Source organism: Ovis aries, chromosome 22 (assembly GCF_016772045.2).
Source record: "Ovis aries strain OAR_USU_Benz2616 breed Rambouillet chromosome 22, ARS-UI_Ramb_v3.0, whole genome shotgun sequence".
NCBI lineage: Eukaryota > Metazoa > Chordata > Mammalia > Artiodactyla > Bovidae > Ovis > Ovis aries.
In genome coordinates, this window is record NC_056075.1 from 24594386 (window position 1) to 24846735 (window position 252350).

Sequence of the window (252350 nt, forward strand, 5' to 3'; positions counted from 1 at the left end):
CACACTATGCTTGACAATCAGGAATGTTGGAAACAAAAAAGCCAAACAAACACGGGGACAGGTTTCCTGTTCACCCCCAGCTGTGGCTATCGCAGTGTATGGAATAAAATACTTGACAGTGGAAGAGACAGGAAGCCAATGCTAGTCATGCAGGGTCTGATGGATGGAAAGAAGAGCTTTCCCTTGATTTGGTCAGTCTCTCACCATCCTGAATTCACCTGTGCATGCAGTTTTGAGAGATAATAACAAATTGGCTTATAGGGTTTTTTCTTTGAAACAGGCTGCTTTGCTGAGACCTCAAAGGTGTCGTTGTACAGGACAGATGATTTACATTTGCTTTCCTCAAGGTTTGTGTTGGAAAACCACTTACCATCCCTTCTTGGAATGTTGCTGCCAGCAAGGCCTTTGGAGATCTTTTTACCAACAAAAATGAAACCAAGAGAATTTAGGTCACGTACTCAAGGTCACATTATTGGTTAGTGACAGCATACATGTATACATGATAAGTCGCTTCAGTTGTGTCCGACTCTTTGCGACGCTATGCACTGTAGCCCTCCAGGCGCTTCAGTCCATGGGATTCTCCAGGTAAGAATACTGGAGGAGGTTGCCATTTTCCTCCTCCAGGGGATCTTCCCAACCCAGTGATCGAACCCGCGTCTCTTATGTCTCCTGCATTGGCAGGCAGGTTCTTGACCACTAGAGCCACCTGGGAAGGCCGCATAATAATAGCTAAAATTTATACTCTGTGTTAGATGTTGCTCTAAATACTTCACATACGATAACTTGTTTAATTCTCATAATAACCATAATAGGTATTGTTGGAAAGCCTTTGTGGTTCAGCGGTAAAGAATCTACCTGCAACACAGCGGACTCAGGTTTGATCCCTGGGTTGAGAAGATCCCATGGAGAAGGAAATGGCAACCCACTCCAGTATCCTTGCCTGGGAAATCCCAAGGACAGAGAAGCCTGGTTGGGCTATAGTCCATAGTGTCACAAAAGAGTCAGATATGACTTAGCAACTAAACAACAACAATAGGTATCATTTGCATTCCCATTTCACAGGTAAAGAAACTGAGGCCCAGAGAAGCTAATTATCTTATCCAAGATCACACAGCTAACAAGTGAGAGTCAGGATTTGAACCAGGAAATTTGCTCCAGAATCTTGCCTTCAACTACTTTGCTATGAAGAAATAAGTCCCCTTCAAATGAACAAATACACTGAATTTCCCCAAGAATGGGATTATAATAGAATGAGATTATAATAGAACATTTTCCCAATCTTTTTTGAAAATACATTCTACCCCAGAATGTGAATACTCTCAGATACAAGTACTTTACAAGTGAAAGACAGTTACCTTAGAAACAATCCTTATGCTTACTACATGTAATAGACTCTGGTGTATTCCCTTTTCTTTTTCTCCCTACATCCCTTATCCTTTTTTGAAAAAAAAAAAAATGCAGGCTACAAATTACTCAAGAGTCATGATCCATGGTTTGGAAAAAATACCTCTTTAAACTGATCTTCTGGTTCACATCTCTAAAGCTGTTAGTGGTTTTCCTTGTTAAGTTTCCATCCACACACACCACTTGGAGTGGGAAAGACTGTCAGATAATTTCTATCAAGCATATTTCTGGTCAGGAGGTATTCATTGCTCTCCTTAGAAAAATCTTCATTTCCTCATTCATTCGTTCATTCAATATGTGGGCACCTACTATATGCCAGGCGTTGTGCTAAATCAGGAGTGGCAAACTCTGGCTGTCAGACCAACTCCAGAGTGCCACCTGTTTCTGTAAATAAGGTTTTCTTGGATCACAACCAAGCCCATTCATTGATATATTGTCTGTGGCTGCTTCTGTGCTATGGCAGAGTGAAAATAGCTGCTACAGAAAATGTGTGGCCTGGTGAAGGCCAAAATATTTCTTAATCTGGTTCTTTACAGAACTAGTTTGCAGATTATGGTGCTAGATTCTAGAACACAATGGTATCTAGGCTGGTCTCTACCATCCTGGATATCTACATTGTCCTATTTAGCTTATGCTGTGTTTCAAGTTCCTTTGGTAGCATTGGAGGGGGAGGTGTGGAGGTTTTTTGCCTCCCTTGCACTGCCTCAGAGAACACCTGCTCACAGTAGATGCTCAGCAGGCATTTTTCGTTAGTGAAACTGTTAGGTAGATTTGGCAGCAGATATTGGAAATAAAGCAACCTATCTACAGGGTGGAAAGAACTTATTCCTTTAAGATAGCAAAGAGTTTCACTTTACAGATGCTTATCTTCGCTAAGAAAAGCAAATTGTAGCTTTTGTTGAGTGTCTACTGTGCATCGAACCCTGTGGATAAAAAGAAAAGCCTTGGTTCTTTGACACTTGCATCAAAGATGGAAGAGAAATGAGATACTTAATATTTCTATTTGAGGGCCTAGTGTATACTTGGAGATGATTTTATTTAATTACCTTAGAATCTTAAATGTTTATGTTCCAATAGCTTTTAGCTAGTCACTAATCACGGAGAAGGCAATGGCACCCCGCTCCAGTACTCTTGCCTGGAAAATCCCATGGATGGAGGAGTCTGGTAGGCTGCAGTCCATGGGGTCGCCAAGAGTCGGACACTACTGAGCGACTTCTCTTTCACTTTTCACTTCCATGCATTGGAGAAGGAAACAGCAACCCACTCCAGTGTTCTTGCCTGGAGAATCCCAGGGACGGGGGAGCCCGGTGGGCTGCCGTCTATGGGGTCGCACAGAGTCGGACACAACTGAAGCAACTTAGCAGTAGCAGCAATCACTCCCAAGAGAGATTGCTGTGTGCCTGAGCGCATAAGCTGAATCTATTTTTCCTTTCTTCCTTCCTCTCTCCCTCTCTCCCTTCCATCCTTCCCATTTTTCCTTCCTTTAACAAACCTTCTGTTTTGAATGTCTCTTATGGGTCAGCACCATAGATATATTAAAGAAAAGACTGGTCTTTCCAGACATAGACATAAACACATGATTACAATACAGTACATTGATAGAGGGATGCTCAGATTTTCTAGTAATACAGAGAAGGTGTGCCAAACAGCGGAAGACTTCCTCGGGGAGGTGGCACAGAACTGACTCTTGAAAAAACTCACTAGACAAAGGAGACATAGGATATTCTAGACGAGGCATCAGCACACGTTAAGACTTGGTGTATTTGAAAATACGATGTTTTCAGGGGATAGTAGAGAACAAGAGCGCTGGCCTATCATCAAAGGGATTTGTGCCTTGATTTTTTTTTTTTTTTTTTGCTTACAGTTTTCTCTCTTAAGGTGATTTTAAAAATTCTGTTTACTTATTTACTTCTTCATTCATTTAGTGTATTTGTTTATTTGAAGTGGGAACAGGTTGTGTGGATCGATTCAGTCTTTTTCAGTAAGTCGGTTAGGTTAGCTGGTTGGTCTGTGTAAATCTTCACTAGTTTTAGGTAGGACATCAAACTGCAAACTTGGCCTGGCCTCGTGGGCAAGGAGCACCCTCTGAGTGAGCTAGCTTACCTATCCAGTCACATCCAGAAGGAATTTGACCTAGTGGGAGAGGAGCAGTTAAGATGACTGGGTTGTGACAGTCTCCTTGTAAAAATGATCCCAGGCAGTGGAGATTGCACACTGCTTCCACCTTGTGCCCGACCTTTCAAGCTTCCTAATAAATCTGCCTGAGCTTTGCTGCCTCCTAGGGTATCAAGAGAGGCATTTGTATGAAGACCCTTTGGGAATCGATGTCAAATGCTCAGCAAATGTTCTGTTAAGTTAGGTCTGTAGCAGTGTGGAAAAGAAGCAGATTAAAGGAGTAAAAAATGGCCTAAACAGTTTCGGAGAGTACTAGCCAGCTGAGACTCTGTTTTGTCATTTAAGGTGAGCATGGGGTCATCTGATAAATGATGACAATTTTCTGTAACACTTGGGCTTTTAATCTTCCCAAAAGCCTGGAGGAAAAGTGTTAGCTCTGATGACTGGAGCAGTTTTTCCCATGTTGTTTGCAGCCCCAAATGCAGTTTTAGATTTCACGGACATTAAATCCAGCGACATCACAATGCCTGTGCAAATAGGACCTGTGTTGGTCCTATTTTGTCTTTTTCTTTTGGTGGGGTTGGTGTGGGGAGATAAATAGTGGAAACTTGCTGCTTAAACAAATAAGGTGAATTTGTTAGGAGGATGCAAAATATCTGGCAGAAACCAAGAGAGCAGGTGTGCTGGGCCCCCTCAGGGACTGCACCCAGCATCTGAAACGGCATCAACAACCAAGGGAGCCCCTCCCCCGATTCTTCCTTCCTCTCTTGAGCCTGTGGAATCCCCTTCTTGTTCATTTATTCTTCCCTCTTTGCAGCCTGCCTTCTCTGCCTCTTTTGGGTGGCATGTACTCAGTTCCAGGCTCCATAATGAGGGACTTGCAACTTTTGGTCCTAATTATGAATTCCCAGGAAAGATAATGGGTCACGTGGGTTAAGTCTCCACGCCTGACCCTTTCAGCTATGGCCAGAGGTGGAGCGGGGAGGTGGGAGGAACATTTCTGGATGGGAATTCTAGGCTTCACAGACTCCCCCCAAATTGCTTCTCGGAGCTCTCTGATCCATTGGAGGAGTAGGTTTCTTTTAGGACATAGTCATTTTGTATTCCAGGCTGGAATTTCCATGTGGAGGCGCATAACCATGTTTCTCTCTGCTTTTCTGGAGTTTCACTTCATAGCCTCATGGAATGCTGTTGAAGAGGTGAGCACTGTGTACAGAAAATGCTGCTTTTATTACTGAGTCACAGCACATAGCAAGTCCTAAGGAAGTTAACCAAGAGGCGCTATATCCAGGTTTCAAAGCTATGTTTTCCGGTAGTTATGTACATATGTGAGAGTTGGACCGTAAAGAAGGCTGAGTGCCAAAGAATTGATGCTTTCAAATTTTAGTGCTAGAGAAGACTCTTGAGAATCCCTTGGGCTATAAGGAGATCAAACCTGTCAATCCTAAAGGAAATCAACCCTAAATATACATTGGAAGGTCTGATGCTGAAGCTGAAGCTCCAATACTTTGGCCACTTGATGAGAAGAGCTGACTCACTGGAAAAGACCCTGATGCTGGCAAAGACTGAAGGCAAAAGGAGAAGGGGGTGGCAGAAGATGAGATGGTTAGATAGTATTACCAACTCAATGGACAGGAATTTGAGCAAACTCCAGGAGACGATGGAGGACAGAAGAGCCTGGAGGGCTGCAGTCCATGGGGTCACAAAGAGTTGGACACAACTGAGTGACTCAACAACGATATCCAGGTTTAAACAAGGAGCTTTGCTTATGTATTACGGATCATGATCATACATTTAAATTACTTAGCAGAGCAAATGGGTGCATTCTTTGCTGTCCCTGGTCCTTGTGTTTATAACTATGACTCTGCTAGTCTTCCAAAGGCTCCACATTCACCCAGACCTTCATATCAACATTAATGTCCATGAGCCCCTGATATGGACCCCACCCTTCCTGGAGCAGGATTTTTGCATTTTTACCTTGGTGCCTGCCGGGTGCTATTTTCCACACTTGGGATTCTTTCTCTTTTCCATGTCTCCATTTATCACTTACAGTCAAGTTTAAGAACCACATCTACCAAGTACCTTTCCTTACTAATACCATCCATCCTTCACAGGTCTTCCTAATTTCAGAACTCATTCAATAGTCATTCGCTCAGTAGTTAGGTATTGAGAGGTGTGATGGCCATTTGTATTAGTTTACTGGGGCTGCCATAATAAAGAATCACAGACTGGGTGGCTTAAACAATAGACATTTGCTCACAGTTCTAGAGGCGGGACATCCCAGATCAAGGTGTCTGAGGGTTTGGTTTCTCCTATGACCTTCTGCTTGGCTTGCAGATGGTCGCTTTCTTGCTGTATCTTTCGACTGTGTGTCTCTTTGTGTGCCCAGACTTTCTTTTCTTATAAGAGCAGAAGTCAGATTTGGCCATTAGGGCCCACCCTAATGGCCTCATTTTTAACTTATTCACCTCTTCAAAGACCGTATTTCTCAAATACAGTCACATTCCGAGGTACTGGGGCTTAGGGATTCAACATATGAATTTTAAGGAGATCCAGTTTAGCCCATGACACCAATAGAGACAGGCTGAACAAGAAAGAGATACTTGTTCTCTTGTTGTTTGACAGCCTGGTAGAAAAGATGAAACTGAGCAGGACCCTCCTGGGTACAAAAGTCTATCACTCCTTTCTTAATTGTAGGAAAAAGGCTTACTACTCCTAGACCCTCCCTGAGTACCAAAGGGCAGATTCAAACAGTTACTAATTTGGGGAGTGGAGGGAATGCAGAAACAAAAGAGAAACAATATCACAGCCATAAAGCAGGGTCCTAGTTCCTCCTCAAATGGTATACAAAATAATATAATGTATCTCCTCTTGAGAGTCCCTTGGACTGCAAGGAGGTCCACCCAGTCCATCCTAAAGCAGATCAGTTCTGGGTGTTCTTTGGAAGGACTGATGCTGAAGCTGAAACTCCAATACTTTGGCCACCTCATGCGAAGAGTTGACTCATTGGAAAAGACCCTGATGCTCGGAGGGATTGGGGGCAGGAGGAGAAGGGGACGACAGAGGATGAGATGGCTGGATGGCATCACTGACTCGATGGACGTGAGTTTGAGTGAACTCCGGGAGTTGGTGATGGACAGGGAGGCCTGGCGTGCTGCAATTCATGGGGTCGCAAAGAGTCGGACACGACTGAGCGACTGAACTGAACTGAACTGATCTCTTCCAGGGCATCCACCTGGGTGGGGGATGGCAACTTCTGTCTAAACACAGACAGGAGGAATCCAGGACTGTTTGGAACCTGAAGGTTGATGACAGAGATTCCTGGAATACCACCTTTGTTACCTCATCACCAACCAATCAAAAAAAGGTCACACACTTTGTAGCCTGCCCCTGCCCCCCAGATCATCAGGGAGTTCCGGCTTTCTGAGTGCGGTCTGCCCATTAAATAAGGAGACTCTGATATTCAGTTTGTTTGGCCTCACTGTGCACTGGGGACATGAACTTGGGTTCAACAACAAGGACAGATATGAAACAACTATGTCCATGAATCCATAGTTAATTACCATTATGGGATGGTCCAAGAAGCAGAAAAGGAGGTACTTGAAAAGGTAGTATGGCAGGTCAGGAACGTCCTCTAAGTTAGTTAGATCTGAAGGAAGGATGGGCGGCAGTCAGCCAGGTTAAAGAGGGAAGGGCGATTATTCCATACTGGTAGCAGGGAGGAACATGACATATACGGGAATCAAAGGAAGCCATTGCAGCAAGTGAGCGGTGGGAGAGGGCAGCAGACGGCTCACGGGACCAGATTACACAGGATGTTCTGTCCTGACATCCTCATTTCAGTGCTTACTGCATCGTGTCTTGGACTGATTTCTTTGGAGGAGGGGGGGCACTACGTGTTTTGCTTCCGCTTCTGCTCCTTTAGGGAGGGGAGACTTGATTCCTTCATAGTCTCCATGGTGTGAAGGGATGTAGTAGGTGCTCAGTAAACAAATTAAGTGGGTATAATGAGAACTGAGATTGACGAAGCACTGTTGTGTCAATGAGGGGCTTGACCCAGTTTGGCAAGAGTTTCTCCCAAAGGCTCTAGAAGGTGAGGACTTTTGGTAGTACGATGCCACCTAGTGCTCCTTTTAATTACAGCAACAAAGGGGAGCCTGGTAGTGAGTAGTCTTCGACTGTAATCTGGAAAATTGGGACACAAAGCATTTTTTTTTAATCAGCATAAATTGATCTGTCAAGCCACCCATCCTCTCATTCACTCATCCATCCTTTTTGATGTCCTCCTACATCTCTTTCCTGCGAATTAAAGATGTCATGTTCCTGTCCACCTCCAGGGGTTCCTGGAGTGTCTGTGTTCTGTCTTTCTGTCCCCACATGATAAATAATACTCTCAGGTATCAGTGTCTAGATTCCCTGAGCACTCACAGTGCTTGCTGTTGACAGAGTCTGTTGCAAATGACACCATCACATCATGTTAGAATCAATTGTAGATTTTTCTTTCTTTCTTCCCCCCAAAGCCAGAGGGCAGTGACTTTGTCTGACTCACTGACGTGGCTCCTATGGCCAGCCTTGGGAACTGTTTTGTTCTGTAGTAGTTGCTTAAACAAAGTGTTTTCTGCACTGAACTGCTGCAACCTTGGCAGGCCATCTGCTTGTGAGACTGTCCCATAGGCAGTTCCCAGGCAGTGGGAAGACACATCACTCTGCAAGTGATACCAGTACAAGATACAGGAGGCCAGGGCCCTCTAGGTCTTTCTTTATGGCTGTGGACCTTTAACAGTGTTATTATGGAGTTTCTCTGGATTATGGTGGTCCCATGAGCTGGGCCCAGTGTTGTAATCAAGTTTTCTGTAAACACAGAGCAGCCTGAGTCATATTTACTCTCCATTTCCACCTCGTTTCTATTAACTTGGCTTAAAGTTTGGTTCAACCTGCTTCTCTAGCTTCATGTGCCACCTCTTTCACTATTTCCCTGCACATTATGGCTCAGCCATAGTTTGTTCTATGCGTCCGCCAGATACACAGTCTCTGTTCATGAATGAGATATCATTGTACAAATGTTAATTTCCCTCAAATTAATTCATAAATTCAGTGAAGTTCCAATTAACACTTGTCATGAGGAACTTGAAAAATATCCTGAAAACTTATATGGGGCAATAAAGATTCATGAATAGGCAATGCAATTTTGACAGAGCAGGGAGGCGTGTTCTGTCCTTTAACTATGATGACTGGCTACAAAATCATAGTAATAAAACCTTGTGGTGTTGACACAGGAATAAACCAGAGAGTTTAGAACAGACTCATCTAAATTTGGGGAAGATGTTGAAAAAAGGACTCACTCCATTGAGAAAAATCAAGTTGGATCCTTATCTCACACCATATACGGATGGATTAAAGAACTAAATGTGTAAAAGGAAAATTATTAAGCTAATTGGGCTTCCCTGATAGCTCAGCTGGTAAAAGAATTCACCTGCAATGCAGGAGACCCTGGTTTGATCCTGGGCTGGGAAGGTCCACTGGAGAAGGGATAGGCTACCTGCTCCAGTATTCTTGGGTTTTCCTCAGCTGGGAAAGAATCCTCCTGCAATGTAGGAGACCTGGGTTCGATCCCTGGGTTGGAAAAATCCCCTGGAGAAGGGAAAGGCTCCAGATGGATTGAACTAGACATGTAAAAGTAAAATTAGTAAGCTAATAGAAGAGGATGATAGAGAATATGTTTATAACCTTGGGATTGAGAAGGATTTATTAAATTATACTAAAAAGCATACAGAGGATGAAGAGCTATAAAATTAAAGATTATTCTTCTACAAAGGATATCACAAGCAACATGGCCAGTCTTTGAAAGTAGATTAATGTCTAGATGTTACAAAGACCTCTTGCAAATCAAAAAGAGCAATAGAAAAATAGCAAGGGCTATAAATAGACAATTCACAGAAGGGGACCCCAAGTGGCTTATAAATGTACCAAGAACTGCTCAATTTCACTCATAGAGAAATGCAAATTAAAACAATGTGCTGACATGAATTCCATGATACTGACACAAATTAGGAAACTGGCTAATTAGATGAATCAGTATTTGTAAGACCCTGAGAATAGTATCTGACACTTTGTAAACACTATATGACTATTTATGAATAAATAAACCACTGCATGCTGGTAAGGATGGGAGTAGGGGGCACCCTGGAGTGTGGTGTAGGGCAGCAGTTCTGGTGTGCCATCTAGCAGTACTCATGAAGTCAAGTACCCAGGGCTTCCACCAGGCTACTAGGCACTTTTGTGCCATTGGAAAATACTGTCCACCACAGTATGAAGAGGGCATACCCTCTGGATAATCACAGCCTGTAGGTTCGTGGCTTGACTAAGGAACAAAACTTTGATGGGAAGGAAAGGACATATCTTCCCCCAAGCAAAGCACATGACATGGGCAAGAGGATGGGGGTCTGTTTTTCAGCCCCCACTGGCTGGCTGGCTGGATGTGTCTGTGCAGGACAAGTTGAATATGATGGCCTCATGCATCCCCTTTGGTTTTAACAATTTCACTCCTAGGCATATATTTCAGAGGAGTTTGTTCATAGGTCCATTAAAGACCACTGACAAGGATGACCATCGCTGCACTGTTTATGATATTGGAGAGGTGGAGCCAGCCTTGGTATCCAGCACTGGGGGGCTGAACATAAAAGGTAAGGATGTCCAACAAAGAAAGCAGTGCCACAATAAGAAGTAATGAACTGGGATTGCAACACCTGCAAAACAGAGTTGCTCAGTCGTGTCCGACTTTTAGGTACCCCATGGACTGCAGCCCACCAGGCTCCTCCGTCCACGGGATTTTCCAGGCAAGAGTACTGGAGTGGGCTGCCATTGCCTTCTCTGACAAAGCAGAGACAGAACCTTTAAAAGATTGCTGAGCGAAAACTACAAAATAGGATGATCCTTAAAGTCCAGTACCATTGTTACAATTAAAAACATGCACTAATGAAAATACTCTACTTTTTTTTCAAAAATAGATACCCAGGCATGTGCGTGCAGGCTCAGTCGCTTCAGTCTTGTCCTGACTCTTTGTGACCCTATGGACCGTAGCTCGCTGGGCTCCTCTGTCCATGGGATTCTCCAGGCAAAAATACTGGAGTGGGTTGCCATGGTCGTACCCAGGGGATCTTTCCCACCCAGGGATCCAACCAGCATCTCCTAGGTCTCCTGGATTGCAGGTGGGAGCCACAGGGGAAGCCCATATACCCACACAGTAGCATGAATTCCTATGGAGGCTGAAATTGAGGTGTGGGGAAAATGAGAAAAAAAGGAAACAAGATAGAGGTCTTTAATTAAAGAGTTTAATTACTCCAACCCTGCACCTGAAGTCTAAAGGAGTGGAGGACGAGGGACAGGGAGGAAGAGAGAAATCAGATACCAGGCAGATTTTCAGGACGTGGCTCCACGTATTTTTTCAGGGTGCCTCGACCTTTGCACCCTATTTTCTTCACCACTAGTGACTACAGACTTTGGGGCCAGGGTCTGTGTTTCCTCTACCTTAGTTCTCTTCCCCCCACCCCCTCCACCCTATGTCTTGCGCACAGTAGCTGCTTCACAAGGGCTGGAATTGCCGCGAACCGAGAATATTTCCTGCTCCCGCGACCGAGTCACTTTGTGACAGAAGGCAGAGGGAGACTGCCGGGCTTTCCTTCATTCAAACCCTCTGATCCACATCTTCTAAGCGTCAGTCGTTGGTTCGCCATTGCCGGCTCCCGGGTCTAATCCCGGGTCTCAACCCGAGTCTCCTTGGTCTTGGGTGTTGCTCACTTCCGCACACCCCGGGACTCCTCCCAGCCGCTCAGAGACACCGCGGCTCATTGCCCGCGTCCCGCCCCATTCAGGATGCGCACGCGACTCTGAGGAGCACAGCCCGGGTGCCCGCCTCGGAGGCTCCACCCCTTTCGAACCTTCGCTAGCGCCCCCGGAGGGCCAGGCGGTTGCCGGGAGACCGGGGACGCGCGGAGCGCCGGGTTTCGGCCCCCCTTCTCAGCCTGCGGCCCAGTTTCCGCGATCTCCACAGCTGCCTCTGAGGCCACCCGCAGAGCGCGCCAGGATGGCCGAGGTCAGAAGTCAGCGCCCCCTTCTCTGTCGCCTCTCCTTCGACCCCTCCCCGTGGTCTCTCTTCTGCTAGCCCGTGTCACATCCACAGATTCCGAATAGTCCCTCAGTCAGCATCCTATCCTCTCCCCACAACCTCACTCCCTACCGCCCCCCTCCTCCGGTTCCCGTTGGCACTGGGTCCATTCTTTGTTGCCCCTCCTTCCATTGGGGGGACACCCCCCGCCGGCCCCACCCCACCCTGTTAAACTCTGTACGGTGCAAAGTGCGGTAGGACTTTCATAAGTCCCCCCGCTCACACACACACATGACAGACCCCCACTCCTAGATTCTGAGTCGGAAGGTGAAACCACAAGAGAGACACACACAGAGAAATATTGATGTCTTGCTGAATGGGGAAACCTGGAAGAAGGCTTCATGAATATCCAGTGTCACCCTTATTTACTGACCACATCACACCACAATTCCCTATCAGCTCATTACTCATTTCAGCCCATCACTAACTGCCCTGGGCTGTCCCTGACCACTGTGTAAATGTCTTAGGCCCTCCTTTCACTCTCCCACTTTGTAACACACTCCAACTTCAGCCTCACTGATGTGAGGTTATTTCTGCAACTCTTTAGTGACCCCTTGCCTGTCCATTGTTGTTGTTCAGCAGCTAAGTCGTGTGGGCCTCTTTATGGCCCTGTGGACTGCAGCACACTGGGCTCCCCTGTCCATCGGCCTGCCCCTTAGCACCCTCATTTATAACCTGGACAGGCTCAGATCCCTGTCCTCACTTACCAGTCCCAGTCCTCATCCATTATGGCCCTAATTCAAATCCTTCATCACTCCATCAGAGACCTCCCCAGTCTCTCTCATCACATGGTCAGTTCCAGCAGGATCAGTTGCATAGTTTATGGGGTTCAAGGAAAAATGAAAATGCAGAGTTTCATGTTAAAAAAAATTAATAGGTATGAGCAGAACAGTAAACCAAGGGTGGAGCACATCTTAGCAAGGAGGCTCCTGCAACTGAATAGTTCACACACCCACGAAGCCAGGCCTGGTCCCAGCTTCTCTCACCATCATACCCCTGTTCTAATTCCTTCTTTGGTCTCCTTTACACCTTTCACATCCCCTCATCATTCCATCTCCTCCACACCTAGTCTACCCTTGCAAATTCCATCTTCATGCGGTCAACAACTCTCTCTCCTTATCATACAATCCCTCTCATACTCTCCATCTGCTTCCCTCTCTAGTCTCCATCACTCTCATCCATCCTGCCAAATGTCTTTCTTTTTTAAAAAATTTTACTTTTAATTGGAGGATAATTGCTTTACAGTATTGTGTTACTTTCTGTTGTACAACAATGTGAATCAATCATAAGTATACATATAGCCCCTCCGTCTAGAGCCTCCCTCCCTCCCACCGCCTGTCACACCCCTATAGGTTGTCGCACAGCACTGGGCTGAGCTTCCTGTGTTAACAACAACTTCCCACCAGCTGTCTATTTTACAAATGGTAGTGTATACGTGGCACTGATACTCTCTCAATTTGTCCCACCCTCTTCTTTTCCCCTGCTGTGTCTATAAGTCCATTCTCTACATACCATTTTTCTAGATTCCATGTTTATGCGTTAATATACAATACTTGCTTTTCTCTTTCTGACTTACTTTACTCTGTATAACAGGCTCTGTGTTCATCTACCTCAGTTCAACTGACTCAAATTTGCTCCTTTTTGTTTGAATAATATCCCATTGTATATGAATACCACAGCTTCTTTATTCATCTGTCAATGGACATCTAGGTTGCTTCCATGTCCTAGCTATTGTAAATACTGCTGCAATGAACATAGGGGAACATGGATCTTTTTGAGTTATGGTTTTCCAGGGTATATGCCCCGTCATGGGATTGCTGGGTCATATGGTAGTTTTATTCCTAGTTTTTTTAAGGAATTTCTATACTGTTCTCCACAGTAGCTCTATCAATTTACATTCCTGCTAACAGTGCGAGAGGGTTCCTTTTTCTCCACATCTTCTCCAGCATTTGTTGTTTGTAGATTTTTTGATGATGGCCATTCTGACTGGTGTGAGGTGAGACCTCACTGTAGTGTAGATTTGCATTTCTCTGAAAATGAGTGATGTCGAGCATTTTTCCATGTGTTTGTTGTCCATCCAAGGCCAAATTTCTTACCTTCAGTACCCACGCTCATTCATACCTCTTTTCTTCCCACTTCCTCCTCCTGTTCCTTCTAGTTCTTTAATTTTTCCTTTATTTCCTTTTCTCCCCCACTAGTGCTCTTGGTGTATTTCATTCTTCTTCATTTTCCCTATGTAAGCCCCAGATATCAATACTATAAACTAATTATTTTCCTCTCTTCCCTTTCATAATCTACTGTCATATTTTCATCTATTTTTCTTTTCATTTGACTTCAGTCAAATTGTCCTCACCTTTGCTTTCATACCCTGGAAAAGGAAATGGCAACCCACTCCAGTACCCTTGCCTGGAAAATCCCGTGGACAGAGGAGCCTGGTAGGCTACAGTCCACAGGGTCGCAAAGAGTCGGACACAACTGAACAACTTCACTTTTTGCTTTCATAAGTCTTCATTTCCATGCAGCCTCATTTTTCACTGCAGCTCTCTTTTTCTTTTCCCTTTTCCCCACTACTTTCAGCACCTAGAACAGTGCCTGGCTAATAGTACGCACCCAAATCAGTGTTGTAAGAAGAAGCATCACAGCTCCTTTCTGATCAGTTCATGTTGAAATCCTGCTTCTGAAGTAGATACTATTACATGCTATAACAGTGTAGATACCAACTGGTTATTGGTCATAGCTAAAAGATTATTTTTGCTTTGCTTTGAATTGCAATATAGTTTAAGATGACAGTACAAACAAATTTCTTTTGTTCATAAATGTTTCTTTACAACTTTTTTTCTTTGATATTTTTCCATGCCTGTGCTAAGTGCCAGGTGCACAGAGAAAACCTTTCTTGTGAACAAACCTTTAGGCTAGTGATCAAGTGTTGATGTTAATACCGTTTCAGTTTAGTTGCTCAGTCGTGTCCGACTCTTTGTGACCCCATGGACTGCAGCTTGCCAGGCTTCCCCTATCTATCACCAACTCCCGGAGCTTGCTCAAACTCATGTCTATCGAGTCGGTGATAACATCCAACCATCTCATCCTCTGTCGTCCTCTTCTCCTCCTGCCTTCAATCTTTCCCAGCATCAGGGTCTTTTCAAATGAGTCAGTTCTTCGCATCAGGTGGCCAAAGTATTGAAATTTCAGCTTCAACATCAGTCCTTCCAATGATTATTCAAGATTGATTTCCTTTAGGACTGACTGGGTTGATCTCCTTGCAGTCCAAGGGACTCTTAGGATACCATAAAAGTTCTAGAATAAAACATAGGCAAAAAAAAAAAAAAAGAGTCTTCTTCAACACCACAGTTCAAAAGCATCAATTCTTTGGTGCTCAGCTGGAAAAACTACTGGAAAAACCATAGCTTTGACTAGATGGACCTTTGCTGGCAAAATGATGTCTCTGTTTTTAATATGCTGTCTAGGTTGGTCATAGCTTTTCTTCCAAGGAGCAAGCATCTTTAAATTTCATGGCTGTAGTCACCATCTATAGTGACTTTTGGAGCTCAAAACAATAAAGTCTGTCACTGTTTCCATTGTTTCTCCATCTATTTGCCATGAAGTGATGGGACCAGATGCCATGATCTTTGTTTTTTGAATGTTGAGATTAAAGCCAGCTTTTTCACTCTCCTCTTTAACCTTCATCAAGAGGCTCTTTAGTTCATCTTCACTTTCTGCCATAAGGGTGGTTTGTCATCTGCATATCTGAGGTTATTGATATTTCTCCCGGCAATCTTGATTCTAGCTTGTGCTTCATCCAGTCCAGCATTTCGCATGATGTACTCTGCATATAAGTTAAATAAGCAGGGTGACGATATATAGCCTTGACGTATTCCTTTCCCAATTTGGAACTAGTCTGTTGTTCCATGTCCGGTAAATACCTTTTACAGGGAGGGGACCAAGAACATTGCTGGGATAAATGTTTGTTGTGTGTTCATGTTTAGCATCAACAAGGGGAAAGCACTGAGCAGCTGCAGCACCATTCCTTGGAGAAGGAAATGGCAACCCACTCCAGTATTCTTGTCTGGAGAATCCCAGGGATGGAGGAGCCTGGTGGCCTGCCGGCTATGGAGTTGCACAGAGTCGGACACGACTGAAGTGACTTAGCAACAGCAGCAGCAGCACCATTCCAAAATATGAGTTTTCCTTCTTTGTGGAATTGCTGTATTGTGACCTTTGCAATAATCTGCTTTTTAGTCGGGAAGAAAACCTCTGTTGAGTTTAATGTTAGTATTAATACTAATGTTATACAAAATGTTCTATAAACATGCTTGTGACTCCATATCTGATTTAAGATATAGACTCTGTTTTGCTTGCATGTCATATTTAGAAGCGTGATCAACAGTACAGGTGTTTTTGAAGACCAGTAGCATGTTGACTTTCTCTATGTTGGAAAAGACGGGTTTGTCAGGGCAGAAGGTAAACTAGACAACTTACCCAAAGTCTGCAGGGAGAATTTGACTTTTACTTTATTACTGGGGTTAGAGATTGTGTCAGTTAATTTATTTGACTAGCAATAGAGGTTTTTCTTTAAAAAATTATTGGAATATAGTTGATTTACAATGTTGTGTTATTTTTGGGTGTACAGCAGAGTGAATCAGGTCTACATATACATATAACCACTATTTTTAAGATTCTTTTCCCATGTATGTCATTACATTGTGTCTTGAGTACAGTCCCCTGTGCTGTACAACAGAGGGCTATTATCTATTTTATATACGGTAGTATGTATATGTCAATCCTAATCTCCCAGTTTATCCTTCTCCTGCATCTTTTCCCCCTGATAACTATAAGTTTGTTTTCAACATCAGTGATTCTATTTCTGTTTTATAAATAGGTTCATTTGTACCTTTTTTTTAAAAAGATTCCACGTACAAGAGATAACATATGATATTTGTCTTTCTCTGTCTGACTTACTTCACTCCGTACAACAGTCTCTAGGTACATCCATGTTGCTGCAAACGGCATTATTTCATTCCTTTTTATGCCTAGTAATATGAGTCATATTCCATTGTATATATGTACCACATCTTTTTAGAATTTTTAGTATTGGTGTTTAATTGCCTTGCAGCGTTAGTTTCTGCTGTACAACAAAGTGAAATAGCTGTATGTATGTATACATATATCCCCTCCCTCTTGAGTCTCCCTCCCGCCCGAGTCTCCCTTCCCCCATCCCACCTTGTACCACATCTTCTTTATCCATTTCTCTGTTGATGGACATTTAGGTTGCTTCCATGTCCTGGCTATTGTTAACAGTGCTGCAATGAACATTGGGATGCATGTGTCTATTTGAATGAATTATGGTTTTCTCCAGATGTATGCCCAGGAGTAGGATTGCTGGGTCATATGGTAGCTCTATTTGTAGTTTTTTTAAGAAGCCCCCATACTGTTCTCCATAGTGACTGTAGCAATTTACATTCCCATCAACAGTGTTAGCAATAGTTTTGATTCTAAAGCCTGTTTTAGTGGAGATATCAAAGCATAATGTTACAAACATAAATAAGACCTTTCAAAACTTATCAGTTCTTTGCTCAAAAGGTTAAGTGGTTACCTGTGGCTTCCAGAATAATTTGCTCTATATTCCTTAGAATGCTATTCAAGGTGTCCAGTCTGTCCCTACCTCCCTGTCTAGTCTCCGTCCCTCTCCACATCATACTTCTTTAGCTAATTTGAGCTTCTTAACCAATTTCAAATCACGGATACCTGCTTGGCCCTGAGTCTTTGATCAAGTTTTGCCATCGGCCAGGAATGCCCTTTCTCTCCACGTCTGCCTGCGAAAACTCCAATCTCTCTTTTATACCTGCTCAAATGCCACTTCCTTTATGAAACTGGCTTTAATTCTTGCTGCTGGAAGTAATTCCATCTTCCCATAGGTCCTCTTAGAATTTTGAATCTATTTTATGGCAGGTATCAAACTCCATGCTTCTATTTTCTGCATACATACTGCATCAGCTCTTAATGTACACATTTCCTATGGGAAGGCTGTTTATTCCTTACTTTGGTATCTCCTCCAGCCTCTTCATTCCAACTTATATACCGAAGATATTCAATCGACATTTTCTGAATAAATATATTAACAATACTCATGCTTTTTTATTATTATTATGCCGTTGTAGGGCTCCCCTGGTGGCTCAGAGGGTAAAGCATCTGCCTCCAATGCGGGAGACCCGGGTTCGATCCCTGGGTTGGGAAGGTCCCCTGGAGAAGGAAATGGTAACCCACTCCAGTATTCTTGCCTGGAGAATCCCATGGATGGAGAAGCCTGGTAGGCTACAGTCCACGGGGTTGCAAAGAGTCGGACACGACTGAGCAACTTCACTTTTCACTTTCACTTCACTTTCATGCCGTTTGTAGTAAGAAATAGGTGTATTCATTGGCTAGGGCGTCTGTAACATAGTACCACATACTGGGTAGCTTACAGCGGAAATTTATTATTTCACAGTTCTGGAGACTAAGAAGTCTGAAATCAAGATGTCTGCAGAGTCATGCTCCTCTGAGACTGTGAATAAAATACCTCCTTGCCTCTTCCTGGCTTGTGGTGGTGGCCAGCCATCCTGAGTTTTCCTTGGCGTGCAGGTGTATCAGTCTAATCTCTGCCTCCATCTGTCACATGGGTTCTTGTGTGTGTGTGTGTGTGTGTGAGTGTGTGTCGGTGTTCAAATGCCTCCCCTACTTTTTTCACTGAGATGTGATTGACATGAAGCGTCGTATCAGTTTCAGGTGTATAACATAATGATCTGATACGTGTGTGTGTGTGCTAAGTCACTTCAGTCGTGTCCGACTCTTTTTGGCCCCGCGGACTGTAGCCCACCAGGCTCTTCTTTCCATGGAATTCTCCAGGAAACAATACTAGAGTGAGTTGCCATGCCCTCCTCCAAGGGAACTTCCCAATCCAGAGATCGAACCCGTGTCTCCTGCAGCTCCTGCATTGCTGGTGTATTCTTTACCACTGAGCTACCAGGGAAGTCCAAGAATACCAGAGTGGGTTGTTATTCCCTTCTCCAGGGAATTTTCCTGACCCAGGTATTGAATCTGGGTCTCCCACATTGTAGACAGATTCTTTACCCTCTGTGCCACCAGAGAGGCCCCCTTGATTTACGTATACAGTTTGAAGTCATTATCACAATAAATTTAGTTAACATCGATTACCCCACATAATTATAAAAACTCCTCCCTTATTATAAGGACACTAGTCATATGGTGATGGCACCCCACTCCAGTACTCTTGCCTGGAAAATCCCATGGACAGAGGAGCCTGGTGGGCTGCAGTCCATGGGGTCGCCAAGAGTTGGACACAACTGAGCGACTTCCCTTTCACTTCTCACTTTCATGCATTGGAGAAGGAAATGGCAGCCCACTCCAGTGTTCTTGCCTGGAGAATCCCAGGGACGGGGGAGCCTGGTGGGCTGCCGGCTATGGGGTCGCACAGAGTTGGACACGACTGAAGTGACTTAGCAGCAGCAGCAGACATATGGTATTAGGACCCACCCTACTCCATATGACTTCAACTTAATTGTATATGCAATGACTCTGTTTCCAAATAAAGTCACAGTCACAGTTACTGGGGATTAGAACTTCATCATACCTTTCTCTGCTGCTGGTGCTAAGTTGCCTCAGTCGTGTCCTTTCTCTAGGGTACACAATTCTGCCCACAACGCTAGGGACATATGAATTCTTATATAACTAAATCTTGGTTCTCATCTAAGTCAGACTTGCTTGAATTACATCTATATGCTTTTATTTTAAATAATTTGCTGCCCAGCTAATCGTGGAAAACAAATGTGGAGAAAGCCCATGACCATTGCACATGGGGCATTTCAAAATTCTTGTGGAGATGAACTAGGAAAATTTTTAAAGGGGTAAAAATGATGGAATATTTTAAAATAGAATACTTTACATTCTGGACAGGTTTCATTGTAAATGTGATTTCATGGTATCTATGTTATATCTGACCTCAGCATGCTGTGGCTTCCCTCTGCAGTCCTGGGGATGGTAAGAAGCAGGCTTGGAATAATCATAACAGCTCTCAAAATTTATTGAGTACCTACTGTTTACCAGGCACTTGGCTAAGTGTTTAATGTGAATTATCCCATCTAATCTAATCCTTAGCACTATGTGGGAGGAAATATTATTATCCTTATGCCTATGTATACATATATGCAGAATGCTTATGCTCATTCAGTCGTGTCCAACTCTGCCCCTCTATGGACTATAACCTGCCAGGCTCCTCTATCCATGGGATTCTCCAGGCAAGAATACTAGAGTGGGTTTCCATGTCCTCTGCCAGGGTATCTCCGACCCAGGGAAAAAACCAGTGTCTCCTGAGTCTCCTGCATTGGCAGGTGGATTCTTTACCTCTGATCCCCCAGAGAAGCCCATGTATATGCAGACCTTCATATACATCGCCTGTTTATCAGTAGCTTTTATTTCGCTTGTACGAAGGTCTTATTCATGGATAGTAATAGTCATTCCTGAATAGTGATGAGGTAAATATTGCAATCTTCATTCTCATCTTTGACTTTTTGAACAGGAAAAGAGTGAAAAGCTAGTGCTGGAGGAAACTGCATATGAAGAAATCGAAAGGGATTTTCAGGAGGTTCTCAGTGAACTTTCAGGGGACAAAAGTTTGGAGAAATTTAGGATTGAATATGAGAAGCTTCATGCTGTCATGAGAAAGTCTTATGACAATGAAAAGCGTCTGATGGCCAAGTGCAGAGAGCTGAACGCAGAGATTGTGGTTAATTCCGCGAAGGTCGCCACTGCCCTGAAGCTCTCTCAGGATGATCAGACCACCATCGCATCCCTGAAGAAGGTCAGTCATCTTCTAGAAAAGGAACCATGGCGAGCTGCCATAAATGCATCCCATCTTTAAAGCATCATCCTTTCATTATATTGGCAGCTCTGGACTGTATTAAAAGTTATTAAGTAAAAATTTACATGATTTATGTATTCATTAAGCCTAGGGAATAATGGAAATTTTGAAGATTTTGTGAAAAATAATGAAAAATTTCATTTTCAAAGAAAATAATTTGCTTGAGTGAATTTCACTATGTAGAGAATAATGTAGAACCTTACTGACTTGGTTCTAGGAAATACTGGATTAGCAAAAACATTTGGCCATAAGTAAGTGCAATATTAGGAATCTCAGTATCTCTTGTTTGAAGAAAGATAAGTATTTAAATACCTTATGATGATAGCTTGTTAAAGATATTTTCATATTCCTATTTTTTCCAATATTTTGGGAGAGATTACTTTGAGAATTTTCAGATGGTAGTTTTTATGATCTTTTCTCTTATCACCCTTTTGCTTCTGCAATGATTGTCCCAGTTTCTCATAATGGAAGAATAGGGGTTCAGTCTGGAGGAGTGGTTATTGAGGAAGTATGGCTTTATTTTACACTTTATTTTTTCATCCTTAAGTATGTTACATTGTTCTGAAGGTGAAACACAAATGTTCCTTGTAGATTGTCGGGTGATAAGAGGTTAAGATATTTTATTTTATAATTGAAACCCTAGTGCTGAAAAATAATCACAAAATGTTTAGATAATTCCCTTGATATCATACAGTTAAACATACCCCAATTTTTTCAGTGTCTCTCTCTCTATTGTTATTTTCTTTTAATCTTTGCAGGGATACCAATATAAGAAGGCTTTAAATCGTTTTATGATGAGAACTCCCTCCCACTTTTTATTGTAAATTAACAAACTGAAATTTAAAGTCATGAATTGACTAAAATATAATTGGTGAAATTGCTTCAGACAGAACTTCATATAATCATATTTTCATTTAAATATCTTTCTTTTGTTTTGCTGAAAATAGTACATATGGTTGCTACAGAAAAAAATATCCCATGAACTGACATTTTGTTTTGAATCACTAAATTATGTGCTGCAGTTACCCAAGAATTATCTCTTTCTAATGTAAGGGATGGCTTTATTTAATTAAATACTTCCACTCATTTTATTCCTTGTCACATAAAAGTAAAATATTTTCACCTTAAACATGTAGATTCTTATTTATGTAAAAGGGCTCACATTCCACTTGATGAAATTTTGCAAGACAATTAAGTGGCAGGGAAAAACTCAAGTCTGTTGCAACGTTTACTATCCTTCATCCATGTACTATAAAGCCTGTGATTCTCTTTTAAGTATTTCTGTTAGTATTCCACATTCAGAATAGTATTGCTTTTCCCCTATAAACATTCAATGAGAAGGCCTAGGCTTGGGTTTCTGTAAATGGGAATTATCAAGGCTGTTGTGTACAATTAGGTGACAGTCAAGGTCTCATTTCTATGGATGGCTCTAAAGTTCACATTGCCATCCAAGAGCTCACTTAGGGCCTGAGGGCAAAACATATTTTTAATATGGAATCTATGAAGAGCTTCACATTTAAGACTTGGATCCAAGACCATTCCTTTTTTCTTTTTTTTTCTATAAAATATCTGGACTTGGAAAGCACATAAATTTTCATTTTTATGTTTGTAAACATAACTTAACATCTTTATTAGAAATAATCCTACTAATTCTAGCAACTTTTGCAGTATGTGAACCCTGTAACTACATTCACCTACACAAGAGGAAATATCCTTTGCCAGTTTCCATCTTTAAAACAGCTCTTCAGTATTGACTAACTCATGCCAAACATTGCAGTAAGTCAATATACATTTAATACATAGTGTATAAGGTATAATCTTCTGTCCCTATAAATAACTTCTATATTGTACTTGTTTTATTATTCTGTTTATTCAATTTATGTTGCATCTGGAACCTAGTTTGGTTTTTCTCACTCATATCTGATGGCTCATCTAGGAAATTGAAAAGGCCTGGAAGATGGTGGATTCAGCCTATGATAAAGAGCAGAAGGCAAAGGAGACGATTCTTGCCCTGAAAGAGGAAATAGTGAACCTAACCAAACTAGTCGAGCAAGGGTCTGGACTGTCCATGGACCAAGATAGCAAGTAGGTCGTTTTACTTTTGCAGAGGCCTCCTTCTTCAACAGACAGCCTGGGGCTTGCTGGTTCTTGGTGAATATGAGACACTCCCTTGTTGGGTTCCCAGAGATAATTTCTTGTCTATTGCTGTTTTTCTTTTTAATACTCCCTTTTTCCACACCCAAGAACTTCAGTTTTTTCTTTTTAAAATAAAGATATTCTTTTTTTTTTTTAAACATTTATTTATTTATTTGTCTGCTCTGGGTCTTGGTTGCAACATGTGAACTCTTTAGCTGTGGCATGTGGGAACTGGTTTGCTGACCAGGGATCAAACCTGGACTCCCTGCATTGGGAGTGCAGAGTCAGCCACTGGACCACCAGGGAAGTCCCCTCAGGACTAATTTGTGGTTATATCAAACTTCTGGCTCTATAAAGTCAGCGATACAGTTTGAAAATGAGTAAAGATTTTAAGTTTATTTCTATGAAACGTGTATGGAATGGAAATGGCTGACTTTCTACTCAGGTTCCCAGCGCCCCCCAAATGTCCTTTGACCCATGACTAGCCATACCACTATCCTTCCTACTTCCTCAGGTTCTAGGCCAGAAAATAGTTTGCTCTTGACACCTGTTAACCCTCTATCCCTTAAAGTTTTGTCTTGTTGACTCAGTTGACTCTTGTTGACTTCTAAGCATCACTTCATTCTTCCCCTCCTCTCCATCACCACTGGGTCCCCCATTCTCTGCAGGATTTGGCAGCAGACTCCTAACTGTTCTCTCTGCCTTCAAGGAGACATCTCCCCTCTTTACCATCTTTCATACTAGCCTTATGCTTCTCAAACATGTACTACTGTATGCTTCCATCGCCAACACGTTGCACCCTCGACAACTACCCATTTCCAGAGGATAAAGACCAAAGTCTTCAACATACAAAGCCCTTCGTAGATCTGCCCCAGTCAGCCTTGCTAGACTCACAACCAGCAGCACCATGCTTGCCCACGTCTCTGTGCATTTGACCATACTGTTTTCCATGCCATGGATCTCTTTTCTTCCCTTTTCCACACAGTAAACAACTGTTCATTCTTCAAGACCCATCTTAAACACCATCTTAACTTTATCAGCATCAGCTTCTCTATTCCAGCCTCGTCCCTAGCCCCAGACCTAATGATCAGGCAGAGGAGTCATTGTGTTCCCTGTTTTCCATAGGACCCAATAGTTCAGGCTTGTGTGCCCAGTCATGTCTGACTCTCTGTGACTCCATGGACTGTAGCCTGTCAGGTTCCTTTGTCCATGGGTTTATCCTGGCAAGAATACTAGAGTGGGCTGCCATTTCTTCCTCCAGGGGATTTTCCCGATCCGGGAATTGAACCCATGTCTCCTGTGGCTCCTTTATTGGCAGGCAGATTCTTTACCACCCAAGCCAGGTGGGAACCCTGTCATAGGACCCAATGTTTCCCTCAAAGATGGCACTTATCATGCTGTACTTAAATGATTTGCACTTCTCTGCCCATTAAGCTGTAAACTCCTTGAAGGAAGAAAGCTATCTTGACCTTTCCTCTATGAACCTAGCACTCTGCAGGGCATGCAAAACCTTGCATTAATTAATGAACCAGGAATGAGCATGCACTTCCTTAGGCATCCTTGACAATGTTTACCTGCTGTTTAGGTTTCCTATGCTTTCTAGATACATTTATCCAGTGTTGATAGATAGTTCTAAATGCAGGAGGGAATAGAAAAAATAAACGGAAGATGTGGTGTTCATAATGACTCTGTTTTCTTGTTAAAGAAGTCACATACAACCAGAGTAGCTATTGAAGAGCAGCATGAGGGAGCTGATTTCGTTAGGAGGAGTTTTTATGAGAATTAGAACATGGTGAGTAGCAGAGCTGATGAAAGAATCCAGCTTGCATTTTATCTTCCACAGTGTACTTAGATGTAGCGGTCTATCTTTGCAGTAACCTTAGAATTCCAGGTCGTCTTTTTGGAGAAGCGTTTGCGATTTTGAGGGTTCCTTATTAAACAATCATATCAAAGGATGGTCAATACATATTATCCAATCACTGTGCTTCCAATAGTCATTTGATGACTGTCAGCTACAAGCATCTTAAATGCAAGTTCTCTGGTTCCTTAGCTCTAAAGTGGCTGCCTTGTTCTAGATGAATTCCGCTGTAGTGGTCTTATCAGACACAGTTTTTCTACTTTCAAAATGCTAATTCTGAGGAAAGTCATGCCAAACCATATGTAATTGTTTTTGAAATGCTGAGGTAACTGGTTTACAATTTATATCAACAAATATTACCGCATACCCTCCCTAAAGGCTTCCCAGGTGGTAAAGAACCTGCCTGCCAGTGCAGGAGACGTAAGAGATGCTGGTTCAGTCTCTGAGTCGGGAAGATCCCCTGGAGGAGGGCATGGCAGCCCACTCCAGTATTCTTACCTGGAGAATCCCGTGGACAGAGGAACCTGGCAGGCTGCAGTCCATAGCGTTGCACAGGGTTGGACACAACTCAATGACCTAGCAGGCATGCACGCACCCTCCCAGAACTGGCATCACTAATCATTGTCCAAATTTTGTTCTTGGGAACGTTTTATATGGTATGTCCCTTTGGGAGAAATGAATCTCATGAGTGAATGAATACAAAACTGACAATGTGTATTGTTTGCTTAAGCTTTTGCTTCATTTTAGACTTTATAGCTGTGGTTATAGCTCTCCAGTGAATATATTAAGCAAATAATTTCCTAAATTGACATCTCCTTAGGGTTAATTACAAGAGCTAACAATAGCTCTTGTTAAGTATAGTTTTATTGTAACAAATTCAAATACAACAGGAATATGGGAAGTCAGAAGTAAAAATCAGCCTGTCAACTCTTCCACTTTAAACTTCATTCCTCAGAGATAACTGGTTATCAGTTTGGTGCCTTATCTTGATTTCTATAAAAATGCCTATAGCACACACACATGGACTGTAATTACTTAAAAACAAGAAAAGGGATCATATTCATGTTATTACTGGAACGTCTTCTTTTTCCAGTTAACAACTCACAAATAGTTCCCATGCCAGAGATAAAGAGTTCTCTTTCACACTTGAATAGTGTTGATCCTTGACCGGAAGTCTTTCCCATGAAAATGAGTTCAGAGGATGATAAACAGGATCTCTGAACAGACGGCTGTGGCTATTAAGTATGACTCCCATGTTCTTTCATAGTATCCGGGATTTGCTGAAGTTCAAAGAAGAAGTGACAAAGGAGCGAGACCAGCTGTTGTCAGAAGTGGTGAAATTACGAGAGTGCTTAGCTCAGACCATTGAGCAGCAGCAAGAAATGGAGCGGTCCAGGGAAGAGGCAGAGCAGTCCATCATCCAGGTCTGTTCTGGACACGGAGAGAAAGACGAAGAAACATCACCTTCCAGAAGGAGCTTTCGTCCTTCTCCAGTCTCCCTTCCCGTCTTGTTCCTCTCTCTGATTTACCGCCCTGTTCCCCAGATGAAGCATCCATGGTTCTGCTTGTTTCTCTGCTTTGTTTTTGCAAGAGCAGTTTTACTTGAGTCATTCTTCTCAATAGTCTTTGCCTGAGAAGTCACCAAGACAGGGCACTGCTTACATTTCTGGCTCAAGAAGGTGTCCTCTGTGACAGCCAAGATGCCCTGCCTCTGGGGATGGTAGAAGCAGTTCCCTTGGCCTTTCTCCTTTGTGAGGAAGCCACCTAGCTGAATCCTTCCGTACACTTTGCTATAAAGCCAGAGGTCAAATAGATAGTACCCAAGTGCAGACTTCAGGAGAATAACAGGAGACTCCTTGGAGCGTGAGATAAGATAATGACTTTTCATAGAACTTGACCATCATGATAAAACTATACAGTACTCTGTTTAGCAATATCCAGGACTCATGGAAAACACATGTTCATATTTAGGGTAGCTGGCTGCATTTTATTTTGTTTCTGTCGATGGAGAGTTGGATGAATTCTTTCCATGTTTGACCTCCCTAGAACTCTGGGCTTCCATATTTAACTGGACTTTATACCTTTCTTTGTGGATTTGTTCTCACCATCAGGGTATACATTTGTGCCAAGGCTCTGAAAAACAATATGGAATATTCATGAAAAGTTTGAACATTGGGGTTCAAAGATGACTCTCCTACAGGAGAAATACTACTAAAATATCACTGCCCTGAAAATATCCGAGAGAGGGAGAAGCTCAGCTTGTTGCCATTCGTCCTAGAGAGGGGCTCATCTCTTTCCCGCCTGTCCTTTCTATGCCTGTAGTTCCAACAAGAAATCCAGCAACGTCAGAATGAAGCTTCACGGGAGACCCGGAAGAAAGAAAAACTAGAGAAGGAGCTCAGGCAGATTCAGACGGACATGGACAGCAGGCAGACGGAAATCAAGGCGCTGCAGCAGTATGTGCAGAAGAGCAAGGAGGAACTTCAGAGGCTGGAGCAGCAGCTGAAAGAGCAGAAGGTGGGCTGGGCAGGGCTGCGCTGTGGGGCCTGGCCAAAGGTGATTCTTGAACTTCCTCTGGAAAGCAGCAAATCCCTTCACTATGGGTGTTGATGGGTGTTGGTAACACACACGTAGCACTGTGTTTGGTCTTTGAGTGACTTTGATGGTAGAGATGTCCTCCCCTGTCCCATGCCCTCTCCTCCTCCCCCATACTCCAACAGGTTAATCTCTTTTCACCATTTTATGGATGTATAACATAACACATAGAAAACTGTGTAAGTCACAGGTGTACAGCTTGATGAATTTGCTGCCCTTGAACACATCTTGGTCACCTGTATCCAGCCTGGGAGAAACAGCACTGCAGGAGCCTGCTTGTTTTGTGCCCCCTCCCAGTCACTCTCTCCCACAAAGGTCAGTTCTCTTCCGAGTTCCGAGCAGACGTTAGTTTCGCCTGCTTCTGCATGTTACAGAATGGAAATCATACAGGAAGGACTCTTTGGTGCCTAGTGTCTTTCTCCTCATATCGTGTTTGTGAGATTCATTTATGTTATTGCCACAGTTATAGAACCACACTGTCTAATGTGGTAGCTAACCACGTATGGCTATTTACATGTAAATTATTTAAAATCAAATCAAATAAAAAATTCGGTTCCTCAGTCGCACCATTTCAAGTGCTCATAGCAACATGGGACTAGCAGATATGCAGAACAGAGAACATTTAGTTCATTGCAGAAAGTTCTATTGGACAGAGCATTCCAGCCTGTAAATATAACATGATTTATTTTTAACATGCTTATTTTTAAGTTTCAAGTTTGGAAAACCACACACAGTCTTTATACGTTCTAAATATACTTTTCTAACATTTCCTCTCTAGTAGCAGGTTAAGGTAACACAAATACTAATCTATCTTTTCTCATTTCTTAAAGAACAAATTCATGTAATTGAAAAAAGTCATTTCTTGAAAGTATGTTCTTTTCAGAAGTTTCCAAACTATTTTTCAAGCCATCCAGCATTTTTCTACTTAAAAAATTAGATATTAGAGCACATTCATTTGTCAGTTGCTTTATTAATTTTACATAAAGCCAGAAATAAAGTAAATAATATATGATGTGCATATACATGAGAAAAATATGAGGCTTTCTTTGAGCGTGAAAACCTTTCTTTGAGAGGTTTTTGGTCTTCATAAAACAATAGTCAGGACCCATGGAAAAGCTTATTTAGTCCTTATTGATGGGAAGTTGGATAGATTATTTCTGTGTTAAACTTTTGCTTGAATGGAAGTTATTGGAAGAAGTGTTTTCTAAACTATCTTCCCCGCTTTTCCCCTCTTTAACCTTTTTGATATCCCTTCATCTCTCCAGTATTTTCCCAATAGAAATGACCTCCCCAAACATGTGTGTTTATAAATATGTATTTATGAAACCATATCTTCTTAGGATAGTCAGAGTAAGGAAGAGGAAAATCAAACTGATTCTGAAGTCAGGCAGTTATAAATCATTCCACTACTGTTCTACAGTTTTGACTTAAGTTGGATTAAGGAGAATTGTCTCTTGTGTTGGTGTTTAGTGAAAGGTTCTGTTCACAAAAGTATCATAGGCATGTTAATGCAGGATTTGCTTCTGAAGATGTAGCTTCTGAGCCCCATAGCCGATAAAGCCTGCTTGAATCTCTAGCTCATTTGCAATGATTATAGCAATTGTTGCGTTTGCGAAGCCTGCCAAATGGCAAACAGGCATTAAAATATTTATCCACCACCTGTGAACAAGGCTTCCCAAGGCTCCCAGAAAAAAAAAAATTATGCTGTCTGTGTTATTCATTAGAAGGCATCATTTCCCTCAGCCATTTAACAGTCATCATATTTGAGTGCATTTGTGCTTTCACTGGGGAGCGAGAACCATTTCTGCAAAGAAGAAAAAATGGGTGGTTGCCTTGCCTGTCCCAGGAAGTCGGCCTGGCCTCCTGTGTGGGTATGCATCCCCTGTAAAAGCATTAACCAGCTTGTTCTGCATCTTTCAGATACTCAATGAGAGAGCCGCAAAGGAGCTGGAGCAGTTTCAGATGAGAAATGCTAAACTTCAGCAAGAGAACGAACAGCACAGCTTGGTTTGTGAGCAGCTATCCCAAGAAAACCAGCAGAAGGCGTTGGAGCTCAAAGTAAACATGGAGCGACATATCTGCTCCTTTGGCACGCCCTTTTTCGTTCCCTGGTAGTATAAATACAGGTTGATCGATGCTGTTGGGAGCCCTTGGTTGCAGAACCTGCATTAGCGTTGGTCCATCAGAGGCAGGTGTAAGCCTACAGTGATTGCTTTATGCCCAGAAGCAGTTTAATATAATAGCGTCCATTCTTATAACATTGCAAAGCTGATTCTTGGTCATATGATTATGCAGATATTTTCCAAAGCGAGCTCAGATGTTCATCTCTGTAGTTCAGCCTTGCAAGTAACCAGCTGATCAGAGCTAGAAACCATTTACACACGTGAGTGACAAAGAAGTCAGATTATATTTCACTGCTTGTATCGAATGGGAGGGGTGGGGGATGGACTGGTACTGTTTGGTGTCTACTCTTAGGGCTGCAGAATCATGATTTTCACTTCTGCCCAGTGTGAATTTCAAGAATGGTCTCCCTTCATTGAAGAGTGCTTGCAAATCAAGTTTGGATAACCATTTTATACTTGGATACATGTTGTCTGCCTATATGCCTAGCAGAGTGGCTTTATGTTTATTAGCAGTTCTGAAAAATCCATAAACCTTATTCTAGTATTGTTAGAACACTGGGCAATGACTAATCACAAAAATACATTGATTCGAGTAGTAAATCGTAACAGTTTTTGTGTCACAGCCCCTTTTGGGAATCTGATAAAAGCATGTGTGTGCATGCATACACACATACATACATACACACACTTACTAATATTTGTACATCTTATATATTATTTTGCATGAAGTCTTAGAAGTTTACAAACAATTTTCTGAAGTATCACTATGAGGTCTAGATTAATAACTACTGAATTAGAACATTTTATTTTTTAATTGAAAGGGATCTTAGATGAACTAATTTGGATCCCACAGGATCTGAGGCTGAGGAACATTTAAGCAGTCCAGAAAGGCTTGACTCACTGTTCTTTATGAGAATGCTCCAAGTTAAATCAGAAATGAAATGACTACTGAAGGCAAAATATTGTATTAGCCCCTAAGGTGAAATTAAAGTAAAAATACTTAAGTCAATAATTCTCTCCTTTGGTAACGTGCATGGGGCACCTTGAAAGATGAAGTATTTTGTTATCAGATCCTAAACTTCTGGGATTCTGTTTCTAGCAGTGCTCTGAGCATAACATGTCCAGCTAAGTGCAGTCTCTTCATTGTCAAAACTGGGGATAATTGCTACTCTTTATTTGCAGAAAATCAACTAGTTTCTAAGAATGGCAAATTAAAAAAATATTCATAAAGCTTGAAGTCCAGAGACAAGAATGTGGTGCTTTACTTTGCTAGAATTGCCAGTTTGATAACCTTTTGATATCGTGTAGACTTGCTCATTAATGCCACCCTGTCCTCCTGTCCATAGGGACAGTCATAGACTAACGTACTCTGCAGAAGTAGATGTTTTTCTGGAATTCTCTTGGTTTTTTATGATCCAACGGATGTTGACAATTTGATCTCTGGTTCCTCTGCCTTTTCTAAATCCAGCTTGTACATTTGGAAGTTCTCAATTCACATACTATTGAAGCCTAGCTTGAAGGATTTTGGGCATTACTTTACTAGCATGTGAAATGAGTGCAATTGTGCAGTAGTTTGAACATTCTTTGGCATTGCCCCTCTTTGGGATTGAAATGGAAACTGATGTTTTCCAGTCCAGTGGCCACTGCTGAGTTTTCCAAATTTGCTGGCATATTGACTGCAGTACTTTCACAGCATCATCTTTTAGGATTTTAAATAGCTCAACTGGAATTCCATTGTCTCCACTAGCTTTGTTCGTAGTGACCCTTCCTAAGGACCGCTTGACTTCATACTCTAGGCTGTCTGGTTCTAGGTGAGTGATCATACCATCGTGATTATCTTGGTTGTGAAGATCTTTTTTGCGTAGTTCTTCTGTGTATTCTTGCCACCTCTTCTTAATATCTTCTGCTTCTGATAGGTCCACACCATTCCTGTCCTTTATTGTGTCCCTCTTAGCATGAAATATTCCCTTGGTATCTCTAATTTTCTTGAAGTGATCTCTAGTCTTTCCCATTGTATCATTTTTCTCTATTTCTTTGAAATTGTTCACTTAAAAAGACTTTCTTATCCTCCTTACTGTTCTTTGGAATTCTGTATTCAGGGTGTATCTTTCCTTTTCTCCTTTGCCTTTCGTTTCTCTTCTTTTCACAGCTATTTGTAAGGCCTCCTCAGACAACCATTTTGCCTTTTTGCGTTTCTTTTTCTGGGGGATGGTTTTGATCTCCGCCTCCTGTGCTGCGTTACAAACCTCTGTCCATAGTTCTGCAGGCACTCTGTCTATCAGGTCTAATTCTTTGAATCTATTTGTCACTTCCACTGTACAATCATAAGGGATTTGATTTAGATCATACCTGAATGGCCTAGTGGTTTTCCCTACTTTCTTCCATTTAAGTCTGAATTTGCAATAAGGAGTTCATGAGCTGAGCCACAGTCAGCTCCTGGTCTTGTTTTTGCTGACTGCATAGAGCTTCTCTATCTTTGGCTGCAAAGAAGATAATCAATCTGATTTTAGTATTTACCATCTGGTGATGTCCATGTGTAGAGTTGTCTTGTGTTGTTGGAAGAGAGTATTTGCTATGACCAGTGCATTCTCTTGGCAAAACTGTTAGCCTTTGCCCTGCTTCATTCTGTACTCCAAGGCCAAACTTGCCTGTTACTCCAGGTATCTCTTGACTTCCTACTTTTGCATTCCAGTCCCCTATGATGAAAAGGACATCTTTTTATTGGTGTTAGTTCTAGAAGGTCTTGTAGGTCTTCATATAATTGTTCAACTTCAGCTTCTTCGGCATTAGTGGTTGGGGCATAGGCTTGGATTCCTGTGATGTTGAATGGTTTGCTTTGGAAAGGAACTGAGATCATCCTGTCATTTTTGAGACTGCACTCAAGTACTGCATTTTAGACTCTTTTGTTGACTATGAGGGCTACTCCATTTCTTCTAAGGGATTTTTGCCTGCAGTAGTAGATACGATGATCATCTGAATCAAATTGCCAAAATCCATTGAATCATAGAAAAAGCACAAGAACTCCAGAAAAACATCTACTTCTGTTTCATTGATTATGCTAAAGCCTTTGACTATATAGATCACAACAAACTGTGGAAAATCCTTTAAGGCATCTTACCTGCTTCCTGAGAAATCTGTATGCAGATCAAGAAACAACAGTTAGAACCAGACATGGAACAATGGACTGGTTCCAATTGGAAAAGGATTATGTCAAGGCTGTATATTGTCACCCTGCTTATTTAACCTATATGCAGAGTACATCATACAAAATGCCAGGCTGAATGAAGCACAAGCTGGAATCAAGATTGCCAGGAGAAATATCAATAACCTCAGATATGCAGATGACACCACCCTTATGGCAGAAAGTGAAGATGAACTAAAGAGCCTCTTGATGAAGGTTAAAGAGGAGAGTGAAAAAGTTGGCTTAAAACTCAACATTTGAAAAAATGGAGATCATGGCATCCAGTCCCATCACTTCATGGCAATAGATGGGGAAACAATGGAAACAGTGACAGACTATTTTCTTGGGCTCCAAAATCACTGCAGATGGTGACTGCAGCCTTGAAATTAAAAGACGCTTGCTCCTTGGAAGAAAAGCTATGACAGACCTAGACAGTGTATTAAAAAGCAGAGACATTACTTTGCTAACAAAGGTCCATCTAGTCAAAGCTATGGTTTTTCCAGCAGTCATGTAAGGATGTAAGAGCTGGACAATAAAAAAGGCTGAGTGCTGAAGAATTGATGCTTTCAGAGTGTGATGATTTCAGAGTCCTTTGGAGAGCAAGGAGATCAAACCAGTCAATCTTAAAGAAAATCAACCCTGAATACTCATTGGAAGGACTGATACTGATGCTGAAGCTCCAATACTTCACCAAGTATTCACCTGATGTGAAGAGCTGACTCATTGGAAGATACCCTGATGCTGGGAAAGATTGAAGGCAGGAGAAGGGGACGACAGAGGATGAGATGATTGGATGGCATCACTGACTCAAAAGACATGAGTTTGAGCAAACTCTGGGAAACAGTGAAGGACAGGGAAGCCTGGGATGCTGCAGTCCATGAGGTTGCAAAGTGTCAGACATGTCTGAGCTATTGAACAAAGACAAGACTAATGTACTCTGAGGAAGGGGATAGTGACTTTTCTATTGTATGTAGTTGTTCCACAGTGGCAATGTGGATCCAAAAGACCAATATTTTACAGCATGTTAATAACCTACAAGAGAGATCACTTTGTGAGTCTGAAAGTTGGTAATCAATACAACATTTGTACACAAATTTCACACATTTATGATGCATACAGCTCGGCATTCTTATATTATTTGATTCAACGATTCAATGGTATCTTGAGACATCAGGTGTCTTTTTCATTGTTTTTAGCTCATTTAACCATATATTTTATTCAGAGGCTAGAGTTTTTCAATTTCTCTCAAAAACTACACAGTGTGTGTTTTGATTTAATTCCACAAAATAATTCTGCACTGACCTAGAAAGAATGTTCTTCTATTGATTCTGAGTTTACCATCATCCAGTCACCGATCCTTTACTGACCAAGTATCCCTGGTAATCCTCTCTCACTAATTACAGGCCAAAGAGGAAGAAGTCCATCAGATGCGCCTTGACATTGGGAAGCTCAACAAAATCAGAGAACAAATCCATAAGAAATTGCACCAGATTGAAGATCAAAAGGCAGAAGTGGAACAGCACAAGGAAACTCTGAAAAATCAGATCTTGGGACTAGAGAGAGGTAAACCAAGAATCATTTTGTGTTTTGTTTTTATTAGATTATGAGCAATTTCATTGGTGACTTATGTCTTTTGACAACTCCATGCATGTAAGCACCAACCATGCGAAATGAATTCAGTGAGGCAACATTGAAACTAGTAAGTAGATAATATGGAGGAGACATCATTTTGTATACTTTGAACTTTCTTACCTTAAAAAACTCCTCAACGGATTATACTGAGCCCAAAGTATTGCTCAGGATTTGTCAATGAAGTAAGTAACAGCAGGAGACATAAGAGGCACTGGTTTGATCCCTGGGTTGGGAAGATCCCCTGCACGAGCAAACGGCAACACACTTCAGTATTCTTCCCTGGAGAATCCCGTGGACAGAGGACCCTGGCTGGCTATGGTCCATAGGGTCACAAAGAGTCAGACACTACTGAAGTGACTTAGTACACACGTATACTCTTAAGTCTGGGTTCTACATGATCTTTCCTTCAGTTTTCTTTTTCACAGAATATGCAGGAAAAATGAAACTTGAATATTCCCCATGAGCAGTATATGAGACAATAGTGTACCCAGAATCAGCAAGACAAAAATAAATGGCTTCCAGCTCCTTTCCTCTTACCATATGGCAAATCCCTATTCTACCCAACTATCACTTTGACCTGTGGAAGGAAAATTTAAGTGCCACAGGATGCCAGGTAGTATGGAAACATCGTTAAGGATACAGACTCTGAAGTCAGGTGTGCCTCAGTTCAGATCCCACCTCCTCCTCATTTAGCTTTTGGGGATGAAATGGCTAATATCGAAAGGACAGTGCCTAGCACGTAGTAAGTGCTTACTAAATGTCATCTATTATTATCCAGATATGTTACTGCTTATAAAAGTAATAAGAGAATTCTATCCCCTCCTGAAAAAGAATATAATTTAAAATATGGTATATACTAGTTAAATATGGTGTGATAGAAACAGCTCAGAGACTCGGAGACAGAGGGATTGGGATTGGACTTCTGACTGCACCAGAAAATGTGAGGCAGGAACACCTCACTGAACTCAGCCATAACTCACTGACTGAGATGACATACCCAGAAGCATAAACATGTACATCGCCTCCCTAAAAGTTAAGTAAAATCTAGATCTCTAGATAAGATTGTTAGAAATATTCGTCACTAAAGTCTTTGAGAAGTGCCAATATATTTCCATCTAAGACATCGGAAACGCTCTTTTACTGAGGCACAGTTGCAGTTGATATTGATCATTTCTCCATTTATGCACTCATTCAATAAATTGAGTCCAGACTGTGTGCAGGCATTATGTCAGGCATTGGGTGCCTGGAGCTTCCTGCCCTCAGGATGCTTACAGTGCACCATGAGTTTAGAATCTAGTATCTTCAATGACAGATACACACACGCAAAGGTAGAACTGGCAGAGCACATTTTGTGATTGGCTTAGTGAATTTCAAAAGCATTCCCATATTAACATTTCTGTATTTTTGCAGGCAATAGTTTTAAGCTGCCTGCAGAAAAAATTCCTCCATTAAGTATTGACCCCAATTCTTCATTCTTGAATCATGTTTAAAGAAGTCATCGTGCTCTCTCTTCTGGTTATTTTGTAGCTCTCGTTAGCATCGTTATTTCTTCTTAGGGAGCACTCCCTTTTGATGTGCCCTATCAGACGGTGGCATTGCACATAATGGTTAGGAGCACGAGGCCCCCATAGGTTATGATTTCCTGCCACAAAATCCAAGAAGCGAACTGAAAAATTGCTAGAACTAATAGGAGTTCAACAAGGTGGCAGGTTATAAAAGAAATATATAGATATCAATGGCTTTCTTTCCTACAAAGAATCAGTTACAATGTATGATGGAAGACCCGCCTTTCACAATAGCAACTAAAGTAATAAAATATCTATGAATAAAGTTACCAAAATATCTGTAAGACCTATATATATAAAACACTACAGAATTCTTTTGAGGGGTATAAAGGAAGACTTGAAAAATGGACCAATACACCAAGTTCCTGGATGAGAAAACTCAATATGGTATAGATATAAATCTGTCCAAATTAATCTGCACACTTAATATTTCCAATAAAAATTTCAGAGAGTTATGTTGCTTGGGACTTCAAAACTGATTCTAGGGTTCCTCCAGAAGAATAAACAGGTGACAATAGCCATAAAATTCTGGAAAAGAAGAGTGAGAAGGGAGCGTTAGCCTTTACCGGGTGTTTGAATGTATTATAAAGCTTTAGTAATCAAATAGTTTAGTGAAAATGTGTGAATAAACAGATCAATGGAAAGGATTGGAAAGGCTACAAAAAGACCCGTGATTATCACCTGAGATAAAGGTGGTGTTTCATACTGGTGTGCAGTATGGATTATTAAGAAAATGATAGTATGACAATAAACTACTGTTTGGGAAAAAAGTTAAGGTCAAATGTAGGAACAGTAAAGCCAAGATGGAGAGATTTAATGAAATTAAAACTATTTGTTGTTGTTTTTTAGCGACAAAAGACTCTATTGCTGTTTAGTTGCTAAGTTGTGCCCAACTCTTTTGTGACTCCATGGATTGTAGCCTGCGAGGCTCCTCTGTCCATGGGACTTCTCAGGCAAGAATACTGGAGTGGGTTGCCATTTCCTTCTCCAAGGGATCCTCTCGACCCAGGGATTGAACCCGTGTCTCCTGCACTGGCGGTAGATTCTTTACCGCTGAGCCACCAGAGAAGCCCCCACAGGCTCTGTATAAGAAGACAAATTGACTAAAATATTGTCAAAGAGTTAGTATCGTCATTATTAATGTATATAAGGTGCTCTTTCAAATTCACAGAAAGGTAAATAATTCATGAGAAAAATGGGCAGAGGGCTAGTGTGGGCAATTTGAAAAACAGAAAACAAATAATTGATCATGAAACATGAGAAAGTAGTCGACCTCACTACCAATCAAAGATATGTGAATTAAATATAGACATACTGGTTTAGGAAAAGCTATCAGGTTGTCAAAGATCAAGGAGAATGGTAATAGCAGTTCTAGTTTGGGTGTGGATTTAAACTGCTATTAATTTTTGGAGAGAAATTCGGCAGCTGGAGAAAGTTCAGTTCAGTTCAGTTCAGTCGCTCAGTCGTGTCCGACTCTTTGCGATCCCATGAATAGCAGCACACCAGGCCTCCCTGTCCATCACCATCTCCCGGAGTTCACTCAGACTCACGTCCATCAAGTCCGTGATGCCATCCAGCCATCACATCCTTTGTCGTCCCCTTCTCCTCCTGCCCCCAATCCCTCCTAGCATCAGAGTCTTTTCCAATGAGTCAACTCTTGAGGTGGAGCTTCAGCTTTAGTATCATTCCTTCCAAAGAAATCCCAGGGTTGATCTCCTTCAGAATGGACTGGTTAGATCTCCTTTCAGTCCAAGGGACTCTCAAGAGTCTTCTCCAACACCACAGTTCAAAAGCATCAATTCTTTGGCGCTCAGCCTTCTTCACAGTCCAACTCTCACATCCATACATGACCACAGGAAAAACCATAGCCTTGTCTAGACGGACCTTAGTCGGCAAAGTAATGTCTCTCTGCTTTTGAATATACTATCTAGGTTGGTCATAATTTTTCTTCCAAGGAGTAAGCGTCTTTTAATTTGATGGCTGCAATCACCATCTGCAGTGATTTTGGAGCCCCCCAAAATAAAGTCTGACACTGTTTCCACTATTTCCCCATCTATTTCCCATGAAGTGATGGGACTGAATGCCATGATCTTCGTTTTCTTAATGTTGAGCTTTAAGCCAACTTTTTTGCTCTCCTCTTTCACTTTCATCAAGAAGCTGGAGAAAAAGGTCTTTAAAAAGAAAATCACTTTTGATTCAAGGACTTCCTCTCCTAGATGACCAAATGAGCAGGAACTTTCATAAGATTATTGCTTATAATTGCAAAACAAAAAATAAAAAGAAGCAATTTAAATGTTAAGATAAGAATTGGCTTAATAAACATTTTTATACAGTGAAATATGAAGTCTTTAAACGTGCTGATGTAGATACACATTTATATTATAGAGAGGTATTTATTTATACTGGTTAGTTATAAAAGCAAGTTATAAGACTGTATGTGTGTTATGGCTCCATCTTGGTGCATGTGGTGTATAAATATATTTATATACACACATGTATTTGCATAGGAAAATGTCAGGAAAGAGACACATCAAAATCTTAAGTAGATTCTGATTTTTTAAAATAAATTTGTTTATTTTATTTGAAGGATAATTCCTTTACAGTATTGTGTCGTGTTGGTTTCTGCCAAATATTAACATGAATATTAACAGGTATACATATGCCCCCTCCTAGATTCTGATTTTTTTAAAAAATTTTCCCTTTAGTTTATTTTTTGGAATTGTTTATTTTCCAATTTCTTCCTGTGTTTCTAATTACTTGTATAATAAAAAATATTTCAGGAGAGCAAGGGCTTTTGGGGCTTCCCTAGCATCAAAGTGATAAAGAATCTGCCTGCCAGTGAAGGAGACATGGGCTTGATCCCTGGGTCAGGAAGATCCCCTGGAGAAGGAAGTGGCAAACTATTCCAGTATTCTTGCCTGGGAAATCCTATGTCTGGAGGAGCCTGGAGGGCTACAGTCCATGGGGTCACAAAAGAGTCAGACACAACTTAAAAGGACTAAATAACTAGGACTTTTTGGAGTCAGAAAGACCAAACTCCCAACCTTAGCCCTGTCACCTCTTGGGTGCAGACCCTTGGTGTATGGGTCTCTAAGCCTCAGTTTCCATCTCTTTAGTGGGATGGGAAGACTTACCTCACTGAGTTATAATGAAGATCACGTACCACTCAACAGAAAGCAGTTTTATAGCTACAGATAAATATATAAAGCAGTTTTCATGTCACTTTGGCAGATTCTTTCTTGGCAGGCTCTCTTTATATTTATTATTGTTTTTCTCTCTGGTGATTTAGAGGTGGAGGCCTCAAAGAAACAAGCAGAACTTGATAAGAAAGCAATGGATGAGCTTCTGAGAGAAAGGGACATATTGAATAAGGTGCGTTTGTTACAGTAACACTGGTGAATAAATGTCTTTCTTTAGTGCTATAATATCTGCCTATAACCGGTTGCAGGGGAAAGAAAACTCTGAGCCAAACAAAAGTAGATTAGAACTAATAATAGTGCTCCATTGTCCTCTACGCAGCTGTCCATATCCACGTTCACTGGCTGTGAACTGAAACCACAGTATCACCTGTGAGCACAAAGGCACTTTGAAAAATTATCGTATAAACTAGCAGGGGATTGTGGAGAGTCTTGTGGTTTCTGTTCCTATTGCTGGTGTCTTATTTGGCATCTAAGCAGTTGACCAAGATTTCTGATTTTAATATCTATAATTTGCAACTTTGTGCCAATCTAGAAAATATAAGTGAGTTCTAATTAACTTTTAGGTGTTTAAAGGATGGCCAGTTGGCCATACCAAGAGTCTCTAACCTTTCCCTATCTTTTCCAGAGTGTTGGAGGGCTTGGTTTCTGCTTCTGGTGCTTATACCTCCTAATCTTTGAGCCCAATATGGTCCAAAGCTGAGGGAGAGGCTGGAGGGAGCGTGAAGCTTACAGACCCCGCCCCCAGCCCCCTTTCCTCTCTTAGCCCCTTCCAGAGGATTACCTCCATTGACAGTCACTCTGAGGAGATTAACTACATTCACAGGTCTAGGCTACGTGTTCCTGCTCAAGAATTCCATCCAGGGAGAATGAAGCATGAGCAATGTGCCAGGTGTAGAGTGGGGAGGCTGCTTCCACAGCAGACAGCTTGCTGGCTTTTGGTCAGGAGAGCTTCATCTTATCAAAGTAGATACAGCCTATATTCATTCATTTCAATTTTTATTACTTTAATATTTATTATTTTAATATTTCTTTAGGTTTCCCAGAAATGAATAAATGTTAACAAAGTAGATTATCCTGTAGCTTAGAGCAGACCATTTAGGGAATCTTAGAAAAGAGTAGAAGATTAAGTATCTTTACATGCTGAGCACTCCTTCAGAAAGTCATTAATTTTTTTTTTTGCATAATCCTAGAACTGTGCCTTTATTCCATAAGTTTATAAATAACATAAATATATAAATAATATAATAAAAAATAATATAAATACTATCGTTGGAGTTAGATTTTTAAAAAACTTTTTTTGTAACATATACAACATTTAATCCATTTATATTTTGTATGTTCTGGTAAACCGCCTTTGGATTTTCTGCCACAATAGGACACCTAACATTTTAATTTTACACCTATTTGTTTAATTTGACTACATCAGCTTCGTCTTGAGGGCAGGTACTTTTTAAACTTTTTTTGTCTCTCCCAGCCATTGCAGGGGAGAGCGCCTGACAGAGCGCCTGCTCCTCTGCAGGTGTGCAGTCAACCTTTGTTGATAATACGTCCTTTCCTCACTGACTTGGAATGCCACCTCCATTGAATGAATGAGTGACATAGTTCTGACAGGCAGCAATGTTCATATATTTGGTTCTCTCAGTGTCATGTTGAAGGGACTTTATCTTTCATAGAGCAAATGTTTAATTCAGTACTTGAAAGTAAAGTTGACCTTTTCCATTTTTCTATGTCGTCATCCAACCAAAGTTTCATGTCCTTTTTTTTTTTTTTAAACCAATTTATATTCCAGTGGTTTTCAGTCCTGACTGCAGGTCTGTATTGGTTAGAGATTTCGGAAGGGATTACGAAGTGCCTTGTGGAACCCAGGGGGCTTTCCAGGTGGCTCAGTGGTAAGGAACCTGCCTGCCAGTGTAGAATATATGGGTTTGATCACTGGGTTGGGAAGATCCCCTGGAGAAGAAAATGGCAACCTTCTCCAGAATTCTTGCCTGGAATATCCCATGGATAGAGGAACCAGGCAGGCTACAGTCTATGAGTTCACAAAGAGTCATACACGACTTAGCAACTAAACAGCAATGTAGAACCTAAGGATACATCTGGGCCTCAGGAACGATGAAAACCTGGCCTTTCACTTTTGGGATGCACAGAAAGCCCTCTCCCCCCACCACTAGACTTCCAGCTGAGTCATAGCTTCATTTCTGTCTTTCAGTAAAATCATCTCTCTCTCTGTTTCCCTGTCCAAACGGCAGAAAAAAGCTATCGCCAATAAACAGCTCCTGAGTTTACATCTTCTGCTGAGTTACAAAAATCTAGAGGCTCTGTTTCGGAAGGCGCGGGGTCCATTCAGCTGTGGCTCTAGAAGCAGACATGCTGTGGTCCATCATGAGCATGGCTGCAGAGTTGCTCTGTATTCCTTCTGTGTTCCCGAGGAACAACCTGCCTTCTTGTGCAGCCAAACCAAGGCACTTCCATTGTAGTAGCATCAGAAACCACCAGGGCAGCTTCCCCCCTCCCCTCCCAAAATGTAGGTGCCAGAGTCCCATCCCAGATCCACGGAATCTCTGGAGTTGGGATGTGAGCATCTGTGTGGTTTTTTTCTTAAAAACCAGGTTAATTCTTTTTTAATGTAGTAAAATACACAGAAAACAAAACTTGCCATTAGTGACATTTCGTACATTCACAGTGTTGTGTAGAACATCATGAATCTAGTTCCAGAACATTTTCATCACCCAAAAGGAAACCCTGTACCTGTCAGGCAGTCACACCCCACTTTCCCCTCCTCCCATCCTTGGAAGTTACTCATCTGCTTTCTGTTTCTGTGGATTTGACCATTCTGGATATTTATATAACTGGAGTCATACCGTATGTGACTTCTTATGTCTGACATCTTTCACTCAGGATAATATTTTCAAGCTTCAACCATGTCGTCGTGTCTACTGCATTCCTTTTTATGGATGAGTAGTACTCCACTGCATGGATATGGCACATTTTGTTTATTTATTCATCCAGTTGATGAACAGTTGGGTTGTTTTGCCCTTTTGGCTTTTATAAATAGTGCTGCTGTGAATGTTCAGGTACACGTTTTTGTTTGAACACCTGTTTCAGTTCTTTTGAGTAGATAGCCAGAAGTGATGTTGTTGGATCATATGTTAATTCTGGCTATCTGTATTTTTAATAGGAAGGTTTTTATTTTATTTTGTAGTCAAAGCCTGTGATACATGATTTAGGTTCAGCTGTTCTAACTTCACAAGTGAAAGGCTAGAGTTGGAATAGAGATTGGCTTTGGGGTCAGCCAGCTCGGGATTCAAATCCTAGCTCTGTCCCTCCCCTATTGTGTGAACTTGTGTGTATCTGTGTATGTGCTCAGTCATGTCTGTCTCTTTGTGAGCCTATGGACGGTAGCCTACCAGGCTCCTCTGTTCATGGGATTCTCCAGGAAAGAATACTAGAATGGGTTAACATGCCCTCCTCCTGGGGATGTGCCCAACCCAGGGATCGAACCTGTGTCTCCTGCTCCTCCTGTATTGCAGGCAGATTCTTTACCACTGAGCCACTGGGGAAGGCCATGAACTTGTAGGCAAGTAGCTTATCTTCTCATTCTCAGTTTCCTACCCCTAATATGGGAGCAATATAGGCCCGCTTCCTAGGGATGTTGTCTCTTAGTGCCTTTTTAAGTGTGTCTATAATGCTCTATGCAAAATTAACATAACAAGCTCTTAGTAATCTGTAGAAAATATGATTATTTTTATTCATCTCCCAAACAATGCACCTGATTATTTTAGGATTTAGGCAACAAGTAAATTTAACCAAAAACCCACAAACATTTTTCGGTGCTGTCCTTATTTTCAGAATATGCTTAAGGCGGTCAGTGCAACCCAGAAACAGATAGACCTGGTAAAGCTCCACGAACAAGCCAAGAGGAATCTGGAGGAAGAAATCCAAAACTACAAAGATGAAGCTCAGAAGCAGAGAAAGATCATTTTTCAACTGGAAAAGGAGCGAGATCGGTACATCAATGAAGCCAGTGACCTTACCCAAAAGGTAAGCAACTCCTCCATGGAAAGGGTAGAGCATCAGTGTGTTATTTCTGATTGCCACACATTGTTGCAAAGACAGATTATTCAGATTGCAGCTTGTGATTCACATGTAGATTTAAAATAGCGGGCAATAAGCTCTGCTAGCAAATCAGCTACTGCCCATTTAGAGTAAACAAATGCTGATTAGATATTTGCAGAACGTAAGTTTGGAGGAACACAAATGCATGTGATCAGTCCGTCCCTGGCAGGACATGTCCTCCTTGTAAAAGATGCCCCGTGATCCTCATACACCTGGTTGGAAGCCATTGTAAAACAGCATATTCCTCTTGCAACTTGATCATGTAAGAAGCTCCACTGATTGATTTACTGACTCTGAGAGGACTAGTTGTCAGTTCAGGCACTCATGTTCTAGTGTGACTAAGCTTGTTAGCCTCTGTATCCGTCGGATTAAGTTGTAGCAAATAACCGTCAGGTCTCAGTCGTTTATAGCAACAGAGATCTATGTTTTGTTCACATTAATGACCTTTGAGGGTCAGCCACAGCTTTGCTTCATGTCCTCTTCATTGCAGATGGACTCTGTTGGAATGTGTTGGCCTCTTATAGAGGGAAAACTGTATAATGGTGAACCTTTGATATGCTCTCAGAGCTTCTGCTGGCAAAGGAAGGGTAAAGGGTCAGTCCACTCATATTTCATTGATCAAAGGGAGTTACGTGATCAAGCCTGATATCCTCGGGCAGCAGTGTGATCCTACTAAGGGAGGGGCCTTACCTGGTGAGACAGAGACTATCTCTGAACGTATAATCTGTTGTAGCCTCCTACGGCTTCCTTCCTGGCAGTCAGTCTCCCGCCACTCCTGGTTGCCATCACACTGTCAGAGTTGTTAAGGATTCCAGTGAAATCTTATTATTACTCCCAGCCTTACAAACCTCAGTCATCTCTCAGCAACCTGGAGCAGTGCTTCCTAACATTCTTTGCATCACAGCATTGTAGAAAATAGCATGTCTACAGTATGTGGGAATGAGGGGGATGGGCCTGTGCAGGGCTGGAGGGGCTCACCCAGGGATGCTAGCTGCCCACGTCCCACCTGGCCTACCTATGGGTAGAGCGAATCAGTGTTTTTTGTTACATACCTATAACCCATGCCCTGGCATTTCTTTGGAAGGAATGATGCTAAAGCTGAAACTCCAGTACTTTGGCCACCTCGTGAGAAGAGTTGACTCACTGGAAAAGACTCTGATGCTGGGAGGGATTGGGGGCAGGAGGAGAAAGGGACGACAGAGGATGAGATGGCTGGATGGCATCACTGACTCGATGGACGTGAATCTGAGTGAACTCTGGGAGTTGGAGATGGAGAGGGAGGCCTGGTGTGCTGCGATTCATGGGGTCGCAAAGAGTTGGACACAACCGAGCGACTGAACTGAACTGAACTGAACCCATGCAAGACACAGCAATTTATATATTCTGACTTATGCAACAGAGGCTAAGCTCTTTGTTTTATCTGGAAAGCCCTTTCCTCCCCCTTCTCTGAATGAAAAATTCTTACTCATGCTTCAGTACCCAAATCAAATGCTCATGTCTGGGGTCAAACCTATTTTAACTCCTTAGGCAGAGCAGAGCTAGTCACTTCCTACTTAATGAGTTTGTTGATATCTCTGGAAGAACTCTTACCATCTTCTAGTGTACTTTTTTTATTTATACCTTTGTTTGTAGTGAGCTCTTGGGAGCAAGGACTTTATCTTCTCTTCATTTCCAGCACATAGTAAATGCTTGTAAATAGTAGGTACCAAAACTGGGTTGAACAAATAGATAGATGATGAGTGATTAAAAAAAAGATTGCTGTCACTGATTTTAATATAGGATCGTGTGTTTCTCTCTTTCCTTATGAAGGAGAGATACTGGTACCAAGTTTTGCTGGTAACTGTTTTTTCACAATTTCTGATGTTTAACTGCACAAGGTTGCATAATGTCTCACCTAAATAATTTAAGCACAAGTTCTTAAAATATTGTTTATCAACTATAATTTTTCTCTCTTACTTAACTCCTGACAGTGTGTATCTAGCAACTTGTGTCACCTCTGGACTTCTTATTAAAAACTATATATCTTTTTGACACCTTCTCGTATTTCTTTCTTTACTGTCACACACACACACACACACACACACACACACACACGCACACACACACACACCCCACACACACAAGTACCTCATTCCCACAAACAGAAAGCTCCCTTTCATGTATCCTATTTATAGGAAATTGAGGAATAATACCAGGGACTGGGGGAAGATGTCATGAAACTGATATTTTCATTTCCTTCTAAAGTGGGTTGTTCCAAGTTTATCCTTTTGACCCCACAATTTCTTTTGTAAAAACTGAGTATATGAAGAATAAGAATGCAAAGATTTTTATAAAAGAATGTCTTCAAAATAAATTGTGCAAATTTGCCATGTGCCAGTAAAATCACGTTTGAAAAATATTTTTAAAATGGGGAATATGGTCACAATATGAACCTGATAAGAACAAAATGCAAAATTATTTATATGATTTGACCTAAATTTTATCTGTGTGCAGACAAAGAGGATTCGGGTCATTATATTATGGGGTGGGTAGTGAAAATTAAATGAGGTAATGTCGGTAAAGTATTTAGGATGATCTCTGGCACATAGTAAATGCTATGAAATATTTCATAAATAAGCAAGTAAATAATTAATTTGTAGATAAACAGCCCAGAATTTTTGTTCAAAGTGGCATTTGAATGTAGCTATTTTCAACTTCTTGTTAAATGTCAGTAACAGAGATAAAAAGTTTTAATGGCATCAAACACTAAGGTTGACATAAGGCCATGCTAAAATAGAAGAAAAGAGATTGGATGAGAATTTTAAAGCCAGTAGAGGTGAACTGAGAAAAGTCCACCTGGCCCTCAATTCACAGCCCCTTGAACTTGCTTGCAGTTGGGAAGGAGAGGGGCAGTGGTGAGCAGGAAATGGGGGGAGATAGGAGAAGATGAGAGAGTAGGCTGGGCTCTTCTGGGAGACAGGACCAGTTCCCAGGGCAGGAATGACCGAGGAGGTGCTAAGCATGGGACCTCCGATGGTCAAGTTTAAGTTCTTTACTGTGCTCTGTACCTGCAACCTTCAGTGACAGTCTGCATCAACCCTGTGGCTGGATTGTGCTTTGTGGGGGCAGGGACGGGGTGATGAGGGATGTGGGATGTGAGATAACACACCTAGAAAAGGAACCATATGTGCCAGAGAAAAGTGCCAGTCGAGAATCTGGAATTCTATTGAAATAGGAAATCAAAACCACAGTGAATAGGAGAAATATAATTCCTCTAAGAATTCTTGGAGCTTCTAGGTTGGTCATGCTGGGCTTCCTAGCACACAAAATGAAGATTATAGATGTTCTGCTGTTGTGGTTAAGAACAGTGTGACCCCGGTAGGACAGAGGACTATCATCTGGGTTATAAGTCCAAGATGACATTACTTCTAAGACAAAACAAAGATAAAGAAAGGAAGTGATGGATAAAATAAGAACAGTTGTAAAGAGACTAAAACACATACAGACCTCAAACCAACTCAAAGCAAGCAATGGTAGATTTAAAATCCACACTGAAGTTAGTAAGTTAGTAAAGAACAGAACTGATGTGGAAAATGGAATCAGTGACGTGGAGTGCAAACTTGAGTAGTTCCCTTAGAATGTTCAGTTCAGTTCAGTCACTCAGTTGTTTCCGACTCTTTGTGACCCCATGGACTGCAGCACGCCAGGCTTTACTGTCCATCACTGACTCCTGGAGCTTGCTCAAACTCATGTCCATCGAGTTGATAATACCATCCAACCATCTCATCCTCTGTTGTCCCCTTCTCCTCCTGCCCTCAGTCTTTCCCAGCATCAGGGTCTTTTCCAATGAGTCAGCTCTTCGCATGAGGTGGCACAAGTGTTGGAGCTTCAGCTTTAGCATCAGTCCTTCCAATGAACATTCAGGACTGATCTCCTTTAGGATGGACTGATTGGGTCTCCTTGCAGTCCAAGGGACTCTCAAGAGTCTTCTCCAACATCACAGTTCAAAAGCATCAGTTCTTCAGTGCTCAGCTTTCACATCAGTCTAACTTTCACATCCATACATGACTATTGGGAAAACCATAGCTTTGACTAGACAGACCTGTGTCAGCCAAATAATGTCTCTGCTTTTTAATATGTTGTCTAGGTTGGTCAAAGCTTTTCTTCCAAGATTTTCTTCATACTCTTAGAATATAGGTGGAAACAAAAGACAAAAATGATCAAAGAGAGGATAAGAGATAAGGATAGGGAATAAAAAGCATCCTATAGGTTGCTGGTCTATGATGGAGGAACTGAGCCCCAAATCAAAGAAGTAACAGAAAATATTTTCTGGAGATGAAGAAGGAACTGTACATGCAGATTGAGCATGTTTCTGGCAAAATCAGTGACAAGAGAAATTTCATAGACTTGCTCTGGGAGGAAGTCCTATGTCTGTATGTTGTTTAACCCACAAAGGTAAAGAAAAGTACTGTCTGAGAGTTAGGCAAGAGGAAAAAGCTGAAGTCTAGTTCCTTTTTTTTTAACAGGAAAAAGGGTAGAAGGTAATGGATTGACATGTGAAAACTAGGTATTTCTGAATAGTAGGGATACAGATCGTTTTTAATTTACCTCTTTTGTGCTTTTTGTGTTCTTCAAATTTTCTGAAATGAATATATATTACTTTAGTATCTTGCTCCAAAGAAAAAATACTAAAAAACCTTGCCTTTCAGTCAAGGACCAATAAAACCTTAGAGGAGCTTTATTTAAAATGTTTTCTAATCCATCTGTACTTGGTTCCCCTCTCTGGCAGGTGAAGAAATCTGATGTTATTACCCTATCTGTGTTTCTGAGTGTGCCTCATGCCATTTACAAGTTCCTTGAGGGCAAGTCTTCTTGAGCTCTTTATGTTACTTATTTATTAAATAGGTATTCAAATATATTTTGAAAGGGTGAATGGAAAGCATAATTAGACCACTGAATCAACTAGTCAAGACTTATTTTTAGGTATCTATATTAAATTCTTCTTCAGTAATCTGTTATCCCATGAGGTCACAAAGTGGACATGACTGAGTGCCTAAACTTTCTTAAACTTATGGGTCTGCTCGCCTTTAAATTCTTTTGAAATAGGTTGACATGACGGACAATGTTATCTGAATTACTGGCAATTTTAGCTGTGAGTGACTTCTGGCCGGATCTCCTCTTTCTTCTGGGCTGCAAAAACAGTGTCAACATTTGCTTTCTGATTCTTTTCATTTAGAAGGAAAAAAAGGTGAAATCTAAGCTGCTGAAAGCCCTACATTACATTTTATTAATTTAACTTGGCATTTGCAAATGAGAAAGAAGATTCCTTTTTGTGCCAGAATTGGATGGCTCAGAATCCCAAGCCTTTCCTATGAGTTTATCTCAGTCAACATGGGCCATGATATTACTGCATAATAAACAACAACCAGGTCTCACCAGCATGCAAAAACAAGCACTTATTTCTCACTCACACACCTATAGTTGACAAGGGTCAGCTGATCTGGGCTGAGCTTGCTGGGCTTGGCCTGGGGCTGCGGGTTGGGTCCAGATTTGCTCTGTGTGCTTCTCATCCTCCAGGACATGCACACTGTTCTCATGGAGAATGGAAGGAATGCAAAGGACAGACCCAACCACGCAAGCACAGTTCATGAGTCTGTACTTGCCTAATGTTCTCTGACATCCCATCAGCTATGGCAAGTCACATGTCCAGGCCCAGCCTCAACAGCAAGGGCAAGTAGACTCCTCCCATAGAGGTGGTGGGAGCAAATATTCATGGAGCCATGACAAGCTACTATAGTGTTTCAGCACGTATTCTTTATAGTTGGACTTTTTTTCTTTTATTATTGGAGTATAATTGCTTTGCTGTTTTGTATTAGTTTCGCTGCGCAGCAAAGTGAGTCAGCTATATGTGTATATATATCCCCTCCTTCTTCAGCCTCCCCCTACCCCATCCCATCCGTCTAGGTCATCACTGAGCTGAGCTCCTTGGGCTATACAGCAGCTCCCCACTAGATATTTTACACAGTATATATTCAGCACTTTTTATCTTCATGGTTTTTCCTCTGGTGCAGTATAAATTTTATTATTCAGCTAAATTGAGAGGCACCAAGAGTGGCATTATAAGTTGTGGTGGTTTAGTTGTTAAGTCATGTCCAATTCTTGTGACCCTATGGACTGTAGCCCACCAGGCTCCTCTGTCCATGGGATTTTCTAGGCAAGAATACTGGAGTGGGTTGCCATTTTCTTCTCCAGGGGATCTTCCTGACCCAGGGATCGAACCCAGGTCTCTTGCACTGCAGGCAGATTCTTTACTGACCGAGCTACTAGAGAAGCCCAATTATACGTTATGGTCCACCATATTTATTCTTTTCTAGACTTTTATAAATTTTAGGTAAGATCTTTCCTAGTTAATGATTAAAACTGGGGAACATTCTGCACATTATGCATTTGGCTCATTTTAGGACCCCCTTCTTTTTCATTCTAAATATTAAACTTCTAGCTATCTCCTCCCAGGCTTCTTATATACTGAAAAGCATTTTTCACAATGAATTCCTACCAACAAGTTTCTTAGCTCCCTGCTTATTTGCCTTATAACAATGTCAAGCAAAGCTCTTGTAGACAGAGGTTCCAAGAAATGAATAATGATGTGCTTTCAAGGATTTAGAAGTAAGTGAGGATAGCAGAAGCTGATCAAAGAAATATCATTCACTGAATAGGTGCTTCATAATAAAATGAAGTTTCTGTTTTTTCAATATTAATTTGAAGTTTTAAATACAGAGCATCTTTAATAGGGTAGAACTCTGGAGAGTGCCTTCAAGGGGACATACACAAATCATAAGGTTTTCATGTTATAATGAAATAAGTGTACTATGGATCACTCTTTTCCTGGAGGAGAACAGAGTGATCCATAGAAAAAAACCGAATTGATTTTTTAAGTGCTGATATCATATAATATCACATAATGTTATACCATGATAGTCTATTAACATTTATTAAATGATTAAATTATGATATGCCTGGTACTTATATTATGACATAAATATAATTTTTCTCACTTTTATCCTCATTATAGCCCTCCTAGGCAGATATTATAGCCTTCATTTTTGGATAACATGTTATTAAAAACAGATAGAAACATAGATATGCCTCCCTGAATTTGAGATAGAGGATAAAATAAGAAAGCAAGACAAATAGAGAAGACTTAAAAGTTCACATGACTGGGCACAACAGTTTTCTTTTTTTTTTGAGAGTGAGTTTTCCAGTTTTATTATGGAAGTAAAGGCATTGTCAGCATTCAAACCATTGACACCACGTCAGAAAAACTTACTTTAAAAGTTTATTGTACTGATATTTCATCAATTGCAAGTTAAAAGATTCCAAATTCAATGACCTACTTTCTCTTCCTGCCTTAGTACATATGATGTTTTGACTATGGCTGCAGATTTCCTGCACACGTTATTGATTTTTATCTCACTATTATTTCTATTGGCAGGTTGTTTTAACAGGAAAAGAAAAGGCAGTAGGTTATAAACTGAGACTATGCCCTCACAGTGCTCTGTAAGCATTTTCTGGTCTCCTCTGAAGTAGGCCTCCGCATGCTAGGCTCTCCAACCCTCTGGCTGTAATAAAACTCTCTATCTTTGGATGTGATTTATCTCAGAGTTGGTTTGAGGTATCTAAAGTATAATCAATTAATTAAGCTCCAGACCCATAGCTGGCATTTTGTATTCTCTTATATATCCTTTTAAACTGGGAACATTTTGCTGATGAAGGGTTTTGTGTCTACCCAATACTCTGCACATTTTATGAATTTTCAGGATTTGAACCTCTATGTGACATTGGTTTGAATGATTTCCTTCAAAAAAATTGAGTCCTAACACTTGGAACTAAATTGCTTTGTGAATTGTCTTTTCCCTTTGTTTCTATACTTTAAAACTTTTTGCTGTCATTTAAATGAAATAACCTTTGATCTTTTTGGTATCATGATGGGTTCCTATTACTCCCAGCTTCAAGAATCTGGAAACAAGTTAGACTCTGTGTACTGTTGTTTGCAAAAAGATGAACCTGGCTATCTGGGTGCCCCAGAAAGAAATGCCCTTGGTTACATCTTTTCTTTGGAGCATTATTCTGTCTGTGCAAAGGATTATTCTTTCTGTAATACTTCTCTAAGTGATTGAACGAGCAATTTTTTTCTTTTCTCTGATGTGCTGCTTGATATTCTGAATGCTGATGATGCTGTTCAAAGTATTTTCAATCTATTCATTTCACTGACCTCAAGGAAGGTGGTCATGTCCATAGAAAGGCTACATTTGGGGCTAAGATAGTGTCTTTCTTTTAAAAAAAATCAAACAAGTAACAGATCCAGGAATGGATACCTTATTTAGGTTTCCCATTTGTTCCTAACTTAAACATTTTAGTTGCTAGTGGTGGTACCTTAAAAGGCCACCTGCTACTCATTTTCAAGGGACAGATCAAAGAGATGATGGAAGAAGGAGTGAAATGTCTTTTCATTTCAGATCTACCCACATGCCTCTTCCGCAGACCTCCTCTTCTCAAGTTTTCTAATTTTGTTCCTTCAAGCCCCCTAACCAACAATGCAAGCCATTCATCCCTGAGTCTTTATATATTCTTACCTTGGGCCATTTTCTTTCCACACAAAGTGGGTGATGGAAATTAATAAAAATAAAACAGCAAAATAATATAAAATACTTTGTACAAGGACTTCCCTGGTGTCCAGTGGCTAAGACTCCACGCTCCCAATGCAGGGGGCCTAGGTTTGATCCCTAGTCAAGGAACTAGGGATTCCCTGGTGGCTCAGAGGATAAAGTGTCGCCTGCAATGCCGGAGACCTAAGTTTGATCCCTGGGTTGGGAAGATCCCCTGGAGAAGAAAATGGCAACCCACTCCAGTATTCTCTCCTAGAAAATTCCGTGGATGGAGGAGCCTGGTGGGCTACAGTCCATGGGGTCACCAAGAGTTGGACACGACTGAGCGACTTCACTTCACTTCAAGGAACTGGATCCCACATGCTGCAAATAAAAGATCTTGCATGCTACAACTGAAGAACCCACATGCTGCCTTGAGCACGGAGGATCCACATGCTGCATCTAAGACCCGGTGCGGCCAAATAAATGAATGCATGAATATAAAAAAGGACTTTGTGCAACTCTGGTTGCATAAATGTAAAAGATTGGTTGAAACAGATATTTTTCTTGAAAATATGTACACACATCAAGGCTTCACTCAAGGAGAAGTAGAAACCATAGAAAGATTAATAACCATGGAAGCCACCAAAACATCTGAGAGAGAATTAGCTCTAGTGTTGTCACTGGGGGCCTAATTATTTTAGAATTAAGTTCCTTCAAACTTTTAAGAATCAGATAATTCCCAGGCTATGTAAATTTTTCTTTTCTGTGTATGAGTTTAGAAAAATGTATTATGTATTCTTGGGGGTAATTTTTTTTTTCTGTTGGAATTTCTGTATTTCATTTATTTTTCTTTTTTATTAATTTACTTTTTATTGGAGGATAATTGCTTTACAGTGTTGTGTTGGCCTTGGGGGTAATATTGATTGGCATTACTTTACTGGCCTAACCCATGCCTTCTGCTGTGATAATGAACAAAAACTCCAGGCCTTGGAGAGAGCCTGGGGATGAAGGAGTCCTTGGGTGGGATGACCTAGGAACAAGAAGGAAGAGGTAGTTCTCACAAATTATGTGAATACCAAATATTAACTTCTTAGATAAGATGTGTATGGCCACCCTATTACTCTCCCAGTGTTTAATTCTCTCATAACACCCTGTGCATATCTCAGATTATTGGTTGTCTCCATTCCTTGATTATCATTTTACAGTGGAGTCACTCACTAGAAGTGAATTTGAGGGTAGGGAATGCCTCTTATTTTTCTTTACATCACTGGTGCTTTTATAGAGCTGCCGTAGATGGGTCCTCAATGCATGTTCAATGAGTGAATGAATAAGTAGGCGAGTGGTTGAATGAATTAACAAAAGTGTACTCAGCTCACTTTATGAAACTAGCAGAAATCTTGATATTAAAATAGAACCCAAAAGGAAAAAACTATAGACTTAGGTCACTTATGAATATGTATGTAGCATCCTAAATGAAATTCTAGCTAACCAAATTCAACAGTACATTAAAAGAATCATCCAGTATGACCAAAGAGGGACTATCCTGAAACCTCAAGGATAGTTTTCTATTAAGAAAGCTATTGCTGGTGATATGAAAATGTAAAATGTTACAGCCATTTTTGAAAGCAATCTAGCAGTATCTATTAAAGTTAAAAATATTTATGTCTTTTGAGCCACATACTCCTCTTCTGGGAATCCATCCCAACAGAAGTAAAAGAACAAGTGCATAAGAACACATGTATAAAATGTTCATTGTAGCATGATTCAGACTGGCAAAAAAATGGAAGCCAAGTGAATGCCCGTCAGAGGGGAGGGGTTCACCTGCACGGTAGGGCATTACGTCCCTTTTAAAGAGAATTCCCACAAAGGATAAAAAGCAAGGTGCATAAAAATATATAAGAGGATCCCACTTTGCTGAAAAATAACGACCAAATTCAGAAAGCAAAAGGAAAACAAACCCCTGAACCTGTATATTCACTAGTTGGCTAGCTGTGAACTACATTACTTCTTCTGATTTCAGTTTCCTTATTTGTAAAATTGGGATATGATAATGCACATCTATGAGGATTTTTGTGAAGATTAAATGAGTTAATACCTGTAAAATCCTTGGTATATAGAAATTACCTGAGAAATATTAGCTATTATTATGATAATGACATTAGTAGACCTAAATAGAATATACAGAATTCAAAGAAAAATATGGAAGAACACATGCTGGATCGTTAACTTGGTTTCTTTCTGTGTCAATGAGGGACTGATGTGGGTGGAAGGGAGAAGAAGGTTCAAGTGAATAAGAAAGAGAAGTGAAGTCGCTTAGTCATATCTGACTCTGTGACCCCATGGACTATAGCCTACCAGGCTCCTTCGTCCATGGGATTTTCCAGGCAAGAGTACTGGAGTGGGTTGCCATTTCCTTCTCCAGGGGACCTTCCCAACGCAGGGATCGAACCCAGTTCTCCTGCATTGCAGGCAGATGCTTTACCATCTGAGCCACCAGGGAAGCTAAGAAGGAGAAAATAAATGTTTATTTTCCATTTATGCACTTATTTAGAATTACAGCATATGGGACTATGAATAAAGAAATAAAATCAGAATACTTGTTAAAGAAGACATTTGTTACTAAGTGTATCAGATCAATAGAACTGATAGTGTAGTACAAAATAATATATGCTAAAAAGACATTTATTAAAATTTGATTCCATCCTTCCTTAAATATAAATCTAAGAAAACTTTGAAAGATATTGGATTTCACTGGTGGCTCAAATGGTAAAGAATCTGCCTGCAATGCAGGAGACTTGGGTTCAATCTCTGCATTGGGAAGATTCCCCTGGAGAAGAGAATGGCAACCCATTCCAGTAACATTGCCTGGATAATTCCATGGATAGAGGAGCCTGGTGGGCTCTAGTCTATGGGGTCGCAGAGTTGGACATGACTGAGTGACTAACACTTCTTTCACTATTTAAAGATATAAGGGGAAATATATTAAACACCAGCCCTCATTAACTCTGTTGGGGAAACATTAGAAGAGGGTTTCTTAGAATATATTTTCTGGAATACTGATTCTACAAGTAGAGTAAAAGTATTCGCTGCTGCAGTGACTGGAGATTGGGAACATGATGCTCACAGGTATCCAAAACCTGAATCATATATTACCATGACAAAGATGTCCTTTTTGACCTTTAGGTTCTAGGTAAATCTCTTCTTTCGAGGAAGCTTCCCTGGCCCTGTTACTTCGAGTGCATCCCCCTCCTTCCTTCTCTGTCATGTTTCTCTGTTTATTTCCTTCAACTGCAGTCATTAATTAAGAGAATTCCACTGAAACGCAGTGAAATATTCTTAAGAATTTTCTCCTGGTGTGTTCTAGCTGTTGTTAAAGTATAAGCTCTATTCATTCAACCAGTTTTCCTTACAAAATTTTTTTTCTGAAGGAATTTTAGAAGAAGTTTGTCCTTAGAAAATCAATTTCCGTGGTCATTGAAGCTAAGAGTCATGATGATGTCATTTCTACTGTGTGGATTCCTTGTCGAGAAGCATTGGCTCACGGTGGAATTTTGGGCCTCGGTTTTCCATACTTGCAAAAAAGAGGCAGCTACTTCTGCATCTCCTCTTGCCTAAAAGTGTTTTGCACACAGTAGAACACGTATTTTTATGAAGTCTTTTGGGTTTCCCTGATGGGAGTGAGTTAGACATTGGTAAAGATAGCGTTATGATTGCTATCAATGTCAGAGGTCACTTTTCTTTCCTGTGGTTAACCTTATAAAGCCATGACTGTGGCCAAACAGCTAATCTATCTCTTACCCTTCCTAGTGCTTTGTGTTGCTGCTGCTGCTGCTAAGTCGCTTCAGTCGTGTCCGACTCTGTGCGAACCCACAGACGGCAGCCCATTGGGCTCTGCCATCCCTGGGATTCTCCAGGCAAGAACACTGGAGTGGGTTGCCATTTCCTTCTCCAATGCATGAAAGTGAAAAATGAAAGTGAAGTCGCTCAGTCGCGTCTGACTCAGCGACCCCATGGACTGCAGCCTACCAGGCTCCTCCGTCCATGGGAGTTTCCAGGCAAGAGTACTGGAGTGGGATGCCATTGCCTTCTGCCAGTGCTTTGTGTTAAGATCTGTTTAAGCTTGTGCTTATTTTTTTATTCCTTTTTTGGGGGTTGGGGTGGGCAAGAGAGGTTTTCAGAATTGAAAGAATTTCTTTATTTTCTTTTCTGTTTTGTGATCACAGAATAACTGTGCTAAGCCTTAATGCTTGAGCAGAATGGTGCTGTAGATAAAGTATGTTTGCCTCTAATCAGCTGGGCTGAACTTCTGTGTTGTACCGCAATGATTATAGCCACAGTCAGATTTTCTGATTGCTGGCATTTCTGCTCGCTACCCTCAGATGCAAAATCTGTTTGTCCTGAACCAATAACCGCAGATGGGCTATTTAACCATCTTTATTACTTCTTTCTCCTCCAGGTCCTCATGAACATGGAAGACATAAAAGTCCGTGAAATGCAGATTTTTGACTATAGGAAAAAAATCGCTGAATCAGAGACTAAATTAAAACAGCAACAGAACCTGTATGAAGCTGTGAGATCAGATAGGAATCTGTATAGTAAAAATCTGGTTGAGGCTCAGGTAAAGAATATATTTATGTCTTTACATTTTGCTCCCTTCCCATGCTGGGTTTAAAGCAGTTTCTGTTATTCTAATAGCAGAATTTACAATAGATTGAGAAAGAAGAAATCAGGGAATTCACCTGAAAGAAAAGATCAGTTTATGCAGAACTGTCACATTGTTTGAAATGGAAATGACACAACTTGATCAGATGTGAAGATCGAGGCTCTGGTTTTAATTATTATGTAGAATTGCCATTCTCCTGTTTCTTGTTGTTAAAACTGCTAATAGCTATCATGACTCAGAGGGGAGCAGCATACTCCTGTCATTTAAGTGCAGAGTTTTGCTTTGTAATTTTTTAGTTAAAAATGTTTGTTGTGATTCCAATTTGTCTCTTATACAGTGAGGAGTAAAGTGTGTGCATGTGTGTATATGTATGGCAAATTCATTATGTATTTTTACATTTATCTCATGAAAATATTTGGAGAGTTAATGCTATGAAATACTTTGAGGTCTATGGGCACAAGATACAAAGATACCCAGTTGTAATCGATCAGGAAATCATTGTTTTAAATGAATCTCCCTTAAAGCTCCTGACTATGCATTGAGCTTCCATAGTGGATGATGTCTATTTAATTCACTTTCAAACATATCTCCTTTCATTTTGTTAGGATGAAATAACGGAAATGAAGAGAAAATTAAAGATTATGACCCACCAGGTAGATCAATTGAAAGAAGAAATCTCAGCTAAGGAGTCAGCACTTGTGAAACTACATCTGGAACAGCAGCGCATAGAAAAGGAGAAGGAGACGCTGAAGGTACAGACCTCATAATAAAGGCGGTGGGCCAGTTGTCAATCCGTTAGACCCACTGGGGCCAGGCTCTGTGCTCAGTGAGGATGGCCGGGGGCGGGGAGAACAACCAAAGCACCAGGAGGATGAACTCCACCACCTCGAGGTCAGTCTTCCTTCCCTACAGGGAGTGCTGCCAGCTAGAACGGGGAAGGGGCCAGTGGAGATCCTGAGCTCCTAGATTACCTGTGCTGGTTATCATGGCATCAGTGGAAGAGAACCTAGCAGGTCAGCAGTGCCCAGGAAGTCCTGGAACTTTCAGGCTCACTACGACCTCTTTGCCTTTACAACTCAAGTCCAGCCCTTCGTTTGCACTCAACCCTCCCAAACTCCTCCCTGGGGCTTCTATGAGACAAAGCTGGCAGATCTTTCGTGCTGCTGCCCTGATACTTATTTGCTTCATGTGCACGTGCTGTTTCTGCCTTCGACATCATTGTCTACCAGGTGTCAGACTTTGTCCTTACTTGTTTGGCCCTCAGCTGGGTTCATGGATCACCTTACTTCTGTGAGTCTAAGAACTCTGCAGCCACTCCTCTAGGGAACCACCTTTGTCTACACATATTGCTGAGATATATCCTTTTAAATCTACAAATTTAGAACATTCTAGGTCTACTAATATAACATAAAGACTCGGCCCCCAAATATATGCCAAATAATTATACCATATCAAAACTTTGAGTTAAATACATTTTACTATACATATTCATTAAACCTAATGAATTTCCTAGCCAATCCAGTAAATTTCCCTTCTAATCCATTTGCCCAAAGAATTAAAAAAGAAACTTCTAAGAGAATAGTGCCACTTTTATTTTTTTAAATGTGTATGTTTATGAGCCATTTGCAGAAACTTCTATAGCCAGTGAAAGACTGAATTTCTGCACATGACTATCTTCAAAGATAGTTCTATCTTGAAAATGAATATGTAGCATTGGACAGATTTAATGTCAAATTTCCTTGATTCTATGATGCTGTAGACTGAAATTCGAACTCTCAGTTTAACAATAGGTTTTGTCAACTTAATGATAGGTCTTCATGGAAATAGAACTACTACATTAAGTTAAGTTAAGGCACATGAGGATGGAAAGAAATTAAAATGTAGTGAAAGTGCCTTTACATTAAAGATATGGTAATTGATATATTTACCTAAGACTTTCATCTTCTCACTCCAGCTCATGATAGAAAAAAACAGAAAATTCTGTACTAAAATTTATTTACATATAAAGAAACATAACTGTATATTCTAAAATTTGAAAATACCTTGCATCTTTGCCCTTATTCTCCTTGTTTGAAAGCATATTAATAGTTTTATAGGAGGTTGTTTGTTCCACCCTGGAAGTCTATGGTAGGATGGTATTTATTTATCATTGGCTGAATCAGAAGAGTCTTATTGCAAACACTGCTTCACTCATAGGCCTCATGGACCCATGTTAGCAAGGCTTCAGTGTAACTGGATTTGGTACATCATCTCTACCTTTGCAGAGGATGACATTGATCCTCATCTCTTACTTTCCAAGGAATGCTCTTTTCAAAAGATTAATTATTGCTGCATAATGGGATCCAAGGAAGACAAAGTCCTGCTTTAGAATAAGCAATGTCCTATGCAAAAAGGGATTATTCCTGATTCCTTAGTTGGACTTTGGTTAATATGTCTAAATTACACCCTCCATCATTAGACATCTATACATATAGCTCCAAAGAAGCACCATAATAAAATAAAGGAATAAAGTTTATAATAAAGTTTAAATCATAAACTTTATATTATTTTAATCATAATAAAATAAAGTTTCTGTCTCTTTGGTCCTGTGCCAGCAGAGTTGGCAGCTGGTGACTAAGGGAGATGATTAAAGGGCTTCTGTTCTAGAAAGTCTGCTCCAAATGGTGAATCCTAGGTCTGGATAGCTTTGTGTCATCGATTATAGGAAGATGATTGCTTTGGACTTACTGTGAAACTAGGATGCCTTTTCCTCAGCTTTTCCCATTAAGGCAAGAATTAGGAACAGAAAAAAAAGGCTGCCTCCTTGATTTATTATTTGAGGTTCTCCACCGGTGACTTGCAGTGGTGCTTTGACTGGATAATTTTGGCCTATCATTAAGCCCATTGGACATCCTTTAGAAAAATATGACAGCTCAAATGCTGAGTTTCAGCCTCTTAACTCTTTTAGCCTCAAAGATGAATCACATTTACAGAGGTCTCTGAATTTCATGCATCTGAGCTTTGCAAACCAAAACCCTGGAGGAAAGGGCAGATTTTTTTTTTTTTTTTTTTTAGTAACTTTGCTCCATGAGAGACATGTAGCTTATTATAGTGAGTTATACAAAGCTATGTTGGTACATAATCTCTCCCGGAAGGGCAAGCCCTAGCCTGTTTGGTAGACCATGAGATGCTTTTTGACAGGACAACCCAATTTATTGCTTCTCCAAGCCCTCGACAAACAATTGTCCATAAGAGATCATCCCCATCCTCATTCATCACCGCCCACCCTCCCCCCCACCCCCATCCCCGCCCAGATAGAAGAGTCTTGCTTCTTCCATGTTTCTTTTTCAGTTGCTGCCAGGCTCTACAGACTCCTCAGGATTCTAGACATTATCAGCACATGATGGTTATGACAGGATGTCAATAGTTCCTTGTAGATGTAGCTGCATCTGTGTTCATCTGCCCATTCTGTCCCCGTCTTGTTTCATCAGCACTAAAGGGGCCATCTCATGTGGAGTGTCTGCCTTCCAGTCCTAACAAGCTCTCGATTCTGTTCATCACCACCCCATCATCCCACATCAATCTGACAGCACTTTGATTCTTGGTGAATAATTCAGCAGCAAATTCTCTGTGTCCAGAGCTCAGCGTCACATTAGCAACTGGCTTCAGGGCACCATATCCTTGTACTCAGTGGACTCTCTAGAGCAATATGGATGGGAACTGTTGGAGGGAGAGGGAGGGAGAGAGAGAGAAAGCCTGATTATTCTCATGGTTAAAAGACTTCAGATGGTCCTATTTATTTTGCAGGATATAAACAGATGGTTTCTGTGAAACCCAGTGAATGTTGGGATGCTGTATGAAGGGGTCAAACTCCCTCAAGTATGCTTCTTTAAAAAAAAAATTTTATTTATTTATTTTTGGCTGCACTGGGTCTTCTTGCCGCACAGGGCTTTGTCTAGCTGTGGCGAGCAGGGGCTACCCTCTAGTTGCTGTGCGCAGGGCTACTCTTCATTGTGGTGCAAAGGCTTCTTACTGCAGTGCCTTCTCTTATTGAACATAGGCTCTGGGGTGCGCGGGCTTCCATAGCTATGGCTCCCGGGCTCTAGAACACGTCCTCAACAGTTGCTGCCCGCAGGCTTAGTTGCCCTGCAGCATGTAGAATCTTCCCAGACCAGGGATCAAACCTGTGTCCCCTGTGTTGGCCGGCTGATCCTTAACCACTGGACAACCAGAGAAGTTCCCAAGTATGGTTCTTGAGATATGATTTATGCCCACAGCCAGACTGGGTGATACATACGCCATGAACACCTATCACAAAACTGTATAATTGTAGAGGTAGTGACCAAAGAGCATGTCCTGCCATCATATTACAACTTTATGCCTCGGGTCCCATCTAGAATGTTGCTTGATGAGCTTTTGGGTGCACAGAAGTTGTTACCATCTTTCCTGGATGAGGCAGCTCAGATTTACAACTGCTAGATGCATTAGACCTAAGGTATTTTGTTGACGTTAACATTTGCTGCCAACGTCTAGTGCCACATCTTGTTTACAGCCCATAAATTTATGACATAAGGAGACCACTCAGAATTTTGATATATTAGGAAAAAAAAGCACCAAGCAATGCCAAACACACGAATGGTTTTACATTTCAGACAGATACTTTTACACACCATTGATTGCATTTTAATATAACAGTGGTTTCATTTTGTTCTGCTGATAGATTCTGATCAGCTCTTGGCACTTAGGAACAGGGAAGTGAATGTTGCACATCTGGGAAAATAAAAGTTTTATTAAAGAAAGCATGAGCCAAACAGGTATTTTATTGCTGTCTTCGCCGTCACCTTAAATGATTATAGAAATAGAAAGGCTGGTTCTTGACTCTCTTTCCTAACAGGCAAACCCCCAAAGTGGTAAATACAAAGCCAGACCAGATCTTTTCTCACTAAGTGTTTCCCTTTGCTTATCCCTGGACCAACATATATTTCATGAATGAGCAAACAAAATATCATAAAGGAAAGCCTGTGTTTTATGGTCGCTAGCTGCATTTTGTTTGTGACATTACAGATCTATTGCTAGGTGTGTGGCGTCTTGTACTGTTCAGATAAATTTGAGCTATGGGATTAAAGACTGTTGGTCTTCATGGATTAGAGGCAGGTGGCAACTAGAGTTGGGTTGGTTCATAGGCACTCACTTGCAAATATTTGGTTTTCTGTCATCCCTTTTGTGACATTTCTGGGTGGGTGGAGGTGGGGGAACCCAATTCTTCCTTGAAGGAAAAAGTTACTAGTTTTCCATTTTCACATGTTGACCTGCAGGCCATTGAAAAGTTGGAGGCTTAATATTGTCTTGTCCTCTCCCTTGGGATTTCAGGTGTGGGTGAAAGCAGAGCTCTTCCTTCGTCTTTCCTTCTTGTGCTGACCTAGCTGTGATACAGCTGTCTTTATATGGGCATGGAACCTCGAAGCTGTATTCTTTTTTCCTATAATATGATTAACTCTCTGGATCCCAAGTGCATACTCTCCACAGCCCATGGCGTACAAGGCCCTTCTCAGGTTGTCTCAGCTGTTTTACCAGGCTTACTTCCTGCAGTTCCCTACCTAGTACTCCAACTCAGCCACATTGGATGTTTTGCCATCTGGTAAACACACCAGGTGCTTTATAGTTTGCATGCCTCTGTTCACGTGAGTCTGACCACTGACTACTCTCCCCCAGCATATACATCTCCCTTTTAGAAATAACTGTCAACTTCCAATGCCCAGACTTGTTTTTCTCTCTAATCCCCAGGAAGAAATAGGAACTCTGTCCTGTACTCCCATGTTCTTCTTCATAGTAGAGAGCATTTCCACACTGCAGAGTGGTTGGTTATATTTGTCATCTCCAGTGGGTGGTAAATCCCTCACGTCTTACTCATCTTCTGTATTTGACTTGGAGCTATTGTATGGTGATAGCAAAGGGAACAGAAACTCTGGAATGAAAAGCTCTAGGTTGGAATCTCAACTTTGTTTCTTATTAGCTGCGTGACCTTGAGCAGGTTGATTTGCTCTTCTTTGTCTCTAATTGCATTTGTGAAACTGGGACGAGAGTAGCTAGGCACAATACTTAATATCATGCCAGAGGTGTTGTAAGCCACAAATATACTTATGGATTTGGAGCAAATGTGTCCTGTGATGAGAGGAATTTTCCTTCTGAAACTTACCAGTCAAAGCATCCTTTCCTTGCTTCTCTTAGGATTTCCATGTAGCCTCAAGAACCTCAAGATCTGAGTTCTTCCAGGAAGCCTTCCTAAGTGCTGCAGTCCTCTGACCTCCCGTGGCATCAATTCACTGTCTGTGACAAAAAAATCCTGAAACATTGTTGTCTGGACTTGTTAATATTTGCATAATACTTGTATATCTCATCTTCTCATCTAGATTGGAATTGTCTTAGGAGTAGGATCTATATATCTTTTTATACTATAGCATCTCTTCTATTCCATCAGGATGTTTTATAAGATAGTCATTTGGTTGTTATCTTTATTAATTTACATTTTGCTTATAATAGACTCTATTTCTGCAGTTGATATGCTGATGATATTAGGATTGTTATAGGAGCTGATACATACAGATATACCTCCGCCCAGTCCCTCCCCCACCATGCTCACCCCCCACATCCTTCTCTGTACTATCTGTGGATTCTCCTCATGTTTAGCTGGTAAGAGAGCTGCTGTTGAATACCAATGAGGGTCCTGCTATACTGATATAGAAAAATGGTGGAAATCCCTCAAGGGCACAACTCATAGAATAAACATGATCACCGTAATATGTGTTGTTGTTTCTTTACAGGCCTTGTGTGTGTGTGTGTGTGTGTGTGTGTTAAGCTTCCTTTGCTTGCGAGGATTATCAAACCATGCTAAACGAGACATCACAGGGAAGTGTAAGAAGCACACTATCCATCTAAATCTGTTGAGCTGGTTGGTGCTGTTGCAGAGTGAAATCGGTCTGTGTCTTTCACTCATTGTCAGGCTGAGCTGCAGAAGCTGAGACAACAAGCCCTGGAGACCAAACACTTCATTGAAAAGCAGGAAGCCGAGGAGAGAAAACTCCTGCGAATTATAGCAGAGGCTGATGGGGAGAGGCTGAGACAGAAGAAGGAATTGGACCAGGTAGGAAGAGACCACACCTCCCCAGGCCTGCAGACTCTATCAGCAGACACAATTTGATTCAGCTCCTCACAAAACCTCATTCTTTTCTGAGCTCTTCCATTGCGTCTCTCAGAACAGCCCCAAAGGCCCACTTCCTGTTGATTAATTATGAAATATCCATTCATTTATTCTGAGTTGGTGATGGACAGGGAGGCCTGGTGTGCTGCGATTCACGGGGTTGCAAAGAGTCAGACGTGACTGAGCTACTGAACTGAATTGAACTAATTACAAGCACTTCCTGTGCGTCACCCAGTCCTTTAGGCTCTGGGGATATACTGACCAACAAGAAAATAAGTTACCCTGCCCTCAGGGGGTTTACATTCTAGCATAATATCATTGTTGCATATAATTACAATGAATAATTACATAATTTGGGGGGTTAGAAACTTAAATGCTTTCAGAGATCTAGCAGGTTAAAAAAAAGAGACATTGGCTTGTGCAAGACAGTGAAAGTGAAAGTATTAGTCACTCAGTCATGTCCAACTCTTTGTGACTCCATGGACTGTAGCCTGCCAGAGCTCTCCCCATGGAATTCTCCAGGCAAGAGTACTAGAGTGGGTAGTCAGTCACTTCTCTAGGGGATCTTCCTGACCCAGGAGTCGAACCCAGGTCTCCTGCATCACAGGCAGATTCTTGACCATCTGTGCCACCAGGGAAGCATGTGATATAAGACAGTAAGGAGTGGTAGAACTTGGCAAGAGCTTGTCCACCCTAAAGACGTTCACATTTAAACACATACAATAACTTGTTGGCAAAAACCCATGGGCCATGGACTATTATTATTAATAATATAATTTGTTGTACTCTTGTGGGAGGAGTCCAGTATTGGCTGTCTAGCAGGCTATTTTCAGTGCCTCACCTGCTGAGTGCCTAGCACATGTGGGCGTTGGATGGGCGTTCACTGATTCTCTGAATGCTGCTGCTGTAATGAAACGTGGGACGTTTTTGTCCGCCAGTGGCCATGCCCTGCCCTACCTTTCTAGGTCATCAGCGAGAGAGATATCCTTGGGTCGCAGCTAGTTCGGCGCAATGATGAGCTGGCTTTGCTCTATGAGAAGATCAAGATTCAGCAGTCTGTGCTGAATAAAGGAGAGAGCCAGTATAACCAGAGGTTGGAGGACATGAGAATCCTCAAGCTTGAGATCAAGAAGCTTCGCCGGGAGAAAGGGATTCTTGCCAGGAGTGTGGCCAATGTCGATGAACTCAGGTAATGGAAGACCCCCTCGGAGGTGAGCGCATAGCAGCCTGTGGGGACCTCCTAAGGACCTTATGTTCCTCCTATTGGTCACTGAAGGTCTTTTTTTTAAAAAAGATATTTATTTGGCTTTGCCAGGTCTTAGTTACAGCACGTGGGATCTAGTTCCTTGACCAGCGATCAAACCTGGGTCCCCTGCATTGGTCCCTGAGTTTTAACCACTGGACCATCAGGGTAGTCCCGGCCACTGAAAGCCTTTTTCTGGTTGCATAAAATAATTTTTTGTTGAAATGATTAGCAAATAATGAGAACAACTTTTCCATAACCCATAATCTACATTGTGTCCATTCTATGTCACAAAAAAATGAATTCATTTCCTTTCAGGGGAACATGAGCAAGTGTAAAAGCATTTTTTAAAAACTTTATTCTGGATTTGGTGAAAGAAATTTCAGTTAAATCATAACCACAAAGTAGTTACAATTCGGAAAAAAATTCCCCCAATGAGCTCTTTAGAATTTCTTTAATCAGGCAGTATGCAAGAGATGGAACATCAATATTTAAATTGAATCCTGGTAACATTTGCACATCTTTTTCTTGGAATTACACACAGAATGAAAAGAGGGGGAAATTTTAATTTTATCACTATTTGAAAACTCTGTTTCCTTAGAAGGCAGCCAAATTTTACATCTCACTCTTGATTTATCTTCCGCGGCTTTCACTTGAGCTTAGTGCGCCTTCTTTCTGCTTTAAATCTTACATCATTCAAGCTCTACTTTCCCTTTGGGAAAACATCACCATGTTTTATATGGGCAATTGCAGGAAACCAAATAATAGGTCTGGTGTTTTCTCAGTAACTATCTTATCCTCCACAGACTTGTAGATGAACAGTATCCTTGGCCACCTTGGGACAAGGACACAGTCTGGATCTGCTTCTTAAATTAATTGAATTAGATAGTTTTGATATTTAGACGCAGTGAATATGTTCGGGAATAGCAAGGGAAGTTGCCACCATCAAGGATAGATCAATACTCTCTTTTTTAAAGAGTTGTTCATATTTCAGACGATGAAAGTAATACAAATTCATTGTAGAAAATATGGGGCGTGCAGAAACAATGTAAAGAAGGGATTAGAAAATCACTCATAAGTCTCCTATCCAGAGATACCACCACTGACATTTTGGAGGCAATTGGATTTACTCTTAAGACACTATCGAATGATCTCTAGGACCATAACTAAACTTGCCTGGCAGCTTAGTTGGTAAAGAATCTGCCTGCAATGCAAGAAACCTGGGTTCAATCCCTGGGTCTGGAAGATCTCCTGGAGAAACAAATGGCAACCCACTCCAGTATTCTTGCCTGGAGAATTCCACGGACAGGAGAGCCTGGTGAGCTACTACTGTCCGTGGGGTCCCAAAGAGTTGGACATGACTGAGTGATTAACACAAACTTGCCAGCCATGTGTTATTTTTATTACATATGCAAAGCACCAAATTCTACCCACTGTCAGTTTGTTGATTTTATCTTTATAGTGGGAGGTGCATGTTCAGTCGCTCAGTTGTGTTCGACTCTTTGCAACCCCATGGACTGTAAACCGCCAGGCTTTTCTGTCCATGGGATTTTCCAGGCAAGAATACTAAAGTGGGTTGTCATTTCCTCCTCCAGGGGATCTTCCCAACCCAGAGATAGAACCCTAATTTTCTGCTTCTCCTGCATTGGCAGGCGGATTCTTTTACCCCTGAGCCACCTAGGAATTCCTTATAAAGGAACTTAATAAACTTAATACAGATATTGGAGGCAAGCGGGCATGAATTCCAATCTCAGACTTGCCACCGACAAGCTGTGTGATCTTGGGCAAATCACAACTTATTTGAGCTTTAAATTTGTTAAAATTAAACATGAAAATGTAACGTGCCTAGCACAGAGTCCGGTGCAAAAGAAATCATCAATCATAGTTCCCAATACCCTTGCCCCTCTCTGCGGATGACACTCTAGAAAATAGTAGTGTTAAAAATATGCTTTTAATTCTGAGCAGCTTGTTCTGAGCTCCCTGTTGAGTGAGCATCATGCAGTTAATTCTAATGGTTTGTCTTGCTAATGAGGGGAAGTTGTATTATTGGTTTAAATGAAGCAATTAAGTAAAAGAGATGGCTTGGTATTAGTAATCTGCACACTCGCAGCAGACGAGGACTGATAATAATATCCTTCTTGCCCGTGTCAACCTGAGTGCCTGCCTCTGCTCCGCCTCCCAACAAAACTTCTCTTTCAATAGACTGGCAGCCAGTGGATGGTTGTAGACTCTGGTTACCTATTAACTAGAGATTTGAGAAGTGTATTTGAGCCAGAGCTAGCTCTTTGGGACTTTTTCAGTCACCTGTGTGGTTGTGGAACATGAGATAAATGATCACTCCTAATTCAGTATTTTTCAGTACTGGCTGCACATTAGAATTACCAGCTGCTGCTGCTAAGTCGCTTCAGTCATGTCTGACTCTGTGAGACCCCATAGATGGCAGCCCACCAGGCTCCCCTGTCCCTGGGATTCTCCAGGCAAGAACATTGGAGTGGGTTGCCATTTCCTTCTCCAATAGAATTACCAGCAGAACTTTAAGAATCTATGAAACCCAAGCCTCATGCTAGACCAATTAAAGCAGAACTCCTTTGGGGGTTGGTCCAGGTAAAGGCATGGTGTCATAGTTCCCCGGGTGATTCCAGTATGTTGCCAGGGTGGTGATACACGGTCTTAATGGATGTCAGGTTTCACCTGAGCCTCAGTCGCTTGCATTGCAGGGCCGTAGCTCATGGCAGAACATAGCTTGTTCTCTCGCTGCTACTGTAGAAGACATTTAGAAACGTGGAACAATATATTGAAATCCTCATGATTTACCCTTTCCCTGTTCTTTCCATACACTTCTAAAATTCCCTGCGTATCAAGAATCAGTTCCTGATACTTTTTTTCCCCCCTAAAGCTAAAGCTGAAGTTTGCCTTCTGCAAGAATTGGTATTACCTGTGTCTTGCCTCAGGCAGCTGGTCTCAATGTTCCCGAAGTCTCCCTAATCCATCTTTTTCTATAAGATGTAGCATGCGCGAAACCATGTAAAGAAAGGATACTCAAATACTGGGCAGAGAATTTGTTTGCTAAAGAAAGTTTGACCTATTTAGGCAGGAGCTTTTTCACACGCAAAGAGAGTTCCTGAAGGAGAGGACTAGATGCCGAGCCTTGGAGGAGGAACTGGAGAACCCCATGAATGTGCACAGATGGAGGAAGCTTGAGGTAACATCCGGGAGAGCCTTCCTCCCACCCCCCAAATCTCTCTCTACCCTACTTGTCTTCTTACCTAAAGCACAGTAACAAGCACAGTTTTATTTAATCTGTGTTATTGTCACCCAAAACGTAAAAGACTGGATCAAATGTAAATTAGATTGTTCCAGATGGGTTTTGTTTTTAAAAGCCTTTGCATCCTTTTATTTCCCAAAAGGAAGAGTGGCTTTTAAACTTGCCCTCTTTTCAAAGAACTAGTATTGTGTTCGTCAGACTCCTTCTTTTAGGATCTGGGGACACAGCCAAGTCCCTTTGGAAGATGATGGATAATAAACCTCTTATTTTATTTTATGACCTCCTGAGATTCATTTCCATCAGCAGATAACAGTAATAGAGAAGCTTTGCTTATTCAATAAAAAGATGCCCATCTCCTCTAGTAGTACCCAGTAATGTGGGTGCAAGAAGGGGCTTTGACTAAGTTAACAGCTGGAGTGTTGGGAGAATAGGCGTATGTGATATAAGAAACAGCAAGGAAAAGGAGAAAATCAGCCAAGTAGGTTTTTGTTTTTCACTATTATTTTTTCCTTTAAATGAAGAAAGCATTAAAGATAATGCATTATAAATTGTTATGTAAACATGAGGCCTGAATTTTAACTGTGTCCCGTCTTGCCAAGTGAATGTGTATGCCAAATCTACTTCCAAAATATGGATATCAGTTGGCACTGCTTAGTATTTCTTAAGCAAAGTCATAGTGGAATATCTCCTGCCTTTTGGACCCTCATTTATTCCTCTTCAAATGCCTAGAGTGGGCTAGTTTACTAAACTAACAACAACATGAATGTGTCTGGGGAAGAGAGATGAAAACTGTAAATTCATTTACCGTCACATTAGTTTATTCCACGTGTTTTCGAGCAGATCTTTTAAAGTTTCCAATTCCATGTCAATTTCTATTATAAAAATTGGAAAACAGAGACTCTGGGAGGCAGTTGAAAATATTTAGCTGCTAAATTAATTCCAAATGTCAGTATAGTTGAAAGTGAACCTTTGGCTCAATGTCTAGAGGACAAATTATCAATGTATAACAGTAGATCTTGTTTGAATTGTACACAGTTATTGAAGGTGTATCAGAGCTTTACGGATTGATAATGCCATTTGAAAGCTAAATGCCATGGTTGTGTCCTGCTGCTAATAATTAGCAGACTTCCACATCCTGGGAACTTGCCCCATCATAGGTTGTAAAGAATCTTCTTGTTGATAATTATGAAAGGAGAGCCCTGAGACCGAGTGAGTTAGGGAACCCTGTCTCATTCCAGTGTAAACAAATGATGGTAGGGAAAACCTCAGAGCATAGTAATTAAGAAGCCCGGGCTTTAGAACCAGGCATATCTGGGCTTGAATCCACCTCTGACCTTTATCAACATGGGTAGATATCCTCCTCTGAGCCTCAGTTGCTTTATCTGTAAAAGGGGAAGGTAATACTGTCTAACAGGACTGTCGAGAGACTAAAATTTGATAATGTGTGAAAAGCACTTAACATAGTGTTCAGATGGTGCAAAGAATCAGGTATTAGGCCCAGGAGCTGCCATCAGTGCTGCTGTTATTATTTCCCCTGGTGGAATAAACATACTCACTTTCCACTTATGGGCTCACTAGGGACAACAGAGACGATACTAGCCAAACATCAGTCTGTTTTGATGACTGTCTCATCTGTTGTGCAATGCATTTTGTTTTGTTTTGTCTTGTTTCTGATTCTTGTCTATATTGGATCTATAACTTTGCAATAGATTTTAATAGAACAGTAATTCTGTAGGGACCTCAGTGCTCTGAACCTGGTAATCTCAGCTGCTTTATTTTTTTCCCCCTGAATAGGCCAGTGACCCCAGTACCTTTGAGCTGATACAGAAAATACATACACTGCAGAAGCGTCTCATCAGCAAGACGGAAGAGGTGGTTGAAAAAGAGCTGCTTCTCCAGGTACCATTTCCATTTTCCGTGCTCATCAAACAAGCCTATTTCTTTAAAACCATCATGTCCAGTACTATGTTTTTAGAGCTAGATATTTGGCAGCGTTGCATGCCCCATTTTTAACTGTAGATGGCAACAGGGACTCACACACAGAGAACAAACAACCTGATTAATTGGTCTTTTATGCTGCCATCACTAATATTTCAAGAATTCTAGAAAATTAAGTTCAAAGCTACATCTACTGCATTGAGTAATGTGAGCTCCCCTCCCCGCAACTTCTCTGTAGTTTTGTTAGATTCTTCTAAACGCTTTTCTTCATATCTTCATATGATGTGAAATGCCATGACTTTGATTTTGAAAACTAGCCTTCACATAGAGCACAATGTCCTCTTAAAGGTCTGTGAGAGTGAAATGGAAGAAAAGGTATCTTTTTGAAGATTTTATGTAGTAAGTTATTCTGAAGCAATCAACAGCGGTAACATCTCTGTGTATCTCTGTCTTTGGAAGTACCAGTTGTCACTACTATCATCGTTATCATCACTGTGCCAGATACTGTGCTGGTGGCTTTATCCCCTCATCCTCCATTCCTCTGCACAGTTCTGGGGAGATGGTGGGGTTTGCCATTCCCAATCAGTGAATGAGAAAGTTGGACCCCAGCAGTTTGATTATGGATAAAGAATACAAGCTCTAGTGTTAAGTGGCCTGGCTTGTAATCCTGCTTCTGCAAATCTGTAGCTGTGTGGAATTAACTTCTGTGCACCTGAAGTTCTTGATCTGTATTATGGGACAATACTAGAACCTGAAAAAAGGATGCTATTGGGACATTATGGGTGTGTAAGACTGATGGCTCAGAGACGCATTTGTGGTCGTTGCAGCTCCTTCCAGGAATTGAGCACTCGTGTTGGTGGTTTGCTCAGTTGCTTTGGGCCTCAGCTTCAGTGTTTTATGGTCTAAAGCCACCTGAGGTGTTGGTCTGGTGCTCTCAGCAGGATTTCATTTTCTTTCCTAAGATGAACGGCACCAAGTAGTATTATTCCTTAAGCGCAGCCAGCTCTGCAGCTCCAGTGTGCATAGATCTTACCCAATGCCCTCAGCCTTACACCCCTGGGACTCTGTCTCTTCTCCCAAGATATAAGGGTGTGTTTCTTGCTGGCATTACATTCCTTCATTCAGTTTAATGACATGCCCAGGTGCTCTTCTATCTAAGGATATTGTACTGGACAAGGAGACAAAATGCACAGCACCATGGAGCTTGTATCCTAGTGAAGAATAAGAAGGGAGTGGTTAGACTTTTTGCTTCTTGCAGTTAGACAGAATCCTGAAATATTAATAGTTTTGAGCAGCGGGTTGTGAGCAGGTATCTCACTTTCTAGCTGAAGCATTTATTTGTTGATACAGGACTCTAGTGCTATCTTTTCCTGCCTCCTAAGTACACACAGAGAGAAGAGCCACAAGCTCAGAACAATCTGGAATGTCAAGCCCCTTATATTTGGGAGGGAAACCTGTTCTGGAGAGACCCCAACTCTGTAATGGACTTTGTAGGAACGAGAAATAAACTTTTACTGAGTTAAATCACACATAGAAAGACTGATGGCTCACGAACCCCCTCCCTGACATTGTGCCTTGCCCTGTCTTGTACACTCACAACGATGCTCCTGTTCCTGACTCCCCAGAAGTGAGAAGAAAGCTCCTGAGCTTTGCTCCCAGACCCTAACTCTGATTCCTGGGGCAGCCCAGTATGGGGGAAGTCTGTGGTTCTCCCCTGTAATAAAATTAAGCAGCACTTGGTAGATAATTCTAGGATATAAGGCTACTTGTTCCCAGGAGTTTAACCACTGAACTTCAACAGCTCCCTGTAACACTGAGTAATCCAATGCGGGAAAGAGCATGGCTTCACTCTGTGGGCAGCACAGAACCTAGCACGGAACTGTGTCAACAGAATTAATTTATCTCCCTTCACTTTACCTGCCCTCAGTCATCCTCTCAGGTTTCATCTCTCTCATCCAACCCCATGTGGGGAAAGGGTGGCACTTCAATGTCCTGGGTCACCACTCACCACATAGCAGCCACAGTAGCTCCCTCTGTCCCCTGGGCCCTCCGTTAGGCTGGCCTCATGCAAGGTGTGTGTCTCTGCTCACTGTTTTCTCTGTAGTCAATGAAATCTGAATGTGGGATATGTGTTAGATGGTATTAAGAAATTAGTGTTGATTATATAAGGTATAAGATGACTATTATGGTTATGTTTTATTTAAAAAAAAGCCTTTTTCATATGAGAGATGTACTGAAGTATTTACAAATGAAATGATACATAGTCCGGAGTGTATTCTAGAATTTTCCAGTAAAGAAATGAAGGAAAGGGAGAAGCGATGGGAGACATGTGGATGTGGAGATGGAGGATCAATGAAATAAAACTGGCCAAATGTAAAAAAATAGAAGGGATGTTGAAAGGAGGATTGAAAGAGTTTAACATTATGCTTGACATAAAAATTGCCAATTATTATTTATCATTCCACAGCCTATAATCTTAACCGCTGGGTTATCGTTACTAAAAGTAGGAGGTTCTCTATATGAGCAATGGGTACTTGGCCCTCTTATTTTACATTTTGCATTAGAAAAGACATTTTCCCTGAAGCTGAGTGCACAGTGAGCAGCCAACAGGGATCTTCCTCCTTTTACAGACGAGCACAGGTAGTTAAGAGGACAGACTTTGGAGTCAGAAAAATCCGGTCTTGGATCAGTTCTAACAGTTTATATTTCACGACTTCAGGAGAATTACTTATATTCCCCCAATTTTGGCTTCTCCATTTGTTTGCTGTAGTTCAGTTGCTAAGTTGTGCCTGATCCCATGGACTGCATCGTGCCAGGCTCCTCTGTCCTCTACTACTGCTCAAATTCATGTCCACTGAGTCAGTGATGCTATTCAGCCATCTCATCCTCTGCCACCCTCTTCTCCTTTTGCCTTTAATATTTCCCAGCATCAGAGTCCTTACAAATGAGTCGGTTCTTCCCATCAGGCAGCCAAAGTATTGGAGCTTCAGCTTCCCCAACAGTCCTTCCAATGAATATTCAGGGTGGATTTCCTTTAGGATTGATTAAACGGAGATACTAATGCCCAGTTTCATTATGGGAGGAAGATACTCCTGCCTGAATACATGACTCAGAGGTGCTATTGTAAGGATAATGAGTTAGTGCATGGGCACCAGAGCCCATGATCCGAGGTTTGTCCTGTGGCTGCACTGGTGCCAGCCACAAGTCACATGACTGAGGCCACGTAGCTGGTAAGTGATAGAATAGGGACTCAATCAAGGCCATCAGCTCCAGTGCCCATGCCTCCTGTCCCTTCATTACCCGGCATCTCCCGTTCTTATCACTTTGTCAGTTTCAAAAGGAACCAAATTTTGTGTTTTGCCAGACCTCTCTATTGGCAGCTTGTTTCATACTTCATTGACTACTCTAACTTTTTAACTTCCATCTACGTACTTTGGATTCATTCTGTTCTTTTTCTACCTTGTAAAGGTTGGTGCTCAGCTCATTAATGTGCAGCCTATGTTTCTAATATAAATAAGCATTGACAGCTGCAAAATGTCCTTTAAAAACTTTAGTTTCTTCCCACAGGTTTTGAAAAGTGGCATTTTCATTTTCATTCAGTCCTAAATAGTTTCTTCTTTGAGAGTAAGTCTTAAAATATCCCCTATTTCTGTGGATGGCAGAAAATATCCACTATTTAAAACATCTACTATTGCTTCTATGGTAATTGGAATTCTGTACAAATTTAAATTTCCAGTGTATGCCTTTGAGCTGCATGCACCCTGTGTCACTTCAGTTGTGCCCGGCTCTTTGTGAGCCTATGGACTATAGCCTGCCAGGCTCCTCTGTCCATGGGGTTTTCTTACCTATTGTTTACTGTGAATGATGACTTTCATTCATGGTGTTCATGGTGGACTTTTTCCTTTTGTGTTGGATTTTGGATTATGAACTCATTTTCGGAAAGACTTTATTTATAGAACTTGGGAATGGTCCAGGTTAAGGGGGTGTCCTTTCATTTGTTTCTGTCAAGTGCCCTGGGAAACATCACTTACTTGGGATAATTTTTTATATTAGATTCTCACTTTGGGTAAACTAGTTAATATATATGTTAGAACTCTGAACTCTTATGATTGAAGACCCATGGATACAAATTCTTAGGGTAGCCGTTTTCTCCCACCCATAACCTGGGAGAGATAGTTAGATTTCATTGTGGTCTTCCTGTCCTAGTGGATGAATTTCTTCCTGTTGTCTCTTTTCACTGAGGGTGTAACTCTTTTAAGTCCCTAACTGTAAGTGGAGGAGTCTCCGTGGAGTGGAGCTGCCCACTTCATGCAGGCTCAGCACCTCATTGTCTATCCTCTTCAGTTCAGTTCAGTTCAGTTCAGTCGCTCAGTCGTGTCTGACTCTGCGACCCCATGAATCGCAGCACGCCAGGCCTCCCTGTCCATCACCAACTCCCGGAGTTCACCCAAACTCATGTCCATTGAGTCGATGATGCCATCAGCCATCTCATCCTCTGTCGTCCCCTTCTCCTCCTGCCCTCAATCCCTCCCAGCATCAGAGTCTTTTCCAATGAGTCAACTCTTCGCATGAAGTGGCCAAAGTACTGAAGTTTCAGCTTTAGTATCATTCCTTCCAAAGAAATCCCAGGGCTGATCTCCTTCAGAATGGACTGGTTGGATCTCCTTGCAGTCCAAGGGACTCTCAAGAGTCTTCTCCAACACCACAGTTCAAAAGCATCAATTCTGCGGCGCTCTGCCTTTATCCTCTTATGGCCATTCAAATCCAAGCCCCTTGCTCAATAAGTCTGGCCACTTGTCCCAGTCAGTGCCCCACGGGGAGAGCTGCAGTATCTATTTACTGTTCTAATGTGCAGTTCACCCTTTGATTTTGACACTTGAAGATCAAACTGCTTGCAACTGCCATTTTGTGATTGAAAGGATGTGTTGTTTTTTTTGAGCAAGTCTAATGCTTTGTGGACTTTAGTTTTTGCACTATTTAGTATGCCATAATGCCATAAACAGAAATTTCTCATTTATTCTAAGCCCTAGTTTTCTCATCCACAAACTGAGACCCACCCACAGAACTGAGTATAAATACTCATACAGGGTGATCAGGGAGTTTAGTTACCATTATCATTATGGTGGTGATTTTTAATATTATTAACCAAAAAGCATTTTTTCCAGGTCTCCAAAGTTTAATAGCCTGCCTCACTCCCCTCTGTCCAGTTCCTCATTTCACTTTTTTTTTTTTTTTTTGGATGGTTGGGCTGCCCTGGGCCTGCTGTGAATTTTCTTTCAGAGCTTGAGCATCTGTAGAAAACAAGGCTTGTTATCTTGGTGAAACCCCAGGTGCTCCACAGGGTTTGACAGTTTCTCAATTTCTTCTGTTTTATTAAATTATTAGAGAGGTTCTCTGAATACACAACAGAACATTTTGCAATTAGGAAGATTTTTGGTTGAATTCTTCTGAGTATCAGAACATTTTTTAAATGACTTTAATTTGTTCCAGGGTGCTGAAGAGCCCCTATCCTGTCAGCCCCTGTCCTGGCAGCAGACATAAAGGAAGTCTATTTGCCCCCAGTAGACTGTGAGTTCTTTGAGGAAAGGCACTTGTTTAGTCATCTTTCTAACCCCAGTGTCTGATATAGTACCAGGAACATAATAGGTGCTCAATAAAGATGGACAGGCTCTTTGCCTGGGCAACTCCTATTCACCTTTTAGCATGTGTGTGTATGCTAAGTTGCTTCAGTCATGTCTGACTCTTTGCAACCCTGTGGACCATCATCTTCCAGGCTCCTCTATCCATGGGATTCTCAAGGCAAGAATACTGGAGTGGGTTGCCATGGAGTGGGTTGTGATGCCCTCCTCCAGGGGATCATCCCTCCCCAGGGATCAAACCCACATCTCATGTCTCCTGCACTGGCAGGCAAGTTCTTTATCACTAGTGCCACCTGGGAGGCCCAGCTCCAAGCTTGACTGCTCATTCCTCAGGAGTCCCTCTTAGATCTCTCGGTTAGGTTTCTTGGCACTTGACTTTGCTTTCTTACCACTGTCACACTTGCAACGAACGAGATAATTGTAACTGTGTGCTTAATGACTTTCATGCTTGACCATAAACTTTGCATAGCAGTTCCTGTATCTGTTGTAATGATTATTTCATCCCTCACACATATTTGTTTAGTGACTGATTAGATACTGCAAGAATAGTGGTTCTTTAGTAAGTAGCATGTGGCACAGTCATTTGAGTTCTGTCTTTGAGCTCCGAGAGGTTACGGGAATTATTCTTCCTGTTGCCTTTGCATTTTTGTTATTAACTTCTAACTTTGCAGGAGCCTGGGATATACTGTGGTTTATGAATCGATAAACTTGATGAGAACTGCTTTTGCGTGCTGAGGCAGGCTAATTCATGCGGTGCGCTCAGATTTCTCCCTTTGTTCAGGGTGAACGTGGACATGGTTCTTGAACTTGGCTTTACGGCGTCTGTAAGAAGTCTGTATTCTTGCCAGAACTGGAATCTAAAGCATGGATGGGAAGGATTGTTTTTTCTTTTCTCACCAGGCCACCCTCCCATTCAAGGAAGTGAGGGCAATGCAGGCCTCGCTGAGACAGGCCTTCTGCTGCCCTCTCCTTTCTGTTTTCGCTCCATTTGTTTCTCATCTCCAGACCCCTCGGTAGTAATGATTTCTTTCTTTCTTTCTTTTTTAAAGCATCTGCAGGATCAGGTGGGCGTATGTGCCATGAGTAACTGCTGTCTGTTACTGGGGTCTCATTACATCATCATCATCACATCAAGAAGGGATTCCAAATAATGGCATAAGTCCTGCCAGTCTTGGAGTAGGAGGCTCTGAGCCCTTGCCAGAGGCACTTAGAAACACAAGGAACATGTATAGCAGCTGGGACTCGTTTTGTCCAAGTGTTTAGCTCAGAGACCCTCACCTTCAGGACCAGACAGGTAACAAGAAAGAGCAAGGTGAACTTTGTGTATCATGATCATAAGTGGCAACTGACAAGAGGCCTGAGAATGAGAGTCAGAAGGGAGTGGTGGGGACTGCAGCACCCAGGGGGCTTTGGGTCCCCTCTCCAGCAAGCAGCTAACCTCATCCGAGCTGATTGCAGGCCCAAGTCATCAAATCTTTAATTTTTTTCAAGAATACTTAGATATACGGATTTTTATGTTCACTGTACTGAGTTTAAAATATTGGCGACTTTAAGAACATTACCCAGGCCTCCCAGAAATATGTTAACCAACCACCCTTGACCTATAGGAGGCAGTTTGCAGCCTCTAGCTTCAAGACCTGGGGGAGAAAGAGAGTTAAAGGCGCACCAGCAGCACGATCAGCTTTACTTGTTTCAATTTCTTTGATCTAGTCCGTTGTTATGATCTCTTGACAGAAGTACACAGCGTGAGAATCAAGGGAAAGAGGAGCCGGGGAGAGAGGAGATGGGGGAGGCTGCGGGTTGTGCAGTGATGGTCAGAAGTGCGTGAGGCTGGCATCCTTGGAGGAGGTGAGCCCAGAGACGGAGAAGGCAGGGTGTGTTTTGTGGGGGCAGCTGTAGGTGGGCTTAACAGAAGGTGTCTTTTTAAGATGTGGTTTCCCCTGCTGCTAATGACTCTACCTTAATTTCATTTTACAAGCTTTTCTGAAACGGAAAAGTGTTTTTCTGAATCAAAGAAGCCAAGGGCTGCTTCCTGCCCCTCTCGATGCATGGGCAGCAGATGGATGGCAGGTATCTGCTCAGATAACATGCCAGGGCCCTGGGGTACCAGGGTAAATGAGACAGATGTAGTCCTGGCCTTGACAACCCTCCTGGTTCTGTAACCACAGGGCAGTGTGACAAGTCCTGTGATTCTGCACAGGACTCAGTGCCGCTCTGAACAAGGCTCTAGAGTGGCTGAAGGTCACAGTTTGGGCTCCCCTAATCGGAGACCGAGATGAGGGCTGGGGTTCTGGTGGTTTGGGGGGTGGTCGCAGGAAGCTGGAGGGAGGGAGCAGAGCGTGAGGGAGGGGAGGAAGAAGAGCCAGTGCAGGAGGGAGAGAGCTGGTCACCGCTGTGGACATCCGAGTTCTCATGATACTGAGGTTCCTCTGAGGAATCTCACTGGCACTGCTGCAGAACCGTCCCGTCAGAGGAAGAGAGGCCGGCACTGTCCATCCTCTCCCATCCCCCACTGGTTGAAGGTTGCCCCGGCAATATCGGGTGGAATGCCTGTTGGACTATTGTGTGACATGTAAAAATGATACGAAATTAAAGTTTCAGTGTCCACAAATCCAGCTCTCTTGACACAGAGCCACGCTCATCACTCATCTCTTGTCCACGACTCCCTTGATGCTATCACAGCAGAGCAGAGTGGTTGTGACACAGACTATATGGCCCACAAACTCCACAGCAGTCACTCTCCAGCCCTTGATGGAAAGGATTTCCTGCCTCCTCCTAGAAACTTCCATCACTGGAATCCAGAACTGAGCCTCTCATCACTGTTCTATGACACCTCCTCCTAAAACCACTAACCATCCCATTTCTGTGACTGCTCCCTCTCCCAATTCCAAAGGAATCGTTCGATTATTAATGAGCTGCCTTAAGATGTGGAAGGTGAATTCTGACATCATGTCCCAGTCGCCGGTGGTGTGACGGACACTAGCCATGATTCTTGCCCACTCTGTTAGTGGATAGCTAAGTGAGCACCCTTCCCAAACAGAGCTGAAGTTGTTGAAGGTACTCCCGGCCTGGAGAGACAGATGCACTTGAAAGGCACAGTGTGAGCTGAAGCTACGGACTAGAAGCCCATCTGCAGGCCTCTGCTCTGGTCTAACATCAAAGGGAAGATGAATGAAGTGAGGAAGAGATACCTCCTGCAGAGCCTCCCACCCTCAGCAGAGAATATCTAACATGTTGGGGATGGTGGCAGGGGCTTCTTTCCCATGCGCTCCTTGGGGGGCTGCTGCTTCCCCAGCACCTCTTCCTGGAACTTCCTGGGGAATTCCTGCTGTCTGGCTTATGCTGCTGTGCTCCTCTGTCAGGGAGCACAGAAGGAGCAATCGGAGATAGACTGTTCAGAACACAGGAGGCTAATGCTGTGCACACATCCATGTGGGTGGCCTGCCGGGCCCCATATACCTCTGTCCACTTGGTTTGTCTGAGACAACCTCAGTGCGAGCACTTGGAGAGGGTGGTACCACAGAAACCATTCAGAGCACCACAGCAACCATTAGTGTCTGGTGGGCCCGTTATCAGAGTGCCTTCCATATATCTGTCTCAGTCATTCCCAAATGTTCCTCTGAGGACTGGGAAAATCTGTATGTTTACAAACATTCTTTGGTCTGTAATGCAATGAGCACAGTTCAGTTCTGTGGCTCAGTTGTATCTGACTCTTTGTGACCCCATGGACTGCAGCACACCAGGCTTCCCTGTCCATCACTAACTCCCGGAGCCTTCTCAAACTCATGTCCATTGAGTTGGTGATGCCATCCAACCATCTCACCCTCTGTCATCCCCTTCTTCTCCTGCCTTCAACCTTTCCCAGCATCAGGATCTTTTCCAGAGAGTCAGTTCTTCGCACCAGGTAGCCAAAGTATTGGAGCTTCAGCTTCAGCATCAGTCCTTCCAATGAATATTCAGGACTGATTTCCTTTAGGATGGACTGGTTGGATTGCCTCGCTGTCCAAGTGACTCTCAAGAGCCTTCTCCAACACCACAGTTCAAAAGTATTAATTCTTCGGTGTTCAGCTTTCTTTATAGTCCAACTCTCACATCCATACATGACTACTGGAAAAACCATAGCTTTGACTAGACAGAGCTTTGTTAACCAAGTAATGTCTCTGCTTTTTAATATATGTCAATGAGCACAATGTCTAGCATAAAGTCAGTTTTATTTTTCAGTTTTGGGGACCTCTGTTTTTCCCTTGTCCTTCTTTCTTGCCTTTGGAGATGTAAGATGTTATTTTTTGAAATGACAGTCTTTGTATTTACTTATTTTTGTGCATTCCTTTCCTTTATGAAGCGATTGGTAAGAGCTCCTGAGAGTTTCCCTGTTGTCGAGCATGTGGGTCCTGGAGCTGATGACTGGAGTTTGAACCTTGGCTGTGCCACCAGCTCGAGCGAGTGTGCTTAGTTACTCAGTTGTGTCCTACTCTTTGTGACGCCATGGACTGCAGCCCACCAGGTTCCTCTGTCTATGGGATTTTCCAGGCAAGAATACTGGAGTGGGTTGCCATTTCCTCCTCCAGGGCATCTTCCCGACCCAGGGATCAAGCCCGTGTCTCCTGCACTGCAGGCGAATTCTTTACCCACAAGCCTGCCACCAGCTCAGAAACACTAATTCAGTTTCTGCATTTGTTAAGTGAGGGTAGTCATGCCTATCTCACAGCATTGCTGGGGAGATTATGTTCATATATGTAAAACATTTAGAACAATCCCAGACAAAGGGCAGACACTACATTACCTATTAGTCTTTCTCTTTTTCATGTCAAAACTTAGCAAAAGAAGATGCAAAATGATGCTTTCAAGATCTGGGGAGGGGACTTATTCAGATCCAAGAAATCTAAAATAGAAACTACTTCTCTATCTCTTAAACTTTGTAATGACCCCATTTAACAGGTCAAGAAACTAACTGTCAGAGAGCTTTATGGGTCCTCAGAAAATGCCTCTGCCATTATTGGCAGCCCTCAGAGAAAGGGCAATCGTGCTGGTTGTCTAGGACGCATTGGTCTCCTTTATGGGAGCAGGATTTTAATACGCAGATGTTTTGGTCTTTTCTGAAAATTGTGTTCAGCTTCATTTAAGGTAAATAAGTTTCTCACCCCGTGTCTCTTCACACTTGCCTAGGTATACTTAATGTTCCCAATTATCATGGCCCTTTTCATATTCGCTCTCACTAGTTCTCTATAAATGTGCCAGCAATAACTTCCTCTAGCATTAGAGTCCTGCAAGCTTTAGGAGTTTCTTAAAAAGAGATTGGCTCTGGTAGACTCCATTAGGCAGATGGAGGTTAAAAACCAATTTATACCTTCAACCATAAGTACTTTAAACACTTGTGATTTCAGCCAGCCCAAGGAAATACACAGCTGACTGGTGGGCTAGACCTTTGATTGGGTTAGGAAGGGTTTTGATCATGTTATGTAATTTGAAACAAGTAGTTTTCAAAAGGGGCTGTCTTGATCGACTTCTTTCTCCTCACCCCTGTTTCATCTCAGTATTGAGTTAGGGTTGAGGCATTTAAAAAATGTTAGAAATCCAGAGCAAAGCAAGCCTGATTCCAGAGATTTCATTAGCAAAGAACGGACAGATAGTAAGCCTGCGGTGTATATTGAGGCTCTTCTCTCTCCTCATGGGAATGCCTTCTACACTCACGAGAAGAAAGGGACTTCTGCCCAACTTCCCACCTGTTTCTCCAACTCCTGCCAAGACTCCTTTTCTTCTTCACACTCATCCCCTAAGACTGGAAAGGGGGGCATTATTCATCTTATTGGTCATAGCCTGAGACTTGGACCACTTGCGGCTGATGGGCCAGGTTGTCATATGTTAGGTAGCTCCTGCCCCCCTGCTGAAGCTCTCTTGCTCTTCCAGCTTCTGTGTCAGAGGTCAGCAGGCCAGAGCAAGACCCACCATGTCCACCATCCATCTCACTGTATCCTCAATTGGGTGGCTAGGCTTCATTGTGTCTGCTCTGCCTGATGACTTAAGATTCAAGAGAATATCACAGCCCCAGCAATTCTCCAGCCCAATGGACAAGAGAAGCCTTTCATAGCAGATGGTATAGGTGATATCAGACAGAAAAACAGTGATTAAGAGCTCAGACTCTTGAGCAAATCAAATGTGTTAGTCCAAGCTTACTCATAATACCATGTAACCCCAACCAACTTACTTTCTAAGCCCCAGTTCTTGATTTGTAAAGTGTAGGTTATAATAATACCTTTCATATGAAGTTTTTGTATAGATTAATCAAGGCCATTTTTATCATCAAGCACATAGCCTCATGCTTGCAGTGAATGAGTGATATCTGCTAGATATAATAGATTGTACATGGGATGTAGATTTTAGAAGGATTTCCAAACTACTAGCTTATAAATGGCTTAATACAACTCAATATTTCATAGGCAAACTCACTTTGGAAAATAAAGCCATTTATTAGATTTTGATTTCTTCAGTTGGCAATTTAGGCTGGGCTCAGCCAGCCAGTTCTTCTGTTTGGCTTGCCAGGACTCACTTGTGTTTCTACAGTCAGCTGGCAGATTGCTGCTGCTGCTGCTGCTAAGTTGCTTCAGTCGTGTCTGACTCTGTGCGACCCCATAGATGGCAGCCCAACAGGTTCCGCCACCCCTGGGATTCTCCAGGCAAGAACACTGGAGTGGGTTGCCATTTCCTTCTCCAGTGCATAAAGTGAAACGTGAAAGTGAAGTCGCTCAGTTGTGTCCAACTCTTCACGACCCCATGGACGGCAGCCCACCAGGCTCCTCTGTCCATGGCATTTGCCAGGCAAGAGTACTGGAGTGGGGTGCCATTGGCTTCTCTAGCAGGTTGCTAGGAGCTGGTTAACTTAGATGGCATAATTCACATGTATGGTGCTGGCAGCTGGCTGGGGTGGTGGAAGTGACAGACCACATGTGTCCACTAGGCTAGTCTAGGGTTATTCTCTTGAATAAACTGATAGCAATTTCAGGGTTACCAAGAGCAGCAAGAAAAGACAAGCCCCAACATGCAAGTGCTTTTTGAGCCTCCATTTATGTCGTGCTTGCTAGTGTTCCATTGGCCAAAGCTAGTCACAGGACCAAGCCCAGAGTAAATGTGGGAGAGGACTAAGATCATGAGACATGCAGCCATTCTTGAAACAATATACCACAGTCTCCTTTCTTTGGTATATTTAAAGGGGAAATACTTTGTATTTAAGCATTCAAGTGGTATAAGATTTCTTTTTTTAAATCCTTTGTCAGATATGGTATTTTAATATGCTTGGCATCTGGTTGCTATCCTTGGATTTGAGAAATCCATTGCTGACATGTTTTTCTTTTCTTTAATCTTTTATTCCCTTTATTTGGGAAATTATAGTTTGCTGTAGGACATAGTTCTTTTTATAGAAGAAACAGCTGTGATGTCATAATGGAGCACGTTTCCTCAGGGATATGCATTTATCCCTATGCATTTGGAAACATTATCTGTAATCCGTTTGTTCATTTCTATTTTGGTCTCTAACTTCGTATTGAATAAGAGCAAGTATGTGAACCAAAAACATATAAATTGATAAGTTAATCTTTTAAAAATGTTCATAGTTCAAATGTTCAAAATGTTTCTTCTGATTTCTAGTTATTGAGCTCGGATAAGGAAACGTTTTTAAAAAATTCAGAAAGAATTGCAGTAATATGGCTAGTAACTGAAAATGGAAGCAGATTACTTAGAGTTAAAACAAAACATTTTCAATAAAGAATTTCTCAATGGAACATTTAAGTTCTTATTGAATCTGTACATAATTATATCTTACTCCCCAAACAAAACAGATTTCCAGTGATAAATGTTTCTGGACAGCAGCAAGATTCAATTCAGTGCATTTCAAGATGCAGATTTATTTGTGAAATTAGAAGAAAATAGTCACCAGCGAGAACCTGGGGGAGTCCTATCTATCTCACCCAGAAATATCTCGGAGATAGAGGTGCTTCTTGCAAAGATGAGAAAAAAAACTGCAACTGGAGCAGAAATTAATTTGTATTTATAGTCCAAACGCCTACATGAATCCTTAATCTGCTTTTTTATGATTTTAGGGGAATTTATAGAATCATTTAGATTGGAAGAAATCTCCAGTGGGTCATCAAGTTCCCCCTCCTTATTATGGCAGCACTGATTTTATTATCCTTAAAGCAGCTCTGATAGATGGGTGTCAAGTCTGGCTCATGTTTCATGCATTTAAAAATGTGTGTTCCCTACCCTGAGTGTATTTAATGTGGAAGAGAGAGACCAGGAGCTGCCTGTATGCCCAGGAGACTTTTTCTGAGTTCCTGACTCACAGTCTTCTCTGGAATTGATGCCAAATATGTAGTATAATAAGCATTATATTGACGTCATCAAACCCAGTTTGCTTCAGGCTTCTGACAACTGGAAACATTTTCCTCAGTGTGTTTAGGGACCCAGCTGTGCTCTCTCTTCTGAGAAGATAACAGAAGATCATTCATTCCCTCTTTCTCCTTTTGTCCTGCATACCTCCAGGGACCTGCAGTCCCTCCCCCAACCCCCTAGTTAAGAAAGCCTGCTTAGACCAACTACTAGCCAAAAGGTGTTTTGAGGGTATCTCTAATATCTGTAGAAGTTTGTGAGACACAAAGAAATATAAGATGTTGTTCTTGCCTGCAAGAAATTTGTATTCTATTGGAGAAGATTCCTGAGGTATATCTGGGAAGAAATGAGACTGATCTCTACGAACAGTGTGTGTCCTTCACAGTGGCACTTAGTGAAGGATACCCAATTGTGCACAATCACATTATAATAGATCCCAGCCAAAGTGAGTGCCCAATTATCCAGTGCAGACACGGTATAGGACAGTGTACAGTACGGTGTGTGTTCTTTAAAACCACTGTAAGTGCCAAAGAGGCAAGAGCAGGGGAAAGTAATAGGAATTAGCTTCTTCAAGGATAAAGAAGATGTGACTGGGTTGGATTTTGACATATTAAGGTGACTCATCCAGCCATTGCCTAAAAATATGTGTTGAGAAAGGTTGGGGTAGCAGTTGAGAGTTCAGACCTAGTTTTTGAGTTCTGATTTTGCCAGTGGCTGACTTTGTGACCTTGGGCAAGCAACTCACCCTCTCAGAGCCCCAGTGACTCCAGCTGTAAAGTGACGAGAATAATAGTCCTTGGTTTTTAGGGCTGTTGTGAGGAAGAAATGAGAGAACTCATTCAAACTGCTCAGGACAGAGCTGGACACACAGGGGGGTAAGAGCTAACTGTGTGTGATGGTGATGGTGGTGGTGGGGTGAAAGAGGCACTGCGGAATCACAAGGCAGGCAGGTGATGGAAAGAGTTCTTGTAGGCATATTTGGAAACATGTGAAAAGGGCACATTAGGCTGAAAGAAGATGAATAGTCAAAGTTCTGGGATAGGGGTGAGGATGTTTGGGTTCTGGAGATGGGGCTGAGTAGCATGGACCCGGAGCTGAGTGTTTTGTGTTGGGGAGTGCCTTGTATAAGTTGGGTGGGGGCAAATTATATGGTCTTAGACACAAGCATAGGCATTAAACTTGCTCCAGCAGACAACTGTAGACTCTAATTGTGATAATGACTGCAACTCTCATGGCAGAAGTTATGGATTTTGAATGCCTGTTGAATTATTGTGTGTCCAGTCCCTAGATGGAGCCTCTATTTTATGTATTATTTGTAACACTCACAATAATTTTTCTCACACATACATTAGGCCAATTTTACAAATGAGGAAACTGATGGCTCAGAGTGATCAAGTAATATGATCAAGGTCACAGAGCTAACCAGAGGAAGACTTGGGGCTCAAATCCATTCAGTCTGGAGTGAGAGATGAACCTCGTATTCTAGCCCAGATTGGTTGGCCTTCCAGGCATACATTCTGTAGGACATTAACCAGTCAAGAGTGTGACACAGTAAAGTGATGAGAAAGAAAAACAGAAAGGGACATGGGTTAGGGACTGTAGCTGAAGGAGCCCCTAAGAAATGATTATAATCTGGGCCCAAGTTACTGAGGATGTTGGCAAGGGACAGGACTAGGGCTGGGGAGAAAGGAGTAAATCCATGAACTCTTTAAAAGGATCAGTTTATAGGACTTGGCAATTGAGTGTCTGTGCAGTACAGAGGAGAAGAGTTAGAGGTGGCTTTCAGTTTTCCATCCCTGTCAGTGATAACTCCCAGATTGGTGCAGCTGGTTACGGCCTTGGGGCCTGTTGGCCACATCCTATTCATCCTGCTCTTACTCTCCCGTGATCTCCCCCATGTCCCCACCCAAACCCAGAGCTGCCCAGGCTGAAACTTGAACCATGAGTCTCTTTAAATCTTAAACAGAGGATGAAAACAATATAAAGCAAAACAGGAAAGAAGCTCTGTGTCATAAAAAGGCTGCAGATAGTAACCATCACAGAAGAAGGCGAGACTCCAATAATTCTTTCCTCCCACTTTCACTCTTCCTGACTGTGTCTGGTGGGCATTGGCAGCTAGGGTGAAAAAATCTTTCCCCCATTATGTGTTCCAGTTGGTTACTTCTGGCATGTTGGGAAGCTATTGATTTTTGCATGCTTATTTGTATCCAATCTACTGTACTACATAGCTTCTCAGTAAAATTTTTAGGGTTTTTAGGTCTTCTTCTAAGAAGTGATGATTTTCTTCTTCCTTTTCAATAATTATTTAACTTGTTTTAATTTCTTGACTCACCACTTCATTTATGATATCAGTTATTAAAAAAATAGTTGGAATAGGAAAAACAGTGTTGATTTTTTTTAGCATCAGTTGGAAGTTCAGTTCAGTTCAGTCGCTCAGTTGTGTCCGACTCTTTGCGTAGGAAGGATGGATTATAAATCATAGAGGCTAAAGATAGAGTGAATGGCCAGGAGGCTACTGCAATAGAATCACAATGTTATGATGCCGAAGGCAATTGAAATGAAGGAAATAGTCACAAGAGAAAATGGGCTGGCCTTGTTATTGTGGCCTGGCCATAAAAGTTGACTTTTAGGCCTCAAATCCAAAGTCTGGTAATTTAGAGTCACCAGGAACTTGACTCTGTTGTTAATAGAATTTGAAGCTTATTGCAATCATTCATTTGAAAAGAGGTGAGAAGATGGAAATTAGTTAGAATTCTCAGTTTATAAACTGCTCCATGAATGTGGATTTAAAAGAAATTAGCAGGTATTTTAATTTTCTTCAATATTGCCCTGGTCTGACTCTTAATCCACCTAGAGGCAAAACATCACATAATATAAATTATAAATGTTTTTTTCCAGTTGACAAAGCCATTTTCCATATATTGTCTCATTTTTTCTCCAACAACTCTGAGATAGATGATGTGAGAAAATCTAACATTTGCTCAGCAAGTTAGTTTGCAAAATTCTCCCACCTACACGACCTCATTGGATGTTCACCTCACTGGTTGCTGATGTGCACCCAAAGCGCTTATCTAATTGTAGTTTTCTACATGCAGACTTTCCGTCTTGGAAAGTGAAAGTCCCCACGGAGAATGTCCAATCTTGCCTTGTCCATACACAGAACCCCTCTTCATTTCTCAAAATCTTGTTCAAGGAAAACATTATCTTTGCCTCTTCCTCACAGGAGAGAGGTGGAGTGGCGGGAAGCTGAGCAAAGTAGCTCAGGAAAGGAGAGCTCCACCCGGTGGCCCTGGAAGGACGGTGTATGTAGAGGACAACTGACAAGAAGTTCCCTTGGCAGTGCTGAGGGTTATGGACACTTTGATGTGGCCTTGTCACCTTTTGTTTCCCCTGAAGTGGAGCCAGTGGAGAAGATAGTGGGAGAGTGTGTAGTGTGCAGTTTAGAGGATGACGTTTCATAAGCAAACACACAGACATGCATGTAGAGGCTCCCATTCTGCAGCTCCTCTCACTTCCTTTGATTTTAGGAGAAGGAAAGGGAAAACTCGTTTGATCATTTGCAGGATCTTTCAGTGAAGTGTATCTGGTTTTATAATGGAACTCAGAGCTTGTCTTGTAGAGGCCAAGGGAGGAAAGAGTTTCAAAGAGGGAGTAGGTCATCATTGTTGGTGTTTTTAAGAGTAGGACAGAGGGAAAGATGTGGCCACAAGGTAGTTGGCCACTGGTGCCCTTTAAGAGTCCAGTTCTGGAGGTCGCTGGGCATGGAAGCCTGGCCACCAGGGGCTCAGAAGGGAAGAGATGTGAGAATGGAGGAAATAGACTTGGGTTTCTTGTGTAAAACATGAAGTTATGAAGGATTGGGGGAAATTAAAAAAATATACATATAAACTGTTATGAAAAATTTAAAAACATTAATATAAACTGCTATAAAAGATTCAAAGAACTTAGAAACACAGAATAAACCATGCAACACTTCTGACCTTTTTTGTTGCTTCTCCAAGTGTAATGGAGTGACATGCTCTTTCAATCACTGGTAAACATTTCAGAGAGAGGGGGTGAGATTCATTTGCATGTCAGGCCATGAGAGCAGAGAGTGAGCCCAGAAGAAGGAGAGGAGAAGATTCAAGGAAGGCAAGATGTGTGTGTGTGTGTGTGTGTGTGTGTGTGTGTGTGTGTGTGTAATATGTGTGGCTTTTGTGCATGGGTGTATGTAGTGTGACGTTAGTCGTTCAGTCATGTCTGACTCTTTGCGACCCCGTGAACTATAGTCTGCCAGGCTCCTCTGTCCCTGGAATTCTCTAGGCAAGAATACTGGAGTGGGTTGCCATGCCCTCCTCCAGGGGATCTTGCTGACACAGGGATCAAACCTGGGTCTCCTGCATTGCAGGCAGATTCTTTACCATCTGAGCCCCCAGGGAAGCCCTGGGTGGATTCTACACGCATTTATTTATACACACATACCGGGAGAGAGGATGAAGGCATCCAGCTCTTCATTTGTCATGGGCAGGAAGGAAGAGAACATTTATTAGCACTGATGTCTTGTGATGAAGACTGGGGTCTCTTAAGACACCTCTGTCTGTTCAGATCAAGTCATCTGCTGAGAGGGAGTGTGACCAAGGTGAAACTGGAGTCCTGAGGTCCGGAGAGGCTGCTGGGGAGGTGACATCTGGGTGTTCACAAGAATGAAAGTGAGAATTGCTAAGCAGAGGAAGGAAGCAAGTCACCATGCACAGCTTGACTTAGTAATGGTCCTCTGGGTACATTCATTTTGTAGTGGGCTCCGGCAGCACTGGGTAGCGTGGGAGCTGAGAAACCCGACTGTTGGGCAGAGATCAGACTGGGTGTATGCACAGTGGGTGTGCAGATCAGGGAGCAGGGAATTAAGCGTGCAGAGGGCATTTGGCAAGTATTTGACTCTGGGTAGAGGTAGGGGGAGCAGGACAATACAGCCGGGAAGAGGCTCATGGGCAGTGTGGAGCAGGAAGGTTGAGTGACAGTAGGTCCCCAGGAGGGTAGAGAGTGAAGGAGTGAAAGAAATAATAAGTGAGGAGCCTGCATTCAGAGAGGGGAACGTGGAACTGGGGCATTTTAAAACCTGCTTTCGGAGTAATGACATTCATATTAAACTGGCTGTGGAATTTCAGGTATCCTATTCCAACTGGATAAAAGCAAAGCAAAAAAAAACCCCACAAAAAACCAAAAAACAAAACACCAGTGCCTATAGTGGTATATCAGACTCTATTTCCTGAATTTGTTTATGAAATTTTCCTTGTTATTGAAGCATCCCTTAGTGTCATTTCTGAAACTTATTGTGTCTCCCAATGGCACATATTTGGAGAATATGTGCAGTCTCTCTTTAATACAGACTATTACAGATGCTCTCTGGCTTGTGAAATCCTTCCATTTCTACAAGGTCTAAGTAAAAGATGGCTACAAGGTTCATTTTTATACCATGCCTTGCCTCTATTTTATAAAATGTGGTCTTTTAATATGTTTAGCTACTTGTGTTCCCTGGTGGCTGAGATGGTAAAGAATCCTCCTGCAATATGGGAGACCTGGATTTGATCCCCGGGTTGAGAAGATCCCCTGGAGGAGGGCATGGCAACTCACTCCAGTATTCTTGCCTGGAGAATCCCACAGACAGAGGAGTCTAGCGGGTTACAGTCCATAGGATCGCAGAGAGTCAGACATCGTTGAGCGACTAAGTGCACAGCACACACCTGTGTTGACCCTTAGCCTAGCTTTGGCTGGTTTGGACAGGATATCAAGTATAAACTTAATTTTTTTTTTTCACAACCTTTCCTCTTTTCTGCCTGCTTGAGAGGGTTCTGCTTTGCCCTCTCACTGTCAGCCCTTTCTCTGCACTTGGAAGAAAGGATCTGTCCTTGTCTGACTGGTTTCCTCCTGGCTTTTGAGATACATATCATAATCTCAGTGAAGGAGGGAAGGACCAACAGCACATGAATGAAGTTTTTCTAGGAATTGTTGGGTCAAGGGTGTGAGAATAGCTGCAGATTATGAGGGAAGGGGGATTTTAAGAACTGATGTAGATAATATATCCCCTTTGCAGTAGCTGATACCAAGGAAGTCATGAAGTTAGTCTGAAATGACTGTTTATTACTAGTAACTTTCTTGGCCATGGTACTGCTGTGTGACTGGACGTCACGGGTCTTAAGAGGGCCTCATTAGCACCATCACTTTCCAGTCAAAAATAGACCACATTAAAAAGAGAGCAACCCCAGGACCACCGAAATACCATGAATTCATATAGTGATGATCCATGGGACAACTGTATTTACTACATTTGGGCTTTCCTGGTGGCTCAGATGGTAAAGAATCCACCTGCAATAGGGAGACCTGGGAAGATCCCCTGGAGGAGGGCATGGTAACCCACTCCAGTATTCTTACCTGGAGAATCCCCATGGATGGAGGATCCTGGCGGGCGACAGTCCGTGGGGCCGCAAAGAGTTGGACACGACTGAGTGACTCAGGACTCAGGACTCAGCACTCAGCACTCAGCACTCAGCACATGGGGCAACAGAAACGTGGGAAGACTGGCAACAAAATGCCGTTTCATGCCAGCTGCTGTTTTCCATGTTACATTCTCACCTTATGATTTTCTTTTGGAAATGAATCTACTTTGTATTACGGAACTTAATAAAAGATTTTCCACTTCCTTAAAATTTTATTAAGTGCTTCATAGAACAATTTGCGTAAGGCCTAATTTTCCGAGTTGTCGGCTGTGCAGCAAAATGACCTCATATTTTTTCATCTAGTTTCATGTCATTATTTGTGTAAAGAGGTGGATGGTTTGCATTCAGATTAGGCATATGTGAAACGTGAACATGGTTTTTTCTTCTGCAATTTTAGATCTAAAACAACATTGTTTTTCTAGTTCATTGCTGTCCAGTAAAAATGCAATGTAAGCCTTATCTGTAACTGTAAATTGTCTAGTAGTTTCAGTAACAGGATAAAAAGAATCAGGTGAAATTAATTTTAATAGTATACATCTTTCAACCCAATTGATCTAAGATATCATTTTAGCATGAAATTAGTTTTGTATTAATATGGTATTTTACATTTTGGGGCTACTAAGTTCAGAGTATCTTAGTATGTATTTCACATTTTTACAACACATAGCAATTCAGACAACCCACCTTTCAAGCGCTTGATAAGCCGCATATGGCAAGTGGCTACTGTATGGATTGGCATCAACCTGGTTTATGGCCACAGTTACTCGAATGCCAGCATGGCTGCTAAATTCTTTCTGATTCACTGAGTATGTTTACATAATCTGAATGTGGGAGAGAGAATAATGTAGTCATTTAGATGAATTAGCCGCTCAGTCATTCTTTTCGTTCATTTACTCTTTCACTTGCTTTTGTTGGTTCACTTTTTCATTCATTCGTTAGTTTAGAGTCCTATTTTATATCATAAATTTTAAGAAATATTGCAAATGTAGAATAAAATAAAAGTGAATTTCTATATATTCTTGGTAGGGGGGATATACTCTCCTTTTTTTCATTTGGAAAAAAAATGTTAATGCAGAAAAATAGAGTGTAAGAGAAGAAAATATCTCACTACCCATCCAGAATGGTAACTATTAATGTTTTGTCACATTTTTTGAGAGGGTTATTATAAAAGGTTTATTATATTATAATAAACCTAACATAATATAATATACCTAATAAACCTAATACAAACATATTATAAAAAGTTTATTACTCACACGATGAGGCTTTTGGGGGAGATCAGAGTGGCTGTCAAACACATCCAAAAATGGCTTGTGAGAGAGCAGTGGCAGGAAACTTGGTTGGGGTTTTTAGGGTGGTTGCGGTGAGACCGGGGTGCACATTTGTTTTTGATTAGAAGATAGAGTAGATTTTTCACATGGAGTGAATGCCCCTTTGTACCCTTTCAAAGTTCCGTTTTTTCCCCTGCCTTTCCTAGAGGCAACAACTATCATGAATTTGATGTTTATTCCTTCAGTATGTTTTTATGCTTTTACTACAAATTGATGCATCTACAAACCAACATTGAGAATTGCTTTCATATGTACACACGGTAATAGAGGACGTGTATTATTATTCATTTTTGTTTCTTTCCTCCCCATTCAACATGTATTTTGAGAAATATCCATGATGAATCACATAGATGCTCCAGGTAATTCTGTTGTATATTTCACTGTTATTTATCTACTATATTTATATTCTACTGTGTTTATTTTTTTACAAGGCACATTTAGTTTTCCCCCCCCAAATATTCACTGCTGTGAATGTATTTCAGCGAGCTTTCTTATACAAGTCTCCTGGTACACATAGATGAGCATCCCTCTAGGTTATGTACCTAGAGGTTGGGGAAGAACTTTCTAGTGTAATACCAAAGGAAGAAATCACAAAAGAAAAGTGATAGTTTTCTCTGCCTAAAAAGTGTGAAACATCAATATAGCAGAAAACACTTTAAAAATGAAAAGACAAAAAAAGAAAAAAAATTTGCAGCAAATATGGCAGAAAACACATTGATATCTTTAGTATATAATGAACTTTTGTAAATCGATTGGGAAAAGATGATCACCTCAATGAATAATTTAATAGAGATCATAAGCAAGCAATTCACAAAGGAAAAAATATGAAGGGTTAATAAACATATAACAATATGATTAACATTAATAGTAATCAAAAGAGTGAAAATTTAAAAATAGAATAGCTATCCTTTTTTCCTATCACATGAGCAAAGATGAAAAAAAGTTGAATATACTTAGTGCTACTGAGAATGTGAAAAAGTTGGCTTAAAGCTCACCATTCAGAAAACTAAGATCATGGTGTCTGGTCCCACTTCATGGGAAATAGATGGGAAAACAATGGAAACAGTGTCAGACTTTATTTTTTGGGGCTCCAAAATCACTGTAGATGGTGATTTGAGCCATGAAATTAAAAGACGCTAACTCCTTGAAAGAAAAGTTATGACCAACCTAGACAGGCTATTCAAAAGCAGAGACATTACTTTGCCAACAAAGGTCCGTCTAGTCAAGGCTATGGTTTTTCCAGTACATGTATGGATGTGAGAGTTGGACTGTGAAGAAAGCTGAGTGCTGAAGAATTGATGCTTTTGAACTGTGGTGTTGGAAAAGACTCTTGAGAGTCCCCTGGACTGCAAGGAGATCCAACCAGTCCATTCTGAAGGAGATCAGTCCTGGGTGTTCTTTGGAAGGAATGATGCTAAAGCTGAAACTCCAGTACTTTGGCCACCTCATGCGAAGAGTTGACTCATTGGAAAAGACTCTGATGCTGGGAGGGATTGGGGGCCTGAGGAGAAGGGGACGACAGAGGATGTGATGGCTGGGTGGCATCACCAACTTGATGGACGTGAGTTTGAGTGAACTCCGGGAGTTGGTGATGGACAGGGAGGCCCGGCGTGCTGTGATTCATGGGGTGGCAAAGATTCGGACATGACTGAGCGACTGAACTGAACTGAACTGAACTGAGAATGTAGGGGTAATAGGTACTTCTGTATACTGTGGGTGGAGCTTGAATTGATGTAAATGTTCTAGAAGAGAATTTGGTAGTATGTCAGACTTAGAATTTCTACTTTTTTAGCAATTAATTCAGGGAAAATAAGTCAGTTGTATAAAATGTACTGAAGATGTAGTGTATGTAGATATTTCAGTGTTATTTATACCATATATAAAGTTAAAGATGGACCAGTGATGAGTAATGTAGCATGAACTGAAGAATATGGCTAAATCAATCCAAGGCTAAAATACCCAAGAACACTGTGATAACACCAAAGATGCAGTTAATTAGAGGAAATTAGAAAGTCCTCCTAAGGAAGTTACTTTGAGCAGAGTCTTAAAGGATAAGGTGTTTGACCAGGGATTGAGGTGGGACTAGACTTTCTGGAGACAGGAGTGGCCAGAATAAAGGCATGAAGGCTTAAAAGAATCTGGAGGATTAGGGAGTGACAATGACTTAGCATGGTGGGCTCACAGGGAACATGAAGGGGAGCAGACAGAGCCCTCCATGCTCTGAGCCCATCCTGTGATGTCATGGTTCTATTTTTGCTTGGAAGCTGTTTAGGATTTAATCACAAAATCTAAGTTACTTGGAGTTATTTCAAACTCGAGTATGTAATTCCATTAGAGTATTTCTTATTTTGATATTGAGCTGGCTTACTCAGAATTTTCCATGTTAGCAAGATATCCCTGAGCTACTTTTCACTGTACACATAGCATGCTTTAATAACTTGGTTGTGTAGGGTGCTTTATGCAGCTCTATATACAGCTGCTCTTCTCCCCTGATCCCTCACTCCCTCTGGTTTGGCTGATGGCTGAGAGTAGTGGAGGGAGGTTGTTTGGCAGTGGATTGGAAAGCAGCCAGGAGTGTGTTGGTCCAGGCTTGGAGTCACACTGGCCTGGGTTAGAATCCTGACTCTGTAATTCATAGGTGTGCTTGTGCAAGTTACTTAGCCTTGCTGAGCCTCAGTTTCCTCATCTGTGAAATGGAGCTTGTGTATGAGGATTACATACATAGTGTCTGTAAGCTTGTGAAACATGCTCAGTAAGTGTTAGCTAGTATTATAGTGACTATGTTGTGAATAATTGGAAGCATCCTGTCTTTTCCTATTAATCCCCAAGGGATTGTTTATATGATAGGCCTAATTAATTTTTTTATGGTTCTAGGATTTCCTTTTTATTTCCTACCTCAGTGGCACTTTGGTGAGAGGAAGCTTGACCTTCATTGTCTGGCCTGACCCTTCACCCCCAGGCTTTAAGGAGAAGAGACTAGGAGGCCCTAGATATGTGCTTGATTAAAGCATGCCCCTGCAAGAAGATCCAACCAGTCCACTCTAAAGAAGATCAGTCCTGAATATTCATTGGAAGGACTGATGCTGAAGCTGAAACTCCAATACTTTGGCCACCTGATGCGAAGAGTTGACACTTTGGAAAAGATCCTGATGCTGGGAAAGATTGAGGGCAGGAGGAGAAGGGGACGACAGAGGATGAGATGGTTAGATGGCATCACCAACTCAATGGACATGGGTTTTGGTGGACTCTGGGAGTTGGCAATGGACAGGGAGGCCTGGTGTGCTGCGATTCATGGGGTCGCAAAGAATCGGACATGACTGAGCAACTGAACTGAACACTGTCTTTAGAAACCAAAGGTTCAGGCAACCTAATTCAGTCACCTGAACAAATCACTAAGATGCAAGGATCCCAGAGAGAGAGAGAGAGATCCAGGCGAAAGAAACATATGGACCCAGACAGGTCCTTTGCCGATGAAACCCTTGAGTGCTTGGGAAATTATATATATATATATATATATATATACTTTTTCCAGATTATTTTCCCTTATAGGGAATTATAAAATATTGAATATAGTTCTCTGTGCTATACAGTAGGTCCTTGCTGGACATTTATTTTGTGTCCAGTTGTATATGTTAATATCAAACTCCTATTTTACCTTCTTCCTCCTTTCCCCTTTGGTAACCATAAGTTTGTTTTCTATGCCTACAGGTCTGTTTCTATTTGTATATAAATTCATTTGTATTATTTTTTTAGATTATAAGCAATATCATATGATATTTGTTTTTCTCTGATTTACTTCACTTAAGTATTATGATCTCTAGGTCTATCTATGTTGCTGAAAATGGCATAACATTATTTTATTCTTTTTTGTGGCTGAGTAATATTCCAGTGTGTGTGTGTGTGTGTATGTGTGTGTGTAAATACCACATCTTTATCCATTCATCTGTTAGTGAACATTTAGGTGGCTTCCATGTCTTAGCTCTTGGAATTTATGTTTAAATAGATGAGTAAACAATTCCAGTGGTTTCATCACTTGTCCCTGTTGACTTCAACCATATTTAATGCTATCAAACACTTTATACACTTTCTTCTTCTATTATCTCAGGGCTCACAAGTTTGCTGATTCTCCTCCTTTGCTGACTGTTCCCTCTCTCTTCTTTCTTGGCTCCTTTTCCTCTTTTCTGCTTCCCTAGATGGTCACCATTCTCTGAGGCATATCTGTGAATATTGTTTTTACTGCCTTCTCCTCTGAGGATCTTGTTCTTAACCAAGGCTTTGATTTTCACCTTTATATAGATACAGTCCCAGAGGCTAATCTAGACTTTGCTGCATTTTGGATTCGTATTACTTAATACTTGTTGGTCAAGGGGATGTCCTATTGATTCACTTTTTAAAACTGAGCTCATCATCTTCCTGAATCCAGCTCTTCCCATGGCTTGCATGCACATTTTCATGGTGTGGCAGTTTTTCCAGCTATGAAGAGGCTTAAAATACTAAAGTCATGTCTAATTCCTCCATTCTCCTCCTACTATGTCAGTAAATTCCATCTTCAGATGCTCTTGCGTCTGTTCCTAACCTTATATTTTTGTCCCTAGGCATCACCTTGACTTAGGTCCTCATTTCTATTATCTTAGACCTGTGTTCTTCAAAGTGGAGCGCTTGAGAAAATCTACTAAATTTTGGAAGAAAATATTAGAATTTATACATATATACTTATACATAGTTTAATCTCAGTCTTTAAAATGTTTTATTATATATATATTTATCTTGTAAATAATTTGAGCCATACATATATATAATAATATTATAATAAATACTATAGTAATAATATATTAATATTGCCCACCAAGAAACCCTCAATGATTTCTGCCTGTTATGTTGAAAATATAGTCATCTGCCTGTCACTCAAGACCCCTCAATCCTTCTTTTTACTCTAGTAAGTTTGCAGGCTTTCATGTTCCTGCTCTTTACCTTTAAACCTTTGTTTACGTTTTTCTCTTCTTTTACTCTCCACTTGCTGTAAGAAGCAGTGCATGTGTTACTTAAGAGCAAAATGGATATATCTCAGTCTTTGAAATATTCTGTTTCATATAGGTTCAGATCTTGGTTCTGCCACTTTCTAGTTGTTTCATTTTGCAAAGGCACTGATGCTTTTGAGCCTCAACTTTCTCATCTAGCAAACAGGAATAATAACAATCAGTTCTCAGGTTTGTTTTGATGAGGTATTGAAATAACGTACGTATTGAGCTTAGCATCATGCCTGGCACATCCATAATACCTGTTCTATAAATGGGAGCTGCTGCTATGGCTTACGATAGCTTTTCCAATTTTCCTTGTCTGATTCTCCCAAATTGTGTGATTGTGCAGGAAAGTGAATGTTGTCATAATGTAAATATGTTCAGTAATGAGTTTGCAATTTATATGACTGTTATTACTCAGACCTCCTAACCAGCATCACGTGACTAACTCCTACCCATCTTGACATCACTCGTCTCTCTTTTTCAGTAGAATTGTCCAATGTTATTAGTACCCTACAGAAAGTGCAAATACGATGTAAAGCAGTTGTTAAGTAAAACTGTAAGCTTTATAAAAGATGTCAAGTCTCATGAAGTCAATGCAAGAGCTACTAGGAAAAATGATGCTATCACATACAAAAGATGAATCAGCATCTGATAGAAAAAGAAAATTTAACAAGTAAAGTATAGGTACCTCAAAAGAATGTTTTATATCAAAGGATTAATGGGATTTGGGAGGAATTAATGAGGGCTTTGAATATTTCTGCTAAGGGAAATCTTTTAAAAGTAAGTGGTTTGAGCACTTAACTAAGATACAAAAAACATTAACCATGAAATAAATTATGGGTAAATCTTACTAAGTACATTAAAATTAAGAATGCCTGCTCCTTTAAAGAAGTCAAAGAAAGCAAGTCACAAGCTCTGTATATCTTCATATATAAAATATATTAAAAATCATAAGTCAATAAGAGAAAGACAACTCAGTAGAAAAACAGGAAAATTATGTATGTGAACAGGCATTTCTCAGAAGAGGAAACACGAATGATGAATAAACATGAAAAAAATGTTTAACTTTATTTTCTAAGCAGAGAAATGAAATACACAACTACGCTGAGATACAATTTTGCAATTTCTAGAGGGATAAAAGAGGTTTATCTATTGCTCTGTTATAAATCACCACCTATTTCACAGCTTAATGCAGTATAAATTATTTTATAATCTCAGTGGACCAGGAGTGTGGGTATGGCTTCGTTGAGTACTGTGCTGAGGAATGCCTGATGACATCAAGTAATGGCACGGATGTAGATCAGTGGGGATTTTTACACAACGCTTTGGAAAATTATTTTACATGGTCTTACAAAATTGAACATTCGTGTGTCTTGAAGATGCAGCAGTTCCACTTTTAGTTCTATGTTCTGGAAGCACTTGTACTTCTGAGCTAGGGAATATGCACGAGAATGTTCCTAGCTACATTTTTGGTTAAAACGAAAACCTTAGAAACAGCCCGAATGCCCACCAACAGGAGTAAATTGTAGAATTCTCATTCAGTAGAACATCAGGTGAACTACATGAACAGAAACACCTGATGACATCAACAAATCTTAGACCCATCATGATGAGTAAAACAAACAAGTCAAAGGAAACTGGGTAGACTTGGATATGTTTTTATAAAGCTCAAAGCAAAACAAAATTAAAATAATAGGTATATGACAAAACTCTATGAAAAAAATCTAGGGAAGGATAATAATGAGATTCAGAATGGTGCTTACCTTGACTGACGGTAATAGCAGTGTAGTCACAGGGATGGGACAGAAAAAGGAATATACTGATTTAGGTACTAATGATGTTCTATTTCATAAAGTTGGGGATTGATTAGTCCTGAGCATTCAGTTTGTAATTATGCTTTGTAGTTGTATATGGTATTGATATTCTTTTGTATGGTTGTTAAATAATAAAAATTTAAGAAAATGGTATATTGCAGAAGTCAGATATATGAAGTTAAATCAAATTGTGCTATAAAAATGTTAGTTATGTTAAAAAATCCAATCATTTAAATTGATTTTTGTTCTAGCAAGTAGTATATCATTACAATTAAAATATAAAATATTAAATAAGACAAGATAAACTTCTTTTTATGAGTTTTAGATGAGTTTTTCAAGGAGAAACATCTCATTTGAATTTTCTTCCTTACTATTTCCTATGAAAAATGCTCACATTTCAAGTGGATAGACTTCAAGTGGCTTTAGCTATTAAATTTATCCTTTGATAGTGAGGCCCTTCTCTAATTCATGAATGCAAATATTGCTGCTACTAATACTATGACCAAGACCAATCTGAGCTATTGATATTTCCCTCTCTGTGGTCCACCAAATGAACCTCATCTCTGCCTTTGAACCTACTCGCAAACTACACACCACGCCTACCACGTCTCTGTAGGCCTGGCATTACTGTCTTGCTTTATGGCTTATTATTTGTTTTTCCTCAACTGAATAGTAAGCTCCTTGAAGTTTTTGTCCTGAGTTGTCTTTGTATGTGTGACACTGGCATAATCTTATGCATGTGATTAGTACCAATCGCATGTAGTGGTAGTGGTACTAAATAAAAACTTATTTGGCTTGAACTTATCTATACCTGTTTCATTACAAGCTTTAAGAAAAGATAACACTGCCATTATGTAACATGTGCTAATTCTTCACATACATTAAGTTGCTAGGTAAGGTACAAAGGTATAACAAGCCAATAGTCGTGGTAACAAAGTTAAGGCTGATCTAGACAATTATATGCTTTGTACAGGTCTTCTTAAACATATACTTGCATTTGGAAATAAAATCCCTTGTGAAAAGGTCTCTCAAGAAAGTTTGTGTTAAAGAAGAAGAAAAAAGAAAGTCTGCATTGCTTATATCAGAAAGCAATAGAAAGTGTTTTCTATTGTTCCAAAAATGGTGAAGGTGAGTGCATGCAAATTTCTCCCATGCCTCATAAAACACTTAATCATCTACATCTGAAGCCAAGAACCACTGTGTAACCAAGTGGTTCCATGCTCATAAGGAAGTCAGCTGTGTAATTCTATTTCATCCCCAAATCTAGCATCTCCTATCCTCTCCAGGGAGCTTTACTACTTCATGACATCATAAACAAGATAGGTCCAGAGTTCAGTTTAGCTGACATTTTTGTTATAAACCTAATAAACAAGAAAGCCCCAAGGTATCAGCCATTATTTTCTCCTTTTCAAACGCTAGATAGAAATGTAATATGTTTGCAAAGTTTCTAATTTATTTTCCTACTAATGAAAACAGGCATTCCTAGATAAATTAGGCAGTGTTCTGGAGTGCATTTATAGAGAGAGGGAAGCAATTTTGTTTAAAAATTTAAATCTGGCTTTAGTCTTTTGTTAAAAATTGTGGATGGGGGTGGGAAGATAGAAAAGGACTGAAGCCAAGCAAAGAGGCAAAAGTGTATTGCATTTTTAATTATGGAAAAGAGTGATGTGTGCAATTAGAATTTCTGTGTTTAAGGAAGTTGTTAAAAATGTCAGCACATTATTTAGTTGAGGACTGTAGTTAAAATTATGCTTGCATTTCCATTCTTACATGTATCAGTATGCACGTGCACATACAAGCCAAGTTTTCAGAATTAAGTGAATGCATTTGTAAGCCTTAAGAATTAAAAAAAGTATTTGAAACAACTTGCACTATCAGGAAACCGCTATAAACATTTAACTAAAAGATCAAGTGATTTCCTCAATTACATACAATATACACAATGAAAAGTTTAGCTCAAATCTATGAAACTTACAGTATTGGCTCACAGTATTGAATTATATACAAGCTCTGTTAACAGGAAGATGGTACCCAATGGCCTAATTCAAGTAAAAGTTCTCAACATAAATATATCTTACCTCTATTGATGTGTCCTACTAAAATATGATGGGCATAGTTTGCTGACAATATAAATTGCAAGCAACAAAATTACTGAGTAACTCGAATGTGTTTAGATTAGTAGTAGGGTTGAAAGGGAGCTTTAGAACAATCTGTTGTGGTTCTGACCTTAAAGCCTCATAACTCAATTGGAAAGAAAGAATGGACTCATAAAGATTAAATATTGAAGTAACACAAATGGCATCTGTTGACATTTTGGAAATGAAATTTTCTGTATACTCTGTGAAGTAGGCTTTCTCGGAAGTAGTGGTCATGGGATTAAAAAAAAAAAATCAACTTTGTCTGGAAGCCATTGAGGGAGCAAGAGTGAAGGCAAGATAGGTGTCTCTTCCTTGGAATGTGTGACATCTAAACATCTGAGTGGGTGGTTTTCGCCCTGGCAGATGTAGATAAGTGTGTGCATTTGGATCAGGAAAGGAGTTGCTTGTTGTGCACGAGTGAGTTAGTCCAAGGGTGCAGTAATTATTCCCAACGCTTGCCCAAGCAAACTGATGAATCCAGGGTGAACAGAATCAAGGCACCGGCATTTGCTAAGCTCAGATTCAGATTAAAACAGAATACATTAGTTCCTCTTAGTCAGTTGTTGCCCCAAGTAGGTGAGCTGAGGAAGAAGAGCATTAAGTTGCACACCGAATGTGAACTACCTTCTGTTTTCAGCTGAAGAGGCAAAGCAGAAGACATGGGAAAGAAACAGACAGTGCATATAAAACCGTAGCTCGGTGGGGAAAGGAGTTCTGTGAACAACTCAATTTATTCCTCTGAATTATAGCCAGAATGGCATTGACCCTTATTTGCCTAGACTGTTCAGAACATAGACTTTTAATTTATTAGTAGATGAAATACAAACACCTGAAGTCTGAGTGGTTCCATATCTGGAGTCTCCAATACGGGGTTCAGACTGTCACCATGTAATGACATCATTATTTGAAGCTAATACTGTAGTTAATTTCTTACTCAGCCAATATTGACAATGAGCCGTGCTGGTATCCAGAATCACTTGGCAGTGATTCTTGCAGCAAAATAATCCATAAACATATCTTACAGTCTGTCCACCTGAGAGACTGGGATGTCTAGGAAGAGAGCATCATTTCAAGGATGAAAGTAGTATGGTTAATGTTACGCTCAGCCAAAGAGAGGGCTAGTCTCTTGGTATTAATAGCTGAGCTTTTTTTCCCCCCAATATAACTGTTCATAAAATAATTTAAAGTGTGAAGCATGCTACAAAGTAATATTGATGTGCATTAAGCACAGACTCGGAATAAAGAAAGAAGTGCCAACCTGAAGATGTGATATTTTGTTGGTGGGGAAATAATAAACTATTTATGATCTTCTTATGATGTTCCATTGGCATATGGTGCTTCTAACCCAGTGACAAATTAATTGACTTGGTTTAAAAAGAAATGGATGTGGCTTAATGAGGAAGGACAGGATATGTATTACAAGGCAGCTGGTTCTTCCACTGCTGGCTTATGGAGACAATATACATTGGACAGCTAATGAGTCTCTGTTGCATAAGATAGATTCTCTATATAATAGAATTGCATGCTTTGTCTCTAAATGGGGTTATTATACACACCATTGCACAATGTTTGAAGAGCTTGGTTGGCCCTTGTAGAGGGTTAGGAGAGAAATAAATTGGAAAACAATCGTACTTAAGACCTTCAATCCATCAAACACTCCATGTTTATCTAAATTACTAGCACGTTCTCCCCAAATGCAAATCTGTATGATACACACGGCTAGAATGTTAATGCTGACCAGGCTTCACGTTGGTTTTATCAAAAGCTAAGTTTTCTGCTGTAAGCATAGACCCAAGTTCACACATGTTGAAGCCTGGCAGCTCATTTCCACCACTCAGCTCCATTCCCTCTTCCCATTTCTACCACCCAGCTCCATTCCCACTTTTACTGTCTTCATCCTAAAGTATCGTTTGATATTCTTTCCACCTACCATGACTGCACATGCATCCCTTGTGCTGGGTTATTTCACTCTCAGCACTTTTTTGACTTTGAATACTCAGGCAATTTTCATGATAATTCACTCCGTTTCTTCATTTCTTCTCCACACTTGTGGACCCTCACTACTCAGTCACTCAGTTATCCTTTAGAATAAACCTATTTCATTTCATTTTACAGCCACAATAAAACCCCAGGAAGTTACAGAAGACAGGACAAGTGGCAACATCGTCCACTCTGTGTATGAAGATTGCATGTCCTGTTAGAGGACATGGCAAGGCCTGTCCCGATGGGCTGGTCAACAGAAGGGGGAGCCGAGTCATACCCTGACCTCTAATTCCCTCCCGCCTGGCTTTGTACCTGGCTCCATTCTCCTGTTGGTGTTATTGTGTTGTTGTTGTTCGGTTGCTAAGCTGTGTCCAACTCTTCTCAACTTCATGGACTGTAGTACCCCAGTTTTCCCTGTCCTTCCCTACCTCCTGGAGCTTGCTCAAATTCACATCCATGTAATCGTGTGGCCTTTAGGAATTCTGTAACTCAATCTGACCCTGGTTGGTTATGTTCAGGGCTGTAACACGTCTTCAAGCCCCAGAGGAGGTGTTGCACGGGAACAGTGATCCTTCAGTATATTACGACGAGGTTTCTGACTTGTCGAAGGAATCGCGCCTACCACTCATTCTTGGTGACCTCGTGATTCTCACCTGTGAGGTGAGGAAAAGGTATTTGCTTCTTGAAGGCTTTTCTGTGACTCATTCCTCCTTCCCTACCAGGAACAACTGAAAAGAATTATGCCTGTGAAACGTTTGAGGGTTTTTGGAATAAGATGACCTTTTTCTGTTTAAGACATTATTATACCCCAAACCAGATTGCTCCCCCTCACCACTGGGAGATTCTTTACTTTTCAAGTCTTCCTGTACTCTGGGTATAGAGAACAGTGAGATTAAAGAAATGGGCAAAACAGTTTCATGGGTTTCCCCACATATTTATTACCCTCTCCAAATTGAATTTTGAAGTCTTGTCAGACGTGTTATTTTTCCAACAGAGCAGGTGTTAAGTGGCTATAGAAAATAAACTCACCTCCTGATATCTTTCTCATTGCTGACTGCATCCATTTACTGGGAAGGTTATACTGTGAGGTGTGACAGGAGGTGTTGTACAGCAAAGGAAAATTGCCACTTTGTGATTCTATTTGTCCAAGTTTTCTTTTTTGTGCTGGCTTTTGGGTTTCCATGTCACTTCTGGAATTGTTTCTTAAATGGTAAGTATTATTTTGATATTTGTTTCTCTAGAAGCTTATTGCCGTCTGACTAATTTTTAAGTTGAATACAGTCTTGTGAAGGTAGAGTCATGTTATTTGTAATAAATTTTCTATAATTTGGCCAGGAAAAGGAAAAATTAAAACAAATCTTATGTTGTCATCAAATAATCTGTTTTTTTGGCCAGAGAAAATAAATGTCATCTAAATAATAGGTAAAAGAAAATTCACTAATCAGTCATTTGATGACAATGTAAGATTACTTAGCTCTAGGTAAAAATTAGTTTCCATTTGACTGAATGTTTCATTTAATGAGATGGCTATTACTTATATTTTTTTCCTTAAACATAATTAATTACCTTAAGGAAGTGAGTGGTAAGTACAGAGACAAATGAGCAGACACACCAGTCTTTATCAATGTTTGTTCACATGAGTGCAGTTTAGAGAAATGGGAATCCAGAACTGAGATGCCTTAGAAATAAATCTTTGCTCCAATGTAATATCCTTAGTTCAAGGATTTGAAAACAGGTTACAAGCAATTAGACTTCAGAGCACAAGTGGGAATTCTGTATTGTTTATTGGTTTAATTAAGTCATAGAATTCTGATTTGCTTTGGAATCCTAGGAAGTCCTTTCCTTTAGTTCTTTTTTTTTTTTTTAGTTTTTATTTTTTAAAATTTTAATATCTTTAATTCTTACATGCGTTCCCAAACATGAACCCCCTCCCATCTCCCTCCCCATAACATCTCTCTGGGTCATCCCCATGCACCAGCCCCAAGCATGCTGCATCCTGCGTCAGACATAGACTGGCGATTCAATTCTTACATGATAGTATACATGTTAGAATGTCATTCTCCCAAATCATCCCACCCTCTCCCTCTCCCTCTGAGTCCAAAGGTCCGTTATACACATCTGTGTCTCTTTCCCTGTCTTGCATACAGGGTCGTCATTGCCATCTTCCTAAATTCCATATATATGTGTTAGTATACTGTATTGGTGTTTTTCTTTCTGGCTTACTTCACTCTGTATAATCGGCTCCAGTTTCATCCATCTCATCAGAACTGATTCAAATGAATTCTTTTTTACGGCTGAGTAATACTCCATTGTGTATATGTACCACAGCTTTCTTATCCATTCATCTGCTGATGGACATCTAGGTTGTTTCCATGTCCTGGCTATTATAAACAGTGCTGCGATGAACATTGGGGTACATGTGTCTCTTTCAGTTCTGGTTTCCTCGGTGTGTATGCCCAGGAGTGGGATTGCTGGGTCATAAGGTAGTTCTATTTGCAATTTTTTAAGGAATCTCCACACTGTTCTCCATAGTGGCTGTACTAGTTTGCATTCCCACCAACAGTGTAGGATAAATCTGCATACCCTAGTTTTCCTGGATTTCTACTAATCCCTCAAGCCAGTTCCAGATTTCTTTTCTTCCCCTGTCATATTTCTTAAAAGACTCACTTTCTGTGACGTCTGACTTGGTCTTCAGCCTCTGTGACCTTTGCCCCCCATGTGTTACTCCTGCCTTTCTGACCAAGGTTGCCTGGTCCTCACAGCCCACCCCAGCGGCCGTGTTCAGTCTTCTGTTCTGTTTCTTGTCTTTGTATCTTCTCTTTGATATCACTGACCATTCAAAGCATCCCTGCCTTTTCAGACATCTATTTTACTCTCCCTCATTCTCTTTCTCTGGGTCTCTCTCACTTACCCACCCCTTCTATGCTAGTTTTCCCAAAACTCTGGTTGCCCTGGCCCTCCCTGTAAGCCATCCCAGTTGACGGATCCACCTTCTTGACTCTGGACAAGACCCGTCTCTAGATCCAACATGCTCCACGATTCTCTAGTCTGAGAACTGACTTTCAACTCCTCTTCTAGGTATTCCCACAGGGCTTCAACCTTAACATTTCAGGGACCCACTGAAGGTCAGGAGAGAATGTAGTAACAGTTCCCTGCCCTCTCTCCCTATCCTCCCCTGTCCCAGTCTCTTTGCCTCTACTGCAAACACCCTCCAGACACCGAAGTGTCCATGTTAAAGACTCCGAAGTCCTCTTGGCTCCTGTTCCTTCTTTCCTCACTTGTCTGGTCATTCACCAAATCCCCGTGGTCCTACCTCAGAACTCTCTTCACATCTACCCACTTCCCCATTCTAGCGATCTTGGGTCCAGTTTTCTTCATCTTCTGTTTGTACTGGGGCTTATTCTGTTCTCTGATTTCCTGCTGGAGTTATTCCTCTGAAAACAAACCCAGATATGGCTCATCCTTGGCTCCCAGTTGCCTAAGGATGTGGTCCCAAACCACATTGCCAAGCTACACCCCCAGCCTTTGGTCTCTCTTCTCCCCTCACCTTCCCAGTGCACCTGCTGAATTGGACTTCAGGGCAGTTCAGTCCCTCAGTCATGTCCAACTCTTTGTGACCCCATGGGTTGCAGCATGCCAGGCCTCCCTGTCCATCACCAACTCCCAGAGTTTACTCAGACTCATGTCCATAGGGTCAATGATGTCATCCAACCATCTCATCCTCTGTGTCCCCTTCTCCTCTCACCTGCAATCTTTCCCAGAATCAGGGTCTTTTCAAATGAGTCAGTTCTTCACATCAGGTGGCCAAAGTACTGGAGTTTCAACTTCAACATCGGTCCTTCCAATGAATATTCAGGACTGGTTTCCTTTAGAATGGACTGGTTGGATCCCCTTGCAGTCCAAGGGATTCTCAAGAGTTTTCTCCAACACCACAGTTCAAAAGCATCAATTCTTTGGTTCTCAGCTTTCTTTATAGTCCAACTGTGACATCTCTACATGACTACTGCAAAAACCATAGCTTTGACTAGACGGACCTTTGTTGGCAAAGTAATGTCTCTGCTTTTTACTATTCTGTCTAAGTTGGTCATAGCTTTTCTTCCAAGGAGCAAGTGTCTTTTAATTTCATGGCTGCAATCACCATCTGCCGTAATTTTGGAGTCCAAAAAAACAGTCGGTCACTGTTTCCACTGTTTCCCCATCTATTTGCCATGAAGTAGTGGGACCAGATGCCATGATCTTAATTTTCTGAATGTTGAGGTTTAAGCCAACATTTTCACTCTCCTCTTTCACTTTCATCAAGAGGCTTTTCAGTTCTACTTTGCATTCTGCCATAAGGGTGGTGTCATCTGCATATTTGAGGTTATTGATAATTCTTCTGGCAATCTTGGTTCCAGCTTGTGCTTCATCCAATCCAGCGTATCTCATGATGTACTCTGCATATAAGTTAAATCAGCAGGGTGACATGTACAGCCTTGAAATACTCCTTTCCCGATTTGGAACCAGTCTGTTTTTCCATGTCCAGTTCTAACTGTTGCTTCCTGACCTACATATAGGTTTCTCGAGAGGCAGGTCAGGTGGTCTGGTATTACCATCTCTTTCAGAAATTTCCACAGTTTTTTGTGATCCACACAGTCAAAGGCTTTGGCATAGTCAATAAAGCTGAAGTAGATGTTTTTCTGGAACTCTCTTGCTTTTTCAATGATCCAACAAATGTTGGCAATTTGATCTCTGGTTCCTCTGCCTTTTCTAAGCCATCTTGAACATCTTGAATTTCACAGTTCACATGCTGTTGAAGCCTGGCTTGGAGAATTTTGAGCATTACTTTACTAGCGTGTGAGATGAGTGCAATTGTGCAATAGTCTGAGCGTTCTTTGTCATTACTTTCTTTGGGATTGGAATGAAAACTGACCTTTTCCAGTCCTGTGGCCATTTCTGAGTTTTCCAAATTTGTTTACAGCATCATCTTTTAGGATTTGAAATAGCTCCACTGGAATTCCATCACCTCCACTAGCTTTGTTCATAGTGATGCTTCCTAAGGCCCACTTGACTTCACATTCCAGGATGTCTGGCTCTAGGTGAGTGATCATCAGTTCAGTTCAGTTCAGTTCAGTCGCTCAGTCGTGTCCGACTCTTTGTGACCCCATGAATCGCAGCATGCCAGGCCTCCGTGTCCATCACCAACTCCCGGGGTTCACTCAAACTCACGTCCATCGAGTCAGTGATGCCATCCAGCTATATCTTCCTCTGTCATCCCCTTCTCCTCCTGCTCCCAATCCCTCCCAGCATCAGAGTCTTTTCCAACGAGTCATCTCTTTGCATGAGGTGGCCAAAGTACTGGAGTTTCAACGTTAGGTTGATCTCCTTCAGAATGGACTGGTTGGATCTCCTTGCAGTCCAAGGGACTCTCAAGAGTCTTCACCAACACCACAGTTCAAAAGCATCAATTCTTTGGCGCTCAGCCTTCTGCACAGTCCAACTCTCACATCCATATATGACCACTGGAAAAACCATAGCCTTGACTAGACGGATCTCAGTCGGCAAAGTAATGTCTCTGCTTTTGAATATGCTATCTAGGTTGATCATAACTTTTCTTCCAAGGAGTAAGCGTCTTTTAATTTCATGGCTGCAGTCACCATCTGCAGTGATTTTGGAGCCCCCCAAAAAAAGTCTGACACTGTTTCCACTTTTTCCCCATCTATTTCCCATGAAGTGATGGGACTGGATGCCATGATATTCGTTTTCTGAATGTTGAGCTTTAAGCCAACTTTCACTCTCCTCTTTGACTTAATCAAGAGGCTTTTTAGTTCCTCTTTGCTTTCTGCCATAAGGGTGGTGTCATCTGCATATCTGAGGTTATTGATATTTCTCCTGGCAATCTTGATTCCAGCTTGTGTTTCTTCCAGTCCAGCTTTTCTCACGATGTACTCTGCATATAAGTTAAATAAGCAGGGTGACAATATACAGCCTTGATGTACTGTTTTTCCTATTTGAAACCAGTCTGTTGTTCCATGTCCTGTTCTAACTGTTGCTTCCTGACCTGCATACAGATTTCTCAAGAGGCAGGTCAGGTGGTCTGGTATTCCCAGCTCTCTCAGAATTTTCCACAGTTTCTTGTGATCCACACAGTCAAAGGTTTTGGCATAGTCAATAAAGCAGAAATAGATGTTTTTCTGGAACTCTCTTGCTTTTTCCATGATCCAGTGGATGTTGGCAATTTGATCTCTGGTTCCTCTGCCTTTTCGAAAACCAGCTTGAACATCTGGAAGTTCATGGTTCACATATTGCTGAAGCCTGGCTTGGAGAATTTTGAGCATTACTTTACTAGCATGTGAGATGAGTGCAATTGTGCGGTAGTTTGAGCATTCTTTGGCATTGCCTTTCTTTGGGATTGGAATGAAAACTGACCTTTTCCAGTCCTGTGGCTACTACTGAGGTTTCCAAATTTGCTGGCATATTGAGTGCAGCACTTTCACATCATCATCTTTCAGGATTTGAAATAGCTCCACTGGAATGCCATCACCTCCACTAGCTTTGTTCATAGTGATGCTTTCTAAAGTCCACTTGACTTCACATTCCAGGATGTCTGGCTCTAGATGAGTGATCACACCATCGTGATTATCCGGGTCATGAAGATCTTTTTTGTACAGTTCTTCTGTGTATTCTTGCCACCTCTTCTTAATATCTTCTGCTTCTGTTAGGTCCATACCATTTCTGTCCTTTATCGAGCCCATCTTTGCATGAAATGTTCCCTTGGTATCTCTAATTTTCTTGAAGAGATCTCTAGTCTTTCCCATTCTGTTGTTTTCCTCTATTTCTTTGCATTGATTGCTGAAGAAGCCTTTATTATCTCTCCTTGCTATTCTTTGGAACTCTGCATTCAAATGGGTATAACTTTCCTTTTCTCCCTTGCTTTTCACTTCTCTTCTTTTTACAGCTATTTATATGGCCTCCCAGGCAGCCATTTTGCTTTTTTGCATTTCTTTTCCATGGGGATGGTCTTGATCCCTGTCTCCTGCACAATGTCATGAACCTCATTCCATAGTTCATCAGGCACTCTATCTATCAGATCTAGGCCCTTAAATCTATTTCTCACTTCCACTGTATAATCATGAGGGATTTGATTTAGGTTATACCTGAATGGTCTAGCGGTTTTCCCTACTTTCTTCAATTTCAGTCTGAATTTGGCAATAAGGAGTTCATGATCTGAGCCACAGTCAGCTCCTGGTCTTGTTTTTGCTGATTGTATAGAGCTTCTCCATCTTTGGCTGCAAGGAATATAATCAATCTGATTTTGATGTTGACCATCTGGTGATATCCATGTGTAGAGTCTTCTCTTGTGTTGTTGGAAAAGGGTGTTTGCTATGACCAGTGCATTTTCTTGGCAAAACTCTATTAGTCTTTGCCCTGCTTCATTCTGCATTCCAAGGCCAAATTTGTCTGTTACCTCAGGTGTTTCTTGACTTCCTACTTTTGCATTCCAGTCCCCTATAATGAAAAGGACATCTTTTGTGGGTGTTAGTTCTACAAGGTCTTGTAAATCTTCATAGAACCGTTCAACTTCAGCTTCTTCAGCATTACTGGTTGGGGCATAGACTTGGATTACCATGATATTGAATGGTTTGCCTTGGAAACGAACAGAGATCATTCTGTCGGTTTTGAGATTGCATCCAAGTACTGCATTTCGGACTCTTTTGTTGACCATCATGGCTACTCCATTTCTTCTGAGGGATTCCTGCCCGCAGTAGTAGATATAATGGTCATCTGAGTTAAGTTCACCCATTCCAGTCCATTTTAGTTCGCTGATTCCTAGAATGTCGACGTTCACTCTTGCCATCTCTTGTTTGACCACTTCCAATTTGCCTTGATTCATGGACATTCCAGGTTCCTATGCAGTATTGCTCTTTACAGCATTGGACCTTGCTTCTATCACCAGTCACATTCACAAGTGGGTATTGTTTTTGTTTGGCTCCATCCCTTCATTCTTTCTGGAGTTTTTTCTCCACTGATCTCCAGTAGCATATTGGGCACCTACTGTCCTGGGGAGTTCCTCTTTCATTATCCTATCATTTTGCCTTTTCATACTATTCATGGGGTTCTCTAGGCAAGAATACTGAAGTGGTTTGCCATTCCCTTCTCCAGTGGACCACATTCTGTCAGACCTCTCCACCATGACCCACCCATCTTGGGTTGCCCCACGGGCATGGCTTAGTTTCATTGAGTTAGACAAAGCTGTGGTCCTAGTGTGATTAGATTGACTAGTTTTCTGTGAGTATGGTTTCAGTGTGTCTACCCTCTGATGCCCTCGTGCAATACCTACCATCTTACTTGGGTTTCTCTTACCTTGGGCTTGGGGTATCTCTTCATGGCTGCTCCAGCAAAGTGCAGCCACGCTCCTTACCTTGGAGGAGGGATATCTCACCGCCGCCCTTCCTGACCTTCAATGTGGGATGGCTCCTCCACCGCTCCTTGGGCATGGGGTTGCTCCTCCCAGCCGCCATCCCTGGCCTAGAACGCGGGGTAGCTCTTCTCGACCATTTCTGCACCGTCGCAGCCTGACACTCTAGGCCGCTGCCCCTGACCTCGGACGTGGGGTAGCTCCTCTCGGCTGCACTTAATGCACCGGCCGTGGCTGCCTGCGCTTAGTGCGCTGGACCATCGTGATTGTCTGGGTTGTGAAGATCTTTTTTGTATAGCTCTGTGTATTCTTGCCACGTCTTCTAATATCTTTTGCTTCTGTTAGGTCCATACCATTTCTGTCCTTTATGTACTCATCTTTGCATGAAATATTCCCTTGGTATCTCTAATTTTCCTGAAGAGATGTTTAGTCTTTCTCATTCTGTTGTTTTCCTCTATTTTTTTGCATTGATCACTGAGGAAGCCTTTCTTATCTCTCCTTGCTATTCTTTGGAACTCTGCCTTCAAATGGGTATAGTTTTCCTTTTCTCCTTTGCCTTTTGCTTCTCTTCTTTTCATAGCTGTTTGAAAGGCTGCCTCAGACAACCATTTTGTCTTTTTGCATTTCTTTTCCTTGGGGATGGTCTTGATCACTGCCTCCTGTACAATGTCATGAACCTCTGTCTTTGGTTCAGGCACTCTGTCTATCAGATCTAATCCCTTGAATCTATTTCTCACTTCCACTGTATAATCATAAGGAATTCAATTTAAGTCATACCTGAATGGTTTAGTGCTTTTCCTTACTTTCTTCAATTTAAGTCTGAATTTGACAATAAAGAGTTCATGATATGAGCTACAGTCAGCTCCCGGTCTTGTTTTTGCTGACTGTATAGAGCTTCTCCATCTTTGGCTGCAAAGAACATAATCAATCTGATTTCAGTATTGGCCATCTGATGATGTCCATGTGTAGAGTGTTCTTTTGTGTTGTTGGAAGAGGGTGTTTGCTATGATCAGTGTATTCTCTTGGCTAAACTGTATTAGCCTTTGCCCTGCTTCATTCCATACTCCAAGGCCCAATTTGCCTGTTACCTCAGGTGTTTCTTGACTTCCTACTTTTGCATTCCAGTCCACTATAATGAAAAGGGCATCTTTTTTGGGTGTTAGTTCTAGAAAGTCTTGTTGGTCTTCATAGAACCCTTTAACTTCAGCTTCTTCAGCATTACTGGTCAGGGCATAGACTTGGATTCCTGTGATATTGAATGGTTTTCCTTGGGAATGAAGAGAGATCATTCTGTCATTTTTGAAATTGCATCCAAGTACCTTGGACTACCTTTCCCCTGTTCTGTCACTGAACCTCGGCATAAAAAGCTCTTCTTTTCTCTCTCCGCTTGGGGAAAAATCCTACTCATTCCTCAAGGGAGAGTTCAAATGACATTTTTATGAAATTTCCCCCAACTCCTCCAAATAAGAGTTAGTCACTCCCTGCTTTTATTGGCCATAATACTTTGTCAAAGTTTTCTGTCATTGTTGTCTCTCAGCCATGTGATCATAAGTTCAGGTAGAGAGAGATGTTTTCTTGCTCATTTGTCTTATTATTCTTATCCAAATGCTGCGCACATCCTGGGTCCTTGATCAGGGTTGGGATATGCACAATTTTCAAAAATTGAAATATGGTTGATACACCATATTATGTGTATTTCAGGTGCACTACGTAGTGATTTGACATTTGCATATGTTATGAAGTGGTCGTGACACTAAGTCTAGTAACCATCTGTCCTCACACAAAGTTGTTACAGTATTATTAACTACTGTCCTTGTCCTGTATGCTATATCCCCATGGCTTATTTGTTTTATAACTGGTGGCTCCTAACTCTTAATCCTCTTCAGCTAAGGATCCCTCTAGCCCCTTCCCCGCTGGCAACTACCCAGTTGTTCTTTTTATCTATGTTTTGTTTTGCTTGTTTTGTTTTTCAGATTCTACCTTCAAATGAGATCATATGGTATTTGTCTTTCTCTGTCTGACTCATTTCACATAGCATAATGCCCTCTAGGTCTATCCATGTTGTTGTAAATTGCAAGATTTTATTTTTTTTTATGGCTAGTAATATCACTTTGTATACATATAATGCATCTTCTTTATCCATTTATCTATCAGTGGACACTTAGGTTGCTCCCATAGCTTGCCTATTACAAATAATGCAGCAATGAAAGTTGGTATGCATATATCTTTTCAAATTAGTGTTTTTGTTTTCTTAAGGTAAATACTCAGAAATGAAATTGCTGAATCATCTGGTAGTTCTATTTTTAATTTTTTGTGGAACCTCCACACTCTTTTCTAATTTACAAATTGGCTGCACCAATTTATAGTCCCGCTAACAGTGCACAAATACTCCCTTTTTTCCACATCCTCACCAACACTTTTTATTTATTGTCTTTTCTGATGATAGCCATTCTGAGTTGGTATCTCATCGTGGTTTTGGCTCAGAGGTTAAAGCATCTGCCTGCAGTGTGGGAGACCTGGGTTCAATCCCTGGGTCTGGAAGATCCCCTGGAGAAGGAAATGGCAACCCACTCCAGTATTCTTGCCTGGAGAATCCCATGGACGGAGGAGCCTGGTGGGCTACAGTCCATGGGGTCGTAAAGAGTCGGACAGGACTGAGCGACTTCACTTTCTTTCACTTAATGGTTTGTGATGTTGAGTATCTTTTCATGTGTCTGTTGGCCATCTGTATGTCATCTTTGGAAAAATGTCTATTCAGGTCCACTGTTTTTTAGCTGAGTCACTTAGGTTTTTATTTTTTGATGTTGAGTTGTATGAGTTCTTCGTATGTTTTGGATATTAACGCCTTGTTAGCTTTATCATTTGCAAATATCTTTTCCCATTGAGTAGACTGCCTTTTCACATTTGTTGATAGTTTACTTTTCTGTGCAAAAACATTTTAGTTTGATGTAGTTGTGTTTGTTTATTTTTGTATCCCTTGCCTGAGGAGACAGATCCAAAAAAAAAAAAAAATGTTTGTAAAGACTGATGTCAAAGAGTTTACTGCCTGTTTTCTTCCAGGAATTTTCGTGGCTTTAGGTCTTGCATCTAAGTCTTTAACCCATTTCGAGTTTACTTTTGTATGTGGTGTGAAAAACTAGTTGTAGTTTGATTCTTTTGCATGCGCCCTGTGCAGTTTTTCCAGCACCATTTACTGAAGAGGATGTCTTTTCCCCATTGTATATCCTTGCCTCCTTTGTCATAGTTTAATTGACAATACAAACATGGGTTTATCATCCTCTCTCCTTCTAATCTAAATGATAATCTTTCTGGGTAGGTAACTCTTGATTGTAAGTTTTATCCTTTCATCACTTTGAATATATTGTGACACTCCCTTTTGGCATGCAAAGTTTCTTCTGAAAAGTCAGCTGATAATCTTATGGAAGTTCCCATGTATATAACTAGTTGCTTTTTTCTTGTTGCTTTTAATATATTCCTATTATCTTTAATTTTTGCCATTTTACTTATAGTGCATCTCGCTGTGGTCCTGTTATGATCGATTCTGTTTGATACTACTCCCTGTGCTTCCTGGACCTGGCTGTCTGTTTTCTGTTCCAGGTTGGGAAGTTTTCAGCTATTATTTCTTCAAATATTTTCTCTGCCTCTTTCTCACTTCTCCTTCTTGGGACCCCTATAAGGCAAGTGTTATTACTCTTGTTGTTATATCAAAGTTCTCTTAAACTAGTACTCAGTTTTTTAAAAAAATTCATTTTTTTCTTTTTAGCTTTGGTAATTTCTACTACTCTGTCTTCCAGTTTATCATTCCTTTGTATCATCTAATCTGCTGTTGATTCCTTATTGTTTTTTTTTTTTTTTTGTTTGTTTGTTTGTTTTCATCCCAGTTTCACTTTCATGCTTTGGAGAAGGAAATGGCAACCCACTCCAGTATTCTTGCCTGGAGGATCCCAGGGACAGAGGAGCCTGGTGGGCTGCCGTCTATGGGGTCGCACAGAGTTGGACACAGCTGAAGCGACTTAGCAGCGGCAGCGGCAGCAGCAACATTGTATTCTTCATCGGTTCTTTATATTCTCTAATGCTTTGTTGAAATTTGTACTGCATTCATCCATTCTTCTATCAAGTTCAGTGAGCATCTTTATGATTATTACCTTGAGCCCTTTGTTGAATAGATTGCTTATCTCCACTTCCTTTAGTCATGGTTCTGAGGTTATGTCTTGTTCTTCCATTTGGAACATATTCCTCTGTCTTCTCCTTTTTCTCAATTCTGTGTTTGTTTCTATGTGTTAGGTACATTAGTTACCTTTTCCAGTCTTGGGAAAATTGCCTTATGTAGGAGATCTCCTTAGGAACAACACATTCCCCTCTGGTCACCAGAGCTGTATGCTCCAATGGTACACCCGTGTGGACTACGTGTCCTCCTGTCCTCCTGTGTGCCCTCACAGGGCTGACTGATGTGAGCATGCTGGTAGATGAGGGTGGTCCCTGGCCAGGCTGGCTATGAGGGCACTCCTCATGCGGTGATTGCCAGTCCCCTGGAGGGCAGGCTTTCCATGTGGTTGGCTGCATAGCCTGGGGATCGCGAGGCTACTGCCGACCAGCTGATGGGCAGGGCCAGGACCCTCTATGGCTTGATGCTCGACTGGATGAGTCTACGAGTGAGTGTAATCAGTGTGGAGCTGAGAAGGACCTTAGGATGATCCCAAAGCATCCCGAACATGCTGTTAAAGTCATTGTCCTTGTCTTGATGGGACTGTTTATCTCCATCTCTGGTTATGCTCTCCACCAGGAAAAGGAGAAACTGTATGTGGAGCTAAAGCACATCCTGGCTCGGCAGCCTGGGCCCGAGGCTGCGGAGCAGCTGCAGATCTATCGCCACACGCTGCGGGAGAAGACCAAGCAGCTTAAAGTAAGTGGTAGCCTCTGCGCCTTCCTAGCTGAAGAATGGCCACACTCTGGGGAGCACCCCTGGACAAGTCTACCGCTGTGGTCCAAGGAGCCAGTCTCTCAAAGGCTGCAGTCCATTGAAATCAGCTTTTTTAGCGCTCCAGTCCCAGGCAAGCCTCCAAGGTACCCCTCTGCTCCTAGACTAATAGACCCCCACAAAACAGGTAGACGAACAAGTGGAGAAACAGAGAGAGGATGATGGCAATGGAATGGAAATTTGGGGAATAGGGTTTGTGTGGATTATCTCAACAAGATTTGGAGGATCTGGATAGTGGGGAAGAACAGAAGAAATATTTTGACACTATGGCCCACTAAAGCAGACCGCTGTGTCAGAGCAGGTTTTTACCGTTTATCCACCTGAAATAAATGTGCACAAAGCACAGGCCCCTCCCCTGTCCCCAAGGGCCTTGCTTCAGGACTGTCTAAATAAGTAGTCATGAAGGGGAAGTCAAATCATTTTAGGATTCTGTTAGCATAAGTTCTCTTCTAAGTGACACAAGAACCTTAGCTGGGGCGATGGAATGTTCTACAATTACACATTTTAAAGTTTTCTCAAAAACTGTGTGTTCCCACTCTATTTTCAGCTTTACCTCCTAAAAAAGTACTTAGATATTCTTGGCATGCTAGGGAAGCCTTATACATACACAGGCACAGACTGTAGCATATGCTAGCTGAATTCTGGCATTTACCTGTGCAACGATGGTAATAGTCATTGCCTTTCTGCCTGGGGTAAAATAGGTGCTGTGAGACTAATATGGTACAAATCCTTTCACAAAGCGAATGTTGTAAAATCACGTCCTTTTACTTTAAAAAGGCAGATGAAACAGAAGTGTATAAGCATTAATTTTCAACTTACCACTCTAAGCATTCATTTTACATGAGTATCCTGAGACATAATTTGAGTTTTGCAAGAGGCATAATCTTTTGATTATTTTCATCCATTTAAACAATTGAATATAACAAGCAAAATAAAAACTTATTTTCTCAGAAGTTGGGTGTAGATGAGAAAAGCACATGTCTCTCTTTACATTACTGTCAGAAAGGCACTCTTAGCAATGGGCTGCATTCAGTGGTTCATAGGAGGATTTTGTCACTTTAACCCTTTATCTCAGGGTATAGAGATGTTTTTCTCCGAATGACATGTGACCCCTAGTGGAAGATTCAGCAGTGCGTAGTACCAAGCCTGCCCATCAATTTGTCCTCATGATCTGGACTCTGTTAAGAAATTCCACATTCATTATTTGGAAGCAAGATCTTTGTTCCTAAGTTCAGTTCAGTTCAGTCGCTCAGTTGTGTCCAAGTCTTTGCAACCCCATGAGCTGCAGCATGCCAGGCCTCCCTATCCATCACCAACTGCCAGAGTCTACCCAAACCCATGCCCACTGAGTCAGTGATGCCATCCAACCATCTCATCCTCTGTCGTCCCCTTCTCCTCCTGCCCTCAATCTTTCCCAGCATCAGGGTCTTCTCAAATGAGTCAGCTCTTCACATCAGGTGGCCACAGTATTGGAGTTTCAGCTTCAACAGTTTAACTATTAAGGCAAATTTTCTTCCAACATGAAAATCATTTTCTCTAGCTTATGATAACATGGTCAGAATCCTTAGTCGGATAGGATAGATAGATAGAATCACAACAGTTAAGAGGAATGAATTCAGAAGCAGTGTGTATGAGTTTGTGAAGTTGCTTCAGTTGTGTCTGACTCTTTTCGACCCTATGGACCAGAGTCTGCTAGGCTCCTCTGTCCATGGGATTCTCCAGGCAAGAATCCTGGGCCAGGTTGCCATGCCCTTCTTCAGGGGATCTTCCTGACCCGTGTCTCTTACATCTCCTAGCATTGGCAGGTGGGTTCTTTACCACTAGTGCCAGCTAAGACACCTGTTCAGAAGCAGATGAACACTCAAAAGATAAAGATCGCCTTTTATGTAAATTTTAAAAAATAGAGAGCTAGAGGAAAAACAATTCCATCTATTGCCTGTCCCTTACAACGATAGCCTCCCTTTTTCCCCCTTGATTTTTGTTGGGGGCACCCCTCACTTTAGCATCCTTTACACATCTGTTTAGATGAGTAAATGTCTTCTTTTTTTGTCCAGCCTGAAACCAGTAGCATCTACTGAACACAACAGAGCAAGAGGCACGTAATTAGGCTTCCTAACACAGCCCCTCACATGTAGTACCCTCTCCCATGCATATGTCATAGCACTCTGCATCTTAGAGGTAAATATCCCAGTGCTCTGATAAAGAGAGAACCTGTGAATAGTTCCAAAGGGTGCAGTAAAGAGGTGATTGACATTCAGCAGAACAACAACCTTGGAAAACACATAAATTGAATGCCTACTTAATGGTGGTGGCAGGATGATTCTGAATAGTTTTTACAATAATCCTCAGATGAAACACACTGCTTAGTAATGACTTTTCTGAACATTTTTAAAAAGGCTTTAAAAAGCAATTTTATAGTATATGTCTGGGAGTTTTTCTCTTTTGACTCTCAATATTCTTGAGTGCATTACACCATTCATATGTGAGCCTGTTTGGATGTGCCTGATAGCTCTCCTTTTAAGCCGGGGAATGAGGTTTCATTAAATTGGTCATTGGATTATGAGTCTTCAGAACGTTCATCAGATTTTTACCCAGATACAGACCTTGAACTGGTAGAAGTGTGCAGATTAACCATTAAATCTGGGCATGGTTTTGTATTTCTAGCCTCACCAAGGTAAGTGGCAGCAGATTAAAAAGATTTTTCAGAAAAGGATATTGTCTCACCATGTATCTTCTGTTAATGCTGCTTTATTTGTCATACTAGGTTTTGTCTTCAGAATTGAATATGTATGAATCACAGAGCCAAGAATACAAGTACGAGATTGAAAAACTTACCAATGAACTGCTGAATTTAAAGAAGAAATACCTTGCTCAGAAACGTAAAGAATACATTCAGAAGTAAGAATTAGTCAAATGTTCTAGTTTGGTTGTGCCTTGTAACTGCTGATGAGGAAAATAATTATGGACAGCTACAGAGCCACAGACCTCACTGGGATAAACTAAGTCAGGGGTGAGCAAATGACTTTCTGCAGGGTCACTCAGTGGGTTGTGGTCAGAGAAAGATGAGTGTCTTGTCTGACTTGACCACTCCTTAGGACCCTAACAGGGATCCATTAGCATCAGCTCTCTGGTGGACCTCCTGTGGAGCAGAGGAAACCCAGTGTGATATTTCCCCCACATTGTTCTCATGGTTTGGGGCTGATCATGCCAGGACTGTGCCTGCAAAGGAGGTTCACAGTCAACGTGGCATGGGCTGAAGCACACTCACATTTAAAACCACAGGTAATTTTCTTAAGAGGTCTGGGTTTGCTAAAGCTGTGCTTTCTAATAACATAGCTGGACCACTGTAATTATGAGCAGTTCACAAACACATAATTTTCACCTGTGTTTTAGATAAGCCGTTTCTGAACCATTTCTCTGTCTAGTGCCTGACTTCTATATCTGATGTAGGGTATCAGCATGGGACGCCTTTCTTCTAGGAGATGATATTGCACGTGTCAGGTGAACACTTTGGGTTTCAGGATGGCTATATGCCCAAGGCAAACCATTCAATATCACAGTAATCCAAGTCCATGCCCCAACAAGTAACGCTGAAGAAGCTGAAGTTGAACGGTTCTATGAAGACCTACAAGACCTTGTAGAACTAACACCCACAAAAGATGTCCTTTTCATTATAGGGGACTGGAATGCAAAGTAGGAAGTCAAGAAACACCTGAGGTAACAGGCAAATTTGGCCTTGGAGTATGGAATGAAGCAGGGCAAAGACTAATAGAGTTTTGCCAAGAAAATGCACTGGTCATAGCAAACACCCTCTTCCAACAACACAGGAGAAGACTCTACACATGGACATCACCAGATGGTCAACACCGAAATCAGATTGATTATACTCTTTGCAGCCAAAGACGGAGAAGCTCTATACAGTCAACAAAAACAAGACCAGAAGCTGACTGTGGCTCAGATCATGAACTCCTTATTGCCAAATTCAGACTGAAATTGAAGAAAGTAGGGAAAAGCACTAAACCATTCAGGTATGACCTAAATCAAATCCCTTATGAGTATACAGTGGAAGTGAGAAATAGATTTAAGGGACTAGATCTGATAGATAGAGTGCCTGATATGAACTGAGGTTCATGACATTGTGCAGGAGACAGGGATCAAGACCATCCCCATGGAAAAGAAATGCAAAAAAGCAAAATGGCTGTCTGAGGAGGCCTTACAAATATCTGTGAAAAGAAGAGAAGTGAAAAGCAAAGGAGAAAAGGAAAGATACAAGCATCTGAATGCAGAGTTCCAAAAAATAGCAAGAAGAGATAAGAAAGCCTTCCTCAGTGATCAATGCAAAGAAATAGAGGAAAACAACAGAATGGGAAAGACTAGAGATCTCTTCAAGAAAACTAGAGACACCAAAGGAACATTTCATGCAAAGATGGGCTTGATAAAGGACAGAAATGGTATGGACCTAAGAGGCAGAAGATATTAAGAAGAGGTGGCAAGAATACACAGAAAAACTATACAAAAAGATCTTCATGACCCAGATAATCACGATGGTGTGATCACTCACCTAGAGCCAGACATCCTGGAATGTGAAGTCAAGTGGACCTTAGAAAGCGTCACTACGAACGAGGTGATGGCATTCCAGTGGAGCTATTTCAAATCCTGAAAGATGATGATGTGAAAGTGCTGCAATCAATGTGCCAGCAAATTTGGAAAACTCAGCAGTGGCCACAGAACTGGAAAAGGTCAGTTTTCATTCCAATCCCAAAGAAAGGCAATGCCAAAGAATGCTCAACCTGCCACACAGTTGCACTCATCTCACATGCTAGTAAAGTAATGCTCAAAATTCTCCAAGCCAGGCTTCAGCAATACGTGAACCGTGAACTTCCAGATGTTCAAGCTGGGTTTAGAAAAGGCAGAGCAACCAGAGATCAAACTGCTAACATCTGCTGGATCATGGAAAAAGCAAGAGAGTTTCAGAAAAACATCTATTTCTGCTTTATTGACTATGCCAAAGCCTTTGACTGTGTGGATCATAATCAACTGTGGAAAATTCTGAAAGAGATGGGAATACCAGACCACCTGACCTGCCTCTTGAGAAACCTATATGCAGGTCAGAAAGCAACAGTTAGAACTGGACATGGAACAACAGACTGGTTCCAAATAGGAAAAGGACTACTTCAAGGCTGTCTATTGTCACCCTGCTTATTTAACTTATATGCAGAGTATATCATGAGAAATGCTGGCCTGGAAGAATCACAAGCTGGAATCAAGATTGCCGTGAGAAATATCAATAACCTCAGATATGCAGATGATACCGCCCTTATGGCAGAAAGTGAAGAGGAACTAAAAAGCCTCTTGATGAAAGTGAAAGAGAAGAGTGAAAAAGTTGGCTTAAAGCTCAACATTCAGAAAACAAAGATCATGGCATCCGGTCCCATCACTCCATGGGAAATAGATGGGGAAACAGTGGAAACAGTGTGAGACTTTAGTTTTTGGGCTCCAAAATCACTGCAGATGGTGACTGCAGCCATGAAATTAAAAGACGCTTACTCCTTGGAAGAAAAGTTATGACCAACCTAGATAGCATATTGAAAAGCAGAGACATTACTCTGCCAAAGAAAGTCCATCTAATCAAGGCTATGGTTTTTCCAGTGGTCATGTATGGATGTAAGAGTTGGACTGTGAAGAAAGCTGAGTGGCAAAGAATTGATGCTTTTGAATTGTGGTGTTGGAGAAGACTCTTAAGAGTCCCTTGGACTGCAAGGAGATCTAACCAGTACATTCTGAAGGAGATCAGCCCTGGGATTTCTTTGGAAGGAATGATGCTGAAGCTGAAACTCCAGTACTTTGGTCACCTCATGTGAAGAGTTGACTCATTGAAAAAGACTCCGATGTTGGAAGGGATTAAGGGCCTAAGGAGAAGGGGAACGACAGAGGATGAGATGGCTGGATGGTATCACTGACTCGATGGACGTGAGTCTGAGTGAACTCCGGGAGTTGGTGATGGACAGGTGTGCTGCGATTCATGGGGTTGCAGAGTTGGACACGACTGAGCAACTGAACAGAACTGAACTGATATGCCCAAGAACAAATGTTCTCTTCAATTTGGTATTGTTTTCCTAATCCTGGGCTGAATGAGGGGACCCAGTTGAATCTGTAGGTTTGAACCTTGTCTGTATGGCATTGCCCAAGTCATAGAGTTCATTCTGCAGAAGCTCACACTGGGAGTTGAAAGTCAGGCTTGGTGTGTCATCCACATGGAAGTTTCAAGGACATGGTGAAAGAGGGTCTGAATGCATCCCCTATGATTCATTAGTGGCAAATAGCTATTTAAAGTAGCTAGATGCAAATTCCAATGGCACCCCACTCAAGTACTCTTGCCTGGAAAATCTCATGGACGGAGAAGCCTGGTGGGCTGCAGTCCATGGGGTTGCTAAGAGTTGGACACGACTGAGCGACTTCACTTTCATGCATTGGAGAAGGAAATGGCAACCCACTCCAGTGTTCTTGCCTGGAGAATCCCAGGGATGGGGAGCCTGGTGGGCTGCCGTCTATGGGGTCATACAGAGTCGGACACGACTGAAGTGACTTACCAGCAGAAGATGCAAATTCATTCGCCAGTAAAAATCTCCCCTTTTTGTAAATCAGAATATCCCCTCATTCCACATTTAGATGAGAGTTCCTAGTTTCCTTTGGGCTTTCGATCCTCCCACCACACACACACACACACACACACACACACACACACACACACACAGAGTTTTCTGGACAAAGAGAACATACTGACTGACAGAAGGACGCCCCTCTGATAGCTTGGTTCAGTTCAGTCCCACAGTTGTGTCCAACTCTTTGCGACCCCATGGACTGCAGCATGCCAGGCTTCCCTGTCCATCACCACCTCCCAGAGCTTGCTCAAACTCATGTCCATCAAGTTGGTGATGCCATCCAACAATCTAATCCTCTGTCATCCCCTTTTCCTCCTGCCTTCAATCTTTCCCAGCATCAGGGTCTTTTCCAAGGAGTCAGTTCTTTGCATCAGGTGGCCAAAGTATTGGAGTTTCAGCTTCAATATCAGTCCTTCCAATGAATATTCAAGACTGATTTCCTTTAGGATGGACTGGTTGGATCTCCTTGCAGTCCAAGGGACTCTCAGAATCTTTTCCAATACCACTGTTCAAAAGCATCAATTCTTTGGTGCTCAGCTTTCTTTAAGGTTCAACTCTCATATCCATACATGACTACTGACAGGACATAGCTTTGACTAGATGAACCTTTGTTGGCAAAGTAATGTCTCTGCTTTTTAATATGCTGTCTAGGTTGGTCACAGTTTTTCTTCCAAGGAGCAAGCATCTTTTTAATTTCATGGCTGCAGTCACCATCTGCAGTGATTTTGGAGCCTGCAAAAATAAAGTCTGATAGCTCAGCCCCTCCCAGTGGCCCATCCATTAGAACGGCACCGCCCCAGGCACTATGCCACTTGTGGCTATTTAAGTTAAAGTGAGTTACAGTTAAATCAAATTAGAAATTCAGTTCCTTAACTGCACTAGTCACATTTCACCTACTTAGTAGCTGTATGTGGCTAGTGGATGCTCTATCTGGCAGGCCAGGTATAGGGTTTTTCTACCATCATGGAAAGTTCCAGTACCCTGCTCTTGACTCTCTGGTTTTGCCTTGATACTTATTCCTTGTGACTGACCTCTCCAGAGGGCATCAGTGGTGATTCCATTTAGTTGGGATCCATAAACTGGAGGGAGACAGAAAAATATGAGTTCTTAGGAGGAGAACAGCAGGAAAAAGAAAAAGATTAAGGAGCTGAAGGAAAATATGAACAGGCAAGAACAAAAGTGCTGAGACGGTTTAGACTGAAAGGAAGAAGGCTGAAGGGAGTCATTAGGATGGTCTATAAATACATTAAAAAGATCATGTAAAGGAGACATTATTCCCGTTAGTCAACTTAGATCAGGCCAGAAGCATTAAGCTTTAGTTCCTTTGGAGAGGAAAATTTAGGTTATTTGAGGCAAGAGAGGGCAGGAGGAGGGGGGCCTTGCTTGCACCTAACAACAGTCAGGAGGTAGACAAGTTGTCAGAGTACTTGAAGGCATCTCCTTTGCTGGATCCACTCAAGGCTAAAGCTTTTGTACTATTTATGGAGGATGGTTTTTATAATAATGAAATCAATTCTGCTAAGAGACAGCTGAATTGATGAACCAATCCTCTACAGATTCTTTCCAAATGGAATAATTTAGAATAATCTCTGCAGATATTCTCCTCACACATACTCTTTATAAAATAGCAACTCATATCATTTTTACCTTTTTGCTTTTTTTTTTTCATTTTTCTCAAATACCGTTTTTTCATGCTCCAATCCTGACCTATATACCCCACCCACCTATCCTTGACTCCCCTACTCTATACCCCAGGCTGGCGTGGAGTCTGCAGTACAAGTCAGATGGTTTTGCAAAAAGTAGAATTCTCTTCTCTGAAGTAACTCATTTCTAGTAGTCAAATCTAATTGGTTTTAATCTTAGTACTTTGCTCAATTTTTATTTTGAAAGAGGGACTCCAAAGATGTTTTCTATAAGACCCTAATTATACAATAGGTAATCTATATAAATTTAAGATACTTCTGCAGGAAACTTGAATATGTGTGTGTGTGTGTGTGGGGGGGGGGTCATTTAAAGAAGATCTATATAGAAGATATATTGTAGATTTTAGGGACTTTCTTCCTTTATCTATTGCCAAAAGTACTATCTTATTTATATTTCCCAGCTTTTCCTGAGTTTTAAACTATTTCTGATAATAACTGCTGCTCATCTAAAGTTATAAAAAAATTTGTATTTTATTAATGTCCAAGTTTGATGAAAATGCCCTGTGCATGTATGTGTGTGTGTATGATAAAGATTTATAAGTTTCCAGTGAAACTTTGGAATATGAAAGTTGATAAATGATGAATTAGTCATTATAATTGAGCCAAGAGAAAGATTCCTCTGACTGATCTTTGGAACTAAACAAATGCTTTATAAAATAGGAAGATGATTACAAGTCAGGAGCCTCTAGGCCCCAGCCCTTGAGCTATAATGAGGCCTTCTGTCTGTATTTAGATCAACATTAGGAAGGCATGTTTAATTGTGTCTTTCCCTAATTCTATGTGTTATCAGTAACGCCTAATTACATTTAAACTACCACCTTGTCTCAAACTGGAAGGTTTGATCAAAGCAGTTTTTAGTGGTTAACTCACCTTAAGAACTTAACACCAAACTTAGAAGAGGAAAAAGATGGTAAGAAAGTTAACTCTCACCTCCTCCCTTACAGAAACAAGGACAGAATAAGCATGGAGGACACCTTCTCAATGGCCAAACCAAGTGGCCCTCGTTTTACCGGGGGTGGATTTCCCCTCAGCAAGTCATCCAAGGCGAAGTCATAACTTGAAGCTGCTGGCTGGGTCCTTCTGAACAACTCACTGGAATTCACTCTGAAACATTTCGGAGGAATCTCTTTGAAATCCCTTGGATCACAGACATTTAGGGAAATCAGTCCTCAGATTCCAGGATGGAAAGAAAAGCAGAACTGTTACAGTCCTGTACATAGAAGAGTGATGACTTTCTATTTAATCCACATGGATATTAATAGAGTGTAATTAAATCTATTCAATCAGGTTGGATTACATCAATTCAACCATTGCATGACGCAGATCTTTTGTTACTACCACACTGATTTATTTTGTAACGCACCATATCTAGATACTCTGTATGGATGAAACTTTGGACCCTAATTTCTCTGCACAGACACTGGTGCATAGATTTTACATTTAAAGATTTTTTTTTTAATGCAGTGTATTCTTATTAATAAGAATCTATTTTAATTATTCTTCATTAATGAGTCATTGATGAGCGATGAGAAAGGTGGACATACTCTAAACTATTTAAAAAGTGTTTTGAGAGTAATTTCTATGTGGAATTTCTTTTCAGGCCTGGCATATGAAAACCTATTCCAAAAAGACATACTAATAAACACTTCATCATAAAAAATAAAAAGAACCCTTGTAGAGATCTCAATCTATGTTTTGGGAGAATATGTAAAGTTTAAAACTACTGTGAGAAATGTTTAACACAAAGATGTGACTCAGAGGACCAAGACTGTAAAATGAGGGGTTTGGGCTGGTATCCTCTGAAGATCTGTCCTTTCTAGACCTCACATTTAGAGAGCAGAGTTAGAAGGGCCAGAGATCTGTTTGGTTTCCAGGCTGCAGGCCAGCATTCTGAGTAACTAAATCCATTGTTATTTTCTTTACTTTGAAACCACAGTTAGGTGGGTGTCAGTTCAAAGTTCCCCTGTGTAGAGTGTTCAGTGGTGTGGGACATCCTGGCCATCTTTCTCACAATACCTTGACCTCTGTAATTTTTAAAAAAATGTTTGAGGGGTAAGTAGCTCATGGATAAGCAAGGACAGTATAAGTGGATAATTTCATTTCATTCATCATGAGGAGCAGGAGACTTAAGGATCCCAAGATGTTTGTTTAGATTATCCAGAGAGGTGGGAGTTTAGAGGGATCTAAAATCATGTTCTTCTGTCCCTCTTGGTTCACCACCAGAAGCAGATCCAAGGCAATCATGGCTATGAAAGTGATTGATTCAGCAGTGATCCCAGGAAACACCCCAAGAGTGGGGACGTGGAACACCAGGCTAAGGCACAAAGTCAAGTTCTGCAGTTGCAGACTTTTGCTGGACCTTGCAGGGGCCTCTGAAAATAATGTAATCACATCTCAGAGTTGGTCCCATCAGGGTGAGGGAGCTGGGATATTTATACCCTCAGGGTTCCAGTCACTGACCAAGGACTGCTCTGGAGGGGTTCTTGTGGTCTTCCCTGCTGGTAGGCAAAGCAGATCTTAGACAAAGAGGTAACAGTTGCTGACTGTTGGAAGCAGAAGCGGTTAAGTGCTAGGGAACTGAGTCAGGCAGCAGCATCCTCTGCTGCTTCTCCTACATGGTCCCAATTGAGATCTGCAGATGGAAACCAACCTCCAGGGTAGCTGGTGATCCTGTGATGAGCTGTGATCATCAGCAATTTGTATACCACGTGGGAGCGTGAGGATGGTTACATACACGAGAGAATTTGCTTAGAAAACCTTAAACCTATAGAATCACAATGGGGGCATTTCTATTTTTGAAAATCACAGATGCTGTCTTCCCTCAGAGCCAACCAACCGTATGCTAAGTCCCCTGTGTACACATCCTCAAGTTGTGAACTTTCAAAGATGTGAGCATGTGTTCCATCAGCATCAGACATGAGTGAAATTGCAGCTTATCCTCTATCTCCTATTGCTGACAATCCTTCAGCTTTACCATCTCCCAGCTCCAGTTAGTAACTCTTCTTGCCTTTTCACTTGATACCAGCCCCTGTATGCCAGCTGTTGTACTGTACTTCTGTGCTTTTCAAGGTACTGTACTGTAAGATTAAAAATGTGTTCTTTATTTTTGGTGTTTGTTTTTTATGTATTATTTGTGTGAAAAGTACTATAAACCTACTACAGTACAGTATCACATAGCCGATTGTGTTAGTTGGCTACCTAGGCTAACTTTGTTGGACTTATGAACAAATTGGACTTACATATGTGCTCTCAGAACAGAACTTGTTCGTGTGTAGGGGATTTGCTGTATTCTGTTTAGACAGAAGACTTTTGCAGGTAAGGTGAGGCAAGGCGATTATGACATGTACAGCATTGGAGGGTTTTCCAGCTATTCAGGGACGTTTTGAAGTATAGCTGTAACCAACTTCCTTCTGAGCCCTTGGGTGGCTTTATATTAGGTTCACTTCTCTAGGGATGGGGCTTCCCTTGTGGCTCAGCTGATAAAGAATTCACCTGCAATGCAGGAGACCTGGGTTCGATCCTTAGATTGGGAAGATCCCCTGGAGAAGGGAATAGCTACCCACTCCAGTATTCTGGCCTGGTGAATTCCATGACCTGTATATATAATCCATGGGGTCGCAGAGAGTCGGACACAACTGCGACTTTCACTTTCTCTACGGTCATGCGGTCTGTGATCCTTGTTCTATCGCAGTGTGGCAGAGACTCTGGAGACAGAAGCCAGGTTCAAATCCTGGCTCATTTTAACAACAGAGTTGAAGATGAAATGAGTTAATGCTTGGAGCAATGTCAGGCACATAGTAATTGTTCAGTAAGTATCTACCATTATCCTTACATAAGAAATATCTTAAGTTTTGAAATTTGAGAATAAGTTATTACATAATACTTTATTATATCAGTTATAAAGATGATTCTTTGTTTAGAGGGTGAATGGCATTAAAATGTCTGGAGGAAGTTATATTTGCTCATGTAATTTATAGTTTAGTATCTTGCAGAAATGCCGTATTGGGGACTTCATGAAAACATCTGTTTATTTTCCTTGTAGTTTTGATCTGGGGACAGATCCTTCACTTTCAGAAGTCAGAACTTCCAGAGGGAAAGACCCCGGTGGCCTCTTGCTGCCATCTTCTGTTTCTATCCACGTATGGAGTAGGGCGGTCAGCCTCTGTTGATGACCTCTGATCTTGCTCCCGTCAGCCGAGATCGCACAGGCTCTGGGAGCTGGCACAGCAGCTCTGTAAGCTCTCTGTGCTTATGTTCAAGAGGAGGACGAGTAAATTAAGGCGAGCAAAAGGTGGGAGATACTGCTGCTGCCTCTCATTTACTGTCCATCCTGACAGCCCAGGGTATTCTAAGCAGTAACGATTTAGGTACAGGTGTTGCCACTGTAGCCACAGTACGAAAATGAGCTATTAAAAACACTAAGATTTGCAGATCATTAAAGATAACTGTGAACTCGCAGTGGGCTAAGGTGCTTTTAAAATCACAAATTTGAGCTGCACTGTAAAGCAGCCTTAGGAGATTATACAGTAGCGTCATGTTTATCCTGGGGTTTTGAGCATTTCAGAAAGGAGTCCTGTAGCTAAACCAGTCACTGACTCTCCGCTGGGCTGATGAGGAGCTGGTATGGTTTCTCTGTTGATGGAGAGAGACATGATAAAGGGGACTCCCTGGTCATTATTTGCTGATCATAGCTTCTCAGCAACTGCTCTTATAGCCAGGATTTTATTGTGCTAACCTCTGAAGAAATTGCTCAGAGCAAAGGTTTGTTGCTGTGATAAGCCATAGAGATGGAAGTGGCCATGCTAGGAGGAGACAGCAGCAACTTTCCTTGTGATGGGCTATGATTTTGCTATAAAAATTTATTCAGGGTTGATAACTATTGTTTGGTTTCCTGGTTTGCTCAACCTGATTCTGAAGTTTGACCTAGGCCAAGATACCCATCAGAAAATACTATGCCACGACTTTAGAGCAGAATGGCATTGTAGAGCCTAGATAATTTGAGGAAAGATATTCTCTCTCACGGGCTTCCCTGGTAGATCAGCTGGTAAAGAATCCGCCTGCAATGCAGGAGACCCCGGTTTGATTCCTGGGTCGGGAAGATCCCCTGGAGAAGAGATAGGCTACTCACTCCAGTATTCTTGGGCTTCCTTGGTGGCTCGGACAGTAAAGAATCTGCCTGCAATGCGGAAGACCTGGGTTCGAACCCTGGGTTGGGAAGATCCCCTAGAGGAGGGCATGGCAACCCACTCCAGTATTCTTGCCTGGAGAATCCCCTTGGACAGAGGAGCCTGGTGGGCTACAGTCTATGGGGTTGCAAAGAGTCAGACGCAACTGAGCAGCTAAGCACAGCACATTCTCTCGCATAATTGTATGGAGACCTAGTTTAATAGGAGCAAAGGGAGGGCATTTTAGAATATTAAAATGGTAAAATAGTTAAAAATATATCTCACTATTTTCTTTGTAGTAGATAGGAAATATTTTAATGGCATTATCCATTTTTAACTCCTAATTCAATGCTGTTTTAGTATACCATTTCTCATATCTATTATTTAAAAGTTCCATTAGGGTTTTGAGACCCATTAGAATTTTATAACAGTATGAAATGTGATATCAACAGGTATACCATTTTTCTTTTTTTATAATTAAAAATAGATTTCCTCCCCTGACTTTAAAGTACCTGATTAAAATACAGAATAGAAAATTAGAGAATAAGCAAAAGAAGAAACAGGGCATCAATAGTCACACCATCTATTGATGACTATTGTTTTCCTGGGCTAGTACACGTCTCATTCACCTAGACTGATTGTACCCATTGTTCTTCCCGTCATCTGTTCTGACTGGTTGGTGCTTGTAATTCTCAAGTATTAAATGTTTTGAACGTTACATTTGAAATACTATTATTTTAGAATTTTGAATGTGTCTTTCTGGACATTTAAAATAAGTATATACAGATATATTTTGTTTTTAAAAAATCAGAGATGTAATTGAGATACATATAGTGAAAGCACTGTTTTAAGTGTGTAGTTTGGTAAATTTTGACAAATGCATATGCCCAAGTAACAGGTATCACAATTATCGATGCCCTTCCCCCCAAGAATGCCCTTATGTCCCTTGGCAGTCAATATTCCTAGCCCCATACAGCCTAAGCAATGATGGATCTGTTTTTTCATCATATACTAGTTATGTCTTTCTTAGATTTCATATAAATGGAATCATATAGTAGGCACTCTTTTGCACCTGCCTTTTTTCATGTACTTTAATGTTTGTGTGTGTGTGTGTGAGAGAGAGACTCACCCACGTTGTTTCTGTCAGTAATTCATATTTATTGGTGAGTAATATTCCATTATATCAACAACACAATTTGTCTATTGATTTACCAGTTGATGAGGATCCGGGTTATTTCCAATGTTTAGCTATTATGGATAAAGTCTCCATGAATGTTCATGTTCAAGTGCTTATGTGAACAGATATTATCATTTCCCTTAGTAAATAAGAAGGAATGGAAATGCTGGATCAATCCAAGGGTTGTTATTGTTCAGCTGCTCAGTTGTGTCTGACTCTTTGTGACCTCATGATTACAGCCTTCCAGGCTTCCCTGTCCTTCACTATCTCCCACAGTTTTGCTCAAACTCATGTCCATTAAGTCAGTGACGCCATCCAACCATCTCATCCTCTGTCGCCCCCTTCTGCTCCTGCCTTCAGTCTTTCAAGGGTACACATGCATTTAGCCTAATAAGAAACTGCCAAACTGTTTTCCTAACTGATTGGGCCATTTTACACTCCTACCAACAATGTGTGTAAATTCCAATTATTCCAATCTTTGTCAATATTAAGAATTTTCAGTATTTATTTAAGCCATTCTATTGGATATATAGTGATATTTCATTGTGTTTAATATTTGTATTAGTATTTTCCAATGACGAATAATGTTAAGCACTTTATTCCATGTGGTTTTGGTCATTCGTATGTGAAGAGTCTTCAAATCTTTTGACCATTTAAAAAATCTTTTTATTAGGTTGTCAAAGTTCTTTGTATCCTCTGGATACAAAATGTTTATAAGATATATGTATTGCAAATATTTTCACTTGGTCTGTGGCATACCTTTTCATTTCTTAATAGTGTATTTTGAAGAGCAGACCTTTTGTATTTTATTGAGGTCTAATTTATCCTGATTTTTCGTATGTAGTTTGTACTTTTCTTGTCCTAAGTAATTTTTGCCGACTCTAAGGTAGGAATGATTTTTATATGTTTTTGTCTAGAAGTTTTATTACAGTTTTAGTTTTTATGTTATATTTATGGTCCATTTAGAGTTAATTTTATGTGTTGTGTGAGGTTAGAGTAGTGGTTCATTTTTGTTCCATATGGATATCCAGTTGTTCAGCACCATTTGCTGAAAAGTGTCATTTTCCATTGAATTACCTTGGCATATTTGTATTAATAGAAAATCAGTTGACTTTATTTGAATAGTTCTATATGTGAACTTTGTTCTATTGTATAGTGCAATATGTATCTATTTTGGTGACAGTAGGTTTAAGTCTTGAAATTTAACAGTATAAGATCTTCAACTTTCTTTTTCTATAGATATCTTTTAACTGTTTTTGGATTTATCTATATCTATATACAGCTTAGAATCAGCTTAGCAGTTTCTACAGAAAAACCTGCTGGGAATTTGGTTGAGATTGCATTGAATCTAAAGATCAGTTTGGGGAGATCATTCTGACAATATTGAGGCTTTCAATCCACAAACATGGCACGTGTTCCCACTTATTTAAATTTTCAATCCACGAACATGGCTCATATCCCCATTTATTTAGATTAAACTTTTCTTCTCAGCAGCATTTTGTAGTCTTCAGTGTACAGAAATTGCACATGTTTTGTTAAATTTATGCTGAAGTATTTTTCCATTTCTGATGTTATTGTAAGTGATGTTTTAAATCTTATTTTCCATTTGTTATCAGTATGTGGAAATACAGCTGACTTTTGTATATTCCTTTTGTATCTGAGGACAGTGCTAAATTAATTTGTTTTACAACTTTTTGGAAATAGTATTTTCTATAGATGTAAACCTGTTTTCTAAAATAAAGACAGTTCTCTGTTTCCAATCAGTATGCTTTTTATTATTTGTTTCTTTGTTCATAACCACCATACTTGCATGGCTAGGACTTCAAGTAATTGTTAGATTATAGTGGTGTGAGCAGCATCTCTGCTTTGTTCTTGATGTTAGGAGGAAGGTTTGAGTCTCTCATCATGAATTGTGATATTAGCTGTAGGATTTTCATAGATGCCTTTTCTTAGGTTGAGGAATTTCCCCTCTATTGCTTGTTAGCTAAGTTTTTAATCATGCATGGATACTGAATTTTATCAGTGCTTTTTCTGTATGTATTGTGTTAATCATACTTTTTTTTCTCATTTATTTTCTTAACATGGTGAATTACTTTGCCTTTCAAATGTTAAGCCAACTTGCATTCTTTGTGTAAACCCCACTTGGTCATTTTTATACATATCATCATCTTTATATGTTGTTGAATTAGATTTTATAACATTTTGTTAATGATTTTTATAGCTATGTTCATCGGGGTTATTGGTCTGTAATTTTCTTATACTATCTCTGTCTGGTTTTGATTTCAAAGTTTTCTTTGCCTCACAAACTAAATTGGGAAATGATCTTTCTCCACTATTTCCTCAAATACTTTGTGTAGGAATGGTATTATTTCTTCCCTAAATATTATACTTGATATAATTTTCCATTAAAGTTCTCTGAAATCACAATTTTTCTTGTGGGAAGGTTTTAAATATATATAGGGTTATTTGGGGACTTTCCTGGTGGCTCAGCTGGTAAAGAATCCGCCTGCAATGCAGGAGACCACGGTTCAATTCCTGGGTCGGGAAGATCCCCTGGAGACGGGATAGGCTACCCACTCCAGTATTCTTGGGCTTCCCTGGTGGCTAAGATGGTAAAGAATCTGCCTGCAATGTGGGAGACCTGGGTTCGATCCCTGGGTTGGGAAGATCCCTGGAGGAGGGTATGGCAACCCACTCTAGTATTCTTACCTGGAGAATCCCCATGAACGGAAGAGGCTGGTGGGCTAGAGCCCGTAGGGTTGCAGACAGAACTAAGTGACTCAGCACAGCACAGTGTTATTTGGATTTTTTGTTTCATCTTGGTTGCTTTTGATAAATTGTATCTTTCAAGGAGCTTGTGTATTTCACATAGGTTGTTAACTTTATTGACTTAAAGTTGTTTAAAATATTCTTTTACTACCCTTAATGTTGCTAGGATGCGAACAAATATTTCTTCTTTTATTCTAGATATTGGCAATTTAAATCTCTCCTTTTTTTCTTTATGAGAGTCTATCTAGGAATTTATCAACAAACATTGATATTTTCGAAGAACTTGCTTTTTGTTTTAGTTTTCTCTATTGTCCATTTTTTTATTTAATTGATTTCTGTTCTAACACTTAGTATTTTCTTTCTTCTACTTTGGGTTTGATTTTATCTTATTTTCTCATTCTTTTATAGCTTCTTAAGGTAATTGGTTTTAGCTCTTTCCTTATTTAAAATCTAGCATTAGAGCTATATATTTCTGTCTAAGCTCTGCTTACAATGCAGCCCACGTTTTAATATGTTCTGTTTTCATTAGTATTCAGTCTGATTAGTTTCTGCTTTCCTGTGTGACTGTTTCTCTGACTCATGAACTATTTAGAATCATATTTTTTAATTTCACAAACACCTAGGTGCTTCTTCAGGTATCTTTCTGTTACTAATTTTTAATTTAATTCTGTTATCATCAGAGAACGTGTCCTGTATGCTTTGAACCATTCCAAAATGATTGCAATTTGTTTCATTGGCCTGGAGTATTGACTATCTTGATAATAGTTTTATATGCCCTTGAAAATAATGTATATTTTGCTTTTGTAGGGTGGAATGTTGTGTAACTGTCAATTGGGTCAAGTTAGCTTGCTAGTGTTGTTCAAGTCCTGTCTTCTAAATTGTTACTGATATTCTTTCTACTTATTCTATTGATTGCCGAGAATGGAGCGAGAAAGCTTTAAAGGTGACTGTGGCTTTGTCTGTTTAGCCTTTCACTGTTGTCAGTTTTTTGATGCTTATTATTTTGAAGCTTTGAAATTAGACATTTAGGATTTTATCTTCTTGGTAAATTGACCCTGTTATTATTATAAAAGTCTTCTCTTTTTATTCCTGGTAATACTGAGTATCTCAAAGTTTACTTTGTCTAATATTAATATATTCATTCTAGTTTTATTATTATTGGTGTTTTTATATTATAGTTTTTCACATCCTATTATATGCAAGCTATTGGTATCCTTATATTGGGCTTGCCAGGTGGTGCTACTGGTGAAAAACCCATCCAAGAGACTCCTATAAGAGATGCGGGTTCTATCCCTGGGTTGGGAAGTTCCCCTGGAGGAGAGCACGGCAACCCACTCCAGTTTTTTGCCTGGAGAATCCCATGGACAGAGGAGTCTGGCGGGCTACAGTCCATAGGGTTGAGAAAAGTTGGACACAACTGAAGTGACTTAGCATGTACACATCCTTGTATTGAAATATCCCCACCATACTAATAGATAGCATATAGTGGACTATTGCTTACGTTCCCATTTAGGTTCAGCATGGAGGGCAATCTAGCCCTTTTAATTGGAGGGATTAGACCAATTACGTTTAAAGCAGTTATCAATATTGTTTAGTTTAGGTCTACCATATTTCCATTTGTTTCCTATTTGTCTCATCCATTCCTCTTCACCTGTATGCTTTTGTACTGTTTCTTTTTAGCTTTGTTGAGGTATGATTGACAAATGGTAAGATATTTAAAGTGTATGACAGGATGGTTTGGTATACATATTCATTGTAAAAGAGCGCCCCCCCCCTTTGAATTAATTAACTTATTCATCATCTCACGTATTTACCTTTATTTGGGAGGAGTAGTGAGAACATTTAAGTTTTACTGTCAGCCAATTTCAATTATATAATACAGTGCAACTATAGTCACCGTGTTATCCTTGATTTCTTGGACCTTATTCCCCTTATAACTGAAAGCTTATACGCTTTTACCAACTTCTCCCTTTGTTTACTGTTAAATGTTTTCTGGTACATATTTCTAGTTATGAATCTGTAAATATCCTTATCTTTATTCAACTGATATAGTGTATCTTAATTGCACTCATCTCACACGCTAGTAAAGTAATGCGCAAAATTCTCCAAGCGTGAACCGTGAACTTCCAGATGCTCAAGCTGGTTTTAGAAAAGGCAGATGAACCAGAGATCAGATTGCCAACATCCATTGGATCATCGAAAAAGCAAGAGAGTTCCAGAAAAACATCTATTTCTGCTTTATTGACTATGCCAAAGCCTTTGACTGTGTGGATCACAACAAACTGTGGAAAATTCTTAAAAAAGATGGGAATACCAGACCAGCTGACCTGCCTCTTGAGAAATCTGTATGCAGGTCAGGAAGCAACAGTCAGAACTGGACATGGAACAACAAACTGTTTCCAAATAGGGAAAGGAATATGTCAAGGCTGTATATTGTCACCCTGCTTATTTAATTTATATGCAGAGAGTACATCATGAGAAACGCTGGGCTGGAAGAAACACAAGCTGGAATCAAGATTGCTGGGAGAAATATCAGTAACCTCAGATATGCAGATGACACCACCTTTATGGCAGAAAGTGAAGACTAACTAAAGAGTCTCTTGATGAAAGTGAAAGAGGAGAATGAAAAGTTGGTTTAAAGCTCAACATTCAGAAAACTAAGACCACGGCATCTGGTCCCATCACTTCATGGGAAATAGATGGGGAAACAATGGAAACAGATGGTGATTGCAGCCATGAAATTAAAAGATGCTTGCTCCTTGGAAGAAAAGCTATGACCAACCTAGACAGAATAGTAAAAAGCAGAGGCATTGTTTTGCCAATAAAGGTCCATCTAGTCAAAGCTATGGTTTTTCTAGTAGTCGTGTATGGATGTGAGAGTTGGACTATAAAGAAAGCTGGGCTCCGAAGAATGGATGCTTTTGAACTGTGGTGTTGGAGAAGACTCTTGAGAGTCCCTTGGATTGCAAGGAGATCCAACCAGTCCATCCTAAAGGAGATCAGTTGTGGGTGTTCATTGGAAGGACTGATGCTGAAGCTGAAACTCCAATACTCTGGCCACCTGATGCGAAGAGCTGATTTATTTGAAAAGACCCTGATGCTGGGAAAGACTGAAGGTGGAAGGAGAAGGGACGACAGAGGATGAGATGGTTGGATGGCATCACCGACTCAATGGGCATGAGTTTCAGTAAACTCCGGAAGTTGGTGATGGACAGGGAGGCCTGAAGTGCTGCAGTCCATGGGGTCTCAAAGAGTTGGACACAACTGAGTGACTGAACTGAACTGAAACCTCATTCAGTAAATTTCTTATTTCAGATTTTTTTCAGCTTTAGAAGTTTCATTTGGTTACTTTTGTATCTTTCATCTCTCTCCTCTTATGTTCATGCATTCTTTAGATACATTAGCTATTTTTATTTTTACCATAGCTGTTTTTAAATCCCTGTCTTCTAATTACATTGTCTATGGAATTTAGGGCTATTTCTACTGAATTTTCTTCTGGTTTGGGTCACATTTTCCTGCATCTTTGCAAATCTGGTAATTTTATATTGGATGTTAGATATTGTGATTATTACACTGTTGAGTGTCTAGATTGTTTTCTTTAAAGAGTATGCAACTTTGTTTTGGTAGATATTTAAATTGCTTGTGAATTACCTTAGAGTCTTATTCAAAAATTTTTTCAAATAAAATTTGTTTTTAGACTTACAGAAAAGCTGCAAGAATTGTACAAAGTGTTCACTGATGTGTTTCACCCAAATTAACCAACTGCTATCATTTTACTACTTTAGCTTTATTCATTTATTAATTTTTTTTCTGAACCCATTTAAGAGAGATGCCTCTTTACTCCCAAATGCTTCAGAATGTATTTCCTAAAAACAAGGAACTCTGTCACATAATTCCAATAAAATCAATCTTAGAAAAATTAACACTGTGAATAATATTTTCTAATCTACAGACTTTATTCATATTTTGTATATTATAATATACATAATTTAGCTACACAATTTTGGCAGAATATCACAGAAGTTATGCTGAGTTCTTCTCATAGCTCCACATCAGGGGACAGTCATTTCCCTTCTGATTATGTTAAGTTTAATATTTTGCTGAAGGTGGTATCACTGTGTTTCTCCACTGCAAATTTACTCTCCAACCCATTGCAACTAATATATATATACACATATGTATGTATAAAATAGGTAAATAATTTGGGACTATGTCAATATTCTTCCCTCCTTTAAATTTTACCCATTAGTTTTAGCACTATTGATGATTCTTTCCTGAATCTATAGCAGTTATAATATTTTGCTAAATGGTGATTTTCTTATTTTATCATTCCTTCTCCATATATTAACTGGCTTTTCACTGGAAGAAAGACTGTTTCCTCCTTCCCTCCCTTCTTTCTCTCTCTTATTCCTCCTAATATTTATATTTTCAAAGATATTAATGCACACATTATGATTACAATAAATATAACAATTTAAAAATGAACAAAAGGCTTCCAGTGCCTAAGCTCTTTGACAAAGTGATTATTTTCATTAAGATTTCTTGTCTAATGATACAATGATAATTGAAAGAGTATTTAGTCATTAGCATGTATGTTTGAGTTTATACTGTATATGATTTTTTGTACTAAACACTTAGAAAATGTAGCAATGTCCTTATAAATTTTAGAATTTTTGCTTCTTCACTTTCAAGTTCCTTTACATTTTTTCTCCTGGCTACCCTTTTCCTCTTTTATTCTATCAAGTAAGAGAGAATGTCTCTACTTTTTCTCAAAGGCTAATTCCATCTCTGCCCACAATTCAATTCCCTTTTATGGCTTATGGAATCTTGTAGGTAGACAGGATTACATAGTGGTTAAGAGCATACAGGTTTTGGGACCACATGGACTTTTTAATTTGAATCCATAACCTCCCAGTTATAGCTCTTTGAGATCAGGCTAGTTAAGTAGCCTCTCCAGACTTTGGACTCTCATTTATAAATTGGGGATAATAACAATATCTATCTCATAGAGTTGTTATGAGGGTTACAGGAGACCATTTGTGATATTTGCACAGTGCCTGGCACATCGTAAGTACTCAGTCAGTGTCAGCTTTTCATTTTTTAATTTAATCAATGTCAGTTTTAATTACTATTATCTAAAAATCATCTGCTTGCTCCCAGTAATAGTCTGGAAAATTTTAAAATATTGTTCCAAGTGGTGAATTGAATGGGTAATAAACGTTATGAAAACTATTTAACTGTTGTCTGAATGAATATAGTCAAGAATCCTCAGATTGTGAAGCCTTCTGTTTTGCTGTTTAAATGAGTGTTATAAAATCGAACACCTATTAAAGTATATTGTGTCAATTTCATCTCTTTCACATAAGCAATTAGTTTTTCTTACAGTTAATCTGAGACAGAATGCCAGGGATTCTTTCCTCTAGTTCTAGAATGACCTTGTTTTTTTCTATTTAAATTAAGATAATTCCTTTTCCTCTTTCTCATTGTGATGGTGTAAGGGAACTGAATAAGGACAATATAACAATCACACTAATAGCTGTCATCACAAAGGCTTTCAATGACCCTAATGCCTAGGTCACACCTCAGAATCTTTGGGAGGGGAATCCGCATTCTCAAACCTGGTTGCTATGGGAATCATTTGGGGAACTTTCAAAAATGCTGATGTCTGGTCCCTCCTCTAGAGACTCTGATTTTATTGGCCCAGGTGCAATGGGGGCATCAGGATTTTTTTTAAAGCTCCCATGTGGTTCTGCTGCACAACCAGGCTTGAGAATGACTGCTTTACACACAGTATCACCTCCTGAAAGAAGTCTGTCTTCTTGAGACACTTGTCTGGTGAGACACTTGGCCTCACCAGCGAGAGAGGAGGCACCCTCCGGGGTCCTGGAGGTTGATTTTCAGAGGCAGGACTTGAACTGATATGCCTTTTTGCCTAGTCTGATCATACCCTTCCTCATGACGTTGAGATTTTTCTCCATTAAAATTTTTAAGTGTATTTTTGTCTGTGCTGGGTCTTTACTGCTGCACGGGCGTTTCTCTAGTTGAGACGAGCAGTGGCTCCTGTTCGTTGCATGGTGGCGGCCTCTCTTGTTGCCGAGCATGGGCTCTAGGGCTCACAGGCTTCAGTATTTGCAGCACGTGAGCTCAGTAGTTGTGGCTCCTGGCCTCCAGAGCACAGGCTCAATAGTTGTGATGCAAGGCATATGGGATCTGCCCAGACCAGAGCTTGAGCCCCATGTCTCCTGCATTGGCAGGCGGATTCTTTACCACTGAGCCACCAAGGAAGCCCCTTCTCCTCCTGATGGAAGCACCAGCTCATGGCCATCCCATTTTCATACTATCCAAACTGACCCAGCCTTCTCTCCCTCCTCATCCTCATTGTGCCCTCTGAACTCTGACCTTTGGTCAGCAACTTCCAACATTCTCAACCTTTTATTCTGAGTCGATTTCCCCTTCCTCCTCTCCTTGCCCTAAGGGAGCCTTGGCTCATTTCTTTGCATCTCTCTTGAGTAGAGACTTTTTCTTTTTACAGCTCATGTACTCCATACGCCACTTCAGGTTGAGGATGCGGGGAGGCGTCATCTTTGCTCTGCCTTTCTACTCTAATTTCTATTCTTTTCTCCTTCAGACTAGTAGTGTGTTTGAAGTTGGACCATCCTGCGGTATCTTCCATCAGCCCTTTGAAGTTCATTCATCTACACACCCACATCCTAGGCACTCTCCTCCTGAGTCTGCACATACATGCCTTGGATAGTGGCTCATTGTGTTTTTTTCACGCCTGTTTCTCTCATTGCTTCTGGTGATGTCAACAACTGTGTGGATGAGCCACGCAATGTGCTGCGCTCTCAGTTCCTTGAGATCCTCACATCCAATAACTTTTCCTCCCTTCTGCCTCAAGTCACCATCCAATTATTCCACTTACTATGAATAATTCCAATTATTTATAGTCTTGAAGTCTTGATTTTAAATATTCTTTTTCCTGTTTTTCCAAAAATATGCTCCAGAATAACTGATGCACAGTTTTCCTATATCACTGAGCCCTTCAAAACCTAGACTCCGCTGCTTTGTTATTACTTATCTCTTTTCGTCCTTTCCTTCCATATGACCTACAATGGACTGGCAATGCTCCTAGCATAAGTATACTCCTTTTTTTTTAAACCAGCCTTCCTCTTCCCTTACCTTCGATTTTAACTCATGGCTTGTTTCATACCTAATTGAGGATGTAGAAGCCATACTCTCTCCACCAGCCAATCTAGAAATTTACTTAGAGCTTTGTTTATCTTTACTTCCTTCCATTAAGAGGTGAAAAGTGTCCCCACTTCTTCAGAAGGTCAGCGTCTTTTCTTGTATTCTGGGTCTTATCTCCTCACTTTCTCAAGAACATGCTATTTCAGCAAGTTTTATTAGCTCTCTTTTGCAGAGATGCTTACTCCTTGGAAGGAAAGTTATGACCAACCTAGACAGCATATTAAAAAGCAGAGACATTACTTTGCCAATAAAGGTCCATCTAGCCAAGGCTATGGTTTTTCCAGTGGTTGTGTATGGATGTGAGAGTTGGACTATAAAGAAAGCTGAGCGCCAAAGAATTGATGCTTTTGAATTGTGGTGTTGGAGAAGACTCTTGAGAGTCCCTTGGACTGCAAGGAGATCCAACCAGTCTATCCTAAAGGAGATCAGTCCTGGGTGTTCATTGGAAGGACTGATGTTGAAGCTGAAACTCCAATACTTTGGCCACCTAATGCGAAGAGCGGACACACTGGAAAAGACCCTGATGCTGGGAAAGCTTGAGGGCAGGAGGAGAAGGGGATGACAGAGGATGAGATGGTTGGATGGCATCACTGACTCAATGGAGATGGGTTTGGGTGACCTTCGGGAGTTGGTGATGGACAGGGAGGCCTGCGTGCTGCGGTCCATGGGGTTCCAAGGAGTCAGACACGACTGAGCGACTGAACTGAACTGAACTTTTGCATCACTGGTCAGTCCTACTCTATAGGATCATCCTCATTCACTTATAGACATTTGCCAGCATGGCCCATTAGAAACCAACAACCATCTTCCTTGATTTCACATCCTCCTTCCACTCATATCCCAGTATTTTTTCCAGAAAATCTTCTTGAACCCATTATCCATCCTTGGTCCCACTCACTTTTCTACCCTTTCCAATCTAGCTTCAGTTTTCAGCCACCCTGGTGGAAACAGCCAAGTCAGTAGAAACCTCCCGGTCCTAATCTTATACAATCTCTCAACAACATTTAACCCAACCAGTTACTTCCTCTTCCTTTAAACAATAGTTTGTAGATATGCCTCTAATATGAACTTTTCTAATATTTTCCTCACGATTGGATTGAGGTTATAGATTTTTTTAGGGGAGGTAGGTGGGTGGAGAATACCACAGAGGGGAAGTGCCCTTCTAATCCCTTCATGTCAAGAGGAACATGGCAGGCATGTAACATCACCGATGACATTCACCCTAATCATTTGGTTAAGGTAGTGTTCGGAGAGGGCAATGGCACCCCTCTCCAGTACTCTTGCCTGGAAAATCCCATGGACAGAGGAGCCTGGTGGGCTGCAGTCCATGGGGTCGCTAAGAGTCGGACACAACTGATCGACTTCACTTTCACTTCTCACTTTCATGCACTGGAGAAAGAAATGGCAACCCACTCCAGTGTTCTTGCTTGGAGAATCCCAGGGACGGGGGAGCCTGGTGGGCTGCCGTCTATGGGGTCACACAGAGTCGGACACGACTGAAGCGACTTAGCAGCAGCAGCAGCAGCAAGGTAGTGTCTGCCAGGTTTCTCCACTGTCAAGCGACATTTCCCCCTTTCCGTACTCTGTTTTTCGGAAGTGAATCACTAATTCTAGTCCGGTGCAAACTCAATCCGAGAAGGGATGGTAGTAATTAAATTTTACCAAGGAAGATATCACCGACTCAGTGGACATGAGTCTGGGTCCATTCTTGTCACAAAGAATTGGAAGCATCGAGCACACAAGCAGGGTCTTGAATGAGGAATTAGTTCGGGTAAAATTATTTAAAAAAGAAAGCCTCCAGGTAAATGCAAATATATGCTCTCAGCAAGACACTTAACCATTTCTGCAGGCCAGTGTATAGGGCAATACAAATAAAAAGAGACCCCCAAACAGTGTTTGCCATTGTCATCTAAACTACCATGCCTCTGGCTCCGAGAAGAAAAGGTTTTAGAGAAGTGAATTCCAGCTTGTGTTCTTGTGATTTCAATCTGGCTGGCAGATGTGTTTCATTTGGCCTACATGATGTTTAAAATTATTTTCTGATTTGGTTGTCAACTTTCAGAAACTGGGAAATTTGAAATACAAACCCAGATTTCATGCTTCACTTGGAAATTTGGGAACTCTGGCAGCACTGGATCTTCATTCAGTTATGACAAATTGGCATGGTGCCAAGTCATTGCTCTTCCCTTTGGATGAGCTGCTCTCTGGCTTCCCAGAGTCCCACATAGCCTACCTACTGTGACTTTTGTAGTTGTTTGAGCCTAACACTCTTGCTGGGAGGGATGATATTGCTGTCTCTAGCTAGGTGAGGGGTTGCTAAGTTGTAAGGGGAGTTGATGTATTCTGTGGAGTCCCTGAGCGTACGACCACAAACAATGACAAATTAGACAACCTCCAACAAATGGAAGACAGAATGGCCTATACACGTTTGCAGTCTGTCAATGCAACAGGTTGCCTCAAATACGACCCTCTTGACCTCCAATATGGTGACTGTTTACATCTGAAGTGTTGAAGCAGAGCTGGGAAGATCATGTATTAGGCTATCAGAGAATGTGTTCACTGAAGAAAGCTCCGGCAGACACATTGGAAGAAGCCCTCCCAACTCCAATATTGAAAGTAAAAATGTGAGTCACTCAGTCGTGTCCGACTCTGTGTGACCCCATGGACTGTAGCCTACCGGCTCTTCTGTCCATGGGATTCTCCAGGCAAGAATACTGGAGTGGGTCGCCATTTCCTCCTCCAGGGGATCTTCCCAACCCAGGGATGGAACCTGAGTCTCTTACATCTCCTGCGTTGGCAGATGAGCTCTTTAATACTAGGGCCATCTAGAAAGCCCAAGTAATTTGTAAAACCTTGTCTAAAAATCTGCTAGAGTTTCAACGTTTTGTTATGGGGTCAAATATAGACTGAAGGCAGTGGGGTTTTTAGTTTAGATGGTTAAATCCTTGAGTACTAGCTGTGTGGTTTGCTACAGTCTGAGATTGTTTCCGTTTTGCCCTGAGTTTCAGGGTCAATGTGGGCTGCCTTTCTAGCATTACCCCCATTTACGTTATTTCAGGAGAAGGAAATGGCAACCCAGTCCAGTGTTCTTGCCTGGAGAATTCCAGGGACGGGGGAGCCTGGTGGGCTGCCGTCTATGGGGTCGCACAGAGTCGGACACGACTGAAGCGACTTAGCAGCAGCAGCAGCAGCAGGAAGTTAAGTGGTTTGGTCTAAGGACGTTTATGATCACAGATGTGAAGATTTGCCTGAGAATGTCCTTAGCCTCTGTGACTCTCTTCATCTGTGAAAAAGCCTGGGGAAATCATTCAGAAATTAATTTGGGACATTGTGTTACCAAATCAAGACAGGTAGAACACACCTATCCATCAGGTGGGCTGTTAGCCTAACAGTGATAGAGACGTTAATCTCCTTGGCATCACTAATGTTTGCAATGAGAAAGACATGCTTGTAGCAGCTAATTATATCTCCCTGTTTTAATTAACATGTGGAATGACAGTTTTGTTCACACCTTGTTGTTTTTCCTAGGGAAGAAGGAAAAGAACAATTTTGTGCACTTCTTTGAAGATTTAGAACAGGAATCTTGGCTCTTGTATTTACCAGATTTCAGGATCAAATAAGAAAAGGAGAGAACTATTCCACTTGTGCTGGCTGGCTTAATAGAAAAAAAAAATTAATGACTTTTATCTTATTTTGGTTTAGACATGTACCTGAGATATGATTTGAAATGAGTTTCCTAGTCTCAGCTCTCCTTGCTGAAGACCTGGAGCTTTATGAATATCTCACAACAGTAGGGAACACCACTCAGTACAGTTTGACATCGGCACTGCTTTCTTCTCCAAAGAACCATCACGTGTCTTTTTAACTTCTATAGATCTAAACAGGATTTATACTTCATAAACCAAGTGTGTGTCCAAATCCTCTTGTTATTGTAAAGAACAACAACACAAACGCCACACTCTCAATAAGCCAGTTCTGCTTTCTATAAACCTCTAAAGAGAGATTTGTACTTTTCCCAGTCTGAGAATTAGAAGAAATAAACCGGGTCTGGCCAGCACCCCTCCCAGAAAAGCTCCGTCTGAGAACAGGCCCCGGGGCCCTGTAACTTTCTGAGCACTAATAGGAAGGACTCGGGGAATAGTGAGAGTCAATTTGTTACCACTTCTTTTTTTAAAGAAGGCAGCGACTTATGTTTGTGTTTGTCTTTCTGGAACATTGGTGTGTCGTGCTGTTATCTAGTCAGAGGCATTTTTACTGTTTCCTTATGGGATTTATAACCTCAGAGTTTATTTCCCTACTGATGTTTAGTGCTGCATTTTAGAATTATGCCTACCTGACACCTCAGGAAATTTCCTCTGAAGAGGTTGTATTTAAACCAGAAATGGCCAGATTCGTCCTGAACCCACTGCTCAGCCGCTGCTCTCTCTGCAGTGGAAGGATTCTGTAAATTGATTTTACTCTTTCGGAGTTAACTCTACCTTCTATTTTCCTTTTTCATTTGACTTTTTCTCGCTTGGCATCCCTTTCCATTGCCTGCGTATTAACAGAGTTGATGCAGAAAATGTGGCTCCTGAGCGCTGCACAAGCTTATCACAAGTGCAATGCCTGGAAATGTGCATGCTACATGCAAACATATTTGGGGCTTGACAGAGGACGCACAGAGTTCATGGAAGGGATATAGGATGGAGTCAAGACAAGCTTGGGTTCAAGTCCGGTTCCTCCAGTTACTAGTTTTAGTCATTGATTTCCTACTTTCTAAAATGTGTAGGGTTGTTGTAAAGGGACTACTTGAAATAACATATATAAATTGCAGGAGATGAATAGGAAATGTTAGCTTATTTCTGAGTGATAGCTGTTTTCCTTGGAAAATATATCATATTCAGGGTCCATGTGAATATTATGAAAATTGGTGGTCAATCATTTAACGGTTTCCTATCTGAGAAGCGCTAACATCCCTTAAAACTTGTATTCCTTATCTGACCTGTAATCCTACCTCCTCCAACATAAGTCTAGATATAAAAGTTTCAAATACTTTTGACTGACTACCATGTGTATTTCCATACCTGTGTGACAAAGGACTCCATGAAAAGTCCTGTGCCTTACCGAGGCACTTTGATCCTATTCGAAATATTACGATCTAAGTTTAAGCTATTTCAAAGGCCTAATAATTTCCACTTTTATTCTTAACATAGAAATAACTCTTTATGCAGCCCCTGGCCCCAGCTGGAACATTTCTACTGCTGTTCCCAGGAAGGTCACATCCCTTTCATGCTCAGGGTGGACAATCACTGATTGCATCCAGAGACTACTCTGTCATGTCGATGATAGAAAATGCACTGGCTTTTACTTAGCTGCTAATGAGTAATGGCCCTGTGGCTGGCTGCTAATGTGGCCAGCCACTGCAGGGCTATTGTGAGAAGGCAAAGACACTTTTATCCTCCAAGGCCTTGGGTGCTGCCTTCAGGTTTTGCTAAGAAGAAACTGGCTGTTGGGTCAGCACCCCATGAGTAGTCCAAGACTCTGAAAAGACTTGCTAGACTAGCATGGTTGAGCAACATTATTTTTATCAAAAGACATAGCTATTGTCTTTCAGTGAGTTGGTCAGCCTGGTCTCTCTTTAGTAGCAAAGTTGACTTGGGAAACCAGTTTAAGTCCCCAGAGTGTTGCTTGGTGAGTGTAGAATCAGAGTAATGAGACTGAGAGGTTTTCAACATGATTTCTTTTTCTTTTTTAAATTATGCAAACAATATGTTTTTATTACAGGAGGATTAGAAAACATGATACAAAAAAAAAAAAAGGAGCCACACACACCATTTGGAGATAACCATTTTTAATATTTTGATGCATAACCTTCCATACTTTTTTATTTCTCCTTTTTGAGACTTACAGACTCTAAGGCTTGGGGATAATTCATTCTTTTAGAGACTTAAAGTCCTGCAAGAGGAATTGTTTTCAGATTTTATTTTGAGCAGGGACAAGAAGGGGAAGATCTTGTTCCTGTAAAACCAACTCTTTTGCCAGATACGTGGATGGATAGATGGATGGGTGGATGGATGAATGGATGGATGTGTTTCAGGAAAGGGAACTCCCTCCAGGGCCTGAGAATGAGCTTTTGTCTAACACTAAGAAATGAATTGTCTGAGGAGACCTACATGCTGACAAAGCAAGAGACTTTACTGGGAAGGGGTGCCTGGGCAGAAAGCAGCAGGGTAAGGGAACCGGGGAGAACTGCTCGGCCCTGTGGTTCACAGTCTCAGGTTTTATGGTAATGGGGTTAGTTTCCAGATTGTCTCTGGCAGTCATCTTGGCCTGTATTTGGTGTGACTCAGGGTTCTTCCTGGTGGTGATTGAATCTCTCAGTCAAGATGGATTCCACTGAGAAGGGTTCAGGGAGGTTGGTAGGACATATGCACCAATGTCTCTTCCCTCCTTTTGGCCCCTCCTGGATTCCCCTGGTTAGTTTTTGGCGGCAGCCCCATGTTACTTACCAGGACTTCTTATTGCAAGACAACTCACACCAGTGGCTATCATTGTGTCTGGCCTAGGTGGTCAGTTCCTGTCAATGTTTCCTTAACAGATGAATGGGTGGCTGGATGAGTGAATGGGGGGATGGATGGGTGGGTGGGTAGAAAAACGAGAGATGGATAGATGAATGGATTATTTGGAGTGAAGACACCTTAATTTAACCAGTAGAGTGAATTTTGAATTTGGATAACTTTCTTTGGGTGGCAGAGTTTTGTTTGCCAGCATCCTGTCCTTGGGGGAAACTCCTCTCCTCCTATTCAATGTGATACAGTTAATTATTAAAGATGCTGTATATATTCCCTCTTTCTCCAGATATTATTGCCCCAGATGACCCAGTCTGAGCAAATTTATTGCAACCCCTTGGATATAACAATTGGTCCAGGGAGTGGGCAGGTGATCCAAACAGTGGTAATCAGAGTTTTTTTCCTGGAATTGATGTATGAACATAGTGTCAAAATATTTCTTTATACTGAGATAGCTCAGTGGGGGACAAGGGCAGCCTGATCTTGCTGGCCATGTGGCAGAGAGCTTGTCTGAGAGCTGGAGCCAGCAGTGCAGAGATAGACCCGGAAAGAGAGGAAGACGGGGCAGGAGAAGTTAACGGGGAGGAAGAGGGACACACACTCACACAGACACACACACACACACACACACACACACACACACACACACGGGCAGGTGAGAACAACCTCTCATCAACGAGTTGACATCATTCAAGCCCTTGGATCCAGCCATCCTTAAAATTCCCAGTTATGTTAGCCAACTGAACTTTTCACTTTTCCTTGGGACTTCCCTGGTGGCTCAGATGGTAAAGCGTCTGCCTACAATGTGGGAAACCCAGGTTTGATTCCTGGGTCAGGAGGATCCCCTGGAGAAGGAAATGGCAACCCACTCCAGTACCCTTGCCTGGAAAATCCCATGGATGGAGGAGCCTGGTAGGCTATAGTCCATGGGGTCACTTTTCCTTAAGCTACTTTAAATTGTGCCGTGCTTAGTCACTCAGTCATATCCAACTCTTTGCGACCCCATGGACTATAGCCTGCCAGGGACCTCTGTCCATGGGGATTCCCCAGGCAAGAATACTGGAGTGGGTTGCCATGCCCTCCTTGAGGGGATCTTCCCAACCCAGGGATGGAACCCAGGTCTCCTGCATTGCAGGAAGATTCTTTACTGTCTGAGTTGGTTTTGATCAAATATAGCCAAAAGTCATAACTACGTCTCTAGCAACTTGGGGACAGGGACCCTGTCTCATATAATCTCTAAACACATGGCCTGACTCTCTCTCTCTTTTGTGTGTGTATGTGTGCTCAGGGTGTAACTTTTCTTCCTTTCATTCTGCCTTGAAAACTTCAGCTCCCAGCTCTGCATTCTCTGTGGCAATGGGCTTGTATCCTTCTGGGAAAAAAGGAGCCCAGTGTCCTTTAGGAGATGAGCATAAGGTGGAGAGCCCACGACTCCTCGGACAGCTGATGGGGTCAGATGGGTAGGGCAGTCTGGTTTTGATTAATACGCCTATAAAATGGAATTCTGGGACTGACCTCCATTCAACTCAAGCAACACAAAGATAATTGACCTTTGGAAACTGCCTTTGGCAGTCTTTTATTATTTTTATAGGAAAGTCCTGCAAACCAATTACATCTCACAATGGGCCTTTTATGGTGCTATTAGTTTAATGCAGCTTTCAGAGAAATTAGTCCTCAGGGAGCCTGAAATTCTAGAAAAAAAAGCCCTCCATGGACTTATTTGACTTTTGGATTAGCAGGAAAGATGGATTGGTAGCCTGATATTCCCTATAGTAACTTTTGGCATTTCAAGCCATCTGACCAAGGTACCACGTTCCCATTTTGTGCCCCTAGTGTCCACCCCAAGCAAAAGGAAAAAATATAAATTAAAAAAAGGACAAGCTGGCTCTTTAAAGAATTCAGTCTACAAATCAAAGAGGGTTTATTCCTTCCTCAGCCTGAGATTAAAGAAGAATGGGAGTGAGAAAACTGAAATAGCACTTGTGTTTGAAGGTCTGGGTTTTCCCGAACGTGAAATCACAAATGTCTGTCTCAGAATCTCATGTTGGCCTCTGCACCTGTCACACCCTGACCACCATTATTTGTAGAGTGACAGTTCTGGGGCCACCGTCACAGGGTCAGGCAGTAGGTCTGGGCTGCAACAGAGGAGGCAGCGTCTCAGGAAAATCATCCAGCCCCCAGGTCAGGAGTCAAGGGTTCGGGGAGTCCTGCCCTGCAGCCCCACCCTGCTGAGCAGAGTGTGGGAGGGAGGGAAGCTAGAAGATGCCCTTCTGTGTCCTGGGGTCTGGGCCCAGGCTTGTCTGTCAGCTCATCCCTAGGACCCCGAAGGGGCTGCAGACTGGGTGCATGTAGGGCAGAGAGCCGAGTGACTTGCCCCTGGGCTGCCTCCCCATCAGCCCACCCTGGACCCTAGGAACCCCCACCCTGCCTGAGCCAGTGTCACCTGGTCGTCAGCGCAGCTTCACCGGAAGCTCTCAGTCTTCTGTGCCCTTTCAGCTTGAGGACTTGCACTGTGCCCTTACGTTCCTCCCCTCCCAGTTACTGCTTCCTCGGGCTCTGACCTTGTTGGTGCTGCTCACCTGGCCCAGGCCCACCTGGCCGGGGCTCTCTTCTGCAGGCCCCTGCGACTGTCTGCCTGGGCTCCCTCTCCGGTAGGAGGAGCTTGCTTAGCCTGAGCAGGTGGGGTGCGCTGGCAGGCTGGGAGTCATCTCCTATGGAAGCAGCCCTTAACTCTTCCTGTGAAGGTGTTGATGGGCTAAGACCCCAATCCCCTAACCCCTAGAGTGGGGCAGCTCCTGTTTGTTGTGTGTTGTCGCCGGGAGGTCCCTGTGCAGTTGGGCCCCACTTGCCTCCGATGGTAAACTTCCTGTTAACACGCCCGGTATTCACTTCCATCCTCTTCCATCTCAGTTCTCCAGCCATTGCTATTACTTCTTCATTTCCTATTTCGTCCTCGACTCCCTCATCATGAGGCTAAGGTCCGTGGTGACTTGTCCTGTGCTGTTCTAGGCTCTTCTTGCTCCCTTCTTTACCTTGAACTCCTGTGATGTCTCAGGGCATATCTACATCAAGGTCCTCTGAACAATGACCTAAGCTCTCCCAAGGCCCATGTGGCCAGTGTTCCTCTGGTTTTGGCCCTGTTCTTGAGTGGAAGAACAGGGAGAAAGGGAGAAAGAAATAGAAAGAAGGAAAGAAGGAAGGAAAGAGAGTGCCTCCCTCTCAAGGCAGGGCAGAGAGGGTAATGCCAGGACCGCACATGTCTCTGGAGGAGGAGCAGAGCCTGGGGGAGCTGTGTCTACCACCCGCAGGGGCTGCCCTACATTCTTTGGATCAGATTCTGGTTCTGACCCTCATACTCACCAATGGACTGGCTTTATTAGAAAGTGAGGTTGGGCCCCACTCTCTTCCACCAATTAACTCCTCCTTTTGAAGCAGCAATGTCTTGCTAATAAAGCAGAAAGCTCTGGCTGCAAGCTCTGCCAGTGTGATGTGGGGCAAATTGTTTAATCTCACCATAGCTCAGTGTCTTTGTCTGAAAAATGAGGCTCATCATGTCCACCTCATAGGATAGTTTCGAGGAGTAAATAAGACAATGTGATGAAGTGCTTAGCGGAATGCCTGGCGTGTAGTAAGAGCTCAGTATCGCTGGCTGTTATTATTAACCTGGCATGTACTGCCTGGTTTTGTTCATTATCTTTTGATATTTTATCTCCCTGAAGGCAGGTGGCACGCGGTGGCATCTTTCTTCCTCATGGTGTGTACAGTGTGCGTATAAAGGAGGTGTGTAAAAAGATCCATGGGTAGGGACCAGGTAGACTAACATCCTGGCTGGCCTTTGCTCTCCTTGGCCTTTCCAGCATAGGGCTTCCTGGGGATCCAAAGGCATGTGAAGAGGTGGTTCAGGTTGTGGCCAGAGCTCAGGCTCGTCCCTGCATTCCTAAGGATGTAGTCTTGCTATGATGAAACTGTGCCATGGATGGCCCTCCTTCATCATGTTCAGAACCTAAAGACAGTGCAGGAGCTGGGGCCCCAGAGAGGCCAGGGCAACGTTGGGGTGTTTTGGACTCTGAGGTGCAAAAGTGTGTAAGCTGAACGCGCCACTTAAATAACAGCGTTATCTGCTGCTCCCCCTTCAGTGTTCCAGACAGATAAAGATAAAATAGCCGAGGTAATTGTGGAGATGGAGTGTCGCTGGCAAATGATCTGAGCACAAAGACCATTTCCAGAGACAGATGGAGTGGAGGCTCTGGTAATTTTTCTCGAATCATGTTTAAAGTGGCATAGCCTGAAAACCATTTCAGCAGGATTGCCGCCCAGGGGGTCCAGGGCCACCTGAACTTTGAACACATTAAAGCCCAGTGAAGCTCATCAGTGATAAAAAAAGGAAGCTATTCCCCAAATAGCTCAGCGTTGGGGTGGCCTGGCCAGGGAACCTGATGATCACCCCTGGGATGTTCTACCCACACAGTGCTGGATGCCAAGCGCTGATGTGAAATTACCAGTGAATCTGGCTGTCTAAGCTTGGCTTGATTCCAGGGCTCAGAGAAGTGAGAGCATAGCTCTGGGTGGGATCAGCTGAGCTTGAGAGGCTTCCTTGTTTGTAATTTGGTTGGTTCAGGGGCATCAAGGCAACAAATTTCAGGAACTGGTGCTGTGGTGTTTAAACATGTCCTTGGGCCCAGAGCCAGCTGCACAGTGCAGGAAGCACTTGGGGACTTCCCCCCACTCACTGTCAACCTGCTGAGGCAGGAAGTAGTGAGCTCTGAAGGTAAGAGGACAACAGCTTACGAAACGCTTTGCAGACATTAAAAACCACGTAGAAAGTGATCTGGGCTTCCCTGGTGGCTCGGATGGTAAAGATTCTGCCTGCAGTGTGAGAGACTCAGGTTCAATTCCTGGGCTGGTAAGATCCCCTGGTGAAGGGAGTGGCAACCCACTCCAGTATTCTTGTCTGGAGGATTCCATGGACAGAGGAGTCTGGTGGACTATAGTCCATGGAATCTCAAAGAGTTGGACAGGACTAAGTGACTAACAAGCACAGAAAACTACCTAATGATTTGGGGGGAAATTCATGCTGTATCTCGAGGGGAAAAAGCAGACTACAGAACAGCATGTAGGTATGCCCCTGTGTTTATTTTAAAAAACTACATATACGCACAAAGACGCCAAAAAATAAAAATAAAAAATGACTGAAGAGACAGCTGAAATATGTTATTTACAGATTTTCTTTACCTCTAAATCATTCTACAGTTTCCAGGTTTTCTATAATGTGTGTGTATTCCTTTTGTAATGACTGAAAGAGATATTAAAATCATATCCTATGTTCAAATAGTATTTACAGTTTTCAGTGTTTTTTGTATACCTGGTTTTGTTTGATCCCTAGAACAGTTCTGCAGATTGGGTAGAACAGAGAGTCCCACTTTACAGATGAGCAGACTGAGGCCCTGAGTAAATCAGGGGCTTAAGTAACGTGCTACCTGGCTTTTAAGTCCCTGAGCCAGGGTTATAACTCAAGTCTCTTGTATTCTAGTTTTAGTGTTCTTCCCACTCTATATTAGGAGTTTGAGGATAAGCCAGTGGACAGCATCTTGCCCCCTCATAATTGAGATCCTAACTCTTGTCTCTTTCTTGGGACTCCTACCCTGATCCTGCCAGTGAGACCAGGTTCCTCTGTTATCTGCTCTCAGAACCGAGTCTATTCTTTTCTATGTTGTCCAGTGCAGTAGGTACTAGTCTCCTGTGGCTATTTAAATTTGCATTTAAGATAATAAAAGTTAAATAAAATTAAACATTTGATTCTTCAGTCACATTAGTCACGTTCTAAGTGCATGCCAGCCGCAAGCATCTGTGCTGTGTCCACATGTATCCATCATCTCAGAAAGATCTGGGCAGGCTGTTCTGGATGGCTCATCATCCTTGATGACGATACGTTTATTTGTTCAGTTACTGTTGGATTCATGTCTGTTCTCTGCATGAAACTGTAAAGTCCATGAGGGCAAGTATTGCGTCTGACTCATTTCCCTTCTGGATCACCAGTGCCGTGACTGCTTTTTAAAAAATTTTATTTTGTTTTATTTATTGTTTTGCTGTGCCAGATCTTAGTTGCAACATGTGGGATCTTTTAAATTTATTTTTAATTGGAGGATAATTGCTTTACAATGTTGTGTTGGCTTCTGCCATACAACAACGTGAATCAGCCAAAAGTATAAGTATGTCCCGTCTCTCTTTTAAACTTATTTTAATTGGAGGCTAATTACTTTACAATATTGTGGTGGTTTTTGCCATACATTCACATGAATCAGCCATGACTGTACATGTGTTCCCCATCCTGACCCTCCCTCCCGCCTCCCTCCCCATCCCATCCCTCAGGGTCATCCCAGTGCACCAGCCCGGAGCACCCTGTCTCATGCATCGAACCTGGCCTGGCGATCTCTTTCACATATGATATTATACATGTTTCAATGCTATTCTCTCAAATCATCCCATCCTCGCCTTCTCCCACAGAGTCCAAAAGTCTGTTCTTTACATCTGTGTCTCTTTTGCTGTATTGCATATAGGGTCATCATTACCATCTTTCTAAATTCCATATATATGTGTTAGTATACTGTAGTAGTGTTTTTCTTTCTGACTTACTTCTCTCTGTATAGTAGGTTCCAGTTTCATCCACCTCATTAGAACTGATTCAAATACATTCTTTTTAATGGCTGAGTAATATTCCATTTTGTATATGTACTACAGCTTTCTCATCCATTCGTCTGCCGATGGACATCTAGGTTGCTTCCAAGTCCTGGCTATTATAGACAGTGCTGCAATGAACATTGGGTTACACGTGTCTCTTTCAATTCTGGTTTCCTTGATGTGTATGCCTAGCAGTGGGATTGCTGGGTTGTATAGCAGTTCTAGTTCCAGTTTTTAAAGGAATCTCAACACTGTTCTCCATAGTGGCTATACTAGTTTACATTCCCAACAACAGTGTAAGAGGGTTCCCTTTTCTCCACACCCTTTCCAGCATTCATTGCTTGTAGACTTTTGGATTGCAGCCATTCTGACCTGCGTGAGATGGTACCTCATTGTGGTTTTGATTTGCATTTCTCTGATAATGAGTGATGTTGAGAATCTTTTCAAGTGTTTGTTAGCCATCTGTATGTCTTCTCTGGAGAAATGTCTGTTTATTTCTTTGGCCCATTTTTTGATTTGGTCACTTATTTTTCTGGAATTGAGCTGCAGGAGTTGCTTGCATATTTTTGAGATTAATTCTTTACCAGTTGCTTCATTTGCTATTATTTTCTCCCATTCTAAAGGCTGTCTTTTCACCTTGCTTATAGTTTCCTTCATTGTGCAAAAGCTTTTAAGTTTAATTACGTCCCATTTGTTTATTTTTGCTTTTATTTCCATTACTCTGGGTGTCCCCTCTCTCTTGAACCTCCCTCCTACCTCCTCCCCCAAGTGAGATCTTTGATCTTAGCTGCAGCATGTGGGATCTAGTTTCCTAATCAGGGATCAAAGCCAGGGCCCCTGCACTGGGAGCGTAGAGTCTTAGCCACTGGACCACCAGGGAAGTCCCCCTCATCTGGGCTTTATACACAGAAGCTGTTTTATAAATATCTGAGGAATGCTTTCTGCTGCTTTAGGATAAAGCCACATGTCTTAGCATGGCTTCTAGGCTGTGTAAAGCAGTCTGGCCCCTTCACCAAACTCCCTCAAACACTCTCTTCCTTGTCTTCAACCATCCAGTTGTCCCAGATACCTTTCAGTTCCTTGGATATTTCATTCCTCTTGCCTTGCGACTTCACAATGCTGTTCCTTTTGCCTGTAGGAAACTTCCCCTACCTCAACTTCTCTTGGATGACTTTCTCATCCTTCAAATCCAAAGGTTAAATGTTAAAGTGCTTCTTCCTCCAGGCAGCCTTCCCTGGCTCCCTGAGTCTAGTTTAGTGGCTTCTCCTCCATGCTCTCAAAGTACCCTGAACTTCCACCCCTATCTTAGCATAATGTAATGTAATGGCCTCTTAATACCTGTATCTTTTCAACTAGATCATAAGCCCCATGGGGCAGAGGCTGTGCCTCTCTTAGTCACCGTTGCCTTTTGCCTAGACTCTGGGCCTAGCAAAAAGTAGTCAGTCAGTCAAAAAATATTTATTGGGAACCCCCTACCTGTCTGGACCATGCTGGGCACTAGGCTTATAGTAGTGGACAAGAAAGACTTGGTTCTCACCTTTAGGGGCTTCCCCAGTTTTTAGAGCCTTGCAGAATGTTTCTTGAAAGGATAAAGGACTAGAGCTGTGTCTAATAATGTTGGTCTGTCCTGGGAGGGAGGTGGTGATTCCTTTGACCCCGGAGCTATGGGAGCAAAGTCAGGGATGATATAGGAGGGGCCTCTGCACTTTCCAGGCTTCAGTCACTAGGGTAGTGTTTTCCGAGATGGGGCGCTGGGGAGATTGGGAGAGGCATCTCCCATGGTATGTGTACTTAAATAACTTGAAGTCTTATTGTGATTTTATCCCCACCCTCAGAATCACTGCCAAGGTGTTTCTGGTAATAATAGCATTGCTTATTACACATTACCACATGTCATTTAGAACACCACCTTTGCTAAAAACTTTACACACAAAAACTCATCTCGTCCTCTTAAATCCTCTATAAGGGTAGCAAAATGATCATCCCCATTTCACAGAAGGGGACACAGAAAGGTAGAGCAATTTGTCAAGGTCCCCAGCTAATGAATGGTGGAACCAGGACTGGAACCCAGGCAGTTCGTCTTCTGATATGTGCTCTTAAACACTGAGCTAAAGCCTAGTGAAAAGACTGACAGCCACTCAGGTGGAGAGGTGGCTCCAAACTCATAGATTCCCTACATCACGAGGATTGTGCTCTTAGCTTACACTGGTTGGGAGACACAGCTGCAACTCACAACACTATTCAAGAATATTCCCAAACAGGACACAATCCATTGCTCCATCTGGAGGGCCAGACTGTGTGAGACCAGGGGGGATGGAGGAGTAAGGAGGGGACTGAGTGTTCTGGGACAGGCAGGGTGAGGGCACATGAGGACCTGATGTGAAGTTGATCCAGAGCTTGGGGGCTGGGCACAAAGTGAGTTCCCCTGCATGTTCTAGAAATAATTTGAGCCCCTCCTTGTTAATTCATCATGGAGTTATTGAGTACCTACTCTGTTCCAGGCACTGTGCTGGCTTCAAAGTGCATAATGTGAGTTGGAAACATCTAATCCCTGCCCTCATGGAGTCTGATGAAGCAAATCAGTTTATTAAGCAAATGAGCAAACAAGCACAAGGGGAGATAGATGATCTTCAGGAACATATAACACAAGGATCTGATCCCAGCTGGCTGAGAGTCGAGGGAGGAGATCAGGGAAAGCCTTGCTTCCAAGAATTGTTTAAACTGAGATATGGGTGATGAGTTGAAGCTACTTGGTTAAAGGGGATGGCCAAAGGGATTCTAGGTGGAAGGCTCAGCACATGCAAATGTTCTGTGGTAGGAAAGAGCATGAGAGAGTGCAAGAAGGTCGGCATGGCTAGGATGCAGGGCCAGCAGGAAGGTGGCTTACTCTAAAGGAGAGTGACTGGGGCCAGAACACGCAGGTCCTGGATGGATGATTACTGTATATCTTAGTTTTCTGGAGACAGTTCTTGTTTGCTTCGGTTTCTGCAGAAAATTTGGAACAGGGTCTCCCCTTACTCCAAATGGTTCAGATAACAGAGTATATAGTCACCCCCTTAGGTCGTGTTAAGGATTTCATTCTTATTCTGAAATATAGTAAGTCACTATAGTGTTTTCAGCAGACAAAATCCTCCCCTGAGAGTATCAGGTTCAAGTTTCTCAGATGAGTATCTGGCTGCCACTAGGAGAGCAGACTGGTGATGGGGGCCAAGTTTGCAGACAGAAAGCCAGTTAGGAGGCAGTTTCTATAGTGACTGGTGAAGAGGTCTTTCATTCCCAATGGTGAGGACTGCTCCCTCCCACTTCACGCCCACTCCAAGAAAGTTCCCAACTCAAGATTAAAGTATTTATAGAGAAAAGGGAATGGCAACCCACTCCAGTACTCTTGCCTGGAAAATCCCATGGACAGAGGAGCTTGGTAGGCTGCAGTCCATGGGGTCGCTAAGAGTCGGACACGACTGAGCGACTTCACTTTCACTTTTCACTTTCATGCATTGGAGAAGGAAACGGCACCCCACTCCAGTGTTCTTGCCTGGAGAATCCCAGGGACGGGGGAGCCTGGTGGGCTGCTGTCTATGGGGTCGCACAGAGTAGGACACGACTGAAGCGACTTAGCAGCAGCAGCAGCAGCAGCAGAGAAAAGGGAGTGCTCTTGCACTGCTGGTGGGAATGTAAATTGATACAGCCACTATGAAAAATGGTATGGAGATTCCTTAAAAAACTAGGAATAAAACCACCATATGACCCAGCAATCCCACTCCTAGGCATATACCCTGAGGAAACCAGGGTTGAAAAAGACACATGTACCCCACTGTTCACTGCAGCACTATTTACAATAGCTTGAACATGGAAGAAACCTAGATGCCCATAGACAGATGAATGTGTAAAAGAAGTTGTGGTCCGTATACACAATGGGATATTACTCAGCCATAAAAGGAATACATTTGAGTCAGTTTTGGTGAGGTGGATGAACCTAGAACCTATTACACAGAGTGAAGTGAGTCAGAAAGAGAAAGATAAATATCATATTCTAACGCACATATACACAATCTAGAAAAATGGTTCTGAAGAATTTATTTACAGGGCAGCAATGGAGAAACAGACATAGAGAATAGACTTATGGGCATGGGGAGAGGGGAGGAGAGGGTGAGATGTATGGAAAGAGTAAGATGGAAACTTACATTACCATATGTAAAATAGATAGACAATGGGCATTTGCTGTATGGCTCAGGAAACTCAAACGGGGGCTCAGGAAACTCAAACAGGGGCTCTGTATCAACCTAGAGGGTTGGGATGGGAAGGGAGATGGGAGGGAAGTTCAAAGGGAGGGTGAAGGAGATCAACCCTGGGATTTCTTTGGAAGGAATGATGCTAAAGCTGAAGCTCCAGTACTTTGGACACCTCATGTGAAGAGTTAACTCATTGGAAAAGACTCTGATGCTGAGAGGGATTGAGGGCAGGAGGAGAAGGGGATGACCCAGGATGAGATGGCTGGATGGCATCATGGACTCAATGGATGTGAGTCTGAGTGAACTCCGGGAGATGGTGATGGACAGGGAGGCCTGGCGTGCTGCGATTCATGGGGTCGCAAAGAGTTGGACACGACTGAGTGACTGAACTGAACTGAACTGATGGCTGATTCATGTTGACGTTTGACAGAAAACAACAAAATTCTGGAAAGCAATTATCCTTCAATAAAAAAATAAATTAAACAAAATAAAACAGTTGAAACTTTGGTTGGGTTTAGGATGCCCTGGTGTCTTGTCACCAGGAGACCTTGTGGCGTGCAGCAACTGAATGGGTGGGAGCCCTAGTGAGATTCCCTGAAAGGCCAAGGACTTCCTGCCTGGTCTGGAGGAAGCACACATAGGTGGCCCCATATGTCACCCATGGGCCAGCTAGCACATGGCGGAGGGCTGGTCATCAGTTGTCCATCTAAGTTGCCAGCTGTAGCCGTAGTATCCATGCCAGGGCTGCTGGATGGACATTGTTGACACAGGAGGTTTTGGTTGTTGGAGCTCATTTTCCGAGATCCTGTCTTGGATTTCAAGTGAGGTACCAGAGTTTGAGAGGGATGCTCGGAAACCTGCTCCTCTGTGGTTACTCTCTCTCCCCCTCTGTCATTTTCTCGGTCTCTCTAGAGCTTCTACTTTGTTTAAAATTTGTCTTAAAGTACACTTATTATTCTTCCTGCCAGCCTATTAAAGCTGCCTGGTCTTGACTGCTTTTTCAAAGCATCTCAAATCTTTTCTCTTGGTCGGTGAAATGAAAACACAATTATTCGAGTGGAACATTTTATGTTAGATGCAATCTAAGAAAACGGCTTACAGAACCAAGGGCTTATTCGGAAGCAGCTAGGGTTTGGAGGAGATGGGGGAAGGAGAGCTGCAGGCAGACAGAGCACATTCTTGGATGATGGGGTTGGGGGTGCAGGGGGAGCCAGGGCTATAGATGCCTCATGAAGTTTGGTGGCTCCGGAATAAGTCAACGTGAATTGATGACCCTTTTTAGTGCTCTTATCCCCTAGGATTTTATTTTATATTTTTTAGTCCAGAATCATGCAGCTCTTTAAAAAGGCACCTCTCTCTCTTCTCCTTTTATTTCCCCCTGTGCCTCCTGCTCTTAATTTTTGGTTTTTCTTCTACTTCATGTTTTTACTGCCTTCCCAGGTCTAACCAGGGACTCCCTTTTCTCTGACACCCATCTGCTATGCATCTTTGAGTTGTGTGTGAACCATCAGAGCAGGAAACAAAAGCTTCTGGCTTACCTCCTGTTAAGTGCTGTGGCTCCAGTAGCTGGGAGTGTTCGGCTCAGCCTGTCTCTAACAGGACGTGGAGGGCAGGACTCACTCTGAACAAGGATGGAGGCCCCTGGGGTCATTGTGTAGCAGTTTCCGCAGCTGAATAAGATACTTGCTGACTCTATGCGATGCTGAGTTAGTGCCACAGGGAACCTCTGCGTCTGTCTCCTCCAGTCTTCCCACCTCACAGGAGGAGACATGGGAGTCCAGGGAGGTTGACCTGGGGGAGGAGGAATTCACACACTACCCGCCGCCCCACCCCACATCCCACCCAGACCAGTTCTCTTTGCCTATTGAGGGAGAAACAGACTCTGGAGGACAAAACTGTCCCACCCTCTTCTCGTTTTAAGGACTTCACCGTATGACATGGCACCCATGTTCTCTGTATTCTTACAGAATCAGGGGCCGATGGAGGGTTAGGATTTGGCTGGGAGAGGAGCTAAGCATGTGATGCTAGACCAGATGCTGCAGATGTCCACGGGGCCTAAGGCTCCTTTAAAAAAGGTCTTTTCGTATCTTGTACAGTTTTTCATTAGTGATAACTGCCCTTGGGTGAGCTCACCTTTCCCACGGACTGCGGTTTATTGGCTTGGCAAGGGTGTTAGCGAGTTTGGCTGCAGCTTTATTCTCTCTCCCAGCTCTCAGAGAAGTGCTCAGCCCGAGAGACAGCCCCGCCCGTCTCTGGCGGCCAGAGAGCTGGCAGCAAATGAGGAGCAAACATGGAACAAAACTTGCTCCATTTCCTTCCTTCCTGTCCCCTCTGGGCATAAGAACCCCTGGGGCACAGACCCCTCCAGGCTCTGTGCCCTCACTCCTGTCTTCTACCTCTGTGATGACTAGGAAAAGCCTGCCACCCGCAGACCCTGTCACTCCTTCACTCCAAGCCCTGGCATGGGGTCAAGTGCATGGTGGGAGCTCCACCCCCAGGTGCCTGGTTGTTTGTTATAGTCAGTGCATGAGCTGAAGCTCAATAGAGACTATCTTGTATTTTCATGAAGGTGGTACATTTCTATTTTTTTTTTAAGGTAACATCAATTTATCTTAGAGCTCATATATTTGCTAGGAATGGAAGTCCCCTGGAGTTAACTAAGGGGAAAAATATTCTAAGGCAATGGGCCTGCTGGAATCCAAGTAAAATCAGGTCAGTTAGGCCACAGGACAGGTGGGAACCAGGCTACCCCCCGGACCAGAGCAGCAGTAGAGTTCCCTGGCCCTGCCTTTTTGCTTCTCCATGAGTGTGATCCAGCTAAACCCCTCTACTGATCTGCTCCCATTTGTGGCTGAATCTCAGCTTTTCCATTTCAAATTCCCAGCAGTGGCCGATCAAAGGCCATCATTTGGTCAAAATGGTCATTTTGGGCTGAATCAGCTATGGGCAGGGTGCCCCCGAATGCTTGGTGCCCCTGATGACTTTACTGTATTATCATTAGCTGTACTATCATTACAGCTAAGATTAGATCAGAATGCCCAGAAGGGGTGAGGTCATCCTTTTCAATGCTTGTCCCCAAATGCCTCTGCTTTAAATTTTTAAAATTAAAAAAAAAAGTAATTCAATTAAAAATCACAATGTGTTCTTGCTGGTGCTGAAGACAAATGATCCTTCCTCCATGGGTCAAAAAATGAACTTTGGAGGAAGGAGAAAGCCAGGTTTCTAACCTGCCAAGAAGAGGGGACATCAGGGTTTAGATCCCAGTTCTGACCTTGGACTCTCCTAATTTCTTCTGGAAAAAAAATGATGCTGACAATGTAGAATGAGGGTTATATGAAGCTGAAATAGTAAGGCCTCTGTCTTGAAGTAATTAAGAGAATCTGGGACAGTGATTATCACAAAATAAATACTCAGTAAATGGTGACTGTGATCATCAGCTCCTGAAGGCCAGATTCACACCTCAATCTAAGTACAAAATACAGTTATTAACTGAATAACTGATCACAGCATGGCCCGACATGAGCAGAAAGTGGCTTGCATGGAATGGACTTGGTGGAAGAAGAGACAGACAACCTGAAATAGGAGAAAAGAAGTTGGCAGAAAATGATTGCTGTAGGTTTTCAAAAATGCAAGTGAGTATAACCAATTTGTTAATAAAAAAGAGAAAATGAAATCAAATAAGATGCTTTGCAAAAAAAAAAAACCCACAAAATTTAAAAAAAAAAAGACTAGAAGAGAGATAGAATCAAAGAACTAGGGTATCAAATAGAAAACAGTAGCAAATATGATAGATATCAATCCAATTGTATCAATCATCACCTTGAATAACAATAGTCTAAATGCACCAATTAAAAGACAGAGATCATCAGAGTGGATCAAAAAAGGTGAATCGTATGTTGTCTATAAGAAACCTACTTTCTTTTCCTTTATTAAACTTTTAATTTTGTGTTGGAGTATAGCCAGTTAACAATGTTGTGATAGTTTCAGATGGTCTGCAAAGGGACTCAGCCATACATATACATGTATCCATTCGCCCCCAAATTCCCCTCCATTCCAGGTTGCCGCATAACATTGAGTAGAATTCCCTGAGCTATACAGTAGGTCCTTGTTGAAAAAATCTACTAATATAAAAACACATGTATATTAAAAATAAATGGATGGAGAAAAACAGACCTGGCTAACACTAAGCTAAAGAAAGCAAGAGTAGTTATTTTAATCGCAGAGCAGATTTCAAACTAAGGAAACTTAGCAGGGATGAAGAAGGACATTATATAATAATTAAAAAGTTGATTCTCCAAAAAAGAAATAGCATTCCTTAACAACTGTTGTTCCTTAACAATTGTTATCAACCCACATGAGGCCTAACCCAATAGTATTGTAAAGAGAAATAGATGACTCCACTATCAAAGCTAGAGACTTCAACACTTCTCTATAAGAAATGGACAGATCCAGTAGGCAGAAAACCAGTAAGGACAGAGTTGATCTCAACAGCACTTTCAATCAACTGGAGAGGAAACATATATACTACTTCATCCAACAACAGCAGAATACAGATTCTTTTCAAGTTCACACAGAACATTCACCAGACAGACCATATTCTGGGCCATAAAACAAACCTTGACACATTTAAAAGAATAAAAACCATATAATGTCTGCTTTCAGACCACACCGGCTTTAAACTGGAAATCAATAACAGAAAGATAAACAGAAGTACGTGGAGACTAAATAACAACTTCTAAGTAACACAGGGTCGTAGTAGAAGTCTAAAGAGAAACTTAAAAATCTTTTCAGCCAAATGAAAATGAGAACACAGCCCTAACAAAATTTGTGAAATTCAATGAAAGAGGTACCTAGAGAGATACTTACAGAATTGAGTGCATATATTAGAAAAGACGAAAAAGTAAAATCTATCAGCTTTGTGATTCTAGGAAACCCATGAATTTCTAAGAAACTGGAAAAAGCAGAGAAAATTAAATCCAAAGTAAGCAGAAGAAAGAATAAGAATTAGAGCAGAAGTCAATGGAATGGAAAACAGGAAATCAATGCAGAAAATCTATGAAACCAAAAGCTGGTTCTTTGAAACAATCAATAAAATTGATAAACCTCTAGTCAGGCTAACAAAGGAAAAAAAAGAGGACAGAAATTACCAACAGCAGAAATGAAAAAGGGAATATTACTGTACACCCCAGGACATTAAAAAGGATAGCAAAGCAATACTATAGACAATTCAGTGCCCCCAAATTTGATAACTTAGATAAAATGAACCAATTCCAAGGGAGGTACAATTTACCAAAATTCACACAGGAAGAAATAGACAATCTGAACAGGCTTGCATCTATTGAATTACTTGAACCAATAATTAATAACCTTCCAAAACAGTAGCTCTGGGCTCAGATGGGTTCACTTAAGGATGGAATTAAACCACTTCTCTACAGTCTCTGTCAGAGGAGAAGCAGAGGTGACACTTCCAACTCATTCTGGGAGGTGTTGTTCAATCGCTCAATTGTGTCCGACTCTTTGCTACCCATGGACTGCAGCACACCAGGCTTCCCTGTCCTTAACTATCTCCCAGAGTTTGTTCAGACTCATGTCCATTGAGTTGGTGATGCCATCCAACCAACTTGTCCTGTCATCCCCTTCTCCTATTGCCTTCAGTCTTTCCCAGCATCAGGGTCTTTTCCAGTGAGTCAGCTTTTTGCATCAAGTGGCCAGAGTATTGGAGCTTCAGTTTTAGCATCAGTCCTTCCAATGAATATTCTGGGTTGATTTCTTTTAGGATTGACTGTTTTGATCTTTTTGCTGTCCAAGGGACTCTCAAGAGTTCTCCAACACCACAGTTCAAAAGCACTAATTCTGTGGCATTCAGCTTCCTTTATGGTCCAACTCTCACATCTATACATGACTACCAGAAAAAGAATAGCTTTGACTATATGGACCTTTGTTGACCAAGTAATGTCTCTGCTTTTTAATACACTGTATAGGTTTAATACACTGTCATAGCTTTTCTTACAAGGAGCAAGTGTCTTTTAATTTCATGGCTACAGTCACCGTTCACAGTGATTTTGGAGCCCAAGAAAATAAAGTCTGTCACTGTTTCCATTGTTTCCCCATCTATTTGCCATGAAGTGATGGGACCAGATGTCATGATCTTAGTTTTTGGAATACTGAGTTTTAAGCCAGCTTTTTCACTCTCCTCTTTCACTTTCATCAAGAGACTCCTTAGTTCTTCGCCTTTTGTCGTAAGGGTGTCATCTGCACATCTGCAGTAATCTGAGGTGATTGATATTTCTCCTGGCAATCTTGATTCCAGCTTGTGCTTCATCCAGCCCAGCGTTTCACACACATTTCACATGTACTCTGCATATAAGTTAAATAAGCAAGGTGACAATATACAGCCTAGACGTACTCCTTTTCCTATTTGGAACCAGTGTGTTGTTCCACGTCTGGTTCTAAATGTTGCCTCTTGACCTGCACGCGTTCCTCAGGGAACAGGCCAGGTGGTCTGGTATTCCCATCTCTCTCAGGATTTTCCCCAGTTTGTTGTCATTCACACAGTCAAAGGCATTAGTTTAGCAAATGAAGCAGAAATAGATGTTTTTCTGGAATTCCCTTGCTTTAGCTATGATCTGATGGATGTTGGCAATTTGATCTCTAGTTCGTCTGCTTTTTCTAAATATAACTTGAACATCTGGAAATTCTTGTCTCAAGTACTGTTGGAAGATTTTGAACATGACCTTGCTAGCTTGTGAAATGAGTGCAATTGTGTGGTAGTTTGAACATTCTTTGGCATTGCCTTTAGTGAAAGTGAAGTCGCTCAGTCGTGTCCAACTCTTCACGACCCCATGGACTGCAGCCCACCAGGCTCCTCTATCCATGGGCTTTTCCAGGCAAGAGTACTGGAGTGGGCTGCCATCGCCTTCTCCGTTCTTTGGGACTGGAATGAAAACTGACCTTTTGCAGTCCTATGGCCACTGCTGAGTTTTTAAAATTTGCTGGCATACTGAGTGCAGCACTTTAACAGCATCATCTTTCAGGATTTGAAATAGCTCAGCTGGAATTCTATCACCTGCACTAGCTTTGTTCATAGTGATGCTTCCTAAGGCCTACTTGACTTCTCAGTGCAGGATGTCAGGCTTGAGGAGACTGATCACACCATCGTGGTTATCAGATCATTAAGACCTTTTTTGTATAGTTCTTCTGTGTATTCTTGCCACTTCTTCTTAATAACTTCTGCTTCTGTTAGGTCCATACCATTTCTGTCCTTTATTGTGCCCATCTTTGCATGAAATATTCCCTTGGTATCTCTGATTTTCTTGAAGATATCTCTAGTCATTTCCATTCTATTGTTTTCCTGTATTTCTTTGCATTGTTCACTTAGGAAAGCTTTCTTATCTCTCCTTGCTATTCTTTGTATCTCTGCATTCAGGTGGGTATATCTTTTCTCTTTTGCCCTTTGTTTCTCTTTCTATCTCAGCTATTTGTGAAGCCCCCTCAGTCAACCATTTTGCCTTTTTGCATTTCTTTTTCTTGGGAATGATTTTGATCACTGCCTCCTGTACAGTGTTACGAACCTCCATCCATAGTTCTTTAGGCACTCTGTCCATCAAATCTAATCCTTGAATCCATCTGTCACTTCCACGGTATAATCGTAAGGGATTTGATTTAGGTCATACCTGAATCTGTGAGATGGTGATCGCCCTAACTACAAAGCTAGACAAAGACATTACAGGAAAAGAAAACTACAGACCATTATTTCTCATGAACATAGATGCAAGTACCTTCAATGAAACATTAGCCAAGAGAATCCAACAATGTCTAAAAAGAATTATACATTGTGATCATGTAGGTAAAAATAGTTTCAAAAGACTCCTCTGACCAAGGACCTTCATCTGAAATATGCAAAGAACTCTTAAAACTCAGTAATAAGAAAAGAAATAAACTGGTTTTAAAGCAATTCAAAGATCTTAACAGACACCTTACCCAAAAGATGTATACAGATGGCAAATAAACTTATGAAAGTATATCACACTGCATGTCATCAGAGAAATACAAAATAAAACAACAAAGAAATACCACTCTACACCTATTAGTACGGCAAAAATTTACATTGACAATACCAAATGCTGGCAAGGATGTAGAGCAACAGGAATTCTCATTCTTTGATAGTGAGAATGTGAAATCATATAGCAACTTTAGATGACAGTTTGACAGTTTCTTATAAAACTGAACATACTCTTAGCACATTATCCAACAACTATGCTTTTTGGTATTTTACCCAAAGGAGGTAAAAATTTACATTCACACAGAATTCTGCATACAGTTGTTTATAGCAGCTTTATTCATAATTGCCCAACTTTCAAGCAACCAAGATGACCTTTAGTAGGTAAATGAATAAATATACTGTGGAACATCCAGAAATGAGCTATCAAGCCCTGAAGGGATGTGGAGGAAACTTGAATGCATGTTACTAAGTGAAAGAGATCAACCTGGAAAGGCTACATCCTGTATGATTCCAAGTGTAGGACATTCTGGAAAAGGCAAAATTATGGAGACTATAAAAAGTTCAGTGGCTGCCAGGAGGGACATAGGAGGAGTGCATAGGTGGAATACAGAAAATTTTTCAGGCAGTGAAAATACTCTATGATGTCATAATGGTGAATACTTGTCATCCTACATTTGTCCAAACCCATTGAATATACGATACTATGACTGGACCATAGTGTAAACTATGGACTTTGGGTGACTATGATGCGTCAATATAGGTTCATCCTTTGTAACAAATGATACACCGCTCTAGCAGGAGCTGTTCATCCTGAGAGGGCTACGCATGCGTGGGTTCAGGGGGTCCGTGGGGAATCTGTACCTTCCCTTCAATTCTGCCAAGAACCTTAAAGTGCTCTAAAAAATAAATGTCTTAATACAAGAAATATTAGGGACACTATCATTGACTAATTCATAAGAATCTCAGGGATAAGCTTGGGGAATTCTTTTTTTCAAAAATGTTGGCTGAGTGATTATAAAATACAGTCAGGGAGGAGAACATCACTGGTCTTTAAAAAAATCTGAATTTGCTTTAATTTTCCTTGATTATATTGATTTCCTTGTGTAAACCAATGAACTTCCAAGGGTCTGGTTTTCCTAAACTTCTAGGTATTGTAAGAAGACTATCTAAATAGGGATTTACAAGTTGGTATCTTCTAATTGGTTTGTCTTACTAGTCAGAAACATGTTGGGGTTTCTAATTTCTTACTGAGAAAGGAAAATGAGATGAATAGTAGGGAGAGTCCTCACCACAGGCCAGTCTCTTACTGAGTATCCAAAGTCTGTGACTTCCATTAATTATCACAAGAACCCTTTGAAGCGGGCCCTATTGTGAGGATAGATGTTAGTTATAGATAGAGGAACACTTGGTGAAGTAAGTCTCCAGACGTTGGCAGAAGCATGCTGGAAGAGGTGTGGCTGGGAGGCAGACTCCTGTGGCTCAGATAGAGCCTGGAAGGTGGGGAAGGGATGGAGCCACCATTTAGGAGCCATTTTTTAGGAGCCCAGGGGGTGTTTGCTCAGCCCTCCAGATTCCCATCCAGAGTCCCATCCAGGTGTGAGGAGAGCACAGTCGGCTAATTAAGCTGAAAGTAGCAATGAGGAGCCCAGGGAGGAAATCAAGGCATCTGTTCCCCACAGCTCATCAACTCGCTCTCTTGTGTTGCATCTTTGTAAGGATGAGCCCCCTCCTCCCAGCTGAAGGTCAGCACTGGGGGCTGAGTGAGGACAGTTAGCAAGGAGCTGTGAACTTTTTACTTTTACTTTTTACTTAACATCTGCCTTTGGTGGAGCCGGTCCCATTTCTATTTGTGAACAACGTCCAGAACTGATTTTCTCTGAACCCAGTGGACACAATTTACAGCATCTTCCTCACCCCTACCCTGCCTTCCTGCCTACTTTGTTTATTTTTATCCTGTAAGAAGAGGAACTCCTACTGCCCCATCCAGGGGGAAATCAAGGCCATGATCTGGGTTATCAAGGGTGATGAACAAAGTGAAAGGCTAATGAAACCCCTGCGTGTGGCCTCAGGTGCCTGGATAATGGATGCAGGCATCATTCAGCTCTTCTCAGGGACAGCTGGTGCAAGAACCAAAGGGGGTTCAACATCATTGGCTTCTTCAGTTTGTAGTAAAGTCACTTTGATGCATATATTCACTAACATTCAGTGTGTTCCTAGCCCCCTTCCGTCACCTGTTTGGGGCCCAAGAGAGGAGGCCAGAGAAAAGGCAACTAGCTTTCGTATATTGAACACTTAGAAAATACCATTCAGTGAACCATAAGTTCTATATCTTCTTATTTGTGTTATTGTTCTTAATAAAAGCTAGTATTTACAGAGTGCTTCTATCTTCCAGGCACTAATCTAAGTACCTTTTAATTCTCACTTATTTAAAAAAAATTAAGTATAGTTGATGTGTATTGTTATAAGTCACAGGAGTACACTATAGCGATTCACATTTTAAAGGTTATACTCTATTGTTGTTATAAGATGCTGTCTATATCCCTTATGTTGTACAACATATATCCTTGCAGCTTATTTTACTCACCCAAGAGTCTGAATTTGCATCAGTTCGGTGATTCCAGAAAATGTTTGGCAGTTCTGTTCACTGTTGTGTTCCCAGTGCCTAGAACAGTTGCCTGGCTAGTTAATTGTCTGTTGGATGGGTGAATTTCTGCTCTTCTGCTCAACTATAACCTTTAGGCAGGGCTGTCCGGGCAGGAAGGTGGCGCAACCTCCAGGGGGCCGTCTCCCATGTCTGCCCCAGGTTCCCTGTGCCCTGTGAGACTCTCCCTAGGGCAGGTACCAGACCTGACTTTCCTTGCCTGCAGTATATCTTTCCATGTGGAAGACGTGCAAGGAAATAAGGATATGCAAATGAAATAAAAGCTCATCCAAGCTTTGTGAATTTTAATCTTCAAAAATACTTGGAAACCACTATAATTTAATGTTTCCAACAAGGTTCAGAAAGTGTACAAATATATTTATTAAAAGGATACAGCATGCTTGGGGCTGGTGCATGGGGATGACCCAGAGGGATGTTGTGGGGAGGGAGGGGGAGGGGGGTTCATGTTTGGGATCGCATGTACACCCGTGGTGGATTCACATCAATGTATGGCAAAACCAATACAGTATTGTAAAGTAAAATAAAGTAAAAATAAAAATTTAATTAAAAAAAAATAAACAGAATGACCAAAGATATCAATGAAAAAAAAAAAACTAAATTAGTTTTTCACAATCAGTAGGCTTCTATGATGTCCTGAGTCATGACACTTCTTAAGAAAAATATATTGAAGGAAATGAAAAAGAAACTTTTAATTCTTTGTGTAACCCAGTGTCCATGAGTCATGACACTTCTTAAGAAAAATATATTGAAGGAAATGAAAAAGAAACTTTTAATTCTTTGTGTAACCCAGTGTCCATCACACCTGATCATTAGGGGAACAGACAATTTTTTGTTTGTTTCAGGGTTTCCTTAAGCTCTGTGGTTGGCTGTACAGATGTCCCCATCCTGTTTAGACCTGCTCCTCTCTGAGTCTGTCCACTGTCTTTTTCTGGACACCATCTCTCTCTGCCTGCCTGGGTTCCCTTGGTGCTCCCTGGGAAAACCAAGGAATAACTAAGGAGCCTGTTTTCTCCTACTAGTATGAGCAGTGACTTGTGTTCTCCCAGCTGTCTTCTTGAATGGAATGGTGGAATCAGACACACTTAGTTTATACTTTTAGCTCAGTCATGAGCTGGGTGAGCTTGGGCAAGGCGTTAAGCCATTATTAGTATTGTTTTTAAAGGTTTTTAAAATATTTAGAATTTTAAAAATTTCTTAAAAGTTATCATGTGCATAATAGGAAACCAAAAAAAAAAAAAAAACAAGAAGCAAAACATGAAGTCATTTGTAATCACAGTTTACTGTTTGATGTGTCTTTCTAGGTCTCATTTGTGTATTTTCACAACTAAGCATCCATTTGTATATAGTTAAGATCACACAGCTATTGTTTTTGAATCTGAGGAAGAAATTCTGAAATCTAACCTTCAGAGCTGCTTTATGAGGGCTGAGTCAACTGACATACCCTCGCTGACAACACGCCCCAGGAGGGTCTGGGAGTATAGCTCTAATTTTAAAATCTTCTCTTTATTTTAAACATTTCTGCAGGGTTTGCACTGTATTCTAGTCTATTCATGCCTTTTTTGCTATCCACTGAGCCTCTCTGCCCCACACTTCTTTAGATAGAAAACTGACATTCCAGGATGATGGTGTGTTGTGTACACCCTGCAAAGCCCTGTGATGTTTGCCATCAGCTGCCCGTCCCCACCACCCACTCCCCTTCCAAAGGCATGGGTGTCTGAGGCTGCACAGGCACAGTGCCTGGTGCTTGGTAAGGCTTCCGTAATGTTGCTTGAAAACAACCTTCGGAATTCAGGCTGAAGAGATCAGCAGGTAAAGGGCTCTTTGGAGAGAGCTCTCTTGCCCGTCTCCTGCCCGGAGACCTGCTGCCCTCTGCTCCTTCACATGGCCAGCCTCGCACTCCCCCTGGAGCCTAACACTGGCTGCTTATTGAGTCTGTCAGCATTTCCTCCGTGGAGCTCAGACTGACTAATTAGCCTTCCCCTCCTGATGACTGAAGCCACAGGGCATAGACAGGCCAGCACTTTTCCACGAGGCATCTGCTGAGGAAAGGCACGGCCGAGCCCTTAGGCTGGTCTTGTCAACTCTGCATCTACCGGTGGTCTTTTGTATGGGTGCCTGTGAACGTATGTGTTGGTGGATGTGGGAATATACTCCCTTGGCTTGAGGGCTATGGAGTGTGAGTTCTGCTCATGGAGCCAGTAGATATTTCCCTGGACAGTCAGGGCTGACTGGCACTGTTGGTGCTTGAAGTCAATGATTCTCGTCAACATGGAGGATAATTTAGGGTGAAGCTGGCACTGGGTAACTGAAACTATTACCCTCATTTTGATGCAAATTTAACTTAAACATTTTTTTTAAATTTAAATTTTTATTTTTACTTTTTACAATACTGTGAATTTTTATTTTTACAATACTGTATTGGTTTTGGCACACGTTGACATGAATCCGCCACGGGTGTACAAGAGCTCCCAAACATGAACCCCCTCCCACCTCCCACCCCACATCATCCCTCCGGATCATCCCCGTGCACCAGCCCCAAGCATCCTGCATCCTGCATCGAACAGCAAATTTTATTATTATTCTTTATTTGCCATCTAACTTGGGCTTTTGGTTTCAAAGAAGTCATGATCATTCCAAAAAGAAAAAAAAAAGGTCAGGATGGATATCAGATGGTTCTTTCTCTTCACATGCATTTAATGTGAGTTTCCTCAGGCCACTGTAGCCTAAGGTTTAAAGTGGGTCAGGTCATCAGTAATCCTCTGTGCTTTCCTAGCTCTCACCCTCCCCTGCTAGTGCAGAACCCCGATCCTTGCCTAAAGCCCCTCAGGTGTTCCTGATGTGTGCAGGGGGTGTCCTGTGAGAGCTCACAGGGGAGTTGGTCAGCTGCTGCAGGCTGCTGCTGTGCACTGCTGCCTCTGGGCCAACTGTGTGTGTCTGTCTCTGCTGGATGTCACCACGTCCACAGGGCGCTGACCCTGCTCCCCACCTCTGCCCCATTCCCCACGGAACGCCTCTGTGTCCCTCTGCGAACACATGTCCCCACCCCTGCGGTGTCACTAAGGCTGCAGGGAACTTTGGAGGTGCTCCTGCCTGGCGGTCCGGGCACAGCTGGAGGGAACTGCTGTCTCCACTCTGTGCTTCCCCAAAACCTTCCTGCCCACAGCTGCTGCTTAAAGAGTGGTCAGACATCAAGCATTTCAATGTTTATTTAAGGTCCTCTCTTTCCAGGGAATCAGGATAGCATGAGGTTAGAATCTGGGCAATGGGTTCAGACTGACTGGAGTTTAAAACCTGACTCTCTAGTTCAGAAGCTGTCCATACTAGAAACATTTCTTTCCTTCTTTGAGCTTCAACACCTCCATCTATGAAACAGAAATAGAACAAGACCTGGTGGCTCAGATAGCAGAAAACCTGCCTGCAATGCGGGACACCTGGGTTCAGTCCTTGGGTCTGGAGGATCTCCTAGAGGAGGAAATGGCAACCCACTCCCGTATTCTTTCCTGGGAAATCGCATGGACAGAGGAGCCTGCAGGCTACAGTCCATAGGGTCACAAAAGAGTTAGGTGTGACTGAGTGACTGGGCACACAGCACCTGGCTTGGGACTATTTAAAGGCTGAATAAGATAATGCATGCAGAATTCAGTGTATGTAGTGATGCTTGTAATGTTAGCAGATCAGTTCAGTTCAGTCACTCAGTCGTGTCCAACTCTTTGTGACCCCATGGACTGCAGCACGCCAGGCCTCCCTGTCCATCGCCAACTCCCAGAGTTTACTCAAACTCATGTCCATTGAGTTGGTGATGCCATCCAACCATCTCATCCTCTGTCGTCTCCTTCTCCTCCTGCCTTCAATCTTTCCCAGCATCAGGGTCTTTTCAAATGAGTCAGCCCTTCGCATCAGGTGGCCGAAGTATTGGAGTTTCAGCTTCAACATCAGTCCTTCCAATGAACATTCAGGACTGATCTCCTTTAGGATGGACTGGTTGGACCCCCTTGTGGTCCAAGGGACTCTCAAGAGTCTTCTCCAACACCACAGTTCAAAAGCATCCATTCTTCAGCTCTCAGCTTTCTTTATGGTCCAAATCTCACATCCATACATGACTACTGAAAAAAACATAGCTTTAACTGGATGGACTTTTGTTGGCAAAGTAATGTCTCTTCTTTTTAATATGCTATCTAGGTTGGTCATAACTTTTCTTCTGAGGAGTAAGCATCTTTTAATTTTATGGCTGCAGTCTCCATCTGCAGTGATTTTGTACCTCCCAAATTTAAAGTCTGTCACTGTTTCCATTGTTTCCCCATCTATTTGCCATAAAGTGATGAGACCAGATGCCATGATCTTAGTTTTCTGAATGTTGAGTTTTAAGCCAACTTTTTCATGCTCCTCTTTCACTTTCCTCAAGAGACTCTTTAGTTCCTCTTCACTTTATGCCGTAAGGGGATCATCTGCATATCTGAGGTTATTGATATTTCTCCCGGCAATCTTGATTCCAGCTTGTGCTTCATACAGCCCAGCATTTCTCATGATGTACTCCGCATATAAGTTAAATAAGCATGGTGACAATATATAGCCTTGACATACTCCTTTTCCTATTTGGAACCAATCTATTATTCCATGTCCAGTTCTAACTGTTTCTTCTTGACCTGCATATAGATTTCTCAAGAGGCAGGTCAGGTGGTCTGGTATTTCCATCTTTTTAAGAATTTTCCACAGTTTGTTGTGATCCACACACAACAAAGGCTTTGGCATAGTCAATAAAGGAGAAATAGATGTTTTTCTGGAACCCTCTTCCTTTTTTGATAATCCAACAGATGATGGCAATTTGATCTCTGGTTCCTCTGCCTTTTATAAAACCAGCTTGAACATCTGGAAGTTCACGGTTCACGTACTGTTGAAGCCTGGCTTGGAGAATTTTGAGCATTACTTTACTAGCGTGTGAGATGAGTGCAATTGTGCAGTAGTTGAACATTCTTTGCCATTGTCTTTCTTTGGGATTGGAATGAAAACTGACCTTTTCCAGGTATAAATTAGTTAATAGGCCCAAAGGATACAACACAAGGGTTAGGCAAGGACAGGGTCCAGTGACAGATTCTACATTATCAGCAGAATTAGGCCTCAGCTCTCATCTTGAGGATTTGATATGGGGTTATTTTTCTTATCTCCCTCTTCCTTTAGGAAATTTGCTGCCAGGAAGCTTTCTCAGTCTTTTATGCGGTGTGTGTATCCTCAGTTGTGTCCAACTCTTTTGTGACCCCTTGGACGGCAGCCTGCCAGGCTCCTTTCTTCATGGGATTCTCCAGGCAGGAATACTGGAGTGGGTTGTCATTTCTTTCTCCAGGGATCTTCCTAACCCAGGGATTGAACCTGTATCTCTTATGTTTCCTGCACTGGCAGGTGGGTTCTTTACCACTCTATCTATGCACCTAAGCAAATATATATTCTAAGTAGCTATTTGCTGTGTATGTGTGTGTGTGTAGAGCTATTTGCTGTATATACATGTCTATATGTGCTGTGCTGTTCTTAGTCTGTCAGTCATGTCCAACTCATTGCGACCCCATGGATTGTAGCCCTCCAGGCTCCTCTGTCCATGGGGTTTGTCCAGGCAAGAACACTGGAGTGGGTTGCCATTCTCTCCTCCAGGGGGTCTTTCCACCCAAGGGTTGAACCCACGTCTCCCACATTGCAGGCAGATTCTTTACCATCTGAGCTACCAGGGAAGCCCAAGAATACTGGAGTGGGTAGCCTATCCCTTCTCCCAGGGATCTTCCTGACCCAGGAATCGAACTGGAGTCTCCTGCATTTCGGTGGATTCTTTACCAGCTGAGCTACCAAGGAAGCCCCATATATGTATATATACATACATATTTGTGTGTGTATTCCAACATACATGTACACACACATATAATTTCAGCTACTGAGTGCTTTGACTCTGTAGTTTAAAAATCTCCCCTGTGAGCAGTTATGTAGCACACTCTGTGAGAAGATACGATGAAGGACTTGGTTCCCCAGGCTCAGGAAGACTTATCTAAATGGGGCTTTAGCGAACATGGATTTAGAAGATCTAGTCTGAGAATAAAAGCATAATCTAGTTCATCATGGAGGAGAGAGGTTTTCCAGAACAATTTGTGAGAGCCAGTGCAAATATACTGATGTTCCCTGAAAGCAGGAGTCTCCAGCAGACCCATTTTGGCTTCAAGTTTCCTGTCAATGAGCACGGTTTTATTCCATTTACTCCCCCAGTTCCTCTGCCAAATGGCAGAACTTTATACCATTTAAATGACCTATGATGTTAATTTAAGGAATTCACTGGCTCAGGTTAATAGCAAACCAGACAAGACAGGACTTTGGTTTGGGGTGTGGGATTTTGGTATATCCTGGGGTTTTGAAGTCTTAAGGAGACTAGGTTATAGGATATAAAGATGACCTATGTCTCTTCCTACATTTTATACTGTCTTTGCCTGAGGCTCAGGTGCTGACCTACTTGTGGAGGTTGTCAGTTCTGACTGAGGTCTGGTCTGAGTTGAGAATGGTCCAGAGAATGCATGTTCTTCTAAACCCATTTCCTCACACCAGACTGACGCTGCCTGGCTGCTTGCCGCTCTCTGATAGGCATTCTAGACGAGACAGGCCGTGGTGTGTATGCATTTCCTTTGGTTTTACATGCAATTCTATTCCTTTCTCTTATTCAAGGAAGTATGTGGGTAGGTGTTCTGAAGAATTCTTGAGAAAATTCTACAAAGGAATTTAAATCCCTGGCAATGGCCATGTGACGGGCTTTTCCTTTCTAGAGGGTACAGAGGCTACTAATAAATTATGACCACTGTTCTTATCGAGGTAACCTGAGGCTACTGCATCCTAAAATTTATATGCCTGTCTGCTTTGAGGGAGAATGGAAAATCTATACACATCCTATGCTTGGGTTTCATCTTTCAACAAAACTTTACACATGCACATATATGGGCACATGTGCTCACATACACATATCTTCAAATAGATTAAGAAAAAGTAGCCCCTTTGTACTTTTATTTATTTTATTAAAAAATTTTTTTTCACTGTTTTATTTTACTTTTATTTATGGATGTGAACAATTATTTTATTTTTAAATTTATTTTTAATTGAAGGATAATTGCTTTACAATATTGTGTTGGTTTCTGCCATCAGTTCAGTTCAGTCACTCAGCCATGTCTGACCCTTTGTGACCCCATGAACAACAGCACACCAGGCTTCCCTGCCCATCACCAACTCCAAGAGCTTGCTCAAACTCATTCCATCAAGTTACTTATACCATCCAACCATCTCATTCTCTGTTGTCCCCTTCTCTTTCTGCCTTCAATCTTTCCCAGCATCAAGGTCTTTTCCAATGAGTCAGTTCTTCCCATCAGGTGGCCAAAGTATTGGAGCTTCAGCTTCATTATCAGTCCTTCCAATGAATATTCAGGACTGATTTTCTTTAGGGTTGACTAGTTTAATCTCCTTTCAGTCCAAGGGACTCTCGAGAGTCTTCTCCAACACCACAGTTCAAAAGCATCAATTCTTCGGCGCTTAGCTTTCTTTATGGTCCAACTCTCACATCCATACATGACTACTGGAAAAACCATAGCTTTGACTAGACGGACCTTTGTTGGCAAAGTAATGTCTCTGCTTTTTAATATACTGTCTAGGTTTGTTGTAGTTTTTCTTCCAAGGAGCATGTGTCTTTTAATTTCATGGCTGCAGTCACCATCTGCAGTGGTTTTGGAGCCCCCCAAAATAAAGTCTGTCACTGTTTCCATTGTTTCCCCATCTATTTGCCATGAAATGATGGGACCAGATGCCATAATCTTCTGAATAATTTTCTGAATGTTGAGTTTTAAGCCAACTTTTTCACTCTCCTCTTTCACTTTCCTCAGGAGGCTCTTAAGTTCTTCTTTGCTTTCTGCCATAAGGGTGGTGTCATCTGCATATCTGAGGTTATGATTCCAGCTTGTGCTTCATCCAGACTGGCATTTCACTTGATGTACTCTGCATATAAGTTAAATAACATAAATAAATTCATGTTGATGTACAGTTTCTGCCATGCATCAACCTGACTAAAGCAGAATGTTGTACTATAACTTCACCATGGAGGGTGCTTTCCTTTAGAGGCCCATGATCTTTTCCTGGGAGCCCCAGTCTGAATGTCCGCAGGAGCTGTAGAGAGGACTGTTGCGTGAGTCAGACTGTGATAAGACATTGGAGAACAGTACACACTGCACATCTAAAGGCAGTAAAAGTCAAATGGTAAAAACCCCGCTAGCCCATATGGATGGGTTCTTCTGAACAGGAAGCCACCAGGCTCTCAGGCCCCTGCCTCGCCCTACTGCTGGGCACCCTGGCCTCTTCTCCCCTGTTCTCTCCCTCCTCTACTCTGAAGCTGGATGTTTGCAAGGTTCTGATTCTTTCAGAAGTACAGTTGCTCTGCTCAATTAGGCTTTGAGCTCTTCAAATGCTGGGGCAGGCAGATGTGGACTTAAATTTCATCTCCACTGATTCCTGGCCATGTGGCTTGGCTATGAAATCTGAACTTCAGGCTCCTGATGTGTAAAACTGGAACGTAGTGTTGAGTTGGCCAAAAACTTCATTAAAGTTTTTCTGTAAGCTGCTATGGAAAAACCTGAATGAACTTTTGGGCCAACCCAATATCTTCTTCATGGGTTGTTTAAGAAAACAATGATAATATAATTCATTTAACACAGTGTCTGGCATATTATAGGGCTTCCCAGGTGGCACTAGTTGTAAAGAACCCACCTCCCAATGTAGGAGATGTAAGAGATGCAGATTTGATCCCTGGGTTGGTAAGACCCCTTGGAGAAGAAATTGGTGACTCACTCAAGTATTCTTGCCTGGAGAATTTCATGGACAGAGGAGCCTGGTGGGCTACAGTCCATAGGATCACAAGCAGTTGGATATGACATGGGTTTAATAAATGCTAGTTATTATTGCTGTTATGAATATTTCCCATTCATTCATTCATCACACATTGTCCTCTGTGTCTGTCCATCTCTGTTCACTGACTAACAGCATATGTGAACAGAGTGAATGTAGTCATGGGAACAAATTCCTCCTGAGGTCTTGGGACATGGTATGAATTAGCACCCATCTACCTGGGTCAAAGGGAGGATCAGGCTTGGAGTGCCCAGGAGGGAGCTGGGGTTTGGGGAGCAGGTATCAGGTAGGGCTAGCTAGCAGAGGACTGGGCTCACTTGGGCCCTTGACTTCATTCTCAGCTCCCCCATTGGCTACTCTCAGATCACAGAGGACCCTTTACATCCATGCATGATCAGGGTCACCTCTGCCCACCTCTGTGCCTGCAGGGGGGGCTGTCACTTAACCCTGAGCCTAGGTTTTGGAAGACAGAGACGGTGGCCATTGAAATGCTCTGAGGGTTTTCAGCCTCTTGCCGGCTCTCATGGAGCCCCCGGTGGACTGGGGCTGGCCAGCTCTCGGGTCTTCTGTCATGTTTCTCAAACTCCTGCATAGACCCCCCAGAACTGACTCCGGGGGCAGCGCCTGCCTCCTTCTGAGCAGCCTCCTCTTGGCAGCTCAATACCTCTATCTTTACTCTTCCCTCTTTTTACTTTCTCCACTAATGATTTATGTAGTTAATGAGATCTCCACCCCTGTACTCTAATTACATGACTCTGGGGTCAGTTCAGTAACCATCCAGCTTTCTGTTTATATACCACTGGGCTTCTCAGCTCTTCCTCCCAAAGTCCCTCCATGACCTCTTTATGTTTCACTGCTGCAGAAAACAAAGCATGTCTCAGAGTAGATGGTTATTTTCCTAATCAGGTGTCTCTGTAAGTGAAGAGACACTGCTGTCAAATGTGAATAATTAATAAAAATATTGTTGGGATCCTTGGCCTTAAAAGCAAGTGTTTGGCAGCTCAGTTAATGCTCATCTGAAGATGTCTAATATTCTGTGGGGCTTTCTCACTGTTAAAATGGAACTTAACAGTAACAATGGCTGCTAGGAATAGTCCCTTCTTGTCAATCATATTGATCACTCACACTGCATATCAATCAATTGATTAAGTCCTTCTTGAACACTTGTTGAACTCAGTAGTGAGCTGTTTGCTCTAGGGAAGGGACTAGGGGAGCTCTAAAAGAATAGATGCTTGCTCCATCCTAGGGTCTCTGAGCATCCAAGGTTACCCACCAGACTCTGCTGATATGCAGACAGGGTTGAGAACCATGACTCTGGGGAAAGAGAGGAGACTGTGTTTTCCTCACCTTCTGGAAGCTTAATAGTATTCAGAGAGTTTCTGTTGTGTACTCTGCAGTGCTGGGCACTCTTATAGCTATTATTTCACCTTCTTAGTTCTTTATCTGGACTGAACTCCCTAAATTCTAAGCACAGATGCAGATTCTGAGGCTCAGCATCAAAGTTAGACACTCAGGGAGTGGCATGAATAGCCTCAAGCCTAAATCTCTCTGGCTACAAACCTCATACCTTTTGCACCCTCAAGCTATTTATACCAGGAAAAGACACAAGGCCGTGTATAATAAATGCCACATCCTTGACTCTGGTTCATTTAGAAGAAGAGGGGGAGATGAGTACAGTTTGGAGAATTCAGCCACGATTTTGCTGAGGAGGCGAGATTAAAGCAGGACTTGACAGATCCCTGTGATGAACTTGGAAAACATAAGCAAATAATGCTTCTTTCGTTCCTGAGCACAGTGACAGCAATTTCCTAGGTCTTTCTTATGTTTCATTATAAACAGGTGTGTGAGGTGGGGAAGATGGTGGAGGGAGTGGACCACTTACTATCCAGGCCGGGCCTCCTCGAATTTTTGATCCTCCAGGGGGGTGTTTTCATCCTCACTCTTGCAGGTTTAGAACTTTCTGTACTGGCCAGGCACTGAGGTTAGGCAATATGGATTTGCTGTGGGTTCGAGACCTGTCATGGAGTGCTGATGTGGATATTTACGGCAGAGGGCCTCTCCAGCTTCATGCACCTGCTAGGGACATTGCCTCCTGGGGTGGGTGGGGAGCAGTGCTTGAGAAAGCCCCTATCATAGATCTGAATATTGCCTGGGGACTCCAGAAGAGGCGCAAAGGGAGCTGTATATTCACCAGGAATATTGCCTTCTATTTAACCTGAAGATACTTTGGCTTCATTCAGAAGTGTCTATTGTTAGAATGAGACCAGGCACTCAGCTGGGCACGGATACCTCAAAGCATGATTTCTTTTGCCTTTCTGAACTTCGTCCGATACGTTATGACAGCTTAGTCAAGGCCATGTGTAATGAAGCTTATCTCCTTCATTTTTTAAAGCTCCTTAGTAGGTTTTAATTTTTATTGTGGTAAAAATTAACCTGACACCAATTTATGATTTTAACCATTGTACCACACAATTGCACTCATCTCACATGCTAGTAAAGTAATGCTCAAAATTCTCCAAGCCAGGCTTCAGCAATACGTGAACCGTGAACTTCCAGATGTTCAAGCTGGTTTTAGAAAAGGCAGAGCAACCAGAGATCAAATTGCCAACATCCGCTGGATCATGGAAAAAGCAAGAGAGTTCCAGAAAAACATCTATTTCTGCTTTATTGACTATGCCAAAGCCTTTGACTGTGCGGATCACAATAAACTGTGGAAAATTCTGAAAGGGATGGGAATATCAGAGCACTTGACCTGCCTCTTGAGAAGCCTATATGCAGGTCAGGAAGCAACAGTTAGAACTGGACATGGAAAAACAGACTGGTTCCAAATAGGAAAAGGAGTGTGTCAAGGCTACATATTGTCACCATGCTTATTTAACTTATATGCAGAGTACATCATGAGAAATGCTGGACTGGAAGAAGCACAAGCTGGAATCAAGATTGCCAGGAGAAATATCAATAACCTCAGATATACAGATGACACCACCCTTATGACAGAAAGTGAAGAGGAACTAAAAAGCCTCTTGATGAAAGTGAAAGTGGAGAGTGAAAAAGTTGGCTTAAAGCTCAACATTCAGAAAATGAAGATCATGGCTTCTGGTCCCATCACTTCATGGGAAATAGATGGGGAAACAGTGGAAACAGTGTCAGACTTTATTTTTGGGGGCTCCAAAATCACTGCAGATGGTGACCGCAGAGCCATGAAATTAAAAGATGCTTACTCCTTGGAAGAAAAGTTATGACCAACCTAGATAGCATATTCAAAAGCAGAGACATTACTCTGCCAACAAAGGTCCGTCTAGTCAAGGCTATGGTTTTTCCTGTGGTCATGTACTGATGTGAGAGTTGGACTGTGAAGAAAGCTGAGAGCCAAAGAATTGATGCTTTTGAACTGTGGTGTTGGAGAAGACTCTTGAGAGTCCCTTGGACTGCAAGGAGATCCAACCAGTCTACTCTTAAGGAGATCAGCCCTGGGATTTCCTTGGAGGGAACGATGCTGAAGCTGAATCTCCAGTACTTTGGCCACCTCATGCGAAGAGTTGACTCACTGGAAAAAACTCTGATGCTGGGAGGGATTGGGGGCAGGAGGAGAAGGGGATGACAGAGGATGAGATGGCTGGATGGCATCACTGACTCGATGGACGTGAGTCTGAGTGAACTCCGGGAGTTGGTGATGGACAGGAAGGCCTGGGGTGCCGTGATTCATGGGGTCGCAGAGTCAGACAGGACTGAGCAACTGAACTGAACTAAACTGAAGTGTACAGTTCTGTGACTTTAAGTACATTCACATTGTTATGCAGCCGTTACCATCATACATCTCCATAATTTTTTCACTTTCCCCAGCTGAAACTCTGTACCCTTGACATGCTAACTGTTGGTTTACCCCTTCCCATCCTTTTGCAATTTTTAATTGGATTTGAGATACCTGAGGAAATATCTCAAGCTTGAGAATTGATCAGAATCTGTGGGAGATAGACCCTAGGACTGCACATTTTATAGATAGCTCCCCTCGCCAATGATTCACATGTTCATAAAGGCTCAAGAAGCACTGCTTTAAACTTCCATGACCACAGATGGAGTTACAAGTGAATTGCTTGGAAATGGCATACAGAATCATTCTTTGAGCTCCAGCTCAGATATTACCTTCTCCAAGAAGCCTTCCCCAAATTTCTGGAGATGAACCTGCTCATATGGGTACTGGGGTGCTTAGTGCACATCTTTGAGATGGTCTGGTGGCCCATTCTTTACTCTTGGCATATCAAGAGCTCTTGTTGGTGGAAACAAAAGTGTTAGAAGGCTATAGGGGCGTTGTCCTAATCTGTAAGGAAAAGGCCTCCTTCCCTACTCATGAAAGTGAGTCTCACTAGCAATTTCCTGGGCTCTACCAGGTCAGTTGGTCCTGGGAAGGAGTCCAAGAACTTCATGCACTGGAGAATACTTCGTGTAATCCACTCCATCTGTGAATGAAGACTTGAGTACCTAAGAGGCAAGGTGACTAACTCAAGGGCTCAAGTCCAGCTTGGAGTGGTACCCAGGTTTTCAGAGTCCCCATCCAGTGCTCCATTCTTCACATCCCAAGCTGACTTCTTCCTTCAGGTAGCGGACATTTTGGTTTCATTTAGAAATTAAACCCTGACCATTTTCCTGCTCTCCTCCCATCTCACTGTGCGGTGTGGAAGGAAATTTGTGCCTGAAGCAGCTCTTCCTTCGCTGTCCTCACTCAGGTCGAGCTGGGTGCAGAGGCAGGGCTGCTGCTGGAGTGTTCTGAAGAGCACCTTGTCCCCCACCTCCAGCAGGGACAGGCTTCCTCTGACCCTGACCACCCTGCTTCATTTCTCAGCCTGCAAATCCCGTTTGGTGAGCATCCCCTGGGGCTCCTTGCAACAAACGTCAACGGCTGCTAAGGGTGCCTCCTGCTTCTTTGTGGGTAGCTAAGGGCTTGGGGTGGGATTTGCATATTGCTAATTACCGTTGATTCCAACTTCGGAGAAAAATCATTGATTCGTTTATAACTTAGAGTAATTTGCAAAGCAATTACCTTCTGGCATCTTCTTTCTTGCTAAAAAGTTGTCATTATTTTTTTCTTTGAAAGAAAAATGATCTGGGTGCTATCCACGAAGGAGCGACCAGGCTCTCTGATGCCTGAAAATCCTGCTGGGCTGGAACCTCCTAACCTTTAAATCTCATTTGGCACCCACACATAGTAGGTGTACAATCAGTCACTGGCTGAGAGAAGTGATTAGAAACACTGTGGGGATCTGCTGGACCATAGGACCTTCCTGTCTCCTCTAATGGGTGGTGCAGCAGGGCAGGATACAGCCTCTGGGGGCAGACTGTCCAGGTTGGAATCCTGTCTCTCCTCTTCACTGCCTTTGTGACTTTGAACAGACATAGCTTTCTGTACTGGGCATTTCTTGAAATGGAAAGGCTAGGAGTACCTCGCTCCAAAGATTTGACATAAAGATCGAATGAAATGATGTGGGTAGAGTGCCCGGTCCACAGTAAATGTTAAATTAATGTTGATGATGACCTTTTCTTGGTTTGATGAGTTGTTCATTCTGATTCGATAGGTGAATTGTCATTTTCCGACTGGACACCCAGCAGACAAAAGAAAGGCTCTCTGGTGTGGACTGAGGGTGTTGGCAGACAGAGGGCAGTGCATGCATGGTGGGAGGCTCTCATGGTGGGGGATAGGCTCTGACAACCTGCCTGAAGGAATCTGAGTGGTGGGAAAACAGGGGTGCCAGAGGGTGTGAATCTGGGGAAATGGGACTTAGTGGAAAGAGTCACAGATGTGGGAGTCAAAAGGCCTGTGTTTGAGTGATGGTTTTGCACTTGCTATGTGATCTTGGGCAAATCACTCTACATCTCTGAGCCTCAGAGGGAAGATAAGCATCCCGGTGCCAGTCTTACAACCAGGGCCAGGATTAGAGTAAGGAGAGTCAGGTTTGTACCTTGGGTGCGAAATTTAAGCAGGAAGGGCACCAAAATCTCAGTAATCAAGATGAATAATATTTTAATGTAACATTAAAAAAAACTCCTAACCTGGGAAGACACACTCTTGTTTGAACTCATCAAATAATGGGAAAAGAATTTCCATCTCCGAATGTGGCACTCCACCAGAGACTGTGTGGTCCCTTACCCATCTGACAAAGGTGGTGTGGTGAGCAGAGCAGAGACACAAAGCCAGGTGATTCTTGTCTGAAATCCACAACATTGCGGCAGTGCTTCCCTCATTTCATCAGTCCTACTCATTATGCAAGAGAATCGTGTGTAACATATTTCTTCTGATAAACCACCTGGAGGGGGACATCTCTCTAACTATTCAACTCTTTGCGTCACTCTCAGCACCAAGCAATGTCTTGCATATGGCACACACTAAATAAGAACAAATCAATGAATCCTCCTTCTAATTTTGAACTCTTTGGTCTGCTTGACTAATTCCACCTCATTCATCTTAATACATTTAATAAAGATAAAGGGAACCCAGCCAATGCATCACATTCTGCTCATTTAGACAGCCCTGAGTGGACAGTGAGGGACACAACCCTCTCTTGAGCTGCCCTGTGTGGAACTTCTATCTAGAGAAGTAGTTCTTACAGGGTAGCACCCAAGGGCAGCATCAGCACCACCTGAGAAAGTTCTTGGGCCCCATCCCAGGGTCTACTGAACCAGGAGGTAGAGCCCAGGAAATTGTGAGTGAGATCCACTGTCACGAGTTGGGAAAGAGGCCTTTTCTCTCCAGATTAGGTCAACATCCCTGTAGCCTTCTGATGCTTTTGGCTTGTAGGGAAAATGTCTATTTTCTAAGGATTTATAAATGACTCCCTCTATCCTTCTGGCCTCTTGGACACCTCCTGCCCTTCCCACACTAGTTAGTGTGTAGTATTTGTAACTTGTTTTCTTTTTTTCTTATCTTTATAGTATGGACATCCTTCCAAGTCAGTATTTATAGATTGATCTCATTCTTTTATTTTTAACAATTCATATAATTAAGATTCATAGAATTTTCACACAACTGCTGCTGCTGCTGCTGCTAAGTCGCTTCAGTCGTGTCTGACTCTGTGCGACCCCATAGACACAGTAGGATGCAAATTCTATTCAAGTTCCATAGACTACAAACTAGGAGACAATGGAACAAATCCAGGGACATAAAACAAGGTGCAAGCATTTCATGGTCTAAAGGTACTGAAATCATACAGAATCTGTTCTCTTATCACCATGGAATTATGTTAGAAATCAGTATCAAAAGATGGTTGAAAATAGCCCACATATTTTCAGGTGCAATGTGATGTTTACCAAGAGAGATCTTTGACTTAGCCATTGAAAGCCTCAGTAAAGTTAGAAGACTGAAAAAACACAGAGGGTGATTGCAGAGAATAAATGAGAAATTAATATCAAAGATACTTTAAAAGCCCCATGTATTTGGAAATTAAATGTCCATTGTTAAATGATGGGTGTATCTAAGAAGCCATAACAAGGTAAATATTTTTAATGGAATGAAAACGGACAGAGAATCTACCAGAATTTGTTGCATGCAGCTGAAGCTGCTCAGTGCAGCTAAATACAAAGTGGAATCTTGAATAAGGTATGAAAACAAATAACTGACACATATAAGATTTTATGAAATTTGAGCAAAATCTGTACTGTAGTTATTACTATTGTTCAGTAGCTCAGTCATGTCTGACTCTTTGTGACCCCATGTACTGCAGCATGCCAAGTTTTCTTGTCTTTCACCGTCTCCCAGAGTTTGCTCAAACTAATGTCCATTGAGTCAGTGATGCCATCCAACAATCTCATCCTCTATCGTTCCCTTCTCCTCCTGCCTTCAGTCTTTTCCAACATCAGGACCTTTTCCGATGAGTTGGCTGTTTGCATCAGGTGGCCAAAAAGTATTGGAGCTTCAGCTTCAGCATCAGTCATTCCAATGAATAGTAATAAAACAATGAATTTGAATAATACTGTATCACATGTTAATTTTCTGTTTTTTATAATCTTTTTAAAAATTTTATTTATTTATTTGGCTTTGCAGCATGTGGATTTTGGATGAGCTGGAAATAGAACCATTTCCTTCTAGCTTGGAGTTGCAGTGAGAGAAGGTATGATGCAAAAGAACTTTCTCTGTTTCTCCAGGCTTAATGCTGTGCTCAATTGTCTTTAATTTTCTTGTCAGAACAGACAGGTTAAATATCATATCTCCTTCGCCCTCCGCCTGCCTCTCCTGGCCTGCTAAGCTTGCGCTGTAGTTAAATACATTTTAGTGGCAGCTCTTTTGTTTCTTTTCTTTTAAAAGAGCCAAGTAAAGAGAAAACATGTTGTTTCTTTGCTTTCCCATTTAAGTAAATCTCTCTCTTTTTCATTTCTAAAAGTCTCTTTGCTCTGGTGGTTTTGGTACTTACATGAATCCCATCAACTCTTAATGCATGCATTTTTGGAAGAAGCATTAGAAAATAATCTCTCTGCCTTTTTCACTCTGCCTGAGCCCCAGCTAGTCTAGCTAAAAAGCCATTTCTGCAGAAAAATGCCATCATCCTTTGGTCAAACACATAGCTGAGAGAGTGTTCGGTGGCTAACTTGTAATTGGTTAATTTGTATTATGCGAGTTCCATTCCTCTCTCTGCTGACAAAGGCAGCTTTGTCCACCAATAGCACTGCCCCATGGATGGAAATGTCCTGCATCCCTGGTGTCCAGTATGCAGCCACTGGCCACAAGGTGAGCACTTGAAATATATGCCTTGTGCAACTGAAGAACCATTTTCAACTTTATTTAATCTTCATTCATTGAAATGAGAAAAAGCCACATGTGGCTTCTGTTGTGGACGTCCAGGTCTATGAACAAGATCACTCTTGATTAGAAGGGAATGACTCCTGCCCCACCGTGTGCTGCTCTACAGACCACCTTGAATGCCTGGCGAGGGTTTACATGTCCCCCTGAGGGGAGTCGGCGGGGGGGTGGTTGGCTTCCTGAGCTGCTCCAGACTCCTCTTCCACCAAGCACACCACTGCCCTCAGCTCTCAGTGGTCCTGGAGTACGTCTGGTCATAGGGGCGATGGTAGGTCCCACAGCAGTAGCAGGGCCTGAGCTACAGGTGGGGAGCTCTTAGACTGTCAGTTCAAGTCCTGAGACCACAGGGGTCCTTCCTTAGCCACTTGGGGTCTGTCGGTCACTCTCCTGGAGCACAGGTCCACTGATGAACTGCGCAAGGAGCAATGGACCAGAGATGCTTTGCCTCCTAGGCCTGAGATGCTGACATAACCAGGGGAGCCGGTGTCAGGAGACAGGGTCCAACAAGGAAAACAGACTCTGTGAGTTTTTACAATGCTGGACAGTGTAATGTGATGGAAAAGCCTCAAGCTGAAAGGGATGGTGAGGCAACTCAGAGATTAGCAACCACAGGATGTAGTTACCCTCACCCCCCACCACACATACCCCCCAATCAGGCTGGAGGATCAAGCTCTGTCTTCTTCCTCCCACCCTTCAGTCTCCTACTAATGTTTCCCATTGGGCAACCCAGTCGGAAGCCAACTGACACAGGAGTTACCCCAAGTCTTCTGTTACAGAGGACAGAGCAGGAGAGGGCTGAGGACTGGCCCAGAGTCTATGTGAGTGTGTTTAATATATGAGCCCCTACTGTTTCCCCAGTGTACAGTTATGGGGGGCAAGACCCATTCCCCTGCTTCCTGCCCAGTCTTCGCCTCCCCTGGTTCACAGCACATTTTGGAAGGACTGACACTGAAGCTGAAGCTCCAATACTTTGGCCACCTGATGCGAAGAGCCAACTCATTGGAAAAGACCCTGATGCCGGGAAAGGCAGGAGGAGGAGGGGACGACAGATGAAATGATTGGATGGCATCACTGACTCAATGGACAGGAGTTTGAGCAAACTCTGGGAGACAGTGAAGGACAGGGAAGCCTGGTGTGCTGCAGTCCATGGGGTTGCAAAGAGCTGGACATGACTGAGAGACGGAACAGCAATGCAGCACACCTGGTGGGGTGTCAGTGGTGTTTATGGACTAGTCCTCTTAGAAAGGATACTGTAGAATAGGGTTCAACAATGGTGGTGATCTGGGCTTGAACTACATTTCAAAAAATTTTTTGAGTTATTTTTAATTAAAATTTTAAAACTTGATTATTAAAAAAAATCACATAACATAAAATTTACCATTTTAGCCTTTTTTAAAGTTCAGAGGCATTAAATTTATCCACATTGTTGTACAACCAATTTCCAGAGCTCTCTTCATCTCACAAAACCCATCCATTCTCCCCCAGCTCCTGACAACCACCATGGCGCTTTCTGTCCTTATGAATTTGACTGCTCTAGACACCACTGAACTGAATTATTTTTGAAGTGACTGCCAACCTGGAGATTTTGTGGTTCAGGCTCAAAAGTCTGTGTAGTACAATGTCCCTGTGATTTAAAAACAAAACAAAAAAGAGCATCTGGGTGAGATTGCCGGGGGTGGATTCTTCCCTCAGAAAAAGAAAGAAATTCAGAAAGGCCTGATGCTGGCAAGGTAGGCTCCTATTGTTTGGGGTTCTCCTGGTGGGTGAGCTTCATTCCCGTGAGATCTAAGTCTGTTAGATTGCTGCTTTTAACCATTAATAATCCATTAGCCAGGATTATTGACTGGGAGAGCGGGAGAGTGCCCAAGGTACCTAGTGATTGTCTGGAGTTCCAGACATAATTTCTCTAGTCCCATGGTGGAGCAGCCACCCAATCTCCCTTTGGATCAGTCCCCTTCCCCGGCTCAATCACCCCAGCCCACCCATGCTTGAGACCCCTTTTCTGCCTGTTGGTTCAGCAGTGTGACAGGTGGTTCAGCCTCATTGCCTGTGTCTGTGACTGAGGTTTAGGACATGAGAGTGAATCTATCCCGGGTCCACCTGGTTTGGATATATGTAAACTGCTTGGTTTTGTCATTGTTGGTTGGTTGAACAATATTCATAGCAGCTTTATTTGGAATAGTCAGAAACTCTGTGTAGGAAGAATTCTAAGATTCCTGGCCCTTAGGCTATAGGTGCTTTTCCCCAGTTATTCAAGAACTAATCTCGCTATGCCTGTGAAGTGACTTTGCAAATGTTAGGAAGGTTTCAAATCAGTTGAGTTTAAGATAGGGAGATGATCAGGTGTAGGCTTGGCCTGAAGCACACAAGCCCTTTAAATTTGGATCTAGAAGTCAGAGACTGGAGACGTCAGAGATTTGAAATGTGAGGCAGGAGATTCAAACACGAGAGTTTTTCCACTGTTGGCTTAAAGATGGAGGGAGCCATGTGACAAGGAATGAAGACAGCCTCTGGGGGCCGAGAACAGCCTGTAACTGATAGCCAGCAAAAAAACCTGAGTCCTGCAACTTCAAGGTGCTATTTGACAGTGAATTTGTTCTCAGAGACACCAGAAAGGAATGCGTTATGGCTGACACCTCGACTGCAACCTGCGTTTCTCAGAGCAGAGAAACCTGGCCACCTGGGCCCGGCCTTCAGACCTGCAGAACTAAAACAAACAGACAGATACTGTTTGTAGTAGGTAAGGTGGCAGTAATTTGTTATGCCCCAAATGCTTAGTTTTCAGTTAAAGTAAGAGACTGGATTTAGCATGAAGTTCAGCTCTCTTTAAGTAGAAAGGGCTGTTGTCTACTACCTAACTGAGTTCTTAAATCGTCATTACAGGGTATGCAGTTTGGATATGGGTACAATTAATTATATAGTTAACTGTAGAATTAAAACTAGTTCAATCTATGAGGAAATTGAGTCCCAGTGAAGATGATTGACAAGCCCAAAGCTCCACATCTTGTTAGTGCCTAAGCTGGGGCTGGAGTCTAGAAGTCTCCTGAACTCAAGCCTGATGTTCTAGTTACATGCCCACATTCCTTTAAAACTATTTTAAAGTTTCAGGAGTCTGTGGGAAGGGCAAGGTATGGCTGTCCCTTCCTGGGCTTTTTCTAGAGGCATTCAATGCAGCTAGAAGGCAAGCAGGGCCCTTGGCCTGTCTGTATGGGGAGCCTGGTTATCTTGACTCCATTCCTTGGTGGGAAAGCCACCACCAGCTGCAGCTTCAGGAGGCTCTGGGCAGGGGTCTGCAGGAGATGTCGAGAAGGGATCAAGTGCTGCTCCAGCTGGCACCTGCTACCTGTATTTCTAAGCCCGATAATCAAGGTGCTCACTGGCAGAAATGGGTGGAGGCCCAAACAAGGGGTCCTTGAGGGAGGATCTTCAAGACATCTGTTCTCATCTGTTTTATTCAAAGAAATTCCTACACTAAACTGTCCCTGTTCCAGGTGATTGTGGGGGACCTGAAATCAGCCCCAGGCCATGGCTTAGATCTGGGCCCTGGAGTCTCAGAGATGATGGAAGTGAGGCTTTGAGGATTTAAGCTAGGGTTATTGGGAGTGAAAAGATGAAGGATGGGCTCCCTCCTCAGACACCTATCCACATGTACCCCCATCGCATGTTCTGACCCAGGTAGTGTTTTTCCTTGGGGGCTCCATTTATGTGTCTAAAGAGCCCTGGAGTGCTCCAGCTGGAAAGGACCCCAGAGATGGATTAGTCCAACCCTCTCGCTGTGCAGGGGGGAAACTGAGGGTGCTGTGGGGTGGGTAGGTGGAGGGGGGCCAGAGTTACCAGATGGCAGAGTCAGGACCCAAACCTAGTGTCCTGGCAGATGGAAGACAGGCCATCTGTTGGGGAGAGGCTGCACTTCTGAAAGCTGTGGGCAGCCCTGTCTCTGTTAGTCTGGAGACAGACTTTTAGACACGCCTGTTTATTTTGACCTACTTACTGAGAATCTGCAGTCTTTTGAACATGGAACCCACAGACCTTGTTGAGAAACAGGTTGAAATCAGTAACATAGACCTGTAGATAGTTAACACAAGGAGAATGCATTTGCCTGGAGTAGATTCGGCATCAGACTAATCTGCCTGGATTAAAATCAAACTCCCCGTTACTAGCATATGCCTTTGACCTATAATCTTACCAAACTCCAGTCTCCTCATCTATAAATTAGGGATTTTAACAATTATAACTACCTGCTACTTAGAATTGTTGTGAGGATTAAATGAAGTCATTTAACAACACCTGGCATATTAGGAACACGATGCACTGAGTAATAAGTATGACGAGTGTCTTATTTGTGTGGGTCAGCTAATTGTGAATTTGCAGTGATCTGCCTCATTGAAACTGATCAGAGTCATTTGATTTCTTTGTGGAAAGTACTTATAGTTAAATGCAAAACTGGGCAGCATTCACCATCCCCTCTTACCTCCAAAGCTTTCTGAGGTAGTGAGATATTTTAAACAGTTATCAGGTAGTTTATTAAGCACCATCACCGAAACTTCAGGAGGTGGTGAGGGACAGGGAGGCCTGGAGTGCTGCAGTCCACGGGGTTGCAAAGAGTCGGACACGACTGGGTTTTTGATCAACAACAACAATGTGCTTGGCTCTGGGTTACAAGTCTATCCATGCAGCAAGAGAAAGAGAAGACTTGGTCCTTTCCTTAAGAAACTTGAACTTGCTGAGGACACTCACTGCATGGCAGCACACGACATATCTGAATGTGTTCTGCCCCTGCGAGAGGTATGTGCTGCTGTTTCAGGGGTGGGATGGGGTTTGGGACCCAGGTATTTCTATTAGCTTTTTAAAAAAACACTTGCAATTCTTAGAACACTTTTAGACTTACAGAAAAATTCCAAAGATAATAATACTCCACACCCAGTTGGACCTATTATTAAAGTCTTACATTAGTACAGTATGTTAGCCCTATGCAATGAAACAATATTTATTATTAACCAAAGTGTATACTTTATTCAGATTTCCTTAGTTTCTTGCCTAACGTCCTTTTTCTGATTCAGGATTCTATCCAAGGTGCCTCATTTAGTCCTCATGTGTGCTTTGGCACTTCTTGGTTGTGACAGTTTCTCAGACTTTTGTTGTTCTGATGACCTTGACCGTTTCAAGGAGAACTGGACAGATGTTTTGTAGAACGTCCTTTGGGGAGAAACTAACACAAGATACCTTTTTCTGATGGACTGAGATTGAAATATGAGGCTGCCGGAAAGAAAGTTTCTCCTTCCCACATAGTGGACAGAAGGATGTGGACGTTGGAGGAGGGTTGACTGATGAGGGCTGCGGAATCAGGGATGAAACTTGGGTGGGGTAGACTTAAGGTTTGGGAAGGAAACTCTAGACCGGTAGTCCCCAACCTTTATGGCACCAGGGACAGATTTCATGGAAGACAATTTTTCAAGGGCCCAGGGGATGCAAGTGATGGGGAACAGCTGTAAATAATGATGAAATTTTGCTCACTTGCCTGCCACTCACCCCCTGCCATGTGGCCCAGTTCCTAACAGGCCACGGACTGGTACTGATCTGTGGCCTGGGGGTTGGGGACCCCTGCACTAGAGGGACCATCCTGGCATTTCCTCAAAGACACAGCCTATTTTCTGATATGGCATTGGTAACCACATTTTGGAGAACGTGATGGCAATGGGTTGCCTCACATTGAACTTGTTAGAAATGTGTGTGTCTCTAGGGTGGGCAGGACAGGAGGTCACTTGTTGGGGCTCAAAGCAGGCTACACTGGGCTTGGCATGACCTGTGAGGGAAAGCTCAGAGGGACAAGTTGCTGAGGGCCTGCAGGCAATGGCATTAATTAGGAGGCTGATGGCTGTGGCCTCCTGATGTTTGGGATGTGGTGCTAGTTGTTTTTATATTATTTACTTTGGTATCTCAGCTAGTAAAGAATCTGCCTACAGTGCAGGAGACCTGGGTCTGATCCCTGGGTCAGGAAGATCCCCTGGAGAAGGAAATGGCAACCCACTCTAGTAATTTTGCCTGGAAAATCCTATGGACAGAGGAGCCTGGCGGGCTACAGTCCATAGGGTCTCAAGAGTTGGACACGACTTAGCGACCAAACCACAGAACACAAGCAAGCGAGAAAACTAATCAACCTGCCCCTCCAGCCTTTGGGTTCAGCTTGGCTGGAATAACTGAGCTTGTGGAGGAGGAAGGAAAGTCAAGATTCAGGGTTAGTTTGAAGGCACTATGGGGCCAGAGAAATCTCAGGATTAGGTAATTCTATCTGTATCCACCCATCCCTCCCTCCATCCATCCTTCCTCTGTATGTGTGGGCAATGGGCAGGCCACGACTTCAGCACACAGGGAGACAGTCTTTACCTGGCCAGTCCAGCAGGTTGAGTTTTCTCACCCACAGGCCCCTTCTGCCTCTACAATGAGCCGGTTAAACACTTCTTGTTTGAGTTTTCACCCTATGCCAGTCTAGTGCCAGATTCCAGAAGGGATCCATAAGAAGATTAAAGACAGTCCCATTCTTGTAATTACAGAAGAGACTGTCCCTGTAATTGAGAAGAGAGCATGTCCACTCTGAAAACAGAAGGTGCAGTTGGTATATGAAAATATTCAGTGACCCGTCTATAACACTCATCCTTTTCCAGCAAAGGAGGAAATGGGGGTGAGGTGGGGGTATTTGGGATATTGTTATCTCTATTGCTGAGACTAAGCAGTGGCTGTTAAAAGACTGTCTTCAATTCCAGCTGAGTCCACTGCAGGCTCCATGAGAGCGCCTTTAGGGTGTCTGTCCTGACACGGTGCCCTGCTTTCATCCTTGCGTGAACTGAGGCTTCCTGAGGTTGTTTCACTGGTTGTCGCATGAGCCCAGACCTTCTCTTGGTCTGACACCTCCTGGGGCAAATCCCTTGTGAACTGGGGTCTCTGAGGACTTCCCTGTGGCCCCAAAGTGCTGTAGTGGCCCTGCCAAGCAAGGCCTCCCTGGGCTTTCTTGGGTTCCCATGAGAAGCCCAGTCTGACCCTGAAGGGAGCATGTACTTCTGCTGTGTTCGTGACTTAAAATAATGAGGCAGTTGTCTTAGCAAGAGGAGGCAAATAAATCACTTGGAAGGGTTTTTCACAGGTCAGCAGGTTTGGGACTCGGATACATTAAGATGGAAAATTGCTTTTCCTTCTGAGAGGGGGGCTGGGGATGGGTGGGGTATGACTTGAGCTTCCCTGTCTAAGTCACTTTGTCCCACTTCCCAGAGCCCTTCCTTGGGACAAGTGGGGAGTCAAAGGCTCAGCAGGCCTGGTACCTCTTGACCCTGAAGTCTGTCACACACTAACTCTGAGACTTCCTACCACTGCCCCCTGCAGGGCTTTCTCTAGCTCACCACTCAGGGTCTACTGGTTTTTCCACTCTTCCCTCTGCTCCTTCCATACATGTCCCCATTTCTGTCTTTGCTTGGGTTGGCTCCCCTCTCCTCTGAAGAGTCTCTCATCTCAGCTCACCTCCTCCCAGAAGTTCTCAGGGATCTCTCTTCTATAGCCATAGACGCTTGCCTTCACCCCTCACTGTGGATCTTCTCCCTGCGCTCCTCAGCTGGTTTTGGTAGCTGTCCTGTCCCTCCAGTGAGGCCAGACTTCCCTGAAGACAGGGAACTTGCCTTAATGCCCAAGAGCCACTAGATCTGGGGTTAGACAGGTCTGTCTTGTGCTTTTATGACAGTTCTCTTCACTTCCTGCCTTGTAGGGTGGGGGCAGACTCCCCTTAGGCACAGAGAATGAGATTTGGAGTCTGCATCTGGGCAGCTCTGAGTTCTGTTACTTTCCGCTTCAGGAACTTGGAGAGGGTACTGAACCATGCTGAGGCTCCTTCTCCATCCCTACAAGGGGGGCAAGTTCAGTATTATCTCATCAGATAGCTGTGAGGATGAAGTGCTAGAATGCCTGTCAAGTACTTAGGACAGCTCCTGGCAGCTTCCTCTGCACACCTTCCCGGATGGCACAGCTCTACTTCAGCTGATTAGTTAAACCAACTGATGTACTCACAGGCCTGTGTGAACGAGTCCCTCCTGTTGGAAGAACTGAAGTCTGGGTCTTCCAGGGCCATCTGTGGGTGAAGCATCTCCGTGTAAAGGTGAGACTCCTGGCTTCATAGGCATGAAGCTACCTTGTGGCTCTCAAATTCTCCTTCCAGGCATCTGCGCAGTTGAGGCAAGGCTAGATTTTCAAGTAATGCCTTCCCAAGTTCTCAGGGGTGTCAACAAGATGAAGAGAACTGAATAGTGATGGAAAACAGCAGAGGGTTTGAGTTTGATACCCACAGCACTGGTACGCCACCCCCAGCTCTTTCCCTACTGGGTGGAGGGACCCCGACCATTCCAGGGTCAAAGCCGGGCTGGGCTCTGTGTAAGCTGTATGGGCTCAGGCAGGAGGCTATGATGCGCAGTCTCTTCACATGGACATTGGGGAGAGCACAACGTGTGCCTCAGAGGGCGTGGGCCTGTGGCCACAGTGAGACAAGGCAGGCTTGGTGCTCGCTTAGCACAGACAGCGCACGCTCATGAATCAGTCCCTTGTTATTAACAAACGAGATCTGGTTTCCTCACCTTCAGCTGTGGCTTCCCCCACTGGGACCTCTCAGCTCCTGCTTTCCCTCTTAAGAACCCCTTCCCAAGACAGCTCTGCCTTCAGGAGCTGGGACTGAAGAAATCTAGGCTTCCCAGCCTCAGGTTGATACCAGAGAAGACTTCCCCCAACCCCAGGGGCCACTCATACCTCCTACCCCAGCCCAGCCTCCCCCACAGGTCCCCTCAGGATAAGCCCTCATGAATGCCACATGGTAATCCCATATCCCTGTGTTCCTTTGTCGGGGAGGGCTTGAGGTGAGGAAGAGGAAGGAAGAAAGAGGAGTGTAAAATCATTCTGTTATAATGTCAACAGCCTCTCCTGCCATCTGGAACCCAAACAACACCCTTTATTGCAGAAATGCATCAATCTATGGACTTTTTGAAAGAACAGAGGCGCTTAGAACAATGTGCTGTGTGCTGTAGCCATAGAGGTGAGGGGCCCATTGATGGCGCCTCCTCATAGCTACACCCACCTCTGAGTGAGGCAGTGTTTATCCTCACAACTCCAAGGGCTGAGTGCTGCCATCATTCCTGTTCCTCAGGCGAGAGAGCTAAGGCATGAGAGGACCTGACCCTTAAGAGCATCATTCCACTGCCTTGCTTTCAGGATGGGGCAGTTCAGTTAAGTTCAGTCGCTCAGTCATGTCCAACTCTTTGCGACCCCATGAATTGCAGCACGCCAGGCCTCCCTGTCCATCACCGACTCCCGGAGTTCACTCAGACGCGCGTCCATCGAGTCAGTGATGCCATCCAGCCATCTCATCCTCGGTCGTCCCCTTCTCCTCCTGCCCCCAATCTCTCCCAGCATCAGACTCTTTTCCAATGAGTCAACTCTCCGCATGAGGTGGCCAAAGTACTGGAGTTTCAGCTTCAGCATCATAACCTCCAAAGAAATCCCAGGGCTGATCTCCTTCAGAATGGGCTGGTTGGATCTCCTTGCAGTCCAAGGGACTCTCAAGAGTCTTCTCCAACACCACAGTTACCTAAGCCCTATTTGAAAGGAAGGGAAATCATAGTTCAGAGACTCAAAGACATCTGCCCAAGGACACACAGAGCTGTGTTAGGATGACGAACAGAGCTGTGTTAGGATGCTGGCTGCCTAGTTCTAGCCTACCCTGGTTCTGTTTCAGAATCAGGATGGTCTGTGCCCCGAGGCGGGTGAGTTGGGTGGGTTGGGGGCAGGAAGCTCTGGTCTGGTTCTCCTGCAGGGTCTGCAGGGAGATGCTGATGCTGGCAGCCTCCGCTGCTGCGGCTGAAGATGAAGAGGACGCACTATGGGGCCAGCCCCAGCCTGGGCGTCCTGCCAGAGCAGCTGACACTAAGTTGCATTTTGTCGTCTGCTCCCTTTGCCTGATTTAATACAACCTTAAATAATAATGGGGCAGGGGGAAGGGGGAGCAAGGGAGAAACAACCCAGCCAAGATTCTGTGTAACAATCTCATCAAGCCTGGCGTTTTCCCTTTGCTACTCGAGGAGCAATTTCTCCTCTGATGTAAACATTTTTTCTTGATGATGATTCCAGGCTGAGCGGCACCAGGAGCTGCAGCTCGGTGCTTTCCTCCAGCTCCCTCTGGTCCTCAAACGGAGGCAGAATGGGGCCTGTAACCATAGCAATTCTCTAATATTCTTCTTCCGTAAACCGTAAACATAGGGGAGTCTTCATTATGGCTTCTTCAAGGAGAAAATAAAGCTTTCCCTGACTGGGGCAGGGCAAGGTGGCAGGCAGAGGGGAGGAGAGGAGAGGAGACATCCTAGATTTTTTGTTTTCTTTTGCAATAGAGATGAATTGCCTCAAATTGGCTCAGTCCAATGTATGGTTCCAGCAATTAAAAAAAGATGCAGCCCCAGAGCTGGGCACAAAGGAGGTGCTTCTTAAACGTCTGTTGCAAGCTGGCAGGGAGGGAGACAGAGACAGAGTAGTGTGGGTGAGGGGACAGGATTTGAGGAATCCCAAGGAATAAGTTGGGTGACCAGATGGGCCCATATTTTGAAAGGGTTTCAAGTTTTGCTGACCTGTCTAATAAGTTTCTTAAAAGAGCAAGATGATGTATGCATTGTCCTCCCTGAAGGCTGGCATGGCTTCGTATCTTGCTTGTATTCCCTGGGCTGGGTACTTGCTCTCTGAATTGTCAGCATCAGTGTTTGTTGAATAAATGAAGGAGTGGGTCAACTTTTTAGACTCTTTTTTGAAGTTGTACTGAGGATTCTACTGAGGATAATTGTACTGAGGATATAGATTGATGAAAGCTATGACTTCTTACTCCAAAAGTGTAGTCATGAAAGCACACATTTTATTGGTCATTTCAGGGTGCTTACAGACTGACTCATCACCATCCTTAGAATTCACAGTGAGAATTCCTGGCTGCATTAACCTCTAGACGACCTTGAGCATTTGTTAGTTTGGATCATCAGCAAGAGAAGGGTCTACTACGCTGCCTTGGTTTCCCCAAAGTAACTGAGAACAGATGGATCTGAAGAGGTAATCTTGCTCCTAATTGCCAAGTTTTGGGAAGACAATCAGGTTTCACTCAAACTCTTTGTAGCTCAGGGGCTTCACAAGAAATTTCACACCAGGCACCTACCGACAGAGGATTCAGATCCTTTTCCAGGGAAAAGTGCAGAGTGTAGACCTTGACCTGAAGCCTCTCAGCAAATTTCTGTCGTCCTTGAAGCTGTCACGTTAGTGCTGTCCTTGTTTCATGTGGCTTTGGTGTTGTGAACTGGTTCTGTTAATTTCCCACAGCCGTAAGCCACACACCGGCGCACACGTGCAAACATCTCTCATCTATTCTGAGAGTCTTAAAGACTGCCTGGTCTTTAAGTCAGGGGACTGTGTCTTGTTCATCTTTGGGTCCCCAGGGCTTAGTAGAGTTCTGGGGTCCTGATACAGGTCTTAGTTTAGGTGACTTCTAGAATTCTCTTCAGCCTGATCAAGTTGGGAACCCAACACCCCCTGTACCCTTAGTATCCAGTACTATGAAAGCAGTTTACAGTATAAAAGAACACATTAGGCATTGTGTTTGATCTTGGATTTCTTGTTCTTGACTGGAGAGCTAAGAGTCCTTTTTTAAAATCCATCAGAATCATTATTGTACCTAAGATATTCCCTCTCCTGCAAAATATTTCTTGACTTTTGCAGACAGAATATGTCACTGCCATCCCAAGTTCTTTGCTTCATATTTCAGTGTTAACCTCTTTATGGACTTACCTTTTTTTTTCTGTTAGGTTGTAAATTTCTGGAGGGAAGGCTGAATGGAATTCAACTTGGTATTCCATGGTGCCTTGCATATGGTAGAAACTCAGCAAATGTGGGGCTTGGTGAACAGCAGATACTTTACTTATTATGGGGAGGGGATTACCCCTCTCTGTATCTATTCCCCATGCGGTGTCACTTTGCAGTCCCTCTCACAAAGGTGGATTACATGTCCCTGCTCTTTAGTGTTGGGCTTGGCCATTGGACTTGCTTTGGCCAAAAGGATACTAGGGGGAATCATGCAAGCAGAGCCTTGGGATGTGCTGGTGCAATTGACTTGCCCTCTTATGCTGTGACCATCGCTTGACTCACCCCAGCCCCAGGATAAGAGTGAGAAACACGTGAAGCAGCCTGCCCAGCCAACCTGCTGAGTGACACATACGTGCCTATTGTTGGTGCCCATGGGATCTGGTGTGGCGGGACGGGGGGATGGGGGTGGGTTGTTCATTCCTCAGCAACAGTTGTTTAACACAACTGCTAACCTAAAATATCGATTGAGAAACATGGAAGGCTTTGAGGTGAGTTGTTTTTAATCTTTTAGAAAGAATGAAACACTGAAAAGTGACTTGAAGCGGTTGGTTGTTCCCCAAATGTAAGACTGAATGGAGGTGGAGGAGGTGTAAAAATTTTCCCAAACATCTTCCTCTCTTTACTGAGTCTGTTGCTATTAAGACCTGAATGATGACAGCTTTTGTGGGAGGAAGAAAGAAACTGAGCTTCTTTGAAGAGCAGCACATTTCCCCCAGAGTTACAATAGGTGTTGTTTCCTATCCCTGACTTCCGTGAGCATCTCTGCAGCATAAGACAATGCGTGTGCACACGTGAGAGTGTGTGGATCTCCAATAGAGTCTGACTTCGGTGCTTTTTAGAAAATCGGACTTTCCCATGATCCTGTCATGGGGTTTCCCAGCCAGCTCACTGCATTACTAGCGGCAGAAGGCATGATGGGACACAGGAGGTGAGGGAGCCTAATTGGGTTTCCATGCTTGTCTGTGACTTCAGGGTTTCCACACTGCGCAGACTCCTCTTCTGGAGCATCGTGATGGCCGTGCTTCTCATCCGCTTCTAATGCGCAGCCGTTCTTCTAGGTACTGGCCTCCCTGGGTGCCCTCTGGTCTCCCGGAAGTTCTCACACTGCTGTGTCTGTTCTCTCACTGCTTCGCTCACCCAGAGTTTCCTTTCTCAGTGCCGGCTGTAGGCACCCTTCTCACCTTTCATATTCCAACTCAAATACGATCTTTATTGGGAAGACTCCCTTAAATAATCTGTGGGATAGCACGTTGTTTCTGTGTTACAGTCCATGTCTCTGCACTTATTTTCTTGGGTGTTTTTCTTTCTAGGTTGAGTTTGGTGTCTTGCAGTGTCTTTCTATCTGAGGTCTCCCATAAGTAGTTACTGCTGTCCCAACTATAGGCGAGAGAAGGTGGGTTCTTATACGGAAGGTGCTGCTTGTCTGGGTGAAGAAACCACAGACAGGCGCATAAAATGCCGCGAACAATCAGCAGTGATAGAGACACGAAATGGTGCAGTCATAGTGGAAAAGCAATATGGTGGTTCCTCAAAAAATGAAACACAGAATTATTGTGTGCCCCAGAATCCCACTGCTGGGTATATATCCAGAACCATCAAAAGCAGGAAATCAGACAGGTATTATACACCCACGTTCATAGCAAGATTATTCACAATAGTCAAAATGTGGGAACAACCTGTGTCCATCTATGAATGAATGCATAAACAAGATATGGTTATACATGCAATGAAATATGTCTCTAAAAAGAAGGAAATTCTGGTACATCTACCAGATGTATGAACCTTGAGGACATTATGCTAAGTGAAATAAGCCAGTCACAAAAGGACAAATATTGTATGATTCCACTTATGAAGCATCTAGAGTCATCAAGGAGAAGGCAATGGCACCCCACCCCAGTACTCTTGCCTGGAAAATCCCATGGACGGAGGAGCCTGGAAGGCTGCAGTCCATGGACTCGCTGAGGGTCAGACACGACGGAGCGACTTCACTTTCACTTTTCACTTTCATGCATTGGAGAAGGAAATGGCAACCCACTCCACTATTCTTGCCTGGAGAATCCCAGGGACAGAGGAGCCTAGTGGGCTGCCGTCTATGGGGTCACACAGAGTTGGACATGACTGAAGCAACTTAGCAGCAGCAGCAGCAGAGTCATCAAGCTCATTGAAGCAGAAAGTAGCATAGTGGTTACCAGCAGCTAGACGGAAGGGTTATTGTTTAATGGGTATGGAGTTCAGTTTAGAGTGATGACAAAGTTCTAGTGATAGATAGTGGTGTGGTTGTACAACCATGTCAAGGTACTTAATGCTCCTGAACGATGCACTTAAGACGAATTAAAATGGTAAATTTTATGTAATCTGTATTTTATCACAATGAAAAATGAAAACAATAGCAACAACAAAAATTTAGCATGTACAAATAATGGTCTGTATACAAACTGGTTTCAGGCGCAAACGTTTTTGGCAGGGAATGCTGAGGTGGGTTTAAAGAGTGGGGGTTCCAGCAGGAATGTATGAGCTCCTTGGATTCTGCCTAAGGGGGAAATGGGTGAAGGGTCTTCTGACATCGTGTGTCCTTGATTGGAGGTTCCTTACTTGAATCCCAGAGGCTGACCACCAAGGACCACTCAGCTGGAGTCCTCCATTCCCCAGGTGGGTCTGGCCGGTGTGAAGGGCCAGCAGGTGGGAGGAGAGCAAGAGGTCGACGAGGTCAGGGACTCTCCTGCAATGTGGCAGCGACTTTGGTCCTTTACTGCCATCACATCTGCGTATGAGCAGCAAATGGGAAGAAGGAAAGAAAAGGAAGGTTTCCTCTAAGTTTTTCACATATTTCTGCTCCATTTCATGTGGTCAGAACCCAGCTTCCTGGGGAGAGCAGGGCATATAGGCTTTATTCCTAGAGACAGTTTGTGGGAATAAATGTTAGAATTCTGTTTCTAAGGAAGAAAGGGGGATGGATACTGGAGTCCCCTGGCTGGCTCTGCCATGGAGCTGACCAGAGCCCACTCATGACTGGGGTGGACAGGGTCAATGTGCCTTCTTTCCTCTCCCACTGTTGGGTATCTAGGCTTTGTCTGCTGGCAGAGTCTTAGCCAACTTGGGCCCCATCTCTGTGCTGCATGTGGAGAAGGTACCACGTGCCCTGCCTCCAGGAAGAAATTAAAGAACCAGAACAGATCCATGTACAAGCATTTTAGACCAGGAAGCTATAAGTCCGGTTTGCACGCTTGTGCCTCCCATCTCTCAGTTATCATGGGACATAGGTTGCTATGGTGACAAGATGAGGGAGGGTCTGCTTCCACTTATACATAAAACTTCATAAAGTTTCCTCTGAGGAGCTGGACTCCAGATAAGGCATAGCCTGCCCCCGGGTGCCAGAGGGCTCGAAAAGTTTTCCCAGATTTCTGTTCACCAAATGAATCTTGCAGGAAGCCAGTGCTATAAACTGAGTCCAGAAACATCCCAGGAAGAGGAACGATTCAGTGCAAATCCTAAAGAACTGGAACGAGCTGAAAAAGAGCTCTGCTTTGGAGTTGAGAGTGGGCACAAGGAGAGAGGTGGTCAGGACTGCAGCCTAGGAACCACTTCCCACCCCTCTTCTATCCCTGCCCCTCACTCCATGGCTGGCCATCTGCGCTCAGCATCGGAGTGCTGGTGGGGGTGTAGGCTCTGGCATCTCCTCGGCTTGAGCCCTTCCTCCATCACTTTCTAGTTATATGACTTTGGGATAATTTCTTTCGCTTTCTGAGCCTCTGCTTCCTCATCTGTAATAAGTAGATAGCACCAGATTCAGAGGGAATTCCATGAGGGAATGCACACAACAGCTTAGCACACTGTCAGACTGGTGGCTATTTTAACTGGTATTTCCAGATGAGGCTTCCCAGGTGACGCTAGTGGTAAAGAATCCACCTGCCAGTGCAGGAGATGTAAGAGGTTCATCTATGGCCAAACCACCCTGAATGTGCCCGATCTCGTCTGATCTCGGAAGCTAAGCAGGGCTGGGCCTGCTTAGTACTTGGATGGGAGACATGGGTTTAAACCATGGGTCGGGAAGATCCCCTGGAGAAGGACATGGCAACCCACTCAAGTTTTCTTGTCTGGAGAATCCCATGGACAGAGGAGCCTGGCAGGTTATAATCTACAGGGTTGTAAAGAGTCAGACATGACTGAAGCAACTCAGCACACATGCACTCATTTCCAGGTGACCAAATTTCTGAGCACTTCAGTGTGCAGAGAGTTACAGTCTTTGGGGTAGAATTAAAAAGCACCCCAGGAGTGAGGAAGGGATGAGGTTGGAGGAGGGGTGCTGTGGTAAGCAGGTAAGGGCACTCCTTTGTTTCTGAATTATTCATAGAAATAGGCTTTGAATAATTGGAGGCCATTTTTCATTATCATTATTTTCCAGAGAAATGACTCCATTGCTAAAATCTGAGGCAAGGAGGTACACTCGACTCAGCTTAGATTTCTTTCTTAAAAACTGCTTAGGGACGGCCCCAAGCCAGCGGCTCCTGTGGGGAGGTATGAATGCAAGGGTGGATAATCCCCCCCCTTGTTGATTACTCCCAAAGTGAAAGGGAGGAAAGGGAGGGAGATGGAGAGGGGAGGGCGGGGTACGAGGGAAAGAGGGAGTGGAGTTGAAAGGCAGGCTCTAGAAAGTGTTCAGTCGCTCAGTCGTGTCCAACTCTTTGTGACCCCATGGACTGCAGCACGCCAGGCTTCCCTGTCCTTCACTAACTCCTGGAGTTTGCTCAAATTCATGTCCAGTGAGTCGGTGATGCCATCCAGCCATCTCATCCTCTACCATCTTCTTCTCTTCTTGCCCTCAGTCTTTCCCAGCATCAGGGTCTTCTCCAATGAGTTGGCAGTTTGCATTGGGTGGCCGCAGAGGGAGTAGGGTTGAGAGGCAGGCTCTAGAAGGATCTGATAGGTGTGGGGTCAGCCCGGACCAGGGAGTGGTTCTGTGAGCCTGCGCCTGGTGGGGCTCCGAGGAGCATGTCTTCCCATCTGTCCCCAACCTCCCTGCAATATTTTATCCCCATCCAGGTACAGGGTATTGAAAAGGGGCAGAGCTGCTCCACCTCAGGATGACCTTGGGCAAGCCCTGTTCCTGCCTCCATGCCCCATTTCCCTTTCTGAGAAGTGAGGCTGAGAATGTGTCTTTTGCAGAATTGTTACGAGGGTTGAATGAGATAATGGATGTGATTTACCCAGCACTGTGTGTGAGTTACAGGAGGTTTATAACAGCTGTTAGAAAACCCATCTCCCCATCATTGAGTGCTTCCCGTTAGAGACCTAGTCCTAGGGGTTCAGCGTTGATCGCCCCTTTTCAAATGCAGAGGCAGATGCCCTTGGTAAGGGGCATGCCTTTAATCACAATAAATTACTTATCTCTGGGGCTGGAAAGGCCTTTGGTTCTTGAGTGTGTTGTGGGTGGGCAGAAGAGGAGGCAAGGGGAGGGGGAGGCAGAGAGTGCTGAGGGAAGGGGGAGAAGAGTTGCGGCTTGAGATTGCTGGCGAAGGCCAGTCTGAAGAGGCACACGCGCGCACACACACACACTCAAGTACGTGCACACATTTGCCTGCTCTGAGTGTCTCATGAAGCCTTCTTGACCCCCTCACCTCTACCCGCCTGCTCCAGCCCGGCTGACCCCACTCAAGGCAGATGCATTCATATTGGGCGGATGAGACGTAAGTAGAAGTGTCACATGTCAGTGTCTGGAAGGCTTCCTTAAGACAGCTGGCACATGCCCTTGGTTGTAATTTAATTGCATCTGGGAGGTTTGCGGGGATTGCATCTGTCTGTCTAATGAGTTAGAAGCTCTCAGCGAAAGAAATACTTCTTCCGTGTCATGGTACCCCCACCCCCGGCCCACACATCTTGCCCAGAGTCAAGCGCAGGGCTCTGGGTGTCATTAGCCTGCAGTGCTCCGCAAGCTGTTGATTGATGGCTTGCTGGATGTAAGCAGATACCACCTAGTGACATGTTTTGAACCTAACTGAGAATTCATCCTGGGGACCAATCTGAGTGGAGAGAGCCTAGTGTTGAAGAGAATAAATGAACCAAATTTGACAAAGGAAGATAAGCAGGGGGCCCCCCATCTCCCCACTGCCCGAAGAAGCCCCGTGCCCGGGGATCAGTTTCCCTGTCTATGTCAGTTCTCTTCATTCCATTCCGTGTGAATATCTTTTCTGAGAAGAAGAAGAAGAAAGTGCCATATATGCAGTAACACTGGTCTTGGCCATTTGGGATTGTCCCCAGAGGGCAAAGCCTTAGGCAGCAGGATGGATACGAGGAAGGCAATAACCTCCTTAGGTCCTTTCTGGAGCCCCTGCTCTAGAAAATCACACAAGGGCCCCTGTGCTTGTGGTTTGTCTGGCGTGGGGGACAGAGGGCAGCTCTGACTCAGCCGAATGAGTGCCAGCCCTGGCACCTGTGAGCTTCAGATCTGCAGTAAAGCTGCTTATTGGGGAGGGGAGTAACACTCACTTCAGTGATGTTCCCGGGTAACCTGTGGAGGGACCCAATCCAGACCGCCAGCTAAGATGGCTCATCAAACCAAGTGGACATCTGAGCCTACTGGACCATTCCTCTGCAGGGTGAGCAAAGATCCTTATGAATCCATTCATTCCATCTGCACAGATTTTCTTCCCTGTGATTTGCCTCACAGGGACAAATATGTGACAATTTCCAGATATGCCTCATTCAGGGACAGAGATAGAGAGATAGGAGATGAGAAGAGGGAGATGAAGAGAGGAGATTATGTGAGTGTATTTGCTGTGTGGAGTGACTGTGGAAGAGGTCTGGAGAAGGCATGGCAAGGACTGCAGGGAGCTGCTGAAAGAGCGCATGAATCCTGTCATTGTAAGTGAAGATTAAACAGTGGAGAGAATGGGGCTTTGCTGCAGCCACTGGATTAACAGTTTGTAGATTTCAATAATCAGTTTAAAGTTGAGTTTATCACTCATGCCAGGAAGTGTGGCTTTTTAAGATGAGCTACGCCGTTGCTGCTGGAAATGGTTGAAAGTCAGGGAGGCGATTTGCAGCCTGAAGATGCTGCCTCTCAGAGAAGAATCACCCAGCCCTGTAGCAGCAGCCCACTGGAACGAGAGATCCTGTCAATTCCTTAAGACCATGAATTTGAGTTGAGATGCCCTGAGAGCAGATAGATGCTATTTCTAAGGTGACTGAGATGAACTGGCTCAAGAAGCCGCTGCAGTGCCCCAAGGCCAAAATGTAAAGCTCTAAACCTTTGGCCAGAAGACTCAGCCTTCGCTTGGGGCCTCCTGAACCCATTTATAGCCCCTTCCTAGGGGCTCCTTCTCACAGGCCTGTCCTAAATCCCAGCCCCCATAATTCTTGATCAGCCTTCCTACTTAAAACATTCATTCTTTCCCACTTGTCTAAACTAGCCCACTCACCAACTCCAAATGAAAAATAGATGCCTCCACTGAAAGGTCTCTGAAGCCCTCCTCCCTCCCCAGGTGGGAAGACATCCCCCTGCTCCTGTAGGCCTCAGCATATTTTCCTTGTTATAATAGATAGATCGTTGGAACATGACCCCTGGCAGGTTGTAAGTTCCAGAGGCACACAGCTCATCTGGGCTTCCCTGTGTGTCCTGGGGCTTGTACTCTGCTTGGCAGAGTACCTTGCCCATGGCTACCACATCAGATCCTATCTACTTATCCTTGGCTTTCCCATTACATTCTTTCACCTACAGTAGCCAGCTCACTGTCCCGCAATGTACTGTGAGATTTCACACCTCTGAGCCATTCACTGATTCTTTCACTCATGCCTTCTTCCTTTCAGCATGTATTTTTTGAATGCCTACTCTGTGCCAGACTGCTCTACTTCTAAGACCCAGGGATGAGCGCAAGACCCAGGCCTGGCCAACCTGAGCATTCCCTTTTCTTAGCCACAGGAATGGTTCCAGATGGGCAAGTGGCACAGGTCATACACTGAGACTCAGATCTAAGACTCCTCCAGAAACTTTCATGTACTTTCCTCTGGAGTTGCCTAATAGCAGGTATCAGCCTGGAGCTGCTGGGAACCACGCATGAATGGTGAGAAGCAAGTCCCACCAAGGAGAGCAGATCTGAGAGGCAGAGAGTTGGAGATTCCTGGGGACTAGATCAGTCATGCCTGACCCATCCCTGGACTTCAGTTACATGGGTCAGTCAGTCAGTCCCCTTTTCTCATTAAGCCTGTTTAATCTTGACTCCGTAACATTCAACCAGTGTCCTCACTAGACTGAAGGCAGAACATGGGCCTTTATGGGTAGGAAAATCAGTTCTTTGTTTTCCTGGCTGTTCTATACCTGGGTTTAGACTGTCTTTGCTTTCTTGCTGCCAATAAAGTGGGTGGGTGGGTGGTGGGTGATGGCAGAGGAGTTGTTGGCTTGTCTGTCGCCATCTGTGCCTGGCCTTCAGGCCCCACTTGGTTGTAACTTCCTGCTCTGTCTAGAAATGAGCCTGAGATTCTTTCTTTAAGAATATTTTGGCCACCTGATGCGAAGACCCAGCCCTGGCCAGTCTGAGCATTCCATTTTCTTAGCCACAGGAATGGTTACATCAGGGTCTTTCTCATTGGAAAAGACCCTGATGCTGGGAAAGATTTAAGGCAGGAAGAGAAGGGGATGACAGAGGGTGAGATGGTTGGATGGCATCACCAACTCGACGGACATGAGTTTGAGCAAGATCCGGGAGTTGGTGATGGACAGGGAAGCCTGGTGTTCTGCAGTCCACGGGGTCGCAAAGAGACGGACATGACTGAGCTCTATGGCACCCTCTGATTGTGTCTAGCCTGCACAGAGGCATTTCTCTTAGCTTGCTTGATTCCTCTCTTCAAATGACCATCAAGGAGGTGAGCTGGCCTTATGGACCACGTCTCCATGGCTAGTGCATAAGAGACCTAGGATGCTCAGCTGTGCCTGTTACTGTACCTCCCAGTGCCCGGTTCAGGCTGGATAGCCTGCCTGAGAGAACTGGGACAGAGGTAACAGCTCACCCTTGCTCAGCTTGATTAATAATTAGGTGTTAGTGGTAGGTCAAATTAGGATTTGAATATGAACAGATTGTTTTGGTATCAGATATCTATATTTGTCATTCCTGTTGTTGTTTTTATATTGAATTTTACTTTAGCTGCCATTTCTCTTGTGCCCCTTGAGATCCTGAGGTCCCGTCATTGCCCCAGGGACTGAGAATGTTCCTGCACACTTAACGAAGTCAGCAACGGGTATATTTTTAGTTGGCTTGTTTGCATCTGTTCTCTCCCTGTTCCTTGCTTGATTGACACCCCCTGGATGAGAGTCACAGGAGCATAGTTTTGCCATGGGAGCTACAGGTTATAGCAGCTGGCTCCACGGCACCCTCTGACTGTTTCTAGCCTGCACAGAGGCATTTCTCTTGGCTTGCTTGATTCCTCTCTTCAAATGACTGTCAAGGAGGTGAGCTGGCCTTATGGACCACATCTCCATGGCTAGTGCATAAGAGACCCAGGATGCTCAGCCGTGCCCGTTACTGTACCCCGCAATGCCTGGTTCAGGCTGGACAGCCTGCCTGAGAGAGGTGTTTCCAGACTGTGCCTGTCTCTGGCTTGGAGTGGCTTCTCAAAATGCTTGTTGTTGTTCAGTCATTCAGTCGTGTCCGACTCTTTGAGACCCCACGGACTGCAGCACGCCCGGCTTCCCTGTCCTTTGCTCTCTCTCAGAGTTTGCTCAGACTCGTGTCCGTTGAGTTGATGATGCCATCCAACCATCCCATCCTCTGTCACCCCCTTCTTCTCCTGCCCTGAGTCTTTCCCAGCATCAGGGGCTTTTCCAACATGGGTGATACTTGATACAGCCCTGCTGTCTGCTGGAGCTCCCTGGAGCCAGGGAAGAAGCTCAGGGTCCTGGCATGAAACAGATGGTACCTTCATGGGGTGGGGGATGAGAGTTTAATAAAGGGACTGTTCACAAGTGTAGGCATGTTTGAGGGAACCATTCAAGGATGCGAAATACCTCTGGATTAGTAACAGCAAGAAACTTACCACACTTGCCCCCCACCAAGACATGGAGCACTTACACACTCCAAGAAGGCTGAAGATGGGGCGCCCAGCAGAGCAGTGGCTTTCCAGAAGAGGAACACAGCTATTACCAGCCTGGGGCTGGGCTGTGTGGGAGCTGGAGGAATGAGGGGCCTGACCCCTCTCTCCTCCCACCCTCTGCTGACTTGATCCTTCTGTTGGCTGAGCCCAGCTAGAAAGGCCGTCTTATTCACTGTACATGGATGCCAGTCTCCTGGGGGCACTGTCTAGTTTTCAAGTGCTATCTGCTGTTTCAGGCGGGGCTTCCTGGGACAGAAGAAACAAAGCCACCCATGGTTCCTTCAAGGAGAAGTGGGCAGGCACGGTACTGTTTAAGATGCCCAGGGAGTCTGTGTATGGATGCCACATGGGATGGCAGGAGATAGATAATCTGCCAGGCCCTTCCTCGTGCCAAGCTTGGCCTTAAGCCTCATGGGAAAGAGATGCTGCTGTCTGGATTAGAGCAAAGTCTGACATAGCTGGACTTCGTTTTATTTGTAACACTTACAGACGCCCCTCAGAGTAAAATGTAATGCATGTTCGTTGCAGCCAAAGGACACAGAGACCTGCAAAGGAAAAGCTGACTCCCTCCCCCACCCCCACCCCCCACAGCAAACATTAGCAGTTTGGTGTGTGTTCTTCCTTCCTTTCCTCTGTGCTCACTCAAAATATATTTAAATGTTTATAAAATATAAATTTTTTTTTCTTCAAAAATCAGAGGATGTGCATAACTTACAACAGTTTTTTCCACTGAAAGTATAATATCACCCTAGGTCAATCAATATATATGGCTCCAACTCATTGTTTTTAATTGCTTCCTACAGTACTCTTGCAAAGAGTTGACTCATTGGAAAAGACTTTGATGCTGGGAGGGATTGGGGGCAGGAGGAGAAGGGGACGACAGAGGATAAGATGGCTGGATGGCATTACTGACTCGATGGACGTGAGTCTGAGTGAACTCTGGGAGTTGGTGATGGACAGGGAGGCTTGGCGTGCTGCGATTCATGGGGTCGCAAAGAGTCAGACACGACTGAGTGTCTGAACTGAACTGAACTGAACTGACAGTACTCTTGCCTGGAAAATCCCATGGACAGAGGAGCCTCGTAGGCTGCAGTCCATGGGGTCACGAAGAGTTGGACACGACTGAACGACTTCACTTTCACTTTTAACTTTCATGCATTGGAGGAGGAAATGGCAGCCCACTCCAGTGTTCTTTCCTAGAGAATCCCAGGGATGGGGGAGCCTGGTGGGCTGCCGTCTATGGGGTCACACAGGGTCGGACATGACTGAAGCGACTTAGCGTGTCATAGTATCCTTATATAAAGATTTTTTTGAGGAAATCACACTTCCCTTTCAATTAGCCAACACAGAATTTTTGGTGACCTACGAAGTCAAATTACTGTAAAGATTGTCTTTTGGTCTCTAAGTATTAATACTCCTGGTCTAGTTAGGGCTGTAACTTCTGGGCATGTGACAGAACTTATATTTCAAGAGTACCCATAAATGGCACCTAGGTGACTTAGACTCTGGACACTTTAGAGAACGTTGCTGGACTGAGAAGTCCTTGAGGGTCTCATGCGGGAGCAGGAGAGGGGTGATGTGAGCTGGCCTTTAAAGAGGGAGACAGTCACTAGCACTGTTTTAAGCACAGGTGGCAACACCAGTTGGGCCTTCCCTGGTGACTCAGTGGTAAGGAATCCACCTGCCAGCGCAAGAGACGCAGATTCAATCCCTGGGTCAGAAAGACGCCTTGGAGAGGGAAACGACAACCTACTCCAGTATTCTCACCTGGAAAATCCCATGGACAGAAGATCCTGGGGCTACAGTCCATGAGGTCACGAAAGAGTTGGATACAACTTAGCGACTAAACACCACCGCCACCACCACCGATTAGTGGCTGACAGAAGTGTTATGTGGCAGAGAGTCTGCTGGCCCTCTGAAGTAAGGAGACAGCTATTGTGCATAAGAGATACAGAGAGAGGCGCTCGTACCATTCCAGGTTCTTGAAATCTGGTTGCTTTTCTCCAAATAGGTTAATTATCCCTCTAGCCCAGAATTCTTTCACACTCTTGATTTGCGGAACACACTCTTTTTATTGAAATCTCGCATGTCGGTTCGAGTCTTGTCCGTGTCTGCACGATCATGAGTTTGAAATAGGGCATGTTTCTGTTAATAAGATTTGACGTGATGCCTGTTAGCCAGTGAACAGCATAGGGCTCTGCGGTTCTGTGTCAGACCCCAAGGGCTTCTTGGTTTAGGTTGCCATAAGCTTCCTGCAGAGGGAGAAGGAGGCCCTACTCTCTGGGCAGAGCAGGAGGGCAGCTGGGAAGAGCAGGCTCCCTTCCTTCTGGTCCCACACCAGGGTCGTTTGCCTTTGTGCCTGCCTCCCTCAAGTGCTATTCCCTTATCTTGGCCATCGCCTCCTTTCTCTCCCCTCTCCCGAATCTCTGAAGGCGTCTTCTGTGCTTCCAGGTGGCCAAGCATTCTCTCTGGCTCCCCAGTTGGGTCCCTCCCCCAGGCACCCCGGGAGACTCTTCTCTATACTTTCTCTTAAGTTTCTGGCCCCCTTATGGGGACATGGCTCCCCTAAGGTGCTTGTCTAGGGCAGCCACGTTTTGATCTGGCCTCCATTCATTTCCCAGAGCTCACAACTTGAGGACACAAGTTTCCCATCAGAACCCTGCCCCCAGCTCTGAACTCCTTGAACACTCTGTAATCCCTCATCCTGTTACCTCTCTGTTGTTATAACTTTGGACTCTTCCAAGGTTTGGGGTATAACTATTCACTGTTCATCTCCAGGGCAAACTTAGTGCTTTAAGACTCTTCATTCAAAAGATTTGAGGAATCATTACAAACCCCAGTGAGGAGGAAAGAGACATACAACTTGATACTATCCCCTTTAAATGGGAGAAACTCCCAGTTATGAACCATATGGGAGGCAGATTCTCACCTTGAAGAAGTGGTGCTGGGAATTGCTTTTCCTCTCCTGGCACTCTCCGAGCTGCTGAAATATCTCCCCTCATTATTGGGAGCCTATATGAAAGCTGGTAAACTTTTATTGCAGGCGTATCATAGCTTGACTTTAAAACATTCCCCCCACCCGCCCTACACTTGGCAGCACTGAGGGATGGATTTCATATGAAATTTGCAACTGTCATTCAGGGCCTCTTTGAGCAGGGAGGGCAGTGGGGAATAAGTCTGGGAGCCCCCAGGGCCTCAGACAGTCTCCTCTGCCCCCAGGTCCATTCCCCTTTTTGTGTCCGCTTTTGCTGAGCCTTGCCCTCTCCAGGGGACTTAACGAAGGTCACGGAATTACCTGCACATAAGGTCTTCAGGAGGGGAGAGTGGTTCTCAGTCATCCCCCATTTGGGTAGCTGCATAGAAGGCTCTGGAGAGAGCCAAGACTGGCGAGGATGGCCTGGTTGAAATGGGAAGATGTTGAAGAGGAAAGGGTCCACCCTCTGGACTCGGAGCCTCACAGGAACCAGCCCTTGATCCCCCTAAGTGACCCAGGCTTTGGAATCTAAGGCAAATGGGAAGTGGGGGAAGGGCAAGTGTGGGCTCTGATCTTGAATTATTCTCGGTTGTCATCTTGGTGTCCACACTCATCAGCTGCAGCTCCCAGGGCAACTGACATCGTTTCTCTGCCCCGAGACCTCTCATGTTTTAGTACAAGTAATATTCTACTGGAGAGGAATGATGAGGACTAAACACGATCTCATTTGCAAAACTCCCAGGGCTGGTCCTAGCTTAAAGTAAATGCCTGATTGATGTCGAGCCTCTCCTTGTATTTGATTCAAGCTGCTTCTACCGCAGTCATGGTTTCCCTCTCTCATTCAGTTCTCAGTGGTCCCATCTTGCTGTTTTCTATGGAAATATGTCCATCAATTGAAGTGTTATGTCTCTTGCAAGGCCAGCTCTAAGACCCCATATGTCCATAGTTCTCTATTAACTTTTCATAACTGTTCAACTGTTTTCTTTTCCTTTTGCTTTCTCTTGATCTTTTCCACATTCTCTAGCTAGGACTACTCAAGGTCTCCCAAAGGGTTATCTGAAATAAGGGCCAAAGTTGAGGTTCAGGATAGTGAAAGGATGATTCACATGTCTCAAATATCCCTTATATCCAACAAAGTTGGGTGCATAATGGTAAAGCATTACCCAGTCCTGCCTAAAATGATTCAGACTGGCTCTCTAGATCAGAGGTCAGTAAACCACAGCCTATGGGAAAAATCCATCCCATCATCTTTTCTTGTAAATAAAATTTTATTAGAACATGGTCACACTCGTTTGTTTAGAAATTGACTATGGATGCTTTTGCATTATGGGCTTTCCAGGTGGCTCAGTGGTAAAAAAAATCTGCCTACCAAGGCAAGAAATGTGGGTTTGATCCCTGGGTTGGGAAGATCCCCTGGTGAAGGAAATGGTAACCCACTCCAGTATCCTTGCCTGGAGAATCCCGTTAGAGGAATCTGGTGGGCTACAGTCCATGGGGTCAAAAAGAGTCAGATGTGACTGAGCAACTGAGCGTTACCTTTGCATTACCACGACAGAGCTGAGCAGTTGCAACAGAAATTGTACAGCCTGAAAAGCTTAGAATATTTACTATCCGACCCTCACAGAATTTTGCTGACCTCTGCTCTAGGTCATCTTCTGTTGATGTGTTCCAAGGCTCCTGCCTCAGCTTCAAGGGGGCACTGAGGAATTAACTCTGTCATCCATTAGGTAAGCTCACCTGCTGAGCTACTCATTTATGAGGAAATGTTGCATATATATTGCATGACTCATATGTTGAGTAAGCATTTTAGGCAGTTTGGGTCTATCCTGACAAATGAATCTTAAGATTTATTTCAAGGGTAAGGCCAATCCTGGATGTGCCTAGGAGCTTGAGAAAGATCTGAAAGGCAGTTAACTCAGCTGTCATCTGTCCCTGATGCTGATCACAAGCACTGCTTGGGTCCAATACCTTAATAAATAGCATCTTATGTTTGTTGAACATATAACTGTTTCAATAAAAGTCCATATAGTCAAAGCTATGGTTTTTCCAGTAGTCATGTACAGATGTGAGAGTTGAACCATAAAGAAGGCTGAGTGCCAAAGAATTGACGCTTTCAAATTTTGGTGCTGGAGAAGACTCTTGAGAGTCCCTTAAACTGCAGAGAGATCAAACCAGTCAATCCTAAAGGAAATCAACCCTGGATACTCATTGGAAGGACTAAAGCTGAAGCTAAAGCTCTAATACTTTGGCCGCCTGATGCAAAGAGCCAACTCATTGGAAAAGACCCTGATGCTGGGAAAGATAGAAGGCAAAAGGAGACGGGAGCAGCAGAGGATGAGATGGTTAGATAACATCACTGACTCAATGAACATGAATTTGAGCAAACTCTGGGAGATAGTGAAGGACAGAGGAGCCTAGCATGCTGCCGTCTATGGGGTTGCAAAGAGCCAGATGTGAGTGAGCAAAAAACAACAGCCATCATTGTTTCATAGGACTCTAATATACGTATATATGATTTTTTTCCACTTGATTCTACTATCACTTTTGAGAGGTATACTCTGTTTTGTATATGTTAAAGGCAAGACCTGAAAGTGTTTCAGGACTCTTTTTACACACCATGATTTATCTGTATTTTCACAATTACAGCCTTATTTTCAACCTCTCATTAAGCCTCATTCTGCTTTGCGTGCAGATCTGGACAGACAGACTTTGAGGAAGTGATAAGATCTTTGGCTTTATTCTGGCACTCATCTTGCCCAGATCTACGCTTGACTTGAACTCATTAAGTTTTGGGCCAGGCCCTCCACTACTTTCTTCCCCCTTGTCTGCCATCCCTGTAAGAATTTGCCTTCTCATGCTCAACTTCTTGCCATTCACTCAACATTGGACAACTTGCCTTCTAGGTAATATATTCTCCAGACACTAATGAAAGTCTCCAGGTAATTTGTAAACGTTCATCTTCTTTTATAATAGATAGTTGGGAGGTTAAGGATATTTTGAAGAGAAACAACATAGTCTTTAAAGTCCCATGGAACTCAGCTCCTGACTTTCCATTTTGAAAGATAGTTCAGAGTCTCTGGACTAAGGTAAGCATGCCATTTTTGCTTCGTTCACCATCTAGCCAAAGCCATAGCCTCACTCCCAGGACCCTTGACTAATTCTTCTTTTGATAGTTGCCTGTGATATTCTGCCACGTGCAAGTGCCCAGGTGTGGAGCAAGGCAACACATGATTATATTGCTTCTTTTAATAAAGCCAGCTGTACCCTAGTGATGGGGCTACAGCTGTCTCAGAGAGTGCCAACAAACAATTACTCAGCATAAGAGATTGAGGTAGGTGTGGGGAGAAGACAGGAAAACCAATCAGCAGATCCAGTAACCAGAATCTTCCTTGAATTTTAAAGAAATGAGAGGGTCTTTAGCGATCACATACCTAAGCTCTCCATTTTAATAGGGAGAGAGCTGAGGCTCTGAGAGCAGAAGTAACTTGTCCAAGGTCTTCCTGGGAGTTAGTGGCATAACAGATATTAGAATTTAAGACTTCCAATTCATCTTACGCAAGTAGTTTTCTAAGGGTTCAGAGAGAGTGTCTCCGGAGACCCTTCCGGAGGGAAGGGGGTGATGGGACCAATTTTATCTGTTTGATTTATTTTAATGGGAGTATTTTGCTCCTTAAAATGATTTGAAAGTCACGGTAGCAAAACATGCTGACTTTTGCTTGGAGGAGATTGAAAATCCTTAAAAGAAAACTGAAAAGTCATTATACAATTGGCTTCCATTGACTGTCTATTGTGTTCCATGTACTTGATGCTCAGTGGTTCACTTAATCTTAATAATATTCCTAGGAGGTAAAAGCTATAACCCATTTTAAGTGGGGAGACTGAATGTCATGCAGTTTAAGAAACTTGTCCAAGGATTCATATTTGAAAGTAAGTGGAGTAACTGGAATTCAAACTGAGGTCTTTCTGATTTTTTTAAAAAAAATTTTATCTGAATATAATTGATTTACAATGTTGCATTAGTTTTTGCTGTATAGCAAAGTAAGTCAGTTATACATATACATAGATCACTCTCTTTTTAGATCCTTTTCCTTTATAGGTCATTACACAGAGCATTGAGAAGAATTCCCTGTGCTATACAGTAGGTCCTTATTAGTTATCCAGTATATTTTATTCTGATTTTAAAATTCATTCTTTCTTTATAGATTAAATTAGATTATCAAATACTTTCAAGTTTATTGAGAATATACCCTAACAGTCCACAGACTCACCAGTGGCCACAGGACTGGAAAAGGTCAGTTTTCATTTCAATCCCAAAGAAAGGCAATGCCAAAGAATGCTCAAACTACCACATAACTGCACATGCTAGTAAAGTAATGCTCAAAATTCCCCGAGCCAGGCTTCAACAATGTGTGAACCATGAATCCAGATGTTCAAGCTGGTTTTAGAAAAGGCAGAGGAACCAGAGATCAAATTGCCAACATCTGCTGGATCATCAAAAAAGCAAGAGAGTTCCAGAAAAGCATCTATTTCTTCTTTATTGACTATGCCAAAGCATTTGACCGTATGGATCACAACAAACTGTGGGAAAATTCTTAAAGAGATGGGAATACCAGATCACCTAACCTGCCTCTTGAGAAATCTGTATGCAGGTCAGGAAGCAACAGTTAGAACTGGACATGGAACAAGGGACTGGTTCCAAATTGGGAAAGGAGTATGGCAAGGCTGCATATTGTCAGCCTGCAACTTATATGCAGAGTACATCATGAGAAACGTTGGGCTGGATGAAGCACAAGCTGGAATCAAGATTGCTGGGAGAAATATCAATAACCTCAGATATGCAGATGACACCACCCTTATGGCAGAAAGCAAAGAAGAACTAAAGAGCTTCTTGATGAAAGTGAAAGAGGAGAGTGAAAAGGTTGGCTTAAAACTCAATATTTAGAAAACAAAGATCATGGCATCTGGTCCCATCACTTCATGGGAAATAGATGGCGAAACAGTGGAAACAGTGACAGACTTTATTTTGCGGGGCTCCAGAATCACTGCAGATGATGACTGCAGCCATGAAATTAAATGACACTTGCTCCTTGGAAGAAAAGCTATGACCAACCTAGACAACATATTAAAAAGCAGAGACATTACTTTGCCAACAAAGGTCCATCCAGTTAAAGCTATGGTTTTTCCAGTAGTCATGAATGGATGTGAAAGTTGGACTATAAAGAAAGCTGAGTACTGAAGAATGGATGCTTTTGAACTGTGGTGTTGGAGAAGACTCTTGAAAGTTCCTTGGATTGCAAGGAGATCCAACCAGTCGATCCTAAAGGAGATCAATCCTGAATATTCATTGAAAGGACTGATGCTGAAGCTGAAACTCCAATACTGTGACTACCTGATGCAAAGAACTGATTCATTTGAAAAGACCCTGATGCTGGGAAAGATTGAAGGTGGGAGGAGAAGGGAACGACAGAGGATGAGGTGGTTGGATGGCATCACTGACTCAATGGACATGAGTTTGAGTAAATCCAGGAGTTAGTGATGGACAGGGAGGCCTGGCTTGCCGAGGTCCATGGGGTCGCAAAGAGTCAGACACGACTGAGCAACTGAATTGAACTGAACTGAACCCTAAGGGAATAATCGGTGTAAAGAAGTGTCAGAGGGTATTGCTTTCTTTGAAACATGAGGTGCTACCTTAGGCCAGGCCTAGATGGTGTCCGTGGGACAAACTCAGCATGCAGGGGTCGCGTTCATAGAGTGGGCACAGGGGAGACATGCCTAATGAGATGCATCTAGAAGGAAGGGGCAGGGCAGGAGCCAAAAGCAGATACTAATCACTAACTTTTATTGAATATGTAGTGTGTACTGGTGGCTTAGATGGTGCCTGCAATGCAGGAGACCCAGGTTCAATCCCTGGGTCAAAAGATCCCCTGGAGAAGGGAATGGCAACCCATTCCAGTATTTTTGTCTGGAGAATTCCATGGACAGAGGAGCCTGGTGGGCTACAGTCTATGGGGGTCTCCAGTAGCTGGACATGACTGAGAAATTGACACTTTCACTTTTTCACCAAGAACTCACTTATGCATTAGCTCTTTTAATCCCAAGACACCCTTGTGGTATAGGCGTTATTATTACTATCTCCCTTTTATTGACAAGGATCTTGCGGTATAGAGAAGTTAAATAGCTTACTTTAGTTATTTAGTTAAATAGCTGAAAAGTGCCAGAGTTAGGATCTAAACACAGGTAGTATCACCCCAGAGCCTGCATTCTCTATTTTTTATTTTTTGTAGAGTTTACAAAAGCAGGACTGTGAAATAATAAATATATGGAAAATATCCATGACTCTAAAGCTCTGTTTGAGGCCTTCTCTTCATACAGGATGATATAACACTTTATACTGCACATCTCTTTACTCTCTGCAGAGTATATTAACTTTGTTGGATGGGCTGGAGGTGGATAGGGTCTGTAGATTGGCTGGCCAGGGCCTTTGGAGGGTGCTATATGAGAGGGAACATCTTGACTATGGAAACCAACCCTGCAGAGTGTTAGCCCTGCTCCATAAAGCTTCAGGCAGGGGTCCCACCCCATGTCTTTAAGCTTTATTTTCTGCTTCTCTCCCTCTGTGGTTCAGCATTGAATGTTGGGACCACAGAATTTTCTTCCAGAATTAAGGGGCCCCAACTTATTCACAGCCAAACCAGACCTGGTGAGGATTTTGTTTCTACAGTAAGTTTTCTAAAGTCCTAGTCAACCTGAGGAGTGCTGGCTGAGCAGGCACAGGAGGGCCTAGAGGAGCTATCCCACGTTGAAGGTCAGGAACAGCAGCGGTAAGGAGATACCCTTCGTCCAAGGTAAGGAGCAGAGGCTGCGATTTGCTGGAGCAGCCGTGAAGAGATACCCCACGCCCAAGGTAAGAGAAACCAAAGTAAGATGGTAGGTGTTGCAAGAGGGCATCAGAGGGCAGACACACTGAAACCATACTCACAGAAAACCAGTCAATCTAATCACACTAGGACCACAGCCTTGTCTAATTCAATGAAACCAAGCCATGCCTGTGGGGCAACCCAAGACGGGGGGCGGGGGGGGTCATGGAGGAGAGATCTGACAGAATGTGGTCCACTGGAGAAGGGAATGGCAAGCCACTTCAGTATTCTTGCCTTGAGAACCCCGTGAACAGTATGAAAAGGCAAAATGATAGGATACTGAAAGAGGAACTCCCTAGGTCATTGCTGCTGCTGCTGCTGCTAAGTCGCTTCAGTCGTGTCCAACTCTGTGCGACCCCATAGACAGCAGCCCACCAGGCTCCCCCGTCCCTGGGATTCTCCAGGCAAGAACGCTGGAGTGGGCTGCCATTTCCTTCTCCAATGCACGAAAGTGAAAAGTGAAAGTGAAGTCGCTCAGTCGTGTCCGACTCTTAGCGACCCCATGGACGGCAGCCTACCAGGCTCCTCCATCCATGGGATTTTCCAGGCAAGAGTACTGGAGTGGGGTGCCATTACCTTCTCCCCACACCAGGTCATTAGGTGCCCAATATGCTACTGAAGATCAGTGGAGAAATAACTCCAGAAAGAATGAAGGGATGGAGCCAGAGCAAAAACAATACCCAGTTGTGGATGTGACTGGTGATAGAAGCATGATCCGATGCTGTAAAGAGCAATATTGCATAGGAACCTGGAATGTCAGGTCCATAAATCAAGGCAAATTGAAAGTGGTCACACAAGAGATGGCAAGGGTGAACGTCGACATTCTAGGAATCAGCAAACTAAAATGGACTGGAATGGGTGAATTTAACTCAGATGACCATTATATCTACTACTGCAGGCAGGAATCCCTCAGAAGAAATGGAGTAGCCATCATGGTCAACAAAAGAGTCCAAAATGCAGTACTTGGATGCAATCTCAAAACGACAGAATGATCTCTGTTTGTCTCCAAGGCAAACCATTCAATATCACAGTAATCCAAGTCTATGCCCCAACCAGTAATACTGAAGAAGCTGAAGTTGAATGGTTCTATGAAGACCTACAAGACCTTTTAGAACTAACACCCAAAAAAGATGTCCTTTTCATTATAGGGGACTGGAATGCAAAAGTAGGAAGTCAGGAAACACCTGGAATAACAGGCAAATTTGGCCTTGGAATGCAGAATGAAGCAGGGCAAAGACTAATAGAGTTTTGCCAAGAAAATGCACTGGTCATAGCAAACACCCTCTTCCAACAACATAAGAGAAGACTCTACACATGGACATCACCTGATGGTCAACACCAAAATCAGACTGATTGTACTCTGTGCAGCCAAAGATGGAGAAGCTCTATACAGTCAACAAAAACAAGACCAGGAGCTGACTGTGGCTCAGATCATGAACTCCTAATTACCAAATTCAGACTCAAATAGAAGAAAATAGGGAAAACCGTTAGACCATTCAGGTATGACCTAAATCAATCCCTTATGATTATACAGTGGAAGTGAGAAATAGATTTAAGGGCCTGGATCTGATAGATAGAGTGCCTGATGAACTATGGAATGAGGTTCGTGACATTGTACAGGAGACAGGGATCAAGAACATCCCCATGGAAAAGAAATGCAAAAAAGCAAAATGGCTGTCTGGGGAGGCCTTACAAACAGCTGTGAAAAGAAGAGAGGCGAAAAGCAAAGGAGAAAAGGAAAGATAAAAGCATCTGAATGCAGAGTTCCAGAGAATAGCAAGAAGAGACAAGAAAGCCTTCTTCAGTGATCAATGCAAAGAAATAGAGGAAAACAACAGAATGGGAAGGACTAGAGATCTCTTCAAGAAAATTGGAGATACCAAGGGAACATTTCATGCAAAGATGGGCTCTATAAAGGACAGAAATGGTATGGACCTAACAGAAGCAGAAGATATTAAGAAGAGGTGGCAAGAATACACAGAAGAACTGTACAGAAAAGATCTTCACGACCCAGATAATCATGATGATGTGATCACTCATCTAGAGCCAGACATCTTGGAATGTGAAGTCAAGTGGGCCTTAGAAAGTATCACTACGAACAAAGCTAGTGGAGGTGATGGAATTCCAGTTGAGCTGTTTCAAATCCTGAAAGATGATGCTGTGAAAGTGCTGCACTCAACATGCCAGCAAATTCGGAAAACTCAGCAGTGGCCACAGGACTGGAAAAGGTCAGTTTTCACTCCAATCCCAAAGAAAGGCAATGCCAAAGAATGCTCAAATGACTGCACAATTGCACTCATCTCACATGCTAGTAAAGTAATGCTCAAAATTCTCCAAGCCAGGCTTCAGTAATACATGAATCGTGAACTTCCAGATGTTCAAGCTGGTTTTAGAAAAGGCAGAGGAACCAGAGATCAAATTGCCAACATCCGCTGGATCATCAAAAAAGCAAGAGAGTTCCAGAAAAACATCTATTTCTGCTTTATTGACTATGCCAAAGCCTTTGACTCTGTGGATCACAATCAACTGTGGAAAATTCTGGAAGAGATGGGAATACCAGACCACCTAACCTGCCTCTTGAGAAATCTGTATGCAGGTCAGGAAACAACAGTTAGAACTGGACATGGAACAACAGACTGGTTCCTAATAGGAAAAGGAGTACATCAAGGCTGTATATTGTCACCCTGCTTATTTAACTTATATGCAGAGTACATCATGAGAAATGCTGGACTGGAAGAAACACAAGCTGGAATCAAGATTGCCAGGAGAAATATCAATAACCTCAGATATGCAGATGACACCACCCTTATGGCAGAAAGTGAAGAGGAGCTAAAACGCCTCTTGATGAAAGTGAAAGAGAAGAGTGAAAAAGTTGGCTTAAAACTCAACATTCAGAAAACGAAGATCATGGCATCCGGTCCCATCACTTCATGGGAAATAGATGGGGAAACAGTGGAAACAGTGTCAGACTTTATTTTTTTGGGCTCCAAAATCACTGCCGATGGTGACTGCAGCCATGAAATTAAAAGATGCTTACTCCTTGGAAGAAAAGTTATGACTAACCTAGATAGTATATTCAAAAGCAGAGACATTACTTTGCCGACTAAGGTCCGTCTATTCAAGGGTATGGTTTTTCCTGTGGTCATGTATGGATGTGAGAGTTGGACTGTGAAGAAAGCTGAGCACTGAAGAATTGATGCTTTTGAACTGTGGTATTGGAGAAGACTCTTGAGAGTCCCTTGGACTGCAAGGAGATCCAACCAGTCCATTCTGAAGGAGATCAACCCTGGGATTTCTTTGGAAGGAATGATGCTAAAGCTGAAACTCCAGTACTTTGGCCACCTCATGTGAAGAGTTGACTCATTGGAAAAGACTCTGATGCTGGGAGGGATTGGGGGCAGGAGGAGAAGGGGACGACAGAGGATGAGATGGCTGGATGGCATCACGGACTCGATGGACGTGAGTCTGAGTGAACTCCGGGAGTTGGTGATGGACAGGGAGACCTGGCATGCTGCGATTCATGGGGTTGCAAAGAGTCGGACACGACTGAGCAACTGAACTGAACTGAGTCTGATAATTTGGGGTACCAGTCTAGTCTCACTGGGTCAATCTGGGGAGGTGGTTATGGACCTCCATTATGGAGCTGGGGTCTGTGTTGTTACAGACCTGGCTTCAGTCCTTCCTTTTTCATTCAGTCAAATATATATATTTTTTTAAGTGTTGGAGTGTTCCTTATGAGCCTGGTCCTGTGTGAATGTATGCAGGAGATGGGGCAGGGGAAAGATCCATCTCTGGCTTCAAGAAGCTTCCAAGTCTGTTGAGAGGAGAAGGCTCCCACCAGAAACAGTTGATCTACATCTGGAGATTTGGAAAAGGAGAGGGTGAGAGGACAGGGTTCCGCATGGTGAGCTACTATATAGCACGGGGAACTCTGCTCAGTGTTAGGTAACAACCTAAATGGGAAAAGAATTTGAAGAAGAGATACATGTACATGGATAACTGATTTACTTTGCTATATGCCTGAAACTAATGCAACACCATTAATCAACTATACTCCGATATGAAATAAAAAGTTTCAAAAGAAAGTGAGGGGAGAGCTGCCCAAGGGTGATAGGACCCTAGCTGCCTATCCAAACTCCATCCATCTTGTGTCGCTCAGCCCAAAGCCTCTCTTCTGTCTGAAACCTTCTGTGCTTTTGTGGTTATGTAGATCTCTCCCTTCTGTGGGCTCAGCAGCACTTTTTTGTTCTCTTACAAGACTTAGCATTGTTCTTTTTGCGACTTAATTTTTGGCATTCCTCATCTGGACTGAGGCAGAGCCCACTGTTATTCCCATCTTCTCTACTCCCTAACAGTACTTTAAAAAATTCATTGTGAAGCTGAAGCCCCAGAGAACTTGTTAAAATGCAGATTTGAATCCAGTTAGTCTTGTGTGGATCCCAGGATTCTGCATTTCTAACAAGCTCCCAGCTTGTCAGATGCTGAACCCAATGGTCTATGGACCCTGATTTGAGCAGGAAGGTTCTATAGTGTTAGACACAGACAGTACCTTTTAAGTGAACTTGTTGATGTATTGAAGTGGTTAATGGGGGCATTTTATAATGGGGGCTTCCTTTCTCTGGGTTTCTTTTTACCTATAATCCAGAAAAGGAACTTTTTTAGGCTTGACAGATACTAAGGCTTCTGTACCCTCATTTTCCTCTCCTGCATCCTTAGCTGATATTGAAGTTAAAGATGGTATTCTTTCCCACTGAACTTGGGAATGTCCTCTTGAGAAGGATTTTCTCAATATAGTGCCCTAAAGATTCACTTCTGGCCCAACAGAGCTGGCTGGAGGATGAAACCTACCTGCTACCCTAGCTAAGATGTCCCTTAAAGGTGTCTTCTAATGGAAAGATTTGGGATGTGTGGGGAAGCTGACTGCTACACAGAGATGCTCCAGAATCCAGTCCACTCTGGGAGATGAAGACTTTGCTACCTTCAGAGGCTCTCATGCTAGAGAAGCCCTACAGTCTGGGTTTGGGAAGTGAGAAGAGGGGCAGGAAGATGGAGAAGCGGTGATAGATGGGAATGATGAAGTTAATGGTTCTCCCTTCTTACACTGTTGGTGGGAATGTAAATTGGTGCAATCTCCATGGAAAACAGTATAGATTTTCCTTTAAAAATAGAGTTACCACATGATCCAGCAATTCCACTCCTTGGCATATACCTCGACAAAACTCTAATTCAAAAAGATACATGCACCCCAGTGTTCATAGCAGCTCTATTTGCAATAACCAAGACATGGAAGCAACCATCAACACAGGAATGAATAAGGAAGATGTGGTATATATACAATAGAATATTATTCAGCCGCAGAAAAGAAAGAATGTCATTTGCAGCAGCTTGTATGACTTAGAAATTATTATACTAAGTAAGCTAGACAGAGAAAGACAAATATATGATTCCATGTCTAAGTGGGATAGAAAAAAATGATACAAATGAACTTATTTGCAAAACAGAAGTAGGCTCACTGACAGAAAACACACTTACTGTTAACAAAGGGGATGAAGGAGGGGAGAGAGATAAATTAGGAGTCTGGAATTAACATAGGCACAAGTTTGGAATTAACATGGACACATTAATATATATAAAACAGATAGCAAGGACCTACTGTATAGCCCAGGGAACTATATTCAGTATCTTATAATAACCCATAATGGGAAAGAATCTGAGAAAGAATATACATGTCTATCTATATCTGAACTGCTTTGCTGTATACCAGAAACTAACACAACATTGTAAATTAACTATACTTCAATTTAAAAAAACGATTACAAAAACAAATCTGGTTCTCAGCCGAGATTGCATATTAGTAACAGAATCATGAGAAAGCTGTAACAAGTAGAGATGCCTGGAGCCACTCCTAGATACTACATTTAACTGGTCTGGGATAAGACCTGGGTATCAACATTGAAACATCTCCCAGGTGAATCTAATGTGCAATCTAATGAGAACCACTGATTAAGCCTGTATGTTCCTGCTCAGCAAGTGGCGAGAGATTGAGGAGCTGGGCTCACTTTCAATCCTGAGCTCCAGGAGAAGCAGAGCCCTGACCTCCCTCCCCTAGCTCACCACTCCAGGCTGGGACCAGTAAGCTTGTGGAAGCAGCTCCAGTTCAGGGAGCCTTGTGGTTAGAACTGACCCTGTCTCCAGAGGCCACGCCAAAGGTCAAGGGTTTGAGGAAAGATAATGCCTCCCAGCCACCTTTTTTTGCTTAAAATGGATCCATCCTCAACAAAATGAGGTAAGGTAGCACCTTCTCAGGTGCCATACTTTCTTGAGGCAATGCTGCTCTTATTGTTGTTATTGGCTCCAGGTTGGCTTTTCTCGTCCTCTGAGCTTTCTGCGGGGACCTCTTCTCCTTCCTGGTTGAGGGCTGGGAGGTAGAAGGCCGCCCTAGTCACCCTCGTCCTCCCTTGAACCCCACCCTTGAGTGCAGTCCTTCTCTTCTCACTTTCCTCCAGACACACACACCCTGTCTCCTCCATCTCCCAATCCTGTCGGCTCAACTATTCTGATGAAAGACTGCATCAGTGTTAACCCACTAAGATGTGGACGACTGATCCCTACACTCTTGGATTTGAAGAGTCTGCTCACTGTCCTAAAATGCTTTTAATTTGTGGGATTCCAGATCATGCATGAATGATGAGAACGGGAAGCATTTTCACAACTACCATTAGGGGAGATGGGGGGGGGGCTTTTGGGGGTGGGGTGGGGATGGCGTTCCTATACTCTTCTGTGTAGATGTTTCCTTCAAAGGTGAGAACGAGGTATTGCTTGAGAACAAGCCAGATACCTGAGGAGGAACAGTTTGTGTCTCTTCTCTCTTAAAAAAAAAAAAAATGACAAAAGGGTGTCTGCTTTAGGCAGCTTCAGCATATTTCTAATTTTAGTGCCCATTTGTAACCAAGACTTTGGCCTTCCAAGAAGACTTGATTACTACATTCATAATTCATTGGCAGCCCATCTAGTCCTAATTCAATGATTTCTCCAGTCAGGGAGAGAATCTTGATCCTTTAAAAACTGATTTTTCACTTTAGAATAGCAAAAGCAATTAGTTTTATTTTTAGCTCAGTTAAGCAAGAGCTCTAATGAAGCTGAAAGGAGGTTTTTTCTCTTCTCTCTTTCCCCCGAGGTGCTTTGCAGGATTCAACCTAGAAGTTGGCCCACTGCTGCTGCTGGGTCTGGGTGAGATGCTTGTGGCTGATGGAGGAAGCCTAGAGTGCGGAGTTTGTGAAGGTGGAGGGTGGTTTTCAAAACTTTGTACTTGGCCATGTGTTTCCCGAGGCCGAGACTCCTACCTCGACTCTCGTCATGAAGGTGGGGGTGGAAGTGTGTGCAGGGCGAGCTTGGCAGCCTTAGTCCCTAAACTCTGTGTTGTATCTGGAGTTCTTGGCATGAAAGGCGGAGAATAATAGTACTTGGCATTCAGGTTCTTTGTTCCAACAGTACTGGCTCGACTTGCCATTTCCAGCCTTGCATCCCACTAGCTCCCCTGCACAGGCCCCCAGTCTGGCCAGAACGGTTACACATGGGCCCCAAGTAGGACCACACATGTCTCCCACCTTTCCTTCACCATCCCCCTCCCCCAACATTCTGAATCCCCTTTCCTCTGGATTCTTGGGAGTCCACTTGTGCCTGTAAGTGTGAATTCCTAGATGGTGTTGGGCACGTGCGGTCATAAGCCACAAGTGAATCTGCTCAGGCTTATTAACCATTCAGATGGCTGCAGGGTCTGGAGAGGAGAGGGCTGGTTGGCTTAAAACAGGAAAGCTGATTGCAGTGTGAACTGGGATGCCCTGCAGAGCACAGGCCCAGTCTAAAGGCCGGAGCCATTCTTCAGCTGCAAAAGACGGCTTTCATGCTGAGCTTCTGGTCTGGTGTTGTCAGAATTCCTATTTTCAAGAGCAGCTGGAAATCCAGTTTAAAATGTAAAATCTCTTAATTTTTCAATGTTGGAAATTTGGGTTTCTTTAATACCTTGTGTGACCAAATCCCCATGTCTCGGGTCATCATTTTGATTCCTCAGCTTTAGGTTTTAAGAGCAGAACCTTGTAGACCCCAGCTGAGAGCCACCATTTTAAAGCATCTTTGAGCCCCCTCTGCCTCATAGTCTTTTAGATCAGGCAGAAGAGCCGGCCCTACATGCAACAGGCTCAGAGTGGTCCAGGGGGTTCCCAGTTACCATAGGGACCTTCACAGGTCCTCTGGGCAAAGCCAGCATTAATTTGTGGCCTCCAGCCCAGAATTCTTTCCATCAGTTTCACACAGAATGCGTGGTGTGGTGTCAATTTTTGTAGCATCTTCACTGTTGAATCTTACCGGTAAATGAGGAAAATGCTCTTCCCTTGGAATGAATTAGATGAGAGAAAAAAAATATAAGACTTCATTCCTGTTGACTTCTATGTGATTTTTTGTGGGAAAGATGCTACTAAAATTGAGTATTGGAAAGTGCCATTGAGGCTATACTGTGTGCCAGGCACTGTGAAGCTACAGGGCAGAGTGAGCCACTCCCAGACCTAGTCTGTGTCCTTGGCAGGCTTAGAGTTGCAGGCTCCGGTCACAGAGCTCCTAGAGTAGAGACTTGGCCGCAGTCAGCTGTACGTGTCTCCCGACCCCCAGCCCTCTGCCCAGCACATCAGAGGGACTTAACAAATTAAAGACATGGCAACCCAAGTGAGGGACAGAATAGAGAGGCAAAATAAGGCTTCCAACTAAAATCGCGAGACTGCTTCATCTTGATCTGAGGATGTTCCTTCTCTTAGGAATCAGATTTTGGCATCCTTTTCTCTTGGTGAACAACTGCTTGTTGTAACAGACTAGTGTCTTGAATTGATAACTGAATGATATACAATTATTCCAAGTGACATTCCCTGGAAAACCTGAGATGTGGCTGGGGGAGGGAGGGTGGGTGCTCTAAGGGTTAAAGGCTGTGGTTCATGCACTTCTTCCAGGTCTTTCCCTCCTTTCTCCATCTTCTTTATCCTGACTGCAGCCCCTAAGATAGTCCCATGGGAAAATCGAGCATTGCTGCAGTTTCCCTATGTCCAGCCCCTGAGAAATTGCCTGCTGTTCTCAGGGAGAAGGTATACAAATTGGACCCCCATGGAGGCCAGCTCAGGGTGTTAGATGAGCCTCTGACAGAGGATGTGAATCTTGGCCCCAGGTCTCTGTGAAGGATGGTGGGGCTGACAAGCCGACATCAAACACGCCTCTGTTCTGGGGGAGCCATTACTCACCCCCTGCGCTCTGGCAGCGCATGCTAATGAGGGCCAGCTCGTATACCATCCGTGCCAGAGGCTGGGGGTGGGGAGGGGGTGCAGCCTCCTAGCAGATTAGAAAGGGAGCCCTTGGGGTTGGGAAGGAGACGGCGGTTAGCTCTACCCCTTCTAATTTCTGGTGGTCCCCATCTGTAGCAGCCCTTCTGTTGTCAGCCCCTGCCTCAGTTTCCTAGTCACCCATCCTTCCTAAGCCATGGACTGCTTTCTCAGAGCATGAATTGCATGTGTGAGTCGTTCTTGGTGGCTTTTCTGTTTACAGGAAGACCCCAGGCATAGGACAGATTCTTAACCTCAGGAACAAGTGACTGATTACCCACTTTAGGCACCTGCTAGGAAAGGGTCTTGAGAGAGCCCTTGTGAAAACAGAGGTTCCCTTCTTATCAAGGGTGGTCCTGTCAGCTCAAGGGGCACCGAGGACAGATGATGACAATGATGATGACACAATGGCTTCCCTGGGGTAAAGACGGTAAAGAATCTGCCTGCAATGCAGGAAACCCAGGTTTGATCCCTGGGTTGGGAAGATCCCCTGGAGAAGGGAATGGCAACCCACTCCAGTATTCTTCTCTTGAGAATTCCAATGACAGAGGAACCTGGTGAGCTACAGTCCATGGGGTTGCAAAGAGTTGGACACGACTAAGTGACTAACACACACAAGTGCTTTCCATGTGACAGAACTATTAAGAGCTTTGCATGTGTAAACTCACTTAATTCCTCCCATGAGCTCTGTGGTAGGCACTATTCAGAAAGTGAAGAAACTGGGGCTCAGAGAAGTTAAAAAGAACTTACCTTTATAGCTAAGAAACATTCTTGGGACATGTCCCAGAAATCCTGCCTTTCTGTAATAACGAATGTGGGGGCTTAGTCTTCTCTAATGCTACTTCTGTGTGAAGCATCTGCCAGTTCCCACCAGTTCCCCAATGGTGCAGAGTTGAAGGGAAATGACCTAAGGCTTGACTTTGAACCCCCATCTTAGACACTTAGAAGCGGTGTGATCTCAGACAAATTTTATAACTCCTCTGAGATTGCGTCCCTCTGAGGTTGATGGGAACAACGTCATTCGGATAGCTGTGTGGGTTAAGTGTGTTGAGCCCACTTAACTGGCTCAGCCATGCTGCTTGAGCCCCCAGCACAGGTCAGCCCATCCTCGGCACATGGTGCTACCTTTTCTGTTACAGGCAGCCTACCTCCTCCATCTTGATGTTTTATGCATATGCTTGTCTTCCCCATGAGGCTGAGTATCTGGGGGCAAATTCCATGTGTTATTCATCTTTGAAAATACTTCCCTTGGAACTTTACTTAGTTGACTTGACTTAGTTGAAGCTCCCTTGGAACTTGACTTAGTTGACTAGAATTGAAACAATAATAGCAACCAACTTTTATGACGTGCACACCTCATGCTATGCTTCATTCTAAGTCCTTCCAGCCATCTTGCTGCCTGGTCCTGTTGTGATGCTCATCTCTGTATCAATAGTTGGAGGAATTGTGACCCAGATAACTCAGATCTCTGACTTGGAATCCCACTATCAACAGGTGGTGGAAGCCGGAAGTGACCCAGGTGGTCTGAATCACAAGCTCTTAATCACTCGCCTGTGAGACCTTTGCCTTAAAGATCCTTTCCTCCAATCCCCATTCCTTTTAAATAAAAAGTTTCAAATGAGTGGAAACTCGAGGCTCCCAGAGGGTGAGCTGCTCAAGCTACGTCACAGGGCTAATTTGGTAGCCAGGCTGGGGCTGGAGTGAGCTCTCCCCACTGCCAGCCCAGTGTTCCTCCTCGGAGGTATGCCCTGTCATATGGTACTGTGATTAATTGGGAGAGAAGCTGTAGGAGGCTGACATTTTCCCAGCCTCATCTGCGTTTGCTGCCCACACGCCAGGCCCTGAATGTCAAAGCCCCCCACGCTGCTTTGCCTGGTGGGGGGAAGAGGGACGCCCACTCACTATTATTAAGCAATTAAAAATAAGGGCTGAGCAGATGTGGGCCGGCCTCCTCTCCTGACGTGTCGGGCAACAAGATAGCTGGCTCCTCTCACTCACGCTGAGAGACATTTAAGGGACTAAATGAAAAGCAGCTGCTCTGAGCATTCGGGGAGGTGGCTCTGAGCACTGCTGACTTAGTACCTCTCCAGCACAGCCTCCCCAGCAGCCTGCCGCTGGGGTGGGGTGGACCCCAGGAGAAGCCGGGGCTCAGGACTGTGGTCAGTAATCTCAAAAACACTGTGGTTATCTCATTATATCCATAAAGAGAGACAGGGTCTGAAAACTTTCTCTGGGTCCTGGGGTCTGTTCCCAAGGCTGATGTATTCCTTACTCCACTCCCCTACAGCAGCCTGGAACCTCAGCAGCCAAGTTCATGTCAGGTTGGGCCCAAATCATTTCCTAGTCTTCATTTCCACCTGTAAGGAAGCGCCCAGGACCTAATCTATTAGAAGAGGAAATGGGGACTGAGGCGGGTCAATACCATGGTCTGATTGTTTCAAAATTTTTATGTTGCAATCCTAACCCCAAGGTGATGGTATTAGGGGGTGGGGCCTTTAGGAGGTGATTAGGTCATGAGGGCAGATCCCTGATGAATGGGATTTGTGGCCTGATAGGAGAGACCTGAGACATCTCCCCTACACCCTCTGCCAAGTGAGGTTACATGAGGAAGATGGCTGTTTATGTATCAGGAAGGAGGCCCTCGGCAGATATAGAACCTGACCATGTCAGCACCCTGACACCAGACTTCCAGCCTCCAAAACTGTGAGCGACATTTCTGTTGTTTAGAAGACATCCAGTCTATGTTAGTCCAGGGGCTTCCCTAGTGCCTCAGACAGTAAGAATCTGCCTGCAGTGCAGGAAACTGGAGTTTGATCCCTGGGTCAGGATGATCCCTTAGAGAAGCGAATGCCAACCCACTCCAGTATTCTTGCCTGGTGAATCCCATGGGCAGAGGAGCCTGGCAGGCTACAGTCCATGGGTTATGAAGAGCTGAGCCTGACTGAGCAACTAACACTTTCCGTCCGTGTTAGTTTGGTTATAGCAGGTGGTGGTTATAACCCATTTGTCTGAATAGGTTGACAGTTGGTGAAAAAGGCCTCCTTTGTGTAAGACTGAATGCTCTTGTTAGAATCTGGCCTTGGTACTTAGAAATGAGAGCAGAGGATGGTCTCTGCGATCCTTTCCTTTTAGGTACTTCCATTTCTGATGGACTGACTTTTTCCATTCCTTTCCAGTGTCTGCCACGTTGATCTTAACCTTTGCTTTCTGCACGTCTGTGGCTGGATACAGATCTCGTGGATGGAGAAGAAGTGAGGCCTCCCAGTGAGTCATGGGAGGGGGTTCAGGCCCTTCAAAGAAGGTTCACTTACTCTGTGTTGTAGAAGGAAGACTGGAAGCGAGTCACTCCTTATTGTTCCACAGTGTGTGATGCTCGAGTTTCTAATACATATCTACTGAATGAATGAGACGCTTATAGATGGGATTTGTGGGAAGTCCTTTATTTTTTGCTACCTGCAATTGATAATGACAAGATTTCAACTCTACTAATACTACAAAAATATTGAGTATGGCTTGATGGTGTGAAATTTATACAGTATAAGTGAAAAAATCACATGTTTTAGAGTGTGTGTATGCACACATATACACATGCACACACTCATACACACACAACTTGGAACACACCACTGCCATCTAAAGTGATGGAAAAAATTGTTAAGCACAAGTTGGGTCAGAGCTGGAGTAAGGACATGGAAGGGGGAATAAATCCTCTGAAATGCTTACCCCGGCATGTGGGGCCCCAGCATACAGAAAGGATAATTGGGTAGTTAGGCAGATTAGCAGGAGAGTAAGGCCCTCCCAAGTGGGATAAGGGTTTGACCAATGAGACTAGTCCTCCAGGTTCTGTGTCAGGACGTAGTTAAGTCTATGGGAACAAAAATTTCAGCAAACTATGGGCTTCCCAGGTGGTAAAGAACTACGGGCTAGTGGTAAAGAACTTGCCTGCCAATGCAGGAGACATAAAAGACACATTCCATCCCTGGGTCAGGAAGATCCCCTGGAGGAGGGCACAGCAACCCATTCCAGTATCCTTGCCTGGAGAATCCCATGGATGGGAGCCTGGGGGGCTATAGTCCACAGGGTTGCACAGAGTCAGACAGGACTGAAGCAACTTGCACACACACATCCAAGATGGAATATCTTGGAATTTCAGCAAGAGCCCGCCCTCCACTGGTCATCCACCTCTGAGCCCAGAAGCTATTGGCAGCCATCCAGGTCTCCTTTGGGCTGGGCTTGGATGTTCCTACCTTTGTGACTCTAAAGGAGCTTGAAAGATGTGTCTTTCCCTCTCTCTCTTTCCAGATAAATAGAGGTGAAGAGAATAAGGAACAGGTAAACATCTTTTTAAATATTTTGTATTGAATTTTACGCTTACAGAAGAGGTTGCAAAATGGTACAGTGTGTCCATGGAGAAGGAAACCGCAGCCCACTCCAGAATTCTTGCCTGGAGAATCCCATGGATGGAGGAGCCTGACAGGCTGCAGTTCATGGGGTCATAAAGAGTCAGATATGACTGAAGCAACTTAGTACACACACACAGTGTCTCCATGCACCAGTTTCCAAACATCCCCTGACATTAATGACTCCCATAACCTCAGTGCAATGATTGAGACTGAGACATTAACCTTAGCACAGAACAATCTCTGCTGATATCCTTCTTGGGTTCCAGAGTCCTATCTAGGACCCCACATTGCATTTGGTTGTTTTCCTTTTCATATTCTGTTCAGTTCAATTCAGTCGCTCAGTCGTGTCCGACTCTTTGCGACCCCATGAATCACAGCACACCAGGCCTCCATGTCCATCACCAACTCCCGGAGTTCACTCAGACTCATATCCATCGAGTAGGTGATGCCATCCAGCCATCTCATCCTCTGTCGTCCCCTTCTCCTCCTGTCCCCAATCCCTCCCAGCATCAGTCTTTTCCAATGAGTCAACTCTTCGCATGAGGTGGCCAAAGTACTGGAGTTTCAGCTTTAGCATCATTCCTTCCAAAGAAATCCCAGGGCTGATCTCCTTCAGAATGGACTGTTTGGATCTCCTTGCAGTCCAAGGGACTCTCAAGAATCTTCTCCAACACCACAGTTCAAAAGCATCAGTTCTTCGGCTCTCAGCTTTCTTCACAGTCCAACTCTCACATCCATACATGACCACTGGAAAAACCATAGCCTTGACTAGATGGACCTTTGTTGGCAAAGTAATGTCTCTGCCTTTCAATATGCTATCTAGGTTCATCATAACTTTCCTTCCAAGGAGTAAGTGTCTTTTAATTTCATGGCTGCAATCACCACCTGCAGTGATTTTGGAGCCCCAAAAAATAAAGTCTGGCAGTTTCCACTGTTTCCCCATGTATTTGCCATGAAGTGATGGGACCAGATGCCATGATCTTCGTCTTCTGAATGTTCATTTTCTGTACTCCCTAACAATTCCTTGGTCTTTCCTTGCCTCTTAAGACCTTGACAGTGTCAAAGAGTGTTGTGCTCAGGGCACATCTTCACGTCTGTGCAAAAATACCACTTGTGCATTTTTGCCAAAAATGCATAGCCTCAATCTGATTGTGAGAAAACACCAGACAAACCCAAACTGAAAGACAGTCAACAAAATGCTGGCCAACCAATACTTCTTGAAAAAACCTTGAGCCTCTGTTTTGTACTCTGTTGGTCCCCAAATAGGGACCACTGCTTGCTCTGGTAGAAAAATAGGACACTGAATTGGAATTTTAAACACGACCTCATGAGGGAGAGGGTGTGCTTCTGTGTGGCTCTGGCAATAGTCCTGAGTGGTTGGAGCTGGGGATTCTGATGTCAGTTCCCTTGTGTCACTCAGAAGCCTCCCAGATGCCTTTCTGAGACATGGTGATACCTCCTCTGACTCTTCCAAAGGTTGGGCTAAAGACTCAGTGAAATTATGTAGAGGGGCTTATCAGTTCTCTTGGGATGATTCACAAGAAGGGACTGTTGTTTCTAAACTTCACTGGGGACACAGAGAGGTGAGAAATTGGTAGCTCCAGGCAGTCTAGAACCTTGTCAACTGGTCAACTCCCAACTCTTCCCTTGTGTGTGTGTGTCTGTATGTTAGTTGCTCAATTGTGTCTGACTCTTCATGACCTCATGGACTGTAGCTTACCAGGCTTCTCTGTCCATGGAATTCTCCAGGCAAGAAAACTGGAGTGGGTTGCCATTCCCTTCTCCGGGGGATATTCCCGACCCAGGGATGGAACAACTTTCCCTTATTTAGCTGTAATCTTCCTGGAGAACCACGAAGGAGAGGAGACAAAAGGAAATATACCAAATTTATACCCCTAACTTTTTCTAGAGGGAGGTGACCTTTATAAGAGGTCCTAAAAGGGGAGATCTTGTAGAACTTTATAAACGATATATTCTCATATGATCACCTATTATGAACCAGGCAGTATTCTAGATGCTGGACTTACGTCAATGAATAGAGCAGGCTAAAATCTCTGCCCTGTGGAGGTAACATGCTGGAAGCAGAAGGGGCAGACACTAAGAAAAATAAGTAAATACAACTATGCTTTGATATCCTTGGGGATTGATTCTAGGACCCTGGTAGATATCAAAATCCATGGATGTTCAAATCCCTTATATAAAATAGTGTAGTGTTTGCATATAACCTATGCACATCCTCCAGTGTACTTTAGACCATTTAAAATGTGCTCAGTTACCAGGTTATGGCAAATTAAAGCTTTGCTCTTTGGAACTTTCTGGATGTTTTTCCCGCCAAATACTTTAGAGCAGTGGTTGGTTTAGTCGGCAGATGCAAAACCTGAAGATAGAGAGGGTTGATTGTAAATAAGTAAACGTTTGGAGGTGATGGAATGCTACCTGTGAATTAAAAATTAAGTCAAAATAATCCTGGATAAAATTTATGTTGGGAGGCAGACAGTCTCTGCTGATAGGCAGGGATGGTTATAAAGTAACAAATAGCACATATTAGGGGAGGGAAAATGGGCGTTGCCAAATGTCTCAACTACCTAAGTGTTCTCATTTAAAGTTTCAAATCAGACTCCTCCTTTCTGTAATTAGGCAGTGCATGGAGCTGTTGAAATTCATACCTTTGACCTGGCAAGACGACTCCTTATCATTCTGTCTTGGTCCCCGGCATCCGGGGGAGGAGATGGATGAACGAGCAAGCACAGGAGTAATTCACTCTCGGAGTACTAATACCAAAATGATGACTGAGAGATGAATTGCACACATCATTCGGGGGATCTTTGATTAAGCATGAAGAAAACTTGTAAGTGTAAAATACACACCAGACTGTTAGTCTATTAATACCCGGTGTTTGTGAGAGTGCGGAGGCCGCAGTGTTGGAAGTGTGGGGTGAGCAGGTGGTGGAAAGGCTTTGCATACCTTGGTGGTTGACTTGTAGAAACCAGTGAGTATTGCTTTTGTGGTTGGAAAAAGAAAATCTAAGGAAACACTTATATAAATGAAGAAAGTCAGGAAGATATTAGGGAATTTCTAAGTCTCCGTAGTTTACGTATAGCTTTTCTTCAGATTATTTATTCATTCAGGCAAACACTGCATCTTGTCTTCATGAGGCTGCTGCTGCTGCTGTTGCTAAGTCACTTCAGTCATGTCCGACTCTGTGTGACCCCACAGATGGCAGCCCACCAGGTTCTGCCATCCCTGGGATTCTCCAGGCAAGAACATTGGAGTGGGTTGCCATTTCCTTCTCCAGTGCATGAAAGTGAAAAGTGAAAGTGAAGCCGCTCAGTCGTGTCCGACTCTTAGCGATCCCATGGACTGCAGCGTACCAGGCTCCTCCATCCATGGGATTTTCCAGGCAAGGGTACTGGAGTGGGGTGCCATTGCCTTCTCCGCTTCATGCAGCAGATAGTGCTAAATATCAAGGGGTGAGGGCACATAAAGGTGAGTGAGATTCGATTTCTACCTTCCAGTAGCTTTGTTTTTTAATAAACTATTAAAAATTCAAAAATTGATTTATCTGGTTTACTTTTTCTTTTTAACTGAGGTGAAATGTACACGAGATAAAAACGAACCATCTTAAAGTAAAGGATTCAGTGGAATTTAGTACATTTACAAAGCTGTGCCTTTACCACCTCTTTGTAGTTCTACGATATTTTTATCACCTCCAAAAGGCAGTTAACCTCCATTTCCCTGTCCCCTCCAGTCCCTGACAACAAAGAATCTGCCTCCTATTTCTTTGGATTTAACTATTCTGGGTATTTCATATAGATGGAATCATACAAGATGTAATATTTTGTGTCTGGCTTCTTTGGCTCAGTATAATGTTCCCTGGGTTCATCCCGGTTGTAGCACGTATCAGTACTTCATTCCTCCATACGGCTCAATAGTATTTCATTGTCTACATATGTCACGATTTTTTATGTGTTCATCCAGTGAAGAACATTTGGGGTTCTACCTTTTGGGTGTTGTGAAATGGTGCTGTTATGAACATGGGTATACATACATTTGTTTCAGTACTTGTTTTCAATTATTTTGGATCTATATCAAATATCCATATCCAAATTTGAAGGGAGTTACTTATTTACATTGTAGCTCTAATTAACTTTTTGAGTAACCACCAAACTATTTTCCGCAGGAGCTGAATGTTTTATATTCCCACCAGCAACGTACAAGCGTTCCAGTTTTTCCATATCTTTACCAACACTTGTGATTTTGTGTGTATGTGCGTGTGTTTTTTTAAATAAGTATCCTAGCAGGTGTGAAGTGGTATCTCATTGTGGGTTTTGTTTATAATTGGTTAATGGCTAATGATGATCATCCCTTCATGTGTTTGTTGCTGCTCATTTGTATATATTATTAGAGAAATGTCTACTCAAGCCTTTTGCCCACTTTTTAATTGAGTTGTTTGTCTTTGAAAGCTATTGGATAAATAATCTACAAATACTCTTTCCTGTTCTGTAGGTTGTCTTTTCACTTTCCTGATGATGTACTTTGAGGCACAGAGTTGTAAAATTTTGAAGTCCAGTCTATTTTTTTCTTTTTTAGTTCATGCTTTCACTGTCATATATAGGAATCTAGTTCTAAATTCAGGGTCTTTAAGATTTATCCCTAAATTTTCTTCTAAGTATTTTAGTTGTTGATATATTTTGATAATACTTGTATATGATGTGAGGCAGAGGCCCAACCTCATTCTTTTGCCTTTGGATATCTAGTTATCCCAGCATGATTAAAAAAAATATATTAAAGTATATAGTTGATTTACAATGTTGTGTTAATTTCTTCTGTATAGCAAAGTGATTCAGTTAAATATATATATATGTATTCTTTTGTGATTTATCACAAAGTATTGAATACAGTCCCCTGTATTATACAGTAGGACCTCGTTTATCCATTCTACAATATATATAATAGTTTGCATTTGCTAATCTCAAACTTCCAGTCCTTCTCTTCCCAACCCTGATCCCCCTTGGCAACCACAAATCTATTCTCTACGTCTGCATATATTTCTCTTTTGTAGATATGTTCATTTGTGTTGTATTTTAGATTCCACATATAGGTAATTTCATATGGTATTTGACTTTCTCTTTCTGACCTAGCTTACGTGGTAATCTCTAGGTCATTCATGTTGCTGCAATGGAATTATTTCATTCATTTTCATTGCTGTGTAGTAGTCCAATGTGCATGTATATATGTGGCAGTCTTCTTTATTCATTCATCTGTGGATGAACACTTAGGTTGTTTCCATGACTTGGGTATTGTAAGTAGTGCTGCTGTGAACATTGTTGTGTGTGTATCTTTTTGAATTAGAATTTTCATCTTTTCCAGGTGTATGCCCAGGAGTGAGATTGTTGTATCATATGGTAGCTCTATTTTTAGTTTTTTAAGGAACCTCCGTATTGTTCTTCACAGTAGCTGCATCAATTTACATTCCCACCAATAGTGTAGGAGGGTTCCCTTTTCTCCACCTCCTTTCTAGCATTTATTATTTGTAGACTTTTTTGATGATGGCCATTCTGACTTGGTTTTAGAAAAGGCAGAGGAACCAGAGATCAAATTGCCAACATCCGCTGGATCATCAAAAAAGCAAGAGAGTTCCAGAAAAACATCTATTTCTGCTTTATTGACTGTAACAAAGCCTTTGACTGTGTGGATCACAACAAACTGTGGAAAATTCTTAGAGAGATGGGAATACCAAACCACCTGACCTGCTTCTTGAGAAATCTGTATGCAGGTCAGGAAACAACAGTTAGAACTGGACATGGAACAACAGACTGGTTCCAAATAGGAAAAGGAGTACGTCAAGGCTGTATATTGTCACCCTGTTATTTAACTTCTATGCAGAGTACATCATGAGAAACACTGGGCTGGATGAAGCACAAGCTGGAATCAAGATTGCCAGGAGAAATATCAATAACCTCAGATATGCAGATAATGCCACCCTTATGGCAGAAAGTGGAGAAGAACTGAAGAGCCTCTTGATGAAAATGAAAGAGGAGAGTGAAAAAGTTGGCCTAAAGCTCAACATTCAGAAAACTAAGATCATGGTGTCTGGTCCCATCACTTCATGGCAAATAGATGGGGAAACAGTGGAAACAGTGTCAGACTTTATTTTTGGGGGCTCTAAAATCACTGCAGATGGTGACTGCAGCCATGAAATTAAAAGATGCTTGCTCCTTGGAAGGAAAGTTATGACCAAACTAGGTAGCATATTAAAAAGCAGAGACATTAATTTGCCAACAAAGGTCCATCTAGTCAAGGCTATGGTTTTCCAGTAGTCATGTATGGATGTGACAGTTGGACTATGTAAAGAAAGCTGAGTGCTGAAGAATTAATGCTTTTGAACTGCGGTATTGGAGAAGACCCTTGAGAGTCCTTTAGACTGCAAGGAGATCCCACCAGTCCATCCTAAAAGAGATCAGTCCTGAGTGTTCATTGGAAGGACTGATGTTGAAGCTGAAACTCCAATACTTTGGCCACCTGATTCGAAGAGCTGACTCATCTGAAAAGACCCTGATGCTGGAAAAGATTGAGGGCAGGAGGAGAAGGGGATGGCAGAGGATGAGATGGTTGGATGGCATTACTGACTCAATGGGCATGAGTTTGGGTAAACTCCAGGAGTTGGTGATGGACAGGGAGGCCTGGTGTGCTGCGGTCCATGAGGTCACAAAGAGTTGGATATGACTGAGCGACTGAAGTGATTCTGACTTGTGTGCGGTGGTACTTCATTTTAGTTTTGATTTTCATTTCTCTAATAGTTAGCAATGTTGAGCATCTTTTTATGTGCCTATTGGCCATCTGTCCTTTTTTTTTTAAAAAAATTTTTTTTTTTTAAATTGCGCTGTTTGTATAGTTTGGAGATTAAGCTCTTGTTGGTCTCATCATTTGCAAATATTTTCTCCCATGCCATAGGTTGTCTTTTTGTTTCATTTATGGTTTCGTTTGCTGTGCAGAAGCCTTTAAGTTTGATTAGGCCGTATTTGTTTCTTTTTGCTTTTATTTCCTTTTGCCTTGGGAGACTGACCTAAGAGAACATTGCTCTGATTTATGTCAGAGAATGTTTTGCCTATGATCTCTTCTAGGAGTTTTATGATGTCATGTCTTATATTTAAGTCTTTAGCTATTTTATTTCTGTGTATGGTGAGAGGGTGTGTTCTAATTTTATTGCTTTTCATGTGACTGTCCAGTTTTTCAACACCATTTGCTAAAGAGATTGTCTTTTCTCCATTGTGTTTTCTTGCCTCCTTTGTTGAAGACTGATTGACTATAGGTGTGTGGGGTTATTTCAGAGCTGTCTATTCTCTTCCACTGATTCATAGTTCCGTTTTTGTGTCCAAAATATGCTGTTTTGATTGTGTATGTTGTTACACTTATGTTTTCCACAGATCTGTTAGGCTCTGTTCATTTTTCTTCATTCTTTTTCCCCTACTCCTCAGACGAGATAATTTCAGTTTACCTACGTTCAAGCTCACTGGTTTCTTTCTTTCTTTTCTTTTTTTACTAAAATCTATGATTTAAACCCTTTAGTAAGTTTTTGGTTTCAGTTATATTATCAGTTCCATAATTTGCTTGGCACCTTTCTGTGATGTCTGTCTGTTCCTTTTGAAACCTATCTGTACTGAGTGCCTTGGACAATAAGAATGCATACAGCTCATGGTTGCTTTTGAGTTTTGATAAATGCACATGGCATTGGGACTCTTTCTTGAATGGCGACCACAGTCCAAATGGATGTGACCTCTGTGGCCCTGATGTGATACAGCCTGAAGGACAGCTGGGTGCCCCCTGACCTCTGGAGGGATGAGCATCCATCTAAAATTACAGCCAAGCCTTTGCTAGTGTCTCAGGAAGAAGCACCTCTTTATAGCTGGTCATGAGCCTTTAATATATTACCCTTAAATCATTTAAAACTGGGCTAGCCTGAGCAGCAGTGAATATGCCAGTGCAGCTGGGAGCAATCTCGAGCAGGCCCAGCGAGATGGCTGAGATGATCTAATAGATTCGCTTCCTCTCCAACAGTCTATCGCCCCGCCTCTCTCCTCCTCATTAAACCAAAGCTCCCCACTCACAGGAAATAAAACTGCTACCTGATATTTATATATCTTCAGAGTGTAGTGTAATTCAGAAACCAGGGAGAATGGTTTAAAACTATTTATTGAAAAGGAGACTGTTTCTTGCATGAAATAATCTTATTGGAAAAGTTACCTTATCACATCCACGGCACTCGGAAAATCTAGATCATTTGTAAAGCAAAGGGCACAACAGAAATTGATTTTTGTTGGCATGAGGTTGGTCTTTGTACTTTGATTAGTGGCTCGAAGCTGGTGAGTCATGTGATGGTTCTGATATTTTGGGGGAGGGTATTCAGACTGAGATCATAACAAGCCTTTTTGACCTTGACTTTGAGCAGAGTATTGCGGGAAGTCTTATGTCACCCCTAAGTCTCTGGCTGTTTGCAACCTTATGCTATCTTTTGGATTAATCTCTTGCATTAAGCAGGCCTCTTCCCTCCCTCACTGTGCCATTCCTAGACTCTACAGTTTTGGATGGTTTTGTAGCATCTACAGGGGAAAGCCCACATCCATTGTTCTAGTGTTCTTGCTCCTCTAAGCTCTGACTGGATCTGACTTCACTTTCAGCCTGCTTGCTCTCTTGCCTCCATGGTGTGAACCCTCTGCTACCTTCACCCACTCTCGCTGCTCAGCGTACCTCTGGGCACATCTCACCTGCTTCAGGATTCATGCTTCTGTGTGGCCTGCCTGCTCTAAGCTATCTACTTCTTTTCCAGGTATGTGTCCAAAGGTGGTCTCAGAAGCTCCACCCTACCCCCCTGTTGCCTACCAGTGGAGCTTCTGAGCTCTCTATGAGCTCAGTATCCTCTGAAATTGACATACTATTGTACCTGCCATCAACTCAGCATAGATCAAGTACCTGAAATATCTCATGTTGATGGTGTGTACATTGATCTCAGGGAAATTGAGTTTTACCTGCTGGAGAGAGAGAGAGAAGAGGGAAAGGGAAGGAGAAGGATGAGAAGAAAGATTTTGTGTGTGTTAGTTGCTTAGTTGTGTCTGACTCTTTGCAAACCCATAGACTTTAGCCTGCCAGGCTCCTCTGTCCATGGGATTTCTCAGGCAAGAATACTGGAGTGGGTTGCCACTTTCTTCTCCAGGAAAGATTTTCAGTTCAGTTCAGTGCAGTCAGTCACTCAGTCGTGTCCGACTCTGCGACCCCATGAATCACAGCACGCCAGGCCTCCCTGTCCATCACCATTTCCCAGAGTTCACTCAGACTCACATCCATCGAGTCTGTGATGCCATCCAGCCATCTCATCCTCAGTTGTCCCCTTCTCCTCCTGCCCCCAATCCCTCCCAGCGTCAGAGTCTTTTCCAATGAATCAACGCTTCACATGAGGTGGCCAAAGTACTGGAGTTTCAGCTTTAGCATCATTCCTTCCGAAGAAATCCCAGGTTTGACCTCCTTCAGAATGGACTGTTTGGATCTCCTTGCAGTCCAAGGGACTCTCAAGAGTTTTCTCCAACACCACAGTTCAAAAGCATCAATTCTTCGGCGCTCAGTCTTCTTCACAGTCCAACTCTCACATCCATACATGACCACTGGAAAAACCATAGCCTTGACTAGACGGACCTTAGCCGGCAAAGTAATGTCTCTGCTTTTGATTTTACCTACCCCAAATTTATAGCTTGAGGCCCTAACCACTGCACCTTGGAATTTGACTGTATTTGGAGATAGGGCCTTTAAAGAAATGATTAAGATAAAATGAGGCTGTTTAGGTGGGCTGTAATCTAGTCTGACTGGTGTCCTTACAAGAAGAGGTAATTAGGCAGACATCTGCAAGCCATTTTGCTTTTTTTGCATTTCTTTTCCATGAGGATGGTCTTGATCCCTGTCTCTTGTACAATGACATGAACCTCATTCCATAGTTCATCAGGCACTCTATCTATTAGATCTAGGCCCTTAGATCTATTTCTCACTTCCACTGTATAATCATAAGGGATTTGATTTAGGTCATACCTGAAAGGTCTAGCGGTTTTCCCTATTTTCTTCAATTTAACTCTGAATTTGGTAATAAGGAGTTCATGATCTGAGCCACAGTCAGCTCCTGGTCTTGTTTTTGTTGACTGTATAGAGCTTCTCCATCTTTGGCTGCAAAGAGTATAATCAATCTGATTTTGGTGTTGACCATCTGGTGATGTCCATGTGTAGAGTCTTCTCCTGTGTTGTTGGAAGAGGGTGTTTGCTATGACCAGTGCATTTTCTTGGCAAAACTCTATTAGTCTTTGCCCTGCTTCATTCCGCATTCCAAGGCCAAATTTGCCTGTTACCTCAGGTGTTTCTTGACTTCCTACTTTTGCATTCCAGTCCCCTATAATGAAAAGGACATCTTTTGTGGGTGTTAGTTCTAAAAGGTCTTGTAGATCTTCATAGAACCATTCAACTTCAGCTTCTTCAGCATTACTGTTTGGGGCATAGACTTGGATTACTGTGATATTGAATGGTTTGCCTTGGAGACGAACAGAGATCATTCTGTCATTTTTGAGATTGCATCCAAGTACTGCATTTTGGACTCTTTTGTTGACCATGATGGCTACTCCATTTCTTCTGAGGGATTCCTGCCTGCAGTAGTAGATATAATGGTCATCTGAGTTAAATTCACCCATTCCAGTCCATTTTAGTTCTCTGATTCCTAGAATGTCGACGTTCACCCTTGCCATCTCTTGTTTGACCACTTCCAATTTGCCTTGATTCATGGACCTGACATTCCAGGTTCCTATGCAATATTGCTCTTTACAGCATCGGACCTTGCTTTTATCACCAGTCACATCCACAACTGGGTATTGTTTTTGCTCTGGCTCCATCCCTTCATTCTTTCTGGAGTTATTTCTCCACTGACCTCCAGTAGCGTGTTGGGCACCTACTGACCTGGGGAGTTCCTCTTTCAGTATCTTATCATTTTGCCTTTTCATACTGTTCATGGGGTTCTCAAGGCAAGAATACTGAAGTGGTTTGCCATTCCCTTCTCCAGTGGATCACATTCTGTCAGACCTCTCCACCATGACCCGCCTGTCTTGGGTTGCCCTGTGGGCATGGCTTAGTTTCATTGAGTTAGATAAAGCTGTGGTCCTAGTGTGATTAGATTGACTAGTTTTCTGTGAGTATGGTTTCAGTGTGTCTGCCCTCTGATGCCCTCTTGCAACACCTACCATCTTACTTTGGTTTCTCTTACCTTGGGCGTGGGGTATCTCTTCACAGCTGCTCCAGCAAAGCGCAGCCACTGCTCCTTACCTTGGATGAAGGGTATCACCTCACCGCTGCCCTTCCTGACCTTCAACGTGGGATAGCTTCTCTAGGCCCTCCTGCGCCTTCGCAGCTACGGCTGCGTGGGATTGCTCTTCTCAGCCGCTGCCCCTGGCTTCGGGCGTGGGGTTGATTCTCCTGGTTGCTGCCCCTGGCCTTGGGCGTGGGGTAGCTCCTCTCAGCCATTCCTGCACCGTCGCAGCCTGGCACTCTTGGCCACTGTCCCTGATCTCGGACATGGGTAACTCCTCTTGGCTGCCATCCTTCAGGCATAGGGTCTTCCTGGCTTCTGCCCCTGACTTTGGAGGTGGGGTAGCTCCTCTCGCCCATGCTTAGTGTGCTGGTCGCAGCTGCCCAAGAGATAAGAAAGCCTTCTTCAGTGATCGATGCAAAGAAATAGAGGAAAAGGACAGAATGGGAAAGACTAGAGGTCTCTTCGTGAAAATTACAGATACCAAGGGAACATTTCATGCAAAGATGAAAGAAGAGGTGGCAAGAATACACAGAAGAACTGTACAAGAAAGATCTTCACGACCCAGATAATCACGATGGTGTGATCACTCATCTAGAGCCAGACATCCTGGAATGTGAAGTAAAGTGGGCCTTAGAAAGCATCACTATGAACAAAGCTAGTGGAGGTTATAGAATTCCAGTTGAGCATTTCAAATCCTGAAAGATGATGCTGTGAAAATGCTGCACTCAACATGCCAGCAAATTTGGAAAACTCAGCAGTGGCCACAGGACTGGGAAAGTTCCGTTTTCATTCCAATCCCAAAGAAAGGCAATGCCAAAGAATGCTCAAACTACCGCACAATTGCACTCATCTCACATGCTAGTAAAGTAATGCTCAAAATTCTCCAAGCCAGGCTTCAGCAATACGTGAACCGTGAACTTCCTGATGTTCGAGCTGGTTTTAGAAAAGGCAGAGGGAGCAGAGATCAAATTGCCAACATCCGCTGGATCATGGAAAAAGCAAGAGAGTTCCAGAAAAACATCTATTTCTGCTAGTCCTATGCCAAAGCCTTTGACTGTGTAGATCACAAGAAACTGTGGAAAATTCTTGAAGAGATGGGAATACCAGACCACCTGGCCTGCCTTTTGAGAAATCTGTATGCAGGTCAGGAAACAACAGTTAGAACTGGACATGAAACAACAGACTGGTTCCAAATAGGAAAAGGAGTACGTCAAGGCTATATATTGTCACCCTGCTTATTAAACTTCTATGCAGAGTACATCATGAGAAATGCTGGACTGGAAGAAACATAAGCTGGAATCAAGATTGCTGGGAGAAATATCAATAACTTCCGATATGCAGATGACACCACCCTTATGGCAGAAAATGAAGAGGAACTAAAAAGCTTCTTGATGAAAGTGAAAGAGGAGAGTGAAAAAGTTGGCTTAAAGCTCAACATTCAGAAAACAAAGATCGTGGCATCCAGTCCTGTCACTTCATGGGAAATAGATGGGGAAACAGTGGAAACAGGGTCAGACTTTATTTTTTTTGGACTCCAAAATCACTGCAGATGGTGATTGCAGCCATGAAATTAAAAGACACTCCTTGGAAGAAAAGTTATGAGCAACCTAGATAGCATATTCAAAAGCAGAGACATTACTTTGCTGACTAATGTCCGTCTAGTCAAGGCTATGGTTTTTCCAGTGGTCATGTATGGATGTGAGAGTTGGACTGTGAAGAAGGCTGAGTGCTGAAGAATTGATGCTTTTGAACTGTGGTGTTGGAGAAGACTCTTGAGAGTCCCTTGGACTGCAAGGAGATCCAACCAGTCCATTCTGAAGGAGATCAACCCTGGGATTTCTTTGGAAGGAATGATGCTAAAGCTGAAACTCCAGTACTTCGGCCACCTCATGTGAAGAGTTGACTCATTGGTAAAGACTCTGATGCTGGGAGGGATTGGGGGCAGGAGGAGAAGGGGACTACCGAGGATGAGATGGTTGGATGGCATCACGGACTTGATGGACGTGAGTCTGAGTGAACTCTGGGAGTTGGTGATGGACAGGGAGGCCTGGCGTGCTGCGATTCATGGGGTCACAAAGAGTCGGACATGACTGAGCAATTGAACTGCAAGCCAAGGAGAGAAGCCTCGGGAGAAACCAAATCTGCCAACACCTTGATTGTGAATTTCCAGCCTCCAGAACTTTGAGGAAATAAATTTCTATTATTTCAGCCACCCAATGTGTAGCATTTTGTCCCCGCAGCCTGAGCAGACTAATACTCTCACTGCCCTCTCTAAATTCGCTCTCCCAAAGCAGAACCATCTCCTCCTCATCCAGGTTCCCCAGGGAGCTCACCATGCAGAAGCTGTCTCTGGTGTCTGTGGTCACTTGAGATATGGCCATCCAGGGAAAGAGGAGAGAACCAGAGAGAGGAGGGTTGGAGAAGAGGGTGCATCCTCTGTTTACATGGATGGAGGCGGGGAGGAAAGGCAGAGAGGCTGAAGAAGAACCAGGAGAAAGGTCTCAGAAGCTAAGGAAAGCGTTTCAAGAACAGCTGGGAGATCCTCAACGCCAAGTGCTGCAAAAGGTCAAGCTGGACAAGACATGAGGAAAGGCTTCGGATGGGTAGTTAGATGGCAGGTGGGTGAACCCAAGGAAGCAGGGCTTGTTTGGTTGCCAGAGGTGAAAAAGAGAGTGAATGGTGGGAAAACGTCAAAATGGCTGTAGACCACAGATTCTTAGTCTTGACCCTACTGACATGTTGGGGGCTGTCCTGGCTATGGTGGAATGTTTATCAGTATCTGTGGCCTCAGATCATCAGATGTCATTAGCAACCCCGCCCACCTCCAGCTGTGACAATCCCAAAGGTCTGCAAACAGTGCACAGTGTTCCCTGGGGGCAACATTGCCCCCCAGGGAGAGGTTGAGAATCACTCTGTATACCGGCCTTCTTCCAAATTAGTTGCCCTGGAGATGCTCCTGTGAAAAAAGGCTGCATGGCCGTTTCAGACGGGTGGACAATGCTGACTGAAACAGGTTCATCTGCTGTAGGAACGCTCAGAGCCTTATGACACCAAGATGCACCGTAGCTCTCTTTCACACTGTGGAAGACTAGCTTGGAAGCAGGGATACCTGAACATTTTTATAGGACAGTGTTACATGGACCACAAGGAGTGTTCTGGCGAGTATACTTTGGGAGACACTACTACAGACAGTATTTAGGGGAAGAAGTGACCTAACGTGCCCACTGTCACTCAGGTAGTCAGCCCTGGAGGGCAGGAGGGGACCTAGACTGTTTCTGCAGTCAATCCCAGCGCTTCCCTCTCCACTGTTCACTAGGAGCTTGCAACCCCTGCCGGCCCCCTCTCACAGCACAGGGCAAAGCTGAGACGGTTTCCCTTCACCTCTTCTCAGGCACCCAGAGGGCCTCAGGCTCTCCATAGGCGGGTTACATTCGGGGGTCTCTCCAGCTCATCGAGCCAGGGTGGCACTTAGGAGTGGGCTCCAGCGGAACCTGTAGGGTCGAAGGACCCGAGCATCTGAGCAGGAAGGCTGCCTCCCCACAGGGCACTCATTTGGACGGGGCACCAGACAGGGGACTCATAGCATGCTCTGCGAGAGGGCTGTTCTGTTTTCCACCGAACCAACATTTACTGAAAGCCTTCTCTGTGGGGTCTCTCTAATTCTCTGCCTTTCGATCCTCTCTTCTAGCAAAGAAAGGGGTTCATTTAAGAATCTGTCAGACTCTGCCCAGCAGCACCTTCTGTTTTGGTTTTCCCTCTGCAAGGGCCAGGCAAAGCCTCATCAAGGCAGTGATGGCTGGGAACGGGCACTGACAATGAGTGAATGAGTTCTAAGCAAAAATCCTGAAAGAAGAGGATACAGCCTGGATTCTTCTCTCTCTTATCTTGTGGATTAGGTTTTAATGAGGGATTGCTTATTTGCTCTTTGGGAACTTTATTAATTGTGTGTTATGTGTGGCAAGCACTTTTTGAGGACAGAGGGGAAAGTGAGGAGGATGAGGGTTGAGGGTGAGGCAAGGGAAAGTCAAGGTCTTTTGAAAGCATAGATTACTTCTCAACAGCTACCAGGGATGAGCCCTCAGAGAGCCAGGGTTCACTGCTGTAACTTCCCTCCGTTATGGACAGAGAGTCCTCTGAAGGCCTCTGCTCTGTGTAGGGGCACCCCAGGGGGACCAGCTCAGAGCAACTGCTTGACTCTGGGTGATGCAGTGAAGGTGAGTGCCACTCTGCCTTCTGAGGCAGCACCTCCGGGTTCCTGGCCTGCTGATCAGAGCACTCTGCAGGGAGTCCTAAAACAGGCCTTCTCCCCAGTGTCTCTGTCAGATGCAGAGAGGCAGCTTGACAATCCTCTCATCCGTCCGTGACAAGCCACTGGTACCCTGTGCCTGGGGTGGGCTTCTGATCTCAGTGTGGGGCTTACTGATGATCCGAAGCCTGCCGTTCTCACCGAGAGCCAGCGGGACACGGTCAGATCACTGTTTGAACATGACAAAGGGATGAACCGTGCTAATGTTTATTCCGTGGTTTCAAAGGCAGCCATCTAATGTTTAAGAGCACAGAGACATTTCAGAGAACAAACGGTCTGGTGGAGAATAGAAGCGATGGGCACCACCATGGTTTGCTACCTAGTAGACAGACTTTATTTTCTTTTTTATGGCTCAGGTGCATAGCTTTAAAAGACTCCGAAAGTGTAGATAAGATTTGGAAAGTCTCAACTGTGCTCCACATTTGTGAAGTAGTCCCTTATGCTGATGACATTTTTGTAAGAAGATGGTCTCCTTGTCATCACCAGATTGTCCCTTAAATTAGTTGAGGCCTGGGGGCCTTAAATTAAAAGCAAGAAATTACAATGCAGGAGATTGAATTTAGATTCATGTGCTGTGTTTGAAATACATGAGCGGCTGTTGAAAACATAATTTTAAATGAATAGTGGGTTCCTCATGCAGCACCCCCCAAATGTCAGATTATTTGCATTGAAAGCCCAGTTTCCACCCAGTTAGTGCCGTGAAAAGAAGGTCTTCCTGTCCCTTAACCGCTACTATGGCTGTCTGTCCAGGCCAGCTGGAGCTGGCAGGGCCACCCTGGAGCCTTTGCTGATGCCAGTCCACCTGCTGGAAACTATTCCTAAATTCCTAAGTCAGACAAGGCAGAGCTAGGCCCTTGGGGTCCCATCCCCCTCTTGGCCATCAGCAAGAGCTGTGCTCAAGGAGGAGTGAGAACCGGAAATCTTTACCAGCCTAGGGCTCAGCATCCTCCCTTTCTTCCTGGTCTGAGTCTCAGGGTGCTTGGAAGGCAACATTAAAGCCTACCGTTTCATCCTGCATTGTCAGTGAGGCTGTGCTCTCTGGGCAAGGACCCACTCCTTCATGCAGCAATTTTTAACCCTGGATGCATATCAGGGGGCTTCCCAGGTAGTGCCAGTACAGGAGAAAAAGAGATGTGGGTTCAGTCCCTGGGTTGGGAAGATCCTTTGGAGGAGGGCATGGCAACCCACTCCAGTATTCTTGCTTGGAGAATCCTATGGGCAGAGGAGCCTTGTGGGCTACAGTTCATAGCTTTGCGAAGAGTCGGACATGACTGAAATGACTTAGCATGCATGCATGTGTATTGGGAACTTTGGAAAAATACTGATGCCCAGGCCCTGACCCCTAGAGAGTTCTATGTAATAGCTCTGGGATGGGTCCTGAAGACTGATTGTGTGTGTATGAGTACATAAGCTTCTCAGTTTATTCTCATGTCCAGCCAGAATTAAGAACTGTTGGTTTGAGGGAAAAGGTTATCCATTTTCACTGTTAGAAGCAGGCATCTTTTCTTTATTCAGTTTAAGCAATGTGATGGGCAGACAATGCAAAATTGTGCAGAGAGGGATTTCAAGACTCTAGGCACTCATGCAACAGTGAGCCATGACCTTTTCCCACTGTAGTCAAAATAAGAGAGATGAAAAAGCTCAAGCTTACAGAGGACAGGAATAGGGTCTTTAGGGGCTCGAGCAGGACTAGAAAATAAGCAGCTTCAGAGCTAGAGGCTTGTAGAGTTGCACACATTTCCTCAAAATCAAATTCATTTATTCCTTCAAATTCACTCACTCTCAGTCATGCACTGCCTATTTCTTAAGTACCTGTTGGTGTCCAACAGTTTAATAGGTTCCAGGGGGTGCAAAGATGAATATTTTAAAGTTAGAGGCTCTAGAAGTATTGGAAACACAGGAGATTCGGGTTAGTTTTCTTTATCATAGATTCTTGGCTTTTCATCTGGGCAAATGCCAGAACCCAACATCTGCCCTTGAATTTCCCCAGGACGGTGACAATACCCACCAACCCCCTCCCCAACCACCTCCACCTTTCTGCTTCACCACTTGCAACATCTTGCTGCTGACGCTTTCTCCAGGACATTTCCGTGTGATGATGAGTGGCATATGGGCACCTCTTTGTCAGACACGCATCACCCTCGATCCATCCTCCTCCCCATCCTGCCTGACTCATTCGGTGATTCCAGAGACCTCATATGAATAGCAAGGGTGTGGGGACAGGAGAAGCATTTAGAATATATCAAGGTTGAATGCTGGAATATATATGTATACACACACATTCAGAAGATCCAGTACTCAGGCTCCAGCTCATGGTTACTTCACACTTGGGTGCTTGGGCTGGGTTTATTACCCTCATTTTAGGAAACAGGAATCTGAGACTCAAGATGCTTGCTGGAAAGGATTTTGATCTGGATTCCTCCCCCTGTGGATGGTGGATATATATATTGGATATATATATAGGATATATATTTCTAGGATTGGTACCTGAAAGTACTTCCCTCCCCAGCTTGAAGCTCCCCTTTGCAGAGACCCCAGAGCAGCCTTCTCCACCTGCAACAGAATAGCCTACCTTCTTATGGGCACATCTCAGCCGGCTAACTAGCTGTGACCACAAGGGGGCACCAAAGAGTTTCCATTACTTTCAGCAATTTCACTCGCTCAGTCCTGTCCGACTCTGCAACCCTGTGGACTGTAGCCCACCACGCTTCTTTGTCCATGGGATTCTCCCGGCAGGAATACTGGAGTGGGTTGCCATTTCCTTCTCCAGGGAATCTTCCCGACCCAGGGATCGAACCCAGGTCTCCCATATTGCAGGCAGACGCTTTAACCTCTGAACCACCAGGGAAGTTTCTTCTGTGTTTTCTGCTACGCATAGTGAATGGGGACACGGTTAGAAAATACCGTGAATTTAGAAAAAGGGATGATGTTGGGAGGTAAGGCTTAAGCCCCAGGTAGAAAACTGTGACTGGAGAGCAGAGACGATGCGCTTAGTTTCTGCTTTGGCTGGATAAGTGGGCAAGTGCTACGGGGCAGTGTAGGTGTCTGATCACTATCAGGACGACTGTGAGCACGCGCCCGGAGAATGCTTCCATTTTTCCTTAAGAAGCACAGGAAGTTGGAGAGTAACGCATAATATATGAAGGAGGCATTTGTTCACGGAGTGTGGTAGGACGTTAAGTATGAAGGGTGAGCTGAGGATTAGCAGGACCACGTGGATCATGGGAGGGAGCAGAGATTTTATCTCAAGTGCTGGGGTAGTCACTGGGGATATTAAGCTAGGGAGGGAGTGGTGTGACTTGTTCTGCTGTCTCCTCTGGAGGAAGGGAAGCTGGGCCATGGGCGTGGACACATCAGAGAGGCCTATTCCAGAGACACTGGGGTGGGGAAGAGAGCACGCGCACAAGGGACCTCTGTGGGAGTCAGAATCTGCAGGATTCACTGGTGGATGGTCACCACAGGGATGAGCGAGGGCAGGGCATCAAAGATGACGCTCCCATCTGGGTCTGGATCTGTGCCCTGGCTGGGTGTGTGCTTAGTCCCTCAGTTGTGTCCAACTCTTTGTGACCCTATGGACTGTAGCCTGGCAGGCTCCTCAGTGCATGGGATTCTCCAGGCAAGAATACTGAACTGGATTGCCATGCCCTCCTGGAGGGGATCTTCCAAACCCAGGGATCAAACCCAGGCCTCTCGCATTGCAAGCAGGTTCTTTACTGACTGAGCTATCAGTGAAGCCCTGGCTGGGTGGGGGTGAGATTTATCGTGGAGAAGGGCTGTGGGAGGGCGAAGCTAGGTGGAATGCGGGGCTTATGGCTGACCCCTGGGGCAGACAGGGCTGCCAGGTCCTCTGATCAGAGGGTTCTGGGTGGTTGTGGTACAGGGAATGGGGGCTGGAGTGTGAGTAAAGGCAGGATAGAAGGTCTGAGGGGCTCATTCTCATTAGGGGCTAAATGTCATCATGAGCTGAGGATCAAGAGGCTGAGCGAGGGGTCTTATTGAGAGGAGAGACCTAGCTGGAGGGAAGAGAGGGCTGCCGGACAAAGAATGAGGCAGGTGGGTGTAGATTGACAGGGAGGTCTCCCCGGGGACCTAGATGGGGAACCTAGGGAAACCTTCCTGGGGCCCTCTCTATGGGCAGTGTTCTCTGACCCCCGCCAACACTGGCCCTTCTGGGGCAGGGTTATCTCACATGTAAGCACTTGACAAGGGGTCAGGAAGTGAAGCTTCGCGTCTGCATCTGATTTGTTCTGGGTGACCAACCAGGCAGCTTCGGACAGAGCAGGGACCCTCTTGGATGGTGATGAATTCTAGCTCAAGTAGGTGCTAAAACGCTGAACCTGCTTGTACTTCAGAAAAACAGGGTGTGAGAACATGAGGCCTAAAAGGAGGAAGCCAGAAGTTATTTCTGGGCCCTGAGATTTACAGAGTGGCTTCAGAAGAAAGAAGGCACAGGGTAGTTCTTTTCAG

The 252350-nt window shown here is 42.9% G+C and overlaps 1 protein-coding gene across 1 annotated transcript; it reads left to right on the forward strand.

The window, feature by feature from the left end:
* The first annotated feature begins 11517 nt into the window (after nt 1-11517).
* On the forward strand, nt 11518-127535 carry CFAP58 (cilia and flagella associated protein 58). Its single transcript, XM_004020330.6, has 18 exons — nt 11518-11611; nt 20253-20534; nt 22531-22679; nt 25856-26012; nt 26911-27105; nt 29104-29241; nt 33891-34050; nt 38974-39056; nt 42734-42925; nt 56084-56245; nt 56896-57042; nt 63270-63410; nt 64433-64656; nt 67801-67912; nt 69770-69874; nt 115873-115992; nt 118832-118965; nt 125377-127535. The coding sequence occupies exons 1-18, from the start codon at nt 11603-11605 to the stop codon at nt 125486-125488; spliced, it is 2622 nt and encodes an 873-aa protein (XP_004020379.2). The 5' UTR covers nt 11518-11602; the 3' UTR covers nt 125489-127535.
* Nucleotides 127536-252350: the final 124815 nt, after the last annotated feature.

Excerpts from the sequence above, each read along its gene's own strand:
- CFAP58 (XM_004020330.6), top strand. Across the intron at positions 29,242-33,890 it reads AGAAGGCGTTGGAGCTCAAA|GCCAAAGAGGAAGAAGTCCA; the intron begins GTAAACATGGAG and ends CACTAATTACAG. Across the intron at positions 56,246-56,895 it reads AAAATCTGGTTGAGGCTCAG|GATGAAATAACGGAAATGAA; the intron begins GTAAAGAATATA and ends TCATTTTGTTAG.